The 255728-nt window shown below is 43.2% G+C and overlaps 9 protein-coding genes and 2 pseudogenes across 27 annotated transcripts in view; 4 read left to right on the forward strand and 7 right to left on the reverse strand.

The window, feature by feature from the left end:
- Positions 1-7017: 7017 nt before the first annotated feature.
- On the reverse strand, positions 7018-26170 carry STK36 (serine/threonine kinase 36). 7 transcript variants are annotated; one of them, XM_043992905.1, is made up of 27 exons: positions 26032-26170; positions 25330-25438; positions 24811-24951; positions 24606-24683; positions 23978-24108; positions 23372-23621; positions 22227-22320; positions 21839-22008; positions 21468-21655; positions 20967-21060; positions 20733-20876; positions 20252-20431; positions 19773-19870; positions 18776-18881; positions 17778-17928; positions 17517-17644; positions 16831-16935; positions 16414-16512; positions 16214-16302; positions 14137-14200; positions 13578-13688; positions 12221-12295; positions 11607-11778; positions 10777-10924; positions 10394-10541; positions 8573-9316; positions 7018-7834 (listed from the first exon to the last, which is right to left on the reverse strand). In XM_043992905.1, exons 2-27 carry the CDS (start codon positions 25414-25416, stop codon positions 7685-7687), a joined length of 3945 nt encoding a protein of 1314 aa, XP_043848840.1. In that variant the 5' UTR covers positions 25417-25438; positions 26032-26170; the 3' UTR covers positions 7018-7684. The 7 variants fall into 7 exon arrangements, with proteins under 7 accessions (XP_043848840.1, XP_043848843.1, XP_043848839.1 ...); XM_043992908.1 differs by having other exon boundaries at positions 25330-25500; positions 26032-26150; XM_043992904.1 differs by having other exon boundaries at positions 25330-25473; positions 26032-26053.
- On the forward strand, positions 26148-33878 carry RNF25 (ring finger protein 25). Its single transcript, XM_043992910.1, has 10 exons — positions 26148-26371; positions 27941-28015; positions 28263-28365; positions 28457-28524; positions 28671-28740; positions 30605-30676; positions 30770-30910; positions 31316-31405; positions 32655-32789; positions 32938-33878. Exons 1-10 carry the CDS (start codon positions 26148-26150, stop codon positions 33490-33492), a joined length of 1533 nt encoding a protein of 510 aa, XP_043848845.1. The 3' UTR covers positions 33493-33878.
- Positions 33879-33891: 13 nt separating this feature from the next.
- Positions 33892-36885, reverse strand: LOC122746859 (mitochondrial chaperone BCS1). 3 transcript variants are annotated; one of them, XM_043992912.1, is made up of 9 exons: positions 36787-36885; positions 36546-36613; positions 36041-36401; positions 35818-35957; positions 35429-35623; positions 35166-35229; positions 34702-34871; positions 34382-34499; positions 33892-34191 (listed from the first exon to the last, which is right to left on the reverse strand). In XM_043992912.1, the coding sequence occupies exons 3-9, from the start codon at positions 36358-36360 to the stop codon at positions 33912-33914; spliced, it is 1287 nt and encodes a 428-aa protein (XP_043848847.1). In that variant the 5' UTR covers positions 36361-36401; positions 36546-36613; positions 36787-36885; the 3' UTR covers positions 33892-33911. The 3 variants fall into 3 exon arrangements, with proteins under 3 accessions (XP_043848847.1, XP_043848846.1, XP_043848848.1); XM_043992911.1 differs by having other exon boundaries at positions 36546-36834; XM_043992913.1 differs by lacking the exon at positions 35166-35229 and having other exon boundaries at positions 34702-34866; positions 36546-36836.
- Positions 36886-37023: 138 nt separating this feature from the next.
- ZNF142 (zinc finger protein 142) lies at positions 37024-53986 on the forward strand. 6 transcript variants are annotated; one of them, XM_043993103.1, is made up of 11 exons: positions 37024-37436; positions 37727-37773; positions 38927-38978; positions 39318-39644; positions 40863-41465; positions 42338-42562; positions 44405-45217; positions 46240-46417; positions 46755-49692; positions 50137-50242; positions 51413-53986. In XM_043993103.1, the coding sequence occupies exons 4-11, from the start codon at positions 39365-39367 to the stop codon at positions 51868-51870; spliced, it is 5601 nt and encodes a 1866-aa protein (XP_043849038.1). In that variant the 5' UTR covers positions 37024-37436; positions 37727-37773; positions 38927-38978; positions 39318-39364; the 3' UTR covers positions 51871-53986. The 6 variants fall into 6 exon arrangements, with proteins under 6 accessions (XP_043849038.1, XP_043849043.1, XP_043849041.1 ...); XM_043993102.1 differs by having other exon boundaries at positions 37040-37137; XM_043993108.1 differs by lacking the exon at positions 38927-38978.
- Positions 50907-81767, reverse strand: PLCD4 (phospholipase C delta 4). Its single transcript, XM_043993109.1, has 17 exons — positions 81234-81767; positions 71014-71063; positions 70717-70875; positions 68344-68572; positions 66282-66411; positions 64449-64680; positions 60632-60833; positions 59685-59829; positions 57696-57848; positions 56652-56840; positions 55173-55329; positions 54719-54835; positions 54348-54514; positions 53946-54081; positions 53707-53856; positions 53435-53566; positions 50907-51042 (listed from the first exon to the last, which is right to left on the reverse strand). The coding sequence occupies exons 2-16, from the start codon at positions 71036-71038 to the stop codon at positions 53460-53462; spliced, it is 2298 nt and encodes a 765-aa protein (XP_043849044.1). The 5' UTR covers positions 71039-71063; positions 81234-81767; the 3' UTR covers positions 50907-51042; positions 53435-53459.
- Positions 58597-59674, reverse strand: LOC122746965 (annotated as a pseudogene).
- Positions 81768-85093: 3326 nt separating the features above from the next.
- CNOT9 (CCR4-NOT transcription complex subunit 9) lies at positions 85094-104883 on the reverse strand. The gene is made up of 8 exons (XM_043997624.1): positions 104470-104883; positions 99789-99968; positions 98350-98465; positions 95374-95483; positions 92910-93019; positions 89057-89155; positions 88796-88887; positions 85094-87308 (listed from the first exon to the last, which is right to left on the reverse strand). Exons 1-8 carry the CDS (start codon positions 104491-104493, stop codon positions 87140-87142), a joined length of 900 nt encoding a protein of 299 aa, XP_043853559.1. The 5' UTR covers positions 104494-104883; the 3' UTR covers positions 85094-87139.
- A 268-nt stretch (positions 104884-105151) lies between these two features.
- USP37 (ubiquitin specific peptidase 37) lies at positions 105152-187749 on the forward strand. 6 transcript variants are annotated; one of them, XM_043997025.1, is made up of 27 exons: positions 105152-105321; positions 107313-107412; positions 110713-110808; positions 114797-114909; positions 115404-115621; positions 119471-119642; positions 120865-120965; positions 122444-122625; positions 124350-124427; positions 127566-127663; positions 128167-128251; positions 131080-131241; positions 131784-131915; positions 136907-137030; positions 137437-137642; positions 142479-142596; positions 144772-144851; positions 146334-146498; positions 149248-149313; positions 152032-152173; positions 157444-157687; positions 172434-172600; positions 177859-177919; positions 179798-179913; positions 180518-180587; positions 182088-182226; positions 182866-187749. In XM_043997025.1, the coding sequence occupies exons 5-27, from the start codon at positions 115466-115468 to the stop codon at positions 182951-182953; spliced, it is 2952 nt and encodes a 983-aa protein (XP_043852960.1). In that variant the 5' UTR covers positions 105152-105321; positions 107313-107412; positions 110713-110808; positions 114797-114909; positions 115404-115465; the 3' UTR covers positions 182954-187749. The 6 variants fall into 6 exon arrangements, with proteins under 6 accessions (XP_043852960.1, XP_043852963.1, XP_043852959.1 ...); XM_043997028.1 differs by lacking the exon at positions 114797-114909; XM_043997024.1 differs by lacking the exon at positions 107313-107412.
- A 1165-nt stretch (positions 187750-188914) lies between these two features.
- On the reverse strand, positions 188915-215811 carry VIL1 (villin 1). Its single transcript, XM_043996652.1, has 19 exons — positions 215737-215811; positions 214239-214313; positions 213314-213510; positions 212286-212394; positions 211678-211788; positions 209296-209498; positions 207110-207188; positions 206606-206704; positions 205440-205593; positions 204744-204844; positions 204440-204577; positions 203853-204011; positions 201009-201188; positions 200108-200253; positions 197677-197821; positions 195125-195313; positions 194068-194136; positions 192580-192720; positions 188915-189095 (listed from the first exon to the last, which is right to left on the reverse strand). Exons 1-19 carry the CDS (start codon positions 215809-215811, stop codon positions 188982-188984), a joined length of 2484 nt encoding a protein of 827 aa, XP_043852587.1. The 3' UTR covers positions 188915-188981.
- Positions 215812-231735: 15924 nt separating this feature from the next.
- LOC122745455 lies at positions 231736-232259 on the forward strand (annotated as a pseudogene).
- A 14484-nt stretch (positions 232260-246743) lies between these two features.
- The window catches only part of CTDSP1 (CTD small phosphatase 1), a 9272-nt gene continuing 287 nt past the window's right edge, over positions 246744-255728 (reverse strand). Inside the window, exons 2-7 of the mRNA XM_043995512.1 lie at positions 251867-252015; positions 251513-251614; positions 251265-251321; positions 250215-250307; positions 249419-249604; positions 246744-248981 (exon numbers count right to left, since the gene is read on the reverse strand). Coding sequence (XP_043851447.1) covers positions 248853-248981; positions 249419-249604; positions 250215-250307; positions 251265-251321; positions 251513-251614; positions 251867-252015 — 716 coding nt within the window. The 3' untranslated portion in view covers positions 246744-248852. The remainder of the gene's footprint in view (positions 248982-249418; positions 249605-250214; positions 250308-251264; positions 251322-251512; positions 251615-251866; positions 252016-255728) is intronic.

Genomic DNA, 255728 nt, shown 5'->3' on the forward strand with positions numbered 1-255728 from the left:
CTGATGTTGAAGATGGCGGAGGAAAGGCAGTGAGCTCCCGAACTCATGACACAATCACTCCAAAAAACAACCAAATGACGCCATAGGAAAATGCCTGGAGCAGCAAAACTCACAGAAGAATGTGCTGAAATCATCTTCTAACCAAGAAGGGCTTGGAAGGTCAGAAGGAGGGAGCTGCTGTGCTAATACAGGAGTTGAGCCCAACCCCACAGTCACCCTGACACAGATCCAGTCCCAGGAAGGCCTCATCAAAGAAGCAGGCCCCCAGAGCCTCTGAATCAGCTGAAGTGCCAGTGTTGTCCAGAACTAAGCTCACAGTCTGGTGACAGACTGGTGTGGGCTGAGCCCTGGGCAGGGTGGAGACTACAGGGGTCTATGCTGGTGCTAAGGCAGAACTTGGATTTTACACCCCTGCTGAGAACCAGGAGGTAGGCTTGAGTAGCAGTGGCCCAGGTTGGGGAGGGGCACAGGCTCTTCGGAGCTAACAACCACAACACACAAAGCTGGTTGATTAGCAAGTTGGTCTGGGGTCATCTCCTTAGATGTACCAGGGAACAGGCCAGGCCAGTGAAGAACCTGATTCTCCTTAAATCATACCACCTTGGACTTCTTAAGCTTGGGATAGTGCAGCCTGGAAACAGTGCCCCACTTTAAGAAGCTAAAAGTCAAGTAAAAGAAAGGCAAGATGAGTAAACAGAGAAAGGTGAGGACCATAGAAAGTTTCTTCAGTAACAAGGAAGACCAAGGGACACCCTCAGAGGAAGATGTCAACATCAGGGCCCCTATATCTAAAGCTTCCAAGAAAAATACGAATTGGTCTCAGGCTATATAGGTGCTCAAAAAGGACTTTGAAGACAAAAGTTAGAGAGGTAGAAGAAAAAATGGAAAGAGAAATGAGGGTGATGCTTTCCTGCATCATGAGAAAAAAGTCAACAGCTTGAAAAGTCAAATTGGCCAAATGGAAAAGGAGATACAAAAGCTCTCTGATGAAAATAATTGCCTAAGAATTAGGATTGAACAAATGGAAGCCAGTGACTTTATGAGAAACCAAGACACAATAAAGCAAATCCAAATGAATAAAAAAATAGAGGGCAATGTGAAATATCTTCTGGGAAAAACTGCCAACCTGGAAAATAGGTCCAGGAGAGATAATTTGAAAATTATTGGTCTACCTGAAAACCATGATCAAGGAAAGAGCTTAGACACCACTTCCAAGATATTCTCAGGGAAAATTACCCTGAAATTCTAGAAGAAGAAGCTAAAATAGAAATTGAAAAAATCCACTGATCACCTCCAGAAAGAGATCCCAAAAGGAAAACTCCCAGGAATATTATAGCCAAATTCCAGAGCTCTCAGGTCAAGGAGAAAATATTGCTGCCAAAAAGAAAGAATTCAAGTACTGTGGAGCCCCAGTCAGGATAGCACAAGACCTAGCAGCTTCTACATTAAAGGACTGGAGGGCATGGAATATGATATTCCAAAGGGCAAAGGAAATGGGATTACAACCAAGAATCACCTACCCAGCAAAACGCAGCATAATCTTTCGGAGGAAAAAATGGGACTTTAATGAAAAAGAGGACTTTCAGATATTTGTGATGAAAAGACCTGAACTGAATGGCAAATTTGACTTTCAAATACAAGACCCTAGAGAACCATAAAAAATTGGAGCTGGGGGACATACCTGGGGTTGTAGAGTGGGTGACTGTCTTGTGTCTGAGGCCAGGTTTTGGCTGGGATCCCCCTAGGTCCAGGGGTGATGCTTTGTCCACTGTGTCACTTAGCTAGGTGATGACATCTTTAGGGTTAAATTGAGGGGTGAAGGGAATTCACTGGGGATGGGGGAAGGGCAGAGGTGAAATCCTACATGAAAGAAACAGGAAAAGGCTCATGGAGTGGGGGGAAGAGATGGGAGAGGAGCAGGGCAGTAAATGAATTTTACACTCATCAGAAAAGGCTCAAAGACCTTAAACTCAGCAGAGCTGCCTCAAGGAGGGACTAACACACACACATACCCAACTGAGTGGAGTAATCTATTTAATCTGGGCAGTAAATGAGCCTAACACTCATCAGAATTGGCTCAAAGACCTCAATCTCATTAGAATTGGCTCAAGGAGAGAATAATGTACACACTCAATTGGGTGGAGTAATCTCTCTAAAGCGGCAGGAAAATAGGAGGGGAAGGGGATAAAGAGAGAGGGGCAAAAGAAGGAAGGGCAGAGTGGGGGAGGGGACAGACAGAAGCAAATCCCTTTTGAAGAGTGATAGGATGAAAGAAGATGGATAATAGAATAAATATCATGGGAAGGGAATAGGATGGAAGGGAAACAGGTAACAATAGTAATCATGAAAAAGAGAAAAGGGGGGAAAATTGTACAAAAAATATTTATAGCAACTCTTGGTGGAGGCTAAGGATTGAGAATCAAAGGAATGTCCATCAATTGAGGAATGATGGAAAAAGCTGTGTTATATGATTGTAGTGGAATGGTAGCACACTACAGGAAATGACAAACAGGATGATCCCCGAACAACCTGGAAAAACTAATGAACATCGATGTATAGTGAAGTGAGCAGAGCTGGGAGGACATAGTGACAGCAGTATTGTTCAATGAGCAATTGTGAATGACTTAACTACTCTCAGCAATGCAATGATCCAAGACAATCCCAAGGAACTAATGAGGAAGCTTATTATGCACCCCCATAGAAAGAACTGATAAAAAGAACACTTGTGGATTGTACATATATAACCTGGTTGCAATCTTGTGGAAGGGGGAGGAAAGGGAGGGAGGGAGGGAGAAAAAATTGGAATTCTAAATCTTATGAAAATGAATGTTGAAAACTACCCTTACATGTAACTGGAAAATAAAATAAATGTTTGTTGCTAAATTTAAAAAAAAAAAAATTTTTAAAGAAAGAAAGAGGGCGGCTAGGTGGCGCAGTGGATAAAGCACTGGTCCTGGATTCAGGAGTACCTGAGTTCAAATCTGGCCTCAGACACTTGACACTTACTAGCTGTGTGACCCTGGGCAAGTCACTTAACCCCCATTGCCCTGCCAAAAAAAAAAAAGAAAGAAAGAAAGAAAGAAAGAAAGAAAGAACTGATATTGATGGAACACAAGACTAAAGGATGCTATTTTTCACTTTGTTTCATTTTTTTCCTCTTATTCAAGTTTTCTTATACAAAATGAAAAATATGGTAATGTTTTACATAATCGTACATATATAACCTATATCTGATTGCTTACCACCACAGGGAGTGGGGAGGGGAGGGAAGGAAGGAGGGATAAAAATTGGAACCCCACAAAAAAATTGGTACCCAAAACCATAAAAATGTTTATTACATTAAAAAAATAAAAAGTTTTAACCTGGAAATTAAGGAAACAATGAATATAGGAGAAATAAGGTCTTTAATCGGGCAGAGGAACTATGTAGCTCATGGTATCCCAAAGCTCGGAAGCTAGTGTAACGATTGGAATGACGCCACCTGCAGAAGACTTACTGTAGAAAAGCTCCGCCATGAAAGGAAGGTCTTTGAGGGCAAGGCCATGCGGCTTTTCTTTGGCGTCAGGAAGTGACTGTCGGGAGGAGGAAGGGGGAGCCGGGCGCTCTGTCTCGCTCTCTCTTTCCTTTGGACTCTGGTGGAGAGTGGAGCTAGAAATGTCCTCTCCCTTTAATAGATAGATGAATGTAGGCCTTTCTCTCTCTGTTTACCAAATTCTTATTCTCCTTAATAAATACTTAAAAGCCTAACTCTTGCTTAAAGCTTATAATTTATTGGTGACCACTCATTAGATATTTTAGACAGACTAGCTAGAATTTTAGCCTTTAACACTAGGAATACCCAAAGATGGGAATAGAGGACAGGGTTTTTATGGGGTAACAGAACAAAAAGGGAACCAAAGATTGCTCCAGAGTGACATATAACTAATTAATGTAAATGAACCTTTAACAAAAGAAATAATAGAACTGTTCCTAAGTTAAGTATAGGTGTTAGGGGTGGCTAGGTGGTACAGTGGATAAAGCACTGGCCCTGGATTCAGGAGTTCAAATCCTGCCTCAGACACTTGACACTTACTAGCTGTGTGACCCTGAGCAAGTCACTTAACCCCAATTGACCTGCCTGCCCCCCCAAAAAAAAAGTATAGGTGTTACTGACTCTGAATAGAAACTACTTAATGTAGATACTCTTTTATGTAATAACCCAAGGGAGTAAGGTGGGGAACATTGGGAAGGGATAAGTTACTTGGAGGAAGGTCCATAAGTCCATTAAGAGTCTGGAAATGACAAAGACAGTCAGCCCCAGGCAATTTATTTGTCTGGGAAAGAGGGGACTGGGTGGGGAATCAGTTCTCAGTAAATTTTCTTTTCTTTTTCTTTTTTTTTTTTTAATTTTTGTAGGGCAATGAGGGTTAAATGACTTGTCCAGGGTCACACAGCTAGTAAGTGTCAAGTGACTGAGATCAGATTTGAACTCAAGTCCTCCTGAATCCAGGGCTGGTACTTTATCCACTGCACCACCTAGCTGCCCCCTGAGTAAATTTTGTAGTTCTCAAAAGCAACTATACAAAAAAAAAGCTCACTGTCTTAGGAAGTGAGTTCCAAGGAATTTCCCTTTCCTCTTTGATGAACAAATCAAATGAGTCAATATAATACATATTATTACATTGTATTATTTTGTTAGTCATAAATTGTTTTATTATATTTATAATATAAAATCATTATTTCGATGTTATTATAAACCATAATATAGAATATATTTTTTCTATATTATTCTATACTTTTTATAAGGGAAGATAGATGATAAAGTAGATAGAGGGTAAGGCCTGGAATCAGGAAGACTCATCTTCCTGAATTCAAATCTGGCCTCAGACACTAGCTGTGTAACCCAGGGCAAATCACTTAACCCTGTTTGCCTTGGTTTCCTCGTCTGTAAAAGGAGCTGGAAAAGGAAATGGCAAACCACTCCAGTATCTTTGCCAAGAAAATCCCAAATAGGATCACAGAGTCAGACAGGACTGAAATGCCTGAGCAACAAATACACTTATATAATGTAATTATATATACAATTTCTATATGATTATATAGAATTTGTCATGTTATATATTCGATCTTTTACATATTATTTGTATGTTTATTATATAGAGTATATTACATATATGCATATCATATATATCTCTATGTATAATATAAGGTGCTTTGAAAACCTTAAAGCACTACATAAATGCTGTTGTTGTGACTGTGATTATAATTATATTGTTTTGATTGTGATTATAACTTACAGGACAACTTTTGGGTTTCACTCTGTGAACCAAAATGTGGAAAGGCTCGCCTAGGCCTTGTCTCTCCAGCACCTATTATAAGATGCAATTACAGCACCCCCCCACCCAGGTCCTGGATTCGAACCTTAGGATACATTGACTCCCCAGTTCTTAAGTTGGACTGATGCCCCTCTAACCAGATGGGGGTTGTAGAGCTAAGACAGGGGTTCTTAACTTGGGACTCCAGAATGTGCTTTGGAAAACATTTTCACAACAATTTCAATAGAATTGGTTTTCTTAGTTATGTATTTCATGCATTTTTAAATATTATCCTGCGAAGATAAGCTTCACCAGACCACCCAAGGTTAAGAACCCTTGAGTTAAGAACTGGAGGGGGGCGGCGCGGCTAGGTGGCGCAGTAGATAAAGCACCGGCCCTGGAGTCAGGAGGACCCGAGTTCAAATCCGGCCTCAGACACTTAACACTTACTAGCTGTGTCACCCTGGGCAAGTCACTTAACCCCCATTGCCCCGCAAATAAATTAATAAATTAATTAAAATTAAAAAAAAAGAATTGGAAAAGGTTTCTTCCTAAGATATAGCTGGAGAAGAGATGGGAATAAATGACTTCAGGTCTAGGAAATAGATGAAGAATCTTGAGATTCTGGGAGAATTCGGGTCACTGTGGAAATCAGAGTAGGCCCAAACTGGCCAGTTGCAGCTGCAGAAACCTTACCTCCTTGTTCACTTCAAATCTGCTTTCCTACATGCTCTTTTCTTCTCTCCAAACATCTCCGTTAAAAATACTGTACTAAAAATATTTCTAGCTGCTCTTTACGTGGTGGCAGGGAACTGGACGTTGAGGGGGTGCCCATCCATTGGGGAATGGCTGGACAAGTTGTGGTATATGAATACAATGGAATACTATTGTGCTGTAAGAAATGATGAGCAGGAGGAGTTCAGAGAAACCTGGAGGGTCTTACGTGAGCTGATGATGAGTGAGATGAGCAGAACCAGAAGAACATTGTACACAGTATCATCAACATTGAGTGTTGATGGACTGTGATGGACTATATTCTTCTCACCAATGCAATGGTACAGAAGAGTTCCAGGGAACTCATGATAGAAGAGGATCTCCAAATCCAAGAAAAAAAAAAACTGTGGAGTATAGATGCTGAATGAACCATACGATTTCTTTTGTTTGTGGTGCTGTTGTTTTTTTCTATTTTGAGGTTTTTCATCATTGCTCTGATTTTTTCTCTTATAACAGAACTAATGCAGAAATAGGATTAATGTTATTATGTGTATATATATATATGTGTGTGTATAGATATCTATATCTATATATGTATATGTATATAGATATATAGATATAACCTATGTCAGATTACCTGCTGTCTAGGGGAGCGGGGAGGGAGGGGAGGGAGGGAGGGAGAAAAATCTGAAATTGTAAAGTTTGTATAAACAAAAGTTGAGAACTATCTTTACATGTAACAAAAAATAAAATACCTTATATGTAAAAAATAAAAAGAATAAAAAAAAAATACTGTACTACTTATAAGAGGTGATTCAGGTGTCATTACCAGTCATTTCACCTACTCTAGTAATAGCAATCAGTCTGTTAACAGCTTCCACTACCCTCCCCCAATCACAGACCACCAGCACTATAGACAGTTGGGTCATAATTATTTATGTGCTGGTTGAGTTTATTTTTTGAGAAACTTAAGGAAATTCATTGGAGGAAGGATGAGAAGCACTTTTTTATTAAAAGACTTTACAAACAAGGCTACAAAAAATTGATATAACACCCCTCAACCATAGATGGAAAACTGAGTACAAAATAGGGGTTAGGTGTTGGGGTGGAGAGTGGAAACTGGAGGTCCATGGGATGGCCCCGAGTGATAGGGAGACATACGGGTATTTATAAACACGCCCCAGAGCTGAGCATAGACCCTGCTCCCAGCTCATGACATGGGGTCTGGCACACCAACAGTAAAAGCCTACTGGGGCTAGAGTGAAGAACTCCCAGAAGAGAGACGAGTTTGGAGCTCCAGTTAGGAGATTGGTTCTCTTGAGTCCATGAAATTAGTTCCTGGGATTAAAGGTGCTTTATTGGAAAGAATATATCCCAGCATATGGAAAAGAAATGTGTCCTGTGGAACCAACAGAGCTTCCAAGATTGAAAGGAGAAATATTGGTCCCAAGAAGTCTGATTTTGTCTTGAGAAGGCAGAAATCTCCCAGTAGCTGGAGGAAAATAAGACTTCTAATTGGGATCATTGTGGATCTGTGATCATCAAAGGCCCATGTCTCCCTCTTCTGGCCTCTCAGTAAACTGGTGGTTTGTGTGAGAGGAACAGGCAAATATGGATAGGGCAGGACCTCTTGGGTGTCTGAAGAGGCCGACATCTTGGGCCCTGGGATTTCAAACTCATGTGCTGTGAGCTGGTCTCAGGAGGTGGATGAGTTTCTTGCAGTGCCTGGCAGAGGAAGGTCGGGGACTTCCACTACTGTGAGGAGGTAGCGGGCCAGATGAAGAGAGGGAAGCTAATTTCTCACTGGCGTCCAAGGACACCAACACCTAGGAGTAGAACAGAAGGAAAGAACAAGCCACTTCAAACTACTCGAGGTAGCTTGCGCTCTGCCTTTGGCTGACCTGCCTAGCAAGTCTCTTCCTTTTTCTTTATCCCTGCTCTGTTGTCTGGTTGCTAATTCTGAAACATGAGAAGATTGCCATTCCCACAAGATCAAGGGGGCAATGCCTCACTCCCTCAAGAGCTAGCTGGGTAGACACCTATGCTCCTACTCCCTCATTACAGGTAAGAATGTAACATCTTTACTAAGCGACCAATCAAGGAAGCCTGATTATTTGTAATGTTACTGCAGCTATGGTTGGTGAGGAATCAAAGACAAGGTGTGGTTATATCCCCAGAATGGAAGTATGGAACGGGTCCTTGAAGAGCTTGGAAGAGGTCAAGGGGAATAGGAGGAAAAACTGGAGGCCAGGAGGGTCAAGGATATTGTTCTCTTTTGTGCTATAAAGGATTCATACTTTCTCCACAAAAAGAAAAGGAGAACCAGCAGTGGCAGTGACCCAGGGTTGAGATCTCTGCCCAGGTTAGCCCCGACTTCCATGCCCTAGGCTTCCCCCAAGCCCCAGATGCATCTTGCCTCTTCCCTCCCTCAGGGCAAGAGACTGGATAGAAGCCTTGAAGCATTTCCTCTTGACCCCCAGATTCTCCCTCCCCAGTGGCAGTCTGTGAGGTAATATGGCCAACAGGAGCTCAGGGTTTTGATTTCCGGGTCTCTGAGGACATACCTGATGGATACAGGGCTCCTGTCTGAGGCTTCGCAAGGCAATGAGGGCAGCTTCTCTCACAGTGGGCTGAGGATCTCCACATGCAGTTTCTAGGAGCCGGTGTGGCACTTGGCATCGCAACAGTTCCTCCCCTAACCCTTCAGAGCCCAGGTTGCCCAAAGCAGAGGCTGCATTACGCCTGGTCCCTGTCTGAGGATCACCTAGCAGCTGGGTTACCCTAGGCACTGCAGGCACTAGAGCTGGGGCCAGCGGCCCGGCCTGGTAAGCTGCATTTCCAACCGCAAAGCTGGCACTGCGGCGAACAGCAGGGTCCTTGTCCCTTAGCCCAGCCAGAAGCAAGCTTAGCAGTCCTGCCTGGCTCTGGAGGGCCCCCCGAAGGGCAGTGCTGTGGTGCAGCAAGTGGCCCAAGAGGCCATAGGCCCGGGCACGGACTGGATTCTCCGGGTGGCCCAGAAGGCAGCGCAGGGGCCAGTAGGACTCATCAGGCCCAGCTAAGAGGTCCTGCAGGAAAGGCAAGTGGGCAGGAGGCCAGACTCTGGCCGCATGGGCTAAGAGAGAGAGGATGTCAGAGGTCAGAAGGGGCTGGTCACCCAGCAAGGCGGCTGACAGGAAGGTGATGGTGTTAGGTGAAGCAGCCACAGCAGCTACAAACTGGTTGAGGGTGGTGGAGTCTGTGAGGGCCAGTCGAGTGAGAAGGCTGACAGGCAGCTCAGCCTGTGGCAGCAGGAGGTAGCGGCAACAGACCTGAGAGAATAAAAATGAGCAGATGAGAAAAGAGAAGGGTGTCCTTGAGCTCCAGGGGAAGGAGTCTTTTGGGACAAGAGGAGCCAAGCCCCAGGACAGAGCCCAAGAGGGAAGAGGAAGTCCTGAGTCCCATGGCCTCCATCCCCCAAACAGGAGGCCTGTTCAGCATGTCTCCCTCAGGCACTTCTAACCAAAGAAAAGAGGTGCCCAAAGGCGTGCTAGAAGTTCCCTTGTCACACAAGGATGGAACACTGCATATTTCTCATGCTTTTTCAATGTATTAGCTGGGTTTTGCTGACTTTTTTCTTTTTAAAATTTTTCTTTTAAAACATTATTTGCTACATGGGATGGCTCTCTGAGAAGGAGAAAGGATACTGCGAGGAATTTGGTAGATGTAAAAACAAGATATCAACACTGGTTTTTTTGGGTTTTTTTGTTTTGGTGAGACAATTGGGGTTAAGTGACTTGTCCAGGATCACACAGCTTGTGTCATATGTCTGAGGCCAGCTTTGAACTCAGGTCCTCCTGAATCCAGGGCCGGTGCTTTATCCACTGTGCCACCTAGCTGCCTCAACAATGTTTTTAAAAAAGATTATCAAGGAAATTCCTGGCCAATGCTCCCTTTGAACTTTGATCAATGCTTGGGGATGCAGAGCTGATGGGGAGCAGAAACCATGGACCAGCTCCCATCAGGGGTCTTCATTAAGGCCTGAGCACCAACACCAACTCCTCCTTGACCTCCCTGCCCTTTGCCAGGCCTGGTCAGACGCTATCTTTGGCCTTAAAAGGTGGGATTACAATAGGAAGCATGGAACCTATTATGAAAATAACTAGCAGTTGCTGCATATCCCCATGAGAGATTGCTAGAGTGATTGCCACCACCAGAAGCAGGCGAAATGACTGAAAATGATTTCTACAAGAGAGTTTTGAACTCTGAAGAAGGGGAATGCAGAAGTAAGCCAGTGCTGCCCCATGGTTGGTGAGGAGACACATTTTTGTTGGAACCAGCCCGCTGCCTGCCCCCCTCAGCCTTCCAATCGCCATCTTCCATAGCATATCTGCGCCCTGTCCACGCACCTGCAGCAGATGGGCTGGCACTTCGGAATCCCTGAGGTCTGCCAGGGTACTTAGAAGAATGTCAACATCCACGTCCATGGCAAAAGGGAAGCAGAGCAGTTGGCAGACTGGGAGCACCACAGTGGGAAGGAGCTCAGACCCACGTTGGCTGGGGAGTGAATATGGGGAAAACACTCTAGGTCTGCCTCTCTTCCCCACTACTTGGGACCATGTCCTAGCCGTTCCCAGACCACTGACTGGCTCCTTCCATCAGACTGCACCCCCTAAGGCTAGGGCTATGGTCCAGCCCCCACCCCCTCGCCTCCCCCATCTCCCGGGCGTCTGGCTCTCTTCTTTTCACAGCCTCGCTCTCGGCCCTTCCGTCGGCTCAATCCCAGACTCACGCCTGGCCTAGCTGCTGCAGGAAGGTGGGGGACAGCAGGTGCTTCAGGGTGGACATGAGGATGCTGCCATGCTGGATCAAGTGGGGCAGGCACAGGTGGGGCTCCTGGGTGAAGACTGCCAGGGCGAGGTTGAGTAGAGCAGTGATGCCTGGGAACACAAAGGGTGAAAGGGCGAGGAGGAAAATGGAATGACCCCACTGTCCGATGACTCCTGTGGCCAAGGGCTAGTCCTGGGCTCACAGGACCATAGTGCTGGTGCTGAAAGGGCCCTGAGAGGTCATTTAGTCCAACCCCCTGCTCATTGTACAGACATAACAGCCAGGGTGGGGAAGGGACTTGCTCAAGAGGGCCCAGAGAGCTCTTTCCATCACACTGAACTGCCTCCACTCCCTGAAAAACCAGGAAGACAATTCTACAGCAACTCTCTCTCTCTGTGTGTGCTTCAGCCACCCAGTCTTTTCCAACAACAGGAATAGCCTTTGCCTACCAAGCTATTCCAAGCAGCAAATAGGACCCATCAAAGGTCCCTGGATCTGGTGCTGGAAGGGATGTCAGAGGCGGTCAAAGCCAACCCCTTCATTTTACAGATAAGGAAACTGAATCCTGGGAGCACTAAGAGATTTGCTCAAGGTCACAGTCAGCCAACCCCAAACATCATCAAAGGAGGACCAAAGTGACCTTACGATGGGGAGGACACAAAGGATGGGACTGGGCAGGAAGCTAGGGAGGGCTAGGGCTATGTGGGTGTCAAAGGTTGGAAGTCAAAAGAGCTCACACCCCATCGACTTTGAACAAGTCAACGAATGAGACTCAAAAACTGGGAATTCTACCTTGGGGAGAGATGAGAGTCCATTCAGGCTCTGGGATGGGTTTGCTAGGCAGGGTCATCTCGTCCTCCGAGGTGGGTACCTCCTCAGACAGCCTCAGTGTCATGAAGAATCGGTGCCACAAAATGGTCCACAGTTCTGAGTTGGCCACATCCTGCACTATCTCAGCCCCACCCTGAGAGAGAAAGCATCCAGGTGATGGCTGGGCTTCAGTTGCCAAAACTCCCGGCTGTTCTTCCCGGCCCCTGATGTATAGGAAAAGGGCACCCTAAAAACCATCCCCTCTTCTTTATGGTATCAACATTGGCTCATTTCTCTAGCCTTCTCCACATCAACTCCTACAAGCCCTGACATTCATGTCTATCTGTGGAAAGAAGGGACTAGCTCTCTGGGGGAGGTGGGGGGGAGAGAAATAGATTTCCCTCTTATCCCTATTGGTTCTCAGTGGATGGAGCTGAGCTGGTGCTTCAGAAGTGCCATATCTCTGAGATGGAAGAGGAAAGGGAGCAGATATAGCAAGTTAAACAGAGGTAAAACTGAAATTCCTTGTGTCCCAGGCAGCAGAGCAGCCTAGCTCTCTCATGCCTATTTCCCACCTGTCCAGCTTGTACAGATACCTGGGTAATGAGCTGCAACAGAAGAAACAACAAGCCATCGTAGAATCCAGAACCCCCAGGTGGAGTACGACGCAACTGCAACAGAGAAGGAAAGGAAAGGTGTGGACAGGAACTATATACCCGCAGGGGCCTGTCCACCTCACTGGGAGCAGCAGGGGGAGGTGTTTGTCTGGTAGGCAGGTGGGCAGCCAGGAAAACTAGAGTGGGATATTTATTCCATCCTTGGTTCCACAGGAAACCTCACACTAGATATAATAAACACTTTCATTTTAAAAAAGTGATTCATTTGAACACAATAGATATTTCCCAACAAATGCCTAAAAAGTATTTTCCCCAAAAGTTTGTTAAATGTTAACAGAAAGAAAGCTTGTAGCCTATAGCTTGGTTGGCTTGGTGCTCACGCTGACCACTGTAGCCAATTATGTGCCTCTCAATGAGGCCCTTATTTATTTATACAGTGGGCATGTTGTCACTGACTAGCCAAAGCAAGGGTCACAATCAGAACCAATTGAGAAGAAATGAGATTACCCTCTGTAAAATCACAATAGTTTCAACCTAACCTATTCAAGGAACTATTGACTCATTAAAAAAGGGAGTGGGAAAAAGCAAAGATAATGACTTCTGTTATCACTATTTTCTACCAAAATTTAACTGATGGAAAGCAGTCATCATGAGAAGGCTAAAATGCTTGATTTCTTTTGGCCAAGAGGAGAAATGAGGCAGCTAGGTGCAGTGAAGTTTTTTTTTTTTTTTTTTTTTTTTTTTTTTTGTTTTGGTTTGGTTTTTTAGTGAGGCAATTGGGGTTAAGTGACTTGCCCAGGGTCACACAGCTAGTAAGTGTTAAGTGTCTGAGGCCAGATTTGAACCCAGGTACTCCTGACTCCAGGGCCGGTGCTCTATCCACTGCGCCACCTAGCTGCCCCGGTGCAGTGAAGTATTAACAGTGACTGCACAAGGTGAAGGGGAGGTGAGAAATCTTGGGAATGGAAAGAAAAGGAAAGGGGAAAGGCACTGAGACTGTTCAGCTTTGGGAAAGCCACAACGGGCTTGAGTGTGGGTTCTGAAGAGTTAACAGATAACGGTGACCATTCTCCATCTCCATGGGGAATAGAATGGGAGAGATGAAGATCCAACAGCAGAAACAGCAGTAACAGGGATCTTAGAGCCTGAGACAGGGAAAGAGACCCTGGCCATTCTGTTCCTCCAGAGATCATCCTTCTGCTTCTGGGCAACACCAGTTGGACAGCCGTGTGAGAGTATGTTATTTCAGGTGTGGCGGCATTTAGATCTATCCTAGTGAGCTCAAACATCAAAACAGTGTGGAATAAAGTCATAGCTTCCTCTGAGAACATCTTACCTCTGCAGGAGCAGACAAGGCATGTGCTGCTGCAGCAGTCCACTCCTTGGGCTGGAGATTGAAGACCACGCCCTGCTGGCTGAGTTGTGACAGCAGACCAGCTGCTGCACTCTAGGAAGGAGATGAAGGGGGTAAAGGGAGAATGAGAGACACTAGGGAGCAAGGAGGTGCAGTGGATAGAGTGTCAGACTCAGAAAAATGAGCTCAAATTTGGCCTCAGACACTTACTAGCTGTGTGACCTTGGACAAGTCCCTGAACCTCTGTCTGCCTCAATTTTCTGTAAAATGGGGATAATAATAGCCCCTACCTCACAGGGTTGTTATGAAGCTTATCTTTGCAAACCTTTAAGTGCTATATCCCATCTAATCCAGTCAAATAAACATTCATCAAGTGCCTACTATGTGCTACTGGAATCTGAATGGCTATGGGGTTAGAGGAGGAGAGAACCATGTCTAGATGTAGAGCAAGAGACTCTTCTCCAGAAACAGCTAAAACTGGGGTAGTTGTTCCACTTCTACAGTTTCGTGAGGAGAATGGAAGGAGCTAGATTAGACTCACCACAAGAGAGACAACAGGGGAATGGACAAAAAGAACAGCAAGCTCATTGCCTATCTTCTTCACCCTGGGAGAAGAGGAGACATAAAGGGTCATGAAAGGATTGCTGTGGATTAAGGAAGGGAGGAACCAGGACTTTGCCCTGGCCCCAATAAAACTCCCCATCAGCACTTCCTACTATTTTTTTTCTTAATATTCTTTTTTTTTTTCAATTCCAAATTTTCTTCTCTCCCTCCCTCTAGTCCCTCCCTCACCAACTGAGAAGGCAAGCAATGTGATACCCATTATATATGTGAAATCAGGCAAAATATATTTCCATATTAGCCATGGTGCAAAAAACAAACAAAAAAAACTATAAAAAGTAAGAAACATAAAGAAAGTAAAAAAAGTCTGCTTTAATCAGTTCTCTCTCTGGAAGCAGATAGCATTTTTCATCCTGGGTTCTTTAGAATTGTTTTGATTAGCATAGCTGAGTCATTCACAGTTGACATTGGTCAATATTGCTGTCACTGTATACAATGTTCTGGTTCTGCTAATTTCACTTTGTATCAGTTCATGTAAGTCTTCCCAGATTTTTCTGAAACCATCCTGCTCATCATTTTTTATACTATGATAGTATTTCATCACAATAATATACTACAACTTTGGCGCAGCTAGGTGGCGCAGTGTATAAAGCACCGGCCCTGGATTCAGAAGGACCTGAGTTCAAATCCAATTTCAGACACTTGACACTTACTAGCTGTGTGATCCTGGGCAAGTGACTTAACCCTCATTGCCCCACAAAAAAAGGAAATAAAGGGGAAAATATATACTACAACTTGTTTAACCATTCCCCAATTGATAGGCATCTCCTCAATTTCCAATTTTCACCACAAAAAGAGTACCTATAAATATTTTTGTACACATGGGTCCTTTCCCCTTTTTTTATGATCTCTTTGGGATATAAGCCTAGTAGTGGTATTGCTGGATCAAAAGGTATGTGTAATTTTATTGCCCTTTGGGCATAGTTCCAAATTGTTTTCCAGAATGGTCAGGCTATTCACAACTCCACCAACAATAACGTCCCTATTTTTCTATAACCCTCCAGCATTTGTCATTTTCCTTTTCTCTCATGTTAGCCAATCTGATAGGTGTGAGGTAGTACCTCAGAGTTGTTTTAATTTATAATTCTCTAATTATTAGTGATTTAGAGCATTTTCATGTGACTATTAATAGCTTTGATTTCTTCTTCTGAAAATTACTTGTTCATACCACTTATCAACTGGGGAATGGCTCTTGTTTTTATAAATTTAGCTTGGTTCCTCATATATGTGAGAATGTCAACTTCTTTTTTTTTAATGTAATATATTAGCAACAAACATTTATTTTATTTTCCAGTTACATGTAAAGATAGTTTTCAACATTCATTTTCATAAGATTTAGAGTTCCAAATTTTTCTCCCTCCCTCCCTTTCCTTCTGCCCTCCACAAGATTGCAACCAGGTTATATATGTATAATCCATAAGTGTTCTTTTTTATCAGTTCTTTCTATGGGGGTGCATAGTAAGCTTCCTCATTAGTTCCTTCGGATTGTCTTGGATCATTGCATTGCTGAAAGTAGTTAAGTCATTCATAATTTCTCATTGAACAATACTGCTGTCACTATGCACAATGTCCTCCCAGGTCTGCTCACTTCACTATACATTGATGTTCATTAGTCTTTCCAGGTTTTTCGGGGGTCATCCTATTTGTCATTTCCTGTAGCACAAGACCATTCCACTACAATCATATAGCACAGCTTTTTCCATCATTCCTCAATTGATGGACATTCCCTTGATTCTCAATTCTTAGCCTCTACCAAGAGTTACCACAAATATTTTTTGTACATTTTCCCCCCCTTTTCTCTTCTTCATAGAACATCAACTTCTAAGACCAAGCTGATAGGTGGTAGAGCCACTCCATTCATACTATGGAACAGAAGCACTGGCACTCTCTGTTCCATGCCCTTCTCATTCTCCGGGGACAAAGAGTCCTTCTCATAAACCCCATAAACCCCTGGGCAGGAGGGTCTCCGTGGTTAAACTCCACAGGGTTATACTTACCCAGGAGGTAAGACTTGAAGTCGCAGGACCAGGAGGGAAAGGAGGTGAAGTGTAGCTTCAGCAGCCTCTTCCGGATCCATTACATCTACCTGCAAAAAAAAAAAAAAATCAGGAACTCAGGACAACCTCCTAAGTCAAGATGCCCGGGCTCCCAAGGAGGCACCAGGACTTTGGTGTCTTCCCACATTGGTGCTACCTACCTTACCCTGTACCAGCAAGAGTAGTGACTCTAAGACCAAGGGCTCTTGGTCTAAACGCCTACAGAGATTGTCACTGACATGACAGCAGGCATACAGCACCTGGGGAGATACGCAGAGAAGCTTATTGTACAAAAGGGAGGGTGCTCACGCCCAAGAACCAGCCAGTACTGCCCTCTTCCACCCTGTTCCATCTTCCGGGCTCCCGGGACTGGCTCCACAGCTGGTAGTATGGAATATGTTGGGAACTAGGCTGTAGGGTTTGGGGGAGGGTTGGAGGAAGAGAGGAATTCTTAAGGTCCAACAGGCATGTCTGTTTAGGAACGATTTTATAACAGGATTTCTTCAAGGATCTGTTTTTCATAGGGGTCTCAGGTGGTATTGTAGTGGAAATTTTCCGTGGTAGAATGTGGCCAATACCTTGAGCAGGTGCAAGGAAAGAGTGGGATGCTGCAGACTGGAGAAGAGGTACGGCCGAAGCTGACTGCTGTCTTCTGTCAGCTGATCTGCCAAATGTCGGGAGACCTGAAGGTGAGATTGCCTCCCTTAGCCCAAGCTCCAGACCTTACGTCCGCGGGCACACTCACCTGGATCCACACCTGCTCTTAGCCTCCCATACGGCAGCGCCCTTTTGCCCTCCCCCAGAAACAGGGGACCAAAACCAAGAACCCAGCCAAGGCTGGGCCTTGGGGAAGTTGTCACTGACAAGAAGGGAGGGGGGAAGCCCAGCATGGAGCAGGGGCTCTGAAGCCCCAGGGAAACAACTCAGTTGGGACCTCTACATCCCTATAGGGGATCAGTTTCAAGTCTTACAGGATGGGAGATTTATCACTGAACTCTGGCCATCTCGAATCCCCTTTCTTAGCCAGTCAAAGATAACCAGGCTGGGTGGAATCCTGATGAATCACAGTCACACATCCCACAAATGACTCCATAGCAAAGGCATTAAGTGAGCAGTGTTAAGGAGGCCTGATGGCCCAGTCCAAGTTCAGTGGGGGAGGTCAGTGCCAGAACCCTTGGGGATTTGGACCAGGGAGTTGAGTCTTTGGGACCCAACGTGAGGAGTTGGTCCGATAGGGAGGGAAAGTGACAACCAAAGCTCATACCTGCTCCTTGGACTCCCAGCAGCCAGGCAGCCCCACTGGGAGAGTGCAGATGGCAGCAAGTGCTGTAGCAAAGGCCCTGGGCAGATCTTCATCCTGTTCCCTCAGTGGCTGGCTGACTTGTGGGGCACCTTCAAAAGTCAGAAAAGAGAGTATAGTATGGAGGAGCTGGCACACTCATCTTCCAGAAACAGAGTCTGAGAAACATGGTAGAAGGAGGGAGCTGAACGGAAAAGGTGGACGTCCCCCACTCCCTCTGGTCACCTGGTGGGGTGTGAAGAGGGAGTTGTGGGACTGCCATTCCATGGAGGAGGCCGTCCAGCACAGGCCTGTGTGTGGTCAGGAGGCTCGAGTAGAAGGACTTGGAGATGGTAAGGCCGCTGCCGTCCATGGTCTTACACAAATCAGTGAAACACTGGAAGAAAGGAGAGTTGGTGTAGTTTTAAAAGCGTCCCATTTCAAGTAGCAGGTCAATACCTGGTATCACTGACCCAAACCACAAACAGCTGTGTGTGGGAATCCCAAGGCTGGGGACTTCCTGCCCAGGGACGATAGGTGCTAACAACTGGAAGCCCAGAGCAGGAGTCCTACTGCAGACATCCCATACTGAGCCTGGGGCCTTCAACACCTGCCCCTGAGACAAAAGAGCTGGGTTTGGTTGGGGTGAAGAAAAGTTGTTTATAGTGGGAAAATGGAATGAATATTGAAAAGCTCAAATCGTTTGTTTTCTTATGTTTTGTTTTGGTTTTTTTGGTGGGGCAATGGGGGTTAAGTGACTTGCCCAAGGTCACACAGCTAGTAAGTGTCAAGTGTCTGAGGCTGGATTTGAACTCAGGTTCTCCTGAATCCAAGGCCATTGCTTTATCCACTGCACCAACTAGCTGTCCCATTTGTTTTCTTATGAATAAAGGCCACAGACAGCAAACTATTGAGGCTCTCACTTGATTCCTGTTTCAAGTTTACAGCAAGAGAATTTAGGTTTGGGGTTAGACATGAAGAATTTTACTTTCTGGCACGGGATTTAGACAAGGAAGCCCTTCTTTGTGATCTTTAAGAAGAAGAAGGCTAGCTTTCTGGCTAGGATCACTGGAATAAAGAACTAGCTGGAGGACAGAAAATCATTATGAAGTATCTTCCACTAGAAGGATTTGGGGTTGGATCCTATATAGCCAGAGACGATCAGAGCTGAGAAAAACCTCAAAGAAGAGGATGGGGCAGGAGAGCAGAAAATGTTAATAAGCCAGGGCTGGGGGCAAGATTACCATCAAACCATCCCTCCGCAGGGTCTGCTCAGCATCATCAGGCTGGGCCAGCAGCTTCCCCAAAAGGTTCAGGAAAATGTTGGCTGCCTCCTGAAATACCTGGAGGCTAAGAAAGAAGCCTCTGTGAGCTGAAGGCAGCATCCATCCTCATCCTGAGGACACCGAAGGCTCTGACCCTGTACCTTCCACACATTTCTCTCAAGCTACTGCAAATTGGTTTCCCAGGATTCCCTAATAAGGAATTTGAAAAGACAATCCCTCTAATGCTACAGGTAGTTGTGGGGGGTACCTGGAATCACCCCCCCCCTCAGGACACATTAGTGTATCCTCTTGCCCCGAACACAATAAGAGTTCACATATAGCTTCAAGGTTTGCAAAGTGCTTTACAATTATTATCTCATTCGATCCTCACAACTACCCCAGGAGGTAAATGACATTATTGTTTTTTGGGGTTTTGGTGAGGCAACTGGGGTTAAGTGACTTGCCTAAGGTCACACACCTAGGTCAAGTGTCTGAGGTTGGATTTGAACTCAGGGTAGATGCCATTATTATCCCCATTTTACAGAGAAGGAAACTGAGGCAGACAGAGGTGCAGTGGCTTGCCCATGACCACACAGCGAGGAAGTGTCTAAGGCGGAACTTGAACTCAGGTCTTCCTGACTGCAGGCCCAGAGCTCTGATCAATCTGGCACCATCTAGCTTTGTAGCTCTTGGAAATCTCCAGGTGCTGTGACCTCCTCAGTACTGACTGGGGTTTGCAAAGGTCTGGCCAAAAGTCAGGAGTCTGTGTCTCTGGACTTTGGATTTCCAGCTGGAATCTCAGAGACGCCCCCCACCAGAGCCCTGAGCATTCTATCCATCCTCTCTCCTGAAGTTCCAGCGTCCCTGGGAGGGAGGGGCAGGGCAGGGCAGGGCAGGGCAGCGGGCTGAAGGCGCACTGAGAATCCAGAGGAAGTTCTACATTTCTGGCTCCTTCATCCCTGTACCTTCAACCTACCTGTCACCCGTCTGGCTCCTCTCCAGGTTGAAGCTGCTGGCAAAGTAGGCCTGGATTGTGGCCACCAGGTCTCTCAAGAAAGCTCCACACCAGGGCTGCTGCCAGGGAAGACAGGGATTAAAGTAGAGACAGAGCAGGAAGAAACTGACAGACAGACCTGGGAGGGGAGGACAGCGAGAGGAAGAGAGAGCAGTCCCACGGGATTGTGGGTGAAAAGCTGCAGGACCTTGCCCAAGGTCACAGAGTGAGTACCAGAGAGGAGAGTTAAGCCCATGGCCTCTGTGCTCTTTTCCATCCCCTACCTCACTCGGCCAAAGACAGGATGGGGGAGAAAAGGGAACATGGGCAGAGCAAGAGGATGGCAGGGAGAGAGAGGCCCAGGCGAGGAAGGGCTGGGCCACGGGCACACTTAGGGGAAGGGGCTTGGGAGCAGAGGGCTCTGGGCAGCTGCGGGGTCTGCTATGAGAGCAGGTCTTCACCTGCTGGATGTTAACACTACTCTGGCTGTGTCTGAGAAGGTTCAGCAGGAGGCCTGGCAGCCCGGCCTCCCGGCAGAAGGAGTAGAGCAGGGCTGAGTCGCTGCAGGTGGTCAGGAGGCTTCTCACGACGCGGAGGGCGGGAAGCAGGCGGTAAGCCCCATCTAGTATGCCCTCTAGGACCTAGGGGATGTTGGGGAAGAGCAGCCATTAGCAGAGTGTTAACACTCCCTAATAAAAGGACCCAGAGCACCCTGGGGTGGGTCGTGGGGGAAGGGGGACAGACCAGGGAGGTCCTCATGTCCTTCTGACCTCAGACCCTTGAACCCTTGCACGGAGCCCGAGGGTTGTGCCAGGTGGGGGATCCCATTCACACTCTCCCTCCTGCCCTTCCCCGCTCCTTCCCTTCCATCCCTTGCCGCTTCTTCTGTATCCTCTGCGGCCCCACCCTGGCCCATCCCCTTCTTGCTGGCCTGCTCATCACCTGACCGCCAGCCCCATGCAGCTGGTTCTGGACCCGCTGGCAGAAGTCGGGGTTGCAAAGCAGGGTGAGGGGGGCTTTCAGCTGGAAATCCGCAGGTGCTGTGGGCTCCAGCAGGTGCTGCCACTCGTTATCACTGTCTGGCTCCTGGCCCAGGGAGAAGGAAGGGGGAATGATGGGGCTTGGGAGCGCCACACGGGAACGCCACGGGCAAGGGGTTAGGCACCAGCATCTCACCTCAGTCTCCAAGGTCACGGCATTTGTGGTTTCCTCAGCTTCTTGCTTTAGTTCTGGGAACTCCTGATCATATTCCTGGGTGATCTGGGTCTCCCTGTCGGGGAAGATGCTGAAGGAATTGAGTTCCAGTTCTGGGAGGCCGAGGACACACGAACCGTCCCCTCCCCCAAAGCCCCACACAGGAGGTAGGAAAGGCCACATAAGGCTATGTAGGTGGAAGTGACTTCTTGTTAAGATCTGATCCAGAAAAGAAATGATAAGCCAGTGGAAGAGGCTCCCTTGAGCATGGCCCTGTCTGATCAAGCCTTCTCTAGCATCTTGCTTCTAGGGCTTCCATGGCTCTAGTTAATCTTAGGATGGAGATCATTTTCACCCTCTCAGTTGGGAATCCTGAGCCATAAGGCCTGCCTTCCCAAGGCAGTGCTTCCTCTGACCAGGGCCAAGACTGCTGTGGCTGCTCCCGGCCACTTCCCCAGTGTGTGGCTGCACATGCCTCCTTACCGGGCAGGAGGGGGAAGCTCACTGGCTTCCCAGGCTGCCCACTTGTTCTTCTCTTCTGGGGAAGGGGCTCTAGATGAGAGGTCAGGATCCTGAGAAGCAGCTCTCAGTCTGGGCAACAGGGCTACAACAGGAACCGCCTTGCTTGCTCTGTCTACTTGCTCGAGGGAAGCTCCAGGGTCTAGACGTTTCTATGGGCGTTGGAAACAGATTGGAGAGACCTGGTCACCACAGGATAACCTGGATCTTGTCCTAAGACTTCTCCAAAGTCTAGAAAGTCTTGTTCCTCCTCCAGTTTCCTCTCTGGCCCTCTCCAACACAAATTTTCTTCCTAACCAAGAAAAAGACCTGGGCTTCCCCTCTGTCCCAAATACCTTCTGCCTAGCCTCCTCAGCCATGCGCTTCCGGGCTTGGCGCAAAATACGGGACTGACCAGACCTGGGGGCCAGCCAGTGTGCCTGTTCTTCCTTTAGAACCTGAAGCTCTGGGGGCAGACGGCTGGTGAATGGCGTTCCCAGATCAGAAGCCATTGGTTCAGAGGTCACTGCAGGGGGAAGAGTTGGAGAGAATGCCACGTTGGAATTAAGGAGAGCAAAATGGTGACTAAAGCCACAGTCCAAAAAGGTTTCAGGGGGACAAGGGAAGAAAGCTTGGTACAAAAAGGAAGGGCTCCCTTCCAACTCGGAGACTCTGGGATGGTTTGAGTGATGGAATCCAGGGAACAGGGGTCAAAGGAGACCCTGGAGCGGGACCAGCACTCACCGGTAACTCGGCCAGCAATGAACGGATGGTACAGGAGTTCAGGCCAGGCCAGCCGCTGACGAGGATCCTTGGTGAGCAGGCCCTGCAGGAAACTCTGCGGGGGGGGGGGGGGGGCAGTGCTCTATCCCTCTTCTCTTCTGCCTTCAGCATCCCTCTCCCCAAACCGAGACTACCCCATCATCTCCTCCCCTTTGATTCCTAGAATTTCTGGTTTCCACCTTTCTTTGTTCCTGGCCACTCTCCCCCCACCTCTACCATCTGCTTGGGCTGTTTCACGTCTGACTTAGACTTGTTTTGTATGTATGTGTTTCACTCCAACTATACATGCCCTATACATCCATCTCTATATACCCAAGTGCACTGAACAAAGGGATGGCTCAATAAACACTAGGCTGATTATTTCCTCAGAAGCTGAGTTGGTCTTCAATAAGCCTTCTTTGTTTTCAGAAGCCTGAAGAGCCCACGCTGCTCCCAGGCCTTAGGAAGCCGGGGTCTTGACTAGTGTCTGTGCATATGTAGGTTGTCTTCCTTGTTGGAATGTGAGCTCCTTGAGGGCAGGGGGGTTTCTCGTCTGTCTCTGTTTCCCCGGTACCTAGCACCCATTACCTGACATAGTCAGCACTTGATACATTCTCAACGATCAGTTGATTGATTGCAAAAAATGAGGGGGAGAAATTTCAACACCACTGGCACCTCCAACAGCTTGGATAAAGGACATCCATTACAGTGCATCCATTCCTACCTTCAATTAATTAGTATGCAATCCTAGACTTTAGAGTCCTTTGACTTTAGAGTCAAAGGAAAATGTCAGAGGCTGAAGCCAGGGCTAAAGTGGCCAAAGTGTAGGGGACAGCACCCTGATTCCCCAGTCGTGCTGAAAACTCAGCCCTAGGATAGGAGCAGAGAAACCATCTCTCAGATGGTAACAGCCCTCAGAACGGCACCTGCAGTTCATGTCCATCTTCAACAATTCATCAACAGCCAATGATTTTTTTTCCCAAATTCCGCCCTAAGCCCAGAAAAGGGAAACTGAGTTCCAGAAAAGGGAGCTGGGAAAAAGGAGGGAAATAGATTTCTAGGAAAAGACGCTCTGTCCCTTTGCCTTAGCTTCCCCCTCCCCACTCTGTGCTGTCCATATTCCCCACCTTAAAGCACTGGCTTATCGTTGGGGGCCATCTCACTGGGTCCTTTAAGATGAGGCTAACGAGCTGGAAGATGCTGGTAGTGTAGAAAGGTGGTGTGCCCACAGCCAGTTCATAAAGAATGCAGCCCACTGACCACAGGTCAGCAGTGTGGTCATATGGGCGCTCCTCCACCAGCTCTGGGGACATGTACAGTGGTGTACCTTTGATGGATGTCAACACCATCGTATTGGTACTCATGGCACGGGCAAAACTGGAAGAGAGAGAGTGGGGAAAGGGGAAGGGAAGGGGATTAATGGCATAAGGTGAGAAGTTATACAAGAAAAGTCAAATCTAATGTCATAACTATCCATCATAAACTGAACCAAGACAATATCTCTAACCCTAACCCTAGTCCTTTTTCACTCTCATTCAGCCAAATTGTTCCCCCAGCTTAGCTAGAGAATCTCTCTCGATTTGGCTCTCTAAGGTCCAGAAGATTCCCTTCTCCCACCACCCCAGTCCTGAAACTAGCTCCTCAAATCAAACCCTTTATCTAGTCTAGCCTTGCCATTCACTGAGGACCTTGTCTCCCTCCCCCAGAGTAGCAATGGTGCCTGGGATTCCCACCCAAAGTCACAGAGCTTGATGCCACCACCCTTGGCTAGAAGAATATTCTGGGGCTTCATGTCACGATGCAGGATACGGTGGGAGTGCAGATAATATAGGGCCGATACCAACTGAGCTGCAATGGCCTGAACCTGAGGAACCAATCAGTCAGGAAGAAGGAAAGAAACGAGAAAAGGAAAGAAGCCAATCTGAGGCTGGCCACTCTGAGCAACCCTAATGCTATTCCCAAGGGCTGTGCTGAGGGGTTCCTTTCCCAGCTTCCTCAAACCTTTATTTTCCAATACCCTCGATATTCCCTCATTCCCCAAGAGCCCAGCTCTGCTAAGATCCCTTACTTCATGGGTCCCCAGGACAGATTCACAAAGCCAGACCACAGAGAAACCCAGGAATTACAATGGTTAATGATGGAGACTTGGGCAAGTCATAATCCTAGTAACCTGGAGGTGACAGGGTAGGTAGGAACCCCACCTGACTCTTCCCTCTCAATCTCCAGACCAGTCCCTCTCTAAGGTTACTTAAGATACTATAACTCCTTTCAACACTCCAACTATGAAATTCTCCCAACTCTGTAGTCCTAACCAGTAGGGAGGCTAGGCAGGAGAGAAGGATATTAACTAATCATGGATACCTGATCCTCAGGTAGCTTCCCATCATCTTCTAGGATCTGAAAGAGCTCCCCTTCAGCATAGTCTGTTACTACTACAACCTACAGGGAGAATGTGAATGCGGGTTTAATTCAAGTCATCTGGAGATGGGAACATTCTCTCCTTTGCCAGATCCTGGGACCCCTATGGCAAGGTTTAGAGGTGGGGAAAGGACTAACCTTCACTCACCTCTTTGTCAGTTTCAAAGCTGTCAAGCATCTGCACAATGTTGGGGTGCCTCAGGCCCCGCATAATTTCAATTTCCCGCTGTAGGTTCCTCAGCTCCTTTTCTGAGCGCCCCAACTTTGGAATGAACTTCAGGGCCACCACCTTCGCAATGCAAGGGGAGAAGGGAAGGAGAAAGAGAAAACAGGCTGGCATCTCTTTCTTCCCTCCATCTCTGACTTTCGCTAAAACTCTCAGGATAAAGAATTCTCCAATTTAGGACAAGGACCCAACAAGAAGAGATGCTAAGAGACCCTTAGGTGATCCAGGCCAAACTCTGATTCTACATTTTCCGTCTTTTTCCTTTTGTGGTGGCCTGGAACCCTTCAGAAAACATTCTCTCTCTTCAAATCCGGCCTCAGACACTTAACACTTACTAGCTGTGTGACCCTGGACCAGTCACTTAACCCTCATTACCCCAAAAAACCAAGAAACAAAAACCAAAAAAACTTAACAAGAAAACATTCCCTCTCTCTTAAGTACCTGGGCGCTATATTTTTTCCGACCCTTGTACACTCTTCCAAAGGAGCCCTCGCCAATCATTTCTAGCACATGGTATTTCTCCATCATCAAGGCTCCAAGATCTCTGAGTCTGGAGGAGGAAGAGCCGATCAAACTCTGTAGCACCTGTGGCAAATTCACATACTTTGGAGTCTTTGGCGGGGGGGGGGAAGGGGGCGTAAGACAGCACAAAATTCAAATGAGAAGAAATTGGGGGGGGTGCGTCAGCCATATTTCCTCTCTTACCTCTGTCCCCACTTCTCCTGACCGTGACCCCAGACAGGCCATTCAGGCCTGTTCCCTGACCTGACCCCCAACCCCAAGACCCTTCCTCCTTAGCCTCATTACTAAGTTTGATCCTTGATCGTCACCTGACCCTGAACCCAGAGCTCACCAGCCCTGTCCCTGCCTCCCACCCTCCTGACTTCAGCCTCAGACCCTAGCCTCAAGAGCCAGCCTGACCCTTGACCCCCTACTGTGTCGGCCCGCCCTGACCCCTGAATCCTTCCCAGACCTCCCCCCACCCCCAACCTCTCCAGCCCTGAAACAAAATACATGGGGGACCCCGGGCCTCACCAGCCCCTCAACCACCCCCAGCCTTGGAGCTTAAACTCCCCAGGCTGCGGGACCCGGGACGGGCTCCGCCCCCGCCCCCAACAGCCCCCCCCCCCCCGGTTGCCTGACCGAGTTAGTCCGCAGCACCGGCAGGCGGCCTCCCCGAGGGGCCCTTTCCCCTCCCTCTCCCTCCCTCCGAGGCGGGCGGAGGCGCCCGGGCCTGGGCGACGCGGAGGGAGGGCTTAATGGCCCGCTCCATGGAGGCACTTCTGCGGGCAGCTCCGAACCGTCGCCCCGCAGCCTCAGGCCCCACCGAGGACCCCGGCGTCTACGGTCGCCTAGTAACGGCGGCGGGCCGCCGGCCCCTCGGCCTCTCCGCCTCCTGGCCTACGGGAAGGCACTTCCGGTTCCGGCGCAGGCAGCAGGAGGAGATGGCGGCGGCCGCGGCAGCAGCCGGGGAGGAGGACTGGTAACTGCCGGGGACGCGGGACCTGGCTGGCGGTCGCCCCCGGCCTGGGGCGGGGCGGGCCCACGGCCGCCTCCTGGAGGCCCGGGGAGGGTTTGGGGGGTCGCGGAACTCGAAGGCGGGAGCACCCCGGGGTCTGGCGGCCGAGCCGGCCCACGCCTCCAGCCTCGTCCGACTGGGCGTCCGCCTCCTATTGGCCCCGAGCCCCGCGGGAGCCGGCCAGGCCCCCCCGCGACCCCCGCCGAGCGCCTGCTCCTCCGCCCCGACGACTTCCTGCAGCCGCGGGGCCCAGGGCCGGCCCACGGCCAGGGGGGCTCCCGGCGCGTCCAGGAGATGCAAAGCTCAGGGGGCCCCCAGCCAGGGCAGAGGACTAGGCGGGGCTTTGGCATCCCCCACTCCCACCCTTGCACCGTGTTTCATGTTGGTAGGCATTGACGTTCTCGGGGATGCCAGCATCCCCAAAGCCAAGCAATGGGGCTTAGTCATGGGTCCAGCATGGGTGGAGTTGGTGGCACATCGCAACTAATCACTGGTGATCCTGCTGCTATTATTAAATGACCCTGCCTTGTGAAGTTTGGGGCCTGAACCACAGCCAGCCAGAAGTAGGGCCATACCTGCACCTAAGGGGTTTTGCTAACCAATTATCCCCTCCCCCTCTTTTTTTTTTTTTTTTTGGAGGAGTGATACAAAAAAAAAGCCTGTGACATTTTTGAACAACCAGAGAAAAAGGTCAAAACTCAGGCTTCTGTGTAGTTTCTTGGGTAACCGGTAATTATATAGGTGACTCTAATGCTACTGACCAGCATTCATGCATCTGGTTTAGAGCAATGGTGAGGTGGTAGAATCACAGACTTAGAGCTAGAAGCCATGTAATCCAACCCTCTCACACACACAAAAAAATAAGTTTGCTTACCCAGGGTTACCCAAATGGTAAGTGACAGAGCTGAGATTTAAACCTATGGCCTCTCAACCCAAAGACACACTAAAGGACTAAAAGGTTTGGGTGTCTGAAGATGTGGATTCTCATGTTAATTTTGCCACTTATCAACTGTGAGACCTTGGGCAAGTACAATTTTTTTTAGACCTTTACTGCTTCATTCATAAGATGAAAGAGTTGGATTTTGAAGCCCCTTCATGCTCCAAAATTCTGTTTCCTCTCTTCTTGAAGTAGGTATAGAAAAGGAATGACTGGGGACCTAAGAGATGTGTTGGAACTACTGTTTTCTTAAAACAGCAAGTTCTTTCTTGTAGGGCATCAGTCTTTCTTGGGCCCTGATTAGGTCCCTCTTTGGGCAAAGGAGGGTTTCCTAATGTTTTCCCATTTTCAGGAAACTTACAGAAAGACAGCAACAAATGTGATTTTTCTGTATAGTTGTAAAAAATCCCCAAGCCTGTGATTGCCATGAGAAACGATCCCCAACTTGTGGAAAAGGAAGACTGAAGATGGCCTAGAACCTTAAACCAGTTCTTCCTAACCAACCTCACTCTCCAGTACAGTCTAGAACATGCATCCTTCCTCATGGGGTGACAGTAAAAGGAGGGATGTGGTACATAAGCCATCTCTTTCCCTAGGGTTCTACCCTCTGAAGTGGAGGTGCTGGAGTCTATCTACCTGGATGAATTACAGGTGGTTCAAGGAAATGGAAGGTTAGTATCCAACTGGGACTGAGAGGGACTTCTGATAGCAATAAGGGCATGACCATCATCTAGTCCTGAGAAATTGTGAGAAGTGAAGAACAGGTTCCTCTCAAGGAATGGAGGGTTATACCTTTAACTTAACATAGGACAGATTCCCTCTTCATTCCTCTAGGAAGGGAATTCTCAAGTCGCCCCACCCCTCACCCCCCAGTTCCTACTCAGTCCCATCTTGGTTCATCACAGTGACCACCCACAGGTCTTCACCATGGGAGATCTGCATCACTCTGCACCCTGCCACAGCTGAAGACCAGGATTCACAATTTGTCTGCTTTACCTTGGTGTTGCTGGTCCCTGCACAGGTGAGATGCTTATTGGGTGACCACAAAGGGAGGAGAAATGCTAGGGTGGGGAGAGAGGGTGCCCCATCCTGATCTGGGATCTCTTTTGCAGTATCCCAATGAGGTGCCTAAGATCTCTATCCGGAACCCCCGTGGGCTCTCAGATGAACAGATCCACAAGTAAGTGTTGCATTGGCCAGCATAGGGTATAGGTAGGGCACAGTTTACATAGGTTAAGGAAACCTTGGGGAACCAACATAGGGTATCTCTTTTTCAAGAAGTGGAAAGGAACTATCTTAACATTGGCATTGGGTTCTCCTTCCCAGGATCTCACAGGCACTGAGTTGTGTGGCTGAGGCTGGACTGGGCACTGCTGTACTCTATGAACTCATTGAGGTGAGCTGGGCCCTAGGGAGACCTCCTTTGTGTCCTACCAGAGCAGCTTTTAGCCATGAGTCCAGAGACATTCATTTTTCCTAAAGTCATTTTCAACCCTTTCCCTCCCTTTGGCTAAGACTCCTCCAAATCAATAAGGGTCCTGTTTTAAAAGCTCGCCAAAGGTGGAGGTTCTACAGACTTCTTCACTTGTTTACTCTGATATCTTGAAAGCTGACGAGTCTAAAAGAATTTTTTTTTTTTTATCTAGCATGGTGCTTCCTTCATTTCCTATTTTTTTCTCAATGGTGAGAGAAAAGTAGTTGAACATATGGATTATCTGTATGTCTGAGACTCAGTTTAAGATAGTGTAAACACCGGAGCTATGTAAGAGATAGAAAGGAAACAGAAAACAGTCTCTATAGTCAAAACTTACTTTCTCATCAAGCATACAGAACATCCATAAAGCAGTACCTCCATTTGCTTAGCATTTCGATGTTTACAAGGTTCTTCTCTCACAAGAAGAGGGGGAGGGAAAGAGAGGTTACCTTTCCTGTAGACCACACTGTCTCATACTGTACTTTACCACAACACTTGCTTGAAGACCATACCTCTTTATAATTACACTCTGTTGTTGTTTTTTAATATTTCAGTTCTAGCTATATTCCATGGGTAGAAAACCAAGATCGCTTTAGAATCCCAACCCGAGAGGTATGGATTGTAGGGAGTAATTAGGGTGAATAAATTAGGCTTCTACTTCCCTCCTGTGTCGAGACTTTATAATGTGGCTTTTCTGCTTTGAAATTCAAGACCGTTAAGTACATCTATATAAATGGGGATAATCATACTTTTGTACTACCTACCTTATGGGAATTTGGGGAAGATCAAAAAAGTTAATGCGTGTGAAAATGCTTTCTAACCATAAAGCACCAATATAAATAGGAGCTATTATTTTGAGTTATCTGCTTCAGGATTAACCATCCTTCTTGCACAGTCCCCGAAGTCCAGACTCGGCAGTGGAATAGACTAACCCTACAAGGGCAGCAGTGATACTAAGCAGAGAAATTGTCAGCTGGCATTAGTCACAAAAGCTTCTTGGGGGAAGGACAGGTTTCAAAGCAGGTAGAGAACACAGATTGGTCATGAGACAGGCAAGGCACTGGTATGATGTGCTTGTATCTAGAACATTCAAGAGCTGAGGAAGCCAAAGCATCTTCCTCAAAGTAGATGTCACAAAAATTCATGTATGAAAACTTGTGCACTCACAGACAGAAGAGTCCCTCTGGCCTTTGCTCAGAACCTGTTCCCCTTATAGAAACAACTTTAACAAGCTTGATTACCATAGATTAGAAGCACAAATTAAAGGGAGCGACGACCACGGGCAGATCCCCTGACAGCAATGGGAAGGGACAGCCTAAATCTGTCAGTAAGAGGGGGGAAAAAACCAGAACCGGCAAGAAAACCCCAAATCACAGCAGTCTTGGAATTATTTGTTATTAGGACCTGAGGGCTTCACTAGAATACACCTTGGCACAGTAATTAATATGACAACTAGCAAGACATTTGTCTTATAAGTCTAAGAAGAGAGAAGTATAAAATGCATTTTAGAAAGTTTTTAATCCTAAATGATATTTTTAAAAGATAAAATGATGCTTAAAATCCTTGTTCCCTGGGGGTTTCAGATGGCTGAGGCTTTGCCCTAAGCAGTGACTGCCTATAGGTGGCAAGTATATGAATAACAGAAATGGAGAGTCTATCCAGGGTAGAGCTCCCTAAATGGAAGACTGCTGGAGAATACCCCCTCAGCCCAGCCTTTGACCGGACCATGGGGCTCATGAGCAAGCTAAGTGTTTCTCCCCTCTCCCCCACCTGTCTCTCTTTCTAGAAGGGGAAGGAGATCCTCACAGACAACAATATTCCACATGGCCAGTGTGTCATCTGTCTCTATGGCTTCCAGGTCAGTGCTCCTAGGAAGTGGGTGCCAGGGAGGAAGAAAGGGAAATACGGAAACGCTGGCCCAGACAGCTGGTGGACTTCCTTTCTTCCTCAGGAAAAGGAAGCTTTCACTAAGACCCCCTGTTACCACTACTTCCACTGCCACTGCCTTGCTCGCTATATCCAGCACATGGAGCAAGAACTGTTGGCTCAGAAAGAGGAACAGCAGCAACATCCAGGTTCTCCAGTCGAGCAGGTATACTGCATTGGGGCGTGTTCCCTTGTTACCAGATGTAGCCGTCCCCTTTCTGAGTTCTTCCCTCCCCTGAGCAAACACCATACTCATTCTCCCTAAGCCCTGGCCCCAGGACCCTAGTTTCAGAAAGGGCCCACTGCTTCTGGACCCCCTCTAGGGGCACACTGGGATATGGGCATGGTTCCAGTTTTTACAAAACCTACATTTCCAAAGCATGCCTCTTCCCTTTTGTTTCTCTTCCCAGTTATCCCTGATAGCAAAAGGGGCAGGAAACAGTTTAGTAAAATTGATACATATTGGAAAAAATAGGACATCTCTAGTGCTCCACACTCAAAGAAAAGAGAAAGGCACCATCTATAACTTTTCTTTGGGGACAGATTTTTCACCAGCCATTTTGTCTGGCAGGGTGTTGGTGTCCAGTGTCCAGTCTGCAGAGAACTCCTGGTATATGACCTCGACACACTACAGGCAGCTCCCCCACCTCAGCATCCTCTGGTAAGAGGGTCCTCTGTACTTTTTTTTTTTTTTGGTTATACATTACAATCATGTTAAACACATTTCCACATTAATCAGAACAAAACAAAACATAAAAAATAAACAAGAACAATAACAAAAAAGCAATAACAAAAGTAAAAATAGCATGCTTCAATCTGCATTCAGAATCCTTCGTTTTTTCTGAATGTGGAGAGCATTTTCCACAATAAGTCTTTTGGCATTGTCTTGGATCATTGCACTGCTGAGAAAAACCAAGTCCATAACAGTTGATCATCACAAAACATTGATACTATGTACAACATTCTCTTGGTTCTGCTCATTTCACTCAGCATCAATTCATGTAAGTCTTTCTAGTTTTTTCTGAAACCCATCTGCTTATCATTTCTTAAAGCACCAATACTGTTCCATTACATTCATATACCACAACTTGTTCAGCCATTCCTCAGTTGATGGGCATCCCCTCAATTTCCAATCCTTTGCTACCACAAAGAGAGCTGACATAAATATTTTTGTACATGTGGATCCTTTTCCTTTTTCCATGATCTCTTTGGGATACAGACCTAGTAGTGGTATTGCTGGATCAAAGGGTGTGCAGTTTTACTTGTTAACTTTTTTTTGTTTTGTTTTTTTGGTGAGGCAATTGGGGTTAAGTGACTTGCCATGGGTCACATAACTAGTAAGTGTCAAATGTCTGAGGCCGGATTTGAATTCAGGTACTTCTGACTCCAGGGCCGGTGCTCTATCCAGTGCGCCACCTAGCCGCCCCAGGTGTGCAGTTTTAAAGCCTTTTGGTCATGGTTCCAAATTGCTCTCCAGAATGAATGGTTGGATCAGTTAACAGCTCCACCAACAGTGCATTTGTGTCCCAGTTTTCCCACGTCTTCTCCAACATTTCTCATTCTCCATTTTTGTCATACCAGCCAATTGGATGAGTATGAGGTGGTATCTCAGAGTAGTTTTAATTTGCATTTCTCTAATCTGAAGTGATTGAGAACATTTTTTCATATGGCTGTATAGTTTTAATTTCATCATCTGAAAACTGCCTATTCATACCCTTTGACCATTTCTCAGTTGAGCCCCGAGTATTCTAGAATTAGGAGCAAAGGCTTAAACTCATTGAGGGATTTCCAAAAAGCGGGAAGGATGACTAGAAATGGTTTCTCCAAAATGGTGCTTCATCTGAGGTTGAAGATTCCACCACTGCCGGGTGGGGGAGAAGCAGGAGTCAGTTTCCCCTCTCTTCCTACAGGAGCCGTACCAGCCGGATGCGGAGAGCTTGAGGCAGCAGGAGGAGCGCCGGCGGCTCTATGAGAGGCAGCAGCAGCGGGGGGGCATCATAGATCCGGAAGCTGAACGGAACCGGTACTTCATCAGCCTCCAACAGGTGAGGAGGCTGGCCCCTAGGCCCCTCCCCCTCCCCCCTGGGGTGCATAACCATGGGCTGCTATGCTGTGACAGGGAGGGGTGATGCTGAAGCTGGACACTGTCCTTGAGGACCCTGTCCTCACTCCATTCCACTTTGCTTTTTCTAGCCTTCCCCCGTGGAACCTGAGGTAGCCCTGGATGCCTCCAAGGGATCTCAGCCACCAGGTGCCCCTGCCACAGCCTTACCCACCCCCCAAGACAGCCTGCCCGCTGCCCCTCAGCACACAAGAGAAAGGATCTCAGGGGCTGGGCCAAGCCAGCAGGGGCCGAATGAGCTCCAGAGAGCTGAAAGAGACACCTCCAGGGCATGCCGGACCCCTGGGCAGCAGTCAGAGCAGAGAGACCTGCGGGGAAGTGGGAACTCTGCCCCCAAAGGCTCCAGTTGTACACAAGAACTGCCTCCTCCTGAAGGGCCATTCAAAGAGCCCACGGACCTGAAGCCGGAGCCTCAGAGTCAAAGGGTTGAAGGCCCCACTAAGGAGAAGGGGGCTGGCGGCTGGCAGGGGGCCCCAAACCGCAGGAACTGGGAATGTGGTCGCTGGGAACGTTCCAAAGGCCGGCCGCCTGGCTCTTCTTACCCCCGCCTGCCTCGAGGTCGGGGAGCTTACCGGCCCAGTGCTCGGAGGGAACCTCCTGGCCTGGAACCAGAGGAGGGTTCCTAGCACGAATGTGGGGGGACAGGGAAGAATGGGTGGGAGGGAAGCAATAAAGAGTATTGGCCCAGCTCAGCCAACTCTCTGCTCGCTGGTGCCTCTGGAAAGAAAGGGGCTAGTCTAGGAGCTCTCTCCGCCAAATTGGTGATGGAAGGAAGATGCCTTGGAATGTTCAGCAAAGTTGGCGGGTTAATTCCATAATCTTTCTGTATTTGTATGGAAGTTGTGAGGGCCGTGAATGCTAGAAAAAGGAATGCACCCCTAAACTTGTTCTGTTTCCTCAACTGTGACTGTTTCTATAGGACCTCAGGGTAAGTGGGAATCCCAACAACTTGGCTCCTCCCTACCTTTTCTCTCCCCTTTTCCCCATTCTTAAATACTAGCAGGAAAATCAATCAGAAGAGAGACTCTGGTGCTATGAATGATGTTTATTGGTTTGATGTTAAGCCTGCTGGGGTCTCAGCAAGAACCTCAGCATGCTGCAAAGCCCCCTTGGGGTCATTCTTAAAGAGCATGAAGTGGCCTTGCACCTGAGCAGCACTGAGCTGGCACTTGGCAGACAGGGCTCGTTCAGCAAAGGATTCAGCCACAGACATGGGTTCTTCTGGGTAGAACCTCTGGAACATCTGGGACAGCTGCCAGTGCGAACAATAGCCAACATACTCCTTCAGGTCCACACGACCTGGACGTACCAGAGCAGGGTCCAGCCTAGAGGTAAGAAGCAGACATCAGGGTCATTTGGATTCGAGCTGGGAGCTGGTTTCCTAGTGTCCCCCCTTGCTAATCTGAAAAGGGTAGAAAAGGTCAAGTTTCTCATTTGCCATGTTCTCTTATTTAGCTAGGAATTCTCTCCTTCATCGCCTTCCACTCCATAAGATGATTCTTTCCCCTTCTTTACCTGTTAATATAATTGGTCGTCATGAAGACGATTCGTGCCTCCGTGGAGGCCACGCCATCCAAGGCATTGAGCAGCCCACTGAAGGTCAGACGTCCTAGTCCTTGGTACTTTGCTGGATCTAAAGCAAAACAGGAGAGAGGGTAGTCACAGCCAGCTTGGTTTGAAGTGGGGGAAACATAAACTTGGGAAAATAAGGCATATGAAAACACAAATTTAATGAGATGAAAGCTATAGCCCATAGGAGGCAATAATTAAAGGGAAAAACAAAGCAGGTGTGCCTCAATCCCTGGTCCTCCCCACCCCCAGTGTCTAGCACTGACTGTCTTTTGCTAAGTCGCGGCTGAGGAAAGCTGCATCTACATCCTCCAGTAGCACCAGGCTCTGCTGTGGGGCCACACTCAGCAAGTGGTTCAATCGGTCATCAGAGAGACTTGAGTCAGTAAGGCTAAGTAGACAGATGCTGTGTTCCAGTTCTCCAGCCAGAGCTGTGCTATGAAAGACAGGAAAAAGTATGAGGCCATTGATAATGACACTCCATTCCCTCCCTCTACCCCTTTGACTCAATGTTGAAGGGAGGTAGATGTCAAAGGTTCTGTCTCTGGTAACCCCCATACCCACTTCTGCCTCTTGTTAGCTCTGTTCTACTTCCCATTACCAAACCCTAGTTGACATTTCTGGGGTCTCTTTAGTCATCTTCGGTTCCTTTCAGTTCTTTTTCTAAACATATTCATCCCAAGCCAGGGATGAGAAGATTGAAGGGGAGAGAGAGCTTCATTCTACTCACATAAAGCTGCTTTTTCCACAGCCAGGGGGCCCGTACAATAGGTAACCTCGCCGGTAGGGAATGCCTGGGAATACAGTCCGGGGCAGCAGGGTCAGGACCTAAAACCAGTTGTACAACTTCCAAGATTTGGATGTTCTGAGGAATGACGGCCGAATGGTTTGACCCAAAAAAATTGTCCCCACCCACCCTGCCAGCATCATCACACCCCCCAGAGCCTGACCAAGGAGGATCAAGGACAAACACTGCTGACCCTCACCCCTCACCTCTATCGCTGTACCACTTGGGGTTATTGATGAATTCTCGGATATCTTGGAGGATACGCTCAGCCAGGCCCTTCTCAAGCACCACAGATCTGAGGGGCCTGCGGCGTCTAGGATGACCAAATGGTCTCCACTCTGAGCCCATAGCTGTGTACATCACTGTCTTCCCTTCTTGTTGCTGCAGGGCCAGCTCCTTGGCTGAGGATTAGGGGGAGGAAAAAAGAAAACTTGAAAGACAGTTCCTTTCCTTGGATATTTGGTTTCTTAGATCAAATGGGCAGCTGCTTCTAGCTTTTGCCCATTTCCCTTGGTCCTTCTGCTCCCTTTCCAGGTGCCTCCTCCAGGCCCAAACCCCATCCCACATACAATCTCAAAAGAAGAACCTCCCATACCTTCCTGTAAGATACTACAGAAAATTTTGCGATCTGTGCCCAGAGCTGTGAAAGTGACCGACTCCCAGGGAGTCCCCGTCTGCAGGTCAATCATTTGTTTCTCCCGGTTTCGTTCTACCCGGATCCATTTGCCCCGGTACCTAAAAGGGGGATGCAGGACCCTGAATAAGGGTGGGTCTCGGTCCCACGTGGCCCAAGCCTCCCCCTACCCTCTCCCCCATACCAAATGAAGTGGTTCCCCGGGCTGGGGACGAAGTCGAACTTGGTGGTTATGTGGCCGCTCTCGTGCTGCAGGTAGGAGGTCTCCACGCTCAGGTGCTGGGTGCGGGAGCCATGCCGGGCCAGCCAGCTCAGCAGCCACGTGTAGCTGCGGTCCCGGCCGGGGACCTCCAGGGTGATCATGTAGTGGCGTCGGAAAGCCACCAGGCCCAACTGGGCACCCTTGCGGGCCAGGGCCAGGGCCGTACCCACGCCCACCAGGCCGAAGCCGGCCCCAAAGTAGGGGTTGTCCTTCAGGGCCAGCACGAAGTCAGACAGGGGCATCGTGGGGTCCTCTCGTCACGGGTCCTTCCGCATTACTAAACCTGGGGGTGGTAGGGACAGATCCACTGGGAGAGGGGAGCCATCGGACCCCACCTTCCCCCACAAACTTCAAGGTCACCTGTGCAGAACCCCTGCTTTCCCCCCTCCCCACAAGCTGCGAGGTCACACCTGTGCAGGGCTCCTACCTGGGCTCGAGCGGGGACCACGGAGGGGATGCTGCGCGAGCGTGGACGTGGAGGCCAGACCTTCCAATCTATAGCCAGGAAAATTGAGAGCCTGGCGCAGGAATGTGTCACGCGCGGCTCCCCCCCCCCCCCGGGGATGCTGGATGCCGGCGCTGCGGCCGAGCTCGTTACCCAGAGAGATGCAGGGGAGGAGAGATGGCTGCCGCTTCCCGGGCCGCCCCGAGGCTGCCTGGCCCCTTACCTAGAGCTGGAGCCTCAGCACTGCACGTTCTGGCTCCCGGAGGCGCCCTCTGGCCGCGTCCCGTCATGCTCTCGGCTCTCAGCCGGGCTCCCGGACGCTCTGGCCCGCCGTCTCGATGGTGCTTCCCCCTCCCTCTCCCTCCCCGGCCCTCCGTCTTCCCCAGCAGGGACCATGGGGAAGAACCATAGAGTCCCCCCCTTCCCCGGCGGAGCGAGAAAGAGAGGCCTTTCGCTCCCCGGAAACCCAGAGCCCACTGGGCCGGAGGCGGTCGTCAAAAGGGAGACCTGACGGGGCCGCTCCTGCCTCCCGCTGACCATAGAGATGCGGCTCTCTCTGGTCCGGGACCCCGAGGTGGGTGACCGAGGAGGAAAGGGAGGCGGACGGGGAGGGAGCGGAGGAGAGAAGGCCCGGGCGTAGGCCCGGAGAGGAGAGCCCTCTCCGCCCTCCCGATAATCGCGAGGAGGGCCCGGAAAGGGAGACTGAGAACTGGGCCCTCGAGTCGCTCGCTTTCCCCGGCGTGGAAGGAAGGAGCCGGGGAGCCCCAGCCCATCCTGAGCGGTTTTAGAGCCGCGCCCACCCTGCCAGTAACCCCCCGCGAATGTTACCCCCCCCAATTACATACCCGCCTCCCGCGTCAGGGCTCCGCCCAGGTGAGACCCCCATCTACCCCCCCAACCCCACCCCCGCCTGGCCGAGACACCCTAATCCCTCGCCTGGCCCGGATGACAACACCCCCCACCTTCCCCACCCTGCAGGAACGTCCCCACCCCCATCCAGAGGGGGACGGCCCCTCCCGCCTGCCCAGCCCAGGTGCAAGCCCCTCGCCTGGCCCCTGAGCGGAGACAGGGGTGAAGGGGTGAGCGGGTCAGGGCGCAGAGCCCGGCTGGCCTTCCCCAGAGTCGGCCCCCCAACCACAGGCTCCCCCGCTTGTCTCTCCCAGGGAGGAAAATCCGACAGCCCCGAAGAAGCGACGAACCGGGCGCCAAGGTGGGGTCCCCTTCTGGCCCACAAACCCACTCCCCTGCAGCCTCGCCCACCCCTTTGTCTCCTTGCAATGGCCACCATCCGCCAGCTTGTTTTCCAGCGCGATTTCATTTTAATGTAGATCTATAGAGATAGAGAGCCTGGGACCAGCAACTGCACCTGCTGGGTTCAAGTCCTGCCTCCAGCCACAGACTGACTGTGTGACCTTGGGCAACTCCCTAAGATAATAAATGACCCGGTAGCCGCCCCCCTGCACGGCTGGTGGGAACCCCTCAGCCAGGGAGATCGAAAGTGTAGCCTCTAACTTTGAATGTCATTTAGACCATTTAGGTAAACTTGACTTCTACCATCCTACATCTGTAGTTTAGATCTTACCCTGTTAGTTGAATGCCAGTCTTTTCATTTGATAGCATCCTATAATGAGATTTAAGTTCAATGGGATGGTTGACTTGAGTGTGAAGAACTACCTTAACAGCCAATTGGCTTTGTATTTCTGTGCCCACATTTCTTTCTTTTTCTTTTCTTTTTGGTTAAATGACTTGCCCAGGGTCACACAGCTGGTAAGTATCTGAGGTCAGATTTGAATTCAGCTCCTCCTGACTCCAGGGTAGGTGCTCTGTCTATTCACTGAGCCACCTAGCTGCCCCATTGCACCCACATTTCTTCACAGAACTACATGCTTTGCTTCATTTGGATTCAGAAATTAATAGCTGTTTCTGTTCAATGAAATGTTAGTGATAAGAAGGGTCACTGCTTCCTTATGTTTGTCAAGCTACAGAACGTTTAATCTGGTGAAAATTTTCTGGTGATTATTGGCTTTATTCTTACAGGGATTTTATATACTTGTGCTATATAGAACCCTATTGTATATCATCACGTGTATTATAGGATACATAGTATAGGATTATAGGCTTTAAGCTGGAGGGGACCTTAGAGATCGTCTAGTTCAGGGGTGTCAGCCAACCCAGAGTACAGGCTCAACCAGACCAAAATGTAATTGGGAAACATTTAACAAAACACATAAAAATACAATAAACATAGATGACATTTTAAAACTAAGTATGTGGTCCTCAGGGATCCTTATGAACAGATTAGTGGCCCCATTTCTATTTGAGTTTGACATCACTGATTTAGTTCAACCTACTTTATTTTGCAGATGAGAAAACTGAGAACCAGAGAAGTTAAATGACTTGTTCAAGGTCACACAGGTAGTGAGTGGGAGACCCTGACTTCAAACCCAGATCCTCTGACTAAACGTAGTACTTTTTCTACTGTGTTGATTCCCCATTAATTAGTCCTATTGTGTGGTTTTTTAAAAAATATTTTTGCTATTTAAAACGAATCATAATGAAGAAGAGACTACTTTTCTGGACTATTCATGTTAAATGGTACCATCAATACATGGTGATACCCAAATGAGCAACCACTGGACATTTCCAGGTTTGCCCTCTCCAGACTAGATGGCTCATTTGGCCTAGGAGGAGATACTGGAGTTGTTGGGGACCCATGGAGGAAACTAACTGCACATCTTCTGCTTTTCCTCTCAGTTGGCTTACTAGCATCCCAAGGAAGTGCAGCAACCACATGGGAGGTGATGACTGATACTGTATTGGACCCACAACAAGGGAACAGCAATAAGGAAATGGATGGGCTCTGCCCTCAGCTGTTACTGCTGCCCCTCCCCCTTCCTGACCGTGGGGCCCCAGGGCCAGTTCAGAGCCCTTCCTTCTCTGAGACCCTCCCACCTCTGTCTACCAACTCAAACTGCCTGCTTGTGGGAGCCACAGCAACAGAGGGCAATACAGGAAGCATGGAAATCTTCGTAGAAGCTGTCACTGGAGACTTGTCCCAGAGTGCCCCTGGAGAGACCCCAGGTATAAAGAGCCCTATAAATATTGTGATTTTATAACAATTGTGAGCCATGTTTCTAAAAATGTTTCAAGAAATGGCCATCTTGGTGGGGGGAGGAGGGGAGAAAATGGCTTTTAGTCATGGAGAATGTCTTTATTGGGGCAGCTAGGTGGCGCAGTGGATAGAGCACCGGCCCTGGAGTCAGGAGTACCTGAGTTCAAATCCAGCCTCAGACACTTAACACTTACTAGCTGTGTGACCCTCAGCAAGTCACTTAACCCCAATTGCCTCAATTAAAAAAAAAAAAGAGAGAGAATGTTTTTATTCCTAGCTTTGTAGCTGGCTCTAAGTACCATCAGTTTTCTTGGAGTTTTCTTCTGCTCCCTTATGGATAAGATGATGATTCCTGTTAGGAACTGTTATCTAGGAAGGTGTGGATAAGAGGGAGACTGTTCAGAGACCTATTCTGATGCCTGTGCTTCTCAGGTGCACTTTCCCTTGTGCCAGCTAAGGTTTCCTACACAAGCAGACTTTTCCAGAAGTAATCTAGTTGTGCACCCCCAACCTGACTCCCAACCCTGATTCTTGGGTAGGTCTGCACCTGACTCAGCCTAGACAGATGGTCGGAAGGTGGGAGCCATACCCTAAGTTAGTGTTTTCCTTACCTGTCATCTGCTACTCATTTATAGATAGTTCTTTCTGGTATTTGACTGTAATACCTTGTGTTTTTACTTTCATTTCTTTTTCTTGGTTGTTTCTGTAGAGATGCTTAAGATATTACTGGGACTTTAAATCCTGTTATCCTCATCTTCCTCTTAGTTTTCTCAGTTCTAACCTCTTGCCTTACGGGATCATTGTTTTTTAGTTATTACCATCTCTATGTGTTTTCCTTCTTCTCCCCATATTCCATATGTCATATGTCCCTCTTCAGTTGTGAAGCTCAGAACTGGACTTAGGATTCCAGGAAAGTTCTGAGGCCTGACTGAGGAGTGTGGAAAGATGGCTTTTTAGTTATCTGCCTGTGAAGCTGGGACCACACAGTCTGTCTTCTGTATTCTCCCATAGTGTATAACATCACACTAGACTTCCAGCTAGCTACTCAGTAAATATTTTGTCAAGCAAATGATTCTGTATCCCAGGATCAGAAGTTGTTTCCCAACCATCCTCACTGTGCTTAAGGCTCTTTGTCTCCTCACTTTCTCTCTTCCTGAATTTCTGTCTCTGTGCCATCCTGTCTGCAGGTGTTCTGGTGAAGGTGGTGAAGCTGTACTTTTGTGAAGGCTGTGAGCAGAGTTTTCCTGAGCCCACATTGCTGGCCCTGCACCATTGTCCCAAGACCCTATTGCAATCCAGGGGCAGCCCGTCTGGCCCCCAGCAGTCTGCAGAACTTAACCCTGGGGATTCCAGCCTCCCCAGCCCCCCACAGGGGCACAGCCCACCAGATGGGAAGCCCCTGCCATGCCCAGTGTGTGGGCAAGAATTTGCCCAGCCACAGGCACTGAAAAGCCACTTCAAGAGCCATCAGGTCACCCCTGAGGCCTTCTCCTGCTCTGAGCCAGGATGTGAGTTCTTGACCAGAGAACACAGGGAGCTACAGGACCACCTACAAAGGGCCCACAGCCTGGTCCCAGTGCCCTGCTCCTTTCGTGCCTGCCCCTTGCTCTTTGGAAGCCAGCAGAGCATGGAACTTCACCGCCGTTCCCACTACCCCTTCCAGTGCAGCCACTGCAGCTACATGGGCTCTAATGCCAAGCTGTTCTGTCAGCACCAGCAAAGCCACCTACCTGGGGCTCACAGGGAGCCAGCTCCTAGCCAAGACCCCTCTTCTCGGGAGGTGCAGCCAGGTATGGGACCAGACAGAGGTCAGCGTTTCCCCACTCTGACTCAAAGGAGCATCGCTTTATGGGCTTTGGCTCTCATTTCCAGCAGGGAAAAATGGTGGCTAGGTCCTTCCCCCTTTGAGTTAGAATAATAAACCTTATCAAGAGCAGTGCAAAGGGGTTTGCTCTGAAAATACGGGAGTAGTTTAGGGTTAAGGAATTGAACAGTGCATCAGGGCAGGAGAATCCAGGGTCTTCAGAAAAAAGCAAGCAACATTAATTCCTTTTCAGAACTACCAAAGGAAGAATATTTTTGACAGGATTGGGTGGGCAGACAGAAATTCCTTGAGCCTGGGGCTCACACAGTGGAGAGAAGGACGAGAAGTCAAAATGCTGCATTTCCTCCTCTGTCACTGGTCATGTCCACTTCTCCTGGTGCTGAGCCTTGGGCTATTCATAGGCTACTGAGAGAGCATGGCTGATGCTTGTTCTGGTGCTCACTACCTCCCTGCAACTGAAGGGGAGGAAGCCTGGGCTCAGGCTAAAACGGAATTAGGGTTTCCAGGTGAAAATGCCTGAATCGGAGGGATTGGGGGCCAGTATTGTGACCATGGCCACCTTGGAATCCCTGGGCCAAGGGAGAGAAGGAAAGGTCTCTATCATTGGACTTGGAGCTATAAGGAAGCTGAGGTCTGACTCCCCCACCCCCATTTTACAGAAGAGGAAAATGAGGCACAGAAAGGAAAAGTGACTTTCCCAGTGTGTCTCATGTCTTAAGGAACCACCCTGACATGAAAGCCCACATCCTCTTATTCTCTATGAAGTGCTTGTAAGAAGGGTGAGTGGAGAGACACAGGCCACCCCCTTTAACTTCTGTATGACTTTACTCTTTGCAGCCCCCGAGCAGTCCCCTGGTGAAGGGAAACCTTCAGAAGGAGCAGGCAGCTCCCTGCTTGGCAGAATATCAGTGCAAGAGGAGGAGGAGGAGGAGGAGGAGAAGGAAGAGAGTGGAAAGGCCCTTCTTTCTCCTGAGGAGAAAAATGTAGATGAAGAGAGTGAAGCCAAGGTGGGGAGTAGCAAGAAAGTCCAAAAGACACGAAAAGGGACCCGGCAATTCAAAGGTACTTTATTAGCCCCAGAGTTCTTTTGTGGCCAACAACCCTGTGAGATAGATGTTACTACAGATGAGGAAACAAAAGGTTGAAGTTTCCCAGGGCCACTCACCTAATAAGTATCTAAGGCAGAATTTGAACTCAGGTCTTCTTGATTCCAAGTCCAACCCATTGTGCCACCTAAGCTGCTCCAGGGTGGAATCCAGGGTCCCCAGACTTCATTTGAATAAATTTAATGGTGAGGGGCAGCTAGACAGTGCAGTGGATAGAGCATTGGGCCTGGAGTCAGGAAGACCTGGGTTCAGATCCAGACTTGGACACTTTCTAGCTCTGTGACTCTGGACAAGTCACTTAACCTCTGATCCCCTGACAAAACGGATCCACTGGAGAAGGAAATGGCAAACCACTCTAGTACCTTTGCCAAGAAGACTCTGAATGGGGTCATAGAGAATCACATGAGTGAAGTGACTGAACAACAACAGTGCTGTTTAATATTTTTTTCATTAGCTTAGATAAAGGCATAAATGGCTGGCTTATCAAATTGGCAGATGACTCCGAGGTCAGAGGGATTGCTAGCACATGACAGAATCAGGTTTCACAAAGATCTTAACAGGTTAGAATGTTGAGCCAAATCTAATAAGATAAAATCAAGTTTGGATCCCCCCCCCTCGCAAAAAAAAAACCAAAACACCACCTTCACATATAGTAAATGGAGGTAGGTACGGATACATAGCATTTCATCTAAAAAAGATCTCGTAATTTTAATGGACTGCAAGCCAAGGATGGATCCATAGTGTGATATGACTACCAAGGAAGCTCATCTCATCTCAGGCTGCACTAGGAGAGGCTTAGTGTCCTAGGAGTAAGGAGATGGTTGGACCATGCTGGGACCGTTGTGCTCAGTTTGGGACGAGTTCAGGGCAGATATGGATGAGCTGGAGAGGCACTAGAGCAAGGCCACCTGGGTAGTGAAGAGCATTCTCTTCATGCCATAGGAGAGCCACTTGAAGGAAGTAGGGATGTTTAACCTTGAGAAGAGCAGCTTTGACTTGGACAATGGAAACCCATGGTACTCTCCAAATATTTGAAGGGCTGCCATGTGGAAAAAAGAGAAGGCCTGTTTTGCTCACCTCCAAAAGGCAGAATTAGGAGCTATAGGTGTCAATGGAAAGGAGCAGATCTAGACTTCATGTCAAGAAAAACACCCCAACAATGAAAGCAACCAATAAGTGGAATAGGCTATGGTGGAGGTTGAGTTCTCTGACCAAAACTGGGGGACCATTTTTCAGGCAGGTTGTAGAGAGAAAAGAGGGAAGGGGGGGCCTTTTTCAAGTATGGGTTGGACTGTATGGCCTCGAAGGCCCATTTTATGTCTGCAATTCTGTTCCTTTTGGATGGTTCTAGGAAAAAGTTTCAAAAGCAATGAGATGGACAAGGATGAAACTGTTATTTGGTTACTATTTGATTGATTTAGAGGGGTAACAGGAGATTTTCTGTGGCTTGTGTTCTTTAATTGTGTTTATTTTTTTCTTTCTTTCTTTCTTTCTTTTTGGGTGGGGCAATGAAGGTTAAGCAACTTGCCCAGGGTCACATAGCTAGTAAGTGTCAAGTAAGTGTCTGAGGTTGGATTTGAACTCAGGTCCTCCTGAATCCAGGGCCAGCACTTTATCCACTGTGCCACCTAGCTGCCCCCTATTATGTTTATTTCTTGGAGGGAAGAGAGACGACAGTAATTTGTGTGTGCTGGCAGTTGTTACTGTTGTGTCTCTGCCCTTTCCCCTCTGAGTCTCAGTGCCTCAACCCCCGCCTTGGAGCTGCCCCTCACTCTCTGTCTCTCCCAACCCCATGCAGGAGACGTGGCTGCTGGCTCTGAATCCTTGTTCAAGACCCACATGTGCCCAGAGTGTAAGCGCTGCTTCAAGAAGCGGACCCACCTGGTGGAGCATCTGCACCTGCACTTCCCAGATCCCAGCCTCCAGTGCCCTAACTGCCAGAAGTTCTTCACCAGCAAGAGCAAACTCAAAATCCACTTGCTTCGGGAGCTGGGTGAGAAGGCACACCGCTGTCCCCTGTGCCACTACCGGGCTGTGGAGAAGAACGCCCTGAACCGGCACATGGCCAGCATGCATGAGGACATCTCCAACTTCTACTCGGATGTCTACACCTGCCCTGTGTGCCGTGAGGAGTTCCGCCTCAGCCAGGCCCTCAAGGAGCACCTGAAGAGGCATGCAGCTGAGCCCACGCGCCTCCACTGCTTCCAGGAGGGCTGCGGCCACGCCGCCCCAGACCGGAAAGCCTTCATCCGGCACTTGAGAGAGGCCCATGGGGTGCGAGCTGTGGAGTGCCGGCACCATGCTTGCCCCATGCTCTTTGCCACGGCGGAGGCCATGGAGGCCCACCGCAAGAGCCACTATGCCTTCCACTGCCCACATTGTGACTTCGCTTGCTCCAACAAGCACCTATTCCGCAAGCATAAGAAACAAGGGCACCCGGGCAGTGAGGAACTGCGCTGCGCCTTCTGTCCCTTCACCACCTTCAACCCCGTGGCCTACCAAGACCACGTGGGCAAGATGCACGCCCATGAGAAGATCCACCAGTGTCCCGAGTGCAGTTTTGCTACTGCCCACAAGAGGGTGCTCATCCGCCACACGCTGCTCCACACTGGTGAGGCTCCTCCTCCCGCCTCTTCTTCCCACCCCCTTTAGGGGGTTCTCCTACTCTGCTTATTCCAGGTTCCTTGCTTGGTTTTTTTTGTTGTTTTTGTTTTGCGGGGCAATGGGGGTTAAGTGACTTGCCCAGGGTCACACAGCTAGTAAGTGTCAAGTGTCCGAGGCCAGATATCCAGGGCCAGTGCTTTATCCACTGCGCCACCTAGCTTCCCCCTCCAGGTTCCTTCTGAAAGAGGGTACAGATAAGGTGTTAGCAACCTGGGAGTTGTAGTTGCAGTTCACCTTCCACACTCATGACAGGGTCAGCTTCTGGTAATGCCCAGTGGAGAACGCAGACCCCGATTTATGATCTGTCTATGAATAGATCAGTGTGCCAAACTTGCTTTAAGAGCACAACATTTGGGCAACTCGAGCTTAAGCTTATTAACTATCCCAAACCCCTTTATTTATATAATCTCCCATGCCTAAGACTTTTAATAATAGGCCCAGGGATCCTGGAGGTGGTGCGATTTGTCTCCTCTGCTCCACATAACTGAGACTTAAAGTTCCTTTTCCCTGCATCCTTCATTCAGACTTCCCTCCCAGAGAATTGATGAGCTTGAGATTCTGACCAATTCCAAAAGTTTGCAGACCATGCATACTAACCAACAGTAAGAAATTGAACAGGAGGCCCTGAAGTATCCCCCTTTTCCTTTCTCTTTCTGTTGGGCTCTTTTGTCTTTGTTGTGTTCATCTCTGGTAGTTTGTGAGGTTCTGTGGGTCTCTGAAGGTGGTCCACAGAAATTGGAAAAGGGGGTGTCTCAGAACAGAAGGCAGCATTGGGAAATGTGACTGTGTCTGAGGCCTAGAACTCTCTCATGGACACCATGAGGCACCTGCACCCCTGCCCGGCCTCATGGTAGTTACAAGGGGGAAGCGACCTCTTACACGGACAGTGAGGGAGGCAGAGGGGCAAGACTGTGTGGAGCCAGCCCTTTCTCAACCTCACTTTCTTCCCCTTTTCCATTTTTGCCCAAGGAGAGAAACCCCACAAGTGTGAGCTGTGTGATTTCACCTGCCGAGATGTGAGCTACCTGTCCAAACACATGCTGACCCACTCAGACGCCAAGGATTACATGTGTACCGAGTGTGGCTATGTCACCAAGTGGAAGCACTACCTCAGTGTGCACATGCGCAAGCATGCCGGCGACCTCAGGTGTGCACCCAGGCGCCTTCTGCAGCCTCCGCCCTGGTCCCTACTCGGCACCAGGCAGGCTCTTGCCCCTGCCCCTTGATCTCAACATTCTCCTCCCTGCTGTTCCCCAGCCTTGGCTCCCTTTGTCCTCACCTCCACTTAGTCATGATGACTTCCACGTTGGGGAGCAGTCCGGGGACGCCCTCGCCCTTCCTGGGCACACACAGGCACACGGGCCCTTTCTCTTCCTCATTTCCCTCACTCACTGGAAGCCTTTGGCATGACAGAGTCTGGACCTTGAACGTGTAGGCGAGCCTTTGTCTAAAGTGTCCCTCCTTTCTCTCTTCTCCCGGCCCAGGTACCAGTGCAATCAGTGTTCCTATCGCTGCCACCGCGCTGACCAGCTGAGCAGTCATAAATTGCGTCACCAAGGCAAGTCCCTCATGTGTGAGGTTTGTGCGTTTGCTTGCAAACGCAAGTACGAGCTGCAGAAACACATGGCCTCCCAGCACCGCCCAGGCGCTCCGGCCCCGCTGTACCCCTGCCGATACTGCAGCTACCAGAGCCGCCACAAACAGGCCCTGCTGAGCCACGAGAACTGCAAGCACACGCGCCTGCGAGAATTCCGCTGTGCCCTCTGTGACTACCGCACCTTTAGTAACACCACACTTTTCTTCCACAAACGCAAGGCCCACGGCTATGTGCCCGGAGACCAGGCCTGGCCAAACCGCCATGCCAGCCAGGAGCCGGAGGGCACTGAGCAGGGCTCTGCTCCCCTGCCAGTCCCAGAGCTCTCCAGCCAGCCTTCTCCCCAGCAGGGGGCACAGTGCCCCCAGCCCATGGAGTCAGTCGAGTCCCACTTTACACAGGCACTGTCAGAGATTTGCCTGGAGAAGGGAGAGGGAAAAGAAGGGGAGAACAGTGTCCCCCATGGGGGTAACTTTGTGGGGCCGTCTCCCAGTCCTGCAGAGGTGGATGAGGAGGGCTGCACCCTGCACCTGGAGGCACTCAGTGTTGAGCTGGAGCCTGCTGCTGGGCCTCCCCCCAGTGAAATCACAGAGACATCCTGTATGGAATTTGGGGAGCTGGGCTCCTCTGAAGCCTTGGCATCAGAGGAGCCAGATGGCACAATGGAGGCTCTGCCTGACTTTGAGGAAGAGCCAGAGCCCCACAGTGGTGGTCAGCCTGGGTTGCAGGCTCGGGGGGAGCCTGTGCTAGACAGGCCGGGCCCTGATTCCCCCAGAAATCCCATACCTTCAGATGACCCCCCTGATAACTTAAAGGGACCTGGTACGCCGCCTCCGTCACCTGGGGCAACATCCCTGTCCCAGCTCCCTCAGTCAGAATCGGTGCTCAAAGCACTAAGGAGACGTGACAAAGAGCAGGCAGAGACCCTAGTGCTGGAGGGACGGGTGCAGATGCTGGTGGTGCAGGGGGAGGGACAGGCCTTCCGCTGTCCGCACTGCCCCTTTGTCACCCGCCGTGAGAAAGCTCTGGGGCTCCACACCAAAACAGGGTGCCAGGGCCGCCGGGAGCCCCTCCTCTGTTCAGAATGTGGGGCCAGCTTCAAGCAACAGCGTGGGCTTAACACCCACCTCCTTAAGAAGTGCCCTGTCCTGCTCAAGAAGAAGTCTTTGCTCAAACCAGCTTCCCCTGCCCTTCCGGACCCTCAGCCTGTTGTTACTGTTGCTACAGAGATCATAACTGAGGAGACACCCCATTCTGAGGCCTGGGAAATTAAGCTAGTCTCCATGGAAAATCCCCCCACTGAGCCTCCCATGTCCCCCATGGGAGTCAGTGAAACTGGCGGCCCACCATCTGACCCACCAGCCCCACCAGAAGAACATTCCGCCCCCCTGGGATCCCCTGAGAAATTCCACTTCGAGCAGGGGAAGTTCCATTGCCACGCCTGCCCCTTCCTTTGCTCCCGTCTCTCATCCATTACCTCCCATGTAAGCGAGGGCTGCCGAGGCCAAACCTGGGGCGGCCAACGTGGTGCCTGTCAAACTGAGCCAGGCTCAAGCACTGGGGAAAAGAGCTCCCAAGATGAGCCAGGCCCCACCGGGGAGGATTGTGCCCAGGGGCCCCAGAAAGGGCCCCGGTTCTCCTGCCCTACTTGCCCTTTCAGCTGCAGGCAGGAGCGGGCTCTCAGGACACACCAAGCTCGGGGCTGCCCCAGCACTGAGCCCAGAGAACTGTGCTGCAGCCTCTGCCCCTTCACCGCCAGAGCTCCGGCTGCTCTGCGGCTGCACCAGAAGCGGCGGCACCACACAGCCGCTGCCCCTTCCCGTGCAGCGTCAGCCCCCCGGGGTCCTCGACCCCTGCTACAGTGCCAGGACTGTAGCTTCACCTGCAAGCAGAGCCGGTGCCTGCAACAGCACCGGCGGCTGAAACACGAAGGACTCAAGCCCCACCAGTGCCCCTTCTGTGAGTTCTCAACCACACGGCGCTACCGCCTGGAAGCTCACCAGTCCCGGCACACAGGAGTGGGCCGCATCCCCTGTGGCTCCTGCCCCCAGACCTTTGGCACAAACTCCAAGCTACGCCTGCACAGGCTGAGGGTCCATGACAAGACACCCACCCACTTTTGCCCACTGTGCGACTACAGCGGCTACTTGCAGCATGACATCACCCGACACCTCAACAGCTGCCATCAGGGAACTCCATCTTTTGCCTGTCCCCAGTGTGAAGCCCGCTTCAGTTCAGAGACGGCGCTGAAGCAGCATGCACTGAGGAGACACCCGGACCCCATGCCCCCAGCTCCAGGCTCTCCCACTGAGGCCTCTGAAGGCCCTCTCCGCTGTCCCCTCTGCGGCCTCTCTTGCCCCAGCCCCGCCAGCCTGCGATGCCACACTCGCAAACAGCACCCCAGGCTGGAGTGCAGTGCGTGCCAGGAGACATTCTCCAGCCGGGGGGCCTTGGAGGAGCACCGGAGGCAACAGCACTTCAGCCATCGTTGCCACCTGTGCAGCTTTGCAGCTCGGGAGCGGGCAGGGCTCGTGAGGCACTATCTGGAGCGGCACGAGAAGGCGGCGGTGGGGGATGGAGGGAGTGGAGGGGCAGCGGGGGGCCCCCCCCTGCGCTGCCCCTTCTGTGACTTTGCTTGCCGCCACCAGCTGGTTCTAGATCACCACGTGAAGGGGCATGGGGGGACGCGATTGTACAAGTGCACTGACTGTGCATACAGCACTAAGAACAGGCAGAAGATCACTTGGCACAGCCGTATCCACACTGGGGAAAAGCCATACCGCTGTCACCTCTGTCCCTACGCTTGTGCTGACCCCTCCCGCCTTAAGGTGAGGGGCCGGGACAGGGATCCTCTGGCACTCAGGGCCAGATGGGACAGTTGAGGGGTTGAGCCTCACGCTGGTATCGGAATGACCAGGTCAGAAAAGCGTGAAAGGGGAAGCATGTGTAGCACCTGGCTGAAGGGGCAGGGATGACCTCAGGCCCCTCAGTCCTTGATGGCCCATTGACCTGCTTGGGTGAACCTAGAGACCAGGGCTAAAAGGGGAAACTCCTTATCCTGTAATGTAACAGGGGAGGGGCTAACTTTGGAGCCACAAAGGCTGACTCCTAAGAGCTGGGCTGAAGATGGGGAATGAAGGGATAAGTGAAGAAGCAGCACCCTTCCTCTCCTTCCCAGCTCCCGGGGCCATGGTTGCAAATGCAAGAGAAGGGGAGGGGGCATTAGTGTGTACCTCATCTTATCTATGTGCCGCTTTTCTCCCTGTCTCCAGTACCACATGAGAATCCACAAAGAGGAGCGCAAATATTTGTGTCCTGAGTGTGGCTACAAATGCAAATGGGTAAACCAGCTCAAATATCACATGACTAAGCACACAGGTGAGTCTGGGGTTTGTGGGGAGGAGGTGAGTTAAGGGGACCCTCCCCCCCAGTTCTCCCGGCCTCACTGAGGCAGCAGGTGTAGGAATGATCTTGCTTTGACCCTCAAAGTGACTCAGGGCAGGGCAGCTTGGCTGCTGTGTGGAAGTACATGAGCTCTTCTCAGGAGAAGTAAAGAGGCAAAGTTCTTTTTCCTTAGGGAGGATAGAACAGAGGCACTGAGAGCAGAGATGGTTCTATTTTTTAATCTTTGTATTTCCAGTTCCTAGCACATGAGGAGCACATAATAAATACTTATTGATCAGTGGGTTTCAGACAGGCAGATGGCCATTGGCCTAGGATAGCACTCTTAGAAAAGGCAGATGAGTCCTCAAGGCTCCTTGGCTTTGGTCGATAGTGTTTCTTTCTTCCCAACCATCCTCCTTTATCTGCCTTCCTCTTGAGTTAGACTGGGGTTTATCACTTGTTTCTACAAAATGAGACTCTGGAGCCTCTCACCTAATTTGAGTCCCCTGGCCACTTCATTCCTGGTCCGTTTTGGACCCTTTCTAGGTAGCTATTGCCACTTCCTGTCCTCAAGGTGGCAATTTAAGTATCGGTCAGTGGCGTCTCTTGAATGCCCTTATCGAGGGTGCAGAGTACAGAAGAAAGAGCAGACACAGTCCCTGCCTTGGAAGAATTTAAGAGTCTAAAGGGGAGGGCAGGAGAAAATACAATGCCTAGAATAGGGTTCTAAGTGTTGGAGGAACGGGGGTGGTCAGAGCTGATGCGGCAGGCTTGGAAAGCTTCCTGAAGGAGTGCTAAAAAAAGGAAACGTAATGAGCATGTAAGCTCTGAACTGGGCTCTCCCCCACTGGCCTAGAGACCTTCTCTCTTCCCAGTCCTAGCCCCTGGCTTCACCTCCCCACTGTTGTAGTGCAAGGCGGCCATTCAGCAACCCAAAGTCCGCGTTAAGCTGTGAGCCAGAGGTCAGAGATCTTGGCAGCTCCATCCCTGGGCTGTGGCTGAGGAACCCTTTACAAGACGCACCTCCTGGTTACAATGCTTATCTCATGGCCCAGTCCCTCACAAGCCATTTACCTGCCATGCTGTTTCCTGCCAAGTTTCCTCTGACTGGCTGTCAGGGACTGGGCACTGAGCCTCCTCTCCCTTTTCTCTCTCCCCCGCCAGGACTGAAGCCATACCAGTGTCCTGAGTGTGAGTATTGCACGAACCGAGCAGATGCCCTCCGTGTGCATCAGGAGACTCGGCACCAGGAAGCTCGGGCCTTCATGTGTGAGCAGTGTGGCAAGGCCTTCAAGACAAGGTTTCTGCTACGCACCCACCTTCGGAAGCACAGCGAGGACAAGCCTTATGTGTGCAATGTGTGCCACCGCGCTTTCCGGTGGGCTGCTGGCCTGCGCCACCATGCCCTCACCCATACTGACCGCCACCCTTTCTTCTGCCGCCTCTGCAGCTACAAGGCCAAGCAGAAGTTTCAGGTGGTCAAGCATGTCAGGAGGCACCACCCTGACCAGACTGACCCCAGCCAGAGTGTGGGCAAAGACCCCACCACCCCAACAGTGCATCTTCATGACGTGCAACTTGAGGATCCCATTCCCCTAGCTCCTGCTGCCCCTGAAGGCTGAGCCAGACTTCTGAGAGGTCATGCATCAAGGGACAAGGGCTTGGATCAGAACCACATACTGGTACCGAGGAGGGGCGAGGAATCACTGGCTTTGTCACACCCGCGAGGCTGGACCCCTCCTAGGACTGGGCATAGGGTACTATGAAATGGACAGCTGTGTAAAAATGACTCTTTCCATACTTAAGGTGTCTTTAGTCCTCAGGATCCCTAAGATTTTCCTCTAGAAATCCTGAATTCAGGGGCTTGGATTTTATCAACTCTTTAAAGGCCTTTTCTTCTTACTTGTTATGTCTTTCACTATTCCATCATCATCAGGACATCTTGATTAAGCATCTAAAGGCATGGACTTTGTACAAAGTAACTTAAACAGGATGTGATCTCTAGCTTCAGGTTCCTGTCTGTTTTTTCTTCACATTTCTTAACCAAGCTGGCATTTCATTCTGCCCTTCCTTCTCAGACTGTTCTCTAAATCCTTTCCATCCCCACTGAAACACAGTATCAGACACGAGACCGGTGCAAGCCTGTACACAGCTCGTCCTTGTCCCTGATCCCTGTCCCCCCACTTGACTCACTCCCTTCACCCCAGCTCGGAGAAAGGCTTGGGCAAAGGAGGTTTTAGCAAAAAGGGGTCTTGGAGCAGATAAACAGTTGTATTTCCTCTTTTTCCATAGGAATCCCTAGCCCTGAGACACGCCCAGAAGCTGACCAGCAGCTTTCAGGAGCTGAAGGGCAAAGACCCTGTTGGGGAAAGAGGGCTCTGGAGGTAATGGTCCACCCAGGGCCTTTCTCCGTGATCCAGCAGCCTTAGGTGAGATCTGGCTTCAGGCCTTTTCCATCTTCCTTCCCTTCCTTCCCTTTTGTCATCCACCCCACCAGGGTGTTTTTCTACTTCCTCTCTCAGCACCTTTATTCTTAACTTCTCTGCCCAACTCTCAGGAAAGCTGGACCCTGCCCTTCCCTGCTGGGCCCCTTTTCTACCTTTTTCTGTTCTTCCTCCTCCAAAACAAGGACAAGCCATGCTCAAGACTGAATTAGGGGGAGGAACAGGATTGTGTACACTGTTCTAGTGCAAGGCGCGGGCCTAGGAAGAAGGCCAGGAGGAGATCAAGGAGAGGTCAGATAGGATGCCGTCCAGCATGCAGTGACCTGGCTGTCCCACAGCCTCTACCCCAGAGGCTCTGGCTTTTTTCCCTTAGCACCATACTTGTGGCAAAGGGAGCAGGGCCCTGCTTTGAAACTCCAGGTACCACTTCTGGGTTCCTTTGCTCCAGTGTGGGACTGAAAATCCTAGAACTGGATCAGGGTGGAGACTACAACAAAAGGAGCAACTTCCAAGGAGAGGAAGATGATGGGGATTCTGGTGGTGACAGAAAGTAGGAAAGATGTAAAAGGCCCAAGGAAGCTGAGACCTAAGAGGAGGGGGTGAGGGATGAGGCCTCCTTTCCCAGAATGGGGCAAGGCCTAGGAATGCAAGAAGCTCCACCCAATATCCAGGAACTTGTGCTCCTAGGATCGCCCCGCCCAGCCTTCCCTGATACCTGCTAAGAAAGGAGAGAACCACCCACCTCAACTCCTGCTGACACTTGTCACTCAGTCTTCTTCCTCATCCAGCTCTTCCCGAATCTGGATGTGCACAAAAATGGAAGCTGGGTGGAGGCTTGTACCATCCTTAGAGAGAAGATGTATGTGCCGGTAACCTGAATAAGGAATGAGCCCAGGAGAGAAGGGCCCATGATGAATGAGCCCTGTCCCTTACCTAGACTGGGGTCAGGTTCACCCTGCTGAGGGACACAGGCTTGGGGAGGAGAGGCTTTAAAGGTTAGACCAAGAGGCTCACCTTGTTGGACACAGGTCCAAGGCAGTGTGTACTGACCCACAAAATCATTTCTTGAGGCCCTGTCATAGTCTTCCACCACAAATCGGAGGAGAGCAAGCTCTGGCACTCGCACCCGGAACTGCAGTGTCTGCCCCCAGTAGGGATTAAAACCTGGTGGGCCAGGAGACAGCATTGGCTCAGTAAATGGCCACTGGCTTCCCCTCCCCAGCAGGGCGCTTCCTGGGGCTGGTCTTCCTCACCATTATTTTCCACATAGCTGGTCTCCTGTCGGGCCGTGTCTCCTGGCACTCCATAGATCTCCACACGCACCAGGGGATCCACGACAGAGCCCTCTTTGCTATTGGCTACTTTAGGGAGCTGCTGCCCACTGATCACCTGCAAGCAGACAGAGCAGGGCTGCCCACGCTGCTCCCGGGCCTCTCCTTAGGTCCAGTCCAGTCGTCGTGGAACCTGGTGTCATTTTCTAGGAGCCAGTTTGCTAGACTTTGAGGTCTTTTCCCAGTAGGTTCTTTGCAGTTTAAAACCCATCCAGACAGAACCTTGAGAAGCTTTCAAAACCTATGCAATGTAGCTTCAATATGCTCACTCCTCCCACTTTTATCCTAGATGTCCTGCCCACCTCCATTCCACTCCCGCCATACCTGAATGAGAAGTGTCAGAGTGGCCCTGGGGGGTCTCTGGGGGTGAAAAGAACTTTGGGGGTCACACAGGAAAGCAGGCTTCAGCACATAGCCACAACCGCCATTCTGACCAAAGAGCCCATCACAGAGGTCCATCTCCAGCCCTGCCGTCTGAATGTTGAGGGCCACTTGACAGGCGGGGGGGGGGGGGGGGGGGGGGGGGGGGGGGAAGGGAGCAATTCAGCTTGAGGTCCACAGCCCAGTGACCTGCCTGGCCTCTCCCCCAGGCTGTCTCTGCCCTTGGGCCTCCTTTCAGTCTGGTCCCCCTGGCCTGTCCCCAGGCTGTCTCTGCCCTTGGGCCTCCTTTCAGTCTGGTCCCCCTGGCCTCTCACCCATCTGGCAGCCAGCATTCCATAGCTCCTGGGGGATGTAATTGGAGGAATCTGTCCTCAGACCACTGGGATACACTCGACTCAGTTGCCATGCGTTGTGTTGCACAAATTCATTCCCTGCAGGAGGAGCTGGGAGTGAGGGGCGGTTGAACTCTCCATCTGCAGTAGTGTCAGTACCTCTCCCCTCCCCCTCCACTCTGCTCTTCCCCCAACACTTGTCTCAGTAAGACCCCTCTAAGTTAGTCTCCCCAACTGCTGAAACCTGACCCTCTGTCTCCTTTTCTTGGATATCCTTCAGCTGTCTTTTGTTTGGCCACCTGCCGACCCTGCCCCGCCAACTCCCCGATTCTCCCTCCTGTCTTCATGCTCTCAATCCCTCTTCGTCCTTTGGTGCCCTGGTACGTATGCCACACCCAGCCTATCCCCCTCCTCTAGCTTTTGCTCTCGTCCTAACCGGCCTCCTTGACCAGCCGCCGGGCCTTTGCCTCAGAGAAAGATGACGTCTCATAGAGGCGGTAGTGAGCCTTCGAGTGTGCAAAACTTCGAAATGGAACACTCTTCAGATAAACAACCAGGGCTGATAGGGCTGGACACAGCGTGGTCTTGGATTTCTAAAGAGAAGAAAACCGGTGGTAGTGGAAAGGGCCAGAAAGGAAGGAGAAAGAATGTCCCCTCATGCTAAGGCCCTCCCACCACCACCACTAGTCTCCTCCCATCCCTTCCCTCCCCACCTCACCTGCTTGGGCAGGAGAGGGGACCCAGACATGGGACCAAGGGCCTGGGGCCCAGTCTGACAACACACAGACGTACACAACAGCCGACAGGACACAACCTGGGGGTGGGAATGGGAATAAATGCAGCCTGGATACCCTAATGGTGTCGGTGAGATCCACCATATGCTTCTGAGTATAGAAGGTCAGCCTGTGCACATTCATTATGCATCAGTTCTCTGGCAATTAAGAATTCTAATGGGGGGGTGGGGGGTAGGGGAGAGAGTAGAGACTGAAAAGCAATGGGGAGTGTTTCCCTTTTAAAATATATCAATGTATCTAAACTTTGTATCTCCCCCAGCCAATGCCTAGCAATGTTCTGCACCTAGTAGGTGCTTAATAAATGTTGACTTTTAAAAGCCCTTGCTTAAGTGTATGAGTCCAGATAGTTGTTAAACTTTGCATCCTGGGGACTGCAGAATGATGTCTTTGGGTATGCTTTTCTAGAATTCCCATTTATATTAAACACAAACAATAAAGTACCTTACCAACTGGATAAGGTCTCATCGGAGCAACAAAGGAGATATATAGAGACTACGTACAGACAGACCCAGATCTAAACCTCTAATCGTGAACCTCAGAGGGTTCCACCAATTGCACACTTTCCATGTCTTTTCTGACTCCCCTTCCCCACCTCAGCAACCTGGCTGTGGTTCATACACCCAGTCCCCACCTTCTCATACCTGGAAGGCCATCCTGCTTCTTTCCTGCCCAAGTATTTTTCTTCTCTCCCTCTAAACTTTGCTCAAAACTCACTTCCAGAAAATTCTCCTTTCCTGGCTTCCTTGGACAATAATTCTAATTGCCCAATCACAGCAGAAATAGCTCAGTGTTCTCTCTTGTGCACAGAAATAGCTGTGTTCTCTCTTATGTGCAGAAATAGCTCAGTGTTCTCTTTGGTGCACATATATGCATATAAATGACACTCCTCTAGGTTTTCCATCATGCCCATCAATTTCCTAAGTGTGTTATTTCCCCCACCACACACATGCACACGTGCACACACACAAACACAATTAGATAAAAGCCCCTTCAGTGGCACATTTTGCCCATTTTTCTCTGACCCTCTACCACCACTCTACTATTGCACAATTGAGCAGTGATAGTGTCTGACACAGATCCAAGGGACCCTGCAGCCAGTTTAAAACCACCTCAAGCCCCACCTTCTCTTTCCTCTTGTCCTCACTTCGGACCGTCTCATCGAAGTCCAGCACATCGGGCTCCAGTTCTGGCTCGGGCTCCTCCTCTTCTTCAGGCTCTTCCAGCTCCTCAGGGTCCCCTGAAGCCTCCCCAAGCTCCTCCTCAAGGGTCCCTATCTTCTTCCCCTTCAGGAGAATCTTCCCTCGGAGCTCCTGACAGCATAAGAGGAAGGGAGATGAGGTGAGGCAGACTCCAGACCTTTCTACTCTGGGACCAACCTGAATTGTTCCCACCGAAGCTCCTCCAGGCAGAAGGGTGCATGCATCTGCAGATTACCCCACAGTGGGAGACTGGCTACTCAAGCAGAGCTGGGAGCAAAGGTCTGAGCCACCTTAGGGTGAGGACATCTAAGCGGGGGGGGGGGGGGGGGGGGAATCAGTGATTTGGAGTCACAGGACTTGGATTTAATTCAGGAATTCTTAATCTGTGTAGATTTCAGGGGGATCTGTGAAGTTGGGGGGAGAGAAATTGCATCTTTATTTTCACTAACTTTGGGTTTCCTTTTTCATTCATTTTATATATGCATTCAAAAAACATTATTCTGAAAAGGGAGTGATAGGCTTTTGCCAGACTACCCAAAGGGTCTATCACACACACACACACACACACACACACACACACACACACACACACACACACACACACGAGTTTAAGAACCCTTGGTCTAAAATCTAAAAATCTATGATCTAAAATATATTTTTTAAAGAAAGCTTCAATTACTTTATTATGAAGCATTTCACTTGTGTTTTTTGTTTTTTGGGAGGGGTGAGGCAATAGGGGTTAAGTGACTTGCCCAGGGTCACACAGCTAGTAAGTGTTAAGTGTCTGAGGCTGGATTTGAACTCAGGTCCTCCTGACTCCAGGGCCGGTGCTCTATCCACTGCGCCATCTAGCCGCCCCATATGATCTAAAATCTTAAAGCTACAATCTATTTATTGAGTCTCTTGGCTAGGAAGCTGGGTCTGAGAAAATATGGGGCCTAGGAAAAGGTGGGGGAATAAGGATACCTCTGGTGATGGCAGTTGGGTGGGCAGGAGCCCATCCAAGGTGGTGTTGAGCAGTCGCTCTCCCAGGATCTCTGTCAGGTGCTGGGCAATGACCTCTTGTTGTTCCCAGCTACAATGATTCTCCAAGGACACTATGACTGGGAAGTCCGATGTCTGGATCAGGGAATCAATACTGGTTTCAGATGCTGGCTTCAGACCTTTCAAGAGATGTCTCTCCCCCACCTACCCCACTCCCCAATCCCCTAACATTTGTTAACCCTGGGGTCTCTAGTTTCTCAGTCCCCGCCTAGCAAAGGCTTCCCCAGATGTCCTCGGCCCTTGAATGTAGCTGGTCTGCATACCCCTTAGTATAACACACTAGATCTTAATCTAAATCCCAAAGATTACTCTCTTGGTGAGTAAAATCCTTAGGCCCAGATTGGTAAAGGCTCTTCAGGATCTTTGAAGCCGGGCTTAGGAAATCCTAGACTTTAACTGTGGAAAGTATGGTGCCATTCACCTCATTGAATTCTTTCCATTTTATAGTCGTCTACTTAGAGGTGACCCTGGGTTCTCAAAAGTATGCCAGAGGAGTACAAGCAACTGCTCTGAGTGCGACCTCAGCCGCAGACTGGGTCGGCTTGCAAAGTACAGAGAAGAGGCTCACCAGTGTAGATTGGCCGCTAGGTGATTAATCCATTGGAAGGGCAATTTCAAGGTCCCCATTTCCCTAGTCCTTCAGGTCTCTATCTAGCCCTTTCTCTCCCCAGTCCTTAAGTCTTCTTCCCTATAATCTGCTCCCTTCCTCCCTGCCTAAAGGACTCCACAGTCTTATCTCCTTATCTCCCTACCACCACCCCTGGCTCCAGCCACTCTTTTTTTTTTTAATTTTTGACAGTGTTTATAGACAAAATGTCAAGAACAAACAATGCAGCTGCCACCTAGTTTCCACTTAATTTCTTCATAATGTGACTGTCAGCTGTGGCATTCGCGAAGATACTTCCAACAACCACATGGGTACCCCAAAGTCTATGGCAAATCACTTTGCAGCAGCCTAGATCATCAACAGAAACCCCCAATTGTCGATAACATTCATCTGTTTCAAAAAGAGTGTTGCTTGTGTACGGTCCAAAAAATGCCAATCCAGATGATGGATCAATAAAGTCAGCCCAATAACCTTCAGTAGAGCATAGCAAATTTCTTTAGCACCATTTATAAACTTTTCCAACAGCATTTCTCTTTCCTTTTCAACCTCCTCACTCCATATGGTCATATCATTTTTGGTTTTCTGTGTTACAGTTAGTAGTACCACTGGTTTGCCAGAATTCACTTCTGGAAACATTGATTCAAAATCTCTTCGAAGTAGCTAGCTCTGGACATGTCTGTATTACACATTCTACTTTGGCATTTTCAAAATAAGTTTCTGCCTTGTTAATGTCCAGTTAGTTGTTCAACAGGTTCATCACTGTCCTCATATTCGTTTATATACTGTGCCATCACAAATTCATGCATTTCACTTGATAAAGGCTCTGCTAGAACATTGGGCAAAGTTTTATGGACTGGACTTTTCTTTAGCAAAGTTGTCCCATGGAGGTGATGGTCAAAACCTATGTTCCCAGGGAGCTGAAATCTTTGATGCTGGGGCCCAAATGGTCCCATTGTTTCATCTGGCCACACAGTTCTTGAACATATATCTGGGGGCACAGTAGCTACATGAGACTCATCTGAACCTGAAGATCCAGCAGTGGAAAAAGCATTGGGATTTACAACCCTCCTGACTAAAGAGTAAAATCCCGGTGCATATGTAACCAGCCTGGCTCTGTTACAGAGCACATTGGCCATTTCTGATGAGAGGAAAATAACAAAATAATTTTTTTCTTTTATTGCTTTTTTCCCCCTTTCCTAAATGGCAAGTTCTTCTTGAGTTCTTGCCGCGATCCCCACTTTCTCTCCAGCCACTCTTTGTTAAAACCTTCCTGCCTCCCTTGAGCCCAGTCTTAGCCTCCTCACCTGAAAGGCATACTGGGCAATTGTGGCCACCACATCTTGGAAGGGGATCCGAGAAGTCAGAGTGTGTCCGTGGTAAACAATTGGTTCCCCACTGGGTCCATCCCATACATCCACTTCCACACAGCGACATCCCCTCTTCAGAGCCCTGCAGGACCCCTCCAACCCCAAAGGCATGAAGGGTCAGACAAAGCCTTGCCCATAATAATTATCCCTCACATTTACATTAGGTGTTTGTAGCATGCAAAAAGTTTTCTTTAGTATTTTCTTCTTTGATCCTAACAACAATTCTGTGGGAGGGGTGGGGGAAAGGGGTTAGTTCTGTTTTAGAGGTTATGTGACATAAAGTTATTATTGAATTATGTGACTTCCAAAATCGAATAAGTAGCAGAGCTGAGATTCAAACCAGCTCTCCAATAATAATAATAATAAGGCTAGGGCCTTATGCTCTTTCCAATAGACTAAAAATGTTTGTTAAACAAACGAACGAACGAATGAATGAATGAGTTACGGGATCATGGAATTTTAGAATTAGAAGTAACCTCGGAGATTATGTAGTGCAATCCTCTAAACACTGAGGTCTCAGTAGGTTAAGTGACTTATCCAAGGTCCCACAGCTAGTAAGTGGCAAAGATGGGATCCAGACTCAATTTTTCTGACTCCAGATCATTCCCTGCCCTTACTGACACCTCCCAGATTCCATGACCACATCATGAGGTTCCATTAACTCCATGATAGAGAGGAAAGGGACTCCCTCACCCACCCACAGGAACTCCACCGTTCCCAAATCTGCCAATATCCCATGGACTCTCTGCTCTCCCCAGCTCCTTCAATCTCTCTACACCTTCATTCCATCCCTCTCTGAGGTCCCCAGGAAACTTCCTTCTTCTGCTCCACTAGATCCCCCGGGGGTCTTTTCTGCTATCTCAGCACCACCCCATGCTTCACACCGTATGTAGCCTTCCACGCTGCTCTGTCCTCGAAGCTGATCCCCCAGCAGGTAAGTGTTGTGTGAGGAGTGAATGAAGTAGTGATTCAGTGGATAGCTCATGTCCTGGTACACAGGTCGGCAGGCTGGAGAGAAGATATCTCCATCCAGGGAACAGAGATAAGCAAGGAAACCATCTATGGTCAGTACATGCCGCAATTTGGCTGTGGAAAAAAAGGGTGGCAGACAGGAATATCCTGTCAGTGTCTGACCTGAGAACACAGCTCGGCCCCGTCCCCATCCCCTGAGTGTCCACCACCCCACCCCACCCCCAATCCTAGACTCCCTAGCTAATGCTTTAACTTCACCCATAAACAAAGAAAGGGATATGGAAAGAAGAAAAGTAAAGCTCAGCCGCTGGAAAGTAACAATGATGGTGAGGGATTACTCTTGGGCTGGTGACTACTGCCTGGGTCCCTGAAGGTCCAGTCAGTTGTCACAAGACAGGAGCAATATAGATTGAGGCAGAGCTGAAGGAGCCTCTGCTTTAGGGATTAATTCAGGGGATCTTCACCTTTTTTGTATCAGAGTCCCTTGGGTAGTCTGGTGAAACCTTGAAACCCCTTCTCAAAATCATGTTTTTAAGTGCATAAAAACAAAATAACATTTTTTACAAAGGAAACCAATTATATTGAAATATGATTATCGAAGGCAGCTGGGTGGTGCAGTGGATAAAGTACCGACCCTGGATTCAGGAGGACCTGAGTTCAAATCCAACCTCAGACACGACGCTTACTAGCTGTGTGACCCTGGGCAAGTCACTTAACCCTCATTGCCCCCAATATATATATATATATATATATATAATTATCCAAATATTTTAGAAACAGGTTCATGGACCCCAGGTTAAGAACTGCTGGATGGGACAAGATGACTTTTGGGGGTAGGGGCAGGGCAATGGGGGTTAAGTGTCAAGTCAAGTGTCTGAGGTCAGATTTGAACTCAGGTACTCCTGAATCCAGGGCTGGTGCTTTATCCACTGCGCCACCTAGCTGCCCCCTGACTAAATGACTTTTGGGGTCCCTTCCAGTTCTAAGATCTCAGTAAGGTTGGAGCTGAGGGGTGAAAAAGGGGACAATGGAGTAAGAACCTCTGAGTATGCATCCCATCAAACTCATTCCCCCCCACTTGGGAATTCCTGCCCTATCTATTTTACAAACCATGTTCCATCCCAGCCCCCAAATCCTGATCAAGAAATGCTCATTCTCTAGGAAGCCTTTCCCCCATTCTTTGGTCATTTTCATGTCAAAACTCTCTGGCCTATAGAAGAAGAGGAGGAGGAGGAGGAGGAGGAGGAGGATGACGACATTATTAACACATTCATATAGCATGGTAAGGTAAAACAACATAGCATAGGGAGGCAGCAATGCCAGCAAAAGCACTAGATTTGAAGTCAGTGGGGACCTGGGTTCAAATTCTTATTCCTTTCTATGTCTGTGATCTTTAACAAGTTATTTCTCCTTTCTGGCCCTCGGGGTCCTTATTTGCAATAATATAAGCCATAAGTCTTATGGACTCTGTATAATAGATACATTGGAGGAAGAATGGACCTCAACAGTGTTGAAGTCCAATCCTTTCATTTTACAGATGAGTAAACTAAGGCTGAGGCTCAGGGTCATACAGCATAGTGACAGAACTAAGTTCATGGGACCCAGCTCTCTTGATTCCTAGCCCATGGGTCTTTTCACAACATTATTCAACTGGAATGTCATGTCTTCCCATCACATGTATTACTTTGGGTTTTTTAGGAATGTTTGTTTTGTCTCTCCCCTTAGCGAACAAGGACCATGTGCCCTTCCATATTTCGCTTCCTCTTCAAATAGCTATTTAGGGTCTACATGAAGCAAAGAGCCAGTGCCCAGTGGGTTGAAATGATGGTGTGTCTACCTATCATCCTATCTTCCATTTATGTCAATGACATTCATTTGACAAACGTGTTCAGTGCCCTACTGTGGGCATGGGACAGAAGGAATAGAATAGCGTGAACAGAACTGACATATTCTACATCCATCAGGGCACTACTATTTGCTGTCAGTCATTCAATCAATAAATATTTATTAAGCACCTACTCTGTACCAGGCACTGTGCTAAGTGCTAGGGATATCAAAAGAAGGAAAAGATAGTCATTTCCTTCAAGGAGCTCACAATCTGACAATTTTCTGTAACTTTCCGTTTTATTATTCTTCCTTTCATACCCTAAACTTGAAGACAGTAATAGATACCTATTATTCCCCTCTATTAGCAGGAAAGGAGAAGCCTGGGACTGAGGCCACCTGGGTCTAGCATCTAGTTCTTACCCAACATAACTCTGATGCTCACACTATTGTCTATACTTCCCCAAAGTAGGATCATAGATTCAGAACTAGGGGAATTTTAGAAATCATCATATACAACCTCCTCACTTGGCAGATAGGGAAACTGAGGTCCATAGTCAGGAGATGATTTAACAACAACAATAGTTAGCATTTATACTTTACAAATATTAGCTCATTTTATCCTCACAACAAATCTGGGAGGTTAGTTACTATTATTATCTCCATTTTACAGATGAGGAAACTGAGGCAAACACAGGTTAAGTGTCTTGTTTAAGGTCACATACATAGTCAGTAGCAGAGTGTACATTTGAATATAGGTCTCAGAACTTCAAATCTAAGTGCTGTGGACCAAAGAGGGAAGGATCCCAGATGAAGTAGGAAGACAAAGAAGGTTTGGGGTATAGATTACAAATGAAAAAATATCATAATCGCCAATCTACATCAGCCCAAATCATCTCTAGTCAAAGCTCAGTCCAGTGTTGAACTCAACAACCAAAGGTAGATGGGGAGAATATGGAGAAAACACAATGGAAAACAAAAAAAGACAATTTAAAGCTGGGAAGTGAAACCATGTCATTTGTCTTTGAGAAGAGAAAGCAGGGGAAGCATCATGGCATGATGGAGAGAAAACTGACCTCTGAGATATGAATTCAAGTACTGGCCACTAGGGTGCGGAGTAGATAAAGTGTTGGGCCTAGAATGAGGAAGACCTGAGTTCAAATTCAGCCTCAGACACTTGCTAGCTATGTGACCCAGGACAAGTCACTTGACTTCTATCTCAGTTTCCTCATCTGTAAAATGGGGATAATAATAACACCTACCTTCCAGAGTTGTTGTGAAGGTCAAATGAGTTATTTGTAAAGTGCTTTCTAAACCTTAAAGTACTTCATATATGCTAGTTGTTGTTATTATTATTATTATTATACTGAATGTGTGAGCCTGGGCAACTCACTTAACCGCTGTCTGCCTCAGTTTCCTCATCTGCAAAATGAGGGGATTGATTTAGGTGATTTCTAAGCCTTTTTCTGCAATGAATAGAGTGCCAGACTTGGAGTCAGAAGACCTGAGTTCAGATCCTGCTTCAGACACTTACTAGCTGTGTGACCCTGGGCAAGTCACTTCACCCTGTTTGCCTCCGTTTCCTCGTGTGTAAAATGAGCTGGAGAAGGAAATGGCAAACCATCTCTGCTAAGAAAACCCCAAATGGGCTCACAGAGAATCGGACGTGAATGAAATAACTGAACAAAGAGAAACTCCTTTCTAGACCTAGATCTGTGTTTCCATGAATAGTTCTGTGGTAACCACTCCTTCCCTGAAGATTAAGTCAATTTCATAAGCCATAGTTCCCAGAGATAAGATGCCAGGATTTCTAGCCAATCCTGGGTTAGATCTATGCTTCACTCTCTAGCATCTCCCACCTTCATCCTGTTCCTGTTCTTCCTCCTCCCCTCCCTGCACGCGTACCACTGTCCGATGGCTCATAGCGAGCAATCAGCTCCAAGGCGAGGTCGGAAGCATTGTCTCCCTCTTTCTGCTCTTCACGAAGGAAATCCGCAAATTCCAGCAGCGTCAACTTCTGGCCATCCTCGGAGAGGATTTCAAACAGCTCCAGTATCTCTGAACGCTGGGTCAGGGCCCGATAGAACTCCACAAATTCCTCTCCTTCCAACATCCCCGACTCCGACTTGTCCGCAGCCTACAGGGGAAGTTGTGAGGATGGGGCTTTTCGGGGATCCTGTTCTCTATTCCCTCAGTTCGCCAACCAGGCACGTAGATAAATATCAAACATGTGACATAATACCAGCTCTTTGTTGTTTAACTTCCTCTATGTCTTATCTCTCATAAGACAAGGTATGTATATGTCTTGTCTTCAATATCAATTAGTCAGTCAATCAACACTGATTAAGCACTAGGTACTGGGGACAGAAAAAAAAGAGGCAAAAGACATGCCATGCCCTTAAGAAGCTCACATTCTGTTGTTGTTTGTCCTTCATTCTTGAAGAGGACCATGACATCAAGGTGATGTCATGACTTGCACTGAATTGGATTTAAGTGAGGCAGAGGCAAGGTCACCAACCTCACTCTCTCCTCCAGAACCATATGGGTCTAGTGGCAAAATAAACATTAGGACAACTGGAGATAGCCCCAGATATATAAGGCAAGTGGGCTTAAGTGACTTGCCCAAGGTCACACAGCTAGTAAGTGTCTGAGGTGAGATTTGAACTCAGGTCCTCCCCACTTCAGGGCCAGTGCTCTAACCACGGTGCCACCTAGTTGCCCCACAATCTAATGATGTTACAAATTCCTTCATGGTAGGAATTGTGCCTTAGACTTAAAACATCACAGAAATTAGAGCTGGAAGGAAACTGGTAGATCAACTAGCCAAGGGGTTCACCCTAGGAGCCCATTATGGAGGCTGTGGATTTATTGGAAGGATTTTGGGAATCCATATGTAAATACATAAATAAGCAAACACACCTCCTGTAGACTGAATAATGATAATAAAGATAATAGCTAGCTTTATAAGACACTTTGAGTTTACAAAGCACTTTATATACATTATTTCCATCCTGATAACAACTTTGGGAGGCAGGCACTTTATTATCCCCATTTGACAGGTAAGTATACTGAGACTGGGAGAATTTAAGTGATCTGCACAGATTTGGTATGTTTTAGAGGCAGGGTTTGAATTCAAGTCTTCCTGACTCAAGGATAGTGTTCTGTCTACTATGCCACTTAGCTGCCTCACACACATATGGAATAGTTATGTATGGCTTTTTTCAAATGTATACAGATGCTTTTTGGGTTAATAATATACAAATTAATTTTAAAGCATCATTAGAATAATAGTATTCTGTATTTTCCCAAACAATGGGAAAATACCATATGGGGAGGGGAATCTGTGAAATATTTTATCATCAAAAATGAGTCTTCATACTCAAAAACATTGGGAATCATTGATCTAGCCCAGTTCTAGGTGGTTCTTTATATGCCCTCCCCCTATGGTGCCTAGCTAAGCAGACAGACATTTAATAAAGAGTGAATTGGGGGGCAGCTCGGTGGTGCAGTGGATAAATCACCAGCCCTGGATTCAGGAAGACCTAAGTTCAAATCTGGCCTCAGACACTTGTCACTAGCTGTGTGATCCTGGACAAGTCACTTAACTCTCATTGCCCTGCAAAAAAAAAAAAAGAACAAGAGTGAATTGATAGAACAACTAATTGATATCAAGGGGTGGCTTGAGCAATGGGGCCAACTGGTTGATTCCTTTCCATCCTTCCCCCACCAGACACACACCTGGAAGAGCTGGAGAGCATGCTCAGGGTTCATGTCTACATTCATCAACCTCAGTAATCGCTGCACCTCCCGGAAACTCATTCTTCCGTCCTGGTCTTTGTCCCCCTGCTGAAACCAATCACTCAGCCATCTGCATCATGGTGAAGGAAAACCCATGGAAGGGGTTGTGTTTTAGCATGAAGGATAGATGACCTAGGGAGCCCTGAAATGATTCCATACTTTTTGACTTCTAATCAATAATTTCTCATCCTGAATACCCCAATCCTACCCTGGATCCGTAGCATATAAGGTTCTTTGAGGCTTCTTTGAACTAATCTTTGCTTCCTCCCTTTCCCTCCTCTTCTTCTGAGTGAAAGACACCCCCTAAAGCCCCTTTTATTATTTGACCCTGGGCTCCCATCGTGCTATGCTCTGGTGCCCATCTCTGTTATTTACACATCATAGGACATCCTCATACTTGGCTAAAGTCATTCTCTCTTGATCTGCCCAGTGCCTATTCCCTTGCTCTATCTCTGTGGCTTCCTTTAGTTCAGCGGTTCTTAACCATTTCTTTGTAACATGGGCTCCATTGGCAAGCTGGTGAAGCCTTATGGGCCCCCTTTTCCAGAATGTTTTTATGTATAGTTTGTGTGTGTGTGTGTGTGTGTGTGTGTGTGTGTGTGTGTGTGTTTTGTTTTGGCCGGGCAATGGGGGTTGTGACTTGCCCAGGGTCACACAGCTAGTAAGTGTCAAGTGTCTGAGGCCAGATTTGAACTCAGGTCCTCCTGAATCCAGAGTCAGTGCTTTATCCACTGCACCACCTAGCTGCCCCCGGAATAATGTTTTTAAATGAAGATTACAAAGGAAACCAAACATATTGAAATATAGTTATCAAAATATTTCTTTAAAAAATTCATGCGACTATTTTCACTTTTTTTGGTTTCTTTTTTCCTTCATAGTTTTCCCTTTTGTTCTGTTTCTTCTTTTACAACATAACTAATGTGGAAATATGTTTAACATGATTGCACATGTATAACTTATGTCAAATTGCTTGCTGTCTTGGGCAAGGAGGGAGTGAGAAGATTTTGGAACTAAAAATCTTATAAAAAATGACTATCAAAAAATTCATGGAGGCAGCTAGGTGGTGCAGTGGATAGAGCACCGGCCCTGGATTCAGGAGGACCTGAGTTCAAATCTGGCTTCAGACACTTAATACTTACTAGCTGTGTGACTCTGGGCAAGTCACTTAACCCCAATTGCCTCACCAAAAAAAAAAAAAATTCATGCACCCCAGGTTAAGAAACCTTGCAGGTGATAGAGCAATGGATGAGCAGATGGATGGATGGATGGATGGATGGATAGATGAATGAGATAAATAGATGGAAAGGTGGATAGTTAGACATAAAGATGGATAAAGAGAGGGATGGATAAATAGGTAGATAGATGGACAGATGGATATCTAGCTAGAAGGACAGATGGATAGAGAGATGAACAAGTAGACAGAAAGACAGACAGACAGACAGATAGATAGATAGATAGATAGATAGATAGATAGATAGATAGATAGATAGATAGATAGATAGATTGATGGGTGGGGTGTGGGGGGTAGATGGATGGACAGATAGAGAAATGAAATAGACAGAGGAATAGATAGATAAATGGATAAAGGAACAAATGGATAAAGAGAGGGATGGATAAGTAGAGGGATGGACAGATGGATGGATAGAGAAATGAAATAGACAGACAGATAGAGGAATAGATAGATAAATGGATAAAGGAACAAATGGATAAAGAGAGGGATGGATAAGTAGAGGGATGGACAGATGGATGGTTAGAGGGATGGATAAGTAGATAGAAAGAGAGATAGACAGGGCACTCTGTATACTTCAGTACCCTTGGACATTGCTACACTACATATACTCTATGATTACCTTCTAAGCCCTCCTCACCACCCCTACTTCAGCCCAATCCCATCCTAATCCTGGTCTCTGATGTCCCATCATTCCTCTATTCTGTCCCTGATTATCTCATGCCATTTTCTGGACTTCTCCCACATATACAACTAGCCTCAGTGGAAGGATACTTGTCCATCTTCTCCTGTTGGTCCATGCTAGTGATAATCTCCAGCAGGCGCCGAAGCCCTTGCACCCAGCTCTGTGCCTCCTCGACGCTGCCTGCCACCAGGTCCAGGTTGGGGCGGCGCCCATGGAAAACAACTGTGAAGCCATGCTCTAGGGGGATTTCATCCGCTAGGCTCCGCAACAGTTCTGATTCATGCCCCTCTCGCACTGTCTCCACATCTGAAATGGAGACTGAAAATGGAGTGGAAAGAGCAAGACAAAGAAAGGAGAAAGAAGGAAAGTCAGGATGTTGTTTTGGTTTGGGGTTTTTTGTTTTTTAGTTTGTAAGCTTTTAAAGTCAAGGACTTCTTTGTGAGGTCTCAGAGAATCTTAGAAATGGAAGGAACCTCAAAGATCATCTAGCCCCCTTGTCTTTAAGACCCCTTTATATTCCTAAAAATTATTGAGTACCCCAAAGAGCTTTGGTTTATGTAAGTTATATCCCAGAACTCTGATGGTAAATGTTTAACAACTGGCTCTCCAAGAAGAAAAATGTACCAACAACACTCTTTGAAGTTTTACATGCATAATTTACATTTCCTCCAATACTTTCTTAAGTCTAGATGACCAATAAAACAACAAATAAGTCCTAATTTGTAGTTTGCCAATTTCAGAGGTGTAAATATTCACACTGATAATTTAACAATTGGCTCTCATGGGGGAAGCTAGGTGGCGAAGTGGATAAAGCACTGGCCCTGGGTTCAGGAGGACCTGAGTTCAAATCCGGCCTAAGACACTTAATACTTACTAGCTGTGTGACCCTGGGCAAGTCTCTTAAGCCCATTGCCTCTCAAAAAATAATAAAAAAGCAGTCATTTAAAAAAAAAACACCAATTGGCTCTCTTGAGCGGGTATGAGCCAGCTCCAGCACACCTCTGGTTATATCTATCAATATATAGCATATTAGGTATTAAAATTGATAAAATTTAAACATCTGTATTAATTCATTAAAATGATAAACCCATTTCATGTTCATCAATATTTTTATGAAAAGATAACTCTATTTCCTAAGAATATTAGTGATTAGAGTGGTATTGTTTTACATCTTTTTGCATCTCTCTTTAGTGTCTGGCTTAATGGAAAACAGCGAGATTCTCACGTCTGCTTCCATATTCACTCTGTTGTAAGATACAGTTTTGGTGAAATAGATGAAGAAAAATTGGCCTCACATAGTTTATTTGGTAAAGGGAGGAGTATTTTAATAAGCAAATAATGCCTTAGTATTATTATGAAGGAGGGGCAGTTATTGGCACAGTAGATGGAGAGTTGGGTCTGGAAACTCTTTGTGACCCCATTGGGTTTTCTTGGCAAAGATACTAGAGTGGTTTGCATTTCTTTCTCCACCTCATTTTACAGATGAGGAAACTAAGGCAAACAGGATTATGTGACTTTCCCAGGGTCACACAGCTACTAAATGTCTGAGGCCAGGTTTGAACTTAGAAAGATTAGTCTTCCTGACTCTAGGCCTAGCACTCTATCCACTAGGCCACCCAACTGCTACAGTTTAAGAAATTCTTATTGAGCTCAATTCTCCAATTCCAGTTCTGCAAGGGAGAGCATTAATCATTAGCTTTTCCTGTCCACCAGGGAACCAAATTATTTGACTCTTCAGAAGATACTTGAGATTGGATCTTATTCTTGACTTTAAATGTTAAAAGACCTAGAAAGCCTTCAGTTTGATATGAGAATTGCCTGTTTATGAGAAAATGTGGATGAAAATGAGATAGGACGAGAAGGCATGCTGGATTGCTGTCTATTCTGCTAGAGTAAATATTGATATTAATGATATAATAGATCTAGGGGCAACTAGGTGGTACAGTGGATAAAGCACCGGCCCTGGATTCAGGAGGACCTGAGTTCAAATCTGGCCTCAGACACTTGACACTTACTAGCTGTGTGACCCTGGGCAAGTCACTTAACCCCCATGGCCCCGCAAAAAAAAATCAATAATAATAATAAATAAATAGATCTATTGTTATAAAGTATGTCCGAGCTACAGGTCAAAAGATGACACTTGGAATGATGAGATCATGAGATTCTAGAACTGCTATAATGGACTTGGCCAATGGTACTTATAAAATGTTGGCATTTATTTCAGGTTGAGTGTTTAGAACCATATAATAAATGATGACACCTTCCCCAGTCCCAGCTCCTGCCTAGGAACACAGTGATGGTGTCAAAATCCCAGAGGGGATACACAGGCACAAATATAGTCTCGCTTGCTCAATGGATGCTCTTCGAAGCCCCTGATTTCTGTCCCCAGCACTTAATCCCCAGGCTGCTTCTGCCTCTTAGTGTATTTTCTCCCTTTCCCCACCCCCTCCACAGTCACTCACAGCTGGGTTTGGTTCTTCCACCGGCCTGCCGGGCATACCAAACAGTCATCCCATCATCCTGTAGTCTGTAGTATCTCTGTTTCTTCCAACTTCGGGATTTGACCTTGCGTAGCATAGACCCATTCTGCATCAACAGCAGATCATCATCCAGAGGCAGCCCTGCAGGTGGGGAAAGCATTGTGACAGAAGAGCTGGTTAGGGGATTGGAGGGGACTGTGTAGACTGCTCTAGAACGTCACCACCTCCAGTAATGTCTCCTGCCTCCCCATATCCTCCTCTCTTCCCGTGGATACTCACGAATACTATGCAAGGGCGACGCCATGACTGTCACTCCCAGATGATGGCACCTGCTGGGGCAAGAGGGAATGTCAGACATTGATTGGGGTTACCTTGGAGGTCACACATAAACAGATAATCTCAGAGGCCATGGAGCCCAATCTGTTCTGAATTAAGTATTTCCTCCATGACAAACCCAACAAGTAGATATCTACATGAAGATACGTGAAGATATGATGACAGACTTTGTGAAATAATATAACTACAAATCTACACGCACTCTTAGATTGTTAGAGCTAGAGCGGTCCTTAGGAATTATTGAATCTGTGGATGCATATATAACACCAAGACTTCACTTGTGTTACACCTAAAGGGTGGAGTGGATAGAGCCGGTGTCAGAAAGACCAGAATTCAAATTGGGCCTCAGACACTTGCTAGTTGCGTGACCTTGAGCAAGTCTCGTGACTTTACCCTGTTTGCCTCAGTTTCCTCATCTGAAAATAGGGATAATAATAGCACCCACCTCACAAGGGGCTGTTGTGAAGATAAAATGAGATAATTATTATAAAGCACTTAGCAAACCTTAAAAAAAACCCACTATATAAATGCTAACTCTCATTATTAAGAAATATTTGGGATAGTACTCTATTGTAAGAAATGATGAACAGATTGATTTTAGAAAAACATGGAGGGGCAGCTAGGTGGCGCAGTGGATAAAGCACTGACCCTGGATTCAGGAGGACCTGAGTTCAAATCTGGCTTCAGACACTTGACACTAGCTGGGTGACCCTGGGCAAGTCACTTAACCCCAATTGCCTCAAAAAAAAAAAGAAAAAAGAAAAGAAAAACATGGAAAGACTTGCATGAAATAATGAAGAGTAAAATGAGCAGAACCAAGAGAACATTGTACACAGTAATAGCAATATTGTTCAAAAAATAACTTTGGGAGGCAGCTAGGTGGCACAGTGGATAAAGCACAGGCCCTGGATTCAGGAGGACCTGAGTTCAAATCCGGGCTCAGACACTTGACACTTATTAGCTGGGTGACCCTAGGCAAGTCACTTAACCCTCATTGCCCCACCCCTCAAAAAAAAAGAATAACTGTGAATGACTCAGTTATTCTGATCTACCTCCAGAGAAAGAACTAATAAATAGAAGTATGCATAGTATGGTTTTACATATATAGATACCTATATACACAGATACACATATCTATACATATATACATGTGTGAGAGAGAGAGACAGAAAGAGATAGACGCAGAGAGAAATGGTGGTCTTTTCTAGTGCTGGACAGGAAGAGAGAGAAGGAAGGAGACAGCTCAGAACTTAAAATGTAAAAAAAATTAATTTAATTTAATTTGAAAAAGAAAAATATATTATAAGTGTCTTAGTCCAAAGTCCTTGGACTCAGTCAAAAACTAATTTGTATTCTTTGAAGAGGAGATTTTATCAGTTTCAGGAAGGAATCTTTATTTCCTGAAATTAGGAGATTTGGTCTTATTTATCTCTATCAAAGAAGAGTAGAAATGTCTTTAATTACATTAGGAGAAAGATCTTTTTGTTCACCTTTGACCAAATTAAAAGGGGAATAGCTGAAGGAGTGGCTGGTTTTAGTTGTTTTTTTCTAAGAGTGCACCATCAATAACATTACTTTAGTCTTGTTTCAGTAAATCAAAAAACCTTGCACTTAACCCCTGTACCTTTTTGGTTTATTTTGGCATGGAAGTACCTTTCGTTTTAATATGTCCATAGAATGTGGGGCAGCTAGATGATATAGTGGATAGAGTGCCAGGCCTGGAGTCGGGATGACTCATTTTCATAAGTTCAAATCTGGCCTCAGGCATTTACTAGCTTGGGTGAACCTGGGCAAGTCACTTAACCCTGTTTGCCTCAATTCCTCATCTGTAAAATGAGCTGAGAATGGAAATCGCAAAACACTCCAGTGTCTTTGCCAAGAAAACCCCAAATGAGGTCACGAAGAGTTGGACACAACTGAAAAATCACTGAACTAAATCTATAGAATGGAAATGGAAATTACCTGGATGGCAGAAGAATTTCGATAAGCACTGGGAACTTTGCCAATTTGGACCTCTCTCATAGCAGGAATGCTAGTCTAAGAATAAATTGTCTCTGAGAGATTTTGGCTAAGTTTTTCTTCTTTAAGTCCAACACCCTCATTTTACTGCTAAGAAAACAGAGGCCCAGGGTGGTTAACCGGACTTGCCCAGTGTCGTAGGATTCTTTTTTTTGGGGGGGGGAGGGGGACAATGAGGGTTAAGTGACTTGCCCAGGGTCACATGGCAAGGCAGTGAGAGAACAAGAAGTGGAACCCAGGCCTACCAAGTACTAATCCAATCTCTACCTTAAACTATTTTCTGAAATAGATGCAGATCTCTCAACCTACCAGTCTACTAGTGCTATTTTTTTTTTTTTTAGTGAGGCAGTTGGGGTTAAGTGACTTGCCCAGGGTCACACAGCTAGTAAGTGTTAAGTGTCTGAGGCCGGATTTGAACTCAGGTACTCCTGAATCCAGGGCCGGTGCTCTATCCACTGTGCCACCTAGCTGCCCCCATACTAGTGCTATTTTAAAAAGGAAATAAAGTTAATCTAGCATAATTTATTTTTATTTTTAGTAAACCCATGCTAATTCCTAGTGATCTGTTCTTCTACTACTGTGTGCTCACACTTCATCTGTGTAATAATCTGCTCTAAAATCAGCCTGGGGATTAATGTCAAGCTCACTGAGAAATCGTTTTCAGGCTCTGCTTTTTCAAAATCAGGACTTCCTCCCAGGTCTGGTATTTTGGCATCTGTCCACTACCTCTCGGAGATCACCAGGACATTTCCTCTGCCTAAAGTTTCTTCAGTCATCTGGAATCTAATTCATCCACACCTAGAGACATGAATCATTTAGAATCTAAGTGTTCCTTTGTTTGGGGCTTCAAATGCCTCTTTTAAAAAATATATTGTTATTGATATATCTTGTTTTTGAATCACCTTTATTTCTGAATATATCCTTTCCTTTTCTCTACTCAGCAAGCTGCCTGTGCCTTGTAAGAAAGAATAATAAAGAAAAAGGAAAAGAAAAGAAGTTCAGATAAATGTAACTAGCACATGGCGTAGTAGAAAGAATGCCAGGCTTGGAGTTAGAGGACATGGGTCACTAGCTGTGGTGGCATTGGTCAAGTCACTTTTTAAGTCCCTGATTTTCCTCATCTGTAAAAGGAGAGGGTCTAGCTCTCTCTAAAATCCCTCCAAGCTCTCACTCTATGACCTTCCAGTCAGTGGAATCTAATAGGATAAATAGTGCTCCACACCCATAATCTCCTAGCTCTGCAAAGGAAAGATCAAGATGTTGCTGTTTGTTGTTGTTGTTCAGTCGTTCAGTTGTTGTTGTTGAGTTGTGACCCCATTTCGAGTTTTCTTGCCAAAGATACTAGAGTGGTTTGCCATTTCCTTCTCCAGCTCATTTTTACAGATGAGGAAACTGAGGCAAACAGGGTGAAGTGACTTGCCTGCAGTCACAAGGTACATGTCTGAAGCTGGATTTGAACTCAGGAAGATGAGTGTTTCTGATTCCAGGCCTAGCATCTATCCACCATGCCACCTAGCGAGGAAGGGCTCAATTTTCTTATCTTTGAGGCCAAGCTTGCTCATTAAATACTTTTATAACCCATGTTCTGCTATGCTTTCCCAGATGAAGACTGAAGTAATACAGAGTGGGGAGAGAAGGAAGCCATTTTATATATTTTTTCTTTCTTTCTTTTTTTTTTGTGGGCCAATGGGGGTCAAGTGACTTGCCCAAGGTCACACAGCTAGTAAGTCTGAGGTCAGATTTGAACTCAGGTACTCCTGAATCCAGGGTCGGTGCTTTATCCACTGTGCCACCTAGCTGCCCCCATTTTATATTTTTTAAATGCCATTAAAAAAACTATTCTCGAGAACAGAAGAAATTTGCCCAAATTTCACTGTTTTAAAAGGGAACGAGTTAGAGGTCTAGGAACCAGTAATCAATTTCCCTTCTATTCTGTGTTCTATGCCTTCTTACACCCAAATGCCCAGTGGTTAGCCATGTAACCTCCAGCCAGGCTTTGCTGCTCTTGCCCTTCCTTAGTCTGGATGGAGAACAGCAATGTACCCTCTGACAACCAGTCAAATTAGCCTTCACCTGAAATGTACTTCCTTCTCACCTCTGCCTCCCAGAATCTTCCATCAAGACACACATCTCAAGAACCACCCTCTACAGAAACTTTTTCTGATTTCTCCCCTCCTCTCCTCAAATTGCTAATGCCCACCCTCCCCAACTACCTAGAATTTAACTGGTTTGACTTTATTTTGCATTTATTCTATATACTTTTGGGAATGTAAATCCCTTGAGTAGACTTGTTTCATTTTTTTGCATTTGAATGCCCAGAACCTAGCTATCATGGTGCCTCACCCATACCTAACACCCAGGGCTGGGACTCAGAGCATTCCTTTAGAAGCCTTAGTCCCCTTTGATTTCCTCTGAGTTTTGTAAACAGTCTAGAAATTGGAAGGTAAGACAAGTGGCTCAGCCCTCACAAAAACAGATTTCTTTCCTGGTTTTCAAAAGATCCCAGAACTGGCCAGAGCTGTTTTCCCAAGGCTGGTGATCTCTCCTTCCCTTCTCACCCCTGCCAGACATCTTATCCCAAGGGCTGGGGTCTGACTGCATGCACCACTTCTCTGTTTTTAAATTCCCCTTTTTGTGGCACAAGAGATGTAGCCGTTGTTCTCATCTGAAAGGTGGGACCCCCCCACTTTATCCAACCATGAGAACCTCACAAAAGACAATGAAATGGAGACAGGGTCAGAACAGGTCACTGTATCTACTGTCTAGCAGTTGGAGGAAATAGCTTTGATCTCCCTTGTTCAAACTTCCCTAAACTAGGGCTTCCCTATCTCCATCTCAATCAGGGTTTTACCTGTGTTCAAGTAAGATATGATCATTTGTGGCAGCAGTTTCATTTAGAAGAGGACTTTGATGGGTTTGTTCTTGAGACAAGAAATATGTTAGTTCTCCCCCTGGCAAAGTCGGTATCTCAAGCCCAGAATGGGTCTTCCCCTACTGGAGAGCCGATGAGACAAACCCAAGACTCTTTCTAGGAGTGACAGATGCGCTTTCATTATCTTCACTCCCGAAGGGGGACATCCCCAGAGAGCTGCATTTCATTAAGTTTCCTTCTGTGAGAGTCCTCCTGGAGAGAATTCTCTGTCTCTCTGGGTGACTCTTAGAGCTGACCAGCTGCTGAAGATGAGAACTGATCTAGGCCACTACTGCTTTCTTCCCCCACCAGATGGACACCTGCCCTCTCCAATTGCAACTCCCCTTTCTTAGCCCCATCAATTCGCATGTAACTCTTTTCCAAAAGCAGTCCCAGGTATGGCACTTAATTGCTATTTGCCTCAGTTTCCTCGTCTATAAAATGAGGGAGGGTAAAAGTAGCACCTCCCTCCCAGAGTTGTGAGGATCAAATCAGAGAATATTCGTAAAGCTCCTAGTGCAGTACCTGGCTCCCTAGTAAGTATTATATAAATGTTGTTTATTGTTGTTGATGTTGTTATTATTATTATTGCCATGTGTTAACCGCACAGGCCTGCTCCCTGACCCTAAATTCCTGTCCCATAGTCTCATTTCCTATCTTGTCATTCCTCATATGGTGACAGTCATTTCACTGTCTCAGCAACCCTACAACTGTCTCAGTCTTGATGAGCTAATTCACCACCCTCTATACAGGATTCTCATTCCCTTAACATCTTCCTCCTGCATTCCTCTATCTCTCTCCATTGCCTAGAACCATAATTAGGCATTGTTTCTGGCTCTGGTGAAGCAGGCCTGGGGCAAATAGCACACACAAAAAAAGGACTTATAAGTGAACATTTTAGTTTAAATTAGTTTGAAGTGTGGAGAGATAGAGACTCGCCTCTGGGTAGCCTCCAGACTATGAACACACTCCAGAGCTCATCTTAAATGCAGGGTAGAGGCGGCCAGGAGGAAGAGGTCAAGCTGACCCTTTCAAGTTTAACAAGTAATTCTTTTGGGGTAGCTGGATGGCTCAGTGGCTATAGTATTGAACTTGGAGTTAGGAAGACCTGAGTTAAAATCCTGCCTAAGATATGGACTAGCTGTATGACCCTGGGCAAGTCACTTAACCTGTACTTGCTTCAGTTTCCTCAATTGTAAAATGGAGGTAATAATAGCATCTATCTCCCAGGGTTGTTGTAAGAATCTAGTAAGATTATTTATGTAAAGATTTTACAAACCTTAAAGTGCTATCATATAAATGCTTATTATTTCTAGCTGGGTGCTAAGCTCAGTTGTTTCTGCCTGTGGAAAGTGTGCCAGTACCTTCTAAATTTCAGCTCCCTAATAACCTTGCCTTGCTTTGGGGCTCGGATATTTCCTTTCCCACAACTCCTTTCTTCAACCTTTCTTTCTTCTAATCTTCCAAGTCCACTATCTCTTCTCTTTCCCCGCTCTCAATTAATATGGAAGATCACAAGTATTTATTGAGAGATATTTTACCTACTAGCTAGTTTTCTAATGCCCAGTGTAGGATAGGGGTAGGTGGGTCCGAGTAGTGACTAGTGAAGGATGGAAGGCTTAGTAACAGATACAGGGGAGATTGGGGAGGTGGGGGGGGGAAAGAAGTCTTGGGACTCAAGTGGAATAGGATCAAATTTGGGTAATGGGGTGAGGGAGTTTGGATTCCCAGCAAAGCCAGCATACCAAGATGAAGATAATGGATAAAGACCAAGAAGCACTACAGCATCAATAATACATCACATCTTCATGCCTTATTTGGCTCCACCTCCCTCCCCCCTGGACCCTGGGGAGCAGAGGCAATGATCTTCTATGCTATAACTGGGAAACCTGAGGCATAGAGAGGGAAGACTCTTGGTCCAGAGTTGCAGGGTCAAGATACAAGCCCTGACACCCACAAACCACATAGCTTTGATCTAATTCCTGGGAAATGATTGCTCTAGAGTGACCACCAGCAGCCTTTAGATAGTAGTGATTCTGGCTTCGATCCCAGGGGTCCTGGAGGTGGGGTGGGAAGGCATTGTCTCCAAGAGAGTGGAAGGAGAAGAATTGAGGTCATGTTACCCATCTCTCTGCTTCCAGGCAGGGCTATAGCTGACCTGCTCCAGAAGCAAAAAGAATGAAGTGGACATGGACCAAGATCATAGAACCACTCAATGTTAGATCTGGAAAGGAGCTCAGAGACGGTTCGTTGAGTCCAACCCCCCACCTCCTGCACCCCCCCCTCCCTTTTTACATGTGAGGAAATTGAGGTAATGAGGAAACCTAAAGTCTGAGGAGCTTTTTATGAAATAACACACGTCCCAAAAGAGCAGAACCAGCTAAAATGGGGCATACACTAGCTGTGACCATTAACCATCACAAATGAGAAGTGAATGAGAATTCAGGGACAGAGATTCCTGATGGAGATGTGGAGAGTGTGACTGCAAAGTTGTTTTTAACATTTTACGCATTGAAATGGATTTAAATGTAAATAGTTGCAAAGCAAAGTTAATTAGTTATGTTGCGGTTAATATTGTTTATACTGCTTTTTTTTTTAAGAGAAAAATGAAAATGAAGAAGTTCCATTTTAGAGTCTCATTTTGCCTCCTATAGTAACATCTTCCCTTCTTTGGGGATAGGTGATAGGGACTGGACCATTTCATTGGCACATATTGGGTTCTTGCTGGTGAGGCAGCTCCTTTCTTCAACTGCAGTTCCACACCTCAGCAACTTCTAGCCTCTAAGGAATTGCCTGGAGGTACTTAGAGGATTAGTGACTAGCACAGGGTCACATTTCATGGAAGGACTTGAATCTGGAACTAATGTCTTCTCCACTCCACCATGTTGGCTATTGGTTGCCTACTATGGGCAAGATTCAGCGTTGGGAACTTCAAATATAAACATGCAGAAGAGTTGGGTTATTTAGGACAGGATAAAGGTATGGGTTTAGAGTAGTCCAATGCTCTCATTTTACAAATTAAGAAATCAATGCCCCGAGAGGTGAAGGTTAAACAAATAGTAAGATGCAGTGTCAAGATGGGAACCTGTGTCTTTTGCCCACTTAGGTGGGCTTTAAGGAAGAGAAGGACAGGAGACAGAATGGGAGAGTGTGTTTCAGGCATAAGGGATAGTCTGTGCTATGTAAAAGCCTATGCTAGTAAATGTTTAACAACTGGCTTTTCAAAAAAACATATTCATGACACACTTTTTTTTTTTGTTTGTTTTTTGGTGAGGCAATTGGGGTTAAGTGACTTGCCCAGGGTCACACAGCTAGTAAGTGTTAAGTGTCTGAGATCTGATTTGAACTCAGGTCCTCCTGACTCCAGGGCTGGTGCTCTATCCACTGCACCACCTAGCTGCCCCCTCATGACACACTTTTAAGTTAAAATTAACATTTTAACTTACCTTCTCAAATCTAGACAAAGCAAACAATAAATCAAGCCTTTGCTGCTCTAATTTCCCAGGTGTAAATGCTCATATAGACAATTTAATAATCTACTTGAGAGCAGGTACAAGTTAGTTCCAGAACAACCCTCAAGATTCCTAACCTTTTTGGGGTTCTGGACCCTCTTGGCATTCTGGTGAAGCCCATGGACCTCTTCTCAGAATGTTTTTAAATAATTGAAGGAAATGCTAAATTTCAGTTAAAAGCTGGTGAAAATAAAGATGTATTTTTTCCCACCTAAGTTCATAGACAACCCTCCAAATCTATTCAGAAGGGCCTTGAGGGTCCATGAACCCCAAATTAAGAACCCAAGCTCCAAGAGCTCCCAGATACTAGGGGACAAGCATATAAAAGGGATGGATACAATAGAAAGGGGTTAATCTTTGGAGAGATGGATCTCACACTACATTCAAATACCAAATAGCATGTAAAAAGACAAAAGAGATGGACAAATAAAGTACCAAGAGACTTAGAGATTTCTGCCTGGGATAAAGGATAATGAGATGTAGTCTCATTCTGATGCCTATGTCTGCAAACAGCATTTCCCCAGCCAACCTCACCTTGATCAACTGCTCTCAAAATATCAGTAAATAAAAGCATCAGTAAAAATGAATCATTTTAGCCCCATGTTAGCCAGTGTCCACAAAAATATTCCATTGCGAAGCTTCACTTTGCTCAAAATATTTCCACATTTCCTGTTCTGGGATGTTCTCTTTTAGGGAAAGATGCCTCTGAAGTGTACTGGTGGCCAGGGACTGAAATCCCCACCGTAGTCTGAGGCTTGAATGTCTTGGTTAAATGCATTGCTACTCCTTACTACTTATAGGCTTAGGAAACCTTTGTGTAAAGTCAGCTTAAAGTTTTAAAAGATGTGATTTTGTGCTCACTATAGATGCTTTCAGCTTCAAAATAGGAAAGGAATTATGGGTCAGGAGAATTAATTATATCAGCAGGGTTCAAAATAGAATTAGGTGATGTATATTAGAAATCGGGATAAGGCAGGTTAGTCTCAGACTCCCTTTGAGGAAGCTTAGTTACCAAGATAACATTTTTGTACAATTTCACAGTGCCTCACACAGTCTTGTACATAGTAGATCCTCAATACATGTTTACTTTCCTGTCCTCGACACTATGCTCTCTGTGGTGAGAATTCTCCATTGCCTCCATTATCAGACTAAGGACCGAGTGTTCAGAACTTAAACTCTTGCTCTTTTAGAAGTATAGAAATTTTCTCCTCATTTAACCTTGGGGTAAATGACCACATCCCTTGGTCAGCAAAGAAGTTTGGATCTATTATTGTTAATGACAGGATCCATCCATCTTTCAATGAAAGAGAGACACGGACAGGCAGATAGAGACAGAGAGAGAGACAGAGAGAGACAGAGACAGAGACAGAAAGAGACAGAGAAAAGGAGAGGAGGGAAAAAAAGAGGAGAGAAAGAGAAGAGAAAGCAGAGAGAAGGAGGAGGAAAAGGCGAGGAGAGAAAGAGAGAAGGGGAGGAAGGGAGAAGCTAAGAGATTGTTGAGTACTAGTATAGATGGGGCAAAAGAAGAGCTAGGCTAGGGGCTGGTTGTGCAGAACAGTCCCTAGGGGAGAGTTCTGGAGGTGAGCCAGTGGTGGTCACCCACAGGACGGAGCTGGGTTAGGGGTGGGGAAGGATAGGAGAGTGGGTAGAAGTCAGAGGTTCGGGAGGGTTGAGTGAGGCTCCGGTGGAGGAGAACTGAGCAGGTCCCCTTGTGCTCTTACCGTGGCTAGGATAATCCCAGGTCCCAGTGTTGGAATTCCTTGGTGCAGTGGAGCTGCGGATCCTCAGTTCCTTTCTTCTCTTCTCGCTTTGCCGACTCCCCTCCTTCCCCTCCCCTCCCTCTCTTCCTTCTTGGGCTGCAGCTGCTCCAGCCACTGCGACTGGCTGAGTTACAGCAAAGGGAAGGGGGTTGCGGGCGGGCGGAGGTGAGCCTTCTGCTCGTTCTGCCCGGGTCTGCCTATCAGACTCTTAAAGGTCCAGGACACTGGGCTGGGCAGGGGATCTGACAAAGGAGGAGGGGTGTGAGTGAAGCGTACCACCTCTCCTCTGAGAAAGGGCATTGGCTGCCCGTATCTTGATTCCAGCCCTGACCCTAAGTCTTGGGTAGCTCTCCGAGTGAAATCTAAGGAGTATCTGGAGCCTGTACAATTTGGTGAATCACTGCTTTTAACTCGGGTACTTTTCCTGGGTGTAAATTCTCCGATCTCTGCTATCTTTTGTGCCTAGACTGTCTCTTCAACGGTTTCTGTTTCAAGCAGCCAGGTCCCGTGTCTGGTTGACCTGCTTTGTACAGCACTCAGCTTAGCATCATGCAGGAGGAAGAGGAGGCGGGGAAGGAGGATGGTGATAATCCCAGATTATCCAGGGACCTCATAGTGCCTTTAATATAGTAGGTGCCTAATAAGTATTTGTTGGACTGATAGATAAATGGGTGGGAAATGCGAGGTTCCTTTGGGAGGAATCAGAGAGGTTGGGAAGAGGGGTGGGAACGTGGAAAGGAAAGTAGTATAAGGTTCTGATGATGAGGGGAGAGTAGGGACTTGGAAACCCAGAGAAGGAAGCCCAGTTTGGGGTTGTGGGAGCAGGTAGAAAGGAACGTTAAGGAAGTACCAAAGAAAGGATCCTTCCGCATTCCCCCTCTGGTCCCACCAGAGGGCTTGTGAAAAGTGTTTTGCTGTGATATTTTCCAGAGGGCAAAACTGACCCTGAGGTCTAGGGAGGAGCAAACTATCCCGGTGTCACTGGCTGAGCAAAAATTGGCCCTCTGTTCCTTGAAACTTCACCAGTGACCTGAATTGGGTCCTACCCAGCTTCTGCAATTCTGTCTCGGTCTAGCTCAGCTCTGCAACTCCCCCTCAACACCCCCTTCCCAAACAGCCCCCTCGCCTGAGGAAGATCAGGTTATCTGCCAGTAAGATGAAGGGCCACGATGTTGAAGCCACAGGGTGTCACAGAACAGGGGCCCAGGGACCCCGTAGCTAAAGGCACAACAAGCACCCACCTCCTTATTTGTCTTTATGGTATTAGGGTTTTTTGTTTGCTTGTTTGTTTTGTGTGGGGCAATGGGGGTTAAGTGACTTGCCCAAGGTCACAGAGCTAGTAAGTACCAGGTGTCTGAGGCCGGATTTGAACTCAGGTCCTCCTGAATCTTATTTGTCTTTAAGAAACCTGCAAGGGCTTCAGGAAAACTTCCCAGAAGAGCTGGCCTTCACTGAAGACATAACATGTAATCATCTACATTTTAGAGGCAATTAGAAAACACCTAACCCTCACATGTTCCCCATCATTATCTTTAGTATTCCTGAACTTTCACTACTAGAACCTCATTACTCCAGCTAATGTCATATACCCTATTAAAAGACAAACGCCATGGGGAGAGTTTACATTATATCTACTTTATAAGACTATAGGGGCAGCTAGGTGGCACAGTGGATAGAGCACCGGCCCTGGAGTCAGGAGTACCTGAGTTCAAATCCGGCCTCAGACACTTAACACTTACTAGCTGTGTGACCCTGGGCAAGTCACTTAACCCCAATTAAGTCACTACAAAAAAAACCCCAAAAAATAAGACTATAGAAGTTGTAGGACAGTTGTCAATCTAGTTTCTTTACAGAGTTGAAATCCCAGGTATGGACCCCCCCCCCAAAAAAAAAAGAACACCTGTATTTATATCACTTAGCTTTATCAGATTCCTAAGACTCTGCCTGGATATTGGATATTGGCAGTAAGAAAAGAGCCCAAGGGAACTGAGGGAAGAGAAGGTGCCACCAATGGGGGAAAGGGGCTCAGAGAGGCTGGAGGCCAAGGACAGACCACCTACTTCACAACCCTCTGAGGATAGTCTTCCTCCCCGAGCTCTGGTCCTGTCCAGCATCTCCATGCTCAATTTGCTGTCCCAGTCCTTCACCCACTCCCCAGAGCCACATATAATCCCAGTCTGGGCAAATCTACCTCTCTCCGGGAATCCATTTCCCACTTAGTCTTATGTTGCCCTTGAATGCTTCCCTTCTGGGTAATTAGGGAAGATTCTATTCTAGGAGACCCTTAAATAAAATGATTTTAGAACTGGAAAGACTCTTAGATGTCACCTAGTCCAATGTCCATTTTATACATGAGGAAATGGAAGTTTAGAAGGAATAAATGATCGATTTAGCCAAGGTCACATGAGAACCAGTTTCCTTAATCTTTCAGCTACATTCTGTTGCCCGCTTTGATTAGCACAACCCTAAGAGGAAATCTGTAGGGAGCCTGTCAACTGCAGAAAATGGGAAGAGAAACAGGTCCTTGGCTCAGCTGCTAGCCATCTGATCTAAGGTCCTAACAGGGACCAGGGTCTTGTTCTTTTCCCTTCCCCCATAGTTGTCTATTATTAAAAGGGCCAGAAACTTGAGCAGGACAGCAGTAGCCCAGGGATCTTCTGGGAATTGTGCCCAGGAGAGGTCTTGTGAGAGGCCCTAAGCCCGGCAGAATAGTTGGCAGGAAGCTCCACTACCACTGCCCTGGACCCCCAGCTTCCTCCATATCAACCCAATTTCTCCCCCATCAGCAGTCCCAGATGGGAAAGCAGATCCTTACGGTGCCACTTTCCACTTTGATAGGACCTGGCTCAAATATGTCTCTTTAAATGGAAGACAAGTGGCATGAGGTCAGAGGGTATTTTGGTTCTCAAGGAACCCTAAGACTTTCTAGGGTCCTGCCACTTTAATGCCACCTGGAGTTCTTGAAACTTCCTGACAGAGTCCTCTCCCTTGTCCTCATTTCCCAGGGTTGCTGTTTTAGCAATTCATAAGGCCCATTCACCCCCCACCCCCTTTCTGTTCTTAGCATTCTGCCCCTAGATAAGTTTCTTAAAAATCTTTTCAAAACGCCATTAAAAGCCATGGCCAATATCTAGACTTCATTTCATCTCACAGCTTCTACTTAGAATTAAGGAAAAATATTGAACCTCTTCAACCATGTCATCCTGAGGGAGGGTGGGGCTGACATGTTCCAAAAAGGACAAATGGTTAAAATGAATTACCCTGGAAACTGTGAGGCCGTGGCAACCCCCTCCCCCTACATTGATTCCTTAGTTCAAAATCATCCTTTGCAGAGAGCAGCAAACACGCTGGCAGCAAAGCTAACTGTGCCCCAAAGAGAACCAGGCAGCCCTCCAAGGCCCAACACTGAAGGAGGGCACTTTGACTCGGTCTCCCAAGGGAGCAGAAAGTAAAAGCACAACATAGAATTATTCAATGCTTACATCAGCTGCAAAGTCCAGCATTTCACTGGACATCGGATGATCCAAAGCAGGCATGGCTCTCCCTAAATGTAGTCAGCCGGGGGTGGGGGTGGGGGGGGCTTCTGTCCCTAGAGCACAGATGGGGTCAGGCAGAAACAGACACCTTCCCTGGCTCTCAAGTGAGCCTTTCTTCAGGGAGACATCCCACCTCTTCTCAGAGGGGCCCACACACAGCACAAAGTGGAATATTAATTCCCTCTGGAGGTCAGGTCATCTGCCCAGAGTTACAGGCATCCCACAAATACACAAATAAAATCTCCACAAAAAATCATTACAAAACAGAAGCATGTTTTATTTCAATCCTGTTGGGATGAAAAAAAACACAAAATGAAGTATTCTTTACATACATGAAATCAAAACCACCTTGCAAGGAATAATACCCATCTTTTCCCTGCCTCCTATATGGGATCCAAGGCTGGTTGGGGAGGGAAAATGGGGCAAGAGTTAAGACACTATTGGCACAGTAACATGGCCAATGCACCAAAAGACAGGAGAGAAAACAACTTCCCAGGAAGCCCTGGGCTTCAGTGGCTTCCCCAGCAGGGGGGAGTGGAAAACCTTTGGCTCAGCAAGAGTAAAGTTGGCAGGGATCGGGGTTCCCCTCATGGGCCTCCTCTCCTTGTAGATGATGGGCCAAATGGAGCCAGGCGGCTCAGGCAGCACATGATGCCTCTGGCTTTCTCAAACCCTTTTCTTCCTCCGATTTGGATTCTGCACGGCACGCTTCCCTCTCTCCCTTCTAGAAGGTAGCCAAGTTAGCAAGTACACAGAATCCAACACTGGATCTGGTATAACGTCTAACCAACCTACAGTCTGCCAGTGGTGGCTATGTTGGGTCTGAAGAGGCAGAGACCAACCAATGAGGCTGGCTCCCTTTGTGAAAGTCGACCTTAAAGAGCCCTTATGTTGGCAAAGTTGCCTCGGAAACACTTTTGCGAGCCTGGCCCCTGTGATTCTTCCACCCCGCCCCCCACCAGCAAACTGCTGGATATTCGAAGCTATCTCAAATGGGAAGAACTAGTCCCTCCCTCTCTAGGTTTGGGGGATATTATCAACCTACATTGGATAGGAATATGGAGGGGCCCTTCACCTGTCTGGGCATTAGGCTGAGGCTTCAAACTTACCACCAAAGCGGAAGCCCAGCCACTTCGGCACAAGAGGCAGAGAGGGAAAGGGGTTTGGGATTTTTTTTTTTCACTGTATGAATAGGAAAATAATCTTTTAATGGCAACCCTGTAATTCCCAGGCAAAAAGGGAATGTGCCAAGGGGGACAAAGGATCAAGCACATGGGGCCCTGCCCTTGATATAGCTATAAAGCAGACTCAGCTAGCTAATACTGATTCAAGTAGAACAGTGAGGCAACGGGAGCTACAGAAATGTGCCCAGGCCCCTCCAACTCAACCTTCACCCTATTACAAAGCATTCCAAGGGGAAAGTCCAGGAAAAGCTTGAGAACGGGGGCCAGGACTGTTTGCACACCCTCCAGTCCAAGGACAGTCTCTTACAAGAGAACAGAAAATGAGAAGGACATGAGAAGACACAGCAGCTGAAGTGAGAAACAAGGCCTATCAATGGAGGGGACGGAGAGAGGTGGGTGGGCAGGCAGGCAGGCAGCAGCAGCAGTCAAGGTTAGGGTTAGGGAGCAATAATGGTGGTGGGCTTCTACTGTCTTTGGGCTTTTCCCTTGTTTCTCACCCCCTCCCACGCTTCCCCTACCTCCAAACGGCTCAAAGCAGCTTATAACTGGCTTGCCAAAGGGGATGCGATTAACGCCTGGACAATCTTTTAAACTTAGCTTGTGTAGCTAAAAGATTTGTAAACAGTACCAAGTGACAAGGTTTGCTGAACATCTCAGTCTGTGCCCACTATATACACAGCTCTCTCCTTGAGGGAAAAAAGAACAAAAAACACCACTGAGACAGAATGATGAGACATGTCTCAAGTCTTATAGGAAGGCAAAAATGGGAAATGCCACATGGCTTGGTCCCAGGCATCCACCATGCCCTATGCTGCAGCTGCTGTTACTGTATCCCCTCCCCGTCAGAGAACAGGAGAATGTAAGGGAGGGTAGTCTTGGGCATGCTGTATTACTGCATTTGCTGGTGTTGCAACCCACCCTAGGCTAGGAGGGGTGCTGGGAGGGGAACCCATTCCTCAGAGCAGCAGAATGAGAGGCCAGATCTTCAGGGTAGTCCAGGTTGGCACCCGTATGCCTCAGTGGGGTTTGTCCCTTTTCTCCAGTACGGTTTGGCGTTGAGGTCAGCGGTAAAACCTGAGAGGCTTTCCTCGATGGTTCTCCCTCACTTTCCCCAGGCTGGGGGGACAGTGGGAGGGAATGGGGAAGGTCACTGAGGGGGCAGGGGGATGCCTCGGGGGTCGGTGACCTGGCCTTCCTGCAGGTTTTTCACCAGCTGTGCGAGCCAGCGCTTTGTGGTGGTGTCATCTTTGAGCACCTGGGCAAAGGTGGTATCTTTCAGCTGGTCAGGCAAGCACTGCCTGAGTGCTTCACGAGCCCTACAGAGGAGAACAATTGAGAGAACCACAAACGAGCCCACACTTACAGGGCAGAGACGCAACCTCGCCTACAGACTATTTACAGTTAGCTTGGACTGGCAACAAAGCCATATGCCTCTGTACCACATCACCTGTTCTTGGGGCTAACCTGTCGCCTCATCTGCTCCCCCCCATCCTTGTAGCTTAAGAATTCAAAACAACCATGAAGTTCTATGGAGAAAAAATAAATCCAAGATTGAGTTTGTTCCAATTCTGCTCACTTATGAATTTAGGTATTTCAACAGAATGCTATTAAATTACAGAAGACATCATGTATTATTCTGTAGTTTATAGCTATAATTAATATAGTATATTATTCTATATAACATTAGCTTATAGAATAGATGTTAATCTATAGATTGATTCGATTGAATCACCTATGGCTTTTCTGTGTTTAGTTTGGCTATGTAAATGTGGAACTACGAGACTGTCAAAGAGACATGTTCAAACAACTCTGCCAACTGGCCTGAGACTCTGTGACCATCTAGGCAAGGCCTTCATCAAGAGTGATGGACTTAAAAGTATCAGAACTTACTCTTCAATATCTCTAATATGCACAGTATCTGCAAAGTGCTTTATTTGGATCCAAAAAAGATTCTGAAGCGCAGGGAAATGAAGTATTGCTTTTAGGATTCTTTTTTTTTTGGGGGGGGGGCAGGGCAATGGGGGTTAAGTGACTTGCCCAGGGTCACACAGCTGGCAAGTGTCAAGTGTCTGAGGCCAGATTTGAACTCAGGTACTCCTAAATCCAGGGCCGGTGCTTTATTGCTTCTAAGATTCTTGAGGGAGGTGTGGGACACAACTAAGAAGATGGTTCATGAAGTCACGGTGGTCCTAAATCAATGTCTTCCCCATCCTTCTGGGGCAATGAGAACTCCAAACCACATAGACTGAAGTACATTAAGTAAAGTGAAAGGCTAGATGCTCATCTGCCATTTCAGATCTGGACTGAAGGAAGCATTTAGGTAGAGAGATCTTGGGTTTTAAAATCAGTATTTCAGACTTAAGTGGATTGATGCTGAGTAGAACCAGGAGAACATTGCACACAGAACAGCAACATTGTGTGATGATCAACTGTGTAAGACTTAGCTGTGCTCAGCAGTGCAATGATCCAGGACAATTCCAAAGAACTCATGATGGAAAATGTTCTCCACATCCAAAAAAAGAACTGTGCATTCTGAATGCAGATTGAACCATACTGTTTCTACTTTTTTTTGAGGTTCATTCCTTGTGTTCTGATTCTTCATGACCAATGCAGAAATATGTTTAATGTGATTGTACATATATAACCTATATCAGATTGCTTTCCGTCTTGGGGAGGGAAGGGAGAAAAATTTGGTACTAAAAATCTTATGAAAACAAATGTTGAAAACTATCTTTACATGTAACTAGAAAATAATAAAATACTTTTCTTCCCTTAATTCCCTATATATCCCATAAATGCTTACCTGGGGTTATCTGAAAGGCGAAGGTAACATCTGACCACATGCTTCAGCAGACGGGCAGAAGGTTCCTTGGACAGCTGCAGGACCATCTTACCCTATTTCCCCCAAATTAAAAACAAAATATAGTAAATGCATCCTACCACTCAAAGTTTCCAAAATGCTACTTCCAAATGGAGGCCTCACACTGCTTAGCCCCAGTAAGAAAGGGATTAAGTTGTAGTCAACAGAATTTTGGTAAAAGGGATGACAGGTGAAGGACCTCACCAAGATCATGGCGACATGGGAGAAGCGTTCATATGTCTGACATATATAGGCCAATCCAGTGTCATCCAGGAGAATCTTCTGAAGGATGAATGTGGCGACCTGTTATAAAAGAGATTGAACAAATATAGCTTTGGGGGATGCCAAATGTCTTCAAATACCTCAAATGCCTCTAAGAGTCCTGTTGGTTATAGTAAAGTGATCAGATGGAGAACTTAGGGCTCTTTGTTTCAAGGGGGAGCAAAGAAAATACATAGCCAATAGAGAGAGCTGATGCTAAATACATAGCTCAAGTGAACTGAGGTTATTCAAGGATACTGGGCAGAGACCTGCAGAAGTAGCTTTACACAATTATTGTGGGCCCTACCAGGTTTATTTGCTAGAAAGAATTACTTTGGTTTGAAGGAATTTGGTTCCAGGCTTTCAGGATACAGTTAAGTCCCAGTGGTCATTTCTAGATGAGGATTTGGGAGAATGTGAATCTTTTACATTCTTAAAAGATCTTCAGGAAATCAAATTCTTGTGAAATTGAATCAAGTCCAAATTCTTCCAGTATCAGATTAAGTGCATCAACACTTATGCAATTCAATTCAACAAGTATTTATTATAAAGTGCCTATTACATAGGATACAAAGGAAAAACAAGAAATAACCTCTGACTCTAAATAAACATATTCCTATGGGGCAAGGGGTATGACATTTAAACAGATAATACAATATGATTTGAGGAGAGAGAGAATAATAACAACCAGGAGGAAGTGGGAAGTGGTGCCCGAATTGAATACTGAAGGAAATTAAGCAAACTCAGAAAGAGATGGGAGCAGACTGAATTCCAGTTATTTGGGATAACTCGTGCAAAGGCAAAGAGACGGGATATAGAACACCATGCACAGGATACAGCAAACGGCCCAAAGTGCATGAAAGGGAGGTTATGAAAGGCTTTAAATGCCAAGTGGAGAAGTTTGTATTTTATCCTAGAGGTAATAGGAAGGTACTGAAGAGAATTAAGTAGAGGGACTGATGTGGAGGTTGGACCGGGAAGGAGAAAGACTGGCAGGTAAGAATTCAATTAAGCTTGAACTAGGATGGAAGCTATAGGAAAGAAGGAAGTGGATGCAAGAGAAGTTATACAATTGACAAGAACTGGCAATTGAATGGGGCAGGAATGAGGGAGACAGAGTCAAGGATAACTAACTCCAAGGTAACTAGAAAGTAGGTAGTTCTCTCAACAGAAATAGGGAGGTTTAGAGGAAAGAGGCATTGAGGACTGAAGATGACGTGTCAACCTGGACTGTGATTTCATCAGTGAGGGGAACTATGGGAATGGAAACTCCTTTCTACCAATGCAAAGCAACAACTTATCTTCAACTGTAGTCATAGAAAGTTGGTTAGGGCACTGGGAGGTTAAGATGTAGGCAGTATATGTCAAAGACAGGACTAGAACTCAAAACCTTCTTCTATTGTGGTATCTCTCGGGAGAGATGCAAGTGCATATAAAGAGCTGAATATAAAATTTATTTTATATAGATAACTGAACACAGGGAAGCCATCAATTACACCAAGAAAGAGGGTCTATAGAGAAAAGAGAAGAAAGCCTATGAGAGAAGCCTTAAGTTGGAGGAGGAAAGATCCAGGAGAAAACGGTTGAGAACACGTCCTGACAAAGGTCAGACAATAGGTTGTAGGCAATCTCAGAAAGAGCAATTTCAGCCCTGTGGGTTGGTAAAGCCAGATTGCAGTGAGCTGAGGTTGGGAAGTGGAGCCAATAAGTATAGATACATTTTTTTCCCCTTTAGGATCTTGGTTGTAAAATAAAGGAGAGCTCTGGGGCAACAGCTTGAGATAGTAGAAAGGTCAAAATTGAGTTTTGGGATAGGATAGAATGAAACATGTTTATAGGCAGCAAGGAAGGAGATGAGGTAAGACTGAAGACAAATGATGAAGGATGACTGAAGGGCTAAGCTCCCAGAAGAAACAAATGGAGATGAACAGATGGGATCACAGGCCCGGTATTGGAGGTAGCAGTCAAGGATGCAGAAAGGTATAAGGGCAAGTTTGTTAATGATACAATGGAGGTTCCAGAAAGCTTGATGCAAGGGCAGAACAGAAGAGGCTAGAAACTCTTATCGCCACATGAGTAGTCAGCACTGAAATACTCGGTGAATTAAAGTGAACACTTATAAGGTCTTCAGTAGTAATAGAGAAAGCAGTGTGATATAATGAAAAGGGCACTACTACTATTCCTGGGTATAAAAAGAAAAACTAAGTTCTGGCATTTACTTGGCAAATTACAACATCTTGAGCTTTAATGACTTCATCTGCAAAATGGGGACAATACTAGCACTGTATCTCAGAGTTGTGAAGAAAATGCTTTATAATCTCTGACGTACCATGTAACTGAACTGGTATCTTCTTAACAGAAAATGTGCCAGTAGTCCATTCTCCCTTTACCCTAATGACTTTAAGCATCCTTTAAAGGTCTATTTTCTAGACATTAAGTTGTTTTGTCCTTCATTCCAGAAGAGGACCATGACATCAGGGTAATGTCATAACTTGCACTGAATTGGATTTAAGTGAGGGAGGGCTGTGCAAGGTCACCAACCTCACTCTCTCCTTCAGAGCCATCTGGGTCCAGTGGCAAGATAGATATCAGGACAACTGGAGATGGCAGCTAGGTGGCACAGTGGATAAAGCACTGTCCTTGGAGTTAGGGGACCTGAGTTCAAATCTCACCTCAGGTATTTACTAGCTGTATGACCTCGAGCAAGTCATTTAACTCCAAATGCCTTAAAAAAAAAAATCCAGGGTCATCTCCAGTCATCCAGATTTAGTGGAATATACATACATACATACATACACACATACACACATACATACATATAAATATTGCCACTAGACCCAGATGGTTCTGGAGGAGAGAGTGAAGTTGGTGACCTTGCACAGCCCTCCTTCACTAAAATCCAATTCAGTGCAAGTAATGACATCACTCCAATGTCATGGTCCTCTTGGAGAACAAAGGACAAACAACAACAATTTTCTAGCCTGAATTATTCTCACCATTCCCCTTTTAACCTGTTCCAATTCACAGAGATTTAGAATTGGAAGAAACCTTAGAGAGAATCTAGTTCAGCCATCCCATTTTATTTTATTTTTTTGGTGAGGCAAATGGGGTTAAGTGACTTGCCCAGGGTCACACAGCTAGCCTTCCCATTTAAAAAAAAAATAAGGAAATGGTGGTTCAAAAAGGAAGTCATTTGCCCAAAGTCACAAAGGTAGTAAAGTACAGGAGATTGAAAAGGCCATACTTTGATGAATCGCAATGTAAATAAAAAATGCTTGAAAAACTACCAGCTATTGTAAGACAGAATTATATACCCTTCCTCAAACCCAAGCAGGCCATATACCTGAAAAAGTTCCACAATGAAGTGTTCCTGCCTTTTCACTCTAATTTACTTCAGGAGGTAGAATACTCTTTAATAATACTTAGACAAAGATCTGAACTTCTTAACTCCAGCTATTCAGACTCAGGGAAAAGGAGCTTATAATAATTCCTCACTCAAGTTCAGTAAGGAAGGAAACTTTAATAATAACGGTAATAATTAGGCAAGGATCAAGGGGTGTTATTCTTTGGAGTCATCCATCATGAATCAAATCATGTATTTTACTTAAAAGATATACCAAAGAAGAAAAAAAGGTTTTCTATCTAAGTTGCAAAAAGCTAAGTTTAGACATGTTACATAAGAGGCCCCAAAACTCCGAACCACTCTGAATAAAAAGACAGAGACATAACAATAAGGGTCCTAATGCCCAAGAACCAAAATAAATAATGAGAATCTAATTAAACTAAAAGCACATACCGTTTTGGAAAGTTCACTTCCAGATTCCATAATGCGCAAACATAAAGGGATAATTTCTGTCGTCAATAAGAAGTTGATTACTTCTTGTTCATCTGTTTTGACCAGGGCCCCTAAAGAAAAGAATTATGGACAAATGCACTTTATTTTCAGAGAGTGTTTCCACTTAAAAACCACGCTGAATTACTTGCCCAGTTGGTTGGGGGAGTACAGAAGCCATAAAACAGAATCATGGTCAAAGTCTCAGTGCTGTGGTTTGTATCTAAGTGGAGATTAGATCCCTAAACTCTTAATGATTATTAAATGGGGGGGGGGGGAAGGGGGGAGAAAGGAAAAAAAGAGTAGGCTGTCAGTCGCCTAACAAATCACAGGTGAGGCCTCTGGGAACACTTCACATTGCAAGTGTCTCCATGGCACTGGCCCATCATTTGGTTGTCAACTAAATCAGACTTTTAAAAAAGACAGCAGTAACCTAACTTTCCCTGGAATTTTTTATGAATTGCAGTTGAGAGAAAAATGCTGCTTCCTAGCCCCCTAAGATGTATCTAGATGAAAGAGGCACCATTCTGAAACTAGCCTTTTAGTGTGTAATATCTTTAGATACAACAGCCAACTATTGATTTAGCTGGTCATTACCAAGGAACTCACCTTTTCAAGGCAATGTGATATAGCAGAAAAAGCACTACCTGAAGTTTCTCATTAATAACTGTGACCACGGGCTTTAGACAATCCCTAAGGTTCTTTGGGCTTCTGGCCTGAGAAGTACAACTGTAGAGGTCAGTGATATTGTCCTAATATTTTATATATAGAATCTGAACTCAGGAGGGCAAACACCTTGCCTCAGGCAATACACCAGAAAATATGCTGTACCATGCCTACGGCCATACGTTTTCCCCTTCTAAAACAGTAGTTCATAGGGAAGTATGATTTATTGGAACCAAAAACAGAGGTTGGCAAAGGCCACCACTACCAATTACTACATTTCCATATTAAATCCCACTGTAGATTACAGTCAGAATTGAATTCCATACTCAACCTCTACAACAACCCCTAAGCCACGAGGGACCCTTATACTTTATTTCTTTGAGTGATCTGACAAGCTCAGTTCCTTTGAAAACATTAATGACAGGGGATGGAATCTGTTTAATAGTGCTGCTTTGAATACTCTTCTCTTTCTAACCTTTCATAAAAGCAACATTACACTGCAAGAGGTTGAAAAAACAGCAAAGTACAAATGATTAGTGAGCAGCATTTTTGTGTGTGTGTAGGAGACATGTTGATGTTTAAAGGGCTAAATTAAGTAGTTGTTATACCTTGGAAGCAGAAGTGATTGATTTGGAAAGTGTTTCTAGAGGTTTTTTTTGGGATGGAAAGTGTTTCTAACTCATAACATCTGGGTATGGAATTCTCATATGAACCAATATTTACTAATGGTGTATGAATCAATGAATAGTCATATCTTAGAAGGGTATGAAGGGCAACTATGTCTTTGAAACATGAGTCCTAGAAAGTAAGCTATCCATGACTCTAAAGTTATAAGATCTTTCATCACTCATTTTAATATTGGTTTACACCTCTCTCTCTTTTAACATTTTTTTTGGGGGGGGCTGAGCAATTGAAGTTAAGTGACTTGCCCAGGGTCACACAGCTTTACACCTCTCTTTTAACAAATTCTCCCTGGTCAGCAGTTAAGCTGTCTTCAGTCTTATTAATACTGAAATCTGAATGAAAAATACCCAACAAAAGAAGGTTTCTATAGTCAATTTTCTTATTTAACATTATCTAAGAACATTACAGATGTCAAAAATTAAACACCAAGAAAGGAAGAAGAAATCATACTGGAGAGAGCTGGAGATATTGCAGAAGTCCTTTTACTACAGAGAGTCTGGGACAGAAATGGCTTATCTTATTTTTTGGTGGAGACAAAAGCATTCAAATGAATACTCTAGCCATTTCCCCCATATAAAACAGTAAGTAGAGGTCTAAATACATTAACTTGGATAATATGAGTATTTGGCTAGATGAATAGAAACCAGCCCCAGAATTAGAGAAAGGGTAAGGGTAAGGTGTGTGTGTGTGTGTACAAAAACACTAGTCCCCAGAGACTGCCTCACTCACTAAACTGAATCCTATAGCTACAACCCTTCTCCCTAGTGCCCAACGTTGGCAGTTTTCCGTTTCACATATATGTTAACTCAGTCTTTCCACCTAGAAAGGTATAGCCCCATGGCTACATCACAGATCATTAATCACTTTTGATCTTTCCTAAGAATATATAATAGCAAGTTTGTTTCTCAGAATGGTGTGTGATAAATGGCCCACATGATTTTCTTTTGATTATTGCCAGAAATAGACATAATTTATAAGACTGAAATGAATAACAAGTGAATAAGCAACAAGAGGTAGAACTCATAACTATTGAGAATGATTATTATCTTAGGCTTGCAAAAGGAGCCCAGTAACTTACCAATAACTCCAAGGCTGGTGAGACGAAGATATTCAAAGGGACGAGTCTTGCTGACCGTGTGCAAAAAGGGATACAAGAAGAGGGGGATATGGGCTGCAAGAAATGCTGACCTTGGAAAGAAAACAATTATATTCAGGGTTCATGTTGTTGATTTCTCCTATTTAAAGACTACCAGGTAAGTGCTTCTGCTAAGCTTTAGCCTCTAACCATTGCAAGAATAGTTTTTTAGGCCACAAATCTCAGTTTCATCTTTCATTAGGTTGACCCAATGGACAAGTGAATGTGTCCTTCATGCTGTCAACAGCACATGTAACCAGACTTAAATGATCAATTTTAAACAAAATTTCAAGACTGTTAGTTTAAATTTTTCCTAGGTCATAAAAGACTAGTCAGAAGATTCTCGATACCCCCGCCCTCCCATTATGACAAATACCTTTAAGTGTAGTCAGGTAAAGTCTTGTCAAACCAGAGCAAAGGAATAAACCTGTTCTTTCTGGGTTTATTTGCTACACAGGTCTGTGCAAATTCCTTTTAAGAAACGTTCTTAATATTCTTGAATATCCTTGCCTTTTGTGCTCTCTTTTGGTTCTCCTTGTTGGAGACAATCAGTTGTTGATGCCCTTTGCCAGATCATTTTCTTCCTCATTCATTCATTCATTCATTTATTTTTGTGGGGGCAATGAGGGTTAAGTGACTTGCTCAGGGACACATAGCTAGTAAGTGTTAAGTGTCTGAGGCCAGATTTGAATCTAGGGCCAGTGCTTTATCTACTGCACCACCTAGCTGTCCCCTTAATGTTATATTTCTAATAGCCTACAAGCCTACAGGAAGACTCCTACCTAGATGTTCCACGCCACATCAAGCTCAACATATCTAAAACTGAAGTCATCTTCCTTCCATAGCTGGCATGGTTCTCTTCCTAGCTTCCCTATTTGTGCTGACATCACCCTCCCAATCATGAAACTTGAATACTCTCTGACTCTTTCCCTCTTTTTTACCTTCATCCATATATGTGTGTGTTTGTGTACACACATACATACAAAAATACTATTTAATTTAAAATATTTCACTAATTTTTTTACATTAACTTTTTTTCTGAACAATAGTATTCCTTTTCTCTCTCCCCCATTCAGTGAGTCATCCATTGTAACAATATATGAATATATACATGTACAAATACACACACACACACACACACACACACACGCACGCACGCATCTGATTTTTTAACTCTGCCACCACTGTAGGTTAGGTTCTTATCACCTCTTGCTCATACTATTTTAATGGTCTCTCAACTAATCTCTCCTTTCCAATATTTTTCAGAGAGCTGCCACAACAATCTTCCAAATGCACAGCTCTAACTAATTCAATCACCTTCTCAAAAAAACAACTAACAAACCCCATCAGTGACTCCCTATTGCCTACAGGATAAAGTACATAATCTTTAATCTGCCAATAAGACTCTCCATCAATCTGGCTTCAATGTACAGTTCTCTACATTTCACACTCCTCTTTCCTCTCTCTAATCAGCAAAACAGTATTCCTAATAGTTCACTGCCCCCTCCCAGAATCTGTGTGGCTCACCACCTGTACCTGAAATGTTTTCCTCATCATTGCCTACTCCTTTAGAGTCTATACTATGGTACCACTTTCTCCACGAAGCCCTATTCTCTATTTTGTCTTTATGTTCTTCATTTTATCATAGTGATTTGTGTACATCCTATTTCTCTAATTTAAGGTCCTTGAAGGTGCCACATCATTAAAAAAAAAAACAAACTTTGTATCTCTAATATTAGCATAGCTCCTTGTAGGTAGAAGGTACTTAATTAAAGGTTTCCTGAATTTTTTTTATGGGGGGGGGGGCCAATTGGGGTTAAGTGACTTGCCCAGGGTCACACAGCTAGTGCCAAGTGTCTGAGGTTGGATTTGAATACAGGTCCTCCTGAATCCAAGGCCAGTGCTTTATTCACTATGCCACCTAGCAGCCCCCTGCTGAATTTATTTTAATTTAGAACTGAGTAATGTGACCAATGCTTAGCTATAAACTGGGTGGCTAAAATGGAATTTTCCATGAATGGGAATACTGAAGCCACTTCATAAGATTATCAGCAAACACAAGAGTTTTGAAAGAATTTAATTATTTTTTCTATAGCACACAAAGGTTATCATCAGTATAATTACCTAATTTTGTAGATGTGGAAATTGCAAAGGAAGAAAGGAAGGAATACTGACGAAAGTTAATGCTGAATGCCCACAGCACTCTTAGGATTGCTATAGCAGACAGAATGTGTCTAAACCAGTCTCTGATCAACAAAGGCAATTAGGAGCGTCCCCCTTTTCTCCCCTTCCCAAAAGTGGACACAGTTCACATCTGGAAACAAACTAAGCTTTAAATTTAAATTCAACTTTAAATTTAAAATGTTTTATGGATTTTAAAATTATATCCATTTCTGAATAAATCCCTTTTCTCCTTCCTCTTCTTAGTCATTACTCATAACAACAAAAAAAGCCTCCACCATAAAAATAAAAGCAATTTGGCAACTTAAACCAATAAATGAAGAGAATCTGACAGTATATGTCATGGACCTTAACCTCTGCAAAGAGAGGGAGATTTTCTTTCTCATCATCAGGCAGCTAAGTGGCACAATGGATACAGCACTGGGCCTAGAGTCAGGAAGACCCGAGTTCAAATCTGCCTTCAGACACTTACTGGGGATGTGAACCAGGCAAGTCACTTAACCTTTGTCTGCCTCAGTTCCTTCAATTGTAAAATGAGGAAAATAGCATCTACCTCCCAGGGTTGCTATGAGGATAAAATGAAATAATATTTATTAAGCATTACATAAAAGCTAGCTAGCTATTAATATTACTATTATTTCTTCTGGGGCAATGTCAACTAAAAAACCCACCCATTCAAATCAACCCTCACCCCCAAATTAAGAATAATTAGAACCCCATTCCATCCAAAGTACTTACCTCGTTTCTGGGTGTGATGCCACACATTGCAGTAGTGCCAAAGCATTGCAAACTCTGTTAGATTGATGGGCAGTCAAGGTAGGTGGATTGATAGATGGGTAAATATTTACAATTTCCTAAAAATGAAACAGAACTAGGTCAATAGGAAATGCTTGGTTCTGAACCTCTGAAGAAAAGTCCTGGTTACTCCTGTGCCATGATGTCAGCCCGAAGAGGTCATGGTACACTGAGCTGCTTAGGTTTGCAGAACAAGGCACAGAATTCTGTTCAAGCCTTGCCCTGACCTCCCCACTCCTCTCTACTTTACTTTCATCCCATAGTTTCCAGCTACAAGTCTGTCCCTTTCCCCTACAGAAGGCAGCACGGTGAAGCTGAAAGAGTGAAGGGTGTCAGAAGACATGAGTTCCAGTCTCCCTTACAAATGATATCTGATATATGCTACTTGGATAGTCTCAGGCAAGTCACTGAACCAGCCTGATCTGCCAAAGGCAGGGACTGAATCAGATGGCCCCTAGAATCCCTAGATCTTTAAGTCTCAAACGAAATCATCATGCCCTTTGTCTCTTTATTTAGGGGAATACACAAACAACTCCAGAAATCCCCAAATATTTAGATAATAGTACAAATTAATCAGTGATAACTTTAAAATGCTGAGTTTGACATTAATGAACAGACCACCCTTTTAATGCAAAGTTCCTAAATGTTTTCGTCAGTAATTTATATACAGGAAGTGGTTGTATGATTGACACACTACTTCTTGATATTATTTTAAATTTAGGCAAAAAGAAATCTCTTCTGAACAACAAACAAAAAGGGATGAGATGGAAAACGGACATACAAGTGTAGATCTGAAAATACCCTGTCCTGTGCTGATGACTCAATTACTTCAATATTAGTTATTAGTGATTCCAGAAAAGGAGAAAATTAACAAAGAATGCTTTGAGGATTATTTGATGTAGGAAAATAATCCACCTGACCAACTCAAAAGTCTGAAGATAAATATCCAGGTATTTCATGCAACATTTTAAGGTGAGGAGAGCTAGCTTAGAGAAATAAACAGAAAACTCAAAGGTCTCCCTCACCACTCCTGTTCCATATGACTTTAGAAGCTTTTCTTATATATTTTTCAACAAGGATCCCTTTGGCATCAGATAACTATTTTTAAACACACAAGTTTGCTTTCCTTTCATTCTGCAGCTTTTTTTGCTTTAATAACTTCTTCAGGTCTCAACTCTTGCTTCTACTAGCAAATAACTGCACTCTTGTTCTTAGCTATAAGAATGCACCTTCTGAGCTCTCTCTTACTGCTAATCCTATTCCAGTTGCCATGAAAGATCACCTGGTGAGTCATGGCACACACCCTCCCTATTCAGAGCCATTAGGAAATGCTGAGTGAGGTGTGAACAAGACTAAATTGCTGCTGTCCAATATATACCCACCTGTAAGAGAGCTGCAATAGTACCAAAAGAGTGCCACAACATGGGGGCAAGGTCAGGAACAGATTCGCGCTTTTTACTGAGCTCCAGGAGAGCATTTTCCCTCGTCTCCGGACTGGACAGCTCATTGATCCACTGATAGATCTTCTCTCTATCCACCTGGGCCAATGCTGTAGGCACAGGCTTAAAGGGCAAGAGTAAACAGAAATGAAGTTCCATTAAAACCTAGTAGTATGTAGGAAACAGACTTAGAAGAGTGATTCAATAGTTAGGTTGAAGGGAAGTGTCAACTGGCTGCTCTGAATCATAATTGTTAGAGAAGCAGTGTGACCTTGGGAAAGTCAATTCTCAGATTCCTCATCTGTGAAATGGGGGAATAAGAGGTTGGTTAAAAAATTATTTTTAAGGTACTATCTAGCTATAACATTCTAAGCTACTTCTGATACCCACGTCCATCAGAGGTAGGCTACTGACAACATTTTATGGATGTGGAAACACAGAGCTGAAGAGAGAAACTGATTTATACTGAAGCAAAATTAAGTCAGTAATAGATTTCAAAAAGATATACTTTTAGACTCCCATCTACTCCCTTCCCCAACATGAACAACTTTTATAAATAGATACCTTGGATACAAAGGTGAAGTTCAATATCATTTCATAGGCCTTTGCCAAAGGAACCACAAAGTGCTCTGCTAAATGGACTGAAACATCACAGAGCTCCGATTTTTGCTTCTTTAAGTGCTCTGGTATGAGCTACTAAATGTCATCTTAGAACTGACCAGTGATGGTCCTTCAGGAATCATGGACTCCTACAGCAAACAACCCTGGGAAAGTAGGCCTGTTCTTTTTCCAACAGTAATAAGTGCCCTTTCTACACCACCATAGATAGGCCCTGAACTCAAGAGCAAAAGACAATTAAAAAAGTTATTTTTAGAGAACTGCTCCCCATTATGGGGATAGGGTGGAAACGGATTTAGAATGTTCCATCAGCTTAAAAATAAGCTCATAAGGGCAACAAGAGTTAGGATTTCAAGTAAAAACTTTCAGTTCAATCTTCAGCTTTGTGTTAAAAATAGAAAAAATGAAATCATTAATCTGGGTCCTTACCATCCTAATACAGAATCTCAAAGCACAACCCAAGAAAACATCTCATGCTATGAAGGAACAGAAATTTAAAACCTGCTTTACTATGCTTTTGCAGCCCTATTTTTTCTAAGTTGTAAAGAAATACACGAATGTAGTTTGTTATTATACCTTTCACAAACAGTTTTAGGTGATTCATTTTTCTGCATATGAAGAAATACAGGTTCATTAAGTGGTCAATTTTTTCAAACTTAAGGAAGTTTGGGTGCCTCAAATCACCTTTAGTATTGTGGGGGTGGGGAGAAAAAATGGATTTTGTGGTGTTGAGTGGAAGGGAATTTTTTCTTTTTATTTAAAAGATTACCGTAAGGATTTAAAAAACAAATATTGCACCACTTTCTCTTTCTATAACAGCCTAGCCTTTGTAAGACTGGTGAATAATGGTTGGCTACTTGGTCTAATTAGACCATTTTGCCCTATAACAGAAAAGTAAATTAATGAAGGATTTCCAATTACATCACTCAAATGGGATCCAATTGATGAATGGTTAAAGAATATGACAGAAACAATGTACCTTGTATGCTACCCTATAGTTTTTAGAGATTCACTGGTTCCAAAACTTGGAATAAGTCCAAGAGTCAGTGTATATCTATAAAAGGTACACAAAGAATCCTCAGTGGAAGACTTAAAGAGAACAATAAGTAACACACTGGCATTTTGTGGACCAAGTAAGTGTAAATCTAGGTCTCTAAGTGTAAGTCTCCCATACATGGATTAGTGGTCACGAAGCCTCAGGTAGGTCCCCTCGCTCCCTGTATTAAGAGGCAGGGCAGCTAGGTGGCACAGTGGGTAGAGCACTGGCCCTGAAGTTGGGAGAACCTCAGTTCAAATTTCACCTCAGACACTTACAACCTGTGTGACCCTGAGCAGGTCACTTAATCCCAATTGCCTTAAACATCTGGGGCCATCTCCAGCCATCCTGATACACATCTTGCCACTGGACCCAGATGGCTCTGGAGGACAGAATGAAGTTGGTGATCTTGCACAGCCCTGCCTCACTTAAATCCAATTCACTGCAAGCCATGACATTACCCCAATGTCACGGTCCTCTTCTAGAACGAAGGTTAAGGAGCAACAGATTCATTTTATAAACGAAAGAAACCTCATTTACCCAGAAATAGATCATAAGCTAAAGCATCTCAACAACATTCTCAAAATAAAATGTAAGAAGGAATGTTGCTTGATTCTATAATCACAAAGTAATCAACCATCAGCATAAAACTGCATACATAAAGCTGAATATATAAAGTTGGTGGTTTTGTTTTCCAATAAATACAAATTTATGGTTAAAGAAAGCATGGGAGGCAGCTAGATGGCACAGTGGATAGAGCACCGGCCCTGGAGTCAGGAGTACCTGAGTTCAAATCTGGCCTCAGACACTTAACACTTACTAGTTGTGTGACCCTGGGCAAGTCACTTAACCCCAATTGCCTCACTTAAAAAAAAAAAAAGAAAGCATGGAACAAGGTAAGAAGTACTCTTTCTCAGGCTATAAAAGATAGACTTGGGTAGCAACCAAACAATGATACCTTGGACATAGACAACACAATTCTTTTAGGAAACACCAAGTGTGGAAAAAGTGAGTTAGGCCATTTGTCACTGTACTACCTCTGTAAGGTAGTAATAAGCATGCTATCTAGAGGAACAATTAGAAAGGTTAAGCAACTTGCCAAAGATCTTAAAGGAAATCAGCAAAAGAGCTAAAGTTTGAATGCAGTATTTTTCTATAGAAGTACTGTTTCCCAAAAAAGGGGGGGGGGGGGAAGAAAGGTTTCCCTTGGAAAAATAACACTAATTATAGCTATACATGAGCTTTATACAAGCCATTTCTCAGAGAAAAAGTACAGCCTACATATAAACAAACTAACATCTTCTGTTATTGTAATTTTCCTGGGACAGATGTTCAGTTCATATAGTACACGGATTGGGAATTTACCACAACTGTCCACCTAATGATGAATTGTTTTTTCCCCCCTACAGCAAATTATCCAGACTGCTAACTAAAGTTTGGAGGGGTGGTTATTTGCACAGTACCATATCCTTGCAACTGAAATCCTACATGTGGAAGAATGGAAGTTCTGCAATTAACTTGTATGATCTGAGCCACACCACTTAATCTTTCTGAGTCTTGTCTGTAATATGGTATTAATTCAGCAGCTATGCCCAAGGAAGTGCAGTGAAGGCAGCAGGGCTTAGTCAGGAAGACATCTTCCTGAGTTCAAATTAAACCTCACTTATTAGTTGTTTGACCCTGGACAAGTCCCTTAACCCTGTTAGCTTCAATTTCTTCATCTGTAAAATGAGCTGGAGAAGGAAATGGCAAACCATTCCAGTATCTTTGCCAAGAAACCCTAAATGAGGTCGAGGAAGAGTCGACAGGACTGAAATAACTCAGCAACAACAAAATGTGCAAGGACCAGTGTTAGGCATTACAAAGGGGGAAAAAAAGGCAAACCGTTCCTGTCATCAGGGCCTTTTAGGCTCCCCAAGAAAGAATTCAAAATGAATACAAAGTAACATGAGGGAAAGGTTCAAAAAAGGATTCCTGAGTGGAGAGGGAAAATAACGAGGCTGAGCTTTGATGGGAACTAGGGGTTTCAAGATGAACAGGTGAGGAGAAAGAATGTTCTTGGAAAGGGCCTTAAAACCCTGAGTCTGCCCCCCAGAAGACAGTGGGGTAAAGTGGAAAGGGGGCGGGGTCAGATGACTCAAATCCCTAAACCCTCTTATCAATGATACCGATTCAGCATATGGAAAACGGATTAAAGGAAAGACTGCAAGTAGAGTGACCGTTTAAAAGGCTTATTTATTTATTCCAAGTCTCCCGAGAAGCAGCAGATATGAACTCAGGTGGGGGCCTTTGAGAGAGGGGGTGGGGGTGGAGGGGATGACTCTGGGGTTGTACACCCAGCTGAGCGCGAGAACTGTGCGATCTAGGACTCGGCCCCGAAGTACTCCAGGGGTGGAAAAGTGGCTGAGGACCCAGTAAAAGAGAATACGGGGGGGGGGGGGGGCGCAGCAGGCCGAGACCAGAGACCGGGAACACAAGGGAGAAGGGTCTTCAACGTACCAAGCCTTAATAAACAATACCTATGCTCCCAGTATTCCACAGCCCGCTCCGGGGAGGACGGCCCAGGATGCGAGGAAGTTGGGGAAAACAAAAGGAATAGAGGTGGCCGGGCTCCCCACCCGCATTTAGACAGCACTAGCCCGGCGCCGGGCTGGGCTCCTCCTGCCCTCGAGGAGCGCACACTCTAATGGGAGAGCAGGCGGGAGGTGATCTTCGGGGGAGTCCGACCAAGGCTGCCCCCAGTGAAATGGAAGACCTGGAGGCTGAGACGAATTGGGCGGGGGGCCGGAGGAGAGAAACAAGTTTTCCAAAGGGCTGTGAGATAGTGCAGGGGTCAGAGGGAGACCCCGCGGCGCGGCAGCCCGGGCTGCCCCGGCACGAGGAGCCGAGAGACGCCAGGGTCGGCCGGAGGCCGAGGCCGGGCCCAGGGACTCGGGGGAAAGAACAGAGGCCGCCCCTGACGTTACTTACCGCGGCGGTCGCCAGGCTGTGCATCTTGGGAGCAGCTGCTACTCGCTTGCCGCCGCCGAGCGCCCTCGTTCCGCGTTACTGCTTCAGCACCGCGGAGAAGCGGCGGCCACCGCCATCCGCCCGCCGCTGACTCCGCCCCCTTCACCGCCCTCTGACCCTTGACCCCGCCCCACGCTCCGGTGGCCCCTGCCCCCGCCCGGCTCTCCTGCCGGGTGACGGGGAGCAGTCGGGAGTTAGGTCCAATTTCCCCCACTTAAATGGGCTGTAGGAATGTTTCCCGCAGCCCTTCTGAGTCTCAGAGCACAAGGCTGGTATCCCAGGGACGCGGATGGGCCCTGGCCCACCTAGGGAGACGGAAGAAGGGCGGGAAAAAAACAGTAGTGAGATAACTTGCCCTCACCCCCGTGCCCAATGGGCGACGAGAGCGCATGCGTGCGGAACACCAGGGAGCGGCTGGGTAGAAAATGAGTCATGGGAGGAAGGGGGCGGGGCGACGTTGAGGTTGAGCTGCGCAGGCGTGGCGGGAGCCGGACTGCAGCTGCTTAGCGTCGTTCGGCCGGAGCCGAGGAGAGGGGCGGTGGCAGGGGGCGGGGCGGAAGGCTGTGCGTACGCACGCACGCGCTGCGTCCGTCCGTCCTGGCTCGTCCTGGCTCGGTATTGCGCGCCGAGTGAAGGAGTGAGTGCGTGCGTGCGTGCGTGCGTATGCGTGCGGTCCCGGTTCCCGCCATCAGCCGCCGGCCCTGACGGGGGCAGAGCGCGCCAGCTTCTCTGCACCCGGCGTCCCCTTTCCCCCCTCCCCCTTCGGCGTCCCAGCTCGGCTCCTCGGCGGGGCTCCCGGAGCTGCCGCTGCAGGTAAGAAAGACTCGGCCCGGCTGCTCCGGCTCCCTCCGAAGCCGCTCTCTTCCCGCCCCCGACCCGCCCCCCTCCAGCTTCCCGGCCCGGGACGCCTGCGGCGCTCTGGGCCCCAGCTCCCCGACCACTCGGGCCCTCGCCCCGGCCTCTCTCCCCCTCTCTCGAGACCCTAGAGCCCCGGCTCAGGCCTTCTGCCTCTACTATCCCTGGCGTTTCCGCCCTGCGGACACCTCTGTTGGCCCTCTCCCCCCCGAGGTGGGCTTCGAGCCCCTTCCCCGCATCGTGGGAAAGAAAGCATCTCTCCCGCTTTTCGGAGCTCCGGGTGAGAGCCGCGTCTCCGCCCCCTTCGGTGACTCCTCTCCCTCGCCCGGCAGACTTTTTCAGGACCCAACTTTAACTTCAACTTGATATGGAGTCCTCTGAATCCCGACTTTTGTTTTTCTCTCGCCCCCCCCCCCCTCAGCCGCTCCCCCCGCATCCCTACCCCCTTACCCCCCACACCCACTGAGGTTTAGGCAGGTTCACGACCACTGTGCCCCTTTCCAACCCCCCACCCCCACGCCCCATTCATTCATTCAACACCCAACTACTCTTCTCTGGACGCAGATTCAAAGCCCTCTGCTTTCCTGCTCCGGACGGTAGTGCGTAGCTGTTCAGGGCAACGGAGAGTTGTCAAACATTGACGCTGGAAGGAAGAGGGGATGTTTCAATGGGGGGGGGGTATTAATTCAACCGATAAAGAAGGGGACTGTGTATTGTGGCTCCGCGGCGAATTGGATTTGTTTCCTATTCCTGACACCTAGGTGCATAGCCAACCGCACGCAACTGGGTGAGGGTCAGAGGGGATGAAGTCTCTACCGGAATGGCTTTGTAGTTGCTTCCCTGGTTTCTGGGATGTGAGAATTGCCAGGAGAATGATTCAGTGCAAAGGGGCTAGCCACTATTTTTGTTTGGTAACTTCATACAGTAACTGACAAGTATCTGAGTGTGAGAAAAACAGGCCCCTTTGTTGATGTTGAGGCAGATTTCCTATTTTCTTAACAGCAGGAAATAAAAGCCCCAGGAAGATTCATTGTATACTATATTAAATGGTGGAGATACTGAAACTCTCTCCTTACTTTGTAACATTTAGTTTGAGGATGTTGAATGAAAAACAGCATTGAAGCAGAGGGTACTTAATCGGAAAAAGAATTCCAATGCAGAGTGCTCTATTTTCTAAAAATTATTCACTGTATCTTTCTGCATCTAAGTTTGGCTCCTGGTCTTTGAAAGTTTTTTTGAGTTTTGTTTTTTTTTTTCTGAGAGAGTGAGTGTGTGTGTGTGTGTAAGGAGAGTAAAGTTTACAAGCTATTCCTAATAAGTTGATTTTAGGCTTATAGAACTCTTTTTTTTTAACTGTTCGATATTTTGTAGAGAGAGAATAGAAGAAAGTACTTTATGCTAAGAGGTTACAAGAGAATTACCACACTGAGTCAGTCAGACCCATGGTTCATACAGCTCAGAATTCTGTCTCTGACCTTGGTGTGTTATCTTTAAAAAGACGAGATAGATGTGAACACATCTGTTAATCATCAAGCATTTATTAAGTGGCAGAAGGTGATAGGCACCGAGGATCCAAAGACAAAAAATGAAGCAGTGCCCACCTTCAAGAGGCTTAACATGTAGTTTGGGTAGATACACATACATATAAGTACCTGCAAAATGATTACAAGGGAATTTGAGGGAGGAAGATAGGCAGTGGGGGGAAGGGGATCAGGAAAGGCTTCATGTAGGAGGTGGTGTTTTAGCTTTGAACGAAAACTAAGGACTCCAAGAGGCTTAAAAAAACAATGTTTGGCTTTTTTTCTTGACTTAATTCTTATAGTTATTCTTTCTTTGGTATAGGGATTTCTTGCTGTTCTGAAGTATGTCCTCAGAGCTCAACTCCTTATTTCCATGAACTCAGGAAAAACTTTCTAGATGATTCTGGCTGTGTACTTCCTTCTCTCTAGGATTCCCAGGCCTGCCCACTTCTGTTGGTGATGCTTTTTACATTTCTGGGCTGGCTGTGCTTATAGGGGAAGTAGTAACCTGCTTCTGATGCAAGAGAAGGTAGGTGTTAGGGTTGAAGGAATACCAAATAGAACTGATTAGGAAAAGAGCTACTTTTCCCAGGGATGAATGAACATTATGATTTTTTTTTTACCTGTATTAATGAACCTCAAGCATTAGAAACTATATGATAATTCAGACTAGACAGTATTCTAGGTACAGTTAAGTATTTCAGAAGCACCAGCTCACTAGTAATTTGCTGTGTAATAGCAAGTGCTTTTGTCTTTTTCATAGCAGCCCAAGAGGCTGTGGAAGAAAAGGAGCAAAGCAGTTTCCAGTGTTAGATTCCAAAGCTGCCATTAAACCCACTCTTTTTAGAGGATTACTTGCTATACTTGGGAAAATTGTAAAGTACTGTACAAATATAAGATGTTAATAGTAATTTTGGAATTGAAAGGTATCTAAGAGGTTATACCTAGTCTATATCTCCCCTCCCCAATTAGTTCTTCAGTTCCCCATAATTTCCCTATTTTCAGCTGTTGACTCACTGAGCCTAGAATCAGGAAAACCTGCGTTCATCTCTAGCCTCAGACAGCTTATTCTCTGACCTTGAGCAAGTCACTTAACTTGTTTGCCTCAGTTTCCTCAACGATAAAGCAAGGATGATAATAGCATTTACCTTGTAGGGTTGTTGTGAGGATCAAATGAAATAATAATTGTAAAGTGCCTGCCACATAGTTGGTGTTGTATAAATGTATATTGCCTTCCCTACCTACCTCACAGGGTTCAGAGAAAAGCAGTTTGCAAAACTTAAAGTGCTATATAAATGTTCATTGATAATTTTCTTATCCCTTCCCTTCTGCACAATGAATGCAAAGCTTAGGAAAGATTATTTATAGGACTAGGGACTAGATCTTTGATTTCATTGGTACTGGAGAAAGGGCATGGGGAAGTGATAAACATTTATATAGTGTTTACAATGTGTTAAACACTTTACAAATATCTCATTTTGTCCTCACAACAACCCTCTGAGGTAGGTGCTGTTATTACCCCCATTTTACATTTGAAGGAACCCAAGTGAACAGGAGGCTGACTTGTCCAGGGCCATACAGCTAGTGTCTGAGACTAGATTTGAACTCTTATACAGGGAGCTCTCTGGTGAGGACATTTCCTTTTTTTTTTTTTTTTTTTTAAGTGAGGCAATGGGGGTTAAGTGACTTGCCCAGGGTCACACAGCTAGTAAGTGTCAAGTGTCTGAGGCTGGATTTGAACTCAGGTACTCCTGACTCCAGGGCCCGTGCTTTATCCACTGCACCACCTAGCTGCCCCCCAGAGGACATTTCTTTTACCAGTGCAGGTTGAGGCTTTCCCTGCCACTTATGTTGTCTAACTTGCTTGGAGTACTTCAAGTTTAAGTCCCTTGTCCAGGGTCCCCCAGCCAGTGGGCGTTAGAGGTACTGATGTGATTATTTGTGTGTGTGTGTGTGTGTGTGTGTGTGTGTGTGTGTTTTAGGACAGGAGTGTAGTGCAATGGGAATAACATTGACCTTGGAGTCAGGCAGCTAACATTCCAATTATGGCTCTAGCACATATTTGTGATTGGACACATTATTCTCTGAGCCCTTGGGGTCAACATCTGTAAAAGCAACATAGTAAGACTTGCACTATCTACTTCATAGGGTTTTTGAGAGAAAAGAACTTTGTAAGCCTCAAAATGCTATGATATAAATGCAAACTACTATTGCCATCCTTGAAGTTTTTTTGTCTTTGTTTTCTTAGGAAAGAGAGCTGGCCTTGAAACCAGGAAGACCTGGGTTCAAGTTCTACCTCTGACACATTGTGTGTGACCCTAGGCAAGTCACTTGGCCTCCTGGTGCTCTAGACCAGACATCAGATATTCATAGTGGGACCAGAACCAGATAAAATATAATTGGGGGGGGGGCACCAGCCCAGGATTCAGGAGGACTTGAGTTCAAATCCAGCTTCCGACACTTGGCACTTACTAGGCAGTGTGACCCTGGGTAAGTCACTTAACCCTCACTGCAACCCCCCCCCCCAACACACACACACACACACACACACACATACATAATGGGGAACTATAAGATTAAGTTGCAGATAAGATGCTAACCAGCACTGGTAGAGAGAGTTTCATTCACATAGCAGTTCCATATACTATACTAAATGAAATCATGGTACCTTTCCTTGTCCCTTTCTTAGGAAATGGTTTCCTTTTAAGAGCAGTACTTTTTTGAATGGTTGTTGGACAATAAGTTGTAAGACTAGTGAGGAAGGCTTGCATTGAGTTTTTTTTTTTTTTAAGTAATATCTAGTTTTAGATGCTTGGGGGTGGGGGGGAATGAGGGTTAAGTGACTTGCCCAGGGTCACACAGCTAGTAAGTGTCAAGTGCCTGAGGCCAGATTTGTACTCAGATCCTCCTGAATCCAGGGCTGGTATTTAATCCACTGCATCACCTAACTGCCCCCTTCCAGCATCCTTTCTTCAGCATGGGCTTCTAAAACCATCACGAAAATTGGGCTTTTTAAAAGTTGATGTTTTGGTAGTGTGCAAGATATATTGGAGGTAAGGCAAGATATGAGTCAAGGAGACCAGTTAATAGGTTTTTTGAGCAAGATTAAAGGTATGATAAAAGTGACAAAACAAAGGGAGGATTTTTTTTTTCAAAGGGAGGATTTAAATGACTTTTCAAAGGAAGATTCACCTGCTTATAGAAATTGAAGGATACTGACTCAAAAAGGCACTGCCATGGGTAAAAATAGTGTAATTAAAAGGAGGAAGGAAGACATGAAGTTTGAGATCCAAGTGGAAATGTAGTATGCAGTTGAAGGTATAATACCAAAGTTTTGGTGAAAGTTCAGGGCCAAAACATACATTTGCCAGAGCTTGGGTTTTTTTTTTCATGTCTTTTGTCAGTTTGTATCAATGCGCATTAAAATGTTTTTGGGGTATTGGGAGGTGTGGGTATAGATGTTTTTGGTTTTTATTTTTTAAACTAAAGGCAACATGTAGCAATGTTTATAAAGACATCAACAAAGAATGTAGTCTCTTTACTGCAGCCTTAATTTCAAAATGTAGCAGGGACAAATAAACCCATAGTCTATTATCAAAGTACATCTTGACTTAGATCCCTGATGTACCTCATTTTGCACAATGTTCCTGAAAATTTCTGCTGATCAGTTTTTAGTGAAATCATACTTAAGAACTCTGGGGGGAGGAAGGGTTGCTGCTAAAAATACCCAAAAGATAATCTTTTGTTATGCCAATGATCATACTTTTTTTTTGTTTGAATTTTTGTATATTGGATTTTCTTAAAGCAAGCACACCTGTATTTTCTTTAGCTGAGTTCATGTCTTCGGGAGGACTGGAATAGCTGCAGAATATGGGTAGTTCCTCAAGAAGAGTTCTTTACCTATGGCACAAGCATCAAAATAAAGGTGAATTGTTATTAATTAGCTTTCATTAAAAAATAAAAATCACTGAAATGTAAGTAACACTTTCATTATTGTGTTTATGTTTGCATGTTTGAAAATGGGCAAGAATTGACAGCATTTTCTTTTCTTTTTTTCCCCCCACCTTTTCTTTTTTTGTGGGGCAGTGAGGGTTAAGTGACTTGCCCAGGGTCAAGTGTCTGAGGTCAGATTTGAACTCAGGTCCTCCTGAATCCAGGGCTGGTGCTTTATTCACTGCACCACCTAGCTGCCCCCAAATTGACGGCATTTTCACTGCTGTATTAGAAACTAGCATGTTTTGAACTTTATTTAGATTTTCACATGCTATTTTATACAACAGAGGGTCCTCTTCAAAATGATATCTTCTATGCCTAGCATAAAATATGAACCCTCGAAGACATAAGGATCAGGAACATTTTTGCCAATATATTTGTCTACATTTTAGAATGTCCAAAGTAATTTTAAAATGGGATGAAATTTAGGCAAAAAGAACTATTGGAACATCTGTAAAGAGTAATAAGTAGTTAAGTATATTAATGGAACCTGTGATTTAATTGGTAGAGAGAACTCTTTGATGAGAAAACTCACTCCCCCTGTAAGTTAACACTTTCTCTACAACTTCCAGTCTTAGTGAGTTGCCTAATTTATAGTTTCCAAGATGAATCAGCAGTAGCGATGCCATGATAAGAAAATTAGCATTACACAATCCAAATAAACTCATCTTCTAAGGTCACATTAGGTGTAACTGCTCCTACTCCATGGTTATATGCTGAGAAGGATCAGGCCCCCTACTGAGGGGGATGAGGCTGGATGGGTAAAAATGTGTAATTCCTTCAAAGGCCAAATAGGCACTGTCCATAGAGATAGTCACCTTCATATGAATATTGTTTAATTTCACCTGCCAGTTTCTTGAACTTCCCCTTCTTTTTTTTTTTCTCCTTAAGGAAATGAAGTGTTAATCAATAGAAATAATTTATCACATATTCATAGGAAGGAGCAAAATGTTAACTAATAAAAAAGGTGGTACTCAGTAGAATGAACCCTATCTCTGCAACTCAGAGACCAATGTTCAAATCCTCTTTCTGCCCTCAATTCTTTTTTTTTTTTTTTTGTGAGGCAATTGGGGTTAAGTGACTTGCCCAGGGTCACCCAGCTAGTAAGTGTTGAGTGTCTGAGTTCAGATTTGAACTCAGGTCCTTTGGACTCCAGGGCTGGTGCTCTATCCACTGCACCACCTAGCTGCCCCTGCCCTCAATTCTTGAACTCTTCCACATGTCATTTCACCCCACTGGGCCTCAGTTGGAAAGTGAAGGGTTCAGACTAGGCAGTCTACTGCCCCAGGCAACTCACTGAATCCTGTGATGCTATTCACAGGAGGGCTATAAAAAGTCACATAGTACTTTAGAGAGAATGCAAGGGGCAGATTCACCTGTCATTGTTCATGTACTTTAGTAAACCTGGATCCTTATAGCTCCACACTCTATTAAGGAACCTTTTTTAAAATTATTCCTTCTGTTGAAAAGGTTCTAGTGTCTATTGATGTCACTCAATACCTTAGGAAAAACACTGAGGGAACATGGTTCTTTGTTCTCCTATTGAGTTCAGGAGCCTAAGCCTTAAAAATGTTTAAAGGAAGGTGTAGGAGAAGTATAACAAGTGGTCTAACTTGATATTGTATAGCGATAAATTATTTAGACCATTGTTTTGGGGATGTTTACTAAACATCTTTGTTTTAAGAGCTTACCCCATTACCACACAATAAATTTCTTGTGTTCTTCCTGATATAGCCACTTCATAAATGATCTTTGTTCTAGTGAGTTTTCATCAGTAAGGAATGAAGTCAAATCTTTGCTGTGTGGGAAATTTCAACATGTACCTTGAGAGAGTCCAGGTTTGTACTTTGAAAGATGAGGTATACACAATGTAGTCAATAGTAGGACCTTTTTTAGGAACTTGTTGAACATACTACTCACTTGACCATGTAATGAGCATTTATCATTTCAGTATGTGCCTTTGTATACTTGGTCAGCACACTCAATGAAATCAGTTATATGTGAGAATTATGGGGGTGTGGGGGGTGATTCAAGGACACATTGAAGTAATGTGTATTTAGAAAATAACAGTAGCAAACATATTGCTGATAGGAAATATGGACAGTTACTAGTTTGAGCAAAAACGTCATCTTAACTAAGAAGACAAAGATTGTGATAGGCTCTGGTGTTCTGTGGTAGCTTCCTGTGCCCAGAAAATTACATTGTTACATTGTTATCTGACGATGATCAGAAAAGTTATAATTTTGTATAATGCTTTTCAACTTCTTTGAGTGGTTTCATTATTTTTTCTTCTCATAACCCTAGATGCTAGGTAGGGCAGGGAACAGGGATGCCTCATTTATCTAGTCATTGGAAGGAGGTGTTCCCATGAAAATTCCAGATAACTGAAGCTTACTCCTTTTAAAGGTGCAAACTTATTTAAGGACAGTTTTTCTATAATGTAGTACGTGGTTCCATGCTTTCTTAAACATGATTTAACAACATCATTTAATCTTTTCTCGACGACTTAGGGTCATTGCAGACTTGTTATTCAGCTGTGCTCTAACGTATTAATGCTTTCAGGGATTACTGAGACATGGAGAACTGTCTGCTCCTAAACAAAATAGATCTTGACTCCTGTGCTTGAAAACAAGAAAAAAGTCAAAGGGGCTAGCCTGTTCTTGGTAGTTCTTTTGTTTCTTCCGTCAGATGTCAGCTTTGACTTGCTCTCTTAATGATATCAGTATACTAATAACTCACATGTCAATAACTTTTTAAAGTTTATTCTCTACTGCTTTTTCTATCTTATTTTATACACAGTGGGCCAGGGAGTTCTGCCTATTCCATGGGGTAAAAATGCATGGGTTTTGATTGGCAGCTATTTCCTACTCCGAGACCTTTGTATGTCATGGCTCTAGAGCATTGGGCTCAAACTCTAATAGGAATGGGGGCTGCTAACCAGACATAAGGGTCACAAATTGACTTAGTTTTGAAAAGTAGTATTTGTTTTCTGTTTTTATCAATTTTGTTAAATATTTCCCAGTTACTTTAATCCGGTTGTGCTGCACAAACTTGGACAGTATTGTCCCTGCTCTAGATAGTTGATGTCCACTCCCAATAAGTAGGCTGTTTCGGTATTAGCTTCATTTTTGCAAATAAATCTGTGGCTTGTTTAAAGGCACATAGCTAATCAGTAGCAGAGGCAGGATTAATAGTTTTCCTGAACCAGTCCTATGCCTGTTTTTGTCTACACTACATTGCTACCTAGAGTGATTCACATTAATCATAAAAAAAAAGAAGAAATATTTAGTCGTTTAGCATCACATGAAACTTTATTTGGACTACTTTGGTGAACGTTTACCAATTTTGTTGTTTTTGATTGAATTGACAACTGAAACCATTTTAAAGCTAGTATTTTAGTGATGTATTAAAATAAAAAACTGAATCACTTGCTTTTTTGTTGTTTAGACGTTTTGGATAACTTTATATTTTGATTGTTGGTATTAGCTTGACTGTTTACTTGTTGACATTCAAAAATTTACTTTGAAAAGTTTTATATATGCCACAGTTACAGCAAATAGAAGTACATCAATGAGAATTTGAATATATGTTAAAGATTTCTAAAAGGCTATCTCTTTGAATGATAAAATTCAAAATAGATGACTAGAAAATGTTCTACTTTATTAGAAATTTAATCCCCTGTTCCCAAACCACCATTACCAGCTAGAAAAGGTCAAGTAATTTGATTTCTATATCTGTAGCAGGGTACAACACATGGATAAATGTTTAATAAGTTTTGGTTGGTTTTTTTGGAGGGAGGGAAGGTTGAATGATAATGGGTTCATTTCCCCATATGCTATAATCCTAGATGTTAGACTAACTTTATTATTAGAATTTTTTTCTTATTATTCTTCCTATATATATATTTGCTTATACTGCAGACTATTGGAAGTAATGACACTTGGCGGACATGCATTGTTATTTTGAGAGGAGTTATAAACAGCTGAATAGACAAATAATGGAATCAGATTGGTGGAAACACTATTTCTTTTTGGTAGGTGTTTGAAAGTCAAGACCTGTTGTTCATAAAGAAAGAATGGAATCAGCTCTTTAATGGTTAAAGTAGAGACTGATCCAAATTGTAATAGAATATCCCTTTCAGAATGGCGTTTTTGTAAGCTTTTTTTTTTTTTATTGGCATTTACTGAATGAAAGAAAGATGGTATGTATAGGGCAAATTACCTACTTGGACATTTCCTTTCTTTAGGTTTGTCATTCTAATCAGGGCACCACCAACATATAGGGGACACGTGAGTGGCTTGTAAGACAAAGCTAGTGAATATGTAACCAGTTTTATTTTTTTTTAAATTTGGCTGGGTTAATGGTACTTTTAGGGAACTGTTGTGTAAATGACTAGAATTTATGATGTAAGAATGGGAAAATATATCAACTGAGATGATTATTGTCAAATAGGTAAATCTATTAACTGATACATAATTTATCCATGATAAATTATAATTTTTGCTTTGTTCTATTTTTCTTCCTCAGAACCTTTCAGGTGAAGTGGTTTTCTTTTTAATTTGGGTAGAAGCAATTTATTTTTAAAAAGTATGACTCCTTTGAAGATACATGGTCCTATCCGAGTACGGAGCATTCAGACAGGAATTACAAAGTGGAAAGAAGGATCCTTTGAAATTGTGGAAAAAGAAAATAAAGTCAGCCTAGTGGTTCACTATAATGCTGGAGGAATTCCAAGGACATTTCAGGTATTCCCCATTTTGTGTTTGGAGTAGATTAATTAGTGTCCTTTAGTGAATAGTAGTTCTATGCCAGAGTTAAGTTTCATGTCAACTCCCTTGCTAGACTATTTGTTCTTGTTTCTTATTTCCAGTACACTAATCCTTTTGTATAAATACATTGTAAATTATTCAAGAGCATTGTTGGGTGGCCTGCAAAAGCAGACAGAAGGTACCATTATTTAAGGGGAAAATGGTGCTTGAAGTCAATATCCAGGCTATTTTCTGGGGTGTGTGTTTTTTTTTTTAAGTTAGTACTTTTTCTTTGTTTTTAAAATATGTGATGGATACCAAGACATTTTAGGCTTAGTCATTAAACACACACACACACACACACACACACACACACACACACACACACACACACAAAATCCTTTTTAAAAACAGTTCTGCTAAAGGCAGTATATTTCACCTGTAAAGGTTACCATTTCTACTTGTAATTTTTTTTTTTAAGTGAGGCAGTGGAGGTTAAGTGACTTGCCCAGGGTCACACAGCTAGTAAGCGTTAAGTGTCTGAGGCCAGATCTTAACTCAGGTACTCCTGACTCCAGGGCTGGTGCTCTATCCACTGCGCCACCTAGCTGCCCCTCTACTTGTATTTTTTTTTTTTTTTAGTGAGGCAATTGGGGTTAAGTGACTTGCCCAGGGTCACACATCTAGTAAGTGTTAAGTATCTGAGGCCGGATTTGAACCCAGGTACTCCTGACTCCAGGGCCGGTGCTCTATCCACTGCGCTACCTAGCTGCCCCTCTGTTTGTAATTAAAAAAAATATATGCATACTTTCTAACATGTTGTAGAAATTCATTGCATGTGTGTTTGTAGTTTTGTGGTGTTAAGCTTTGTGTGTCAAAGAGGGGCTAATCTGGGTGAGTTAATTTTATAATCATGTTACATGTAGAAATTTTCATACTTAAGTGATTTATTCTCAGTATATAGCACCATGTTCATACCATGCAGAAGTACAGGCTTCATTCCATGTATAAGTATGTGAATATGATGTTTTGGGTAGAGGGCCACCCTTGTATGTGTATAGGGGGTATGGGAGAGGGTAATACAGCTTTATGTTAAAGAGCTCAACGCAAAATTCTTTTGATCATATTTAGACAAAAGTACTGTCTTCCTAAAAATAACCTGCCTTTGCTTAAGGGTTTGAAAAGTATCCTTGAACTAACATAAGTCCTCTAACATTAAGTCATAAAGTGATGGGTGAAGGAGTTGTTGGTAACACAAGAAAGGGAATTAACACTAGCTGATACTTCCATACACAGTGCATTGAACATCTCACAACAAGACAAATCTATAGATTTGTGTCTGCCTTCCATGTAAACTGGCACTTTGTGGGAAGATTTAATTCTTTGACCTTGGTCCCTAGGAACTTGATCTCAATTGAGGCTGTAGCCTCAGTTATTTCCTATCCCAGTGAAAGAACAAGTCTAGAAGTGACTTGCTGAGAAGTTATTTAGGCTTCCGACAATTTTGTTCTGTACATCAGGAGAACTCTAATATATACATATATGGTCTTTTAATATTATGGTTTCTGAGAGAATCAGATTGTTAGTTTCTTTGCTTGTGTTCATGCAAAAGACCTCATAATATTTTTTAAAGGAGGTGGCAGGCTATTCATTAGATTAATGTGTTATGAGTACAGTTTTTTCTTTTCAATTCCAGGCCTACTCTTTTTTTTTTTTGCGGGGCAATGAGGGTTAAGTGACTTTCCTAGGGTCACACAGCTAGTTAAGTGTCAAGTGTCTGAGGCCAGACTTGAACACAGGTCCTCCTGAATCCAGGGCCGGTGCTGTATCCACTGCGCCACCTAGCTGCCCTCAGGCCTACTCTTTTTAAAATTATTATTACTCAGTTGTTACAGCCTTTATTTTATTTTATTTATCATAAAAGTTTTTTATTATTTTCCAGTTACATGTAAAGATAGTTTTCAAAAAAATTTTTAGTTCCAAATTTTTCTCACTGCTTCCCTTCCCTCCCCCCTGCCCAAGGCAGAAAGCAATCTGATATAGGTTATATATGTACAATCACATTAAACATATTTCTGCATTAGTCATGCTGTGAAAGAAGAATCAGAACACAAGGGGGAAAACCTCCCAAAAAAGTAGAAACAGTATAGTTCAATCTGCATTCAGAATCCACAGTTCTTTTCTGGATGTTGAGAACATTTTCTATCATGAGTTCTTTGGAATTGTCTTGGATCATTGCACTGCTGAAAAGAACCAAGGCTATCACAGTTGATCATCACACAATGTTGCTGTTACGGTGTACAATGTTCTCTTGTTTCTGCTCACTTCATTCAGAATCAGTCCACTTAATCTTTCCAGGTTTTCCTGAAATCTCAGGCCAACTCTTAATACTTCCAATTTGTAATTATTTTTCTAAATCAAGTTGCTTTGTATATAGCAAATATATTCTTATTAGGGTCATAAGTTTGGACTTATTCTGAAGTTTTTAAAAAAAAATTAAATTTGAGGTAAATAGGAGTATCTTAAGAAATGAGTGCTTATCTAAAAATTGACAAAAGCCAGTTGGATCACACTTTTTAAAAAATGAGATTATCTTTTATTTTTTCTGTAATAACTCTATGCACAAAATTAAGTGGCACAGGGAGTTATTATCTTCATATTGTAAGCAGAAGGAAATATTGAATGAACATTTGTGGGACTCAAGGTGGGGAGAAGTTCAGGCTTGGACACTTGAAACTGTGGAAGGAATTAACCTTATCCTGTAGAAGTAGCTAAGAGGGAACAAAAGTTACTATTCTTTTTTTTTTTTGAAGATCATCTAACAATCAATTTCAGAGCCACAAGGCTTGTTTTTATTGAGGAAAAATAAATTGAGTTCTAAAAATGTGTTCTAGAATGCGTTGGAGTCTTACCTGTGATCAAGAGTTAAGGGAAGAACCCAATAGAAGCTGGGTTATTTAACATTCATTGTGAGGGACAATTTAAGGTTTTGCCTAGGGACTGGACCTATAACTTGATAAGGTAGAGGGAACTCTAAGGTGAAGAAGCTCCCTCTGCTAGGGCATACACATAGTCTTGGAGAACAACCTAGAACACTGAAAAGCTGGTTATCTTGCCCAGAGTTACACAAACGGTACATATCAGAGATGGGGCTTGGACGCAGCTCTTCCTGGTTTTGAGGCCAGTTTTCTATGCACTGCACCATGCTGTCTTTCCACGGTCAAGTTAGGCAATAAAAATGACACCCTTTTGCATATTCATAAAAGTTGGGAGGCTTTTGGGGCAGGGATTGGAAATTTGTGGACATCATAGTTTAGTAGAAAAAAGGTGTCCTTTTATGCAGTTTCTGATGAAGACTTGCTATTTAAAATCTTTTGTTTGAAAAAATTAGCATAACCAGATGTATTCTTTGGGAGATGCCTGTATTGTTGCCTTTTCTACCTCTCTGTAGGTATTTATGGATTAATGACTGGCAGATAATGACACTGTTATTCCATCGGATCTTGAATAGTCAATACACTAGTTTTCATTCAGTTTTGTTAAATTGTCCATGTTTCTGAAAGCAAGGAGCTACTAACCTTAACAGTAACTTAGATTTGGTAACAGTATAGAATGTTTTTAAAGAAGTTCTTGTTACCATCTTCATAATTGTAGTATTATTACTTTCCCAAAAAGTATTGGTTTTATTGCAAGAGGAAATGGAGAATAAAATCTTCTTTATAATAGGGGATACTAGGTTTACAGTGGTGAAAGGAGGAAATGGTTATGAAGATAGTATTTTTTGACTGATTCTTCATTGACAGTTTCAAATTGATGATAATAAGATCATTTCCCTTCCCCATTCAGCTAAGTCACAATATAAAGAATGTGGTTCTTCGACCTAATGGAGCAAAACAAAGTCGCCTGATTCTTACACTGCAGGATAACAGCTATTTGTCCATTGACAAAGTCCCATGTAAGGATGCAGATGAAATGAGGCTGTTTCTGGATGCAGTCCATCAAAATAGACTCCATACAGGTAAGCACTAATTATCCCAAACTGTGGGGCTGGTTGGTGTAAAAATTAGTTGAATGGGAGGAAAAATTAAATGTGGGGAAAATGTACTGATGTTGGGTCATCTAACAGTAAAAAAACAGTGTAGGTCAAGAGATCCAACTGAGACATTGTTTCTCCTAAAATGCAAAATAAGTGTTGTGGTAATCAAGGATTTCCACTAAAAGGTGTCTTACTTGATACATGGATTGACATTGATGCTGTTACAGCTTAGAAGACAAAAAATAGTTGATTGGAAAATGGCCTCACCCAAAAAAAGATATAAAAAGGGAACTCTTCATTTTGGGGGGGGTGGGGGGGAGGGGTGCAGGGCAGTGAGGGTTAAGTGACTTGCCCACGGTCACACACCTAGTAAGTGTCATGTCTGAAGCTGGATTTTGAACTCAGGTCCTCCTGAATCCAGGGCCAGTGCTTTATCCACTGTGCCACCTAGCTGCCCCCAGGAACTCCTTCATTTCTAAAGAAACATAAGAATTCCCCCTACTTATATATATCCATTGTGTTTTACAAGTTCTTTTTTTAAAGTTGCTTGTTTAAGTTGCTGTAATCTTTTCCCACAGAAACAGTGTCATAAATTGTGGAAAGGTTCCAATACTAACTCACAAGCATATTTAAGTTATAACATACTTGGATTCAAATACTAACACAAATGTACACTGTTACTTTTCAGCTGATTGCTGATTTCATTACAGATTCTTCTGGAGTAAAGTGCCCTTTCTATAACTTCATTTTGCCTGAGAGTGTGCTTTCAGTTAGGTGAGGTATGCCCATAGTATTATCTTGACTTCTGCACCCTAGGCAGGAGGCTGTGTCTTGTTAAGTGGGGAGAGGAGGAAAGAGAAGTTCAGTGTTCTGTCCACCACACTGTGCTACCTCTTCTTAACTGAAATTACTGTCTAGATTCTGGTTCCTCAAGTGGGTAGTTAAGATTAGGTTTTAGGGCAGTAAGATCTTCCTTATGTGTATTCTCTGGTTTTTACCTGAGTTTCTTTGATGAAGATATAATTATATTTATATAGCACCTATTTCGAAAAACTTTGTATCAAAAGTATTTATCAATAAACATTTTGGCTATCTTTTTTCCCTTTGCTTTTCCTTCCTTTCTTACTTAACTCAAATATATAAAAATACTAGTGATCATCTCTTTGTAAAAGTTAGTGATTTGGGGGTGTGCCTTTGTCATTAGCCATGAAACCTTCCCAGGGGTCTGGTAGCTTTGGCGGAGTTCTCGGGAGCAGGACTACACAGAAGGAAGTCAACAGGCAGTTCTCTTACATAGAAAATCAGGTATGTTAAACTGTTTTAAAGTACTGAAATCTCATTATTAACAACTGAGGGTTAAAAAACAAAACAACTGAAGGTTTGTCATTTCTCAGTGTTTTTTCAAGGTAGTTGAAGGAGATACATATTTAGGTAATGCCCTATTATCATAAATCTCCTTCTAGGCATCCATTTACTTATATTTTAAACATTGTGTACATAACATTTAAACAATTTACCACACATTTCACTACCTAAATAAGCAGAGTATAAATTGAGCATTTTCTTAATAAACTTCATTGTAATTATTCCTTACTGTACTCTGTTTCAATACGATATTGCTTTCAAAGTTATTTAGTCATGTAAAACTGCTTTACGCCGAGTATTGTTGGATGATTTTGTTTTTAATATTTTTCTCTCTTCTAGCTGACAGACTATCATCTCTCCCTTCTTGCTGATGCTGCATCAGTATGCTTTTCTTTAGCAGCCTCCATCTTCCCTTCTAATTTGTCATCACCACTCTGCTGTGGACTGAGAAACCAGACCACTGAGCTTATTAAAAGTTTAAATAGGTTCTGAATGGGGGCCTGAGAGGCTTTCCTACAAATAGAAAGTACGTTAGTTTATTTTGGGTTTGCAAATAGTTTTTGCTTACTCTGGTGTTTTCCATTACCTACCACCTGTGTTCCAGGTAGTGGAGATGACTTGATGAGTGACCTCCATGAAAGCAAGATACCCTGAAATTGATTGAAAACTGTAGTATATGCTCTCCTATATATAGTTTAGCCACTTAATCTATTTTTGGAAATTTGGTGGTCTTTGTTAATATTAAATATAGATATGAATATTAATCAGATAAATTTATTCTCTTTCTTCATGTAGTCACAAGTTAATTTGAGAATAGTTTTTCACAGAAGATAGGAAATTATTCTTCATGGAGAGGTCTCATACTTAGAACTTGAAAAGAGAATCTCTTCTAGTTGTTTCCCCAACTACTATGGGTTACACCAGTCAGTTTTTCTTTGGTTATTTCAATTCTGGCTTCTCCTGTACAAATCACTGGTGCTACTTCTGCCAGTGTGCCTTGTGTTCTTCACCTATTTTCCCTGGTGAATGTCTCCTTTCTTTTTCTCTTCCAAATCAGAATTCTATTTGAAGCTTGCCTTAGGCATTATTGGATTCTTTGTCAACCAAATTGGCTAGTGCCACTCTTTTCTCTAATCTTTGTTGGTCTCCTTTTTCATTCTCTTGGTCAAATGTATTTTTTCCAAAGCCTACTTCTTTATCCTCTTCATCCACAACATTCCCCATGTCAGCTTTGGTCTGTGAGTGTCAGGATTCTTTCTTTTTATCTCTCATATGTGCCCTGGAAATGCAGAAATTTACAAGCATATTGAAGGAAAAGAATTGCAAACTTGGACTTTAAGCATCTTTGATATAATTTTATTAGTTCCATTTGGAGGCATACTTATTTCATATGGATTGCTTTTCTTTTTTTCTTTTAGACTCCCTCAAAAAAAGCAAGTTTGGAATCCAAAGATGATACTACGTTTCGAAAAGTTCTTGGTAATCCAGGCAGAGGATCCACAAAGACCCCAACAGGAAGTGTAATGACTGGGACCCGAGTAAATACTTCTCTGACTTCTACTTCATCAACACCTTTAAGAACAGGGTTATTAGAAAATCGGTATGAAGGCTATTTCCATTAACGATTAGTCATCAACTGTATGTATTTACAAATTTGTTTCATTCTGTTCTAAAAGAATACCGTAACTGTTCCAAAGTTGACATAATCTTCAGGTAAGATTAATGTTTGGAGAAGGGTCTCGAAAGATAGGAAAAAGTTCAGTGTAGACATTGAGCTATTGTAGTACATTAGAGATGTAAGCAGTTTGCCGTTTTTGCCTTGGTTCACTTAGCAGAATTTTAGTCAGTGTTTGTTTAGGACGTGTGCACGTAGCAGAGAATTGGGTATTGTCAACAACAAAGGGGGCTCTTTAGAAGCTGTTTTGAGAAAAGGCTGAAGATTAAAGAAAGCCTAGGACAACTTCTTGGGATTTAAGGGTGATATTGAGGAAGCAAAGATACTTGATTTTTTATCGTCTCTGCTAAGAAGGATGATCTTTGGACTGTAAAGGGCAGGAGAAAAGTGTTTTGGTAAAGAGCTGAAACTCAAGATAAGTAAAGTTATAGAGAGAGTACATAGCTGTCGGAGATGAATTCAAGTCACCAGACTTGAATGAACCTTACATATCCTATGGCTACGAAATAAGCTATTAGAGTGTTTGCTAAACCAATTCTTTGATTCCGGAAAGATCACGAAGAATGGGAAAAGTGCTCTGGGACTTAAAAAGAGCAAATATCTCGTTTTGTTTTGTTTTGTTTCTTAAGGGAATGTAGTCGAATCTGCAAACTACGGACCAATAAGTTTGGTTTCAGTATCTAGCGAGCTTTTAGAGGTATGAGCATCGAGAAAGGGAAACAGCAAATTGGTAATGCCGTGCTACCTTGTTCCCTCCCCCCACTAGATTAGGAGATCTAGGGAATATAAAACCTAGTTTGCCTAGATCTCAACAAAACATCTGACGAAATCCTGTGATGTCCTTGTCACAGGACTGAATAAGATAGGGGTTAATATAGTGTAATCAGATAGATTCAAAGCTAGTTGAATAACTGGATCCAGAGAGTAATGACTAATGAATCAGTGTCAGCTTTGTTTTGTTGCAAGTTCAGTATTGGTTGTATGATTTGGCAACCAGAAAAGGTAACGTGATCAGAGGCTCCTTTAAGATACACCTCATTTCCAGGGTATGGGAACTAATGATTATGCTATAGTCTGGTCTAAATAGAGCACTTGTTGAGTGTTCTGTTCAGACCTTGTTACCATCTTTTAGGAGGACCTTAATAAGCTGGAGAGTCTTCCGAGAAGGCAGCCAAGAAGCTGAGACTAGGCACCAGTCCACATGAACATCATATGAAAAAACGAAGTACTTTTCACTTGGAGAAAACCAGGGAGATGTCTTGGCTGTCTTCAGATATTACAATGATTGTCCTGTAGAGCAGGGATTAGGTTTGTTCTACTGATGCTCAGAGGACAAACCTGGGAGCCGTGGATAGAAGTCATGGCTGTTTGTTAACATGAGGGCTGTTCAGAAATCCAAGGGGCGCCATTATAAGAGATCTACAGGGCTTCAGACAAAGGCCAGCTAAACAGGAGCTGGAGTGGCCTAGAGGTGATTCTGGTACGGGCTGAGTTAGATGACCTTTGGGGTCCCTTCCACCTCCAAGAGACTGAAATGGCAGACATCGTGATCACAGGAACTATCCTTGAGGCCACCAGGAATGACAGTTTTGAGGGTATGGATGGTGCAGTGTCTTGGTTTTTAGAATACTGTTCTCTACATCCTGTAGGAATGAAAAGAGAAAAAGAATGCTATCAACAGGGTCAGAGATGAATGAAGATTACCCCAAGGAAAACGATTCATCATCGTAAGTCGTCACGAAAGCCTTTGTGGTGTTACACTCATGTTTCTTACCCCAGTAGTTGCATCCCCCGGGGAATACAGTACAGATGGTTAGGGAACTAAACAGGTATTAGGTGGTGGTATCTAAAGAACAATGTGGCAACCGCCGCCCTCTTGTTTTGCCAGTGCCAGGAGGGGGAGAGAGCACAGGTATAATGCAATAGATAGAGCACTGGATTTGGAACCGGAGTACCAGGCTTCAAACCTAGGGTCTGCTCTGCTGATGATCTCCTCTGTTGACCTCGATCAAATCACTGGACCTCTAGCCAAGCCTCCATTTCCTCAACTGTAAAATAGGGGGTTGGACTGCTCTTACCTCTGAACAGATTTTTAGTAGTGTTCTTTTGGAATTATTATGCACAGTTTTGTTTTGTTTTTTGGCAGGGCAATGAGGGTTAAGTGACTTGCCCAGGGTCACACAGCTAGTAAGTGTCAAGTGTCTGAGGCTGGATTTGAACTCAGGTCCTCCTGAATCCAGGGCCAGTGCTCTATCCACTACACCACCTAGCTGCCCCTGGAATTATTATGAAAAGAGGAAAAGGGAGATTGGAGGATGGAATATTATCATTTAACCTCTATGAAAATTGTTGCCATTTATTAAATTGGGTTCATATAGCATATGGAGATTTTAGGCAGAATTTCATAAACTTGAACAAATGGTATCCATCCTTAAGCATTAAGCACTGGGGATAAAAGTACAAAGCAAAAACAGTCCCTATTTAAAAAAACAACAACCCAACCTTTATGTTCTAATGGGGAGGGGTAGCTAGGTGGCACACTGACCCTGGAGTCAGGAGCACCTGAGTTCAAATCCAGCCTCAGACACTTGACACTTACCAGCTGTGTGACCCTGGGTGAGTCACTTAACTCCCCAAAACAAAACAAAACAAACACATTCTAATAGGGGAAACAATGCATACAGAATAAAGAGAATAAATAAAAAGTAATGTCAGAGGGACATTAATGTCATTTTGGGGGGGTGAGCGGGAAGGGATCAGGAAAAGCTCCATGGGGCTTGAGTAGCATCTCCAAGGAAGAGGGAAAATTATGTCAGAAGTAAAGAGGTGGTGAATTCTGGGCACAGGAGATGGAATACTGTGGGTCTGGAAGAGACAGAAGGCCAATTTGGCTGGATCAGAGGACAGGAGGAGGAATTATGTCTGATGAGACTGGAAAGATAGGTTGGTCAGTGCAAAGGGTTTTACAAACCAAACAGGGATTCATATTTTATTCTAGAGACAATAAGGAGTCACTGAAGTTGGCTAAATAGGGAAGTGTCATGGTCAGAACTATACTTAAGGAAAGTAATTTTGACAACAGTGGGTAGGATGGGCCATCGTTGGGGAGGGAGACCAATTAGACTACTGACATGATCCAGGTCTGAGGTGGAGGTGATGAGGGGACTATACTAAGGTGGTGCTGATAAGAATAGAAAAAAGGTATCTTAAATGGGAACCTTGTTGTTACTCTTTTTTGTTGTGTCTGGCTCTTTGAGATCCCATTTGGGGTTTTCTTGGCAAAGATATTGAAGTGGTTTGCCATTTCCTTCTCCAGCTCATTTGACAGATGAATAAACGGAGACAGAGTTGAGTGACTTGTTCAGGGTCACACAGCTAGTAAGTGTCTGAAGCCTAATTTGAACTGAGGAAGATGATGCTTCCTGACCACAGTCCCGGCACTCTTTCTATTGTGCCACCTAGTGGCCATTCAGCAATTTAGCAGTGATGACAAAAGATGGAAATAGTAAATCTTGAAGGGCTTATAGAAAGACAGGCTCACTAATACATTGTTAATACAGTTGTAAATTGGTCCAGTCATTCTGGAAAACAATTTGAAATTATGCTTACAAAGTGACTAAAATGTGCATACCTTTTGATTCTTAGAGCCCACTGAGGCAATTGCCCTAAGGGAATCAAAGATGGAAAGAAGGGTCTCACACAATAAAGGTTCCAATAACTTATTGCCACCCCCACATAGAACCTTCTCTTCTTTTTTTTCTTTCTTTTTTTTTTTTTTTGGGTGAGGCAATTGGGGTTAAGTGAATTGCCCAGGGTCACACAGCTAGTAAGTGTTAAGCGTCTGAGGCTAGATTTGAACCTCAGAACCTTCTCTTGTAATAAAGAAAAACAAGCAGAACGAATTACCACAGCAATTCTAACATTCTGTACCTATAGTTCCCCGCCTCTTGACCCAGAAGAGGAAAGTGTGTTTCATCATCAGTCCTTAAGAACCAAGCTTCATGAACTGGCAAGTCTTGAAAGAACTGTCACCAATCACGTGGAAAAATGCTCAGAGAAATGAAAGTTAAAACAACTTAGGTTCTACCTGATTCTTCTCAGGTGAACTAAGATAACAAAAGATGCTGGCTTATAGCTGTCATTAAAAAAAAAAAGTATAGCTGATAGGATAGTGGATTAGTCCAAATTTTTTGTAAAGCAGTATGGAATTATAAATAAGAGTTGCAAAAAATATTTTGTTAGATCCAGTAGTCCCATTATAGGGCTATTGATATGAAAAAAGGCTTATCTATATAAAAATATTCCAGCAACACTATTTGTTATATCATAAGCCAAAAACAAATGGTTCTTTTATTTTTTTGACTTATTTAAAATTTTTTAATTATCAAGCATTTTTTTTCTCCCTACTTCTGAAAAAAAAGATATAGAAACCTTTCTATCAAATAACCATAGTAGAGCAAAACAAACTCCCACACTGGTTATTTTCAGAAATTTCTCATCTTGCCTTCAGTCCATCAGTCCCTGTCATGACATCATTGGATCATCTGGAATCATGGTTGATTGTTGCATCTATCAAAATTCTTAAATCTTTCGGAAGTGTTCATTTATTACAATATTGATATTATATTGTATTTACTTTTGATATGTTAAGGAAAGGGGTTATTTTAATCATTCTCATTTGGGTCACTTGTATGGACCAACAGGTTACTGCCCAGCCTCAGTATCTCCATGTGCAAGGTAAGGGAGTTAGTCTAGTTGATCTCAGAAACTTCCTCCTTTACAATATCCCATCCTCATCAAATACTTAAAAAGATGAACGAATCTTTGCATGCCAGTAATATTTGGTGTAAACTTCTTATGCCTAGGAACAATAAAGCTATGACAGATCCTTCAAGGAAGTATTTAAACAGCAGCAGAGAGAAACAGCTCAGCTTGAAACAGGCAGAGGAGACTAGAACATCAGGTAAGTAGTCTTTAGATAATATAAAGTATTTTTGAAAACACCAATCTATTAATGTCATTTTAGTTCAATAAACATTAGTTTCATTAAGTGTCTAATGTGTGCCCGTTAGTTTTAACCCTTACAAGTTGTACCATTAAATTAAAAAGTTGGCTAGGAAAGAAATTAATGCTACTCACTCATTAAATTTATGGATCCTTTATGACTTTCAGTTATTCACATTTTCTCCAATGCCCATTATTGTGATAATTGAAAACTATCTTGAAATCAACTTTGTTATTGTAGGCTTTTTTGTTTGTTTTTTAGCTACTCAAGACTTAGGCCAAAGAAAAAAAGTTTAATCAGCTTTTGTCATGCTTTACCATTGTTTCATCTAGTGAAATATTCATATACACAATTGCTGTTTAAGACAGGTACATTGCTTGAGCAATTATGTTAACTTATATCTTTCCAATATTAAATGGCAATTTCAGAACTGATTTTCCCTCTTTTCCCCCTGTTTACAGGGCTTTTGCCCCTACAATCATCATCCTTTTATGGTAGCAGAGCAGTATCAAAAGATTACTCTACTGGAAATTCCAACCTAGACAGGTATGTAATAATTCTTAATGTTTGACCTACAAAGAACTTGTAAACTGTGTGTTTATTCAGGACAATAAGCCTTGGATTTTATTGTGTATTGTATACATTTTGAGTGAAAATAAGCAGTCATAACAATTTCTTTTTGTTTGTTTTTTAAGTGATAAACGTTTTTATTTATAGTTTTGAGTTCCAATTTTTATCCCTCCCCTCCTCCTCCCCTCGCTGAGGCAGTAAGCAGACATGGGTTATACAAGTACAATTATGTAAAACATTACCACATTAGTCATTTTGTACAAGAAAACATGAATGAAAGTGAAAAATAGCATGTTTCAGTCTGTGTTCCATCAATATCAGTTCTTTCTTTCGAGGTGGATATTATGTTTCATCAATAGTCCTTTGGGTTTGTCTTGGATCATTGTATTGTTGAATACAGTTGTCATTCACAATTCTTCATCAAACAATATTGCTGTCTCTATGCACAACGTTCTCTTGGTTCTGCTTACTTCACTATACATCAGTTCATACAAGTCTTTCCAGGCCTTTCTGAAATCATCCTGCTTGTCATTTCTTATAGCACAATAATATTCCTTCACCATTATATACTATAGCTTGTTAAGGCATTCCCCAATTGATGGGCATTCCTTTGATTTCCAATTCTTAGCCACCACAAAAAGAGCTATTATAAATATTTTTGTACAAATAGGTCTTTTTCTCTTTTGGGGATGTCTTTGGGATATAAACCTAGCAGTGGTATTGCTATAGCCCTTTGAGCAGAGTTCTAAATTTCTCTCCAGAGTGGTTGGATCTTTTCAAAACTCCACCAAAGGGGCAGCTGGATGGCGCAGTGGTTAGAGCACCGGCCCTGGAGTCAGGAGTACTTGAGTTCAAATCCGGCCTCAGACACTTAACACTTACTAGCTGTGTGACCCTGGGCAAGTCACTTAACCCCAATTGCCTCACTAAAAAAAAAAAAGTATGCAAAACTCCACCAAAAATGGATTTAGCGTCCCAGCTTTCCCACATCTCCTCCAACATCCAATAGTTTCCATTTTTGTTATATTTGTCACTCTGATTGGTCTGAGGTGATACCTCAGAGTTGTTTTAATTTGCATTTTTCTGATCAATAGTGATCTAGAGCATTTTTTCATATGATTATAGTTATCTTTGATTTCTTTTGATAACTGCCTGTTTATATCCTTTGACCATTTATCAATTGGGGAATGATTTGTATTTTTATAAATTTGACTCAGTTCTCTATATAATTGAGAAATGATGCCTTTATCAGAGATATGTTTCAATATATTTCAATAATTTTTTTTTTTAGTCAGGCAATTGGGGTTAAGTGACTTGCCCAGGGTCACACAGCTAGTAAGTGTTAAGTGTCTGAGGTCAGATTTGAACTCAGGTACTCCTGACTCCAGGGCCGGTGCTCTATCCACTGCGCCATCTAGCTGCCCCAATAATTTCTTAAAATAATGAAATTGATAATCATAGATTCAGAATTTTTGTTGTTGGAAATTACCTTAGAGACCAGCTAGTACACCTTTCATTTTACAAAAGAGGAATCTGAGGCTCAGAGAGGAGTGATGATTTTTTACAAAGCCACATAACTGTAGTTAGGGACAGAACTGGGATTATAACTCAGTTCTCCTGACACCATGATAGTGCTTTTCCCCCTGTGCCATGATGCCTTGAAACTCCATCTTACTTAATACAAAAAGACTATCCCTTCAAAGTCGAGTTGACTTGAGTTACAATTTTGAGCCACATTTTGAAAAAATCTGATTACAATACTGAAAATTCTTGATGAAATCATAGGAAAATCAGGTATGTGTGTGAAATGACAAGAAGGAATGATTACTTGAGAAGCATTTGAAACAGAATTAACATGTGAAAATACTCTATATACTCATATACATGTGAAAATACTCTAAGTTCCTGAGCATTATCATCAATAATATTAGTGGTTTAGGCAGTTTTCTATTGCTTTGGAAATTTCTAAAACTTAAATGTTTAGTATCAGATCAACATTTTTATTTCATAAGTTGTAAAGTACAATCACTCAATTCACAAGTCTCACCTAGAAACCATTTAAGAATAGTTTTGTGTTTATATTTGGCAAACCAGTTGCGCTTTCCTGAAGTATTTTTTGCTATAACAAAAGATGTTTTATTTGGTGAATCGGCTATATTTTATTAGAATGCATTCCAAGTGGTGTTTTTCCATGAACCTGCTAGTCTGTTCAATTTCTTGGTCATATAAAATGGTCCAGTTGAGGTATTACTTCATGTACTTCACCTCTCTTGTTCATCAACTGACTGATCTATCCTAATTGATGGAACTTTGTTAGGTGACTAGGATTTCTGTGAAAATGTCTCATTTTAGGCAATTTTGAGGGTTATTTTTCTGTATGTGTGTTTGCTTTGTTTTGTTTAATTATTTATTTATTACAGGGCATTGAGGGTTAAGTGACTTGCCCGGGGTCATACAGCTAGTAAGTGTCAAGTGTCTGAGGCCAGATTTGAACTCAGGTCCTCTTGAATCCTTTATCCTCTGTGCCACTTAGCTTCCCCCAATTTTGCTGTTGTTTTTAAAAAAAAAACTGGGGGCAGCTAGATGGCGCAGTGGTTAAAGCACCGGCCCTGGACTCAGGAGTACCTGAGTTCAAATCCAGCCTCAGACACTTGACATTTACTAGCTGTGTGACCCTGGGCAAGTCACTTAATCCCCGTTGCCTAAAAAAAAAAACAAAAAAAAAAACAACTAATCCTTGACCTTGCAAAAATTGCTTGGGAAAAAAGCAACTGGGTCTGTTTGTTGTTTATGCTTTTCTTTAGGACTAGTGTTTCAGGCCAGACTCCCTCTGCCAAAAGGAGTTTGGGGTTCCTTTCTCAGCCAGCCCCTCTCTCTGTAAAAAAACTAAGGTCTAACCAGGATTATACTGGATGGAATAAGCCGAGAGTCCCTCTTTCGACTCACTCACAGCAACAGTTACAAGGGTAGGTGAAGAATTTTCTCTTTTCCTATTCTTTAGTGAATCAGCTGAAGAAAATATGTGATTATTAGCATAAGGAAAGAATACAGTTTGGGGGAAAATTATATGTATTTTAGTGAAAGCTTTAAACACTTAGATACTACCCACAAAATCTGTAAGAGTAATGTTGACTTTCCTTTGTACTGCCTATCTTAATTTCTTGGCCACAGTGGCCAAAGCTTATTAACTTTCACCTGCTGCTGCCACTGGGTTCATTCTTTGAATATGCAAGTTTTTTTCCTTGCAACAACCCTCTAAAGAGTAAGAGAAAAAATCTGAGAAGTTGGAATTTGCCTAAACTCATAGCTGAGAAAGTTTTGAAACTCTTGATCTTCTGACTAGAGTCCAGTGTTCTATTCACAGTGTTAGGAGAGAGCCACCTCTCAATTCCTGGGTCTACAAAATTTGGAAGGAAAACTCAACTGAGTTTTCAATGTATTTGTAGTAGTATTTCAGCATGAGCCCTTGCACAGTTTTCAAGTAATATTTCTATCTCTTATTTTTCAGCTTTTCAAATTTGGGAAATACTTGCTATATGAATGCCATTTTACAGTCCCTGTTTTCACTTCAGTCATTTGCTAATGATTTGCTTAAGCAAGGTATCCCATGGAAAAAAGTACCACTTAATGCACTTATCAGGTAACTATTATTCTTTTTTTTTTTTTTTTTTTGGTGAGGCAATTGGGGTTAAGTGACTTGCCCAAGGTCACACAGCTAGTAAGTGTTAAGTGTCTGAGGCCGGATTTGAACTTAGGTCCTCCTGAATCCAGGGCCGGTGCTCTATCCACTGTGCCACCTAGCTGCCCCAGGTAACTATTATTCTTAAGTAAAATATCGTTACTCTATTTTTGTGGGGGGGGGGGTGGGGTGGGGGGGGCAATTGGGGTTAAGTGACTTGCCCAGGGTCACACAGCTGGTAAGTGTTAAGTGTCTGAGACTGAATTTGAACTCAGGTCCTCCTGAATCCAGGACCAGTGCTCTATCTACTGCGCCACCTAACTGCCCCCCATTACTCTATTTTAAAAGTACTGCTGTGTTTTCTATCCTTTCTGTATATTTTTTTCTCTTGCATGCTAATAGGTTTTTTGGGGAGGAATGGGGGGCAGAGAACCTTGTGGTTGAGAAACATATATTTGATATTTCTCAGAGGCTTCATGTGTGACTTTAAGAATGTCTGATAGGCAAAATTTTTCTGTTCTTTTGTTAAAAAATTGCAAGAATTTACATAGGGAATGGCCATTTTCACCCAACTTAAGAACATTTTCTTTTCACTATGGTTTATTTTACTTTAATTTGAAAATCTTTTTTAACAAGTAATTCCCTATTAGAGAACTTTGTAACTTAGCTTAATAATAGAAGATTTTCTGAGGTAATTAGCCAGCACCTTTGACATTCATTTTCAAATATAAGCTAACTGAATTCAGCCAGTGAGAGGGAGGTGGAATCCAGAGAAGATCAAGTCAGAAAGTGGAGCCATGATGGCAGAGAGCTAGGAAGCAACACATTGAGCTCTTCTATAGGAACTTGAAATAAATCTAGAAAATGCACTAGACTGAGACCTCATGGGAAAATCCAGAAAAAGTCCCAGCATGTCCTTTGTCCAGCCTGGCTGTCTGTAGACACAGAAGATGGGGTTTAGAAAGAAGTCCACTGCACAGAGCACTCCAGCATCCAGGAGATGCTCTGCACCAGGTAAGAAGAGGTCCCACACGCACACTGGGATACTGGAATGAGGACAAGTGCCTCCTGCTAACTTCGTTGCCCACTACACAATTTGGGTCAGAGATCCAGGAAGGAATCAAATGGGGACTTGCACAACGTAGTGGCTTTTCTGGATAAGGAGGCCTTGGGCAGTGTTCAGAGAAAAGAAGTTCAGAAGCCAGGAACAGCAGGTGTAATGCTGGGTCTCACTTCAACATCTAGCCCCACTTACAGAGGAACAGAGCAGGAATCCAACACCATAAGGAAGCTTATGGTTTTGCTACTTTGAACAAACAGAGCTTTCTAGCTGGCTGATGAAGTAGAGTCTAGCAGAACTTTACTCTTGCTCAGACCCTAACCCAGGTCAGGAACTCCATAACTCAGGTGGGGGGGCGGGGCAGCAATCAGACTTTGCCCCTGATCAGACCACTTGGGAGCACTGAAAGTTTGCCTCTGAGTACCTTAATATTCCAAGAAAGCAGCAACAGGACCAGCCTAGACCTTCCCTTCAGAAATGCTGCAGAATCCAGCCCTAACATCAATTCCCTGGAAAAATGGGCATGCAAAAAAAGAATCCCACCATAATGAGCTATTGTGGTGGCAGGAATGGTCAAGATACAAACACAGAAGAAAATAACTCCAAAACATCTATAAGCATTGCCTCAGAGAAAAACACAGCTTAAGCATAAAACTCAATTAGAATTCCTAGAAGAAATGAAGGAAGAGATTTGAGAAAAAGTTTAAAATGCTTTTATAAATAAAATGAGAATATTTGAGGAAATTTTGTAAAAGAAATGAGAGCTGTTCAAGAAAGAATTGAAAAGGAAATTAACAGCTTGACACAAAAGGAAAAAAAAAAACCTTACCCAAGTAACAGATTCCCTAAAAATTCGAATGGACCAATTAAAAGATGATTGAGTCAACAAGAAATATAATAACAAAATCAAGACTAAAAAAAAAACTGAAGAAAAGATAAGGTATCTTATAGCAAAAAAAAAAAAAATGACCTGGGAAACAGATTGAGGAGAAAAAAACTAGTCTCTTTAGAATATCTGAATGCCAAGATGAAAAAAACCTAAAACAATATTACAAAAAAAAAAATCTCAAAAGAAACCTGCTTACATCTCTTAGAACCAGAGGGCAAAGTAGAAATAGAAAGAAGCCAACATCATCTCCTGAAAGAAATCCCCAAATGAAAACTCCCAGGAACTTCATTGCCAAAAATCCTAAGCTTCAAAAAAAATATTGCAAGCTGCCAGAAAAAAAGAATTAAGTAGCAAGGAGTGACAGGATCACACATGATTTAGCAGCCACCACATTAAAGGAGTGGAGAACTTGGAAGGCAGAAGATATGGGCTTGAAGCCCATAACTTACTCAGTAAACCTGAGTATAATAATGCCACAGAAGAAAACATGAACCTTTTAATGAAACAGAGGGATTAAGGCATTCCTGATGAAACTGCACAGAAACTTTGAATTACAAACACAGAAATGAAGAGAACATAAAAAGGTAAACATGAACGAACAATGATAAGGGAATAAAAAAGGGTGAATTGCTTACATTTAAATATGGGGAGATGTTTCATGGGTGCTCTCTGATCCCTGTCATCATCAGGGTTCATAGAAGGAGTACAATTAAGCAAGAATGGAAAGAGAAGAGAGGAAGAATACATGGGCATAGGAAAGAAAGGTTAGGGAAAATTATCTCACTAATGAGGGTGCACAAGTAGACAGCTATACAAACAATGAAAAGGGGGTTGGGGGAGGAGGGGACCTCATTGTAATCTAAACAAAAGATACAAAATAGCTCTTTTTGAGGTAGTAAAGAATAAGAATCTGAGGGGGGTAACCATAAATTGGGAAATACATGGACAAATTGTGGTATGTAAATGTGTTTTGATTGACTGTACATGTTTGTAATGGATTTTGTTATATTGGGGGGGGGCAGTTTTGGGGGGTGTGTGTGTGTGTGTGTGTAAGTAAATAAAACTTGGGAACTCTGATCAACATGATGACCAACCACAATTTCTGAGGATTCATGATGAAACATGCCACCTACCATCTGACAGAGAAGATAGATCAAAGGACAGAATGAGACTTTTTTTTTTTTTTAAGTTTTAAATGAGAAATTCTGTTTTACTTGATTACATATGCTTCTAATGGACTTTGGTTTTCTTGCTTTTTCTTTTTCTTTTTTTTTTTCTTTTTTTTTTTTTTTTAGTGAGGCAATTGGGGTTAAGTGACTTGCCCAGGGTCACACAGCTAGTTAAGTATTAAGTGTCTGAGGCCGGATTTGAACTCAGGTACTCCTGACTCCAGGGCCGGTGCTCTATCCACTGCGCCATCTAGCTGCCCCTTTTCTTGCTTTTTCAATGAGAGTGGAGGGAGGGAAGTAGAAGGGATAGAAGACAGACCTTTGAAAATAAAATAAAATTTAATTACTTTGTACTGTTCATTGAGGTGTTATTGTGTAATAGCTAGCTTTCTTTCTTTCTTTCTTTCTTTCTTTCTTTCTTTCTTTCTTTCTTTCTTTCTTTTTCTTTTCTTTTCTTTTCTTTTCTTTTCTTTTCTTTTCTTTTCTTTTCTTTTCTTTTCTTTTCTTTTCTTTTCTTTTCTTTTCTTTTCTTTTCTTTTCTTTTCTTTTCTTTTCTTTTCTTTTCTTTTCTTTTCTTTTCTTTTCTTTTCTTTTCTTTTCTTTTCTTTTCTTTTCTTTTCTTTTCTTTTCTTTTCTTTTCTTTTCTTTTCTTTTCTTTTCTTTTCTTTTCTTTTCTTTCTTGGCAATGAGGGTTAAGTGATTTGCCCAGGGTCACACAGCTAGGAAGTGTCAAGTGTCTGAGGTCCGATTTGAACTCAGGTCCTCCTGAATCCAGGGCCAGTGCTTTATCCACTGCACCACCTCATCTAGCTGCCCCCAATAGCTATCTTTATAATTTCTGTTATCTTTAACTTTTTGTGTCTTGTCCTTTTAGACGAATTGTGAGCTCTCTGGGAGAAGTCTGCAGGAAGGTCTAGTTAGATACTAAATTCCATAAGGCAAATTTTGGGGGGAGGGAAGTAAGGAAACAAGCATTTTTTTAAAGCACATCATATGAGCAGGCACTATACTAAGTCCTGGGGATAAGAAATGCCAACAAAAGGAAAGACAGGTCCTGCCCTTAAAGAGCTTACATTGTAATGGGGGAAAACTACATATAAAAGGGAGTTGAATGGGTGGAAGATGAGGGAGGAGAATGAAGGAAGCCAGGCCTACATCATAGTTTTGAAGTCTAAAAAGTCAGGAGCAGACCCTGAAGGAGAATGAAGCCTGCCTAGCCTGAATTACTCCCCAAAACAGAGTCCCTGAGTGTAGCTCACCAATGGAATAAAGGGACTGGCCTGGTTAGATGAATATTCCAAGGTCAGAAGACCTCAGGGGTAATTGGATGTTCCAGAGTGCGGAGGCCCCAGGTATTGAGGAAAGTTGCGGGATAAGACAACAGCTGAGACTTAGTCTTAAGGTCCAGAAATTCAGGAACCCAGCTGAAAGGGAATTGGACATGGAGAGGATTGGACCTATGGAATGATAGTTCTTTTACCAACAGTTAATTTTTGTCTGAATTTTAATGCAGATGCAAAACAGTTATTAATATAATCCCCTCACATTGAGTCTCAATGGCTATAGAAGAATCCAGCTTTGAGGAATTTGTAGATTTTTATGTTTACACCCGAAGATATCTTGTTTTTCTTTTGTTGGTTTTTGTGGGGCAATGGGGGTTAAGTGACTTGCCCAGGGTCACACAGCTAGTAAGTGTCAAGTGTCTGAGGCCGGATTTGAACTCAAGTACTCCTGAATCCAGGGCCAGTGCTTTATCTACTGCGCCACCTAGCCGCCCCCTGGAAGATATCTTGTAATCTCATAATTTGTAAACTTTGTATTTTCACTTTACTAGACGCTTTGCCCACCTTCTTGCTAAGAAAGATGTCTGCAATTCAGAAACAAAGAAAGATTTGCTCAAGAAGGTAAAAAATGCCATTTCAGCTACTGCAGAGAGATTCTCTGGCTATATGCAAAATGTAAGTAATAATTATTTTAAAATAGAGAAATGGCTGTTAAATCTTAGTGTGATTATTTTAGGAAAAAACATTTAAAAAATTTAACAGATTGTTTTGTTTCAAGTTGGAAAATATTTCACTAATATTTCTATTTTACTGTTTTGGAAGGTTGATTTGCAAAGGTCCAAACTTAGTGGGTTTTGTGCTGTAAGTCACTAGTAGCATATAATTTGTGCTAAGCCAATTTTTTGGAAATCCATTTTAGATTTTAAGCTACAAATTGCAAATATACTAAGATGTTTTGGAGTAAATGTCTCTACCTTTTGTATTCAGCTGTACTTTGTGTGTTTTGAAAAACTAAATCATGAAAGTTAATGGGGTTTTATATCAGGTAGCTAATTCTAATCTGAGTGAATCTTCCTTTTAGGATGCACATGAATTTTTAAGTCAATGTTTGGATCAGCTAAAGGAGGATATGGAAAAGTTAAATAAAACTTGGAAGACTGAGCCTGTATCTGGGGAAGAGAATTCTCCAGGACGAACTTCAGATGATATAGCAGCTACCAGGATATACACATGTCCTGTTATTACTAACTTGGAGTTCGAGGTCCAGCATTCTATCATATGTAAAGTGTAAGTATGCTCTATCATAGAGAAAAGTCATCTATACATATGACTTCAAAGTTAAAAGACATGTATATCATGATATTGTTCTCTGTCACTTCTTTCTCCTTCATGTCTTTAAACTCTTGCTACAGTTCTTCCTTGGTCTATAAACCAGGATTTCTATCTAAAAGAAGAATTCTAAACTTAGGATTCCTACTTTAGTAACTCAACAAATAACAAAACCCTTTTAAAATCAACTCTTCTGTGCACTCAAGACGCATCACCATCGCCATTTCACTGCCAAAGTTTTTGGGGAAAAAATCCATGTCTAATACCTCTACTTCTTGAATTAGGGGGAAGGTTTTTAGGATACTTTTCTTATACTTGTTATTTAATCATAAGATCTTGAGGGCAGTGAGTGTCCTAATCCATCTACGTATTCTCAGTCCTAGCCTTGCACAGAGTAGTCACTTAATAATTGTTTATTGAATTGATTACCAGATATTTCTATCTCCTACATCCAGTTTCCAAGTCCTCTGGATTCCTCAATATCACTGAAATCCAGCCATCTCTTTCCATTCTTACTGCTACTATACTATTTTCAAGTTCTTATTGTCACCGACCTAAACTATTAGAACAGCCTTCCACCCCTTTCAAATATGTGCTTCATAGTGGTAGAAGATTAATCTTACAACTAAATCTGGTCATGTCATTCCAGTCATTCTACTGCTCAAAACTCTTCAGTAGTTCCAAATAAAGTCCAAACTCCTTAGCCTAGCATATACTGTTGTCTACATTTTCATCCTGAGAGCACTGAGGAGAAGGCAGCCAACCTATCCTGGTGAAGGACCTTGATTTCATGTAGTGTGAGGGTAATTTGGAGTAATTGCAGATGGTTGGGTAAGGGCAGGGCTTTCAAGACTCTCAAGGGCTGTCATGCGAAAGAGGGATGAGACTTAATCATTTTGGCCCCAGAGCTCAATCTCATAAACACTAAGTAGAAGTTGCAAAGACGGAAATTTATGTCTAAGATAAGAAAAAACTTTCCGGTGCTAGAACATCAAGATGCAGAATAGGTGGCCTTCAGGTGCTAGGGGTCCTGGATGATGCCTTCAGGTTCAGCTCTTTTGGAGGGGAGAGCCTTCTTATCTTCCATTATTTACCATTCACTTATTCTGAGTTTGAACCAAAAGATAATTCTATGAACTGCTCCTGGCCTTTCCTGACTTGGTGCCTTTACTCATAGCCCACTGGAACTGGAATACCCTCTCCCCTCCTATCATTACTCCTGTGGAAGTCCTAACCATCCTTATGGAGAGAGCAACTATGCCATTGAGCTGCCTGGGTAAAGCACTTAACCTCACTGGTTCTCAGTTTTCTCCTTTGTAAAATGAGTGGGATGGACTAGGTGGCCCCTGAGTTCCCTTCCAGCTTTAAATCTATGATCTGTGATCTCTATGCAGTCTTCCATGACATCTAAGGTGTACTTGATTAGTTTTTAGAATGTCCCTAATACTTTGTACTGCTTCTTTATTATATTCCATTTTGTATTATAGTTATTTATGGAAAAGTCTTATCTTCCTTTCCAAATGGGAGGTTATTAAGGATGGGGACCATGTCTGTCTTTGTAATTTCCTCATCACCTGCCATAATGCTTTCTCCATAATAATTCAAGAAATGAATTAAATAGTTGCCTGTCTTATGATATGAGTTCTGCTTTCCTCATTCTGCTTTCTAAGGCATAGAGATATTCAAACCCATTGATTTTCCCCACTCTTTTTGTAAGTACTTTGAACTCTTCTTCAGCACCTTTATTCTCCTTTAAAAGTGATTAGTAAAATGAAACTAACTGAGCTGAGTAATGATAGAATAATCCGTCTCATTTCTTAACCTAAATACCCTTTTCACATATCTTAAAATTCATATTTGCACATGATTTTTCTTGAAAAGACTATATACTAGTTGTTTTCTTTTTTTTTTGGTAAATATTATACAGACTTTATTTACATTATGTACATAGAAACACTTTATAATTCAAATTCAAAATTAGCTCCAGCAGGTCTCAAAGAGTTATTTTATTCCCCATGAGTTCTAGGTCAGGGAAATTTAAACTTTCTCCAAATCCATCTGCTCCGAGCCTAGAACTTCAGGATTATACTAGTTGTTTTCAGTACAGAATTGGACAGGTCTTAAGTGCTAATTTCTCACTGAAAGAACCATTCACATATCTTAAATAGTAAATTGAGAGGCAACAAGAGTATAGCGGTTAGAGGGCTGGTCTCAAAGTCAGGATATCACCATTCATATCCCTCAGACATACATTGTGTAATTCTGGGGAAATCACTTCCCTCTTAGGACCTCAGACCACCCTGCCTAAGAGTAGAAGACACAGAGAGATAACTCACATGAAGGAAACGAGAAGAAAGCTTATGGAGGGGAGGGGAAGAGGGGGAAGGAGTGGGGGAGTGAGTGAACCTAACTATCGTCAGAATTGGCTCAAAGAGGGAATAAGAGTAGAAGACACAGTAGAAATACTGAGGTGCATCAGCATCTGGAGTTCTCTCCCCAGGAGCTTCCTACAGCAAAGAAACCACAGGTCCAGGATCTTTCTCTTCATCCTCCTCCTTTCCCCCACAAATAACAACAACAAGAAAAACCCACTTTTATCCTATTGTTGATTACAGTTCGTTTAACTGTAACATAGAAGGGTTTATGTTCATCATTAGATTAAAAAGTAATCCCTGTGACTAATCCTGGTTTTTAGCATCTATTTTAAGTGAACTGGAGAGGACATGTTTTGAACTTGAAGCTCAGTTGCATAGATTTTATAATTCCTTTTATTGCTTATTTTGATGACATTTCACGGTGTTTTTGTTGATTTGATTTTCTGTTCTCTTTTTACTCAGGTTAGCTAAAGATTTATCAAAGTTGTGGGACTTTTCTTTTTTCCTTTTGTTTATTTACTCGTTTGTTTTTTTGTGGGACTTTTCAAAGAACCAGCTTTTAGCTTTATTATTTCTGTAATCATTTTGATTTCCAATTTATCTGTTTCTCTTCTAATTTTTGAAAGGTTCACTTTTGTACTTATTTTGGGTTCATCTGTTGGTTTCAATTTTTTAAAAAAGGTATATACTTTTTGTTTGTTTTGTTTTGGGGTGGGGCAATGAGAGTTAAGTGACTTGCCCAGGGTCATACAGCTAGTGTCAAATGTCTGAGGCTGGATTTGAACTCAGGTCTTCCTGAATCCAGGGCTGGCATTTTATCCACTGTGCCACCTAGCTGCCCTAAAAATGTCTATTCATTTCATTAATCCTCTCCTTTTCTATTTTGCCAATTTATGTTTTTAGGAATATACTTTTTCTAGAGAATTGCTTTAGCTATATCTCAGAAATTCTGGTATATTAGTCTCATTATTATAACTGTCTTTCAGATAATTATTCATTGTTTCTATGATGTGTTCTTTGGCCCATTATTTAGGAATTCGTTATTAAGTCTCCATTTAGGTTTGTGTCTTTTGTGCTTCCTGAATGGATTACTATTTTTAATGTATTATGGTCTAGAAAGGATATGCTTAGTATTTCTATCTTTTTACATGTATTGACAATTTCTTTGTACCATAATACATGTCCAATTTTTGTAAAAGTTCCATGTGGTGTTAAGAAATAAGTATTTTCTTTGGTGGTCCCATTCAGTAAATGCCATAAATCTATTAGTGAGAGCTAATAATAATAATAATAATAATAATCCTATCTCCAGAAAAGGCTATATTTTCCCTTTTGTTGATCTTTTACATTTGTCTAACCATGAAAGTGGCACATTAAAGTCTCCTGCTTTTATTGTGTGCAATATATTGTAATTCAGCTAATTTTTCTTTTGTGTATTTGGAAGATATTGAGTTTAATAGTAACATTAGTGTATTGCTATTTCATTCCTTATCTCTATATCTGTTAATAATTTAAATATTTGTTTTTGCTTTGTCTGAGGAGTATGAGTACAACTCCAGCTTTTTGATTTCCTAAATACACAATAAATTTGCTGCAGCTCCCCATTTAAAAATTTATGTATTTGCTTTTTACATGTGTATTTCAGATTTTGTAAGGCTCTGTTTCCATATCACCAAGGTTTGTTCATCTTTGCCCTAATTAGGTTGTTGGCCTAATCATCCTGTAGTATTGCGTTGCTGTGGGTCATTGTGCAGCTCTGAGAGTAACATGAAGATGCCTGTATGTAGGGTCCTAAATTTAGAGGTATAAGGGACCTGGAGACCATCAGATCCAACCTCCTTATCTAACAAATGAGGACACAGACCCAGAGAGGTTAAGGGACTTGCCCATGATCGCATTCCTAAGTGGCAGAGGTGGGGATTTCCACAAGGACCTCTTGACTTCGTGCTCCATTGCTCAGTATCAGGCTGCATCCTGTATGTTTGAATTACCTGTGTCCTTGTTGATGTTTGCTAGGAAATGTTTTTATCTTTGACACTGAGATTTTTTAGTCATCCCAATAAAATAATACCTGAATTTATATAGCACTTTGCCCCCGTGATCTCACTTGAGCCTCACGATAGCTCTGTGCTGCAGCTGCTACAGATGTTTCACAGACGAAGCAGCTCAGCCTCAGGAAGCTATATATATGACTTGCCCCATGTCACACGACAAAAAGTGTCACAGGCAAGATTTGGACCATCCTTAGTGCCAGTGTACTTGCTTGGCTTGGGTTAGTAAAGCAGTAAAGGAGTGCCTGTTTATTTTATCTCTGTTTCCCATTCAGTGTCTTACAAAGAAATTGGTTTTTACAGGCATGACATTTTATTCCTCATTGTACAGTTGTGTTTAGAAGAATGTGTTTGTTATGTTCCTGTAGATGTGGTGAAACTGTTCCCAAACGTGAACAGTTTAATGACCTCTCCATTGACCTGCCCCGGAGAAAGAAACCACTACCTCCTCGGTCAATCCAAGATTCTCTTGATCTTTTCTTTCGGGTAAATAATATTATTTGTTGATGGAAAATGTATATTTCATAGATTTAGTTCTGATCAGTTTCTGCTTTGAAGAATGTCAGATGATTTGGAAAAAAATAATTATCCAAATAGGAATTGTGTAATATTATCTTTTGCTTTGGGGGGGCACATGAAAGGGACTTCATAAACCTGTTGATTTGTAACAAATATGTTGTAGAAGAAAGCAGATTGCTTAAGAAGGATATTCATTTAGTCTACCAGAAAATGTCTTTAGAAAATAATAGACATTTTAAAATTTTTATGAAGTATTGCTCCTTGTAATACAGGTTAATTTTTTTTAATACAAGATAGGTCTTGTGAATCTATCTTCATAAATCTGTTAATCAATATGTAAGTCCCCACTGAGAAGATCTGGGGGAATGAGTATATATGCTTGTTTTTCTTAGGTAGTATAAGACCTATAAAGAGAAGGGGGAAATTTTTCATGTTTTAGAACTTTTATATATTTATTTCTATGGTTCACAGAAATAATTTCACAGTTTTTTCTTAAACATCTTAATTCACAACACTATACTCTAAAACAATACTAAGGATTAAACTTTTAAAAGAAAGTCACCTAAAGATATCTGAAATACATAGCACTTTACGAAACAGAAATAATTTCAAGAAAAAAATTACTTCTGTGGTTCATAGTGACAGATCCTTGAAAGGCCTCTGTGAGATAATTGGAGTTTCCATAGAGTAGTACTTGTACTTGAGAATCTGCCAGGGTCCCTTTTAATTTTACATTAATTTCTGTTTTGTTGGAGTAAATTTAGGGATTTTCCCTACCCAAGGCTGTATAGTGATGGGTTTTTTTTTTGTATTAATTGACAAAGAACCTTTCATCTTTTTTTTTTTTTTGTTTGTGGGGCAATGGGGGTTAAGTGACTTGCCTAGGGTCACACAGCTAGTAAGTGCCAAGTGTCTGAGGTCAGATTTGAACTCAGGTCCTCCTGAATCCAGGGCCGGTGCTTTATCCACTGCAACATCTAGCTGCCCCCCAAATGCTATGATTTCTTTTTTTTTTTTTTTTTTTTGTGAGGCAATTGGGGTTAAGTGACTTGCCCAGGGTCACACAGCTAGTAAGTATCAAGCGTCTGAGGCAGGATTTGAACTCAGGTCCTCCTGACTCCAGGGCCAGTGCTCTATCCATTGAGCCACCTAGCTGCCCCAACCTTTCATCTTTATTAACTAGTGGGATAATTTGTGGGGTGTTCTGCTCTCACTATCTATCCTAAAGTAGGAAAGCACCCACCAAAGAGTAATTTCTTACCTTTATTTTTTAACATTATGTTCTTCAATGAGCAAGAGTCTAGGTTCTCTACCTTCCATCTTACCCTCACCTCCCCACTGAAAAAGAAATAAAAAGGAAACCCTTGTAACAAATCTATATTATCAAAGAAAATCAATTCCCTCAATGACCACTTTAAAAAATGTTTCAATCTGCACTTGAATCCATCACCTCTCTGTCATGATGTGTGTAGTATGTTGCATTACAGCCTTCTGGAATAGAGTTCTTTTGTTTGGTTGGTTTTTGTGGGGCAACTGGGGTTAAGTGACTCACCCAGGGTCACACAGCTAGTAAGTGTCAAGTCTGAATCTAGATTTGAATTCAGGTCCTCCGGAATCCTAGTCCTGTGCTTTATCCACTGCGCCACCTACCTGCCCCCTGGAATAGAGTTCTTAAATATTTCAAAGTTGTTTGTCTTTTCGGTGTTGTTATTCAGTGTTACATAAAAATTTCTTGCTTTTCAACAGAAACACTCTACTAATAGCTAAACTATGAAAGCTTTTTCCTGTTTTTTTGTTTTGTTTTGTTTTGTTTTTTTAAGTGCTATGTGTTTCAGATATCTTTAGGTGACTTTTTTTTCTTAAAAAAAAAAAAGTTTGGTCTTTACTTTTTTTTTAGTGCATAATGTCTTGTGAATTAATATGTTCCTTTTAAGAAAAAATTAAGATTTATCTTAGAGAATTTAGAAAATTTATTGGAACACAAAAGAGTCTATCTTTTGAGACCAGGTCTCACTTTTTTTACTAAGAGAAAATCTGCCAAGTTGTGGCCTTGAACCAAAATAGAATTTCACCTGGTTCAGAGTTTTTAATCCTCTCAGTGGGTATGAAGGTGCTAGTTCAGTCTTTTTTTTTTTTTAATAGGCAGAAGAGCTTGAATATTCCTGTGAGAAGTGTGGTGGGAAATCTGCTATTGTCACACATAAGTTCAACAGACTCCCCAGGTAAATTTAATCCTTGTTCAGTATTGTTTCTTTGGTATTCTTTTTACTTCTCCCTGAAAAGCAGACTACCTGAGAACAGTAGAAAACCTGAAAGATTGAATGCATATATAGGAATGCAATTAATTTTGAGAGTATGGGTTAGTCAGGAAGATAAGCAAAGTTTAATTATAAATAGGGAATGGTAATGATAATGATTTCAGGAGCAGATTGGTTTATTTGGTTAGTATGCTGCTATGCAAAGCAATTTGGGGTATTCTTGTATTTTTTTTAACTATTACTAAAGTACAGTTTTATTGTGTATTTAGTCCATATGAATTAAATGCATTTATACTTTTTTTAATCTGTTTTATTTTTTGTTTTGTTTTTACATTACCTTCCTTAACATAGTCACCCACCTACCTCCCATTACCTAGTGAGCCATTCCTTATAACAAAATTCCCTCGTAAAAAGAAAGACAGGAGAAAGCCATTGAGTAAAACTCAATACATGTGGAGTGGTACATGTGTGTTCTCCATCTCTGCCCAGAGTTTAAGGCAATAAAAATTCAGGTTTTATTACATTCCAGTTACAAAGGATGAAGCAGTTCCTTCTCTTACAGGGAATGATGCTTATAAAGCTTAATAGAAACTTCTTTTTTAATTAAAAAAAGTAAAAGCACAGTTAAGAAACCCTTGCCCTCATTTTGCAATTTCAGAGCAATCTTTAAAGAACTTAGTGAATTTTTGTTTTGTGGCTTTGGTAATAAAGGCAAATACTGTAAGAAAGGAAGCAATTTTCTATAAGTCCCTTTTGCCTGGAACTGTAGTTGATTTCCCATATGAATTTTGAAATCCAGTTATAAAGTGTTTATGTAGACTATAGTCATTTGGTCCATTAGGCAAAGATTCATTCAGTACTAAAGGTGAAAAGATCACTTTGGACTCCAGCCATGAGTTTAGTGGTTCTAAAGAGCCCAAAAGCCTTTTCACACCCACAAACTAGCTTATCTCTACATATTTCCAAACATAGATCGCTTAGCTAATAAAGGAATACAGTAAAAGAACATTTTTTAATAGGAAAAGTAGGTTTGCAGGCTTTTTTTTCTTATCTCAGGTTCCTTCTTAGGGAAAGAATGTTGAAATATGGATTAAGAGAGAGAAGTATTCTTACTAAAGGGTTATTTTGAAACATTGAAAACTTTTCATCAAAGGCTATGTAACAGATTGAAATGAACAAGTAAACATTTTAATCCAGTATCTTTTATCTGAACTTAAAAAAACCCAAAAAACATTTTAGTACATTTAGATTTTCTTTAGTATTTATTTCTAGAATTCTTAAAACACTTTCATCTACTCAGCAATCCTATGAGTCAGAAAGCAGTAAATAAAACAGAATTTTATGCTAGCCAAATAAACCCAGAAATTCTCTAATATATGGACTAAATCCAGATAGATGCTCCCAACATGTATGAACTAATGGATTGCTTCATCATCTCTTTTCTAGGGTCCTTATTCTTCATCTGAAACGATACAGCTTCAACGTGGCCCTCTCACTCAACAACAAGGTTGGGCAGCAAGTGGTCATTCCAAGATATTTAACTTTATCATCCCATTGCACTGAAAGCACAAAACCTCCCCTTACTCTGGGCTGGAGTGCACATTCAGCAATGTAAGTCCTTGAAAAAGAAATTCTTTCTCTGCCCCTTTAGCAAACCCACCTGTAATCTGTCTTGACACAGGTGGAGCAGTGAAATAGAATCAACCCCAGAACAGAAAAAAGGGTTTTTGTTTGTTTGTTCTAGTTTTCACATGATGAGCCATGTATTCATGGAGGAGAGTGGTGAGATAAAAAGATCTCCTCAAGGCGCATAAGTCTTCCTAGAAGAGTTTCTTTTTAGGGGGTACATATATTCTGTGCCATTATAGGACAATTTAATGCATTGCAGAACTAAAAAATAAATCACTGTTTCCCAGTTACTGTTCACTGGGCTGGCAAATTTCTATCAGCTTAAAAAGTGATCACTCCCAAAGTTATTAGAAAGTTATCTCATAGCTATTAAACTCAATATTCTCCAAATGGCATAGAATCCAAATTCACAAAGGAAAAATTAGCTGAATTACAATAATATATTGCACATGATAAAGGCAGTAGACTTTGGTGTGCCACTTTCATGATTAGGTAGAGCTAATAGATCAATAGAAGGGGAAATATAGACTTTAAACAATTTTCTGGAAATAGAGTTAAAAGACTTATGGTATTTACTGAATGGGACCAATAAAGGGGCGGGACAGTGAGGATTAAGTGACTTGCCCAGGGTCACACAGCTAATAAATGTCATGTGTCTGAGGCCTCCTGTGCCACCCAGCTGACCCCAGAATACACTTATTTCTTAACACCACATGGAACTTTTGCAAAAACTGGACAGGTATTATGGTATAAAGACTTTGTAAATACCTGTAAAAAGATAGAAATACTAAACATATCCTTTCTAAGCCATAATACATTAAAAATAATAAACCATTCAGGAAGCACAAACAAAAGACACAAACCTAAATGGAGATTTAATAATGAAATCCTAAATAATAATGGGCCAAAGAACAAATCATTGAAAGAATTAATAATTAGTTATAATAATAAGACTAATATACCAGAATTTCTGAGGTGTAGCTAAAGGAGTTCTCTAGAAAAGCTATATTCCTTTTTTTTTTTTTTTTTAGTGAGGCAATTGGGGTTAAGTGACTTGCCCAGGGTCACACAGCTAGTAAGTGTTAAGTGTCTGAGGTCGGATTTGAACTCAGGTACTCCTGAATCCAGGGCCGGTGCTTTATCCACTGCGCCATCTAGCTGCCCCGAAAAACTATATTTCTAAAAACATAAATTGGCAAAATAGAAAAGGAGAGGATTAATGAAATGAATATACATTTTTTAAAAATTATAAAACAACAGATAAACCCAAAATAAGTACAAAAGTGGACCTTTCAAAAATTAGAAGAGAAACAGCTAAATTGGAAATCAAAATGAGTATGACAAAGCTAAAAATCTGGTTCTTTGAAAAGTCCCACACATTTGATAAATCTTTAGCTAACCTGAGCAGAAAGAGAACAGAAAATCAGATCAACAAAATAAAAAATTTACAATGTGAAGTAACATCAAAATAAACAGTAAAAAGAATTATCAGGACCTACTTTCCCAACAAAACAGAATACCAAACAAACAAATGATCAACTTCAAAAGAATAAAATACCCAGAGGCAGCTAGGTGGTGCAGTGGTGGAGCACTGGTCCTGGATTCAGGAGGACCTGAGTTCAAATGCAGCCTCAGACACTTAACACTTACCAGCTGTCTGACCCTCGGCAAGTCACTTAACTACAATTGCCTCACCAAAAAAAAATTTATATATAAAATACCCAAAGAGAAATCTTAATCCAGTCTCAGAAAGGAGATAGAAAAATGTGGTTGTGTTTTCTTGCGTACAGTCCACATATTCTTGGAGTTCTGAGTAACTTCTTTACCTTGAGGCTGGACAGCCTTGCTTTTTTTTTTTTTTTTTTTAATTTTTTTTTGGTGAGGTAATTGGGGTTAAGTGATTTGCCCAGGGTCACACAGCTAGTAAGTGTTAAGTGTCTGAGGTCGAATTTGAACTCAGGTACTCCTGAATCTAGGGCCGGTACTCTATTGTCTGTACCATCTAGCTGCCCCTTGCTTTCTTTTTGCATGGCCACTTATTGGTAAGATTTCTTTGGCTTAGAGTCCCAGAATGGGACACTGGAACAGTCCAACTACCTCACTCAATGAAACAGGGTCTCTAAGAGGTGAACTACTCGAAGATCAAAGGGAAAATCAATGGCCATTTCTTGATTAGATGGTGCAGTGAAGTAGTATGTGGCAGTCTGATATGAAAGGTCGTAAGTGAAAGAGGAGGTACGATATGAAAATTCTTTTGTTTAGGGCCCCTCAGTGTTCTCTCTGGGACTGTTGTATAAGATGCTCTCTGTTGTTGGAGACATGATTCTTCCTCTCTGCAGTACTAAAACAGTCATATTAAAGGACAGCAGCAATGTGATCTCCAGTCACTTCTTTGTATCTCTAGCATGACCTTTCCTGTATGAGTCCTTTAAAAGTGCCTTTTTATAGTCATGTTTATTGATATTGTTGCTTGACTCTTGCTGCCGATTGTGTCCAATCGTTAGATTATTGGATTAGAGAGCACATGATGATGCTGTTTGTTTTTTCGGTCTGGTTTATTTTAGTGACCAGTATATTTAGTAGAATGCTTGTTAGTGTTATTGATCTGTCAGGGATTAGAGCCTCTAGTAAAGTGGCTTCAGAATATGATTAAAACATGTTTTCTGTTGACTGTAGCTGCATATGTGTGTATAACATGTTTGTGTGTGTGTGTTGTTTAATTTTTTGATAGTTCTCGGCCATTGAAAGCTTCCCAAATGGTGAATTCCTGCACCATCAGCACTTCTACACCTTCAAGGTTAGTTCTATCTTTTGGTTACCTAGTGATTTTTGAGGATTTGACTGGTTCTGTTCTCTAACTCCTTTTTTCTTAATTTCTTTCTCACTTTGCCTAATTCTTCAGTTGTCATCTTCATTGGCTATACTTTGGCAAAGCAAACTTTAACATTGAAACAGGCTTTAATACAGTCCTCTAAGATTCTGTTACAATGGATTCAGGAGTACCTGAGTTCAAATCTGGCCTCAGACATTTGACACTTGCTAGCTGTGTGACCCAGGGCAAGTCACTTAACCCTCATTGCCCTACAAAACAAAAAGATTCTGTTACAAGCTTGTGAGTGTTTTAGACTTGATTACTTTCTAGTTTGTGGCATTTTGTAGCCTAAGATTTAAGAGATTTCAGAATTAATCTAATTTCTTTATATCTTTTTTTTAAAGAAAAAGTGATATTAATGTCGAATATTTTATTTCTAAAATGGACATGTAGTTGCAAAATATTTGCATGCTCACATGCTTAGAGGAAACCTAAACTCAGGCATAAAGACCTGGATTCAGTGTCTTATCAGACACAGAATTGCTCTGTGATTCTGGGAAAGTTGCTTACTTATGTTCCCTAGGCCACGTGGGGATGACACTAACTTTATCTCCCAAGATGTTGTGAGGATAAAATTCAATGATGCCCTTGAAGCCCCTTGCCAACTTTCACTGATTTGACCTGGAGTCACTATAACTGTTTTCATGCTTTAGCCACTGAACTTGAGGGATTTTGAGAATGAACAGGAATAAGTACTCTCTTGAGAACCACAGTACCACAGGAATTTTCCTGCTTTCCCAGAAAATTTCAAAGGCTAGTCCTGGCCAAGGAAAGAAGCAGATATTTCCCCTTGTCCTTAATGCACTCATTCTCCAAGAACTGGTTGGAACCACCAGTATTGAATGTTATACCTCTTGCTGTGAGTGACTTGATAATAAGTCAGCAGTCTCAAAATCTAGCCTGTCTTCTAAAAAATGGCCTAAAATTAATTTTGCCAGAGACCCTTTTGCCAACAATTCCTATTTTCTTTTCTTCAATGCGGCTAATAGTAGGTGATAACTCAAAATCAGAAAGTGTTATGGACAAAATTTTCTTCTCCAATTCTTTAAAAAAGAAGCACATAATGAAATTACAAGATGAATATTTTCTTTAATATAGACAAGTTACCATCTGTGAATTTAGTATTTATTAATGGGATGTACTCTGTAGCAAATCACTGTAATTGCCACCAAAATTAAAAAGACTTCGTTGGACATTATTATTTCTTGATCTGGTCACCTGTGCTTCAAGGTCTTTTATTCTGCAAGCTTGATTTTCTATCATACTAGGAGTGCTTAGGCCCTGGCAAATTTATCAAGTTGATAAAAACTTATAAAAGACTAGTTTATGAACCAGAAAGCCACTTGGCTTTTTATAGTGTCATTTATTGCGTCTAAGGGACTCTGCATAAGCTAATTAGAAACAATCTCCTCCCTCAGCAGAGTATTCACATGGACACATTATGCCTGGAGGTTGCCTTGGTGACCATGAAACTATAGAGAGTATTGCTGCATCTTATTTCCAAGTTTCATGATCTTTTATTTCATTTATGTTTTGAAAATTTAGATTAATTGGTATTTCATTCCTGTTCTGTTTTGCAGGGCTAATATTTTGATTTGTGTTAATTCTTATAAAGAGAGATCATTCTTTGGGGCATTTCCTTATTCTTTCTTCAGCTTAGTTTATGGTGTTCAGGATACATAGAAGTAAAAATAAATCTTATGATGATGTCAAATAAATGTACTGTTTGAGCTAAATAAATTTTCCATACAAGCTCTAAGCATTCAAACTTTCATTTCGAACATCTATGAAAATTTTACTTAAATGTATTACACATTTCCAACCTGTCTTAAACCAAATACACTGAATTTATTGATGACATAGGTTTATAACTATGTCTCAATTTTTGTTCTCTACTATAATACAGGGATGCCTTGAGGTATGTTGGCCTAACTGACCCTATAATAAATTATTCTAAGCTAATCTGTTTTTATAATTATTTGGGCTTTTTACTGTTCTTTGTATTAGCTGTCACATGTATATATATCCTCACTGCTGACAGTGTGTCATCTTGTTTCTGATTTATTGCATTATATAAGAGAAAGCTTTTTGAGTGAGAATTTAAGGGTGACTTCAAGAAGGTGCCTGACTTTAATGACAGCTATCTTCTCCCAAAGCCTATTGTGTTTACTTCCCCAGCTATATTTTGAATGCTTGAAATCTGAATTGTTAATGCTTATGATATTACTTTAAATAAAAGAGTGAGTGAATTATTCCATGCACAGTGTTGTTAGATTTATTCATTGCCATGTCTGCATGAAATGTAGTTGAGAGTACCTTGTTTACAAATATAGTAAATGGTTCATTGGAACTAATCATTAGAAGAGAAAAAGACAGAAAGTAGCTGATGTATGGCTCATAGTATTGTATAATAATTAAACTTCCAAAGAGTAGTATTTTGGGAATGAAGCAAATGTATATAGATATGTCTTCAGCTTTTAGCTAAGTAATTTTCAGTTAGCACAAATATGGTATATATTCTACTAAATTTTTCTGTGTTGAAAGATAAAGTTTCCTTTTTTATTAGTGTGTCTTATGTTCCTAAAAAGACTTAACAAAGATAAATTATCCAGAACTGGAAATAATTTTTTTTTTAATTTCCAGGAAATATACATTCAAATCCAAGTGCTCCGTAGGATTCTCCATTGATTCAGACAGTGAAGATGAACTGCTAAAACGTTCTGTGGCCCTCAGCCAGAGACTTTTTGAAATGCCAAGCAGGGAGCAACAGGAAGACCTGGAAAAGGTAGGTAATTTACATGAAAATGTCTGAAACAATTTATGCATCAGTTGCTACCACATGAAGCGAGTCATATGTTCTTCAAGATGAGGGTTCAGAAAATTGATAAGGATAGATACTAAACTTTTCGAGAATAGAGTTCTTTACCTGCCTAGCTCCATAATCTGTGTACAATTTGGTGACTTGTGCTCATACAGTTTGAAACTATAAGATAGCAAGAGGATCTTCAAGAACATCGACAACTAACTCTTATTTTAAAGAGCTGAGATCCAAAGAGTTTATGTTTTTTCTGAAGGCTACATAGATTTATTAAGAAATAAGTTGCTGGGGGGGGGGGCAGCTAGTTGGTGCAGTGGATAAAGCACCGGCCCTGGATTTGGGAGGACCTGAGTTCAAATGTGGCCTCAGACACTTGACACATACTAGCTGTGTGACCCTGGGCAAGTCACTTAACCCTCATTGCCCCACCAAAAAGAAAAAGAAAGAAGTTGGTACCAGTTTTATACTTTTTACCTTTTGATCTTCAGAGAATTAGCAGCTTCTTTCTTTCTTTTTAAAAAAAAAAATGTTGTTGGTTTTTTTTGGTGAGGCAGTTGGGGTTAAGTGACTTACTCAAGGTCACATAGCTAGCAAGTGTCAAGTGTCTGAGGCCGGATTTGAACTCAGGTCCTCCTGACTCCAAGGCTGGTGCACTATCCACTGCGCCACCTAGATGCCCCTAGCAGCTTATTTCATTTTTTTGTTGTTGTTTTGTTTGTTTGTTTTTTGTTTTTTGCGGGGCAATGAGGGTTAAGTGACTTGCCCAGGGTCACACAGCTAGTAAGTGTCAAGTGTCTGAGGTCGGATTTGAACTCAAGTACTCCTGAATCCAGGGCTGGTGCTTTACCACTGCGCCATCTAGCTGCCCCTTATTTCAAATTCTTATTTCTGAGGAAATGATAGTAAAAGACTTCAAAATTTTTATTGAATCGGGGTTTCAGACTGGCTTGTGAAATCATAGATCTACCATCATTTATTAATATGCATGCCAGTTCTGTGCTAGATTGTAGGGGTATAAAAACAAAGAACAAAACAATCCCTGCTCACAAGGAGTTTATGTTCTTTTTTTTTTTATTATTATTAAGAAAAATCATAACATTTCTTCCGTGGAAGGCAAAAGCAATAATAAATCACATGTGATAATTACTCAGTACAGAGCAAAAACAAGAATATTCAAAACCTCAGAATCCATTTGTAAACCTAGAGTCACATACCCCCAGGAACAATCTGTACCACTTGAAGCCACTTGTTTTTAGCTAATCTTCTGATCCTCACCCATCTGCTACCTCCACATAAGCACCCTTTTTCTCAGACTGTTTTGTGTCCTAGCCACCCTGAGCAAGGAACTGAAAGTGTGCCACTGTCTTTAACAAAGACAATCTCAGTGCTGCCTTGGTGCAGTGACAAGCAGTTCCTCTAAAACACAGAACTCCAAAACTCCTTGGCTTGGCCTTCTCGGCATCATGAACAAGCCTAGTCAGCATTTATTTTAACAAAATTCTGCTTTCTCTGGTCCACAATCACAGCTCGAAACAAAAGAGACAGGGGACCAAATTTTCCTTTCTTTTTCTTTCTCATTAAACCAAATAGGGCGGTGGAAGGCAAGCATGTGCTCTTTTTCTTCAGAGAGCTTTTGTGTCTCCTTTTCCATTTGGCTTTTCAAGCTGCCATTTTTTCCTCTACCTCTCTTACTTTGTCTTCAAAGTCCTTTTAGAGTGCCTTTCTGGCCTGAGACCAATTCATATTTTTCTTGGAAGCTTTGGATGTAGGAGCCCTGATGTTGCTATCCTCCCTCTTCTGAGGGTGCACCTCGATCTTCCTTGTCACTAAAGAAACTTTCTATGCTTCTCAACTTTCTGTGCTTGCTCATCTTGCCCGTTATTTATTTAAGTTTTAACTCCCTCTTACAGTGGGGCCCTACTTCCAAGCTACACTGTCCCAAGCTTCAGAGGGTCCTGGAAGTTTAAGGAAGGGCAGGTTTTTCATTTGCCTGGCCTGTTCTCTGGTCTGAATAGAACCTCAGACCAACTTGCTAATTAACCAGGCAGCAAAACTTTGTGTGCTATGGTTTTTAGCGCCAATGAGCCTGTGCTTCTCCCTGACCTGGGCCTCTGGTAACTCAATATTTCTTCCTGGTTCTCCACTGGGGTAGGACTACTGAATGCCCCCTTAGGGCCTAGAGACACCCCTGTATTCTCCCCCTGCCCTGCCCTCTGTCTGCCAACCATTCCGCCCTCTCACCCGACCGTAAGTTTAGTTCCAGAACACGTTGGCGCTGCAGCTGATTCAGAGGCCCAGGGGTAAGTTTCTCTGGTGCAGCCTGCTTGGGGCTGGATTGGTGTTGGCAGGATCACAGGGTTGGACTTCACTCCAAGCCCAGCACAGGGGCCCTCTCATGTCAAGCTTCTAAGCTGTCTTTGGTTGGAAAATAATCTCAGCCCATCTTTTTGTGGGTTCTGCTGCTCCGGAGGTTGTCTTATAGCTGAGAGTTTAATGCCTTTCCTCTGCCATCTTAACCCCATGTGCTCTTGGAGAGTTCCTTCCCTTCCCCCCACCTCCCCATCCTGGCTCCATGCAATTATCTATCTGAGCATTAAACTCAAATCTCTCTGTACATAGCCACATTTTGGGGAGGGCAGGAACAGGGCAGGAAAGGTTCTTTGTAGAATATGGGACTTGAGTTGTGTCCTGAAAGAAGAGGGAAATAATGTGACACAAAGGTAAAGGGGTAGTACATTTTAGGCATGGGAGATGGCCTTTGCAGAGGCACAGAGAGAAAAGCTGGAGTACTGTGGGTGAGGAAGAGAGGATAGCATGCCTCGATCAGAGTACCTGTCCCTTGGGGCTGGAAAGGTAGGTTGGGATCAGTTGTGAACAGTTAAAAGCTAAATAGTGTTTAATATTTTATCTTGGAGGTATGAATGGATGGTGTGGGAAGCCCCAGAAGTTACAGCTTTCCTCCGTCATCTTGGCTCTGCCCCTAATATTTTATCTTAGAAACAATGGGGGGGGGCAGCTAGGTGGCACAGTGGATAAAACCACTGGCCCTGGATTCAGAATGACCTGAACTCAAATCCAACCTCAGACACTTGACACTTACTAGCTGTGTGATTTCTGGACAAGTCACTTAACCCTCATTGCCCTACCAAAAAAAAAAAATTTAAAGAAAAAAAGTGAAAGAAGCAACAAGGAGCCACTGGAGTTGGTTGAGAAGAGGAACGGCATTCAGATCTTTGGGGAGATGAACCAAAATTCAGGAGAGAGACTCGGGCTGGTTACGTAAATATGAGATTCATCTGCACAGAGATGATAATGAAACCTATGAAAGCTGATGAGGTTACATAGCATAGAGAAAAGAAGAGGGCCTTCTTCAGAATCTCAGCAGAACATATTGGGAGTGTTCTGACAAAAAAAGAGGAGAACTAGGAGAAAAAGTCACAAACGTCTAGAAATGAGAGAATATCTAAGGAGGAGAGAGGGTAGTTAACTGAGATGCAGTAGATAATGTTGAGAAAAATGAGGACTGAGTAAGACCATCTGATTTAGCAATAAGAGATGATTACTGGCTTTGGAGAGAATAGTTTTAGTAGAGTGATGAGGTCTGAAGCCAGCTTACAAAGGTCACTGAATATGTTAATAGCATAGTGATCAATGATTACTTGAGACATTTGGATTATCGCATTTTACAAGGGAAGAGTACTTCATGAACATTATTTTGAGCTTCTCTTATTAGAAGAACAGAATTGTTTCAGGAGGCCATTTTCTTGTGGCAGGGTAAACACTCTTTTCCCATGTAATATTAAAGCCAGGGCCCAGTTTGGGTGATATCCACCTTAACTGAAAACTAGGACACTCAAAGCCAGAATTCTTCACTTTTCAATAATTTTTGAGTGCGTATGGGTGGGGCGGCAATATGAGGGTTAAGTGACTTGCCCAGGGTCACACAGCTAGTAAGTGTCAGTGTCTGAGACCAGATTTGAACTCAGGTCCTCCCGTATCCACAGCCAGTGCTTTATCCACTGCGCCACCTAGCTACCCCCACTTTTTAATAAATATCTTTTTTCTTTTATTTCGTTTCACTAAATAACATGTAAAAAACAATTAACATTTTTAAAAAGAAATTTGAGTTCCAAATTCTTTCCTTCCCTCCGTCCCTGCCCCAACCATTGAGAAGACAAGCAGTTTGATATGGTTTACAGATGTGCAGTCATGTAAAACATTAAATATATTTTAAATATCTCTTGGGGAACATCATGTTTTTTATTTTTCATTTGGGTTTGCTCTGTAGCTAATGAATCAAGAAGATCTAATTTCTTCTAATGTTTAAAATGGTAAAGAAAAAATAAATGGCCATTCTTTGACTAGTTGAGTGTATGTTAACCATTGCATATTGGCTAATTAAAGCTTAAAACATCTAAGAGGAATTTCTTAAAATAAAGTTTTACTGGAGCAGCTAGGTAGTGTAGTGGGTAAAGCACTGGCCCTGAATTCTGGAGGACCTGAGTTCAAATTCAAGTTCATCCTCAGATACTTGACACTTACTAGCAGTGTGACCCTGAACTCATTTCCAAAAACATCCATTTCCCAAATACAGGATGTGGGAAGCATGACTAGACTATAATTCATGCAAAAGAGATCTCATGGTTTTAGTGGACTAAAGATCAGTATGAGTCAGTAGGGTGCAATGACTGCGCAGAAACCACACACATTAACCAAAACACATTATTAGTCTGCTTTATGGTGGTGTCTAGAGGGTGGCTTGTGATGGTCCTGCTACATCTGCCCTTAATTAGACCACATCTAAAATAATGGTGGTTAAGTCTGAGGAGATTTAGAAGCGAATCCTCCAATGGAGGTGGCAAGGGTGGTGAGAGGTTTGGTTGAAGAAATTGGGAAGCTTAAATATGAAGACTTTGGGGATATGTAAACAGGATAACTCTTCGGTTTTTGGAGTGCTGCTGTCTGTTAAATAAAGCCTATATTCTGTTTGGGCCTGGAGAATAAAACTAGGACTAGTTGAGATAAGTTTAAGGCTAATGTAAGGAAAAACTTCCTAACAATTAAGCACTGGCTAAAAGTTGACTGAGTTGCTTCAGTGGAGTTGTTCAAATGGAGAACAGATGATCACTTCAGGGACATTAGTGAGAGGATTCCTATTTAGGCCTATGTTGGCATGGAAGACCTCGAGGTCTCTTGGAACTGTTTAGATTATGTAATTTTGTGCCTTCCCCCCATAGGGTTCAAAAAAATGCAAAATGGAATCAGATGGAAACTCAGGATTTGATGGAATGAGTGAAGATGAACTTCTGGCAGCTGTCTTAGAGATAAGTAAGAGAGAAGCCTCGATGTCTGTAACTAATGAAGATGATGAAAAGCCTACCAGCAGTCCAGATACGGGGTTTGCAGAGGATGATATGCAAGATATACCTGAAAATCTGGAATCTCTGGAGGCAGAAAAATCGAAAGCCCCCATAGAAGCTGGTAGGTTGAATAAAAATGAAGACATCTAATAGTAAAGATAACCCTTACAAAGCTAGTAAAGCTAGTAATTTGGGGGGGGGGGCAGGGTCACACAGCTAGTAAGTGTCAAGTGCCTGAGGCATAATTTGAACTCAGGTCCTTCTGAATCCAGGGCTGGTGCTTTATTCACTGTGCCAATTAGCTGCTCCCAACTAGTAATATTTTTAGTGGCAAACAGAAAGGCTTGTGTGAGAGGGGGGTGGATAATCACTTCTGAGGTATTTCCATCCTTTAAATGAACTTATTTTATTGAATTTTAAACTCTGTATACATGACTAAGGACTGAGGATTCATTGAAAAGTATCCCTCTTCCTGGGATATATGGCTAATTGATGGATATTTTTTTATGTCTTCTGTTTGGTCTCACTATCTACTTCTAAAATTTATGTAAGGTAAAGCTAGTAGATGGCCTCCATGTCCAGGGACCATTTCCTATCTTCCTATCTCTGCTCTTGAACTTGCTCCCTATTGGGAGTTTAAAGGATACCAGACAAGAATGTCCTAAATATTGGCTATACCCCCAGGTGTGTTCCATTAAGCTTTAAGCCTTAGTTTTGTCACCTACAAAATCAGGATGGTGCTTGTACCTAGCTCATTAGATTGGTTCAAGAATTTGGGACCATCTCCAGTTGTTCTCATGTATATCTTTCCACTGGACCCAGATGACTCTGGAAGAGAGTGAGGCTATTGACTTTGCACAGCCCTCCCTCACTTAAATCCAATTCACTGCAAGTCAAGACAGCACCTCCCTGATGCCAGTGGTCCTCTTGGAGAACAAAGGACGAACAACAATTAAATTATCCATAGGTTAATTGGTGGGGAGGAAAACTTTGTAACTTTGGCATTCAGAAATAATTCTCTCCCTTTTAATTAGAAAATAGTTTTATTATTAACTAGAAAACATTAAAGTAATTCTTTCCATATGTAAAAGTTAAAAAAATTGGTTACATAAAACCATAAATCTATTATAAGCAACTTGTGTCTTTAAAATATGTGTTGGGGGGGCAGAGCCAAGATGGTGGAGAAAAGTCAGTGACTCCCTTGGCTCTCCTTCTGTTCCCTTAAAAAGAACATTAAATCAAGCCTCTGGATGGATTCTGAAACTACAGAACCTGCAAAGAGCCAGAGAGACAGTCTTCCAACCAAAGATAATTTAGAAGACTTCAGGAAAGATCTGTCTCGGGCAAAAGGGAGGCTCAGGGCACTGCAGCACAGCGTGCAGGAGAGGGACGGGGCAAGTCAACAGGAAGCTGTGGGTCACAGTCAAGCAACTGAGGCCCCTGGATCCTGGCACAACAAGCTGGGGGTGCAGCAAAACAGTGGCGAAATCCACCTGCACCAGCCAAGAGGGCAGGTTGCCCGCTGGAGGACCACCCACAGGACAGGCGCAACCAGGCCTACTGATCCCAGCACTTGCTCACAGGAAGCCCAGGGCGGTGAGAAATCCACAAGCCATAGAGGCCTCAGTGTAGAAAGCCAGTGACACATCCCCTATACCCTAGCACAAGAAGCTTAAAACAAGGGCCCTGGTGCCCCCAGAGGAGACATCAATTTAAAAAAAAAAAAAAGCTGCAGTATGAATAAGAAACAAAAAAGAGCTCTCACCATTGAGAGCTTCTGTATCAACAGGGAAGAGGCAAACACAAAATCGGATGAGGGCAATACTCCCAAATTGCCTACATGTGAAGCCTCAAGAGGGAACAAAAAGCCTTCTTTGAAGAAGCTCAAAAAAGGATTTTAAAAATCAATTGAGGGGCAGCTAGGTTGCACAGTGGATAGAGCACCGGCCCTGGAGTCAGGAGTACCTGAGTTCAAATCCGGCCTCAGACACTTAACACTTACTAGCTGTGTGACCCTGGGCAAGTCACTTAACCCCAATTGCCTCACTAAAAAAAAAAAAAAATCAATTGAGAGAAATGAAAGCAACACAAGAAAATTATCAAAAAAGAATCAACAGGGGCAGCTAGATGGCGCAGTGGTTAAAGCACCAGCCCTGAATTCAGGAGTACCTGAGTTCAAATCCTGCCTCAGACACTTGACACTAGCTGTGTGACCCTGGGCAAGTCACTTAACCCCCATTGCCTGCAAAAAAAAAAAAAAAAGAATCAACAGCTTGGAAAAGGAAGCACAAAGATTGACTGAAGAAAACAATTCCTTAAGAAATTCATTTGGCCAAATGGGAAAAAAAGTGTATCATCTCACTGAAGAAAACAATGCCTTAAAAATTAAAACTGGACAGTTGGAAGGTAATAAATCCATGAGACACCAGTAATCAGTCAAGCAAAATCAAAAGAATGAAAAAATAGAAGAAAATGTGAAACACCTCATTGGAAAGACAACTGACCTGGAAAACAGATTCAGGAGAGACAATTTGAGAATCATTGGACTGCCTGAAAGCCATGATCAGAAAAAGAGTCTAGACACCATATTCCAGGAAATTATTAAGGAGAACTGCCCTTATATTATAGAATCAGAGGATAAAATCATCATTGAAAGAATCCACCGATCACCTCCTGAAAGAGACCCCAAAAGGAAAACTCCAAGGAATATTGTAGCCAAATTCCAGAATTATCAGGTGAAGGAGAAAATACTCCAAGCAGCCAGGAAGAAGCAATTTAAATAACATGGAGCCACAGTCAGGAATGCTCAGGACCTGACAGCCTTAACATTAAAGGATCACAAGGCTTGGAATATGATATTCTGGAAGGCAAAGGAGCTTGGATTGCAGCCAAGACTCTATTACCCAGCAAAAATGCGCATTCTCTTTCAGGGGAAAAGATGGACATTCAATGACAATGGGGACTTTCAAGGTTTCCTGATGAAAAGACCAGCTCTGAATAGAAAATTTGATCTTAACATACAAGATTCTAGAGAAGTCTAAAAGGGTAAACAGGGGGGAAAAAGTTACTCAATAAGGTTAAACTGTTTACATCCCTACACGGGAAGATAATACTTATAACTCTTGAGAACTATATATATATTTGGGCAGACAGAAGGATTATACACAGAGGGCATAAATATAAACTGTCTTTGATGTGATGATATAAAGAAAATTAAGGGGTGAAAAAGGGAGTTTGTGGGGAGAAGAGGAAAGGGGAGATGGAATGGGGTGAATTACATCATATGAAGAGGTGAAAAAACCTATTACAATAGAGGGAAAGTAGGGAGGAATGAACATTCTTTCAACCCTACTCTCACTAGATTTGATTCAAAGAGGGAATGACATATATGTTCATTTAGATAAAGAAACTTAGCTTATTCTTTAGGGAAGTAAAATGGTAATGGGAAAGGGGGGGGACTGATAGAAGGGAGGGCAAAAGCAAGGGAGAAAAGTGTAAAGAAAAGGGGGGTGTGATAAAAAAGGAGGGCAAATTCGGGGAGGCAGGGGTAAGAAGCAAAACATTGGTGAGGAGGAAAAGGGTGAAAGAAGGGGAAAAAGTACAAAGGGGGCAAATAGAAGGGAATAGACAGTAATAATAACTGAATGTGAATGGGATGAACTCTGCCATAAAATGGAAGTGAATTGCAGAGGGGATTAAAAACCAGAATCCTACAATATGCTGTTTACAGGAAACACATTTGAAGCAGAGAGTTATACACAGGATAAAGGTAAAAGGCTGGAGTAGAATATATTATGCTTCAGCTAAAGTAAAAAAAGCAGAGGTAGCAATCCTTATCTCAGACAAAGCAAAGGCAAAAATAGATCTAATTAAAAGAGATAAGGAAGGAAACTACATCTTGCTAAAAGGTGAATGAATGAAGTAATATCAATATTAAACATGTATGCGCCAAGTGGTATAGCATCCAAATTCTTAGAGAAGAAGCTAAATGAGTTACAAGAGGAAATAGACAGTAATACTATACTAGTGGGGGATCTGAATCTTCCCCTCTCAGAATGATAAATCTAGCCACAAAATAAACAAGAAATTGAAAGAGGTGAATAGAATACTAGAAAAGTTAGACAGGATAAAAGACTAGAGAAAATTGAATGGGGATAGAAAGGAATATACCTTTTTCTCAGCAGTGCATGGCACATTTTCAAAAATTCACCATATATTAGGGCACAAAAACATCATAGTCAAATGTAAAAAGGCAGAAATAGTAAATGCATCCTTCTCAGATCATGATGCAATAAAAATTGCATGTAATAAAGAACCATGGGAAGGTAGACTGAAAATCAATTGGAAACTAAATAATTTCATTCTAAAGAATGAGTGGATTGGGGCAGCTAGGGGGAGCAGTGGGTAGAGCACCGGCCCTGGAGTCAGGAGGACTTGAGTTCAAATTTGGCCTCAGACACTTAACACTTACTAGCTGTGTGACCCTGGGGAAGTCACTTAACCCCAATTGCCTCACCAAAAATAAATAAATATTAAATTTATTTTAATTTAAAAAAAAGAATGAGTGGGTCAGACAACAATGGGGGGCAGCTAGGTGGCACAATGGATAGAGCACTGGCCCTGGAGTCAGGAGGACCTGAGTTCAAATCCGACCTCAGACACTTAACACTTACTAGCTGTGTGACCCTGGGCAAGTCACTTAACCCCAATTGGCTCACTAAAAAAAAAAAAAAAAAAAAACTCAACAAATCATAGAAACAGTCAATAACTATATCCAAGAGAATGACAATAATGAGACAACATGCCAAAATCTATGGGATGTAGCCAAAACAATGCTTGGGGAAATTTTATAGCTCTAACTGCTTGTATGAATAAAAAAGAGAGGAGATCAATGAATTGGGCATACAACTTAAAAAGCTAAAAAAAAAGAACAAATTGGAAATCTCCAATTAAAAACTAAATTAAAAATCCTGAAAAAGGAGAAATTAATAAAATTGAAAGCAAGAAAACTATAGAATTAATCAATAAAACTAGGAGCTGGTTTTATGAAAAAAAAATCAATAAAATAGACAAACCATTGGTTAATTTGATTTAAAAAAAAAAGAAAACCAAATTACCAGTATCAAAAATGAAAGGGGTGATTTTACCATCAATGAAGTGGAAATTAAAGCAATAATTAGGAACTATTTTGCCCAATTATATGCCAGTAAATTTGACAATCTAAATGAAATGGATAGATACTTTAAAAATACAAACTGCCCGGGTTAACGGAAGAGGAAATAAAATCCTTAAATAAGCACATATTAGAAAAAGAAATTGAACAAGCCATTAATGAACTCCCTAAGAAAAAATCCCCAGGGCCAGATGGGTTTACAGGTGAATTCTACCAAACATTTAAAGAGCAATTAATTCCAATATTATACAAATTATTTGGAAAAATAAGAGAAGAAAGAGTTCTACCAAATTTGTTTTATGATACAAATATGGTGGTGTTAAGGGCTAAAATTTCTAGCTAGTCTGTCTAAAATATCTGAGTGGTCGCCAATAAATTATAAGCTTTAGCAAGAGTTAGACTTTTAAGCATTTATTAAGGAGAATGAGAACTTGGTAAACAGAGAAAGCCCTACATTCATCTATCTATTAAAGGGAGAGCACATTTCTAGCTCCACTCTCAGCCAGAGTCCCCAGGAAAAGAGAGTCAGAGCACCTGGCTCCCCCTTCTTCCTTCCACCAGCAAACGTCACTTCCTGACGCCAAAGAAAAGACGCATGGTCTTGCCCTCAGAGACATTCACCTCATGGCACAGCTTTTCTACAGTAAGTCTTCAGCAGGTGGCGTCATTCCAATTGTTAAAGTGGTGATACCAAAACCAGGCAGAGCAAAAACAGAGAAAGAAAATTACAGACCAATTTCCCTAATGAATATTGATGCTAAAATCTTAAATAAGATATTAGCAAGGATATTACAGCAAGTGGTCACCAGGATAATACACTATGACCAGGTGGGATTTATACCAGGAATGCTGGGCTGGTTCAACATTAGGAAAACTATTAACATAATCAACCACATCAATAAGAAAACTAACCAAAATCATATGATTATTTCAATAGATGCAGAGAAAGCTTTTGACAAAATACAGCACCCATTCCTAATAAAAACACTAGAGAGCTTAGGAATAGGTGGAGCTTTCCTTAAAATAATAAGTAGTATCTACCTAAAACCATCAGCAAGCATTATATGTAATGGGGATAAGTGAGAGGCCTTCCCAATAAGATCAGGGGTGAAACAGGGATGTTCACTATCACCTCTGTTATTTAATATTGTACTAGAAATGTTAGCTTTAGCAATCAGAAGAAAAAGGAATTAAAGGAATTAGTATAGGCAAGGAGAAAACAAAACTATCACTCTTTGCAGATGATATGATGGTATACTTAGGGAATCCTAGAGAATCAACTCAAAAATTACTTGAAACAATTCACAATTTTAGCAAAGTAGCAGGATATAAAATAAGTCCACATAAATCATCAGCATTTATATACATGATCAATAATGTCCAGCAGCAAGAGCTAGAAAGAGAAATTCCATTTAAAGTAATGGTAGAGGGGGCAGCTAGGTGGCACAGTGGATAAAGCACTGGCCTTGGATTCAGGAGGACCCGAGTTCAAATCCAGCCTCAGACACTTGACACTTAACTAGCTATGTGACCCTGGGCAAGTCACTTAACCCTCATTGCCCTGCAAAAACAAGCAAAACAAAACAAAAAAATAAAGTAATGGTAGATAATATAGAATACTTTCCAAGACAAACCCAGGAACTCTATGAACACAATTACCAAACCCTTTTCACACAAATCAAATCAGATCTAAAAAATTGGAAAGATATCAATTGCTTATGGATAGGCTGAGCTAATATAATAAAAATGACAATTCTTCCTAAATTTACTTATTCAGTGCCATACCAGACTACCTAAAAATTATTTTATAGAGCTAGAAAAAATCATAACAAAATTCATCTGGAAAAACAAAAAGTCAAGAATATCAAGGGAAATAATGAAAAAAAAAATGGGTAGGAAGGAGGGTTAGCTGTACCAAATCTGGAGCTTTACTATAAAGCGGCAGTTATCAAAACTATCTGGTACTGGCTAAGAAATAGAGTGGAGGATCAATGGAATAGGCTAGGCACAGGAGACACAGCAGTAAATGACATTAGTAATGTACTGTTTGATAAACCTAAAGACTCCAGCTTCTGGGATAGGAAATCAGTATTTGACAAAAACTTCTGGGAAAACTGGATGATAGTATGGCAGAAATTAGGCATAGACCAACATCTTACACCTTATACTAAAATAAGGTCAAAATGGGAACATGATTTAGACATAAGAAGTGATACCATAGGTAAATTAGGAGAAGAAGGAATAGTCTACCTTTCAGATCTTTGGAAAGGAGAACAATTTATGATCGAACAAGAGACAGGGAATATTATGAAATGCAAAATGGATGATTTTGACTACATTAAGTTAAAAAGGTTTTGTATAGACAGAAGCAATGTATCCAAAATTAGAAGGGATGCAGAAACCTGGGAAACAATTTTTATGGCCAGTACTTCTGATAAAGGTCTCATCTCTAAAATATATAGGGAACTAAATCAAATTTATAAGAATCTAAGTCATTCCCCAATTAAGAAATGGTCAAAGGATATGAACAGGCAGGTTTCTGATTAATAAATCAAAGCTATCTATTCCCATATGAAAAAATGCTCTAAATCACTATTGATTAGAGAGATGCAAATTAAAACAACTCTGAGGTACCACCTGACACCTATCAAATTGGCTAATATGACAAAAAAGGAAAATAATAAATGTTGGAGAAGCTGTGGGAAAACTGGAACACTAATCCATTGTTGGTGGAGCTGTGAACTGATCCAACCATTCTGGAGAGCAATTTGGAATTATGCCCAAAGGGAGATAAAGCTGTGCATACCCTTTGACCCAGCAATACCACTTTTGGGTCTTTTTCCCAAAGAGATCATAAAAAAGGGGAAAGGATCTACATGTACAAAAATATTTATAGCTGCTCTTTTTGTGGTGGCAAGGAATTGGAAGTTGAGGGGTTGCCCATCAATTGGGGAATGGCTGAACAAGTTGTGGTATATGAATGTAATGGAATACTATTGTGCTGTAAGAAACGATGAGCAGGAGGAGTTCAGAGAAACGTGGAAGGACTTGCATGAACTGATGATGAGTAAGATGAGCAGAACCAGAAGAACATTGTACACAGTATCATCAACATTGTGTGTTGATCAACTGTGATAGACTAGATTCTTCTCACCAATGCAACGGTACAGGAGAGTTCCAGGGGACTCATGATGGAAGGGGATCTCCACATCCAGAAAAAAAAAAAAAAAGGAACTGTGGAATATGGATGCTGATTGAACCATACTATTTCTTTTATTTTGGGGGCTGTTGTTTTTCTATTGAGGTTTATCCTTATTGCTCTGATTCTTATGACTAATGCAGAAATATATTTAATGTTATTTTTAATATATATAGCCCATATCTGATTACCTGCTGCCTAGGGAAGTGGGGAGGGAGAAAAATTGGAAATTGGAAATCTTATATAAACAAATGTTGAAAACTATCTTTACATGGAACTGGAAAAAAATAAAATACTTTTATAAAAAAAAAATATGTATTAAATTCAAGTGGTGGTAACCAGCACTACTCTGCTTGTCCGTCTCAACCTGAACTTGCTTCTGCTGTCTTAGGAATTTTAAAACGTTTTAATTTTTTTTCAAATGGCAAAAATCTACCCTCTCTCACTCCCCTGCCATTTGAGAATGAAAGAAAAAATAGAATCCTTGTTACAAAAATATCGAGTTAAAACAAACTTCAAACTGGGAGACCAGAAAATGTGTCCTCCTGCTCTTGGAGTCCATCTCTATCAGGTGGTAGGTATCATATTTCATCATCATTGTTGTTGTTCGGTTGTGTCTGACACATCATTATCCCATGGACCTTAGCACACCAGCCTCTTCTGTCCTCTACTATCTCTCAGTGTCTGAGTTCCTTTTTGTTGTTTTTATGCCACTTTCCATCTCATCCTATGCCATTTCCTTGTCCTTTTGCTTTCAATCTTTCCCAACATTGGGGGCTTTTCCAGTGAGTCCTATCTTCTCATTATTTGTCCAGAGTATTTAAGCTTTAGCTTCAGTATTTGACCTTCTAGTGAATAATCTGAATTAATTTCTTTAGATATTGACTGGTTTGATCTCCTTGCTGTCTGAGGGACTCTCAAAAGTTTTCTCCAGCACTACAAAGGTGTCAGTTCTGTGGTGCTCAGCTTTCTTTATAATCCAGCTCTCACAGCCGTACATTACTATTGGAAAAACCATAGGGGCAGCTAGGTGGTGCAGTGGATAAAGCACCAGCCCTGGATTCGGGAGGACCTGAGTTCAAATTTGGACTCAGACACTTAACACTTACTAACTGTAGGACCTTGGGCAAGTCACTTAACCCTCATTTCCCTGCCAACCCCCCCCCCAAAAAAAAACACGACAAAAAACAAAACCATAGCTTTGACTGTTATGGATCTTTGTCTGCAAGGTGATTGATGTCTTTGCTTTTTAGTATGCTATCCAGCTTTGCCAGAGCTTTCCTTTCAAGGAGCAAATGTCTTAGTTTCATGGCTGCAGTTGCTGTCTACCATCTTTGAACCCAGGAATAGAAATCTGGCACTGCTTCCATTTCTTCTCCCTGTATTTGCCAGGAAGTGATAGGGCGGCCTAATGCTAAGATCTTAGTGAGTTTTTTTTTTATGTTAAGTTTCAAGCTAGCTTTTATACTCTCTTCCTTTACCCTCATCAAGAGTCTTCTTAATTCTTCACTCTCTGCCATCAGAGTAGTATCATCTGCATATTTTCGATTGTCGATTATTTCTCCCAGCAACCTTAATTCCGGCCTTTGATTCATCCAGCCTGGCATTTACCATGATGTACTCTGCATATCAGCTAAATAAGGTGACAACATGGTCTTCTTGTACTCCTTTTCCAATTTTAAACCAATCAATTGTTCCACGTTTAGTTCCAAATGTTGCTTCTTGGCCCGCATACAGGTTCCTCAAGAGACAAATAAGATGATTTGATACTCCCATCTCTTTGAGGAATTTCCACATTTTGCTGTGATCTACACAGTCATAGTCTTCAGTGTAGTCAATGGATCAAAAGTAGATGTTTTTCTGGAACTCTCTTGCTTTCTCTTGCCCAAGGTTATGTTTAAGATTCTTCAGGGGGCAACTAGGTGGCGCAGTGGATAAAGCACCGGCCCTGGATTCAGGAGAATGTGAGTTCAAATCTGGCCTCAGCCACTTAACACTTAATAGCTGTGTGACCCTGGGCAAGTCACTTAATCCCCATTGCCCCATCAAAAACCAAAACAAAACAAAACATAACCTTGCTGGCATTTGAAATGTGTGTAATTGGTGATTTGAATATTCCTTGGCCTTGGCCTTTTTTTTTTTTTTTTTTTTTTGGCAGGGTAGTGAGGGTTAAGTGACTTGCCCAGGGTCACACAGCTAGCAAGTGTCATGTGTCTGCACCCAGATTTGAACTCAGGTCCTCCTGAATCCAGGGCTGGTTCTCTATCCACTGCACCACCTAGCTGCCCCTGGCCTTGTCCTTTTTTAGGATTGGGACATAAACTGATCTTTTCCAATCTAGTAGCCACTTTTAAGTTTTCCAAATTTGCTGACAAATTTAAGTGCAGCACTTTAACAGCATCATCTTTTAGGATTTTAGATAGCTCAGCTGAAATTCTATCACCTCTACTAGCCTTGTTGTTAGCAATGGTTCGTAAGGCCACTTGACTTCATTCTCCAGAATGTCTGGTTCTAAATCAGGAACTACACCATTGTGGCTTTTGGTAATGTCGAGATCTTTCTTTTATAGTTCTTTTGTGTATTCATCTGTCTCTTCGGTTTTAACTAAGTCTCTAGCATTTTTGTCTTTTATCATATCCTTTTTTTGGGGGGTGGGGGAAGGCAATTAGGGTTAAATGACTCACCCAGGGTCACACAGCTAGTGTTAAGTGTCTGAGGCCAGATTTGAACTCAGGTCCTCCTGAATCCAGGGCCAGTGCTCTATCCACTGCACCACCTAGCTGCTCCTATCATGTCCATTTTTACATGAAACATTTCCTTGATAGCTCTGATTTTCTTGAAGAGATCTCTTGTCTTTCCCATTCTGTTGTTTTCTTCTATTTATTTCCATTGCTCCTTTAAGGAAACCTTATCAGGGGCAGCTAGGTGGTACAGTGGATAGAGCACTGGCCCTGGATTCAGGAGGACCTGAGTTCAAATTCGGATTCAGACACTTGACACTTACTAGCCGTGTGACCCTGGGCGAGTCACTTAACCCCAATTGCCCCACAAAAAAAAAGAAAACCTTATTTCTCCTTGCTATTCTCTGGAATTCTGCATTCTGCTGGGTGACATCTTTCTCATTCTCCCTTACCTTTCACATTCCTTCTTTTCAGCTATTTGTAAAGCCTTATCAGACAGCCATTTTACTTTCTTGCTCTTTTTCTTTGGTATGTTTTTCGTTGCTGCCTCCTCAACAATTTTGTGAGCCTCTGTCCATAGTTCATCAAGCACCCTATCTACCAGATCTGATCTCTTAAATCTATTAATCACTTCCATATTCATAAGGGATGTTACTTTAGGTCATATGTATATGGTCTGATGTTTTCCCTACTTTGTTCAGTTTAAATCTGAATTTTGCAATAAGAAGCAAGTTTCATCATTGGTCCTCAGGAATTATGATTGGTTATTATACTGATCAGAATTCCTAGTTCTTTCAAAGTTGTTTGTCTTTATTATAGTGGTGTCATTGTGTAAATTGTTCTTTTATGTTCACTTTGTTGTGGCAGTTCTCACAAGTCTTATAGGTTTCCACAAAAGCATTCCCTTAATCATTACCCGTAGCACAGTAGTATTCCATCACATTAATAAGTCACAGCTTTCTATGACATTCCCCTATTTGTAGATATTCAGATTCCCATCCTTTGCCACCTCAAAAAGCTATTTAAGGATGCAAATTGTTAAGTGGATAACTATTCCCCTAATTTTTCTGTTTATCTAAATTTAAATTTTTTTATATCCTCGTTTTGATTCAGCAAGGTTGGGAAATAGCACATGCTTGCTGAGGAGAATAACCGCTTTATTTTTAAATTGTATATAATCAATAGAAAATTAAACATTCAATATAAGGAATAAAATCTTGCATAAATACTAATGACATACATTTTTATAGAATTGCAAAGAAAAGATTATCTGTGCCCCCTTCCATCTTGGTCTGAAGTTTTATTGCCCTTGGCTTAGTTTTCTTTGTTATATAGTTGTAGTCAGTGTGTATCCTGTCCTGATTATAAAAGAATTATTTTATATGTTAATTTTTACTCTCAACATTACCTCCCAAGCAACTCAATCTTTTCATCATTTGTCTTGGTTAGCCTCTTTCAATATAAAGTACACTTATTTGATGGGATTACCTTAACTGTCTTCTGAGATCTTCCTGTTGAACAGAAGTATGGAGAATGTTCTTTGTCCCCTTATCCTCTTGCAGATCTTGTCAGACTTGAATTTTTCTTTTCTTCCTAATGATGAACTGTTGAAGCTAGAGAAAATCATGAAACCTTGCTGATGGAATTGACAAAAAATTTATTATATGTAATTTCATCTGGGCCCTCAGTGCTGCTGGGCAATCTTTCTGTACTTGTCTTATCAATTTACTACCCCGCTCTTCAGGGTGGCTCTTCCAAACCTTTTCATTCCTCCTCAAACCTGTCATGGCTCCTCCTGCCTCCACCCTCTCAGCTTAGAAACTTGCCACATCTTTTACTGAAAAAATGAAAGCCATTTGCTGAGAGCTCCTTCTTCTCCCATCTTTCTCATCTCACATCACCCAGATACTTCCTACTGCTCTCTCCTCCTCTATCCCTGTCTCACATGATAGGGCTCTGTCCTAGACCTTCTTCCCTTCTTTTATACTATTGCATTGGATGGTCTTACCAATTTTCATAGATTCATTTATCCTCTCAATGGAGATGATCCTTCAGCCCTAATCTCTCTCCCAACCTTCCAGACTCATATCTCCAAATGCCTCTTGAATATCTCAAATGATATCCTGTAGACATCTTAAACTCAGTATATCCAAAATTCCCCCCAAACCCTTCTCTCAGTGTCATTTTCCTGGTCATCAAGCTTTGCATCCTTTGTTGTCACTCTCATGTCCCATATCCAGCCTTTTTTCAAGGCCTGTCAGTTTTCCTTCATAATATCTTATGTACATGTTCCCTTCTCTTGATGCCACCACCACGTATGAACCTCCCCACTCCACATCGGGACAATCACAAAAGCCTTTTCGTTGGTTACCTTGCCTTAATTCTCTCTCTACTCTATCCTCCTTTTACCTGTCAAATTAATCTTCCCAGAGTGCAGGTCTGACCGTATCACCCCTCTACACACATGCACATTAAATAAACTCCATGGGCTCCCTGTTAGCTCCAGCTTCAAATAGGAAATCCTCTGTTTGGCATTCAAAGCCTATCACAGCCTGCCGGCCCGTGCCCCCCCCCCCCCCCCCCCCCCCCGCCTTTTCCAGGCTTTTTACATCTTATGCCTCTCTTTCCGTGCATACTCCAGTCTAGTGACACTGGCCTCCTTATTCTAGCACAGGACTCTCTCCATCTATTGACTACATTTTTATTAGCTGTACCCTGTACCTGGAATTTTTTCCACCTGCTGACTTCCCTCCAAATTATCCTGTATAAATGTTTGTACATAGTAGTTTGCATTTTGTCTCTTTCCATTAGACTGTGAGCTCCTTGAGAGCAGGGACTGTCTTTAGCCTTTCTTTGTAGCCCCAGTACTTAGCACAGTGCCTGATAAATAGTGGGTGCTTTATAAATGCTTTTTGACTAACTAAGCAACAATAAATTTACATTCTTTTGGTAACATTAAAGCACTGTGACCAGATGGATAAAATATAGGACTAAGGAAGGGGCTTCTAATAGCTTCTCTTCTCTCTTCTCCATGCCCTTACAGTTCAACTCATTGTCTGATCTGCAGTAAAAGAGGACCCAGAGTAAGCCTGGCCAACCAAGTCTTCTCAAGACCCACACTAATGCACTTTCTATTCTTCTGTCCTGTATACAGCATAAGTCTGCCATCCTTGGAAACCAATTCTGTATTCTTCCAGATAATCAGACAAACTCTGAATCTGCCACAAATAAAAGATAAATTGCTTTTAAGAAGAAAAGTCAATGGCCATTGATATAGTTCTTATCCATCATCTGGTACATTCTTAGAAAGCTGAAGTCTCTTGTTATCATCCCTATGGTTTCCTGTCCAATGAGGGTTAGGCAGAGCAGAGACTCATTCATCCCTTCGATTCAGTAAACATTTATTGGGCTCCTGCTGTGCCAGGTACTGCATAAAATGCTGGGGATACAAAAAAGGCCAAAGACAGCCCTGCCCCTTGGGACCTTGCCATTGAAGGGAAGACAACAGATACACAGACAGACACAGAGTGACCCATGCGTTTTCTGTTCAGTTTCTGCAAGTGAGAGCTGACTGAGACTGGGCCTTTTATGTGGTAAAACAGAAGGATGGCGCTGTTTGACCCCAAGTTGTTGTTTTGTAAAATAGCATTTTTAGCCTTCCTTAAGAAAAGCTTCCAAGTAAAAATACTCAGACGGCAAGGACAGCAGGTGTCCCCATGGCCATGGGTCTTTAGTTGTGCCGCAAAGTTTTCAACAAGCAAACAAAACAAAAAACAAACCAGAAATCTTTAATTGTGCTCTTTTGCTCCCTCAGGTCCTACCAGTTTCACTGAGATAACGAAAGATTTTGATGAGAATAAAGAAAACAAAACTCCAGAAGGGTCTCAGGGGGAAGTCGACTGGCTCCAACAGTATGATATGGAGCGAGAGAGAGAGGAAGAAGAACTCCAGCAGGCCCTAGCTCAGAGCCTCCAGGAGCAAGTAAGAGCGGCCCAATCAACTCCCTTCTCTCTGCCATCCTGTCAAATAGTGCTTGGCAATGTTTTACTAAAACATTTTTAATGTGATGCATTTGTCAGAAACATTAATATTTCCTAAATGTATATGCTACACACTCGCCATGCTCTTGATTCTATTTATCTTTTTGTCATGTGATAGTTTAGGAAACGCTTCTACAACATGAAATGGCAGAGCCTTGCTCAGGGTCACAGTGCCATTCTATCAGGAATGGGATTTAGATCAGCTTTTCCTAATTCTGTGACTGGCAGGATCTATCTAGGGCTCAGCTAAGGTTTGTGTATTTCCAATTACTAGGTATAGCAATCTTTCCAAATGTCAATTAGAAGACAATTTTATTTTTCTATTCTAGTGTCCTCTCTTTTAAACAACTGCCCTTTTTTTAAAGCAATTGGGTCTGTCGTGTTTTATATTTGTTAGCTAATGCTGTTTTTTGTTGTTGGTGGTGTGTGTGTGTGTGTGTGTGTGTGTGTGTGTGTGTGTGTGTGTGTGTGAGAGAGAGAGAGAGACAGACAGACAGACACAATTGGGGTTAAGTGACTTGCCCAGGGTCACATAGCTAGTACGTGTCAAGTGACTGAAATTACCTGGAATCATTTAAGTTTTCAGAATACATTTACAGTATTGTTGTTTGCATTAATCCTAAGTAATTAAATTCAGGAATCTAATTTCCTTACATCATTGAATGGGTTTACAAGTGTTTTCACAGTAATGTAATGTATGTGGCAGTCTTTTCAGCAAAAGTAATTATGTATCTTAATAAGTTAATAATAGCTTGTATTTATATATTACTTTGTAGTTTCTTCAACAAGGTATGAATTTGAGAGATATTCTTACCTTCTACAACAGGAAGCTATCTTTCAGTAGTTATTTCATCACTAGTACAATTTTTTAAAAAATTTTGATGTTAAGATTTTTTTTAAAGCTGCTTCAGTTAAGTTTACCAGACCTTTCCCAGATATAATGAAAGGAATACCTTTTCTTAGATGAAGCATCTTCTGTTTGGCATCCTTGTTTCACTGCATTGATTAAAAATTCTGTGTCTCTACCTTTATGGTTTTAGAACAGATTTGATGTACTCAAATGGTCTTTTATTTTAAAAGCATTTGATATCTTTCACAGATCAGTTAATGAAAAAAGAATTTAATCATCCCTTTTGTTTTTTAAAATAATATTTTTTACCCAATTATAAGTAAAAACAATTGTTAACTGTGAGAAAAAAATGGGTTTGGGGACACCCAGAGGATAGTATTGAGATTGATTGGATTGACTTTGCTGATTGACTCATTAGGAGTTAACTTGATTGGAACCACACCTACCCGAAGGCCTTGCCCTCAATGGGTATGCTCTCTGAACTCTGACCTCAGCACGGTCTACTCATGGACCACCTTCAAGTCCAGTGAACCAATGGATTTGGGTGGTGCTAGCCAATTAACTTTGAGCACTGTGGAAGGGCTGCTGCCTCTCCTCTGGACAAAGAGGAAGCTTACACAATCATACAGGCTCTCTGATGTGCTCGTGGTGGCTAGATAGGCTTCTTAACTTTCTGAGCCAAGTGTTCTCTCTTTACTAATATTTGGTATGCTTTAATAAATGCTTAATGCCCCAAAACTGGTGCTAAAGCTTCTAATTTATAAGTAAAAAATATATTAGAAGGGGCAGCTAGGTGGCGTAGTGGATAAAGCACCGGCCCTGGATTCAGGAGTACCTGAGTTCAAATCCGGCCTCAGACACTTGACACTTACTAACTGTGTGACCCTGGGCAAGTCACTTAACCCCCATTGCCCCGCAAAAAAATATATATATATTAGAAACCCCAGCTAATTTTCCCTAAACTTGGGACAGAAATAAGGTGACCACATATAATTTTACACGCCACATCACATAAGGGTTTTTTTTTTTTTTATGTTTTGAGTTCTGGTTCTATTCTTCCCTTCCTCTCCTCTTCCTTCCTTGAGACAGTAAGCAATCTGATATAGGTTTTACATGTACAATCATGTAAAACATTTCCATATTAATTATTTTGTGAAAGAAAACTCAAACCAAAAGAAAAGAAGGGAAGAAAGTGAAAAATAGTATGCTTCAGTTTGTATTCAGTTCTTTCTCTGGAGATTAATAGCATTTTTCATCATAAATCCTTTGGGATTGTCTTGGATTATAGTATTGCTGAGAATAGCTAAGTCATTCACAGTTGTTCATCATACAGTATTGTTTTTATTATGTACAATATTCTCCTAGTTAAGCTTACTTCATTCTGTATCAGTTTGATGAAGTTTTTCCGGGTTTTTCTGAAATCATACCGCTCATCATTTCTTGTAGCACAGTAATCTTCCATTACAGTCATATACAACTTGTTCAGTCATTTCCCCAGTTGATGAACGTCATCATAATTTCTTATTCTTTGCTGCCACAAATCCCTTTTCCTTTAAATAGCTTATTTTGGTCACTAACCAGAGTGTGATATTGAAAGTTAAAATGCTTTAACAAAGAAAAGCATCTTTTCTGCTGCTTTAAGTAAATAAATTGTGTAATAGCTCTGCTGGTTTAAGATCTTTAAACAAATTTCCAGGATCTCAATCTTAGGTTTAAGAGGGTAAAAGACAACTTTAATTTTGTTTTGATTGTCTCTCTTGCCTCAAATATTGACTCATTTGTGTAATACTTCACATTTTCTTTCCTTTTTATCATTAACTATTCATTTAGCAAGGCTTATAAGATACATGTTTGATACAACAATAAAGTGAAACAGGTATTTGTTGATCTACTGTGTGGGGAACACTGCTGGCTGTTGGGGAGGTACAAGTTTAGACTAGACACTCCTCCTGCCCTCTAATAATTTATAGTCCAGTTGGGGGGAGGGGAATGTGAAACACTTAACATGTACATTATCGTTACACCATAAATGTGTCAGAAAGTTGTTGTGTAATCTGTTTGGACAGTTGTGACTTACCAGCAGAGGGATCATGGAAGTGTTTGTGGATCAGTCTTTCAGAATTTATCATTTTTACAATGTTGATGTTACAGTCTAAGTCTGTCTGGTTCTTCTTATTTCTGCATCAGTTCTTATGCCTTATTCTTTTTTTTTTTTAAATTAATAAAGTATTTTATTTTTTTCCGTTACATGTAAAGATAGTTCTCAACCTTTGTTTATACAAGCTTTGCAATTTCAGATTTTTCTCCCTCCCCCCTCCCCTAGACAGCAGGTAATCTGATAGGTTATATATATATACATATACACACACACACACACACACACACACACACACACACACACACATAATGCCTAATTTCTGCATTAGTCGTGTTATAAGAGAAAAAAAATCAGAGCAATGATGAAAAACCTCAAAATAGAAAAAAAAAACAACAGCATCAAAAACAAAAGAAATAGTATGGTTCATTTAGCATCTATACTCCGCAGTTCTTTTTTTTTTTCCTGGATTTGGAGATCCTCTTCTATCATGAGTTCCCTGGAACTCTTCTGTGCCATTGCATTGGTGAGAAGAATATAGTCCATCACAGTAGGTCAACACTCAATGTTGATGTTACTGTGTACAATGTTCTTCTAGTTCTGCTCATCTCACTCATCATCAGCCCACTCAAGACCCTCCAGGTTTCTCTGAACTCCTGCTCATCGTTTCTTACAGCACAATAGTATTCCATTGTATTCATATACCACAACTTGTCCAGCCATTCCCCAATTGATGGGCAACCCCTCAACTTCCAATTCTTTGCCACCACAAAAAGAGCAGCTATAAATATTTTTGTACATGTGGGTCTCTTTCCCCCTTCCATGATCTCTTTGAGAAAAAGACCCAAAAGTGGTATTGCTGGGTCAAAGGGTATGCACAGCTTTATCTCCCTTTGGGCATAATTCCAAATTGCTCTCCAGAATGGTTGGATCAGTTCACAGCTCCACCAACAATGGATTAGTGTTCTAGTTTTCCCACAGCTTCTCCAACATTTATTATTTTCCTTTTTTGTCATTTTAGCCAATCTGACAGGTGTCAGGTGGTACCTCGGAGTTGTTTTTATTTGCATCTCTCTAATCATTAGAGATTTAGAGCATTTTTTCATATGGGAATAGATAGCTTTGGTTTCTTCATCAGAAAACTGCCTGATCATATCCTTTGACCATTTCTCAATTGGGGAATGACTTGGGTTCTTATAAATTTGATTTAGTTCCCTATATATTTTATTTTATTTTATTTATTTTATTTTTTTAGTGAGGCAATTGGGGTTAAGTGACTTGCCCAGGGTCACACAGCTAGTAAGTGTTAAGTGTCTGAGGCCGGATTTGAACCCAGGTACTCCTGACTCCAGGGCCGGTGCTCTATCCACTGTGCCACCTAGCTGCCCCTAGTTCCCTATATATTTTAGAGATGAGGCCTTTATCAGAAGTACTGGCCTCAAAAATTGTTTCCCAGCTTTCTGCCTCCCTTCTAATTTTGAATGCATTGCTTCTGTTTGTACAAAAATTTTTTAATTTAATGTAATCAAAATCATCCACTTTGCATTTTATAATATACTCTATCTCTTGTTTGGTCATAAACTGTTTTCCTTTCCAAAGATCTGATAGGTAGACTATTCCTTTCTCTCCTAATTTACCTATGGTATCATCTTTTATGTCTAAGTCGTGTATCCATTTTGACCTTATTGTAGTATAAGGTGTAAGATGTTGGTCTATGCCTAATTTCTGCCATACTATCTTCCAGTTTTCCCAGCAGTTTTTGTCAAATACTGAATTCCTATCCCAGAAGCTGGAGTCTTTGGGTTTATCAAACACTACATTACTAGTATCATTTACTACTGCATTTCCTGAGCCTAGCCTATTCCATTGATCTACCACTCTATTTTTTAGCCAGTACCAGATAGTTTTGATGACTGCTGCTTTATAGTAGAGCTCCAGGTTTGGTACCGTTAACCCACCTTCCTGTGAATTTTTTTTCATTATTTCCCTGGATATTCTTGATTTTTTGTTTTTCCAGATTCTTATGCCTTATTCTAAACATTCGAACACTGATTCTGTAATTGAGGTTTATTTCAGTCCCTATGTTATGGAAAATTGAACTCTTATGAGGTAATGAACATTCCTCTGTGTAGAGCTTCTAATATGCAATATCACATTTGTTGTAGAAACCAGAATAGAACAGCTTTGATGGAAAAAAACAAAAATTACAAACACTAAACTTTTTAAATGAACTAGATTTTGTGCTTCCCTCTAGGAGGCCCGAGAACAGAAAGAAGATGATGACCTCAAAAGAGCCACCGAGTTAAGTCTTCAAGGTGTGTGATTTATTTATTTTTACCTGCATTTTAAATAAAATAGCTTTCCTTATAGGAATGCTGCTGTAAATATTTTAAAAATCACTGCCAGATATTTATCATTTCATTTTCAGATGTTGCTTTAAAATATGATTTTGTTTGGTGTGTTGTCAATCAATTAAAAAGCTTATATGAATCTCTGTTCTTTAATGAAATGTTTCCTTTTTAAAGATTCCATTTCATTTAAGATTAGTGAAAGGAGGAGCAGCTGGGTGGTGCAGTGGATAGAGCACTGACCATGGAGTCAGGAGCACCTGAGTTAAAATCCAGCCTCAGACACTTGACACTTACTAGCTGTGTGACCCTGGGCAAGTCACTTAACCCCAACTGCTTCACGGGAAAAAAAAAGATTAGTGAAAGGATCCTAAGATTCCACATATTCTTGTCATCTCATTTATTAATAACACCTATGGATCTTCCACTTTCAGAACATATCACTGACTTTAAACTGCTTGGCATATTTGCCTATTATAACCCCATCTTGAACTCGAGAATCTTTATAATTAAATCTGTTTACATTTACTCTATACCATTAATATCTCCATGAGTTTTTGCAGTGGATCATTTTTTAAATGTTTTTGTCTTATTACAGATGAATAGCCACACAAATTGAAACAAATCCAGAATATAGTATCTTAATTCTGGGCTCAGACTAGACCTTGGTCAAATAGGGCCCATAGGAGTGGTGCTCAGACTAATAACATTGTTTTTGTTTGTTTTTTTTTGTTGGGCAATGGGGGTTAAGTGACTTGCCCAGGGTCACACAGTTAGTAAGTGTCAAGTGTCTGAGGCTGGATTTGAACTCAGGTACTCCTGAATTCAGGGCCAGTGCTTTATCCACTGTGCCACATAGCTGCCCCCCAGACTAATAACATTGTAAACATGTCGTGTGCCTATTCTCTACTCATCCTCGGGTAGACCAATTGGAGCTTTTGTTATTTTTATCTCTATCTACTCCGTGCCTATTTAATCTGTTCTGGGAATTATTTAAGCTATGCCCTACACGAATAAGGGGATGAATCTAGCCTTTTAATATAGCATTATTTGGAATCTAGAAAATTTGAGAAGCTATATACTATTGGGGAGTAACTGTGCTTGTTCTTTTTTTTTTTTTAAGTGAGACAATTGGGGTTAAGTGACTTGCCCAGGGTCACACAGCTAGTAAGTGTTAAGTGTCTGAGGCCGGATTTGAACTCAGGTACTCCTGACTCCAGGGCCGGTGCTCTATCCACTGTGCCACCTAGCTGCCCCTGTGCTTGTTCTTAATGTTAATCCCACCACTTTCAGGAATGGTATGTTATCACAGGATTAAGACTCCTGGTCTTTTTGTTTATTTCTTTGTTTTTAATTGTCTACCCAATCATTGGGAGTTGGTAGTTTTAATTTTTTAAAACATTTTTCATTATGAACTCTTAAATAGTCCAATAATTGCTTAACCTCAAAATCCCAGAAAATTTAGTGGGTATTGTATTATAGTTCTCATGGTCTATTAGCTTAAAGGGGAAAAGGTGACATGCAGAATGACATACAGTATGGGTAGAACCTGCATTAGGTGTAAAGTTCTGTTCTCTCTTTTTTTTTCTTGTGAGGATTAGACCCTGGACCCCTCATCAGATATGTTTTGTGTACCATTCTAACTTAAAAGAGTTTGAGAGATGTTTCTGTTACCACTCGTGAGATGCCTAATAGGATGTGGCTTGCTTTGGCATCTTCATTTTTAGAGCATACTTTTCTTTGGGATGGCACAGTATACAATCCAGGCTTTCTTCCACTCTTTCTGCTTGAGTCTCTTGGCATCTTTGCCGAAGGCCCTTACTAGTTCTGGTCTGTGCCCTTCAGAATTTAACAGTTCCTTTCTGGATGGAATGGGCTCTGATGATGACTCTGGGAATGAAGATGTTTTTGATATGGAATACACAGAAGCTGAAACAGAGGAGTTGAAGAGAAATGCTGAGGTGAGCACTCAGGCTTCTCCATCTTCCCTATTTTCCTTTTTTCTATCGAGTGGTGTGCTGTTCTTTTGTTGTCAACTGTTTTCTGGTCCAAGTAGACATCTGTTAAGTTCTTGTATTTTTTATTCATGAAAAAATTACGGTAGTCAAAGTTTAAGCTTTTTTTGTATATACTCAGTGAGAACTGAGCAATATGGCACTTTGAGACATATGATTACACATGGTTACCTTTGTCAAAACAGATATTCCTGTAAAGATTCCTTTTTTCTTTCTTTCTTTTTTTTTTTAAGCCAAGTATTAGTTCAGACCAATAGATACTAAATACTTGATAACTAACACTACAGCATTTTTTTTGTCCTTAGGTCCAGTATCTTACACGTGGCTTGTACTTAATAGCTATTAATTGGATTGAATTGAGATTACATATTCGTTTTATATAGAGATCACATAATGTGTATAAAGTATACATGGTTCACTATGGTTTGTTGGAGATTCCAGGTATATCATGTATTACGATTCTGCTATATCTGCTTTGATGTTCAAGCTTAGATTTGATATTTTATTTTAGATACAGAGGTAAAGCTCACATTCACTTCTGGTTTTTTAGACAGGAAATCTTCCCCATTCTTATCGACTCATCAGTGTTGTCAGCCATATTGGAAGCACATCTTCCTCAGGTAAAAGATCATTTGAGCTTTCATATGGTAGAAGTATGTATCTTAGTGTATAGCTTGTCTGGGTTCTCTGCTCAGCTGGTTCTGTGACTACAAGGGGTACTTCTGAAATAAGAATTGAAAAAGTCTTGCTATCCTTGAGGACAACATGGAGATGGTGTTTGTGAAGATGAAGTGAGGTAATTTATGTAAAGTGCTTTGAAATTTTTTAAGCATGTGAGCTATTATTGTTATCTAGTTATAATGCAGTTAAATGAATTGAGAACTGTTTGGAAAACTGAGCTCAAAGACTAGCCTTTAAAGGCATCTATCAGCTTAGATGGATGTCTTAGAGTGCCCCAGAGAGTATCCTTGGCCCTGCCTCATTCAACCTTTTCATGACTTAGATGAAGAAGCTATACTTTTCAAATTTGCAGGCAACAAACCTATGAAAAGTTAGCTGATTTGTTAAATGAGAATTAGGAGCAAATAAGGATCTAACAAATTAGAATGGTATTGAATTGAAAAGAATGAGATTTAATTAATAAGGATTAATTCCAGTTAATTGGGGGGGGGTGAGGCAGTTGGGGTTAAGTGACTTGCCCAGGGTCACACAGCTAGTAAGTGTTAATTGTCTGACGCAGATTTGAACTCAGGTCCTCCTGATTCCAGGGCTGGTGCTCTATCCACTGCGCCACCTAGCTGCCCCTCAGTTAATTTTTTAAAATTAATTTCATCAATGTAGAATTGTGAAGGTGTGGCTAGACAGTAGTTCCTTTGGGGGAAAAAATCAGGAAATGGGGGTAGAGGTGTTCAGTGAACACTACTGGCTGTGTGTGTGTGTGTGTGTGTGTGTCTGTCTGTCTGTCTGTCTGTCTGTAGAGAGAGAGAAATATGAAGTGAGTTTGATGGTATTTGATACAGAAATTGTGGGATTACTTAAACATTTATCCATGAAACATTATCTCCCCTAAAATTTAGTGGACAGGTGCATTGATATACACAGAATATTAAAATATGCAAATGAAGCCAAAGGTAGCATATCATGAAGAACCTCTCTGGAAGATTTATGGAACTCACTAGAATCTCATAGGGTGGGTAGTGATGGTTAGATTGCCATCTGCATCAATAAAGAGAGTACCAATAAAATGAGCTTACAAATTCATTGAAATTTACAAAATTTTTTAGCATTTGTACTTTTCCATGATTTTTAAAAGTAAGATGCTATAAAGATTTATTTTGATATATTTTTTTAACTGTGTAAAGCAATGTGTATAGAAGGTTGGCTTTGAAGACCAATATTCAAGTCCCACTTCTGATGTATCAGACTTGGGGTTCTGGTTAAGTCACTGAACCCCTTAGTGCTCTGGGCAATTCCCCAAGACTCTAGCTTGCAGAGTGTCAATTGGCTTTGCTAGTGGGAGTTCCTTACCAGGAGCTCAGTATACAGTGAGGTCCATCCATTGTCCTTTATGAAATCTCAGTGCTGTTAGGAAAATAATTGCTTGGTTTTATTTGTTTTAGGTCATTACATTAGCGATGTGTACGACATTAAGAAGCAGGCCTGGTTCACTTACAATGACCTGGAGGTGTCTAAAATCCAAGAGACCTCGGTTCAGAGTGATAGAGACCGGAGTGGTTACATCTTCTTTTATATGCACAAGTAAGAGTCTGGCCACACTAGGATTCACAGGCCAAAAACTGCCTAGCTTTTTTGCCTTCTTTATCTGAAGATAAAATGTTTTAAGTGTTTTTGCCATTTGGGGTTTTCATTACTTTTTTTTTGCTTTGAAATTTGTTATAAACTTAGTGTTATCCTTCTCTAATATTAGTAGTGTTAATTCTCACATCATATTTCATTTGTTGGTCTTCAAGAAGTACTAGAGTGGGTGTTTGAGTTCTAACCTCCCATACTTGGTGCTCTCTCACTAGGGATGAGACATCCAATCAGCCCTTTTAAAAAATCTAAATGTGCCAGAGAAGTTCTGAATTCAGGTATTTAATGATTTCTGAGACCCATTGATCCATAATTTGTGTACATGGGGGATTGATTACCTGTCATTTTTGTTTAAACATCAGCTCCAGCCAAGGACCTGTGAAAATTTTCAGGTACTAATAGCAAATTGTTATAGAGACCCTGGTTTATTATTTCAACCCAGGGTGAGGTTTGAAAGAGGAGGCTGCTTTTTTCTGAGAGGATAATCACTAAATATTAATTGTTCTTGAGGTAGCTTACATTTAATATCTTCTTTTCTCTACCCACTTGTGATTCATTTTGTTGATTTCCCCCTTCCTCTTGTAGAGATATCTTTGATGAGCTGCTGGAAACAGAAAAGGCCTCCCAGCTGCTTAGCCTGGAGGCTGGGCGGACCACCAGGCCAGCACTGTGAGGAGCCCACTCCGGGGCTGGCGAGCATCTGTGTATGCACACGGCTGTCTCTCGTTTTTGTGTTCTTTCCACCCGAGAATTCTGAACTTAGAACTGACACAGGAGTGACAAACAGCTCAGGGCTAAACCAAAACATAGAAAACTTCAAACCAGGGAAGTTCTCCATGCATGGAAATCCTTGAACCTCACACCTGTAGCTGATCAGCCTTCTCTTGCAGAGCAGGGTGGAGCTTTCTGTACTTCCAGGAACCTACTCACTCTCTCTCATACATACATATACATACACATACACACACACACACACACACACACACACACACACTCACACTCACTGTCACACGTACACCCTTATGTACGTGTGTGTTTGTATATATTGGACAGAATGGAGCCTTAATGAGTTGGAATGAGCCACAAGACTTTGTTTGCTCGGAATTCGTAGCACAGTTGGTGTGGAGAAGAAATGGAAGAAAGTGACGGGGGATTTTCAAGTTCATTCAACTGGGAAATGGGTGAAGAAACCACCTCTATCACTTGCCATTTGCAGTTTTTTATGACCTTCAAGAGCAGTTGGAGCAAAGTTTATAACTTTGAGTGTATGTTTCATTAGTAAAGTTCACTGGAACCCCAATTCTACAAACACTAATGATAGTTCTTCCGGCTAAGGGGGATGTTTCTGTCATTTGAGATGAAGCATGTTTTGGTTATTTAATTCTCATTATTTCATGGGTTTGTAACTCCTCTACAGTTTACATGCAGTTCTAGGAAATGAAATGTTGGTGCTGAGGAATGTGTTGTAACATTTTCGTCATCCTTCACAGTTTTTGCTCATTGTATGCTTTGTGCATTTAAAAAAAATGTTTTCATTCACACAGTGTATTCCTTTATTCAGTCAGCATCTGTTCTTGTTACTGGCTTCTTTTCATTTATTCCTATGTCGTTCCCACTTAAGAATAGACACTAACTATGGCAGGCTGCTTCTGGGCTAAGCCAAAGTGGTATATAAAAGTGGGGCAAAAATGTTGCTCCAAATGGGACCCATTGACCGATGTTCTTTGAAAGATTCCTCATCTTCCTTATATCCAGATATCAAAAGGTGATTCTTTACCCTGGACTACTCACCCTATCCCAAATATAAAACCAAGTGTGCATTGGGAGCTATAGGACAGGGATTAAACATTTAAAACCATTTATTCTCTTCATGCATTCCTAAGAAGAATGAATTGATCCAAATTGAGGATGATTTGGGTGAATCCCAAGAACTATAAAGAAATTTAGTGAATTGACCTTGTTTGTTATATGCTTGAATTGGAGGGTAAATATGGTTGAAAAACTAAGCACTCAACATTTTGGTAATTGCTCAAATGACATAAAATAGATTGGTTAGGCATCTTGGGAAGCCATATAAAGTTTGAATTTATTGTAGGCAAAATTCTGTAAAAACTAATTTTGTGAGCTCTGCTCCATCATTAGGTTCCCATGCAGCTTTGTGTCATTAAGCAAAACCTTATATTTTATTTATCTCATTCCTTTATTACAAAGAAACGTGTTAACTGCAGGCTCTGAATTTGGGGCAGAACTGCAGTTATAATGCTTATAAAATGGAGGGTTTTTGGGGTTTTTTAACTACAATTTTCTCATCTTGGTGTCAAGGCTGGTTATCATTAGTCTCTCAAGAGGGGAGTAGGCAGGGGTGAACCAGGGATTTTTTTTTCTAAACCACTATTCATAAACATAAACCAAATTATTGGTGTTGGTGTCTTTTCCTCTGAAGAGCCTCCAGCATTACAGGCACAACTTTGTTCTACAATCTGTTCTCTAAGTGTATCCTCTTCTTACATGGGTTGTTTTGTATTGTGACTTAACCACAAACAGGAGATGCTTTTAACCCCATCCCTCTACCACGTGCACTGCTCTATCACAAACTATCCTTTTTGTATTGTTGGCAAGAGAAATCTAAGGGAAAGGCTTATTTTAATATAGGTTTTGTTTTGCAGCATTTTCAATGAGAAAACCTTTTTAAAAAAAATAGAAGTAAAGTCTTAGAATAAGAGTTAACTGATTGTAGCATTCCTCCACTCTCCTTTCCCACCCTGAGTCCTCTTAGCTGAGGGCAGCATTAAAAGTAAACTTGAATGACTTTGAAGACAATTCAGAGGGAGCAGTTATGTTGGCGGTCAGTCTAGATGGGCTCCTGAAAGAGTTAATGCAGCTGGGCAGCTAGGTGGCACAGTGGATAAAGCACCAGCCCTGGATTCAGGAGTACCTGAGTTCAAATGCAGCCTCAGATACTTGACACTTACCAGCTGTGTGACCCTGGGCAAGTCACTTAACCACCCAATGCCCCACAAAAAGAAAAAGAGTTAATGCAGCTGCAAGCATGACGGGGGGGGGGGGGGTCTTCTTCTTCCTCACTGTTAGTATGTTGGAGCTCTATCTTTCATGTTAAGAGTGGGTTGCCAGGTCAAATGGGCCATTTCACTGGTGCCAGAGCTTCGGTTCTGACAGATGTCCATTTAAGTGGTTCCATCGGTCCTTTCCCTGCTTCACCCTCCCACCACGAGGTCCTTTCTAGGTTTCATTTAATGTGGATTTCATGGCTATGAATTCGAATTTCAGCTTGATTGTGTTGGTAGGGATAGTAGTGGGGGTAGGGATTATTCCTGGTTGAAGTGGCTTTATATATTTTAAGAATTATATGTGTGTGTATATATATATATATATATAAATAATATATATTTTATTATTTGCACAGCATGGCCAGTTTGTTCAGAATCATAGTATGAATGTGTGACGAGTGGAGGGAGAAGGAAGGGGTCCTGTTGTTCTTTAAAAACAAAACGAAACAGATTTCTACTGCAAATCCTAAGCATTTTGTGGCCATCAGTTATATCATATTGGAACTTGGCAGCACTTCTACACACAACTAGTATGTGTTTGGGATATTTTTTAAAAAGAAAACCAAACCAAATCTATATTGGTTCTTATCACCTAGTATTTTGGGGTGTTGGAGGATTTCATGGCATTACAGTAGCAGTAAATAGAATTTCAGCTTGTTGGAAGGGGGGGGAGAGAGTGTGAGAGTGTGTGTGTGTGTGTGTGTGTGTGTGTGTCCCAACAGGGCAGTTTAACTAACAAATCCACACATTTTCCCTTCTATTTTACTTAGATTTTGAAAACTCTTTGTTTACTGAGAAGGTTCTGCCTTAATTACAGACCCATTCAGTGACCACTAATAAAAACTATTCAGTTGTCATAAACATCTCATGAAATCACATTTGGTATATTAGTCCAGAAAACAAACCCTAACCATGTTCATTTACCAATACCTTTGATCAAAGGTTTCTAAAACCAACTTTTAAGAATTAAACCATGGCAAAAAAGATAATTGGCAAATTTACTTATTGGCCTCCCCTGCTACTGGTAGCATTATATAGCTGTTGACATATAGCTATATTAACATATAGCTATACATAGATGTATAATGTAGACTTTCTAGAAGTACATGTTTGTGAAAGAAAAATTGGCAGTTTTTCAAATACACCCAGTTGCTGGGTGTGGCATATGTGAGTGAGGAGGGGTGGGTTTTTTTAAAGCTAGAAAGAATATAGCAGGTAAATTTTACTTACCTCACCCATAAGAAATTTAGTCCAGATAGGCTGTGTTTAAATAAATAAAACTATTCCCCTTCTTTGTCTTCTCCTTACCTGTATCCCCTTGAAATATCTGTCCTGAAGAGTATTGATTTACATCATTTTTAATCTTTCCCTATTTCATATAAATAATAACCTTCATGTGGACGTGTTTATCGGTGAAACCGAAATGATTTCTGTCTGTGAATACACAGAAACATACATATATGTGTGTGAGGTTTAAAAAAATGCCACCATCAAATACATTAAACAACAAAAAAACTAAACTACTTCAAGCCTTGGGAAATCCTGTAACCAAGAGAAACAATTTGTGTCTTACATGGCCACCAGTTTCCTTTTTTGAGGTGTATGCTCCTTAGTTGATCAGGCATTGTTTTTCAGTACATAAATTATCCTTGAGTAATTCCCCTCCCTGTGTTCATATGTGTATTTTTTTTCCACAACAGGATAAGTGTTTTTCATGTGTACTGTGTGTCTGAAAGTGTTTTTAAAACTAAGAACTGTGCCACAGCTAATACATGAGGCCTTTAACCTTTTGCCATTGGACTCTTACTGAGGTACAGGGGATGGAAGTACAGATAAATCTCTTTTTCTTGGTACAGTGGGAAGAATTAGGATGGGTAGGGCGAAGTCAGAACTAAATTTTCAGTAAATTCAAAATGCCCCAAAGAGTTAAGATAGGTAAGATTGTTTTGGATTAATAAGTTGACAGTGTTTCTAACTGAAGAGTGAGAAAACAAATTGACATTACTGAAGTCTGCCTTGATCTTCTTGTTCCTTTTCCCCTTGTTTGTCCTTATCTCCTTTTTTCTACCACCACCCCACTTCCCTGCCTGACCAGTTTCACTGCCTCCTGACAATGTTAATTTATTGTATGAAAAAGGAAAAAAAAAGGGTTTCTCTACCATGCCTGGTTGATCCGCCACCAGGTTTGCTGGCAGCTTTAGCCACATATTACTAGTGGGATAGTTTTTCTGCGTTCTGAGTGATTTTTTTGATTCTGATTCTTTACACTGTTTATATGGAACGGCACTTTATCTGTGTTTTAGCAGAACTGTTCCTTTGTATCTCTTAGGGTTTTTCCTTGTCTCTCCCCCCCCCCCCTTTTTAAATGATACATAGATTTTTTTTTTTTTTGTGAAATTAAAGCCTCTTTATTAACCCCTCCGTTGGTTTGACTTTTATTTCTGAAAAGAGCAACATTTTGTCAGGCGCTTTAAAAAACTGACACATCTGTGCAGACACCAATTTTTTTGGCCTCCTAAAAAGGTTTGTAATATCTGTCTTAGAAGAAAAGATGGTGGGGCGGTTAGGTGGTGCAGTGGATAAAGCCCCTGCCCTGGTTTCAGGAGGACCTAAGTTTAAATCCAGCCTCAGACACTTAAACACTAGCTGTGTGACCCTGGGCAATTCACTTAACCCTCATTGCCCCAGAAAAAAAAAAGAAAGAAAGAAAAGAAGGGGCAAGTAACTTGCTTTGGTCACCACTGAGCTTCAATTCAATATAAATAGTATGGGTGTACTGTACTGGGGCACTGGGAATAAAGAGAGAGAAAAAAAAATACTTCCTGCTTTCAGAGACCATATAGTCTTAGATTTGTTAGGTGCCTGACTGCTGGACAGTTTACATTTATATGACTGTACTCTATCTACTCCCATAGTTGGTATAGGGTGGATCTCTTCCTTTGTTTCACTCAATTGAAATACTATTGGAGAAAGTAATGTTTATATTTTTATAACCTTTATACAGGCTCTGGATTCCAGACAGTGGCCTGAATACAGAAAGAAGATATCTCTATACCACAAAGCCCAGAACAAACTTAGGCATTGTCATACCCTCTTTCAGGGAGCCTAGGTTGTGGACTAATAGAGCTAAATTCATTTTAGTCTGAAGTATTAATTACTTGATTAATATGGGGTTTGCCCCAGAACAGAGTGGAGATGGCACACCGAGAATGTTAGGCTCAGGCCGAAGAAAGCAAAATTAAAGTAAAAATTATAAATCTGGAAAATGGTCCACACGCCGACTGTTGAGATCAGACAAGCCATGATTTCGAGACCCTGATAATGTCCAGAGTGGCCACTTTTATTTCCTGTGACAGGATAATTAAAAGCAATTGGGAGGCCAGCCTAACCACTGCCAAGTCTTTCCTCTGGGGAGCTAGGAAATGGGACCACCGGTTTGCTGAGGCAGATCCTTTTTGGGGGAAGTTGTAGGTATATAACTGAAGAGGGAGTATTACTTTGTCCTTCAGTGTTCTGAATGTAATTTGACTTTATTTGGCATAACAATAACAGTAAACAAAACCAAGCTTGGCGAAGCTGCAGAGAAAGAGAGATGCAGATGCTGCCTTGTGGATTTCACAGGTATTCCTCTCTTCAAAACAACCCTTTCTCCTTCTTGAGACTCTGTTGTTTCCACCGTGGCAGGGCTGAAAAGGCAGCTGGAGACATCCCGAAGACCTGAGTAAATTCTTGGCTAGACAAGTGTTCCTGAGGATAAAGAGGAGGAGGGGGTGAGGCAAGGGAGCAGGTCATGTGGGCAACAAGCAAGGCAGAAGGGCAAAGTCCCTGCTGAATAACCAGTATTTGTCCCAGGAGCACATTTCAATGTGATGAATCACAGAAGTCAGATGGAAAGCAAAATCTAACAGTGCAATAAACCATAAAAATGGGGAACAAGTCAGATGTCTAAATAGCCTTGGGTTGGGCATTCAGAAGAGGTGGGTTTAAATCCTGTTTCTATTTAGTACCTGTGTGTAAATCGCTTCTCTGAACTTCAGGTTCTTCATCTGTAAAATGAGGGAGTGGGAAAAAACTAGATGGGGATTCTTAACCTTTTTTTTTGTTTTTGTGGCATGTGCCTCTTTGTCAGTCTGAAGCCAGTGGACCCCTTCTCAGAATACTTGTTGCCTATGTTCATAATCGAAAGAAATGCTACATTTCAGCTAGAAGTTAGTGAAAATAACCCCCCTGAAGTTTATCCAGACACCCCTAGTTAGGAGTGTGGGTAGGGTGGTCTGGCTATAAAGGATCTAAGGAATCATAGCTTTAAAGGTCTATGATTCTTTTCTTTCTTTTTTTTTTTTAGTGAAGCAATTGGGGTTAAGTGACTTGCCCAGGGTCACACAGCTAGTAAGTGTTAAGTGTCTGAGGCCAGATTTGAACTCAGGTACTCCTGACTCCAGGGCAGGTGCTCTATCCACTGCGCCACCTAGCTGCCCCTCTGATTCTTTTCTGATTGGTTCACAGTTAAAAGGCCAAGCCCAGCTAGTGAGGAATTTGGACCAACCTACTTGGGGACCTGGATTCAACAATAGCTAAAGGTTTTGTTGGTTTGGAGTCTCCAGAGAAAGGGATTATGGGGAGTCAAATTCTTTCCTGAGCACAGGTTTTAGTAATTGGGAGTGGGAGGGAATATGGTAATAGTAGGAGCCTAGGTCAGGAAATTTCAATTACAATTTCATTCAATTTGACCTTGCAATTAGAATATCGGAGTGGGAGATAATAGAGGTATTAGAAATAATGAAGTCAAGCAAACTGGAATCTACTTTACTGTTTGGGCTGAGGAAAAGGGCTACCTTGCTCAGGAAGTCCCTGCCAAAGACAAATTTTGGAAATACCTGAAAATAGATCAACTTTGAGGGACTCTTAATGATTATCTTGTTCAACTTCATTTTTGGTGAAGAAACACCCAAAGATGAAATGACTTGCCTGGGACCCCACCCAGCTAGTAAGTAGACCTGGACTTACAAACCAGGTCTTCTGACCTTAAATCCAATGCTATTTTTTAAAAAAATTTTTTATTTTTGGTGAGGCCGGGTCACACAGCTAGTAATTGTTAAGTGTCTGAAGCCGGATTTGAACTGAGGTCCTCCTGAATACCAGGCCAGTGCTCTATCCACTGCGCCACCTAGCTGTCACCTAATCCAATGCTCCTAAATAATAAACTGTCAAAGGTCTCACGAAAACAGAAGAAAGACTGGGTTGGTAATTATGCAGTGTTTTAAAGTTAGTGGATACACCAAGGTTAATGGGACCTGTCATGGTTGCCCTTCCATCCCTGGGGAGCCACACCATATAATCTCCTGGGTGGCAAATACAGGAAAATTTCTGCAACTCTAAATTGAGGTGTTACTGCAAGGTATTGATTGGTAAGAGTAAAAGTTCTATCACCTGCTTATCTACTATGGGTTTCTCCGTTGGTGCAAACTCCTGACTTAAACTTTCACAGACATCTCTCCTTTCAAAGATCCATCTTCAGAACACAGGCTTGTGTTCACTTCTAAAAACTTGCTGTACTCTGAGCCCTCAGTCAGATAGGAGTTACGATAAGACTGAGCTTGAACTCTGGGCCATACTGACGATTTCTTATCTATCACTCCCTCCTCTAACCCTCATTCATTCACATACTGGCTTTAAGTGTGAACACAAGTCATGCCCTCATCTGTCTTCCTGTCTCAGCACTTTTCTGAAATGAATGGCCCTAAGGAAATTTTTTTTAAACCCCAAAACTTCTTTTCAGCTCTCTCTTCAGCAAGAATGTACAAAACTCTCTTACTAAGTATTAAGACTATACTACTTGGGGGGCAGCTAGGTGGCGCAATGGATAGAGCACCAGCCTTGGAGTCAGGAGTACCTGGGTTCAAATCTGGCCTCAGACACTTAACACTTACTAGCTGTGTGACCCTGGGCAAGTCACTTGACCCCAATTGCCTCACTAAAAAACAAACAAAAAAAAGACTATACTACTTGGGCAGCTAGGTGGCACGGTAGATAAAGCACCAGCCCTGGATTCAGGAGGACCTGAGTTCAAATCTGACCCCAGACACTTGATACTAGCTGTGTGACACTGGGCAAGTCACTTGACCCTCATTTGTCCCCCCCCCCCCCCAAAAAAAAAAGTCTACTACTGACAGTAAGCTCTAAAAGAGACCAAATACATTGCTTCTGTTTTCTTTTTCTCCTACATCCAATCAGGTCCTCCCCGCCCCCCCCCTTTTAAAGCAATAATATATTTCTGCTTCCAGTTAATCATCTGTGGTCCTTCTCTAGAGGTAATACAGAATGTAGCATGATGAAGAAAGCACAGATCTGGCCTCTACTCTTCCATAATACAGCTATGTGTTCTTAGCCAAATCACCACCTCTGGACCTCAAGACATCTGTAAAATGAATACTTCACAGGGTTGTGAGTGAGGACCAAATCTGAGTCCACGAAAAACGCTTTAAAAAATAAAAAGCACGGGGCAGCTAGATGGCGCAGTGGATAGAGCACTGGCCCTGGAGTCAGGAGTACCTGAGTTCAAATCCGGCCTCAGACACTTAACACTTACTGGCTGTGTGACCCTGGGCAAGTCACTTAACCCCAATTGCCTCACCAAAAAAAAATAAAAAATAAAAAAAATAAAAAGCACTATGCATATGCTCTAATAGTAATATGTGAGACATGCTTGCCCAACAACAAACATCTACACCGATAGATGGATAGATAGATAATCCCTAGATAGATAGATTATGGGATTTAGAACTAGAAAGGATCTTGAAGGTCATCTAAAAATAGCTATCATTTATATAGCACTTTAAGGTTTGCAAAGTGCTCTACATGTGTTCTCTCATTTGAGCCTGAAAACAACCCTATGAAACATGCTAGTATCATCACCCCCATTTTATGGATAAGGAAACTGAGGCCAAGAGAAGTTAAGTGATTTACCTAAGGTCCCACAGCTAAGAAGTATCTGAGGGAGGACTGAACTTTCTCAAGAGGCCCAGGGTCACACAGATGATAAATCGAATGATTTGAGCCCATGAATTCTGACTCCAATTCCAGTGGTTTTTCAAAACACTACTGTACTGACCATCCAAAAATACTGTCACTCCTTGCAATGAGCCTTAAGGTAGAGTTGGAAACCCTCTAAGGTGCACTCATAAAAGCGTAGCTTCACCTTTTTTGACCCACCCACCCTTCCCCACCTCACCTCCTTCCTACTGGGATCCACACCCTCAGGTAGCTCTTCTGAAGGCTTGTTCTGAAGCAGCTCCAATGGGAAAGTAGGCAAAGGTCCAGGAGCAAGGTTAGTGTTAGCCTTGAACACTTCTGTCTTAGGACTGGTGATCTCCTATGGAAGAAGAAAAGGAAACAGCTGTCTACCCCAGTTTGGTCATGGTTGATCCAACATCAACTTAAAGGCAACATTTTCCAGAAAGCTTTCTGATTCCTTTTCCCCTAAGCAATGATACATTCGTTCAGACCCTAGGTCTTCCCAGCTCAATAAGTGTAACAGGTATATACCTGTTTTATTTAGCAACCTACTCTCCCTACGACCCCCACAAAGGTCAGAGATGTGCTCCAAACAATTCTAGATTTCTCTATTTTGTCAAATTTGTATTTCTCTAGACCCTCTTTGATATATAACTTTTCCTGGGTGTTCCTAGACTGTGCTGAGCCCTGGGTAATTATAATCAGCACCACATGTCTTTGTTTTATTACTCTCACCCATGCAATCCCCATATTGCTCTGAACATATTTCTGTCAATTATCAATTGTCATCTCACTTATTAAGGCTGGGAGCTCCTGGAGCGGAAAGGGCTATGGCACCTGGCACCAAGCCAATCAATATTTACAGAGTAAACATGTACTAAGTGGTAGCTCAAAGGAGTTGGCATCATATTTGGAAATGAGAAAACTAGAACCTACATAAATGTTTGGGTAGAACAATTCTCCATCTCTGATGAGAAAAAAAAAAAAAACATGAACATGAAGCAACAGATTAAGACTAGTCACTAGTAAAAATTTCCTGAAGGGAAGTGATTGGCTCTCTCAAGGATAGTAGCAAGATGAAGGACACTGATATCTACTTTCCTGGAGATCCACTCGGTACCATCTATTTGGGCTGACAAGAACCTTGTTCACTGGTAGAGTCATGGACAAAATGATCCTTTAGAGAAACTGGCTAGCCTGACTAGACCCAGGTTTCTTAAACTTTTTCCACTCAAGACCCCTTTTCACCCAAGAAATTTTTACTCCACCCCGGGTATGCAGGTATAAGAAATAGTTACACATAACCTTATACTGTAGTCAAATTTTTGAGACCCCCCCACACACATACACATTCATATGGGGTCGAGACCCACTGTTTAAGCTAGAGACTAGACTAAGGTTTGCCCATGATAATTGATTCCTATGAATCAACCACTAGTGTTTTCCCTCTTTATATTACTTTGTATTTATTTATTGTCTTTGTGCCTAGTGCCTTTTCCATCCTATGTAGTTTAAAAATGTTGAGTTGGGCAGCTAGGTGGCGCAGTGGATAAAGCACCAGCCCTGGATTCAGGAGGACCTGAGTTCAAATCCGACCTCAGACACTTGACACTCACTAGCTGTGTGACCCTGTGCAAGTCACTTAACCCCCATTGCCCTGCCCAACAACAACAACAAAAAAATGTTGAGTGAATTTCATACTCACAGCTGTGATCTGGCTCAAGTTATTATTGTTTCCCAATTCTGCCTTCATTTCTTCATAAGATTTGGTGTTCTACACATGATGAGACAACAGAATAGGAAAATGGAGTCAGACAAGGGGTGAGGAAGGAGGGTCGGGTCATTTCTCCTGATAAGCTGAGGGTTGGTTCATGCTCTCACTTGAGAATAGAAGAAAAACAAGATATCCTGAATCCAGGAAGTGGACTTGGGACAAGAGAGGGTGAAAAGGAGGAGAAGGGACATGCTCTCCAATATCATTTGATTCAGTTCTCAGAAACTCATGCATGTATCCAGATTAGAAACATGAAGGGGTGGGTTGTTATGTAAGTGACGAGTAAGGTCCAAAAGATTTACTAATTAGGATGCAGAGAATGACCTTAACATTTTTTTCCTCACTCTTTCTCAAGGAATAAAATAGTATAAGTGGGATGTGGAGGGAAATGGTGTCATTAATTTTGCCCCATCCCCACTTTGTATAGTTGTCTGTGGTTCCAGCAGAACTGAGCAAGGGGAACAACAACAACAACAACAACAACAACAGAAAAAGAGTGGAGCTGGAGCCAAAGAATCAATGCAGATTTTGAGAGGAAGCAACCGAGGAAGGGTTTCTGGCAATTACACAACATTAGATAGATTGGTGTTCAGACTTGTAGATAGAATCAACCAATCAGATAATAATAAAGATGACTCATTTCCATAGTGCTTTAAGGCTTACAAAGCGTTTTGTCTAATGTTAACTAACCCTCTGGAATGAATAGTGAAAGTATAATCCCCACTCTACAGATGAGAAAACTGAAATGCAGGGATTTGCCCTTGGTTATATAGCTAATAATTGCCAGAGGCCAAGTTCAGACTCCAAGGGTTGATTCTAAGTTCAACATTCTTGGAATGGATAAAAACCACAATGAGTAAAAATCAAGGACTTCTATGAACAAACGTTGTACTTAAAATTCTATTCTTAAGATCCCTGCCCTAGAGAGATTTCCTAGGGCAAAGAGCCATAATGAGTGTATAAGCAAAATACTGGGAGAGTCACTCACAGTCCACTTGAAAGGATCCCAGGCCATGAACCATCCAGTGAAGGTAGGGGGCTCATGTCCCTGTTTCACCACCACAATGGGTGTGTCAAGATCACGTCCGCTGGGGTGTGTCTTCAGGTACTCCTGCACCATGACGGCTGCATCTCTCTTCTCCGCCTCATTGGCGTACATCCCGATCCAGAAGAAAACCTGTCCACAAATCCCAGACTTCCTTAAATTTGCCCTTAGGCAGAGCTTGACCCCACCCCAGGCTCTCCTTTCCCACTTCCCACCCCACCAATTCCACCCCTTAGCTCTCCACAGAACTAGGGGTAACATCCCCTTCCGTAAAGAGGCCACAGCCAGAAGTGAGTAGTTCTTCATCCCATCTGCCTAAGTGCACTTCTCTGAGATGAAGGAAAGAGTTCTGGGATCTTTCTTTGAAATTGTAAATAATAATGAAATTGGAGTACACAAACGTGCGGGACTATTACGGCACTGAAAGTACGAATGTGAAGAATTAAGAGAATCATGTGAAAACTTAAAGGCTATGATGTAATGAGAAGGAAGCAGAAAGAAGTAAGTAACATGCAGAATGATAACTATAATATTACCGTTACCTAAAAGCAACAAATGAAGTTAAACCCATGTAATTAGAATTCCCAGGCTGGGAGAAGAGATGAGAAAATTGCATTAGAGGTGGAGAGCTGTAAATGCTATCTAAAAACAGCAGGTATGTTGGTTTTTCCTTTTTTTCTTTTTGTTCTTTCTTTCTTTCTTTCTTTCTTTCTTTTTTTTTTTTGGTGAGGCAATTGGGGTTGAGTGACTTGTCCAAGGTCACAGAGCTAGTATCAAGTGTCTGAGGCCGAATTTGAACTCAGGTCCTCCTGAATCCAGGGCTGGTGCTCTATCCACTGCACCACCTAGCTGCCCCCTCTTGGTTTTTCTAAACTGGTTTAGTTTAGTTTTTTTTTTAATAATTATTACAAGGGAAGACTAACTAGGTAGGAAAAGAACCCATTCAGAAATGAATGTGATGTAAAAAAAATTTTTAAAGGAAATGAATATGATGTAGAAATTAAAAGCATTAATAAAACTCAATGCAGAGGTTTTTTTTTTAAATGATGTAGCCTACGTTCAGTTTATTCTTTGTCAGTTAAGATGGGCAGCCCCAGGAAATGGATCTTCATAGATAAGCCATGCATGCTTGCTTGTCTTTGTTGTGCCTACTGCTAGTCCTCTGCTCCTGTGGCACCCTGTTCTTCCCTCCCTAACGCAGTCTCATGCTCTTTACTTTTTTTCCTCTCTAGGATTCAGCTTCTTTTTTGTTCTTTTTTTTTTTTTTGAGAGGCAATGAGGGTTAAATGATATGCCCAGGGTCACACAGCTAGTAAGTGTCAAGTGTCTGGGGTCAAATTTGAATTCAGGTCCTCCTGAATCTAGGGCTGGTGCTTTATCCACTGTGCCACCTAGCTGCCCCCAGGACTCAGCTTCTTGACCCGTAAAATAATGAAACTATACTAGATCACCTTTAGGGCCTCTTTCATCTCCAAATCTGTGATTCTTTTGACTTCAGAAATTCACTTACACTGAAGTTTAAATGACTGAAAATTACTTACCAGGCTATCACATCCATGGGGCAACTACTACCAAACAAACAGGCTTGATCAATATAGTTACAATTGCTGACATTTGTGTAGCTTGTAAAGTGCTCTGCATGCATTATCTCTTTGATCCTCACAATAATGCTGTGAGATAATTGGAGGTAGTTATTATCGTTGTCCCCATTTTACAGGTGAAGAAACTGAGGCTCAGAGAGGATAGATGACTCATCCATGGTCTCACATACATGATCTAGGATTTGAGGCTAGGACTCTCCTGACTCCAAATCCAATGTTTTTTCCACTACAACAATAAAGCCTTACGGTAAAGAAATAGAGTTCTGTGAAGTGGTAAACGAGGTGGGGAGGGAGAGCACTGACCAGGGGCAGTTAGGTGGCACAGTGGATAAAGCACCAGCCCTGGATTCAGGAGGACCTGAGTTCAAATCCAGCCTCAGACACTTGATACTTACTAGCTGTGTGACCCTGGCCAAGTCACTTAACCCTCATTGCCCAGAAAAAAAAAAAGAAAGAAATGGCACTGACTGCACTTGCAATTATTTACCAGCATAGAATCAATGGAGCTCAGCACCCAGTTACAAAGAATAATTAGTTAAAATAGGAAGCTGACAGATGGGATGAGTTTCTTCCCTTGCCTGACCTCCCTCCCCCAAACTGAGGATATTTCTTGCAACTCATTTCACCCACACACAAAAATAATAAATTCCTGCAGAGTTGCAGTCATGAGATTTGGAACTGGAAGGGATTGAATAGACCATCTAGCCTAACTCCCTCACTTTGCAGATGGAGAAGTTTAAGGCCCAGAAAGAAGTGATTTACCCAGGATTACACAGGGAGGAAGTAGCTAGAGGCAAGATTTGAATTCCAGATCCTTGAGGGACTAGCCAGGTTTTTTCATATTGGAGTGGATGGATCAGGGACGTAGTGCCCCCAAGGCACTCAGAGTCCTACCTGGTCCCAGACATCCAGCAGAAACACATCATCTTCTTCCAGATCATCCTGATTGAAATCGGGAATCTCTGTAGCCAGGAAGCGGCCTGTCTGATTGGAACATTCAAAGAGTCGAGGCACAATGGAAAGAGTTTCTTCCTGTAGCCTGTAAGGGACAAGGAAATGAAATTTGTTTTGCAGAATTAGAAAGGAACACTCCTAGACACCTCTTCTGGCTTCCGAGGTCTTGGGAAATATGGAGAGAAGGAATGTCTCCCTCCTATAAGGAACCTTCAAGAGAAAGGACTCCACACTTCCTAACCTGTTGCAATCCCCACACCTCCCAGTCTAAGGATTCACTCTCCTCACAACTGGGAAGTTCTTCCTGAAATCCAACCTCCATCTTTATGGATATAAAGTTGTAGCCCATTCCCTCTTCCCCTTTGCCTCCTCAAACTGGAGAATTGTTGGTCACTGTTGTTTGTCCTTTTCAAAGAGGACCAATGTCATCGTGGGGTGATGTCTTGACTCAGAGTCAATTGAATTTAAGCTAGGAAAAGTTGCAAAGCTTCACTCTCTCCTCCAGAATCATCGAAGTCCAGTGGCAAGAGAAAAATCAAGACAACTGGTGTTAACTAGGGATGCAGTGAAGGAACTTGGCATCTTCAGCGTCTGATTAAGCTCTAAGTGCTCCACAGAGCCTGCTTCAGCAAGCCTCAATAGCCATTAGAACAGATTGTTTGGGGGCAGCTAGGTGGCGCAGTGCATAGAGCACCGGCCCTGGAGTCAGGAGGACCTGAGTTCAAATCTGGCCTCAGACACTTAACACTTACTAGCTGTGTGACCCTGGGCAAGTCACTTAACCCCAATTGCTTCACTAAAAAAAAAAAAAAAGAACAGATTGTTCTCATCTGCCCATTCTGCTAGGAGAAGTCTCCACATGCTTGGGGTAGACACCCCCCTAACTCACCAATGGATTTGAGGCTCATCAGTTACCCTCAACCTGGTTTTAGCCTATCTGTAGAGATGGTGTGGCCATTGCGCATGCTTGTTGGAGCCACAGATGAGAATTGGGTGGCAAGTGAACCCCAAAGATGAATGAGCAGCCCTGAAAAGGGCTCGGCAAGCTCTCACACCAGAAGTGCTAGTCCTCCCTAACACCTTATTCACCTCTCTTGATAACTATCCCTCAGTAAAGCAATCCTTCAGGGATTCAAATCCAGTAAAACCCAGACTTTCAACCACTTCCCAAACCTCCTCAAACCATCTCTTCTCCAGGCTAATCCTGATCCCTTTAACTTTCCAAGACCAGAGTGGGGGAGCAAGGGTTGGGTATTTCTTCTATCCTCAGAGAAGAGAGCCCAACACCTACCACTCAGATGCTGATGTAAGCATTCCACCAAAGTGCTGAGCCCTATGGCCAATGCCCTGCCCTTTCTGAAGTTTATTTAAGTTTATCTAATCTAATGGACTTGAACTCTGGGCTTCCTTTGCCATGGAGATTGTGACACTTCCCTCTGCCCCACCCAAGAGGGATTAGGTACACTCTCAGGCCATCTGATGCTTGGAGGAAACAGGACAAAGACTGGAAGTCCAATTCTAGCTTCTCCAATATATATATATTTAGGGAAGGGAGGAGTGCCCAGAGTAAATAGCTGGTCTACAAATTCAATCTCACCCCACTACCTGCCCTAGCATTCTCAGTAGAAAGGAAATTGTAGGGTCAGTGTTATTTGTCCTTCGTTTTCTTTTTCTTTTTCTTTTGTGGGGCAATGAGGGTTAAGTGACTTGCCTAAGGTCACACAGCTAGTAACTGGCAAGTGTCTGAGGCTGGATTTGAACTCAGGTTCTCCTGAATCCAGGGCCGGTGCTTTATCCACTGCACCACCTAGCTGCCCCTTGTCCTTCATTTTCTAAAAGGACCAATGACATCACAAGATGATGTCTTGACTCACTCCAGAGTCAATTGGATTTAAGTTGCACCAAGTTGTCAGCCTCACTCTTCCAAAGTTATCAAAGTCTAGTAGCAAGACAAAAGTCAAGATAGGCAATGGCCCTGACCTGCAGTGGATAACCTTGGTATCTTTAATCCCTGACTAAGCTTTAAGCACTCCACAGCACCTACTTCAGTTGGCTTCATGACTGTCAGAACAAATTGCACTCATCTGCTCATTCCACTGGGGAAGTCTTCATTTGCTTGAAGTAGACAACCCCCTAACTCACTGACGGGTTTAAGGCTGGTCGGTCACCCTCAATCTGGTTTAGCCTGTCTGTGGAGACAGCTTATGAGGTGTGGCTGCTGCCCATGCTGCAACTTCTTAGAGCCACAGGTGAGACTTGAGTCATTCACTGGGTCCTTCCTGTTATATCTAACTCTTACCAGAAGGGGTTTCTCTGACTCATAAGGAAGGATTCATGGGGGGGGGGGGGAGGTTCCAGTGGGTCCAGTTACCTCTTGTTGTTAGAATAGGGTGCCTTTCCGCCCAGGGCAACCCAAAAGCTTGCTGGTTCTTGCCCTTCCACCACCACCTGCTTCTCTGTACGTGAGATGAGGTCCGACACACTCTTTGCCATCTCCCGCTCGTCCCCGCTACAGCCCTGCAGGGAGAGGAAGCTCAAGGGACTGCAGAGGGGAGACTATCTCCAGTTCCTCAAGACACTTTGCCCCAGTGTATTGTCCCAGGATGTCCCTGCTTAAGAATTGGCTTCACTGTTCTCTTGAACAAGGTCCCAGGCTGGAGAGCTCCCTATGCCTGGGTGCAGACAAAGGTCTATGAGAAGGAAGTGGGACCCAGAATTTGTCACCTCCTCAAGAATATCTCATAAAGGGATGCTACCCTTCTGAGGGCTGGTGGAAGTGGGGACTCTAGGGGACCAGGAGGCCTTTGGGAAGAAAACCTAGAGAAAGGCACAGAGATCAAAGGGACAGGGAGTCCTGCAGAGAAAAGGAACAGAGACTGTCAAAGATACAGAGCTAGGAAGACAAAGACTGACATTCACAAAGCTAAGGAGAGACAGACCAGTGGGCCCACAGGGTCAAAAGAAGAGAGATGAGGGGCAGCTAGGTGGTGCAGTGGTTAGAGCACCAGCCCTGGATTCAGGAGTACCTGAGTTCAAATCTGACCTTAGACACTTAACACTAGCTGTGTGACCCTGGGCAAGTCACTTAACCCCAATTGCCTCACCAAAAAAGAGAGAGAGAGAGAGAGAGAGAGAGAGAGAGAGAGAGAGAGAGAGAGAGAGAGATGAGAAAGATGGGAAGAAGAGAAGGTGAGAGATAGCGGAAAAAACAGACACACCTCTCCCTCCTTGCCTGCCCACAGTGGCCGGTTCATAGGGGGAGGTACACTCACCTTCCCATACCACAGGAAGCAACAAGATTGTGTCTTGAGGATGAAGACATCATTGGAGTTGAGGGAACTGGCCCGGGCAGTCACTTCAAAGGCTTTGGTATTCTTTTCATTTGTTCCTCGAACTTGGAACAGCCTGGTAGAAGGCACAGGCTCAGTGTTTCCTGACCGGGAGGTGCCCCCCTGCGAGGGAAGAGAGGAGTACAGAGGGAGAAATGTCAACCACAGGTGTTCACTGTGGAAGGAAGCCCAACAGTCTCTCTCTACTCCCTTATGAAGTAGAGGCTCTGGACTTACTACTCCAGAGATGTCATCCAAGTTGGGAGGGGAAGGTGCTGTGGTCTTGGTCTTTGCCAAGTCTAGGAGGGGCTACCTGAGTTATTCGCCTATTCTCCTATACCTAGAACTCTCCAGTGAGGAGCCCAGCCAGTTTTGGAGCGGCCCACACCCTTCCTCAGGGAGTACTGATTTTGCTCTCAAGGAAAGAAAAATGGCTCTCAAAACCATGTCTGTGGAAACATTTGCATGCTCTGTTGCTTTCATATCAAAGTCAAGCCTTTGTCTTCTTATGAAAATAGCTTAGATAAGGACCATTCACAGGGCATGTTTCCTCTGTATCCCCATATCTCCCCAAATATATCAAACCGAATCACCTTTTGAGTGTCTCAAAAAACCTAAATTGTCATTTCTCACAACCAGTCCCCTTCTCCCCTTCTCAGACATCCAAGCTCCAGACCCCAGAATCATTTCTTATTCTTCCCTTGACATAACCTCTCACCCCTAATTGCTTACCAAGTTCTGTTGATTCCTCCCTCAAAACACCCTTCCTTCCTCTTCCCACTGTTATCATTCTTCTACAAGCCCTCATCTCTTCAGTCCAAGACCACTTGGCCAGAATCTCTTAAACTTGTCTCCTCTAACCTGCAATTAGTCTCTCTCTAGTCTTTAAAGTATCATTTACATCATTGTCAGTCAGGTACTGTGCTAAGCCCTGAGGATACAAAGAAAGGCAAAAAAACCCCCAACTGTCCCTAGTCTTAAGGAAGCCAAAGTCTTAAGGACTAATCATGACTCTCTATGGTTGTTTCCCATGACAAGCTCTTAAAGCTGGTCTTCAAGCTCTTTCATGACCTGTTCTTATCTTACCTTATATTTCTAAACTTAACTCCCATTGACTATCCAGACAAAGTCTCTGTTCACTGTTCCCTGAACCCGTTCATTGCTCATTCTTGCCTCTGTCCCTTGGTTCATGGAATGCCCTTCCTATATCTTTCAGCCTATCCAAATCATCCTCAGCCTTCAGTGTCCAGCTTCAGGCCCTCCTTCTTCCCTCCTCTGAAACCTTACTTCTTTTTTTTTTTTTTTTTTTTTTGGTGAGGCAATTGGGGTTAAGTGACTTGCCCAGGGTCACACAGCTAGTAAGTGTTAAATGTCTGAGGCCGGATTTGAACTCAGGTCCTCCTGAATTCAGGGTCGGTGCTCTATCCACTGCACCATCTAGTTGCCCCGAAACCTTACTTCTTAATCTGCACCACTCCTTTGACGTTTATGATAAAAATCATGTATATTGGGGTAGCTAGGTGGTACAGTGGATAAAGCACTAGTCCTGGATTCAAGAGGACCTGAATTCAAATTCGACCTCAGACACTTAACACTTACTAGCTGTGTGACCCTGAGCAAGTCACTTAACCCTCATTGCCCAGAAAAAAAAAAACAAAACAGCAACAACAACAAAAAATCATGTATGTTAGTTAACTTTTTATGTGTGTATGTCTTATCTTTAAATTGTATTAGAGTATAAACTCCTTGAGGGCTGTAACTGTGTCTTCCTGACCTAAGAATCTCATGGAGAGCCTAGCACAATGCCTTGCATGTAGTAGATACTTAACAGATGTGTATTGAATGAATTGATCTCCCCAATTATATTTTTGTTTGTCTTTTAAATTTTTTTTGTGGGACAATGAGGGTTAAGTGACTTGCCCAAGGTCACACAGCTAGTGTCAAGTGTCTGAGGCTGGATTTGAACTCAGGTCCTCTTGAATCCAGGGCTGGTGATTTAGCCTCTGTGCCACCTAGCTGCCCCCCGATTATATTTTAATACATCTTGACAGTTGGAACAACAGTTTTCCCCATAGCAATTAACCTAGTGGCTTGGCACATAATATCATGCTTTTTTGTGTACGTTTTCTATCTTCCTTATTGATTTCTAGGTCCCTTGTCATTTTTTCATCTTTTTATTCCCAAAATCTAGCACAGTGACTTACTTTTAGTAGGTGTTTAATAAATGCTCTTGGGATGTATGAATAGTAAGCAACTAATAAATATCCACTGAATGAATGAAATGTTTTTTGATAAGTTTAATATTTTAGGCATATCTGCACAAATGATTTCTATTACAATATGGGACCTAACCAGGGAATTGAAGCAGAAATCAGACTGTAGATTCCAGTATCATTTTTCTATTTCTTACCACTTCCAGAAAAGCAAGGAGCCAGTCAAGAAGGGAACATCAAAAGGTTTCCATCTGAGAAGTGATGCTGAAATTGACTAGTTTAATATGGTACCGCCCTTGCTCACCAACTGCTCCCTTCCCTCACCACCATAATTTACCTCAGTTCAACTCAACAAATATTTGTTAAAACTCTACTGTGTGCAGGGCATTGTGCTAGGTGCTGGGGATGACAAAATTAAATAGCCCCTGCTGTCAAGGAGCTAACATTTTAGCCCTTCAAACATAGCTCCCCTCTCCATCCAGGAATTTCTTTCCCTGTCTATTGGGTAGGTATTGGGTACCAACTTCTCCAGTTGGACCCCTCTGATGGGGGTGCTGAGAGCATTCTCTCTCACCTGGTAAACCACCATGCGTCCTTTGAAGATGGCCATGAGATGAGGGGGTTCCTTGCCCATGGGCACCCGAATCTGGACGGGCTCATCATTGTACTTCTGATCCAAGATGACTGCTTGATATGCTGAGGCTGCAATCTCGTCTTGACTAGCAGAGCTGCCCTGTAGAATTTAGGGGTGGGGGTGGATGGGGAGAAAAGTGGCAAGAGAGCCCCGCCCACCCATCCTGAAGTCCCTCCCAGAGGGTAAAAGCAATGGAAACCAAGTCTCGTCTCAGCTTTCTATGCCATGAACATTGTTGCCTCTCCCCATTTTAATCTAATCTAGAACCCCATACATCTGAGCAGAAGAAAAGGGAAGGAAAGAGAAGGAAGAAGAGGGCTCAGAGGAGGTTGTGATGTCAGGGGAGGGAGAGGGAGGAGCAGGTACAGGATGAACTAGAGGAGAATTAACCAGCAAATATTTACTACGTGCCGACTATATGCCAGGCATAAAGTGATTTGGGGGCAAAGTAGATAAAAATAGGTCAAGAGCTAGGGAACCTGAAGAAGGATCTGGGACCATGCTCTGGTGTTCAAGTGGACTCTCACCTGCCATATGTAGAGTAGGTAGTTCTTCTTCTCATTGATTAAGTAGGTGTAGAGCAGCAGATAACAGTCCCCACCATAGAAGTGTCCCAGCCACCGGGATTCCACTGGCACCAGCTCCAGGTTCTCAATCCTCCACACCTGTATGGAGGGGTTGCAAGGGTGGGAGGAAAGGGAGTCTATGGTCAAGGGTGATGCTTCCAAAGAAGGTGGATGCTAGCCATCACTGAATCCACCTTCCCCCACTCAAATGGAGAAGAACATTCTCCTTTCTGTCACTTAAGGTCAGTACGCCCCTCTACTGTACCTGGACTTCCCCACTTCCATCATCTACCATCTTCTGCTGGGCAGCCACTTGAGGCTTGACATGCAAGGATTCTGCATCAAATTTCACCTGTTCCACTTTTGCTAGGGTCAAAGGGCAAAGGAAAGAGAGAAGTTCAGAGGAGGGGTCAGCCCTCTTCATGAAGTCTTCCTGATTCCTCAGCTATCTCCATCTCCTCTGAGGTCTTTTTGCTCCCAGAATCCATACCACACTTTAAATTTGAGGAGGTACTGGGGGATTTTTGTTTTTCTGTATCTTAGTCTTGATTCCTGGACCCTTACAATGACTTCTAGAGCAAGCCTCATGAGTTATACATTTCCTTTCACAGGAATGACAGCATTGGTTGGCACAGATCTCAGAAGACCTAAGTTCAAATCCTATCCCTGATGTTTACTAGTTGTATGTGTGTGTGTGACCTTGGACAGATCATTGAACCTCCTTTGGGCCTCACTTTCCCAGTGGTAAATGAGGGGTTTGGACTCAGTGTTTTCATGTACAAAATGAAGGAGTTGGCGTAGATGGTCCATTCTAGCTTCAGGGTTCTGTGGCACTATAATTCTATGAGAATAAGTCAGAGGAGTATGAGAAAGAAGGGTGGATGGGCGGGGCCCAAGGTAGCTCTTATAATCCGGCTCTCATACTCAGAGCTTTTTTCCCAGGCTGTCACTAGCTCCTTACCCACAGAGCCCACACTGTGAGTTTTGCCAAGACCAGAAGTTCGGCTGGGTATTGTCCACTTCTGGAAAAGCTGTTGGAAGACAGCTGACTCTGCACCGTCATTCTGTACTTCCACCTGGGTGCTGGCTGGGTAGTTTTTGGCCTTGATGAAGTTCTATAAAGAGATGTGGTTATGGAGAAGGAAAATATCTCAGAGAAAGAGGCATAGCTCCCCGACACTAGGTCTTGGCCCTGACCCAACTCTGACCCTAACTAACCCGCAAACCTTCTCTCCTCTGAGTGGAGTTGAGATTAACCCACCAGCTTCCTTCTCTCTCCCTCCCTCCTCTGTTGTCCTTGTGGTTTTTTTAATCAGTCAATCAATCAATCAAATGTTGATTAAGGCAGTGTTTGTGCTAGATGCTGGAGAAACCAAAGAGAAAAATGGAATAGTTCTTGCACTGAAAACAAAGAGCTAATATATATGTATATGCCAACAAACAAACAAGCTCCCCCAGGTAATTTGGCAGGGGAGCTGAGGTAGATGGAGGGAGTGATCAACAAAAGCCTCTTGTAGGAAATAGCACTTGAGCCCAGCTTTGAAGAAAGCTAGGGATCCTAAGATGAGATGTCCTATAGGGAGTGCTTTCCAGGCATGGAGTAAATGAAGGAGATGCTTGGTGGAATGTGTGAGCAACAGCAAGATCATTCTGGCTGATTCTGGAAAGTAGGTTGGAGCCAAATTGTCCCATGACTTCTTTCACTCCTGGAGCTTTCAAGAGGCTACATAGTCACTTTGTGTGAACATTAGAGAGAAGAGTCCTGTGCAAGTGTGGGTTGGAATAGTTGATTTCTAAAGTTTCTTCCAACATTGAGAGCCCCTAAATCCCAAGATGGCCCCAGAAATGACCAATCTTTGGAATCCTGTTCCAGAATATTTATTAGCTGGAAACCTGTTATGTGTAATGGAGCCTAGCCTTCCCATGGCATTCAACTGTCTTGATTTCTTCCTCTTTCCTGCTGTCTCTTCCTCCTCTCTGCTTCTCTATTTGCCTCCTGCCTGTTCTCCTCTGCTTCTCTGCTTTTCTGTCTGTCTGCCTCCTGCCTGTTCTCCTCTCCCTCTGCTCTCCTTTTTCTCCCCCAATCCATTTCACTTTACTCCAGAATCTCTTGCCCCAACTCCTTACCAGAGCTTGGCTCATGGCCCCTTTCTTCTCCTCAGAATTTGCTTCCTTCCCCTTCCACACATAGATCTTCAGACCTCCCTGGTCTAGGATATAGCAGTCCTGGGAGAGGAAAGAAGAGAAAGGAGGAAGGGAGAAAGAGGGAAGAGTAGAAAGGGGTCCAGGGTGAAATTCTCATGGACCCTATTCTAGTGGGCAAGGGACCTAAGGAGTACAATACAAGATTCTCAAATAGCTCAGTCTCCTTGACCAGGAAGCTGGTCTTTCTCCTTCCATGGCATCTTCCCCAAGTCTCCACCCAAGGGGACAGGAAATCTGAGTGTGGGAGCCTCCCTTCCCTATAGCATAAAGTTAAAGGTTGGGCTCCATCCTTGGAAAGGGAAGGGGGTAGAGGAGGGGAGAAGAGGAGGAGCCACCTGGGGTTTAATGGAATTGAGAAGACCTGGGCACTGGCAGAACTAAAGGCTCCTCTCCACTCTCCCATCCACCTCTCTGGGCCCTTCTTACCTCATGTTTCAGTAGGTCCTGAGTGAGAGGACGAGTGGCCACTTCCTTTACCACCAGTTTGCCCTCTGAGTCAGACACACTGCAGGGGATGGGGGAGGAAGGAGGAATTGAATAAGAAATTGACACAGGGAGTCAGTTTGGGGCTGATTCAAAACTAGGACCCTAGTTTTGGGTCCTAGAGGCTCTCTCTAGGATCTCCATCTCTCCAGCTGCTTGTCTGCCCCCTGCCTTCACAGTGGAGGTCAGGACATTATTATTTTTAAAAAATTATTATTTTTTTTTTTAGTGAGGCAATCGGGGTTAAGTGACTTGCCCAGGGTCACACAGCTAGTAAGTGTTAAGTGTCTGAGGCCGGATTTGAACTCAGGTACTCCTGACTCCAGGGCCGGTGCTCTATCCACTGCGCCACCTAGCTGCCCCAGGTGAGGACATTATTAAAAATGTGAAGACTCTTCAGATGAATATCCTATTGGTCAGAATATAGGATGTATCTCTGAATATAGGACACACCTCTAAAGGGAAATCTCTTTGAAAGAATTTGTTCAAGGTGATCTAACCAAGGTGATTGGAAGTGATTTGTTCAAGGTCACACAGGTGGGATTTGAACTGAGGAATGGCTAACCAAATTCTGGTATGTGAATATATTGGAATATTACTGCACTATAAGAAACAATGAATATGAAGAATACAAAGAGGTATGGGAAGACACATAAAGTGATACAAAGTCAGCAGAACCAAGAAAACAATATTCGCAATGACTGCAACCATGTACATGAAAAGAACAGTGTTGTGAGATTATAATGACCAAGTTTAGCCTCAAAGAAGAAATACCAAAGGGTCTCTCCCCTTCCTTCTTTGCAGAGGGGACCCTGGATGGGTATGGGACACTGCATATGATGTTAGACTTTTTTTGATGTACTTGTTAGCACGGTAACCTTTTTTATTCATTTTTTTATTTTTTGTTATAAGTAAAGGACTAGAGGAACAGATACATTGGAAAATATATATGATATTAAAACAAAAGCTCTCCAAAAAAACCCTTTATTAAAAAAAAAAAACTAAATGAGCAATCCAGGACTGAATTGGTGGCTGTGTCCTTTCTCTTTCCCTCCTTCAGGTTGACCTGGTAGTTGGTGACATGGAAAGGCCAAACTCATATGCTTAATGGGATGGAACAGGGTAAAAACTAGGTCATCAGTCCCAATGCTGGCTTGTCTGGCTAGATTAAAAGCATCACAGGGGGCAACTAGGTGGCACAGTGGATAAAGCACCGGCCCTGGATTCAGGAGGACCTGAGTTCAAATCCAGCCTTAGACACTTAATGCTTACTAGCTGTGTGACCCTGGGCAAGTCACTTAATTCTCATTGCCCTGCCCCCCCCAAAAAAGGGGGGGGGAAGCATCAGCATCTTGAGCCAGACAGGACTTTAGAAATAACTAGTTTGCCTCATCTTACAGATAAGGAAACAGGTTCACAGAGACAAAGTGACCTGCCCAAGGTCACACATCTAAATAAATAGTTAGTGGGGCCACAATTCTAAGCCAGATCCTTTAACTTTAAATCCAGTGTTCTTTCCAGGAGAAGACTCCTGTGTTCTGTAATTGTACAACTCTGTGCTCTTCTAGATTAACTTTGTTTTATCTCATTTGCTCTTAAGAACTGATAAAGAACATTTGAAAAACCTGACCTTGGTTTTGTCCTAGTAAAAGAAGAAAAGAAGGAAACAAGCATTTATAAAGCAACTACTATGTGTCAGGAATATCATCTGATCCCTGAAACAACACAGGGATATAGGTGCTATTATCCCCATTTTCCAGCTGAAGAAACTGAGGCCAACAGAGGTTAAGTAACTTGCTCAGGGTCACCCAGCTAGTCTGAGGCTGTATTTGAACTCACGGCTTCCTAACTCTGGACGCAGTGCTCTATCTATTGCACCACCTGATAGGTAGAAAGAAGGGAGTATACCCCCCAAAGATCAGAGTAATAGCACTAAAGAAGTACAGAAGAGGCCTCAGCCCAGTATTCTTGGGTAACAGCCAGTAAGATTTGGGAAGAAAAGAAACCCTTGGTGAACTAGGACTTTGATTGGCATCCCCCTTCCTCCTGAGCTCTGCTTCAGCGCACCCAATGAGGTCTCTCTTTAGCCCTTCTCTCCCTCCTTGCCTTACACACAGACAGACACTTACTGGTAGAGTTTCAGGGCAGCCTTGAGAGCTGGTTCTACCACAGTGTCAGGGATGGCCGCCTTCAGTTCCTTTCTCTGGCCGAGCACATGCTTCATCACTTCCATCAGTTCAGGTGACTCAGACTCCCGCTCGCCCTCCACCACTCCAACGTAAGCCCGGCCACCCCGTTCCTGGTCCCGGATCTCCTTTGCCAGAGTCATACCCTGCAAAGTAATGGAAAGGGGGAGGATGCTTGAAAAATCCTTGGAGATGCCCCTGATCGCTTGCTTCAGGGAAATAAGAGAAGGAGCTTCCCAGGAAGCAATGTTGGTGGTGGTGTGTGGGGGGGAGGGGGGGGGGCGGGAAGGTAGGAGGGGAGTATTTCTGGACAAAGGAATGTGCTGGGTCTCTTAGGTAATGCTGAGGATGACCTGAGACCTAAACTCACTAAGGATCTGGGTCTAGCAGGTCTCCTCAGACTACTTGTAGCCCTATCACAGGATCACAGGCATAAAAGTATAGCTAAGAGGGACCTTAGAAATGATTCATTGTATGGAAGATCCAGAGAGGGGGAATGAATTGCCCAATGTCACACAAATAGAGCTGGATTTCCAACTCAGGTCCTCTGGCCCCCCATCCAGAATTCTTTCCACTGTACTATACACACTGCCTTGTCTGAGATGCTCTTAATGTTCACTATAAGCTAATTGCTCATTGCTCCTGGACATAAATATTGGTATCGGAGAAGCATCCAGTGTGTGTGACTTGCCGTCAGCTCCCTAAAGAAGGGGTCATGTATCGAGGGCTTGATTTACCCAGAGGCCAACAAAGTGACTAGCCATCTGGGCAGTGTGTGTAAAGGGTCTCTGCCCCTAAATTCTCCCTCAGGATCTCTCTCTCATCTTACTTGCCCCTCCTCCACCAACATTGCCACGTATCCCTGTTGCCCATTCTTTTGGATTAACTTTGAAGACCCCTGTTAAAAGGCATTATTTTGCTTTTGAGAGGTTACACTCAACAGACATTGTAGTGCAGGGGAAAACATGTTCTTTCTACTCTTTGGGGGCACAAGACTGGATTTAACATAGAAGAGATGCTCCTAATGTACCAGAAATTGATCAGATGGCAGACTTTGGAGAAATTCTTGAACCCTGAGCAGAATGGACTAGCAGCTTCATAAGTTAAGAAAGGAATTCTGTAGCGCAGGGAAGAGGAAGTCTTGGAATCTAGTTGGTGAGGTTGCTTACAAAGAAAGTCAAAAGATGGGCCCTGCCCTCTAGGAGCTCATAGTCTAATTAGTGGGACAACATACAAACAACCACATACAACAAGATAGTTAGATAGATAGATGGATGGATGGATGATAGATACAGACACATAGAGATAGAGAGATATAGATATAGATGGTATACATAGATATAGGTATAGATAGAGATAGATAGATAGAGGTAGATATATAGATGATAGAGATAGATATAGGTATAGATAGAGATAGAGATGATAGAGATAGAGATAGAGATGTAGAGGTATAGATATAGATATAGGTATAGATAGAGATAGAGATGATAGAGATAGAGATAGAGATGTAGAGGTATAGATATAGATATAGGTATAGATATAGATGATATAGATGAGATAAAATTTTTGATAGAACCTTGATGAGGATCAGAACCTAAGGTAAGCCAAAGTGTGGCCAGATAGCAAGCATATGCCACCTGCATGGTGGTGGTGGTGGTAATGGAATGTATGATCAGGAAACATCAGACTATGAGGATGCTGGGCGGACAAGTGAAGAAAACCATCTCCAAGTTCTCACCTATGTGCCCAAGAGTCACCCCTGCTCATAGTTGCAAGCTCGAAGAAAACAGAAACCTGTCTTAATTGAAAATTGTATCTCTCTAGCACAGTAACTACTTGATAAATGTTTGTTAAACAAATGATAATCCTTATTCACACACACACACACACACACACACACACACACACACACACTCCCTCTTGGGGATTGAGAGAGTAGGGTAGGGGGTAAGAGGAGTAAGGAAGCCAGGAGTTAGATCAGTAAGACAGGAGTGGCCCACTATTGGAGCTGGAAGAGAAAGTAAGGTGAGTCGAGAATCTTATAGGTCTGTCAAAGAAGTGACCATGAGGTCAAGTGAGGAAATTGGGGTCGTGTGGAACAAAGGTAAGCATCTGGTGGTAGAGTTTTCATAGGATATTTTATAGAACTGGGACCATAGCAATCTTCCAGTCCAAATCCTTTACTCCCAAGACAAGGGAACTGAAGTCCAGGGAAGGTAAATTATTTGCCCAAAGCCACAGAGGTTAGTATGTTATGGAGGCAGGATTTGAAGTCAAATCCAGCTCTCTTCCTACTGCACCACCCTGCCTCCTGGGGGACTTTACCTTCATCCTCTCCATTCGATTGCTCTCTGGCCCATTCCATTGTATGATGAGTTTGCCCAGGTCCAGTAGGAAAACATCCCCTTTGTTGAAACTCTTCCATGCCATCTCCACCTATGAAGTTGGTAGGGGAAGAAAGTGGCCCCAAATTTGTCTTCATCTTTGCATTTTTTTCTGATTTCCCTTAGCCCTTTGTTACCCTATGCAGAGTCCCCAGCTATGGGAAAATCCTCGTCATCATCCAGAATCCCAAGCTTCCATTTCCTGGTCCATGGATTATCTCTTCCTAATACAAAAGGGAGAGATGAAGGCCTAGGGAGGGACAGGTGTTGGTTCTATATCGTGACCCACAGTCCTTGCTCTAGCCATATCTAAGCCTCCTTGGAGGAGACAGAAGGGAGAGACTCCTATGTCATCTCTGAGAAACTGTGGCTCCTTATGCCTTGTCTAGTTGGTTCCTTGTGCCTCTTTGGTCCTTCCCATCTCAAGGACTTACACGGAGGCATCTCTAAGGAAGCCTTCTATGATAAGTGATAAATCAGAGAAGTCTACAAGATCTTATCAAGAGGAGACCACGACCCAAATGACATCACTCTGGCTCCTCCACTTACCTCTCCAGCCACCACATTTCTCTTGCCCTTGACATGCAGCAGCCGTTGGATATCATATGAGTTGGTTTCCACATGTTTCATGCCAGAAGCCACCCCTCCTTTCCGTATCCTGGAGAGGAGTCAGAACCAGATCAGTGGGAACTGCACATATATTCATGTATAGGATAAACTAACTATATGCAGCCTCAAACTGATATAAGGAGCCATCTTAACTATCAATGTTGGCTTGGGACAATATACAGAATCATGGGATCATAGATTTCAAACTGGAAGAGAACTTAGAAGTTATCTAATCTCATTTTACAAATGGGTAAATTGAGTCAGAAAGGCATGGTCACACAGCTAGCCAGGACTAGAGTACAAGATACAAGTCCTGACTCTCAGCCTAGTGACTTTCTTATTGCACCACAATATACAACTGTGACCATGACTCTATATAGCAATAGGGGTAGGGACAAGAAAGAGAGTAGCCAGGATGTGAACAGTGAGGTCAGCGGAAAAGGGATGAAGCTTTCCCCTCCTGTACCTCTTTGAGTATGCCTCAGTTCTCCAAATTATCCAACCCAGGGCAATCCCTAATCATAACTTCAATCTCTCTGAGGGCAAAGGCCATGTTGTGTCTAAGCTTTACATCTTATAAGTACATAGTAGGTGCTTAGTAAGGGCTTATTAAATGAATGAAGGATTACCACCCTCAACCCCCCAAATATACACCTTTCACTTTCTCTAGGGAGTAGGAGAGTAGGAAGAAGAAGGAGTCAGGGAGCTAGGGGTTAGACCAGAGATTCATAGGAGTGTTCCAGCGAGATGGCGGTATGGAGGAGGTCATTGGATGGGGAGCTGAGGAATCAAGGCTTGCAGGAGAGGGAGAGGGGCAGTAGCTTCCTACCCAGAAGACCTAACAGAAACACTGGGGTCAGTCATTAGACTCAGTAGAGGCAAAGGTGAAGACAGTCTCCTCAGAGATGTAGTCTTTCCCTGGACTGGGAGAAGGAATATATGGGAGATAGGGGGAAAGGTATCCATACACAAGTCCTTGCTTGAAGTAGGCCCTGAAGGTATCGCTCTCATGGCCCTGGATCTCCCTATGCTGGACGGCCCGGCCCTTAAGGAAGTCATCCATCTGGGTGGTATAGATGGCTGCTGCCCCCTGCTCATCTTGGGACGAGTCCTTGCCCAACCAGAAATGAATGTCATAAGAGAAATTGTTCCCTGTCTTATGGATCTGCAAAGAAGAAAATCATAGGAGGTCAAGGAAGGAAATTTGAGAAAGGAAGTGACTTGTCCAAGGTCATGTAGTGTGTAAGTAACAAGGACAGGTCTTTCAACTCCAACCCAGTGTTCTTCCCACTGTTCCTTGCTGTCAGGCTCTCAGTAGCCCAGCCAAGGATGACAGGCATCTTCAGTCTTCCCTCCTGCACACCTCTACCGGATTAGTGTGTTCTCCTTCCTTAACAAGTCATGGTTTCCCATTGTTCTCTTTCCTCTGAGTTCCTATAGCACTGGAGGAGTCAGCAATATAACACTTGGTTATGGATCGTACAACCAGAGTTGGACCTTAGAGACGGTCCAGACCAACCCTTACTTAGTGTCAAAGCTAAGGCTCCAAATCAGAGTCCTACTGTCTTCTTGTGCTGTTCTTGAATTGTTTCTTGTGTGAAAATCTTCATATTTAACTAGATTGTAAGCTCCGTGAAGGCAGTAATCATGTCTCTCATTTCTTTCTGTGTTCCCCGTAGTAACTACCATATGTCTGGACTTATAATCAATATTTAATAAATGTTTGTTGACTTCCTCTCTCTCTCCCTAGGGGTCCTAGAACTCCAGGTTCAATCCAGTTGGCTCAGTGGGACCTTGACCAAGTGCTCCCAGAAAGGGGCCCAGGGTATTCAAGCAGACCCCCTCCTTTCTACCCATTCTTCAGATGTGGCACCCCTCTCCATGTGTACTCACAGCCAGGACAACGTAGCAGTCTCCATCAAAGAAGCTTCCAAAGTTGCTGCTGGGGACAGGCACCATCTGCATGGCCTGTTGTGGGAGAAAGAAACAGAGAATGCAGGACTGGTCACCTACCTTCCTTTGAGCCAAGGTCAAAGTTTACTGGGTAGGAGTGAAGGAGATAAAGCAATGCCAGGTACCACAGACTCCTTAGCCCTGAACACTATGCTCTGTGGGCTTGAGAAGAGGAAGGGGAGAAACAGTAGAGAGAAGAGAAAGATAGAAAGAAGGATGAATGGGGAAAAGACAAAGGAGAAGTATAAATAGAGAAGAAAAAGGAAAGAGAGAATGAAGAAGGGGGAATCTGAAAAGGGAAGGGGAAGAGAAAGAAATAAGCATTTATATAATGTCTACAATGTGCCAGACACTACGCTAAGCACTTTAGAAATATTATCTCTTTGGCAGCTAGGTGGTGCAGTGGATTGAGCACCGGCCCTGGAGTCAGGAGTACCTGAGTTCAAATCTGGCTTCAGACACTTAACACTCACTAGGTGTGTGACCTTGGGCAAGTCACTTAACCCCAATTACCTCACTTAAAAAAAAAGAAAAGAAAAGAAAGAAAGAAATATTATCTCTAAAAAAAATATTATCTCATTTGATCCTCACAACAACCACAACAACCAAAGGAGGTAGGAACAATTATTATCCCCATTTTAAGGCTGAGGAAACAGAGGTTAAGCGATTTGCCCAGGGTCACCCAGCTAGTAAGATCTGAGGCTGGCTTTAAACTCACATCTTCCTAACTCCAGGCCTTATGCTCTATCCACCACTCCACAAACTGCCTGAGAAGGAAAAAGAAAAGTTAGGAAGATTTGGGGACAGCAAAGGAGGAGGAGGAGGAAGAGAAGCTGAAGGAACAGCAGACAGAGGAGGAGAAGGAGGAAGAGGAGTCAAAGATTCAGATTTTTTTTTAAGAAGGAAAAAATGGAGAAAGAAGAGAAGTAGGATGAGCAGGGGGATAAAGAGATAGAAAAGAAGGAACAAGAGGAGGAGGGAGAAGAGGGAGGAAGGATGAAAAGTAGAAAGTAAGGGGGCAGCCAGGTAGTGCAGTGGATAGAGCACCGGCCCTGGATTCAAGAGGACCTGAGTTCAAATCCAGCCTCAGACACTTGACACTTACTAGCTGTGTGACCCTGGGCAAGTCACTTAACCCTCATTGCCCTGCCCAAAAAAACAAAAAGAAAAAAAGAAAAGGAGAAAACAAAAAGGAAGAAAGTAAGGAGAAGGAGATAGAATAAGAAAAAGAGAATGAAAAGGAAGAGGAGTAAGTGCTAATAGTTAAAAGACGGAATTAAAAGAGGAAAGGAGGGAGTGGAAGGGAGAAGCTTGGAGGAGTGAGCTGTTAACCCAATGGGGTCAGGGAAGACCTAGAAGTTGCTCCCTCCTACTCCAGGCCAGTCATACTGAAGGGAGGGGACCCCTTCCCCCATTCCTTCCCAGCCTGGTCACTTACCTCTATCCTCCATATCTGTATTCCAGGAGTGGTGGTGTTCAGAGAACCTTTGACTTGGGCAGTGAGCTTTGTCATTATGGCTGAACCTGGAAAAGGACCAGAGAAAGATCAAACAGTGGTAGTAACCAATGTACATTCTATAAGGCAGCCTTGTGCAGCACCCTTTAGGTCTCAGTTACCTAATGCAAGGATGTCACTTTTTGACAGAGTGGTGTTTGACTAGAAGTGCATTTTTCAGATCTAGCCAATGGGGTCATCTGTTTTGTTTAACTATTTTATTTGTCACAAGGAACAATCTTTATGGGTGGATGGTGTTTTGGGGGAGTTAGTGATAGTGATGAAAGAAAAAAGGAAAGAGAGAAAGAAAGAAGGGAAAGGAAAAGAGGAACAAAGAAAGAAAAGAAGGAAAGAATGAAAAGGAAGAAAGAAAAGAAAGAAGAAAGAAAAATGTCAATGAAACATTTAGAAAATTCACAGGAGAGCAGAATGAAATTCAGGAGATACGAAGTTTTGTTATGTTATTTTTATTGTATTTATTTGTGAGGCAACTGGGGTTAAGTGACTTGCCCGGGGTCACACAGCTAGTAAGTGTCAAGTGTCTGAGGTCGGATTTGAACTCAGGTCCTCCTGACTCCAGGGTCAGTGATCTATCCACTGCGCCACCTAGCTGCCCCTGTTATATTATTTTTTAAAAATAAGCTTTATATAATAGATTCCCAGTTTCATATAATATCCTCTTTTTCTGTTCTTTGTATATAGCAATGACCATGTTCATTGAGATTTGTTAACAATAATAATAAAAAAAGAAATTTCAAGAAAAAACTGTGAGTCTCGGAGTTTGGATTTGAAATGGAAGAGAGGGGAAAGGACATAGCCTGGCAAAGGAGAAAGACCATTAGACTAGGAGTCAGAAGGCCTGGGTTCAAGGACTGGTTCTGCTACTGTGTGACCTTGGATAAGTCATTTAACTCTTTAGACCTCAGTTTACTCATAAGATCATAGAAATTAGAGGTAGAAGAGAACTTAGAGAGCAACAGGTCCATCCCTTTCCTTTTTTGAAACTCTGAGTTCCAAATTCCCTCCCTTTCTCTAGCCCCTCCCCCCACTACATTGAGAAAGCAAGCAATATGATACCTGTTATATAGAGGAAGTTGTGCAAAACCATCCCCTTCCTTTCTTTTTTTTTTTTTGTTTTTTTTGTTTTTTTAGTGAGGCAATTGGGGTTAAGTGACTTGCCTAGGGTCACACAGCTAGTAAGTGTTAAGTGTCTGAGGCTGGATTTGAACTCAGGTACTCCTGACTCCAGGGCCGGTGCTCTATCCACTGCGCCATCTAGCTGCCCCCATCCCCTTCCTTTCAAAGTGAAGGAAAATGAAATCCAGAGGAGATGAAATGACTTGCCCAAACACACAGAAAATAGAGCAGAGTAGACCTGAACCCCAAACTGCAAACCCAGTGCTCTATCCACAACAATACACCTCTGCTCTTGCTCTCCCTCTTGGTGTTGCAGATCATAAAGGCTGACCTTTTATGGAAGGGTTACCTAGGTGATCACTGATAGCACTTCCAATATCAATGTTTTATGAATCTAAGACTCTATATGAGATGCCACCCTTCCCCCAAACTCCCCTCCCTAGACTGATTGACTAAGTCTTCTATTTCCTTACAACCACAGCAGCATCTCCACTATCTAATAGTTAAGGTAGCTTTCCAGAATTGCCTTCTGATGAGACAGACGAAAATGTACCAAAAGGATAAAAAATTATACAGAATGAAGTAGTCAAAATCTGAAAAAATAATATACACATTCATGCAAACAAAAGCACATTGTTAACAATTACACATGATGAGTAATTGTAAAGATCAATATTGACCCTCCCTAAAAGAGGTAAGGAAGTAACTCCCACCTCTCCAAACATACATTTGGTAGGGGTGGGCAGGATTGCTAGTAAGAAATGATGGCAGCCAGGTAGTGCAGTGGATAAAGCACCGGCCCTGGATTCAGGAGGATCTGTGTTCAAATCCGGCCTCAGACACTTGACACTTACTAGCTGTGTGACCCTGGGCAAGTCACTTACCCTCATTGCCCCACCCAAAAAAAGAAGAGAAAAGAAAAGAAAAAGAAAAAGAAAGGGGCAGTTAGGTAGTGTGGTAGAGAGAGCACTGACCCTGGATTCAGGAGGACCTGAGTTCAAATCCGGCCTCAGACACTTGACACTTACTAGCTGTGTGACCCTGGGCAAGTCACTTACCCTCATTGCCCCACCCAAAAAAAAGAAAAAGAAAAAGAAAGGGGCAGCTAGGTGGTGTAGCGGATAGAGCACTGGCCCTGGATTCAGGAGGACCTGAGTTCAAATCCGACTTCAAACACTTAACACTTACTGTGTGAACCTGAACAAGTCACTTAACCCCAATTGCCTCACCAAAAAAAAAAAAAAAGAAAGATGTGAGATTTAAAACTGGATACTAGAGCATTAACCTCCCCTTTTAACTGTTCCATTCACCTCCCCAGAGTAAAGAACCACAAAGAAAAGAAAGAAAGAAATGATGCAAATGTTGGCAGATTTATTTCATTCACTTTATTTGTTGTGCTTAACTGTTTTTCTTTGTCACAAGGAGGGCTCATTTGGGGGGGGGGAGGCTGGTATATAGGGAAATGACAACATGAAAACAAAAGTCATCAATAAACCATTTTTAAAAAAAAGATAGAAAGGGGACCAAAGAGAAAAGGTTAAAGAAGGAAGAGAAGACTTTGGGGGGGGGGACAGAGAAAGAGAAATAACTGACTTCTAGTCATTAATTAGTCCCTTTTCTGGGCCCAAGTTTCCTCATTTATAAAATGATGATCTCTAGAAGGTTCCTTCAACTGTCTTAGCCAGTCTTATGCCTATTCGCTTGCCTATGTCTCCTTATCTCAACTCACAACTGCCACCCTAGTTCAGGTCCTCATCACCCCCTTATTTGACTATTGCAGGAGCCTGCTACTAACTCTTCCTGTTTCGAATATCTCCCCACTCCATTCCGTCCTCCACTTAGCTGCCAAATAGAGAATTGGAAACACAGGTCTGACCATGCAGGTCACTCTCCAGCCCAGTAAATCCCAATGCATCCCTATTATCTCTAGGATCAAATACGAACTCCCGTTTGGCCTGGGAAGCCTTTCAAAATCTGGCTCGAACCTTCTTTTCCATCCTTGTTATATTTTCTCTCCTTTCATGGGCTCCTTGGTTCAGCAAGCTGGTCTCTCTCTTCTTCACGTTCAATACTCCATCCCCCATCTGTGCCTTTGCACAGGTTGTTTCTCATGCCTGGAATGCTCTCTCTTATCACCACTGTCTCTCAGAATCCCTGGTTTCCATTGTGTCATCTTCTACATAAAATTTTCTCTTATCCTCCCTACTACTAGTGCCCCCCCCATTACTTTTTTTGTTTGTTTGTTTTGTTTTGTTTTTGGTGAGGCAATTGGGGTTAAGTGACTTGCCCAGGGTCACACAACTAGTAAGTGTCAAGTGTCTAAGGCCAGATTTGAACTCAGGTCCTCCTGAATCCAGGGTCAGTGCTTTATCCACTGCACCATCTAGCTGCCCCCCAAAATTACTTTTTATTCATTATGTATATTACTATCTTATGTACTTGTGGTGTCTTCTTTGTTTTCTTCAAAGACTCAGCTCAATTAAAACCTTTTACATGAAGCCTTTCCTGATCCCCTCTCCTCTCAGTTTTTAGGGCCCCTCCCATGTCTTGTATTTATTTCTTATATAGTCTGTATATCCCTCTCTGTGTACTTGTCTGCCCAAGTAGAATTCAAGCTCCCTGCAGGCAGGGATGGTTTCATTTTTTGGTTTTGTAGCCCCAGAACCTCTCACAGTGCCTTACTCATGTAGTCATTGTGTAAATGTACTTGTTGATGATCAATAGGCTTCCCTGATTCTAGTCTTTGAATGATAATTCAGAGTAGGTTGAAGTTGGTATAAGAACTTGAGAAGAGTTCTCCTATGTCAGAGAGACCTTGTTCTGTGTGGCCCAAATCTCATTTCTGACAGCGGCTTAGGGATGAGAATTTGAGAGGATTTCACCTTCCTTGGATTCCAGCCATGAAAGTCATGATTGCCTCATTCCAAAACATCCTTAGGTCCCTCTAGGAATGATCCCAACTTAGACTGAGTGATCAAAGGCCATACTCACCCCAGAGATAACAAGGGGCAGAAGTTCCTTTGCTTCCATTCATATGCCATAAAACTAATGCAGACTCTGCCCATGACTCACCACCTAATCTTAGTGGCCCCTGGGGTACAACAGAGAATAGCTGAATTTGGGGTCAGAGGACCTAGATTAAAGTCTAAGCCCTGATAAATCAGCTGTGTGACCTTGGGTAAGTCACTTCCCTTCAAATAAGGTTTCCATTTTCTCATTTTTATGACTGTGTTGGGAGCTTTTTGGAGTAATTGTGTCAGGAGCTCTGAGTGCTTAATGCCTTCTTCATCTTTAAAATAAAGGGGTTGCAGGGGGCAGCTAGGTGGTGCAGTGGATAAAGCAACGGCCCTGGATTCAGGAAGACCTAAGTTCAAATGCGGCCTCATACACTTCACATTTACTAGCTGTGTGACCCTGGGCAAGTCACTTAACCCCCATTGCCCAGCAAAAAATAAAATAAAATAAAGGGGTTGGGAAAAAAAAGAATATAATTGGACAAATTAAAAAAAAATAAAATAAAGGGGGCAGCTAGGTGGCACAGTGGATAAAGCACCAGCCCTGGATTCAGGAGTACCTGAGTTCAAATCTGGCCTCAGACACTTGACACTTACTAGCTGTGTGACCCTGGGCAAGTCATTTAACCCCCATTGCCCCACAATAAATAAATAAAGAAAATAACGTAGTTGGACTAGAGTGGATCAAGGATGTGCTGGTAAATAGTTAACAGTCAGCTCTCTAGGGGGTAGGAGAGATAGAGATGAGAGAAAGAAATGTATGAACTGCATACACGTTTATATTTAATCTGCATTATTAACCTTTCCTTAAGTCTAGACAATCAGCAAAACAATAAATCAAACCCTGATTTGTAGTGCTTGTTGATTTCCAAGGTGTATATTCTCACATTGAAAATTTAACTTGACATAGGTTATACATGTGCAATCATGCAAAGCATAGTTCCATATTGGTCATGTTGTGAAAGAAGACACAGACCATAAACACACACACACACACACACACACACACACACACACAGTAAAAGAAAGCTTCGATCTGCATTCAGACTCTATCACTTCTTTCTCTGGAGGTGAACAGCATTTTTCATCATGAGTCCTTTGGGATTGTCTTGGCTCATTGTATTGCTGAGAAGGGCTAAGTCATTCACAGCTGTTGCTATTATCATTTACACCATTCTCCTCACACTGGAAATTTAACAATTAGCTCTTACCAGTTCCACTTGGCTCCCACACATCCTTGAGGATCCTTCCTCTTGAAAGCATATATAATCCTAATTTTCTTAAAAACAGACCTTCCTGGCAAAGCAGATAAAACACTGGTCCTGGATTCAGGAGGACCTGAGTTCAAATCCGACCTCAGACACTTGACACTAGCTGTATGACCCTGGGCAAGTCACTTAACTCTCATCACCCCGTGCAAAAAAAAAAAAAAAAAGAACAGAGCTTCATGTACCCCAAGGAGGTAAAGGATAGAAAAAAGAGATTCTGTATATACCAAAATATTTATACCAGTACTTTTCATAGTAGCTAAGAACTGGAAACAAAATAGACCTCCATCGTTGTAGGCATACAAGTTATTGTCTATGAAAGTAACAAAATATTCTTGTACTATAAGAAGAATACCTAGAAGCATACGAAGCATGAGCCGATGCAGATCAATCCATCAAAGAAAGGCTAAAACAATCCCTGTTTTCCAGGAGTTGACATTCAAATGGCAGAGACAACATATATGCATATAGATACACATATTCATGTGGGCTGTATACACACATGTATATGCACACGTACATACACATATACACAATACATATACACACAAACAATATGTGTATATGTAATAATGAATATTTATGTCTCATATGTGTATATATAAAACATAGAAATACATATGTGTATTGTCTCTCCACTGGAATGCGTCTCCCGTATATGCATATATGTATGTGCATGTGTGTATACATACATGTATGTGTACATGTACAATATGAGATACATACAGGGCAGATGGAAGGTAACCTGAGAGGGGATGGTTTTACCAAAAGAGGAAGACTGAGAAAGTATTCCTGTAGAAGATGTTTGAGCAGAGTCTTCAATGAAGTCAGAGATTAAGCAAAACTGAGAAAACACTATACACAGAGTGAACACAGCATTGTAAATAGAAATAACAAAAAAGCAAAAGTGATTACTCTGTAGTTACATCAGTCAAGGTTGACCCAGAAGAAAAAAGCAGAAAATTACCCTCCATGCCTTCTATGCAGAAGTGGGTACCTATGGGAGTGGAACGTTGCATACATTGTCATACTCTGTTGATTGTTTGGTTCATTTTACTGAACTGATTCTCCCTTCCTACATCCCTGAGTCTCACATTCTTTGTTCTTTTCTATAGGAATACATAACTCATCTCATAACTCTATCATAGGATTCTTGTGAGAATTAAATAAGATAATGCATGTGAAAGCTCTCTGTAAAAAAAACTAACATGGTAATGTTTTAAATAATTGTACATGTATAGCCAATATCTGAATGCTTGCCGCCTCAGGGAGGCGGGAGAGGAGGGAGGGAGGGATAGAATTTGGATCTCAAAACTTTAAATACAAATGTTTATTAAAAAATAAAAAAGAGGGGTGGCTAGGTGGCACAGTGGATAGAGCACCAGTCCTGGATTCAGGAGTACCTGAATTCAAATCCGGCCTCAGACACTTGACACTTACTAGCTGTGTGACCCTGGACAAGTCACTTAACCCCCATTGTCCCCCGCACAAAAAAATTAAAAAGAAAAAAGAAAGTTCTCTGTAAATTATAAAGCCCTGTGCAAACATGTAAGGCACGATATTCAAAGACCAAAGGACTGGAGGAGAGATCAAGGGGTAGAGGAGGAGCTGATGTGCTCTTGGGCTGTTTGAGAGAGGTAGTGTCCAGAGAGGAGGAAGCAGCAGTTTCCCTGTACTCTGCCTGTTCAGATCACATCTGCAGGATTATGTTCGGTTTCAGGCGCCACAGTTTAGGAAGGGCGCTGATAAGGCAGAGAGCGTCCAGAGTTCACAGAGCTAATAGGGCTACTCTTGGTCAGTATATCGTATTTCCTCCCACCTCATTTCCAACACCAGGTTGGTAAAGCATCTGGGATCACATCATAGGATGATCACTTGAAACAACTGAAGCTATTTAGGCTCAACAAGATGTAGCAGAGACTACACCAAACCGGATTGCAATGGTGCCTAGAGTGGAATTAAGAGCAATGGATGGGCAGTCAGATTTTGGCTCAATGTCAGGAAAAGATTCCTAACGCTAGGAGCTGTCCACAAGCGGGCTGGCCTGCCTCAGGAAGTTGTGGGTTGCCCCTGACTGCCCACATTCAAAAGCTCCAGACCTGTTGGACTGAAGCCTCCCCGTCCCCTAGATTTTTTTTCCTCTCTCTTTCCCCGGACTATGCCCAATGGCATCATCCTGGAGGTAGAGAACCTAGACCCGCACAACAGCATTTTAGGTACACAGGAGTACGGAGGGAGAAGCAGAGAATGCTCCTTGGTTTTCCCCTCCAGTAATAATGATAGCACACACACACACACACACACACACACACACACAAATAATGATAGCAAGCATTGATGTGGCATCTTACGGTTTTCAAAACACTTTGCAAATACTCTCATTTTAGCCCTGGGAGCTAGATGCTATTATCATCCCCATTTTTGAAGACAAAGGAATTGAGAAAGACAGAAGTTAATTGATTTGCCCAGAGTCACATAAGTCACAGCTAAGTCACATTTGCACAGTCACAACTAACCTGAGGCTGGATTCAAACCTAAGTCCTCCTGATGCCAGGGCTAGTCCTTCATTTACTATACCACCTAGTTGCCCTGGTCATAGTTTAAAAAAACAACAACAAACATAAACAAACAAACAAACAAATAAATAGAAAATATGGAGAAGTTGCTTTCTAGCTCCTGAGAGAAGAAAGGAAGGATAGACTGAAATTGTAGCAATCAGAGAGGCAAGAGGATGCACCAGAAGTTAGACACTAAGAAGAACTTGTCATTGAGTCAGGAATATTAAGAGAGGGTGATGGAGTAGGGCAATGGCATTTGCATTCTGAGAGATCTTAAAAGAGCAGAGATTCCCATTAAAGAAAGGGATAACCTCCTTAGAAAAGGATGTATAAAAGATGTCATTTTGGGAGGGAGGTTGGACTCTGAGTTGGGCCAGTTTACCCATCTCAACTCCTCTATCCCCAAGTCTGACTTTTTCTCGGACCTCCCTATAGATCATAGAATGTTAAAGCTGTAAGGGTCCTTAGGAATCATCTTTTCTAGTGAGATCACAGATACAGAGCTGGAAGAGACCTCAAAGACCTCAAAGTTTAATGTTCTTATTTTACTGAGGAGAAAACTCAGTCCTGGACTGGTAAAATGACTTGCCCAAGGTCACAGAAATAGTAGGTGATGGGAGCAGTTCTTTCCAGAAGACTGAGCTGTCTTCCATCTCCTTCATTTATAGATAAGCAACTGTGGCTCAGGGGGGGGGTGGGTGGGGGTGGGGGTAACTTCCCCAAGGTCACACAGCCAGTTACTAATACAGAGAGGACACGTACCCAGATCTCTCAACTCCAACTACAGTGACTTTCTCACCTCATGATGCTATTTCCTTTACAGAATCAGGAATGCTGACCCTCTCAACAAGGCAGTGCTAGAGAGCAGTGGGGATATCATCCCCTTCCCCTCCGCAGCCTGAGTATTTTATCCAATTGGAGAGATATGAGGGTATCAATGGGGACAGAAGAAAACATTTCTGCTTGTTTCCTTGGAACTCACACCTGATTTTCCCCAACCACCAAACTGTATGGGATATTTTGAAATGATTAGCTTTGCTGGGGTAGCAGCCGCACCCCCTAAATGCTGAAAATGCGCTGTCTCCCAGCTGTTCTGGCTGGATATCAAAGCAAAGGACTTTGCTCCCCCAGAGCTCCTCTGCACAGCTGGGGAGTTTTAGGGTTTGTCCCCCAATCCCATCCCTCAAAATAGCATGCCCCTGGGGCCTTGATCTTCTGGAAGGCGGTGGGCTAGGATCCAGGTCTCCTGAGATCTTAGGGTCCTGAGGCTGCCAATGGGAAGATAACACATACTTTCTGCTAATGTGAATAATTCTGGATCGATGTTTGTTTGTGGGGAGAAGGCAGCCATTCTAAGGGCTGGCTGTTCAGGTTTCCATGCAGAATCATAGATTTAGAGAAGGGATACATACCTTAGTGGTTCAGAAAGTGAGAGTTGGAAGGGACCTCGAAGGTTATCTAGTCCCATCCTTTCAGATTACAAATGAGCAAACCGAGACCCTGAGAGATCCCTAACTTGCTCAACATGATACAGACTGGGACTCAAAAATTTGATTCCAAATCCTTCATTTGTTTCATTGCATTATGTTGTTTACAGCACATAGATAGGGCTGAGGCTTGGGAAAAGGAAAAGATGGTGGCCCCCTAGGCCCCCCAAAACAGAAATACCTCTTCTTTCGCTAAATCAAGCAGGATCACAGGCATCCAAAACAGGGAGAGTAAGCCACACCCCCAAGCTGTATAGCTGCCCAACACACACTCTTTGCATCCCAGGACCCCCAGGGCTAGCCTTGGAAAGAATAGAGAAGGTTCTCACAAGAAAGGACCCTTACATGCTGATCTCACAGCCCAAGGACTCAACCCCTTCGCCCAATACAGGCTAGAGAGGGTAAGGCATCCTAGGGAGATGAGGAAGAAGACAAGGGCATGAAGTCTGGTACCGAGGGGAGTTGAGGAACTCAGAGAGGAGAGAGAACATGGTAGGAAAGTGACAAGGATATGTTCTTGAGGTAGCAGGCAGAGACAGTACTTGGGGAGGTTCCCAAGTCTTTCCCCTCTTTGCTGGGTACCACCTCCCTGATACCTTTGTGCCTAAGATATCTGGCCTCCCCAAAAAACACAGTAAGACCCAGGATAGGGATTGGGGTCAGGAAAAAAGAGGAGAGAAAAAGAATTTGAAATTAGGGACCAATGGAGAGGAAAGATGGATGAAAGAGGGGTTAGAGATGGAGATTGTGTGGGAGTGTCATGGGGAAAACCTCAAGAATGGCTCAGTTAGAGTATCAGGACTAGAGCAGCAAGAACCTGTCTGTTTAGAGAATGCGACTGTTTTTATTCCCTATCACTAACGTGCCTCTAAAGACACCAAGTCCCTGTGAAAAATGGGGAATGTCCCCCTTCCCCGCCCGTACCCTGGCTTTCTGCCACGAATTCCCACCAGACCTTACCTGTCCTGGAGAAGAAACTGTCACCTGGGAGAGAGCTCAAGGATCTATACTGGGCTGATTGCAGGAACAAGACCTTTGTCCCTACTCCGCCTCCCTCCTTCTCTTAGCAATTGCCATCACCATATAAGGAAAGATAGGGCCCTAGAGAGGGGTGATAGGGGGGAGTGAGAAGGCAGGTACCTACCAGGTCCCCGAAGAGTCAAGAGCTTAGCTACAGTTTGACAGCGACAACCAGATGGGCCCCCACCTCCTAGCCCTCTGATTGGTATATATGAGTGGTGTTGCAGGGGATTCCCCAACCCCAGAAAAGGCTAAGAACAATGGACAGAGTGGAGTGGTGGGTTTGAAGGGATGAGGGACCTCCAGGTGGAGGACAGCTGCCACTAATTAGGAAAGTACTGGACTTGGAGTTAGAACTTTTCAAATTTTGACTCTAACACAAGTAGTGTTACCCTGGTCTCTGAGAGCCCTTAAGGGGAGGGGTGGGAGAACTAATACTTTTATTCCCTACCCCAAATGGGAGTTGTGAAGAAAGTATTTTGCAAACCTTAAATCACTATGTCAACATGGGTTACTATTATAGCTAGACCCAAGTGGGTTCCCCACCACACTAACCACCTAGTGTTAAAATCTAGATGGAGGGGCAGCTAGGTGGCACAGTGGATAAAACACTGGCCTTGGATTCAGGAGAACCTGAGTTCAAATCCAGCCTCAGACACTTGACACTTGACACTTACTAGCTGTGTAACCCTGAGCAAGTCACTTAACCCTCATTGCCCTGCAAAAAAAAATAATAATAATTAATTAAATTAAATTAAATCTAGATGGAATGGTTAATGCTGTTTGGCAAGACACGTGGGTTCTATGCTCCTAGCACTTGGGGATGGAGGTGAGGCAAAAGGTCATATTGGGATTATAGAGGGAAGGAGGTTACAGACAACATCCCCCCCAAAAAAGAGGGAATCTATACTCTAGGGCACTCAATTGATTTTACTGTGTGTCCCCAGGTCAGTTGCTATTTCAGTTTGGGCCTTCAGCTGGTTACCTGGTCTCTTAGAGTCACCTAAGAGGGGAATAAGTCTTACTGTCCCAGAATCACCCAGTTCCTCTCTGCCCCACCCTTTGCTCCTGTCACAGGGCGTTGGTTCTGGCCTGTTTATGAACAGTCATAAAGCAGAGGCCTTGTCCTCTGCTCAGCTCCACCCCACCCAATCCACGCCATCAGCAGAGCCTTAGCCCATGATCACTGGCCCTCTTTCTGCCCCCCAGGAGCTATTATCACCAGCCCATCCAGGAAAGATAAGAAAAGATCTGCATCTATTTAGCTCTTTTCTACTCTGGGTCTTCTTCCCTCGGAGATTTTACCTCTTCCCTTTCCCTCTCTCTGCCATTCTTTCTGTGTCTTCCAATACCTGGAGCATGTAGGAGACTAATGGGGATTCTGGAGAGCAGTCTTCAAGTACATAAAAGAGGGATTAGTCTTTTTCAGCTTGGCTGCAGAGAGCAGAATTGGGAACTAGTAGTAGTTTCAGAGGGTCAGAAAGGTAGAATGAGCTGTCTTAGGAAATAATGGGTTCCCATTTATAGGTCTTCAAACAGAGACTGCATATGGGATTCTAGATGGCTGCTGGGGTCCCTTCTGTGAATCTGGGGGTCTGTCTGTAGCCCATGCACCACAATCTCCAGCTCCTTCTGGAAGGGACTTCGAACCTAGGTTCCAAATGAAGGTTCGAGCCTCATGACCCACACGGGTTCAAACTGGGCTCTAGATCCCAAACCCAGAGTTCTTAACCTGACTTTAATGTGCAATATGGAGGGGGAAGGATGTAGGGTGATAATCCACCCTGCAAGAACAGTAAGGTAATGTGGGGAAAGGAATGTGTATAGAGGCACAAAGATCTGACTCTCTCTGTTCTTAGAGGTGATGGACTCTGGGTGTAGAGTAGGACATACATATTCCCCAACACAGCCAATGTAGTAATTTGCTTGACTATGCTTATGTGTAACAAGGACTTTATTTTTGGGAATTGGGTAGGAGGGCAAGGTGGGGATGGGGACCCAGGAAAGGAAAGAGGAAGAAAGGAAGGAAAGGAGGGAGGGAGGAAGGAAGGAAAGAAGGAAGGAAGAAACAGAATAAAAAGAATAGAGGGTCATTTAGGCATCTTTTTTGAGAATGAAGAGAAAAGAACAGAAGAAAAGCCAGAAAGAAACATAAAAAAGTAGGATAGCTTTGAAAGCTACAGATTGAACTGACTATATATTTTTGAAAGAAAAAAAAAACTGGATGTAATAGGTATCTACAGTTTCACAAGCAGTCATCTTCTTTCTATTCTACCAAACAAATAAAAATGCCATTTTATTTGGCATTTAAATTCAGAATAAAAATATAAATTTAAAATTAAAATAAAGTCCTTCATATACACACATTCAAAGTCTGTAGTAGTTCTGTTGGATATGTGAGGTTGAGGGAAGTAATAAGGGGGGATCATTTGCATAGAAAAGGGGAAGTGGAGGAGAATGGCTAACCTGGATCCTGTTCAGAGATGGGTTTCTGGGGTGTGCCAATTGTGCCCAAGTCCCCACTCTGTGCCAGCAGCCCTCATTTTATGGTTGAGCTGCCCAGGTTCTGGGGCTCTTCAGGGGCAAAGTTGGCTTTTCCAGTCTCTGGAGACCCTCCGTGGCTGTAGCTGCTGCCTCTGATGTTCTTTCTTCCTCCCTCATTTCTCCTCCTCACTTTTGACTTGATTGCCCCTGCCACTATAAGGGGTGAGGCTCAGACACCTTAAACTTAAAGTCTAAGTAGAATGGCTGGTGCTACAAAGCAGCAGACTTTGATTCTCGAATCCCAAGCCCTAGGGATGTGGGTGGGACAGAAGGACATATTGGAGATGTGGAGAGGCTCTTTTCTGGTTATTCTAGGAGCCTCAAGGTCAGTTGCTTCCCAGAGTCTCTCCAAGGATGATCAGATGTCATGAGTACTTGGTGAAGCTCAACTCTGGTCCAGGTCAAACAGAATGTCTAGGTTCCTTTCTAGAGAAAGGGAAGTAGAATGGTTTTTAATTTTATTTCTTAAATACATTGTCATTGTTCTGAGAAGAGTCCCATAGGCTATAGCAAACTTACAAAGGGATCCATGGCACAAAAAATAAAAAAATTGGGAATCTCATTTGAGAGGCATTAGAGTTGTTTTAAAAATTTTTTTAATTAATCTTAAATTTTATTCTGAATTTTAAAAACACCAAATAGATTTTGCATTTGTATATATATACACATGAATATACATGTATTTTTATATTTCTGTTCTCTCTGAACAGAAAAAAAAGAAGATTGTACCTGAAACTGCAGGTCTCTATTACATCCCACCTGCCTTTCCTTTTATGTATATAAAAAGGGGGGCAGCTAGGTGGCACAGTGCATAGAGCACTGGCCCTGGAGTCAGGAAGACCTGAGTTCAAATCTGTCCTCAGACACCTGACACTTACTAGCTGTGTGACCCTGGGCAAGTCATTTAACTCCAATTGCCTCACCAAAAAAAAAAAGTCTATAAAAAGGTCTCTCTGTACCTCTCAAAGCTGTCCTGCTTCTCTGGCCTTCTCTCTAGCCTTCCTTTTCTTGACTCTTTCCTATTTATCCTCTACGTAGCTTTTAACATGTTGCTTCCCTCCTTGGATCCAAGCTTCTTAAACTCTGGGTCATGACCCCATATGGGGTCAAGTAACAATGTGGGTGGGAGTCATGAAAAATTTGGCAGTAAATGTTTGATTTGTATACTTATTTTATATATCTATACAACTGAGGTCATGTAAAAATTTCTTGGATGAAAAGGGGTCACGAGTGGAAAAAGTGTAAGAAGCCTTAGATTATGAGCTCCTTGAAAGCAGAAACTGTCTTTTACTATTCTTTGTATCCCCAGCATTGAGCACAGTGACTGGTACAAAGTAGATATTTAATGAATGTTTATCGACTGACTTCTGTTCTTTTTCCTCCATTATAATTTTTTGTCATTGTTGAGGCAATTGGGGTTAAGTGACTTGCCCACAGTCACGCAGGTAGTAAGTATCAAGTGTCTGAGGCTGGATTTGAACTCAGGTCCTCCTGTCTCCAGGACCAGTGCTCTATACACTGTACCACCTGGATTTTCAATAAACCTTCTCATTCCCCTATTTCAGTATGGAAAGAAATAAATTCTAAAGCTCATCATACATATACACAAAGAAATAAAATGGAGAGATTGTTTAATTTTTCTCCTCCAAGGGCACATCAAATATTTGGTAATTTTGTTGTTTGGAAATAAATTTGGAGTTTCTGGAGTGTTTCAATAGGATAATATCATTACTTACCAAATACATCCCTTGGGACTATATATAGTCAGGTTGGGAAACCTTACCTTAGAGGTCATCTGGTCCAACCTTCCAATCAGTGCTCGTTTCCTTCAGAGCATATGATACAGTGGAAAGAGGAAAGGACTGGGAGTCAGAAAACCTAGGTTCAAATCCTTGCTTCACTGGTGTATTCTTGATCAATCAGCCAATCAACAAATGTTACTAAGCTCTAGGTGCTGTGATACAGAGGCTGAAATATATAAAGAAAAAAAAATCTTCCCTGTTCTCAAGGAGCTTGGGAAAGTGGGAATGGCAAATGTACATGCATAAGGAGATACAAATATCTACTTAAAGTAAATACAAGATAGGTGTGGTAGAGCATGCCTGTAATCCCTGGGCTCCTGTTGGAGTTTCCCTGCCTCCCACCCCCATGGTCTGACTCTGAACTCTCATACTCCACCCTCCACAGATGGGACTAGTGCCATAATATGGTGAGGTAGCTAGGTGAATAAAGGTCTGGTTCTGGAGTCAGGAAGATCTGCATGCAAACCCAGTCTTGTGCACTTACTAGCTGTGTGACCCTGGGCAGGTCACTTAACCATTGTCTGACTCAGTTTTCTCATCTATAAAAGGAGGGTAATAATGCTGCCTACCTCCCAGGGTTATAAATATAAAGTGGGATAATATTCACAATATGTTTTGTAGTCGCTAAGGCATTATATAAATGCTAGCTGTTATTATTAGTTTAAAAAATAATAAAAATTTTTATTTATAGTTTTGAGTTCCAAATTTTATCCCTCTTTCCCTCCCTCCCCTCCCCCAGCAATCAGATATGGATTATACCTGTGCAATTATGTAAAACATTACCATATTTGTCCTTTTGTACAAGAAAACATGAATAAAAGGAAAAATAATGAAAGAAAGTGAAAAATAGCATGCTTGAGTCTGTGTTCCATCAACATTCATTCTTTCTTTGGAGGTGGATGGCATGTTTCATCATTAGTCCTTTGGGATTGTCTTGGATCATTGTATTGCTGAGTTAAGTCATTCACAGTTCTTCATCAAACAATATTGCTGTCTCTGCACACAATGTTCTCTTGGTTCTGCTCACTTCACTCTACATCTGTTCATACAAGTTTTTCCAGGTCTTTCTGAAATCATCCTGCTTGTCATTTCTTATAACACATATCATTATTCTTTTCATGAAGACTTTGACAAGGAAGACCATTACTCTTGAAGTTGAACCTTTAGATATTATTGAAAATGTCAAGCTACATAGTCTTGTCAGTCTGTCAGCCAAAAACAAAAACAAACAAACCAAAATCACTTATGAAGCACCTACTATGAGTCAGGAACTAGGAAGGTCATCTTCCAGATCAACAAAGACTGATTTTTTTTTTTTTGCAAGCAAGCAACTAGAACATGGATGGACTTCATCTACAACATTCAGGAGGAGTCTAATCTTCATCTTGTGCTTAGACTTTGGGGTAGTGTCAAGGAGAGCAAGAAGTCTTATACTACTTCCAAAATGAATAAGCATAAGGAAAAGGTTGTCTATTGTACTCAAATACTCCAAGTATGATGATAATGGCCAACTCTGGTGACCTGACGAAGAATGTGGGACTGGGACTGGAGTCTTTACGGCCAATTATTGGGACAAGCAGAACTGTGGCAAGTGTGGTGTTTGATCTACCACTTCAACAAACCAGAAGTCAAATGAATCTCCATTAAAAAAAAAGGCAAAATCACGATAACTGAAACCTCAGCAATGGTTAAGAAGGACCTCCCTGCATTTCCCTCATTTGCTTCTCTCTTTTTTCTACTGTTCCTGTCCAGGATCGAGACCTGAGCCTGGTATTCCAGCACAGATTCCCCCTCATTCCCTTTCCATAAGCTGCAAATATAGGAAAAGTTTCCTGGATATGAGCCAGCTGAGAATCCATATGGGCAAGCTGGAACCTTTTCCTTGAAATTGTCCAGGTGCAAAATGGTGACTTAGCAATATTTGCCAAGTCTTATAAATGTGATGGCTGGTTGAGAGAGAGGAGGAAATTTCCCTGTTGGGGATTTGGGAAGTTGGGAAATTTCCCATTTGGAGAGTTGGGGATAGAGATATAGAGTCTATATCATTACTAGTTCAGAGCAGTAGTTTTGTTTGGTTTTTCATTACCCCTAGCATTAATCTGAAACCGGGAAGAAAAAAAAAATCTTTGCTCAGCTCTTTGAAGCCAGTAGCCTGGAGAAGGGCAATGAAGCATGTGCATAAAGAGAATTCCTTATGTCTTTATCAAAGGGTCCTTGATGGGGACCAATGGGCTAGTAGTTGAAGTAGCTTGCCACCTAGTGGGAAAAGTATAAACCACACTCTGGTTGATGGTAAAGTGAAACTTGGACTTTCTGTAGGCTTATGGAAGGAAGTCCACACAGAATATTGCCATTCCTTGAGCAGCACCTCGAATTTCATCTGGTATACTCATCAAGTGCACATATGGCTTACACTTGTGTAACATAATAAAAGACAAAATTAAATAGACTGTTTTGATTATATCAAGATTAAAATATTTTTGCACAAATAAAATAAATGCAACCAGAATAAGAAGAAAAAATATGGATTGGGAAAAGATTTTTTTTTCACAAAACAGTTTTGATAAAACCCAGGTATCCAAAATGTGCAAGGAATTATCATAAGCATTTATTATCATAAATCTAAAATATTTCCTCAATAGAAAAGTGGCCAAAGGTCATGAAACAATGGTTCTTATAAGAAATACAAAAGTCATGTAAAAAGTGCTAAAATCACTAATAATCAGAGAAATACTCATTAAAACAACTCTGACATATTACCTCACACCCATGAAATTATTAAAGATGATAAAAGATTAAAAAAATTCCATTTTGGCAAGAGTAGCAATGCCAGGAAAATATAAATACTGAACTAATTTACTGCTGGTAGAACTATGACTTAATCTGACCAATTTGGAAAACAATGTAAAATTATGTGGTACAAGTTACAAAATTATCCATATGCTTTAAGCCATCAATATCATTATTAGGTTTATACACAAGCAAATAGATATCTAACTGTACAGAAAATATTCATAAGAGCCCAATTTATAATGAAAAAAAAGGAAACAAATTATGTGTCTACTGATTAGGAAATAGCTGAACAAATTGTGATATATGAAGCTAATTTGAAATTCCTGCACCTTAATAGACAACAAAGAGGAAGAATTCAAAGAAATGTGGAAAGGTTTGTATGAAGTGATGCAGTGAACAAAGAACCACATAAACAATTACTACAATGAAGTAAATGAAGACATTATATTTATTTAATTTTATTTTTTAATTGGACAAAGTTGTAGACCTTATTTTATTAAAAAAGGCAACCATGAAAATATGAATAACTATAAAATCATATATCTACTTTCCCATCTATTAAATATCTTTGTGAAAATTATGCATTCTTAGACAAAAGTATAAAAAGGAAAAAGACAATTGAGAGAGGAAAAAAGACATTTTTAAATGAAAACAAAACTCAGATAAAAACTACTGGATAATATTGGTATTAATTTGTCAATTATACAATCATGTAAATGGATATACTTATTGATACAATTATACAAACTGATAAATTAGTACCAATATTCATCTTTTCTCTTTAGAAATGGAAAACCAGGGGCAGCTAGGTGGCGCAGTGGATAGAGCACCGGCCCTGGAGTCAGGAGTACCTGAGTTCAAATCCGGCCTCGGACACTTAACACTTACTGGCTGTGTGACCCTGGGCAAGTCACTTAACCCCAATTGCCTCACTTAAAAAAAAAAAAAAAAAGTAAAAAAAAAAAAAAAAAAGAAATGGAAAACCAGTAACACACAAGGGTGTGTGTACTGTGGAATCAATCATAATGGTGTCTTGCTGAACTGTTTTCAGGGACTGTTTTCCGTAGGACTCTGGAGGCTTGTATAATGTGCAGAAAGCAAAACTGATCAATGATTTCCTTAAAAAAAAATAGGGTTTTGCCTTGGGGAGCTGCTTGAGATAATTGAAAGATATATACTTTCCCATATGTCATCCTGGGCAACTAGGTGGCTTGGTGTATAGAACACCAGGCCTAGACTTAGGAAGACCTGAGTTCAAATCTGGCCTAAGAAATTTACTAACTGTGTGACTCTGGGCAAGTCACTTAACCCTGTTTGTCTCGGTTTCCTCACCTGTAAAATGAGCTGGAGAAGGAAATGGCAAACCACTCCAGTGTCTTTGCCAAGAAAATCCTAAGTGGGATCATGAAGAGTACTCTATGTATTGTCTTCCCCTGTTTAATGTAAGTTCCTTAAGGGTCTAGCTTGCTTATATTTGTAGTCCCACAGGGATTTAGTAAGCACTTAATAAATACTATCATAATATTTTTCCATATAGCTATTGATAACTTGGATTATTTTTCTTCTGAAAACTGCCTATTCATATCCTTTAACCATTTATCAATTGGGGAATGATTATCATTTTATTGAGTTCCCTATAATGCTTAGAAATGAGAACTTTACAAAGGATATTGTGAAAAGCTATCTATTCCCATATGAAAAAATGCTCTAAATCTCTAATGATTAGAGAGATGCAAATTAAAACAACTCTGAGGTACCACCTGACACCTATCAGATTGGCTAAAATGACAAAAAAGGAAGATAATAAATGTTGGAGAGGCTGTGGGAAAATTGGAACACTAATGCATTGTTGGTGGAGCTGTGAGCTGATCCAACCATTCTGGAGAGCAATTTGGAATTATGCCCAAAGGGCAATAAAGCTGTGCATACCCTTTGACCCAGCAATCCCACTTTTAGGTCTTTTGCCCAAAGAAATCATGGAAGGGGGAAAGGGACCCACATGTACGAAAATATTTATAGCTGCTCTTTACGTGGTAGCAAGGAATTGGAAGTTGAGGGGGTGCCCATCAATTGGGGAATGGCTGGACAAGTTGTGGTATATGAATACAATGGAATACTATTGTGCTGTAAGAAATGATGAGCAGGAAGAGTTCAGAGAAACCTGGAGGGTCTTACGTGAGCTGATGATGAGTGAGATGAGCAGAACCAGAAGAACATTGTACACAGTATCATCAACATTGAGTGTTGACCTACTGTGATGGACTATATTCGTCTCACCAATGCAATGGTACAGAAGAGTTCCAGGGAACTCATGATAGAAGAGGATCTCCAAATCCAAGAAAAAAAAAGAAAGAAAGAACTGTGGAGTATAGATGCTGATTGAACCATATTATTTCTTTTGTTTTGGGTGCTGTTGGTTTTTTTTTTCTTTCTATTTTGAGGTTTTGCATCACTGCTCTGATTCTTTCTCTTGTAACAGGATTAATGCAGAAATAGGATTAATGTTATTATGTGTATATATATGTGTGTGTGTATATATATATATCTATATGTATATATATATATCTATATGTATATGTATGTATGTATATATATATATATATATATATATATATATATATATATATATATATATATATATATAAAACCTATATCAGATTACCTGCTGTCTAGGGGAGGGGGGGAGGGAGGGGTGGGAGGGAGAAAAATCTGAAATTGTAAAGCATGTATAAACAAAAGTTGAGAACTATCTTTACATGTAATGGAAAAAATAAAATACCTCATACAAAGGATATTGTGAGAACCAGGGTGCCACCCCCTGCCAAGAAAGACACGAGGTAACCTTTGGAAGGTCAGATTGGCGTTTGAAAGTTGCCTCTATTCATAGACCGCCTTTAAAGTCATGTCAATCAATGGACTTGAATTCTACCAGCCAATTAGCTTGGAGCTTTGTGTGGGGACAGCTCCTCTTCCGGTCTGCAGGAAGCTTCCACTCAAACAGACTGAGAAACTGTCTTTTTGGTGGCTGGAACAAGCTGGTGGTGGTAGAAGAAGCAGGCCTGGGTAGACAGGTTTCCTATCTTCCTGAACTTCATGGTGAACTTCATGGTGAAGCTAGGTGAAGGTAGCTTTCCCTCTCTCTCTTTGCTAACTCCTAATATACTTTAATAAATGTCTTAAAGCCTAAACTGTTGCTGAATTTATCAGTAAATCTTAGCTAGTCTCCCCCCCCCCCAAACCAGGAGGGCAGGTAAGGACACACATTAGATTTTCCCATCACAATATAAAAAGGCAATTTTTAGACAAAGAAATCAAAGCTATCTATAGTCAAATGAAAAAATGCTCTAAATCACTATTGATCAGAGAAATGCAAATTAAAACAACTCTGAGGTATCACCTCACACCTATAACAAATATAACAAAAAAAGAAAATGTTGGATGTTGGAGGGGATGTGGGAAAACTGGGACACTAATTCACCAGTGGAGTTGTGAACTGATCTAACTATTCTGGAGAGCAATTTGGAACTATGCCCAAAGGGCTATAAAACTGTACATAACCTATGTGAGAAATGGGTAGTTGTCTCCTCTCAATGTGGATATAACAGTCAGTCAGTCATACTCCCCCTGACCTGTTTGTAGGACAAAGGTTTCAGATCCCCTCCTTCCCCTCAGGTTAGCAAGGTCACATGGTTCAAAAGGAGCCCTGGTCTCAATAAGGTGTGCTCCAGAGTTGTGTTCATATAAGGAAGTATAAGGTCCACTACTGAGTCATGCCCATACAAGGAAGAGGGGTGGGAATACTGCGTTCCGATTAGCTAGTTTTTACTCGTAGATTGTAACCCTTGAGTAATTGGACCATTGATGAAAAAGGGGGAGGGTCCATTTGCGTTAGGGACTAGGGTATAAAACAGGGCCCCCTTTCTGGGCACCCACTAGCTGCATACTAGGATGCTTCCTTCTCATGAGAATGAAATAAAGCCTTTGTTACTTCGCTGCTGAGTTCCTGAGAATTATTGAGAAGAGGATGGATTTTTCCCTCACACCCTATGATCCAGAAATACCACTTTTAGGTTTATATCCCAAAGATATCCCCCAAAAGAGAAAAAGACCTATTTGTACAAAAACATTTATAGCAACTCTTTTTGTGGTGACTAAGAATTGGAAATCAAAGGAATGCCCATCAATTGGGGAATGGCTAAACAAGATGTGGTATATTATGGTGATGGAATATTATTGTGCTATAAGAAACAACAAGCAGGATGATTTCAGAAAGGTGTGCCAAGGCTTGTGTGAACTGTTTTATAGTGAAGTGAGGAGAACCAGGAGAATGTTATGCACAGTGACAACAATATTGTTTGATGAAGAACTGTGAATGACTATTTTCAGTAATACAATGATCCAAGACAATCCCAAAGGACTAATGATGAAGTATACTATCCACCTCCAAAGAAAGAACTGATATTGAACATAGACTGAAGTATGCTATTTTTCACTTTCATTTTTTTCCTTATGTTTGAGTTTTCTTATACAAAATTACTAATATAGTAATTTTTTATATCATTGCACATGTATAACCTTTATCTGATTGCTTACTGCCTCAGGGAGGGGGTGGGGGTGGGAAAGAGGGACAGAATTACAAATTCAAAACTTTAAATAAAAATGTTTATTAAAAAAAATAATAAATGAGGGGCAGCTAGGTGGCGCAGTGGATAGAGCACTGGCCCTGGAGTCAGGAGGACCTGAGTTCAAATCCAGCCTCAGACACTTGACACTTACTAGCTGTGTGACCCTGGGCAAGTCACTTAACCCCAATTGCCTCATCAAAAAATAAAAAATAAAAAAATAAATGAGACCTTTATCGGAGAAACTTGTTGCAAAGATTCCCCTACCCTGCCAATTTCTTGCTTCTCTTCTAATTTTAGCAGTACTGGTTTTGTTTGTGCAAAAACTTTTTAATTTTATATAATCAAAATTGATCATTTTACCTCCTATGAACCTTTCTATCTTTTTTTGTTCACAAACTCTTCCCCATGCATAGATCTGACAGTTAATTTCTTCTCTAATTTGATTATGATGTCATGCTTCATGTCTAAATTATGTAACCATTTGGAGTTTGTCTTGGCATATAGTGTTCGATGTGAGTCTATGCTAGTTTCTGCCAAACTATTTTCTAGTTTTCCCAACAATTTTTGTCCAATAATGAGTCCTTGCCCCAGTAGCTGGGATCTTTGGGTTTAGCAAATGATGTAGGAGGCAAAAAGCGGTTAACAGAAAAACCTAAGATCCAAGCTCTAATTCAAATATGAGCTCTAAAAGGGATTCAGACCCCAGTTAATGGATAACTTACAAATTAGGATGCTAAGTTTTCTTACCCACAATAATCAGTACCCATAACTGGAACAGAGGGAGCTAGGCCATGAAGACCTTAAATAAATTGACAGGCTATAGAAACTCAAACTAGGAATAAATGATAAATGAAGAAGTTTTGAAACTAAGCATGGGAATCAGAGACGTGCAGAAAAGGTCAAATTTGTCCCCAGATTCACCTTATGATGTGTAAACCTCAAAAACACATCTCCACTCAAAAAGGTACCCACCTCAGGGGTTGGCTTGGGACCCCAGGAACTCCAAATTAGGATAAGCCCTCCCCTGTACTTCCCCAAGATGGAGATTATTATAATGAGACTGATAATCAATTTATCCATACTATAAATATCACTGTCCTTTCACTATTTGAGAGATACCTTTCCACTATTCTGGTTCTCTCCCTATGGTCAGTCACAGCATTGCAATAAAACTTGGGAAACTGAGTCACCTAGTCTTGTAATTCTTTTTGGACCACTCACAATCAATTTGACCCCTAATTCCATCCCACATCAGCAAACACTAGATTACTATGCTCATTTGTTTCTGTATATTGTGTCCCTAATTTATTCCACTAGTTAACCTATCTATTTCTTGTTGTTTAGTTGTTTTTCAGTTATGCCTGATTCTTCATGATCCCATTTGGTGTTTTGCTGGCAAAAATACTTGAGTGGTTTGCCATTTCCTTCTCCAGGCAAACAGAGTTTAAGTGCCTTGCCCAGGGTCACACAGCTATTAAGTGTCCAAGGTCACATTTGAACTCAGGTCTTCCTGACTCCAGGCCTAGCTCTTTTTCTTACCAATAACAAATTGTTTTGACAATTATGACTTTGCAGTATGTTTGGAATCCGGAACTACCCAGGCTCCCTTCCCATTTTTCTCATTGATTCCCTTGATATTCTTGACCTTTTGTTCTTCCAAATGAATTTTATTATTTGTTTCTAGTGCTATAAAGTAGTCCTTCAGGAGCTTAATTAGTATGACATTGAATAAGTAATTTAATTAAGGCAGTATTGTCATTTTTATTCTATTAGCTTGGCCAACCCACGAGCAATTAATATTGATATTTAGATCTATCATTATGCAAAGAGTATTTTGTCATTGTGTTGTGAGAAATTATTATTTGTGGGGTTTTTTGTTTTTGCTTTTGTTTTGTTTTTGCAGGGCAATGAGGGTTAAGTGACTTGCCCAGGGTCACACAGCTAGTAAGTGTCAAGGGTCAAGTGTCTGGGACTGGATTTGAATGCAGGTCCTCCTGAATCCAGGACCAGTGCTTTATCCACTGCATCACCTAGCTGCCCCAGAAATGATTATTTGTAACCAATATCTTGGGGAGATTGTATTCTCCCCCTTCTTTCAAAGTCCTGACTTCCCCCCAACTCCAAAGTTTTTGATGAGATTAAATTGACTCTCCTCAATCTTGGTCAGGTTGAATCAACCTTGCAAAGAACTTAATCTAAGCCTCAATGCTTTCAAGATCACCCAGCCTCCAGTATAAACATTCTGAATGTTCTTGCTCTAGCCTTGTCCCTCTTTTCCACTTCTGAAGTAGCCTTGCAATTTCCTCTTAGAGCATCCTGAGGAGCCATAAATAGAACTTTGACCCAAGACAGGGACTTTCCCCAGCAAGAGAAACTTACAGGGAGACTGACGGCATTCCTCCAAGGAAGAAGGCCTGGCCAGGGTCTGCAGGAGGGAGGAGCAGCAGGCGGAGCCGTTGCCAGGTGGAAAATATCACCACAGGCTCATGACAGTGGAGGAGCAGCTGGAATGTCTCATGGGCTTTCTTGGGAGCAAAAGACCAGAGGCCAGGATAATGGGACTGAGCTCTGGCCAGGCCTGGTGGTGGGAAGGGAGACCCAGACCCCCTGAACTAGCCATCCAATCTCCCTCAAAGTTTACAGCAGTGGTCCAAGTCCTGCCCTTCAACAACTCTTATTTCTGAGAAGCCCAGGCACCAGAGAGGGTGGGAGTTGGTATTGAAGGGAAATTGTACCTTTACCTGTTCAGGAGGGCCAAACATCCCACAGATGTTTTTTCTCTCATAGTTTTGTCCTCTTCAGCTTACCAAACTTTCCTGTGGCCCAGAGTTCAGGGGTAGACAAGAGAAACTGGCTTGATATGTGATAGGCTGACCTGCGTGCCGAGCAGGGAGCTCTTTAGAACCTCAGCGCTTGCTCGGCCGCTCCAGGGTTGTAGAAATCCATCCCCCAGACCAAGTTCTCTGCAGACTCTCAGCCCAATCAGCCTGGAGGGTGAGAGTGGGGATGGATCGTAAGAAGATAGTGTTCTTTTCTTTTGTTATGTTGTTTGGTACTAGAAATACCCTTCTGGCTCTTCTTAAAGAAAGGATTCATAATCTCCAAGCATGAGGCATCTAAACAATCCTGAAGCCATTGGACCCTTCTGTTTCCCTAGTCCGAGACATGCTTTCCAACATACTTTTTAGCCATAGCCACCTTTTACAGCTGATGTCAATGAATATCCCAGTATATGTCAACAAAGTTGGAGGTTCTTGTCAAATTCCTTACCTCCCCATCCTCTTTAACATGTGCTGGTGCATAAGCCACAGTGACCTTCCTCTGCTCCACCTGCTGTGGAAGAAGCCTCTCTTGTAACTGAGAAGACCTGTTAAATCAAACATGTAATTACCGCCATGGTGTTTGGTTTTCTTGTGAGAGGTAACCAGGTGTTCCATGAAATAATTCTGCTGCTTGCTCTTGGGCCTGAAATAAAATCAGCTCTGCCGATGCCTTTGTTTCCTTCTCTGAGGACCCGTAAGTCATCCTTCCTCTTGGCTACAACTTCCATCTGCCTTCTGGTTTATCTAATTAAGATGACAATATTGATGTAGTCCTGCTATTTCTTTTATTTTCTTCTTTTTTTTTTTTTTTAGTGAGGCAATTGGGGTTAAGTGACTTGCCCAGGGTCAAACAGCTAGTAAGTGTCAACGGTCTGATGCCAGATTTGAACTCAGGTCCTCTTGAATCCAGGGCCGGTGCTCTATCCACTGTGCCACCTAGCTGCCCTCCGTTATTTCTATAGTATTGTTGGCCACTGGACAAATGTATTACATTTAGAGTACGGTACCATCAGTTAAGTTAATGTTTATAGGCACCTAAAGAGTGATTTTTAGGGAAGAAAAGGGAATAAACTTTGATTAAGCACCTTCTATGTACTTGGTATAGTACTATGCTCCTTTACAAATATCTCAGTTGATCCTCACAACAACACTGTAAGGATGGTGCTGTTTTATTTTACAATGGAGGAAATTGAGGTATAGACGGGTTAAGTGACTTGCCCAGGGTCACACAGCATTAGGCTGGATTTTAACTCAGAGCTTCCTGACTCCAGGCTCAGAGCTCTATCCACTGAGTCACTTAACTGCCTCTCTTATTTCCTGTGTATAGAAGTAAACCTGGGCAACTGAACAAGAATAGCTCCTAGGGGTGTTCCCCAACTAACAGATGGGACTCTTCAATCGGACTGTCTTAGGTTCAAGGTGTTCTGTGGGTCTTGATCCACTCAAAATCATAGCTCCCAAGACCCTTTTCCTCCCTCCCCCTGACTGAAGTATTTATTTTTGACTGGTTAGCCAGATGACACAACAAAGACATTTATTGACACAAGTATAAGAAAGTAACAATCCCTTTTCCTCATGAACTTGAAGACATACTCTTACATAAATACACATCCCATCAGTCAGAAGAATGGAAACACAGAAGGAATATTCAGGGAGGGTCACACACATGGGCTTCCGATGTTTCAGGGATGTCCATGTCTTCTGGTGATGAGGCTGTACTGTCCCCTGATGGTCTCTGCTAGGCACGTGGATGTTGTCTCTACACGTTTTTCTTGCTAATAACCTCTAGTGATCAATGATTGACAAGGCCCAACTGGTCCCATGGTGAATGCTGGCCACTGCCAGACTCAGATTCACTGGGCACTAGTCTGTGGAGTTCCTCTCTCATTCCAGATTCTTGCTTCAGCTGAGATGCTACCTTTCCCCCTAAAGGAAAGACTGGATTCTACAGACTTAGCTTCAGCTCTTTTGGGGAAAACAATGCTCCTAACACAGCTATTTATTGGATGAGGGAGAAAAAACATTTGGCAGTTTTTCCTCCCATAGGGAGTTTGTTCTCAGAGCCTCTGCTAAAATGAATGTCTCCTTTCCAAAAGGAGATTCCTCAACTCTTTGGAACACAGTACGACCTCAGCAAACTAGTGTCCACGAGCTTAAATCTATTTTTAACCTCCATTGCGTGTCAGAAGCTTTACTGTAAGGATCAGAAAATCCTCATTTAATTGCCTAGCAGTGATCTTTGTGCTCTCATACTCATTAAAGAGGGCCATTGCCAAAGAATAATTTTGGCTCCTCAGGTGTAGAGGTGGGGAGCAAGGTTAAACCCTCCCCATCAACATCCCTATAACCACCCATTCTCTCTCTCTCTCTTTTTTTTTTTTTTGGAGGCAATTGGGGTTAAGTGACTTGCCCAGGATCACATAGCTAGTAAGTGTCAAGTGTCTGAGGCTGGATTTGTACTCAGGTCCTCCTGAATCCAGGGCCAGTGCTCTATCCACTGCACCACCTAGCTGCCCCATGAAGCTGGATTTGAACTCAGGTGCTCCTGACTCCAGGGCCAGTGCTCTATGCACTGTGCCATCTAGCTGCCCCTATAACCACCCATTCTCTAAGCCCAGATGGGACTATTTCTCAATCTCAGACATGGATACTAGGGACAAGGGAACCACACCATCCCATGAGAAGAGAAAAACACATGGCTTGAAAGGTCACATAACAGTGGAACAGTTTGAGTCCCTGAACTCTTAGACATCCAGAGATGTGCTGGGCATTCTGAAGAGGAAAGGGGAATACCTGGGAATGCCTGAAGCAATGAGGAAAAAAGATGGACTTTCTTTAGTACTGCAGATTATTCAGATGGTACAATTCTGATGGGAATAGGGGTGCCCTTCTTAAAACCTTGAGGAGAGATCCAAACAGGGTGATACCATAGGTTTGGAGCACTACAAGTCTCTCCTGGAACATTTTCAGCAATGAAGAACCCCCTGTTTTATGAGGCTGCCTGTCATATGGAAGGATGTAGGATGTATGTAGGAAGGTGAGGGGGCCCACTGAAAGGTGTGAAGTCCCTTCTGGCAGCCCACGTTTGTTTTCTTTCTGGGAGAGGAAAGTCTGAACTATAGATGGTTCTAAGAATCTAGGGGGACTCTATAGATCGGGGTAGGAGGTTGTTGAGGGTGGGAAAGGCAGAAGTGATTTACCATATTGGGAAGAAGTGTTTTGATTTATAATGGGACTGTTCATCCTATGGGTTGTTTCCTACCCTTTCTTTCTTTCTTTTTTTTTTTTTTTGGGTGGGGCAATGAGGGTCAAGTGACTTGCCCAGGGTCACACAGCTAGTAAGTGTCAGGTGTCTGAGGCTGGATTTGAACTCAGGTCCTCCTGAATCCGACTAGTGCTTTATCCACTGAGCCACCTAGCTGGCCTGTTTCCTATCCTTTCTAAGTAGAATGAAATAAAGGCTGTCTTTCAAATCTATAGTGTAAACTTAAGGATTTCCATAGGCACTGAGGGCCCTCTAGCCACATCTGTACAAACCTGAGACTCCCAGAAGGTCTGTATGCATTTATGGATGTTACTCTCAGGAGGTCCCATGACATCCCAAGGGTAAACCTCCCCCCCCCCTTTTTTTGGGCGGGGCAATGAGGGTTAAGTGACTTGTCCAGGGTCACACAGCTAGTGTCAAGGGTCTGAGGCTAGATTTGAACTCAGGTCCTCCTGAATCCAGGGCTGGTGCTTTATCCACTGCACCACCTAGCTGCCCCAAGGGTAAATCTCAATGGGAAAGACCGCAGGAGCTGAGGGCTAATTTATGAGAAGCTCCTACTTCACGTGAAGTCCAGACATGAGTGTTATGGGCTATGGGTCACATCTGTTTCTCTACCACTGTCGCTGAAGAGAGGGAGAGGTTGGCTCACACGTCTTATATTTGTTTTCCGGATGGCCAAGCATTCATCCACTAAAGACAAAGTCCCTCCTCTCCTCCACCTCCTAGCTCAAGGGTCACCTTCTTCTGCAGGATGACCTTCTTGGTCCATCCCAGTGCTAGTGCCTTCTCTCTGAGATTACGGCTCACTGGGTGGGGTGATCTATGTAGGTGATGCAAAAAAAACAAATATTAACAAAAACAGGATTAAAATACTTACATAAAAAGTCCTTCCCTGTATGAAGTCCATCCATAGACCCTAGCTCTGCTCAGTTATAATACAAGACCTCCCTGCAGATACTAGATGAGAGGGAATCCCTTTCCCTACAAATGAGTACAATCAGAGGTGCTCACCACATCGTAGGTCGTGTCAGCCCCAAGCAGCAATGGGGCGGGGGGAACCATTGGGACCCAGTAAGAGAAGAAAAGCGGGGGACCCTGGAGGGCAATGATTCCCAGACATCCCAAAAAACCACATCAGAATCACAGAATTTTAGAGCTGGGAAGGGCCTTGGCAGCCACCTAGCCCACCCAGCCTAGGAAGAATCCCCCCTCCCTTAGGATGCCGGATCACCGAGACTTTGCTTGTAAACCTCTAGAACATGTCCCTAGGCAGCACATTCTGGGTTTTCCCTGACTTCAAGCCCCAAATGGTCTCTTTACCATTTCACTCATTGTCTTCAATAGATCTGAAGGCAAACAAAACCAGATTTAACCCTTCTCAGTACAGCCTTAAAAATATTTGAGGACAGGGGCAGCTCGGTGGCGCAGTGGATAAAGCACCAGCCCTGGATTCAGGAGGACCTGAGTTCAAATCTGACCTCAGACCTTTGAAAATTGCTAGCTGTGTGACCCTGGGCAAGTCACTTAACCCCAATTGCCTCAAAAATAAAAAATAAAAAAATTTTAGGACAGTGGCAACCAGGTGGCGCAGTGGATAAAGCACAAGCCCTGGATTCAGGAGGACCTGAGTTCAAACCCAGCCTCAGACACTTGACACTTACTAGCTGTGTGACCCTGGGCAAGTCACTTATACCCTCATTGCCCTGGAAAACAAAAAAACAAAACAAAAAAACCCAAATAAAATAAAAAATACTTGAGGACAATTGTGCGCTCCCCCTCCCCAACCCAGAATCTTGTCCATGTTAAACACCCCCACTTCCACCATCCTCATGACCCTGATCTGGTCTAACCCTGAGAGTAAGGGCTGGAGGAGCGTCAGTGGTACTGAGTACAAGAATAATGGGCTAGCGTTTATATACACCTTAAGGGTGACAAAGTGCTTTACAAATTTTGCATGTTGTCCCTTGAAATATATGCCTCTCTGTGCAGGTCAACACCATAGTACCTTTTCTTGGTTGGTACGTCATACTGTTGACTCATTTTAAGCTTATGGTTCACTAGAACCCCTAGGTTTTCTTCAGACAAGCTGCTTTCTAGCCATGTCTTGCCCATTTGGTACTTATTTTTTTTCAGGGCAACGAGGGTTAAGTGACTTGCCCAGGTCACACAGCTAGTGTCAAGTGTCTGGGGCTGGATTTGAACTCAGGTCCTCCTGAATACAGGGCTGGTGCTTTATCCACTGCACCAACTAGCTGCCCCCAATTTGATACTTATGAAATCGATTGCTTGATTCCAAGTTTAAGATTTTACAATAACCCCTATTAAATTTCAATTTCATCCTATTCAGTTCAGTTCAAAGTTCTACTACATCACTAATTTCTCCCCAGGTTAGGGGTGTTCCGCTTCCTTTGCGGGGAAAGGGGAGGGAGGAAATGACTAATGTTGAATGAGTGCATCTTGAGGACAACCTGCCCCAACAGTCTAAGAAATACACAGTATTAGTCACAAGCTTCCAGACACTCAAAATTCCAAGGCCCGGATCCTCCCCCATAGTCCATTCTCTCCCCTCCTACTTTCCCTGCACCAATAAAAAAACAACACACAGAAGCTGATTGAGAGGGGTCTGGTTTTCTCTTTATCACTCAAGGAACTCCCATCATATCAGGGTCCCACAAAAGGCACTTATATGAGGCTGTATTTTACACCAACCCTGCCCAATCTTCCCTCTACACTTTGTTTAAGAGGAATAAGAAAACACTCTGATATGTATTGTCACCCTGACTCCCCCTTGGCACTGGAAGAGGCCAGTGGGCCAACCCTTGGGTCTACCTTCCAACCAAGGGCATCTGGGTGGGAGGGAGGGGGCACAGGCTCTGGGTTTTGTGGGAGCTCACCCCAATGAGCCTGTATGGCTTGGGTTGGCGCTAGGAGTCTGGTCTGGCCACCAGAACTCTTGACATCTTAATAGCCCCGTGGGGTAACACTGGGACCAGGAGTCTGCTGGGAGAGTGAGAGATCACCTCTGGGTAGAAGGGGGATTCTCATAGTCACCTTAAGCCAGACCCCAAGCAGGGGGCAGATGGAAAGTGGAGAGAGAGAAGCAGGCATTGAATTGCACTGAGCTCAGGGAGGAACTGCTCCGGAGATCCCAGATGCCCTCAACTCCACCCCACTTGGGGGCTGCAACCAAACCTTTCAGCCAAATTATCCACCAGGGAGTATGGGGATTTAGTTCCAGGACTGGTGGGGCCGGAGTAGGAGTGGAGCAGGGCGATGAGAGACTGGCATCTCCAAGACTCACTGGCTCCTTTCAGAAAATAGCAATTTAAAAAATGTAAAAATCCTTTCCCATCCCCCCCCCCTCCTTTACCCCTTGGGTCCTGGGCCTAGAAGAGGGATAAGGAGTGACTTCCCACCCTTTCATCCTCCCTGCCCCTTCCTCTAAAAATCTATATACACATATACATATTTATATGGTACAGTGGGGGCTGGGAGCCCTGGTCCCCAGCCCCTTCTCCCTCCTCCCTGAAAGGGCTAGTCACACCCAAATGGCTGCTTCATTTGGCCTGGGGCAATGATGATTAAGGCAGGCGTGATGGTGTGTGTGTGTGTGTGTGTTGGTGCAAGGAAGGCAGAAAGAGCTGGGGCAAGATGGACCTCCCAGGCCTGCTAAAGTTACATTACCGAGGGGATTCCCAGATTTGCCCCCTTGCCCCCCTCCCTGCAGACCCTATGGGTCAGGGGTAGTATTTGTGGGTCTTTCTCAAGTCTAGAGCAGTAGGCCCTTCTTTGACATGCCTCAGTTTCCCCATCTGTAACTGTTACCCTCCCCTTTTAAAAAGGCACTAATTGAAAGAGAAAAGAATCCATTTCAGAGGGAAGATGTGGGAGTTGCCCCAGAGGGACAGAGTCAAACCTCCCCTCCCTTCCTTCCCTACTGGACTGATTTTAGGGAGAAACCTGCTTTGGGGAAATCTCCTATATTTTTCCTGACCACCCCAAACCTCTGGGGAGAAGGGGTTCTGAACAAGGCACTTTGTAAAATCCAACCTTGCCTACCGAGAGGCCAGGCTGGGGTTGGGGTGGGAGCGGGCAGTTCAGGGGGTTGAGGCACTGGGTCACAGAGATTGAAACACTGAGAACCATTCCCCTCTCCTCCCCTTCCCCACCTTCCTAAGAAGGGTCCCCAAATTTGGCAGCAGAGAAATTCAGCAACACTAGAAGAGAGGAAAAAGAAGGAGAAGGGTTGGGGGTTCCCTCCTCCAACCTTAAACCCCACCCCCATCCAAAATCCCTTTTCTGGGGCAGGAGGGTATCTAAGGCACTGATGCTTGGTACTGAAGAACCCAGCCAGATGTGCCGGGAGTCGGACAGAGGAGGGGAAGCCTGAAGCCATCTTCGGTCTTGCTGCCCCTTTGTCTCTCCGATCACTCTTATCCATTCTGGGGCTGGCGAAGTGGCCTGGGCCGGCTGGTGGCAGTGGTAAGGGGATAGAGTCCTTCCCCATGGCACTGAATTTAAAAATTGATTTGTTTCTTTAAAAAAAGAAGAGGAAGAAAGAAGAGGGTGACCGGAAGTTCAGGTGTGAAGGGGGGAGATTGGCTTCCATGATGCTGAGGTCTGGGCTCAGGGGAGGCGAGTGCCTGGCCAGACAGCTCTGTGAGCCAAGCAGGGTGGCCTAGGAGCGGGAGGCCAGGAAGAGGCGCCAGCCCCAGCTCCCACTAGCTCTCAGTCCGACGTTGTTTGAGCACCGAGTAGACATCGTCAACGCGGCTGAGCCGTTCGAAGAAAGGAAGGAGGTCCTGAAGCTCCGTGTCGCCCATGTTGTCAAACCATGAGGCCACCGGTACCTAAGAGAAAGGATGGCAACCATGGAGGAGGGCTCTCATTCTATCTTCCCAGTCCCACTGAGAGGACAAGCCCATGTTGTCCCATTTTAAGATGGTGCCTGGGGGGCAGCTAGGTGGCACAGTGGATAAAGCACCAGCCTTGGATTCAGGAGGACCTGAGTTCAAATCTGACCTCAGACACTTGACACTTACTAGCTGTGTGACCCTGGGCAAGTCACTTAACCCCAATTGCCTCGCCCAAAAAAAAAAAAAAAAGATGGTGCCTGGAGGGGATGGGGGGGGGGTGTCCATCCAGAGTAGGGAGACCCGCTGGCTTCTCTTCACTCGATCTTCTAGTCCCCAAATTCTTTGTCTCACTTTGACCCACTCCCAAACTCCCGAGAGTCCTTCTCCCGCCCCCAACACTCCCCTCCTCCCCAGCTATCTGCCATGCTCACAGCATTGTCTGGATGGAAGACGTAAGATGCTGGAGAGTTGTCCAAGATGAGCACCCTCCGGAGGTCCCGGCCCAGGCGGCTCAGGTCTTTGACATAATTCCCTCGGTGGAAGACACAGGACTCTCGGAAGAGCCGGGCCCGGAAAGAACCCCACTTGTCCAGCAGGTCAGCAACGGGGTCTGCGTACTGTGAGGGAGCAGGGGGTGAGACAGTGTGACATATAGCATGCCGGACTTGGTGTGGGGTTAGAATCCAGCCTCAGTTCCTAACCAGCTGTGGAGAAATCACTTCAAGAACACCACCTGTGGGGGATGCTACAGGGCACAGTGGATAGAGCACCGGCCCTAGATTCAGGAGGACCTTAGTTCAAATCTGGCCTCAGACACTTGCTAGCTGTGTGACCCTGGGCAAGTCACTTAACCCTCATTGCCCCACGAGGGGGGGGGGAAGGACACCTGCCTCCCGGGGTTGTTGGAAGGATCCAGCGAGAAATACCCATAGGAGGACTTTGCAAAGTTTCCTGTGCTACCCAAGTGTTAGCTATTATCATTACTGCCGCTATTGTTAATTCTTGTTACGACTGTCGGGCTGGAAGGGGATACCAGGACCTCCCTAGGAGGATGGCATCTTTACCTTGGTCCCCAGCGAGTGGGGAGGAGTGATGGGGACCCCAGGAGGAAGGGGCCCAGGGAGGGAAGTACTAACTTGTATCCACCCACCTTAGAGGAAAGGCAGAGGAGGGAAGGAATGGGGGCCCCTCAGGGAGGCAGGGCGGGTCGTGGGGGAAGGAGCTCACCTTGGCCAGGCTGGCCGTGAACAGCACACACTCAAACAACTCCCCCATCCGCTTCAGGAACTCATCCACATGGGGCCGCTTCAGCACATAGACCTGGGGGCAGGGGCAGTGAGGGGACTGGCCTGGCCAGCCGCCCTCCCTCGGGAAACGGAGAAGCCCAGAGGCGTGAGCTGATCCGAAGGCCTGGGGACCCAACTACCCAACTCTCCCATTGCCCACATCTGCCCCTCCAACTGTGTCTGTTTCCCTGACCCTACCTGTCTCATAGGAGGAATAGGTCTTGGGTCATACTCAGATTGCTAAGAGAAAGGCCTATAGGTGGGGCAGGGGGACAGGATGGGGTACCCTAGGGCCCCCCTCACCCCAAGTGATGCTGGGTACCAGCCCCCGAACCAAGTAATAGAGAACAGGCTGAAGAGAACACAGCCTATCCTGGATTACTTGAAACGGGTCCCGGCCACAGGGTGGGGCGAGAGGTTGGAGGAAGGCAGAGGGATTTGGGAGAAGGGGAATGAGTAGAAAGCCCCAGAAATACACAATGGAGCCAAAATAAGAAACTAGCACACTGACTGATTGACCTTGGACAAGTCACTTCCTTCCCCATTCTGGGGCTCTATTTCGCAATCTGTAAAATGAGAGGTTTGGACTGGATCAATCATTCTAACCTTTCCTGTATGTGGTGTGAAGCCTAGAGACGGACCCTTTCTCAGAACTGTGTTTGTAAATACATAAAACAAGATTCACGGTACTACAATAAAGCACACTCAAATACAGTTATCAAAATAGCAACAACGACAACAAGTTTATGGACCCCAGGTTAAGGCCCACCCCCACCCCCTGGACTGTATCACGCCTAAGGCTCCTTCCAGCTCTAACATTCTGGGGTTCTAGGTGTGTGGGAGAGGTAGAGGGAATAGTGAAGAGATCCTGGGGTCTGGACTCAGAGGAACTTGAGGGAGGGTGGCTCTTCCCTCCCTTCTTCCTCTTCCACCCATCCTCTACCCTCTCCCTTCTTGCCCTTGACCCCATGGCCCTCCCCTATCCACTCACCTGGTGAACCATTCCATCAATTTCCACAGGGATGATGAAGTCTGCGTTGTTCACGGGCTGTGGGAGATGCAAAGAGACTGTGGCCTAGGGACCAGCTCTGGCCCCGGGGCCCCTCCCTGGGAAACTGGGGGAAGGACAGGGAGGGAGGAGTGACTGGCCAGCTGGCAGGGGACGATGAGGAGTGGTGGCCCCGAGGCCTTAGAGGGTGGTGGGAGGGGTCCTGCTGGGTCCCATGGTCAGAAGCCAACCTTAAATGAACTGTGCACCAAGGTCTCATCCAGGTCGATGACTACACAGATTTTGCCCAAGTCCTGGGCTTTGGCTTCGGGAAGCAGATATTTAGCCGGTGCCTGTCGGGAGGACAAAGGGGGACAGTGAACAGGATGGAGGCCCACCGAGAGACAACACAATCAACTCATTGTCTCCAAATGTCTCTTCTTCTCTAGGCCTCAACTTCCTTTTTTGTTTGTTTGGAGGCAATCTGGGTTAAGTGACTTGTCCAGGTAAGTGACACAGCTAGTAAGTGTCTGAGGCTGGATTTAAACTCAGGTCCTCCCGACTTCAGGAGTCCCCTTGAAGAGAATCCCTGAGAACTTACTGACCTTGGGAACAGTGCCGTTCTCCTCCACCAGCAGAGGGGCATTATTGTTAATGGGCAAAGGCTCAGGGTCCTCATGACACACGCAGCAAAACAGGGAATGGAAGATTCCCCTGCTCCGGGGCTTCTTTGAAGGCGATGATGGCTGATCACCTGCAGAGACCAAAGATGAGATTCATCAGGCTGGTCGTGGAGATGGGAAGACCAAGACCCACACTGGGCCTCACCCTGTCAAGATCTGAACACACACACAAAAGCCCCTATGAACAAACCAGGCAGAATGAGCAAGGCAGCATGACGAGTTCGAATGGGCTTTGCTTTTTAGCATCAGAGGGTCTGAGTTCAAATCCTGATTCTATCCCTCTTACTATTAGTGTGGCCAAGTCACTTAGCTTTTCTTTGCATGTGCAAAACGAGAGAGATGAATTCAGGGACCTAAGACCTAAGCCCCAAATCTATGCTCCAAACCCCGCAAAGATCCACACTTGGGCCTGAGGCCCAAGTTCCCTAACCTTGGGGTACCCCCAAGGATGCTAAGCTCCCCAGCTGTCCCCACTCTAGTGAAGCCTTACTCCATTCCCTGGCTGCCACGGAGGGGATGGGGCACGGCCAGCCACCAGACCAGAGGGGCCAGTTGCCAGGTAAGCATTTCCTCCATCACTAATGGAGGCTGCATCCCTGACTCTCAACCTATGGGCTCCCCCTAAGGGGAGTCAAAGGAAATCCTTCTGGGTCAGGAAGCAAATCAAGTCCTCAAAAACCGATGCCAATGGAGAATTCAGATTTATATGACCCAATGCCTAGTGTCAGAATAAAGTAACAAAGGAAAACAATTGCGAAGGGCACCAGAACTCTGAAGGACAAATGATGACACACATTACTCCACCTCTCAGAGAGAATCCGTGGAGCAAATGGTCAAAAGGAGACTTTTGTCAGATACTGCGGTTGTGGGTTTTTTGTTTTGTTTTGTTTTTGTTTGTTTTTTGCGGGGAGATGGGGGTTAAGTGACTTGCCCAGGGCCACACAGCTAGTGTCAAGTGTCTGAGGATGGATTTGAACTCAGGTACTCCTGAGTCCAGGGCCAGTGCTTTATCCACTGTGCCACCTAGCTGCCCCTGGTTTTTTTTTTTTAGACTGACTATATTTATGGGCTACATGAGAGGGCCTGGGGCTGGGGAAGTGGAGAGGTTAGCAGGTAATTACAGAGAGGTCAAAAGAAAGAAGAGTCACAGTAAAACATTATTAAAAACAAAAAAAGCTCAGAAGGAGACACAGAGTGATTGTATTACTACCTTCTTCAATTTAATATACATTTTTTAAAAAATGAACATAACAAAAGTTCAAGGTTTCATCCGCAATCTTCGTTGGTGCATCCTGAAATGTTTGTGTTTGTTGGTGATTTAAATTTGTGAGAAAAAACCCCACCAAAAATAAATTTAAAGGGGATAAATCAGGACACAGGGGTTTATGCCCCTTAGAGTGGCTGACCCTCTCCCCACCAAAGGCCATTACTGCATAAGATCATGAGTTTGGAGGCCGGAAGGGATCTTAAGACCCTCAAATCCAAATCCAAGTTCCTCATTAAAAAAAAAATTATTCTGAATTAATTTTTTTGTGTGTACCAGTTGTTCAAGTTTATCCTTCTGGAGTCATTATCTTAAGAATCATTTCATAGGTTTTCTTTTTTATATTTTCTGAATTCAAATATTAAAAAGGGGCAGAAAACAAAAAATATTTTATTTGAAACTGTGAATCTCCATTGCCTTTTTCAAAAGTATATGGTATAGTCTGGACATTACTTTAAAACTGTATTCTGGGGGCGGCTAGGTGGCACAGTGGATAAAGCACCGGCCCTGGATTCAGGAATACCTGAGTTCAAATCGGGCCTCAGATACTTGACACTTACCAGCTGTGTGACCCTGGGCAAGTCACTTAACCCCCATTGCCCTGCAAAAACAAAACAAAAAACAAAACTGTATTCTGGGGGGCGGCTAGGTGGCACAGTGGATAGAGCACCAGCCCTGCATTCAGGAGGACCTGAGTTCAAATCCGACCTCAGACACTTGACACTAGCTCTGTGACCCTGGGCAAGTCACATAACCCTCACTGCTCCACAAAACAACAACAAAACTTGTATTCTGTTCCCCTTTGAACTTCCTTCTGTTCTTTTACATATTAAAAAAAAGTTACTATGGTCATCTTTTTTTGGCATCACTATTGCTAAAGACCAAAAGAGAAAAAAACCCAGTCTTTGCTTGGAACGTGTAAGCAGAGTCCAGTCAAAAGCAATCCATGTAGTAGCCAGGCCCCAAAATCTATGGCTCTGATCTGAATTTTACAAATGAAGAAACTGAGGTTCAGATCTGTGTTATTTCTCCTATCCAAGGACAGACTTTTTCTTCCGTGGTACATAGAAATGTCTGGCTGGAAATCTCAGAAATAGGGACCGATTTTTGTCCGTCTCTCTGTGTCACACACACACACACACACACACACACACACACACACACACACACACACTCTAGAGAGAGAGAGAGAGAGAGAGAGCGCCCTGGAACTTAGACGGAGGGGCCCCGGCAGTCTGCTAAGCCTACCCTAGTTATTACCTCCCACCAATTCCCTTCCTGCCTTCTAGCTCCTCCCTCTAGAAATTAGGGTTCAATGTCCACAGTGCCAGTTGGCACTAGGAGGAGGTCAGGAGAACAGCCAGAGACTGGTGAGCCTGTGCTCCGTCCCACACCATCTGGACTGACACGTCCCAGGCCCTGTCCCCTAACCCCCCCCTCCCCTTAGGCCTAAGCAGCTCTAGCCTCCTGCCCGGCTAGCTCCCCGAACCTCGGGGGCTGGGGTCTTCCCAGCCCTGGAATTTGAGAATAAGTTAATTAGGTTAACCACGGCTGCGCGCACACGTGCACGCACAGACAGACAGACACAGACAGACACACGCAGACAACCACACAGCCACACAGGTGGGAGACGCAGGCTCTGTACCGAGCGGCCACTTCGACGCTAAGCCTACTGGGCTCAGCCTGCTGGGGAGTGACTGGAAGCCGGGGGTGGGGTCGGGGTTTGAAAACAAGTGACGTTCCTACATTGCGGCCCGAGTATGTAGAGACAGGGTATCCCCCACCCCAAATATGCATACAAACGCCCAGCTTTCTGACAGCTAACTCCCTCTCCTCATCCCCTTTGCTGGGGTGCCCGGAAATCTGCTATAAAGTGGGCTGGGTGTGCCTAAGAAGTGGCTGTCCTTTTCTGGGCTGCCTTCGGAACCAGGAAGTGAGGGGGGGGGAGAAGAATGGGGCGGATTATCCCCCTCCCTACTCTCTCCCCACCCGCCCTTTCACTGTCATTCTCGAGTTAGCAACGCACAGTCCCCTCCCTACTCCCCGAACCCACAATATACACCCCCTCCTCGTCACCACCCCAACCTGACACCAGGCTCGCAAGTGGGTGGAGTCTGAGTGGCTTTGATTCGCCCCCTCCTACCCCCCAAATATGCACCCCCCCCAGGCGCAGCCCATTACTTCCCAGGGGCCCCGATGCCTGGGTTCAGGTCCCAGACTCCCGGAGTGGGGATGGGGTGACACGGAAGAAGACCTTGCTGCCTCAACCTTCCTCCCTCCCCCCCCACCCCGCACCCCCTACCAGCTTCCACTCGTCAGCCTCAGTTTCCCCACTCGGACTCATGGAGAGCGCTAAAGGAGCGAAACCCCGCCCCGCGTCCCCGGACCTGGAAGTTCACACAGCCTCTCTCCAAGTTGGCTCTCTAAGGACTACAGGGCGCTTTGAGACCGTCCGCGGGGGACGGAACGGGGAGCGGGGGCTGAGCGCGCTGCCCCTTGGCGTTCGGCCGGCCCGCGCGC

Source organism: Dromiciops gliroides, chromosome 3 (genome assembly GCF_019393635.1).
Source record: "Dromiciops gliroides isolate mDroGli1 chromosome 3, mDroGli1.pri, whole genome shotgun sequence".
In the NCBI taxonomy this organism is placed as follows: domain Eukaryota; kingdom Metazoa; phylum Chordata; class Mammalia; order Microbiotheria; family Microbiotheriidae; genus Dromiciops; species Dromiciops gliroides.

Coding starts and splice junctions, on each gene's coding strand:
- STK36 (XM_043992905.1), bottom strand. CDS start 25,416: ATGATGGAGAAATACCATGTGCTAGAAATGATTGGCGAGGGCTCCTTT. Junction 20,432..20,732: donor TGCATGGGGCTGGCGGTCAG/GTGATGAGCAGG, acceptor AACATCCCCTAG/GTCCTAGAGGGCATACTAGA. Junction 14,201..16,213: donor CTTCAAGTCTTACCTCCTGG/GTAAGTATAACC, acceptor CTCTTCTCCCAG/GGTGAAGAAGATAGGCAATG.
- RNF25 (XM_043992910.1), top strand. CDS start 26,148: ATGGCCCGCTCCATGGAGGCACTTCTGCGGGCAGCTCCGAACCGTCGC. Junction 26,372..27,940: donor GCAGCCGGGGAGGAGGACTG/GTAACTGCCGGG, acceptor CTCTTTCCCTAG/GGTTCTACCCTCTGAAGTGG. Junction 31,406..32,654: donor CCCCACCTCAGCATCCTCTG/GTAAGAGGGTCC, acceptor CTCTTCCTACAG/GAGCCGTACCAGCCGGATGC.
- LOC122746859 (XM_043992912.1), bottom strand. CDS start 36,360: ATGCCCCTGTCTGACTTCGTGCTGGCCCTGAAGGACAACCCCTACTTT. Junction 34,872..35,165: donor TGTGGAAAAAGCAGCTTTAT/GTGAGTAGAATG, acceptor TGTCTTTCATAG/CACAGCTCTGGCTGGAGAAC. Junction 34,500..34,701: donor CCGCGACTTAGCAAAAGACA/GTCAGTGCTAGA, acceptor GTTTTGCTTTAG/ATCCAGCAAAGTACCAAGGA.
- ZNF142 (XM_043993103.1), top strand. CDS start 39,365: ATGACTGATACTGTATTGGACCCACAACAAGGGAACAGCAATAAGGAA. Junction 39,645..40,862: donor TGCCCCTGGAGAGACCCCAG/GTATAAAGAGCC, acceptor TCCTGTCTGCAG/GTGTTCTGGTGAAGGTGGTG. Junction 50,243..51,412: donor TCACATGACTAAGCACACAG/GTGAGTCTGGGG, acceptor CTCCCCCGCCAG/GACTGAAGCCATACCAGTGT.
- PLCD4 (XM_043993109.1), bottom strand. CDS start 71,038: ATGGCGTCGCCCTTGCATAGTATTC. Junction 70,876..71,013: donor GTCGCCCTTGCATAGTATTC/GTGAGTATCCAC, acceptor CCCCACCTGCAG/GGCTGCCTCTGGATGATGAT. Junction 60,834..64,448: donor CTATGAGCCATCGGACAGTG/GTACGCGTGCAG, acceptor TTTTTTCCACAG/CCAAATTGCGGCATGTACTG.
- CNOT9 (XM_043997624.1), bottom strand. CDS start 104,493: ATGCACAGCCTGGCGACCGCCGCG. Junction 93,020..95,373: donor CACCAGCCTTGGAGTTATTG/GTAAGTTACTGG, acceptor TCTTTTCTTTAG/GGGCCCTGGTCAAAACAGAT. Junction 88,888..89,056: donor CCCATGTCGCCATGATCTTG/GTGAGGTCCTTC, acceptor TGGGGGAAATAG/GGTAAGATGGTCCTGCAGCT.
- USP37 (XM_043997025.1), top strand. CDS start 115,466: ATGACTCCTTTGAAGATACATGGTCCTATCCGAGTACGGAGCATTCAG. Junction 122,626..124,349: donor ACAGGGTTATTAGAAAATCG/GTATGAAGGCTA, acceptor TACATCCTGTAG/GAATGAAAAGAGAAAAAGAA. Junction 177,920..179,797: donor CACCGAGTTAAGTCTTCAAG/GTGTGTGATTTA, acceptor TGTGCCCTTCAG/AATTTAACAGTTCCTTTCTG.
- VIL1 (XM_043996652.1), bottom strand. CDS start 215,811: ATGACAAAGCTCACTGCCCAAGTCAAAGGTTCTCTGAACACCACCACT. Junction 195,314..197,676: donor TGCTGGATGTCTGGGACCAG/GTAGGACTCTGA, acceptor ATTTGTGGACAG/GTTTTCTTCTGGATCGGGAT. Junction 192,721..194,067: donor ACTTGAGCCAGATCACAGCT/GTGAGTATGAAA, acceptor CTTCTTCCATAG/GAGATCACCAGTCCTAAGAC.